The sequence below is a fragment of the Mustela erminea genome, chromosome 2, assembly GCF_009829155.1.
Source record: "Mustela erminea isolate mMusErm1 chromosome 2, mMusErm1.Pri, whole genome shotgun sequence".
Classification (NCBI taxonomy): Eukaryota; Metazoa; Chordata; class Mammalia; order Carnivora; family Mustelidae; genus Mustela; species Mustela erminea.
Genome location: NC_045615.1, coordinates 47,244,540 through 47,532,897, shown reverse-complemented (window position 1 = coordinate 47,532,897; position 288,358 = coordinate 47,244,540). Strand labels below are relative to the sequence as shown.

Here is a 288,358-nt window from a genome sequence, read left to right as displayed (position 1 = left end):
TTGGCCAACAACAGTTGTACAATGGACAGATGGTTGGTTGTCAAGGTCATGCATTTATGATCATATTGTTTGTACCACAGAGAATGAATTAAGAAGGAAACCCTTCACTCTGTATTTTTGGAGAGAATGCTGAATGTATGGAGAAGTTACATGGGAAAATATTCATAACCCAATTAAAGGGTATATGATGGTGTGACTGGTATGATCCATTAAGTCATTCAATAAGTATTTATTGAGCACCACATCATGCCAGCAGCACCCACTATATACCAATCACAGATCAAGATGTGTTGTTTTGAATCTGGATAACTCTACGGTCTGATCCCAGAGTGACTGATGTCCATGTTCACAACATGTTTGGAAGATTATGAGGACAATTTGAGTAGTCTTTGTAGCTTATCCAACTGGATGAGAAGCTAATGTGTTAGGATCACTAGCTGTGCCTAGGCACTGTGATTCAGCACATAAAGGTGTTGGCTGTGGCATCAGACTACCAGAGTTCAAAATCTAGCTCCACTGACCCTAGGAGATTAGGTAAATTTCTTCATCTCTCTGAACCTCCATGTTCCCAGCTGTAAAATGAGGATAATAATGATGTGGGAAACAAAGGCAGAAGGAAATGTCGATAAAATTAAATGTCATCGGGGCACCTGCATGGCTCAGTGGGTTAAGCCTCTGCCTTTGGCTCAGGTCATGATCGGGGTCCTAGGCTTGAGTGAGCCCCCACATCATCGGGCTCTCTGCTCAGCGGGGAGCCTGCTTCTCCCTTTCTCTCTGCCTGCCTCTCTGCCTACTTGTAATCTCTGTCTGTCAAATAAACAAATAAAATATATTTTTTAAAGATTTTATTTGTTTATTTGACAGACAGAGATCACAAGTAGGCAGAGAGGCAGGCAGAGAGAGGAAGGGAAGCAGGCTCCTGCTGAGCAGAGAGCCCGATGCGGGACTCGATCCCAGGACCCTGAGATCATGACCTAAGCCGAAGGCAGTGGCTTAACCCACTGAGCCACCCAGGCGCCCAACAAATAAAAAAAAATTAAATGTCCTCATAACCTGCAGCCCACTGACAAATAAATACTCGAGGCAGGAAACTCCTAACTGTCTGTGAATGACTTACTAGAGGGAAAAACCACTTTAGCCTGACAATAGCAAAACCTAAAATATTCTGTAAGTCTTCTTTAGCATATGACAATCTTTTTGGAACTCCCTTATCCTCACTTCCCCCATGCCAAAGTGTATAATCAGTTGTCCCTCACAATCCCCGAGAAGCAGCTCCTTCTGCCCAGGGGTCCTATCCCCATGCTTTAATAAAACTGCCATTTTGCACCAAAGACAACTTAAGAATTCTTCTTTGGCCATAGGCTCTGGACTCTACCAACCTCACCAAAACATTCCAAAAACTACTTCAATAATAGGATTTACCTGAGAAAATTTTTTCTCTAATTCAGAATTAGTGGAATAATACATAGTTGACCCTTGAACAGTGCAGATGTGGGAACACTTGAAAGAGGACTTCGGCTGTTCCATTTTGACTTCAAACTTTCTAGTTGGGTTCTTCTTTCCAGCTAGTCTCTTGGCTCAGGTGGAAGACCCTGAGGGCAAAGTATCCCCTGATGGGAACCAAAACTACCCCCTCATGTAATAGGTGATATGGAAAACAAAGGCAGAAGAGAAAGTAATACATTTCTTTACTACCTAGAGCCCATTGACAAGTCCTTAAAACAGGCAGAGTGACCTTCCTCTACAGACTCGACTGCCTCAATGTTCATACTTTTAAATTTTTTTTAAAGATTTTATTTAGTTATTTGACAGAGATCACAAGTAGGCAGAGAGGCAGGCAGAGAGAGAGGGGGAAGCAGGCTCCCCATCAAGCAGAGAGCCCAATGTGGGGCTCGATCCCAGGATTCTGGGATCATGACCTGAGCCCAAGGCAGAGGCTTAACCCACTGAGCCACCCAGGTGCCCCAATGTTGATACTTTTTTAAAGGCAAAAGCAATCTTAGCCCAACCCCCAGGATCTTCTAAGTCTAATTTAATATATAAAAATTCCTTTGGAAACTTCCTTTATCTCTACTCCCCTCCTCCAAGACACATGTTGGCAATCAACCCCCAAGCATATGACACATCAATGTACATCTGAAGGGTCTCATAACTCTCATGACTGAGTTTCTACTACACAGTAATAAATGATCTTTCCTAATAATAGCTAGCCCTCTCAGGATCCTGGAAACCTTGTTTCCAAAATACTTGGGAGGCTTACACGATCCCTAACCCCCCTCCCAACTTGAAAGTATATAGTGGGCCACTCTTCATGAGCCCAGTGCAGCTTTACTGCCCATGGGTCCTGTCCCCATGCTTTAATAAAATCATCTTTTGTACCAAAGACATATCAAAGATCTCTCAAGAATTCTTTCTTGGCCATGAGCTTTGAGCGGTTACATTTTTCCTACATCAATAGGGACTGCAGGGTTGTTGGGTATACAGTTATATATACCCAACAATATAGTTGGGTATATAGTTAAATATAGTTGGGTATATACCCAACTATATAGACATAGTTGGGTAACATTTATTTGTGTATGTTTTATATACTCTAGTCTTATAATAGCATAAGCTAAAGAAAAGAAAATGATATTAAGACAATCATAAGAAGAGGAGATATATTTACAGTACTGTACTGCATTTAAAAAAAAAAATCTACATACAGTGGACCGCAGTTCAAACCTGTGTTGTTCCAGGGTCATTGGTATAGGGAATGACTAGTATGGTGGCTGGTGATAGCAAACAATACCACCCAATAGATGTGAACTATTATTATTATTATTTCACCCTTGTGTAGTTCTATAAAATAGAGAAAGTTAAAATGCAGCAAACCAGAACCAGGCCTGAGAAGAAAATCAAAGGTGCCAGGAAACAACTTGTCTGACATCTCTTGGACAAGAGAGAATTTTATTTTGTTTTATTATTATTTTTTAAAGCTTTATTTATTGGACAGACAGAAATCACAAGTAGGTAGGGAGAGAGAGAGAGAGAGGAGGAAGCAGGCTTCCTGCTAAGCAGAGAGCCCGATGCAGGACTCGATCCCAGGACCCCCGGACCATGACCTGAGCCAAAGGCAGAGGCTTTAACCCACTGAGCCACCCAGGTGCCCCAAGAGAGAATTTTAATAGAGAAACTCTCCTGTGAAGGTTTTTCTCGGGGGGTGTTATTGTTTTTCATGTTTAGGTTTGGCCTTATCAAGGGACATGGTTTTGGAACCACATGCTAGTGGAAAGTAATCCTCTTAGGGATGACTTCATACAGGTAGAGAAGGAGATAACCATCAACATCCTAGAGAAACTTAATAGGGTCTCCATAGTCAAGTAGAGCTTCCTTGAGGAACACCCATTCTAACTCATTCACACAAACGCTGCACTCTGTTTGAGGGGAATGGATTGCCTTGGAGATCCTGTTAGTGTACAATGAAATTCATTTTCATTTATTCAAGTTATGTTTATTGAATACTTACTCAGTGTCAGATGCTAGGAGCCTGAGGATACTGCGTTAAGAGGGAAAACCAATCCAGTCAGCCCCACCCTGACCTCATGGACTTCAGTAGAAAGGGAGACATTAGTCAAGTGATCACCAAAATAAATGCAAAAATATAATAAGTGGTATTAAGGAAAGTTAGATGTTGCTATATCAGGTAATAGAAGGACTTACCTAGTTAATGGGATCATAAACCCTTCCTGGAGGAAATGATGCCAGCTGACAATGGAAAGGACCAGTCCTCTGAAGAGTCTGAACATATTGTGCAAAGGTATTGTGGTAGAAGGAAGTATGACACCTTTGAAGAAAAACCATCAGTGTGATTGAAGGAGCTAAGATATGCTAATAAGAACTAACATTTGTTGAGTACTTATTAAGCTCTAAGCACTTTACATGAATTCTCACAATAACTCTAGGAGGAAGATACTATTGTCATTCCCCTTTTTACAGATGAAGAAACTGAAGGACCCAGAAGTTAGGTAACTTATTCAAGGTTATACAGTTAGTAGGAGGTAGATGGAAAGAAGATTAGTTTGGAGAAGTAGGGCAGGACGAAACCACGCAGAAATTCATAAGCTGTTAAAATTTTTTATTTTCATAAAAAGAAAAAGTTTGCTGAAATATTAATGAGGAAAGAAAGCTCTGTGTGCCGTGAGTGCCTGTGTATAAACGCGAACATATTTGCATTTCAAAAGAGTCACTTGAGCTGAAGCTTGAGAACTAGTTGGAAGAATGGTAAGAGTGGATACTGAGAAACCCTTCAGGCAGTGACTATGGTTCCCTGGACAGGAGCAAGAGCTGGTGGCAGTGGGATGAGGGAGTTGGCCCCGGAGAGGACAGAGAGGGAGCGTTTGGGATGTATTTCGGAGAGAACTGAATGAGGAGTGATGAGAGGATGAGGGGGTATGTCCAGGGTGCTCCTGAGGGCTCTGGCTTGTGTTAACTGAATAGGTGATGGTGTCACTTTATGACACACAATACAGGAAGGGGAGCAAACTCAGGCATGGGAAAGGTCGTGCACCTCCACTTGGCAATGTCAAGAAAGAGAGTTGTCTGTGTGGGACTGGAGCTCGGAAAGGTCTGGGTTAAAGATTAAGATAGATTAAGTTAGGACAATGATGAGGGAGAACGTGAGCTGGGGACAAAGCACAAGCTGACACCCCACAACCAACACCACCACTTCGCTTCCCCGCCCCAGGTAGGATCTGTGTGACAATCCTCTGGCTCTGCCGGCTGCCTTAAAGCTAAGGGGAAGAAAAACAAATGCTCAATATATAGATTACAGTCCGGCAGGACTGGAGTCTCCCTCAGTTTACAAATGCTTTAGTGATTTATAAGAAAAAAGAAAAGCATGCTTATTGATGACCTAACTTCCAGAAGGAAACTCCCACCTGCCTTTATGTTAATGCTTGCGAGGGGGGAAAAACAACCTTAACTTGACAAGGGCAAGGCCTCCAGGATCCTGGTAGGTCCTCTTTAGCATATAAAAGTTCTTTTGAAAATCTCCCTTTTCCTCACCTTCCCCCAACTCCCAAGTACACAATCAGTCACCCCTCCCAACCCTGGGGCAGCAGCTCTTTCTGCCCATGGGTTCATCCCATTGCTTTCATAAAGTCACCCATTTGCTCCAAAGACATCTCAAGAATTCTTTCTTGGCCATTGGCCCCAGACCTCACCACCACTGAAAAATGATTTCAGCAGTGGTAACTGCAGACCTGGAATGGATGAGAGCGGTCAGTAGAGAGGATTGCTCAATATGTCGTGAGAAAGCCCAAGTTTTTCTTGGCCTCAATTCAGACCTCACATCTTTTACTTCCTGATCCACACCCTCTCTTTTGTGAGAGCAAAACTGAAAATCAGAAGGAGAAAAGTGTCAAGAAACTGACAGAATGGCTTGAATTAACCCTTGGTAACCTTCACTTGTTTCTTTGGATCAAGTTTGAAGCAGTCCTTCTACAAGGAAATAATTAACCCAACAATTCTGCCTTAATCCACTTAGTGTCTCCTTAGTGTCAAAAAGCATTTTCTCTAGGAAATGGAAACTTAGAGGAAGCACAGCCAAAAAGTAACTTGCCAAATAATGCTTCCAAAGCTGTGGAAGAATTGTTTCAGTTTCTACATGAGCTTGTCTTACAGGTATGGAAAAATGTGAGAGCTCAGAAAGGTTGACTCTTCATTTTAAAAATGTTTTAATTATCAGAGGTTTTTTTTTTTAATTAATTTTTTATTTTTTATAAACATATATTTTGATCCCCAGGGGTACAGGTCTGTGAATCACCAGGTTGGGTGGTATTGTTTGCTATCACCAGCCACCATACTAGTCATTCCCTATACCAATGACCCTGGAACAACACAGGTTTGAACTGCGGTCCACTGTATGTAGGTTTTTTTTTTTTAAATGCAGTACAGTACTGTAAATATATCTCCTCTTCTTATGATTGTCTTAATATCATTTTCTTTTCTTTAGCTTATGCTATTATAAGACTAGAGTATATAAAACATACACAAATAAATGTTACCCAACTATGTCTATATAGTTGGGTATATACCCAACTATATTTAACTATATACCCAACTATATTGTTGGGTATATATAACTGAGCTTTGAGCGGTTACATTTTTCCTACATCAATAGGGACTGCAGGGTTGTTGGGTATACAGGTCATAATTCAGGGGTAGGTGATCAAGTCCTGGGTGGGACTCCCCATTCAGTGGGGACCCTGCTTCTCTCTCCCTATCTCTCCCCCCACTGCTCCTGCTCTCTCTCTGAATAGATAAATAAAATCTTAAGGGAAAAAAGCTTTTAAAAAATCTGAGCTTTAAAGGAAAGCATAACATAAAGTCTTAGCTCATAAGCCACTGAAGAGGAACTTTATTACCGACGTTCAATAGCAGAAGTTTCCTTCTCCTTCTGCCAGGGATTGTGAAGTATGAGCACCAGAGGTGAGCAGGGGAGCCATGCCACTATTTTCTGGCCCATTTAACCGTCCGTATCAACAAAGCAAACAGTTAATACTCCAGTTTTGCGCCAGTCTGGGTTGTGCTTGTTGAGTGTATACAGAGTGTGTCAGACACCCAGCAGGAAACAGATGGCACATTCAAATGAGAATCGTCCCAATAGTTTGATTAAGTGCACCATTTTCAAAAGTGTAGGAAGGGTAGAGGAAAGCAACCAGGCCAGGGAGTTATCCCCGGGCTGATATCCCTAGACCTGATTAACAGAACCCAGAAAGTGTAATTCAAAAACCTTTCCTGGAGGGCATCACTTTGAGAGGAGCTGTGACCTTGGAGGGAAAGGACGCAACCTGCTTTAAGTGATGAGGCAGGGAGTAAACTTCCCTCTCCTCTCTGTTGGGGCCCATCAGCTAAGCACTGACTTAGTCCTGTTGGGTCCCCCATAATGGATCCATGGTCAAAGGAGAGAGACTGATACAAAGCAAAGGTCAAGCAAAGCTTTATTTCGCGCCAAGCATCAAGAATCAAACTGACCGGCCAGGGACATCTCTTGCAAAGAGGTGACCACCCTCTGCCTTCCAGACTCGCTTTTAAGGGCAAAGGCCATGTGGTTGGGCCTGGCCACACACAGGTGGCCAATGAGATTGTAACACAGAGAAAGCTGCACAGTCCTGCTAGGTCACATATAAGTGACCAATTGAATTACAATTTACCCTATAGTAGATATTTGAACTAGCCTATCACCTTGGTCAGAATTGGCACCCAAAAGGCGGGGGGGGGGGGGGGGTGTCACACTCCTTGGTAGCTAGAAAGACAGTATGTGAGCTTTACTGATCGGATGTCTCCACCTGGCCTGACTCATCCCTGCCTTCGGGCTGTAATCTCTACCCGACCTGACCCACCCTTGTATTTGGGCTTTGTTACCTGGGACTGGTTTCCCAGACTTGCTTTTAAGTAAGTTCCCCTGGCGGGGCAGGGTCCATTTAAGTTTTACTGCATAAACAACAAAATGGCTGTTCAACCGAGGTGGGGCCGCTCTCACTAAATAGGCCCTTATAGTCCTTTACTGCCAGCTTCCTGAGTCAGAAAGTAGAGGGGAGAGGGTGGGAAGAACTGGAGGGAGAAACAGAAGAGAGTGATCACAAAGAGGAAGACTGGCAAAAAACTAAAATCAGCAGGTAGAAGGTGTTGGAGTGGGGATGGGTCAGTGGCAATGGTTTCATATCAGGAAACTGGAGAGGGTGGCTCAAAAAATTTTACATTTTTTTCTTTAAATATTTTATTCATTTATTTGAGAGAGAGAGAGAGTGCCAGCAAGAGCAGGGGAGGAGTAGAGGGAGAATCAGGCTCCCTGCTCAGCAGGGAGCCCAACCTGGGGCTCAATCCCATAATCCCAGGACCCTGAGCTCATGACCTGAGCCACCTAGGTGTCCCTTTGCATTAGTTTATGTCCCCATAAGGAATATGGCAATAGCATTTCTAAAACCAGGGGGCAGGTGATCGTACTAAAGTTGAATTACTGTCTCATGGAAATTTTACAGAAATAAGGCAGAACTGGGGCACCTGGGTGGCTCTCATAAGCCTCTGCCTTCAGCTCAGATCGTGGTCACAGGGTTCTGGGGATGAGCCCTGCATAGGGCTCAATGCTCAGCGGGGAGCCTGCTTCTCTCTCTCTCTCTCCCTACTTGTGATCTCTGTCTGTCAAATAAATAAATAAAATCTTAAAAAAAAGAAATTAAGCAGAACTGAGTTACTTCCAAGGCCCCTTTCAGACTTGTATACTACAATCCTACATTTGTTGAACAGAAAGTCAAGTAAAGTTAATGTCTTAGCCAAGCTGCTGAGTTTAAAAATGTGTGTTTTCTCTTTATTTAGGAAGATGGATCACTGAAAAGCCATTACCAAACTGAAAAATCTGTATACTCAAAAATGTTCATCACAGCAAAGAACAAATGCTGGAACAAACTTTATTTCTAACAGTTGGGAACAGTTCAGGACATTATATAATGTTTGTTCAATGCAATGTTATATGGAAGCAAATAATTATAAATACAAAGAATTATGAAACAACATGGAAAATGCATATGATGTGATGTCAGGTAAAAAAGTGGGATTTGAAATTTTATATTGTAAGGACCTATTTAGAAACTGTCCCTGCTCCCCTTCCTCCAGGGGATTTACTTGGAGACAAGTCCCGGAAACCAGCTTCAGGTAACAAAGGCCAGATATAAGGGTGGGTCAGGCCAGGTGGAGACATCCAATCAGTAGGGGGCTGCATACTGTCTCCCTAGCTACTAAGGAGTAGGAGGCCCCCACCCTTTGGAACCCTTTTGGTGCCAATCCTAATCAAGGTGTAATAGGCTGGGTCAAATGTCTACTAGGGTAAATTGTAACTCAATTGGTCACCTAACATCACTATGGAGTTTCCTGTGTGTGTTACAATCTCATTAGTCACCTGTGCGTGGCCAGGCCCGAGCGCTTGGTTTTTTTTTTTATTTATTTTTTTTTTTAATTTTTATTTTTTTTAAAAGATTTTATTTATTAATTTGACAGAGAGAAATCACAAGTAGACGGAGAGCCAGCCAGAGAGAGAGAGAGAGGGAAGCAGGCTCTCTGCTGAGCAGAGAGCCCGATGTGGGACTCGATCTCAGGACTCTTGAGATCATGACCTGAGCCGAAGGCAGCGGCTCAACCCACTGAGCCACCCAGGCGCCCGCTTGGTTTTTGTCCTTAAAAGCTAGTCTGTGAAACAGAGAAGGGTCACCCTCCTTATAAGAGGTGAGGCCACAAAAGTTTGGTTAGATTCTTGATGTTTGGCGTGAAGCATCTTGATGCTTTGCTTGACCGTTTTGTATCAGTCTCGCTCCTTTAATCAGGGACCCATTATTGGGGCATAACAATATGTACTCTGCTAATAATTTTTTTTAAAAAGATTTTATTTATTTATTTGACAGATCACAAGTAGGCAGGGGGCGGGGAAGCAGTTTCCCCGCTGAGCAGACAGTCCGATGTGGGGCTCTGTCCTAGGACCCCGAGATCACAACCGAGCCAAAGGCAGAGGCTTAATCCACTGAGCCATCCAGGCACCCCTACTCGTAATTTTTTTTTTTTTTAAATTTTATTTATTTATTTGACAGAGATCACAAGTAGGCAAAGAGGCAGGCAGAGAGAGGAGAAGCAGGTTAACTGCCGAGCAGAGAGCCCGATGTAGGGCTCAGCTCGATCCCAGGACCCTGAGATCATGAGATGCTGGGCTTGATGCCAGGACCCTGAGATCACGACCTGAGCCAAAGGCAGAGGCTTAACCCACTGAGCTACCCAGGCGCCCTAATTCTTTAAAAAAGATTTTATTTATTCATTTGACAAAGAGCAGGAGCAGGGGGAGCTGCAGAGAAGGAGGTTCAGACTCCCCGCTGAATGAGAGCCCAATGGAAGCTCTATTCCAGGACCCTGGGGTCATGACCTGAGCCAAAAGTAGATGCTTAAGTGACTGACCCACCCACGTACCCCATAATTTTTATTATTTGAGAGAGGGTGCGCATGTGCCCAAATAAGGGGCGGGTCAGAGGGAGAGGGAGCCCCAACATGGGGCTCCATCCCAGGATCCTGAGATCCTGACACAACGGACTGAGCCGCCCAGGGGCACCCTACTCCCAGTTTTCTGATACCCTTGTATTTTTTTTTTTAAATTTCTTTTTTTTAAAGATTTTTATTTATTTATTTATTTGACAGACAGAGATCACAAGTAGGCAGAGAGGCAGGCAGAGACAGAGGAGAAGCAGGCTCCTGGCTGAGCAGAGAGCCCGATGTGGGACTCGATCCCAGGACCCTGAGATCATGACCTCAGCCGGAGGCAGAAGCTTAACCCACTGAGCCACCCAGGCGCCCCAGATACCCTTGTATTTAACTGTTGTGGCTCGCTGAATTGAAGCAGCTGAATTTGATATAAGGTCAGTGTTGTGAAAAAAGACTCAAATCTGTTAAAACACAAAATTACACTGAGGTAATTTGAAGATTTACTGGATTTACTAAATGATTCATGAATCAGGCAACCTCTATCTCATCTAGCAAGTAGAGGGGAGTGCCTTAGAGCCAAACAAGAGAAGTGTTTTTAAAGGCAGAGAGAAGGCACACACAACAAAAGAAGAAAGGAATTTATTAGCAAGGAATGCATTGTTTAGGAAAGGCTGCCCTCCTAAGGGGAGCAGAAGGGATGTATCAGTCCATTTCCTAGTGTTGATGAGGAAATTCTATGCTCATCGGTTAAATAAAGGTTACATTCCTGTGGGACTGAGACTACAGGGAGGCTAGTTAGTTATTACTCCTTTGCTTACTGATTTGGGGGCTGAACCTAAGTGATGCCATTTGGAGCCTGTGGTTTTCTTTTTAACAAATGAAATAATCAGAAATCAAAGTAGTTTCATTTAGGTGGCAAAACAGTGGATGAGTATTTTCTTCTCTCTCTCTCTCTCTTTTTAAGATTTATTTTTTTTTTAAGATTTTATTTATTTATTTGACAGAGAGATCAAAAGTAGGCAGAGAGGCAGGCAGAGAGAGAGAGAGAGAGAGAGGAGGAAGCAGGCTCCCTGCTGAGCAGAGAGCCCGATGTGGGGCTCGATCCCAGGACCATGAGATCATGACCTGAGCTGAAGGAAGAGGCTTTAACCCACTGAGCCACCCAGGCGCCCCTAAGATTTAATTTTTAAGTAATCTCTACACCCAATGTGGGGCCGGAACTCAGAACCTGGAGATCAAGAGTTGCCTCTTCTTCTCTTCCCACCTACCAAGTAGAAGCGAGCTTTAAGGGGATACAGAAAAGGAAGGATTGTAAAGGTAGAGAGGGAGTGGAAAAAAGGAAATTATTAGCCCCCCCCCCCCAAATCCATTGTTTTACACAAGGTCGCCCTCTAAAGGGAAAGGAGGGCAGTTTGTTTGTAAATTTCCTAGTGCTGACCCAGGACATTCCCCTGTGGAAGGGTTGAAGGTTACCAATCTGTAGGGTTAAAACTGCAGTTAGGATAGGTATTAAGTTTTGGTTTACTGACTTGGGACTTTACCCTAACTCATGCCATTGGGCACTATGGTTTTCTTTTTAATACACGTCAAATATTTAAATATTTCATTTATTTGAATTATAATTTAAATGTACCATTTTAGGGGCACCTGGGTGTCTCAGTGTGTTAGGCCTCTGCCTTTGGCTCAGGTCACGATCTCAGGGTCCTGGGATGGAGCCCCATATCAGGCTCTCTGCTCAGCGGGGAGCCTGTTTCCCCCTCTCTCTCTGCCTGCCTCTCTGCCTACTTGTGATCTCTGTCAAATAAACAAATAAAAAATCTTTAAAAAGGTAAATAAATGTACCATTTTAAAATACAATCAAAGTTGTACCTTAAGGAGGGCTGAAATTTTTCTATCTCTTGATCTGAACAGAGGTTATCTGGGTGTATGTATAACAAAAAATCATTGCATTATGTATTTATAATTAATGTAATATATGCTTATTTATACATGTGTGTGTATAACTTCACTAAAAGAATTTTAAAATTGTAAACCATAACACATTATCTAAAGTACCCTGGAGAAATGAGATTGACTCTAACTTTACATTTACCTCTTAAATTTTATCAGTACAACACAGTGTGATATTCATGATTTTTTTAGAAAGGTTTTATTTATTTATTTGACAGATAGAGATCACAAGTAGGCATAGCGGCAGGCAGAGAGAGAGAGAGAGAGAGGAGAAAGCAGGCTCCCTGCTGAGCAGAGAGCCCGATGTGGGGCTCGATCCCAGAACGCTGAGATCATGACCTGAGCCGAAGGCAGAGGCTTAACCCACTGAGCCACCCAGGTGCCCCCTGATTTTTAATTCCAAAGACAAAAGGTTTTTTTGTTTGTTTGTTTGCTTGTAAAGATTTTATTTATTTATTTGACAGAGAGAGATCACAAGTAGGCAGAGAGGCAAGCAGAGAGAGAGAGGAGGAAGCAGGCTCCCTGCTGAGCAGAGAGCCCAATGCGGGACTCGATCCCAGGGCCCTGAGATCATGACCTGAGCCAAAGGCAGTGGCTTAACCCACTGAGCCACCCAGGTGCCCCAAGACAAAAGGGTTTTTTAGCATTTATCTTTTATCAAAGCTTCTTTACCAGAAAGCCCTCTTCTCTGGATATAGTACCCTGCTATCTTGATGGACAACTTGGAAGGCAGTGACAACAGGACAGTAACAAAGCCTTTGACGCATATGATTCTTAATAATTGCAGTAGATATAAAGAGAGTAAACACAGATGGAGACCAAAAGAAAACTCCTATCTGAAAACGCAAGACACAGGGGCTCTAATCATAGCAGCACTTGTCATTTTCACAGTACTTTCTATTTGCAAATTCTTCACAATCAGAATGTTTGGTACCAAGATGACCGTCATTTGATTCACAAAAAGTAGAAATGCTTGGGGCACCTGGGTGGCTCAGTGGGTTAAAGCCTCTGTCTTCAGCTCAGGTCATGATCCCAGGATCCTGGGATCGAGCCCCACATGGAGCCCTGCAGCGGGCTCTCCGCTCAGCAGGGAGCCTGCTTCCCGCCACCCCCGCTGCCTCTCTCTCTGCCTACTTGCGATCTCTGTCAGTCAAATAAATAAAAATCTTAAAAAAAAAAAAAAAGTAGAGATGCAGTGAGGTAAAATACTTGTCAGAAATTAACAATTGAGGGGCGCCTGGGTGGCTCAGTGGGTTAAAGCCTCTGCCTTCAGCTCAGGTCATGATCTCATGGTCCTGGGATTGAGCCCCACATCGGGCTCTCTGCTCAGCAGGGAGCCTGCCTCCTCCTCTATCTCTGCCTGCTTCTCTGCCTGCTTGTGATCTCTCTCTGTCAAATAAATAAATAAAATCTTAAAAAAAAAAATTAACAATTGAAGCCAAAGCTAGAACACATGAGTTTTTTGAAACATAATCCTGAGATTCAGATGTACTAGCTCTTCTGAGTGTCTTTAAAAGGCTGGGTCTCAAGAATCTCAGAGTTCTTTAAAAAAGCCTTTTTGTTTAAGGTTCCAGGGTTTGGAGGTCCATTATAATTTTTTAATCATTACTAGAGAAAGTATATCTGATATCTCAGTTTATGGGTAGCAATCTCTTCCAAAGGCCACTTATCTGGAGATATTTCCAGGTGAATAGTTATGTTCTAATGCAAACAAAATGTAAATTTCAGGAACTGTTTTCGGGTACAGCATAATTTATTTTCTTTGACCTGGAACAGCGCCCATTTGGAGATGCAATGTGTCGCCATAAAATGAGAAGTAGCAAATCTTTCCCACTGTACCTGTGGCCTGGTTTCCGGTGTAGACGTTAAGACTTCTTTCACTGTGAGCTTTTAAAGCAAGTCATTTACTTCCCCATATTTCTCATTCGTCATGATTATCACACAAATGTTTGAAAATATTAATTAGTAATATTGTTTGATGACTCTAAATATGTCAAGACCAATTTTCCTCTCTGATTACTTTCTGGCTTTATTGAGATATTGATATATAACCCAAGCAAATTTAAGGTACACAATGTGATGATTTTTTTTTTAGAATAACAAAAAACACATATGTATTTTTTTAACATTTTTTAAAAGATTTTATTTATTTATTTGACAGAGAGAGACCACAAGTAGGCAGAGAGGCAGGCAGAGAGAGAGAGGAGGGGAAGCAGGCTCCCTGCTGAGCAGAGAACTGGATGCAGGACTCCATCCCAGGACCCTGATTTCCTGACCTGAGCTGAAGGCAGAGGATTAACCCATTGAGCCATCCAGGTGCCCTGCTTTTAAAGATTCTATCCATTTATCTGACACACAGAGATCACAAAAAAACACAGAGGCACGCAGGGGTGTGGGGGGGAAGCAGGCTCCCTGCCGAGCAGAGAGCCTGATGGGGCACTGGATCCCAGGACCCTCAGATCATGATCTGAGCCGTAGGCAGAGGCTTAACCTGCTGAGCCACCCAGGTGCACCAACAAAAAATATTTTACTAAAACATAAGACTTAAACAGAGGTTGGGGTCCCTCGGTGTCTTAGCTGTTGAGCCTCTGCCTTTGGCTCTGGTCATGATCCCAGGGTCTGGGGATGGAGCCCTGCATCAGATTCCCTGCTTGTTGGGAAGCCTGCTTCTCCCTCCCCACTTCCACTGCTTGTGTTCCCTCTCTTGCTGTGTCTCTCTCTGTCAAATAAATAAATAAAATCTTTTTTTAAAAAGATTTTATTTATTTATTTGACAGAGATCACAAGTAGGCTGAGAGGCAGAGAGAGAGGAGGAAGCAGGCTCCCCGCTGAGCAGAGAGCCTGACTCATGGCTGGATCCCAGGACCTTGGGATCATGACTGGAGCCGGAGGCAGAGGTTTCAACCTACTGAGCCACCCCGGTGCCCCAATAAATAAAATCTTAAAAAAAAAAAAAAAAGACTTACTGAAGTTTCCAGACAAGCCATATGACATCATCACAATCTTTTTCTTGAAGGAAGGATTCTACACTTCACTCTCTCTCTGTGTCAAATAAATTAAACAAAACAAAACAAAAACCTTTAAAAGGTGGGGAGATGGAGCCCATAAAATTAGAATAAAACTATCTCTCCCACTCAAAAAAAATAATAAAGAAAAACACCCACACCCCTGTAGCTAACCCTGACAACTCCCTTCACTTACAGTGCTTTTTTGCTTTTTCTTTCTCTCTTTTTTTCTTTTTTTTTTTTTTTAAGATTTTATTTATTTATTTGACAGACAGAGACCACAAGTAGGCAGAGAGGCAGGCAGAGAGAGGAGGAAGCAGGCTCCCTGCTGAACAGAGAGCCCGTTGTGGGGCTTGATCCCAGGACCCCAGGATCATGACCTGAGCCAAAGGCAGAGGCCTTAACCCACTGAGCCACCCAGGCGCCCCTCACAGTGCTTTATACTTAAACCGGGATGGGGGAAAGGAATATAGGCAGAGCAGGGCCAATGCTTTTAAACGTTTCACGACAATCCGGGTGATACTTCTAGCCTCAGCTCTTGCTTTATGACAGTGAATCAGGACATGACACATATTTGCTAATGTGCATTTAATCACCAAAGGACTGAAGATGTCTGGTCTTTTATCCTGTAATGTTTCTAAAACTGTGTCCATAAGAAAGGAAGAAGTCTTGGCAGAACAGGAGAAGTGAGGCACACTTGATATCAGATGGATTCTGAATATTATTCACTGCATATAGCCTGGTCTATGCTCTGGCTGTTTCTATGGCTTGGGCTTCCTCAGTCTTCCCCTGCTGTGCTCCATCATTTGCTAATGAATCATCTGGATTGGGAGCATTTTTAACAAAGCCTGAATGGACAGCAGAACAGTGCAGATCTGCAGTGCTGGGGACCACTTACCTTTCAAAATATCTAAACCTATTCTTCCCAACTTGTCTACATTAGGGTGATAAATTTCGGTCATGAAATGTACATTAGGAGCTTCTTTGGGTATTCTTCTGGAAGGAATGGCTCAAGTTTAAAAGTCCCTTCCTCAAAAGTGGAATCCCAAGGGCCGCTATGAAAATGACGGGTGTTGCTTTCATCTGGTTCTACTTTAATGCCAGGAACTGGTTCTGCCACCAGATGCTGAGTTTCCTTGATAATTCTGAGGGACAGCCTGGCCATCTTGTCAGATCCTGAGTTCAGCCTCTGGTCTCAACAAAGTGATGAATATATAGATAGATAGACAGATACGTATCTATCTATCTATCTATATCTTATATTTATAAATACAAATTTATGGGGCGCCTGGGTGGCTCAGTGGGTTAAAGCCTCTGCCTTCGGCTCAGGTCATGATCCCAGGGTCCTGGAATCGAGTTCCGCATCGGGCTCCCTGCTCCACGGGGAGTCTGCTTCTCACTCTGACCTTCTCCTCCCCCATGCTCTCTCTCACTGTCTCTCTCTCAAATAAATAAATAAAATCTTTAAATAAAAAAAAATAAAGTCATCACTTAATATGTGCAGAACTATACAATTATATAATTTAAAATATCTTTTCACTGGGGTGCCTGGATGACTCAGCCAGTTAGGTGTCTGCCTTCAGCTCAGGTCACAATCTCATGGGTCCTGAGCTAGAACCTTGAACCTTGAGCCTTAGCCTTGGGCTCCTTCCCCGGGGGCGGGGGTGGTGGTGGTGGTGTCTGCTTCTCCCTCTCCATCTGCCCCTCTCCCTGCTCCTTTTCTCTCTTGCTCACTCCCTCTCTCTCAAATAAATAAGTAAAATCTTTAAAATATCTTTTCACCACATGAATAGTTAAAATATAATTTGATATCTGTAATTCTAATAAGGTAATATAAGGTCATATATTTTTATAGAATTAGCAGTGAAAAAAATTCAGTTGCTCTCTTCCCTAATAGTCTGTCATTTGACATTTTTAAAAAAGATTTTTTTATTTATTTGACAGACAGAGATCACAAGTAGGCAGAGAGACAGGCAGAGAGAGAGGAGGAAGTAGGCTCCCCGCTGAGCAGAAAGCCTGACAGGGGGCTCAATCCCAGGACCCTGAGATCATGACCTGAGCTTTAACCCACTGAGCCACCCAGGCGCCCCTGTCATTTGACATTTGGGAACAGTCTGCCATTTTCCCCAAAAAGATAACTTTTGTTTTCAGGGGATGGAAGTTCCCTCATTGCTATCCTGTTACCTCCAAAGTCATGAGCCTCAAACTTCACTCACAATACTATCTGGGGTTGTTTGTGAAAGGTAACAATACGCCACCCCAAAATACACCTGTAGGAGTTTGGGACATGTCACCCCAAAATATGCCACTTCGGCATCATGATTCTTTTGGGCTGGAGGCACTTGAAGACAGCAAATGCAGAGAAATATAGATAAAAGACTTTCTCTCAACTCTTATCTGCCTAAAGGCAGGCTCCAAATGGGACTCAATTGCTATAAATCTCTTTTTGGGAGTTTCATCACCCAGGGAGGAAGGACTGTGCTCACAGGAGAGGGAGACTAAAAGTTGACCCCATATCCAGACATACTTTGCCACAAAAACCATACCTTCCCCCTTCTTCTCCTCCTCCTCCTTCTTCTTCTTTAGATTTTATTGATTTATTTGACAGAGAGAGACACAGTGAAAGAGGGAACACAAGCGGTGAGGGGGAGGGAGGCTGAGGGAGTGGGAGAGAGAGAAGCAGGCTTCCCACCTGGCTGGATGTGGGGCTCAATCCCAGGACCCTGGGATCATGACTGGAGCCGAAGGCAGATGCTTAATGACTGAGCCACCCAGGCACCCCTGTACCATCCATCCTCTAAAGGCCTGCTCTGCGTTGCTAAATAAATATAATTTTCTCTTTCCTCTAAAGTCTCCATCTCCCTTCCTCTTTCCCTATTAAAATGGTAGGTAAGCCTAAATGCTAAAGCTACCTTTATGACTTACTCATTTTTCTCTGGAATCGCCCAAGTGTACGTTGAGATATACAGGTTAACAACCTTCTGTTTGTCTTTCTCTTGTTAATCCATCTCTTATACAGTGGTCTCAGCTAAGAATCTAGAAGGGTAGGGGGGAAATTCATTTTCCTCCCCTATACTTGTTACAATGCAGATTCCTGGCCCAACTCCCCAAAGGGTCTGATTTAGTAAGTGTGGGTGCGACCCAGGCATATGCATTCTTAAAACATCCTGAGAGATTCTGATGCAGGTTGTCCTTAGACTACCCTTTTCCAAACCCAATCTTTGGTTTTTATTGGAGGGCCTACATCCTTAATCAATTAGTCACCACCTATGGATGATAAGTAAAATTAGCCAAAGATACACATAAACACACTCATATTTGAGCAAAGTTTACACTGATAAAGCCCTAAGATTGGGGCTGAGCAGAATGCAAAACACACGTAGGAGAATCCCATGCTTCTGAGCCCTGTTCTAATCAAATGCAAAGCGATGCTTTTGGGCTACATGATCCTCTTCTCTCAGTGTAGCACTGAAGCAAGAGAAGGCAATACAACTCCTCATTTGCAAATGTTTCATTACACAAGGAACAATGGTTTAGTAGAATAAAAAAAAATTCATAAAAGAGTCAATGATTCTTAGAATTCTTTTTTCTTTCTTTCTTTCTTTCTTTCTTTCTTTTTTTTTTTTTTTTTTAAGATTTTATTTATTTGTTTGAGGGAGAGAGGGGATCAAACACCAGAAAGAAAGAGAGAGCACCAGGGGGAGGAGAGGCAGAGGGAGAAGGAGAAGGAGAAGCAGACTCCCTGCTGAGTAGGTCCCCCCCCCCCATCCCCCAAACATGGGGCTGGAGCCCAGGACGCTGAGATCATGACCCGAGCCAAAGGCAGATGCTTAACCTACTGAGCCACACAGGCGTCCCAGATTCTTAGAATTCTTTAAAAAAGTTTCTAAAAACTTAATGTTGTCTGGGTGGCAGGAAACCAGTAAAGGCCAATATTTGATTTTCTGACCCCCAGTATCTACTGTTCTACTGGTATTTGGGCTTTACAGGGGTGCCTCAGGAATGGGAAGCTCAGAAAGTCCTGAAGCAGCTACATTGTACCTCTCATGGCCCTCTAGAATTCTCTATTGTTGGGCTGGCAGGAAGGGCTACTAAAGATGGCGAAAGTTCCCGCCACAAGACCTGAGCTCGGACAGGAGAACAAAGGCCCAAGCAGGAATCTGAGACCCCCCCGCCCTGGGCTCCCGTGGACCAATGGGATCCCGATGAGCAGGCGGGATATCCAAATAAGGGAAACTTCCAAAAGACCCCTGAGCTTCCTCCGAGACCCCTTAAAAGCCCCCTCCTCCCTGCCTTGGGCGCGACTTCAGAGTGGTGGAACCTCGCCCGAGGGTGCCCACCTCCTCCCGGCACAACTTTCCCGGCTCCCCTTCTCCTGAGCCCTGAAACTTCGCTGGAGAGCGTTTTTAATAAATCTTGCCTTGCACCCACTTTGCCTGGTGTTGTGTTTATCTCGCCGGGAAAAACTTTACATCTATTGCAGAAGAACTTCAGTCTAAATTTATTGGCCTCATTTTTGCCCTGTTCCCACTGCAAGTATTTGAAGACAGTTTTGTTTTCTATTCCAAATCTTCATCTCCCAAGATAATTTCCAGTCTCCTTCAATTGTTCTTCATTTTTTCTATCTTCAACCCTTCACACTTACTGCCCGCTTTTTAATACTTTACCAAGTTCCATCTCTATATGCCTCATAGAATAGAAGATAAGGCAGAAAGATTGATGAGCAGACATCTTAAATGTAGTTATTGATTTGCTGCAGCCGTCTTAGAGAAAGTACCGGGAAAGAAACGAGTTTCTCCTAATTTATGCAAATCTCATCATTCCTTAATTATCCATTCATTCAATAATTGTATGTCAAGTACCTATTCTGTGCAAAGCATTGGGCGGGGTGTTGGAGATTACAAAATAAACAGAAGACAAAAGGAACTCCACTTGGGAAAGCAGGTAAGAAACAATGATAACAAAAAAAAAAAAAAAAAAAAAAAAGAAACGATAACAGAATAAAGAGGGCTGTAAAAAGGGTAAGTTGAAAAACTAAGAGAGAGCCTCTTAACCTGGAATGTTAGGAAGTGTGAGAGTCAGGGAAGTTTTCCAGGAAAGATGACATCGAGAACATCCTTGTCTAAATTGGCTTAGCACTCAAGTCATGCTCAGAAGTATATAAAGGCTGCTCTCATAGATGGGTTTAAATCACACCCATGCAAATGAAATAAAGAAGTCTGAACAGGCCTGAGCACTGTTGTGAAATTATATTTATCATATTTAACATTGGCAGAGAGTTAGGGAAAGTCCAAGACTCAAAGTTGTTCACTCACAATATCAGATGGTGGAGGGCAATATAAAAGATATAACAGGACTCCCGCTGTGGGCAACACAAAACCAGTTCAATTTACTTTAAATTAGGAGGAGGATTAATTGGCTTAATACCTGCAAATTTAAGGAATAAATTTCAGGAAAGGCTTTCTCCAGGCACTCAAATGATGTCCTCAGGATGTACTGTCTCATTAATCTCTAGGCTCCACTTCTTTTTCTCAGTGGCTTTGTGCTCAGGCAGCCCTGTGTTGACTTCAAATATCATTTCAGTTTTACAATCCCAAGAGAAAGAGTTTAGCATAATGCTAGGATTGACCTCCCCGTCTCAGCTGGGATTGTAGGCACACCTCTGAACAAATCATTGTGGTCAGGAGAAATTGTTACGCTTTGAAGGTTGGCCTGGATAACGTTCCCACTTCTGGAACCCAGGATTAGATTTACCCCTATCTGAACTGTATAGTGTAATACTTGGAAGAAGTAGTTTCTTCAGGGAAATAAAGAAAATGAGATGCTTTCAGCAGAACTAGGACTAGACGCTGGCCATTCAAAACCAAACACACAAAAATCCGGTTGTCCAAATCATAGGGATGAAGAGAAAATACATTCACATTTTTGGTTTATAGTCAATCGAGCTGTTCAATTCAGGATTTATTGACTTCTGAGCACAAGGTGCTATAAAATACGCTAAAACAAACCAGACACAGCCCCTACCCTTTGGGAGAAATTGCCTAGAACTTTGCTCTCAAACTTGAGTATGCATAAGATCTCTTGGAGAACTTGTTTAAAATGCAAGATCTGGGCCCCCTTCCAGACTTATTAAATGAATTTCCGGTATTGGGGTCTAAGGATCAACACTGTTTTAAAGCAGGTGATTATAATAGAAGCAATCCCTGCATAACACTTTAAGAAACAGGTGTCTGTGGGGCTCCTGGATGGCTCAGTGGGTTAAGCCTCTGCCTTTGGCTCAGGTCATGATCTCAGGGTCCTGGGATTGAGCCTCACATTGGGCTCTCTGCTCAATGGGGAGCCTGCTTCCCCCTCCCCCTCTGCCTACCTCTCTGCCTACTTGTGATCTCTGTCAAATAAATAACTAAAATCTTAAAAAAAAAAAGATGTCTAGATGGCATTAATAAATATACACACACAAAAATAATTATGCAAGGCAGAAGTAGAAATATTTGAGAGTTTCAACTTGCGTGTTTTAAGAGTTTAGAGTAAACTTTCTTGATCAAAACTCTTCAAAGTGTAGGGTTAGAGGGTACATACCTCCATATCATCAAAGCCATCTAAGAAAAACCCACAGCGAATATCATCCTCAATGGAGAACTGAGACCCTTTCCACTAAGGTCAGGAACATGGCAGGGATGTCATATCACCACTGCTATTTAACATAGTACTGGAAGTCCTAGCCTCAGCAATCAGACAACAAAAAGAAATTAAAGACATCCAAATTAGCAAAGAAGTCAAACTATCACTCTTTGCAGATGATATGATACTTTATGTGGAAAACCCAAAAGACTCTGCTCCAAATCTGCTAGAACTTGTACAGGAATTCAGTTAAATGTCAGGATATAAAATCAATGCACAGAAGTCAGTTGCATTTCTATACACCAACAACAAGACGGAAAAAAGAGAAATTAAGGAGTCAATCCCATTTACAATTGCACCCCAAACCGTAAGATCCCTAGGAATAAACCTACCCAAAGAAGCAAAGAATCTGTACTCTGAAAACTATAAAGTACTCATGAAAGAAATTGAGGAAGACACAAAGAAATGGAAGAATGTTCCATACTCATGGATTGGAAGAACAAATATTGTGAAAATGTCTATGCTACCTAAAGCAATCTACACATTTAATGCAATCCCTATCAAAATACCACCCATTTTTTCCAAAGAAATTGAACAAATAATCTTAAAATTTATATGGAACCAGAAGTGACCTCAAATAGCCAGAGGAATGTTGGAAAAGAAAGCCAAATTTGGTGGCATCACAATTCCAGACTTCAAGCTCTATTAGAAAGCTGTCATTATCAAAACAGTATGGTCTGGCACAAAAACAGACACATAGACCAATGGAACAGAATAGAGAGCCTGTGGGGTTATGGACATTGGGGAGGGTATGTGCTATGGTGAGTGCTGTGAAGTGTGTAAACCTGGCGATTCACAGACCTGTACCCCTGGGGATAAAAATATATTATATGTTTATAAAAAATTTAAAAAATTAAAAACTAAAAAAAAAAAAAAAAAGAATAGAGAGCCCAGAAATAGACGCTCAACTCTATGGCCAACTAATCTTCGACAAATCAGGAAGAAAAGTTCAATGGAAAAAAGACAGTCTCTTCAACAAACGGTGTTGAGAAAATTGGACAGCCACATGCAGAAAAATGAAACTGGACTATTTCCTTACACCACACATAGAAATAGACTCAAAATGGATGAAGGACCTCAATGTGAGAAAGGAATCCATCAGAGCCCAGATATAGACCCTCAACTCTATGGTCAAATAAAACAGGAAAAAATATACAGTGGAAAAAAGACAGTCTCTTCAATAAATTGTGCTGAGAAAACTGGACAGCTATATGTAGAAGAATGAAACTCGACCATTCTCTTACACCGTACACAAAGATAAACTCAAAATGGATAAAAGACCTCAACGTGAGACAGGAATCCATCAGAATCCTAGAGGAGAACATAGGTAGTTACCTCTTCGATATCAGCCACAGCAACTTCTTTCAAGATACGTCTCCAAACGCAAAGGAAACAAAAGCAAAAATGAACTTTTGGGACTTCATCAAGATCAAAAGCTTCTGCACAGCAAAGGAAAAAGTCAACAAAACAAAGAGGCATCCCATGGAATGGGAGAAGATATTTGCAAATGACAGTACAGACAAGAGGTTGATATCTAGGATCTATAAAGAACGCCTCAAACTCAACACACACAAAACAGACAATCATATAAAAAAATGGGCAGAAGATATGAACAGACACTTCTCCAATGAAGACATACAAATGGCCATCAGACACATGAAAAGATATTCATCATCACTAGCCATCAGGGAGATTCAAATTAAAACCACATTGAGATACCACCTTACACCAGTTAAAATGGCCAAAATTAGCAAGACAGGAAACAACATGTGTTGGAGAGGATGTGGAGAAAGGGGAATCCTCTTACACTGTTGGTGGGAATGCACGTTGGTGCAGCCACTTTGGAAAACAGTGTGGAGATTCCTCAAGAAATTAAAAATAGAGCTTCCCTATGACCCTGCAATTGCACTACTGGGTATTTACCCCAAAGATACAGATGTAGTGAAAAGAAGGGCCATCTGTACCCCAGTGTTTATAGCAGCAATGGCCACGGTTGCCAAACTGTGGAAAGAACCAAGATGCCCTTCAACAGATGAATGGATAAGGAAGATGTGGTCCATATACACTATGGAGTATTATGCCTCCATCAGAAAGGATGAATACCCAACTTTTGTAGCAACATGGACAGGACTGGAAGAGATTATGCTGAGTGAAATAAGTCAAGCAGAGAGAGTCAATTATCATCTGGTTTCACTTATTTGTGGAGCATAACAAATAGCATGGAGGACAAGGGGAGATGGAGAGGAGAAGAGAGTTGAAGGAAATTGGAAGGGGAGGTGAACCATGAGAGACTATGGACTCTGAAAAACAATCTGAGGGTTTTGAAGGGGTGGGGTTGGGAGGTTGGGGGAACCAGGTGGTGGGTATTAGAGGGGGCACGAGTTGCATGGAGCAATGGGTGTGGTGCAAAAAACAATGAATACTGTTACGCTGAAAAGAAATAAAAAATTAAAAGAAAGAAAGAAAGAAAGGAATCCATCAAAATCCTTGAGAAGAACACAGGCAGTAACCTCTTCCACCTCAGCTGCAGCAACTTCTTCCTAGAAACATCGCCAAAGGCAAGGGAAGCAAGGGCAAAAATGAACTATTGGGACTTCATCAAGATCAAAAGCTTTTGCACAGCGAAGGAAACAGTCAACAAAGCCAAAAAGACAACTGACAGAATCGGAAAAGATATTTGCAAATGACATATCAGGTAAACGGCTGGTATCCAAAATCTATAAAGAACTTAACAAACTCAAAACCCAAAGAACAAATAATCCAATCAAGAAATGGGCAGAGGACATGAACAGACGTTTCTACAAAGAAGACATCCAGATGGCCAAAAGATGCATGAAAACGTGCTCCACATCACTCAGTATCAGGGAAATACAAATCAAAACCACAATGAGATACCACCTCACACCAGTCAGAATGGCTAAAATTAACAAGTCAGGAAATGACAGATGCTGGTGAGGATGCAGAGAAAGCAGACCCCTCCTACACTATTGGTGGGAATGCAGGCTGGTGAAACTACTCTGGAAAACAGCATGGAGGTTCCTCAAAAAGTTGAAAATAGAGCTACTTTATGACCCAGCAATCGCACTACTGGGTATTTACCTGAATTACCAAATGCAGTGATCTGAAGGGGCACGTGCACCCGAATGTTTATAGCAGCAATGTCCACAATAGCCAAACTATGGAAAGAACCTAGATGTCCATCAACAGAGGAATGGATAAAGAAGATATGATATGTGTGTGTGTGTGTGTGTGTGTGTGTGTATACTATGCAGCCATCAAAAGAAATGAAATCTTGCCTTTTGCAACAACATGGATGGAACTAGAGGATATTATGCTGAGTGAAATAAGTCAATCAGAGAAAGATTATAATCATATGATCTCCCTGATATGAAGAATTTGAGAGGCAACTTGGGGAGTTTGGGGGATAGAGAAGGAAAAAATGAAATAAGATGGGATTGGGAGGGAGACAAACCATAAGAGACTCTTAATCTCACAAAACAAACTGAGGGTTGCTGGGGGCAGGGGGGTAGCGAGAGGGTGGTTGGGTTATGGACATTGGGGAGGGTATGTACTTAATTTCTATAAAAAAATAAAATAAAATAAAAAACCACTGTAAAAGACAAGTGCTATGGGGGCTCCTGGCTGGGGGAAAAAAAAAGGTTTAGAGCAAGCAGGGCTTAGTTTCTGCTACAAGAGATTAATGAAGACTTGGTGGACATGGAGATATATATTCAGGGTTTCAATAGTAGATGAAAGAGCAGAATATTTGAAGTAAAAGAAATAGTGTGAGCCAAAGCACAGACCCTTAAGATGCCCAGGAATAATAAGAATTGCATTCTTGGTCAGGTGCCTGGTTGGTTAAACTGGAAGAGCATGTGACTCTTGATCTCGAGGTCAAAGTTCAAATCCCATGCTGAATATAGAGATTATTAAAAATAAATAAACTTAGAAAAAAAATTGCATTCTTGGTAATAAGGCTTTAAAAGTAACTTAATGCCACTGGATTGTACATTGAAAAATGACTAAATGGGGGCTCCTGGGTTGCTCAATTGGTTATGCATCTGCTTTGGCTTTGGTCATGACCTCAGGGTCCTTGGGTGGAGCCCTGAAGCAGGCTCCTTGCTCAGTGGGGAGTTTGCTTCTCCCTCTGCCTCTGCTGCTCCCCTGCTTATACTCTCTCATGCTCTCGCTCTCTGTGTCAAATAAATAAATAAAATCTTTTTTAAAATGATTAAGTGGTAAATTTTGTTATGTATGTTTTACCAGCTTTTTTTTTTTTTTTTTAAAGTTAAGATGAACTGGTGGAGGAATTCTGCCTGTATTGCAGAAAGCTGGCCTGAGTCTGGAAATCCCTGATAGTCGGAATCCTCTCAACACTTAAAATATGGCAAAGGGGGCACCTGGGTGGCTCAGTGGGTTAAGCCTCTGCCTTCAGCTTGGGTCATGATCTCAGGGTCCTGGTATCAAGCTCCACGCTGGGCAATCTGCTCAGCAGGAAGCCTGCTTTCCCCGCCCACCCCCTCCTGCCTCTCTGCCTGTTTGTGATCTCTGTCCATCAAATAAATAAATAAAATCTTAAAAAAAATATATGGCAAAGGATCTGGGTCATGGTCTTTTTAAAAAAGATTTTACTTATTTATTTGACAGACAGAGATCACAAGCAGGCAGAGAGGCAGGCAGAGAGAGAGGAGGAAGCAGGCTCCCTACCGAGGGGAGAGCCTGACCTGCAGCTCGATCCCAGAACCCTGAGATGATGACCTGAGCTGAAGGCAGAGGCTTTAACCCACTGAGCCACCCAGGCGCCCCAGGGTCATGGTCTTTATCAGCAGGAACCATGCACAAATATTTGCTCACTTTGGCACAGTCATCAGAAATGACATGGAGCCCTGGCCGATTGGGCAGGATTCTCCTGTGGTGCCAGGGACCTGAACACCTTCCCGCAGGGCTCTCAGGGCAGAAGCTGGGCAGCCAGGGAGGTGAAAAGGTACGTGAGGGCTCAGGGGAGCAGAGGCCTTACCCCCTGAATTGGAAGTATTTTTATCCCTTCAGCACTGATATGACTGTATGGGTATAAAATAGCTGAAGACCCGTAACAGTTGTGGGGGTTGTGGGCACTGTGTTAGTAGAGCACTGATTCAGCCGAGGGAAAGGTAAAAAGAAGGCTAGATTTGTTTTTTCCGATCACCTCTCACAGAATTTATCTCCTCCATTAAACGCGCACCTTTCCTCCTCTCCAAACTTCCTGCCTTCCAGCTATCTCATATACACACCTGGAGGATCCAGTTCCAACGAGTATACTCTGATTTCCTTCAACAGCATAAGTGGAATGTGTTCCGAGTTTTTCCCAAGCCGGTCCTCCAGTATTTCCTTTACATACCCACCCAAGCTTGTTCCCTTATATCAGCTTACATGACAACCCGCCGAAGAAATTGACCTGATAAATTAATAAGAAGATGATCCGCACTTTTAGTAAAGACATACGGAGGCACCTGTGGTCCAGAGTGGTGAGCAAATCCCTGTAGCTCTAATTTTCACGAGAAGGTTGCTGGAGGAGGAGCCTTTTTTTGAGAATGGACTCATGTCTGACATCTCTCAGATGATGCCTTGAGGACCTCTACTCACGGATGACATTTGGTACAGCTACCCCTCAAACACTTTTGCCTGAAGGAGGCAGGATGACTAAGTAAAATAACATCCACCAAGAATCTCAAAACCCCCAATAATTAACAGCCTCATTTTGCTAACATGATCTCAAACGTGTCCGGGTGTGCTCTTCTCAAAACCCTTTTCCTTCCCACAAACTTTCCCCGAGAGCCTGAAACAATGGGATTAAAAAGATGAAGTGATTAAATGAAGTGAGGTATTCTGAATTGGATCCTGGAGCAGAAAAAGGATATTAAGGGGTGCCTGGGTGGCTCAGTTGTTAGGCGTCTGCCTTCGCCTTGGTCGTGATCCCGGGATCCTGGGATCGAGCCCGGCATTGGGCTTCCTGCTTCATGGGAAGCCTGCTTCTCCCTTTCCCACTCCCCCTTCTTGTGCTCCCTTTCTGGCTGTGTCTCTGTCAAATAAGTAAATAAAATCTTTTTTTTTTTCTTTTTAAAGAAAAAGGATGGGGCGCTCAGTGGATTGGGCCAGTGCCTTCGGCTTGGGTCATGATCTCAGGGTCCTGGGATTGAGCCCTGCATCGGGCTCTCTGCTCAGCAGGGAGTCTGCTCCACCCCTCCCAACCCCCCGCACCTGACTCTCTGCCTACTTGTGATTTCAGTATCTGTCAAATAAATAAATAAAATCTTAAAAAAAAAAAAGAAAAGGGGCGCCTGGGTGGCTCAGTGGGTTAAAGCCTCTGCCTTCAGCTCGGGTCATGATCCCAGGGTCTTGGGATCAAGCCCCGCATCGGGCTCTCTGCTCAGCAGGGGGCCTGCTTCTCTTCCTCTCTCTCTGCCTGCCTCTCTGCCTGCTTGTGATCTCTCTGTCGAATAAATAAATAAAATATTTAAAAAGCTACCCCTCAAACACTTTTGCCTGAAGGAGGCAGGATGACTCCTTAAAAAAAAAAAAAATAAAATAAAAAAAAAAAAAAGAAAAAAGAAAAAAGATATTGATGGGAAAACTAACAAAATCCAAATGGAGCCTGTAGTTAATAGTGTTGTTCCAGTGTTAATTTCTTAGCTTGGGCAAACATAACACCACGGTTATACAAGATACTAACATTGGGGAAAGCTGGGCCAAGTGTATACAGGAACCATCTGGGCTATCTTTTTATCTTCTGTAGATGTAAAATGACCTCATAATAAAAAATTTATTTTTAAGAAAGGTGAAGAAAGATGAGACTCTAAACCATAATTAGCCTCTATTCAAGGAATGTCTATATTCCTTTTTATGCCACTCTTGGTATAAAATCTTCCTCCAGCTCATTCACACCAAACATTCCAGTGTTTTAGCAACATTGCGTCATATATAATCATTAAAAACAGGGTAGAAAAAGTAATCCAAAAAAAAGACAAGTAATCATTAACAACACTTTAGGGAAAACATGCTTATGTTGATCTAGACTACAGGTATGAGGGAAAAAATTATCCCCAAGAATTGCTTTTGTAAAAACTTGAGGATTTAATCAAACCGTCACTGGAGGTACCTTGGAGAATAAGTCTGGGAAAAGGCAGGGAGACTTATGTTTTTGATTCTATGTATTTTTTGTATTGTATGACTTTTTTTTAAACAGTGAGAATGAATTATTTTTACCATTTAAAAAACAAATATATATAGTTTTAAAGATTTTATTCTTAATTAATCTCTACACCCAACATGGGGCTTAAACCTCCAACCCTGAGATTAAGAGTCACATGCTCTACCCACTGAGCCAGCCAGCCACCCCAACAAATATGTGTGTGTGTGTGTAGACACACACACACATATATATATATATATATATTTTAAGATTTTATTTATTCATTTGACAGACAGAGATCACAAATAGTCAGAGAGGCAGGCAGAGAGAGAGAGAAGAGGAAGCAGGTTCCCCGCTGAGCAGAGAACCGATGTGGGGCTCAATCCCAGGACCCTGGGACCATGACCTGAGCTGAAGGCAGAGGCTTTAACCCACTGAGCCACCCAGGTGCCCCACAAATATATATATTTTAAGAGCAGTTTATATACCATGAGGAAAAATAGCTATGTTTGAAATGGAACACCAGAATCATTATAATTATAAAATAAAAAGAAAGAAAAAGAGGGAAGTAAGATGGGAGGAAATATGTGTAAATGTTCATAATGCTTATATATGATGGTAAGATGAATTTTTTATCTTCTGCATTTTATATTCTCTGTAGTCAACATGCAGTTTTTCTTTATTAGGAAAAATAAAAGTAAAAATTACAACATACATGTTGTTATCAAAATTTTTTGCACAAATATTATGACATATATCCCTATGTGGTTCTTTAAACTTGAAGAAATTATGAATTTTAGAACCTGTATCATAAACTATCTTCAGAAAAAACTACATTAAGAGAAATAGGCTTTGAGAACTTGGCCACTGATACACAGGTTTAGTTTCCTTTTCAAAGTATTTAGAAAAAAAAATCTAGCTGTGTACAAGGGCTGCCTTCTCAAAATACTAGGAGTCATGACCAGGCAGATAGTATTTGAACATTCTTGTTAATTGTCTGAAACCAAACACTTAATAATTATTTTCTTTCTTTCTCTTTCTTTTTTTAGTAAGTGCTTTCCAAAGAAAATCTTCAAACCTCTGACTTCCATTGCTGTGGTTTCTTTTCTCATCTTCACTTAAATATCCCTGAGGCACCACAAACAAAACAAACTTGAAATCAAATCCAACATCTTTTTTTTTTTTTTTAAAGAATTTATTTACTTATTTGACAGAGAGAGACACCACAAGAGAGGGAACACAAGCAGGGAGAGTGGGAGAGGGAAAAGCAGACCTCCCGCTGAGCAGGGAGCCCAATGCGGGGCTTGATCCCAGGACTCTGGGGTCATGACCTGCGCGGAAGGCAGATACTCAAGGACTGAGCCACTCAGGCGCCCCCAAATCCAATGTCTTAATGGTCTTAATACCATTGAGTTCCCAGACTTCTCTCCTCACCTTCCCTGGAATTGAAAGCAGGGTTTGAGTATCTCCAGCAAAAATTAATCAGATCTGGAGGAGATTTCACTTAGCCTATGAGGGTGCTTAGACCGGTAGGGTCACATTCTCTTTCAGAGCTAAGTGGAATATACACACACAGCCAGGCTGGAGAAGGAGGAAGTTCTCAAGAAAAGCAGTGTGACTGCTCCCTTAGAGCAGAGATTAGCGGGCAAAGTGTCGATAATGCAAAGAGAGAGAGATGTTTAAAGGGATTTGTAAGAAAGTTTGCTCCATAATATCCCTCATCCCCTAGCCCACCTCCAGTAGCACTCCATCCTTATTCCCAAAGCTTCTCAAAAAGCTGACTGCCCAGGAGCCCCTGGGTGGCTTGGGCTCCATCTGCCATGGGCTCAAGTCATGATCTCGGTGTCCTGGGATCCAGCCCTGTGTCAGGCTCCCTTTTCAGCGGGGAGTCTGCTTGTCCCTCTCCCTTTGCCGATCCCCTGCTGATGCTCTCTCTCTCTTAAATAAATAAATAAAGTCTTAATTAAAAAAAAAAAAAAAACCAATTGCCTGTGTTTGAAACCTGACTCAGCTTACTGGCTGTTGGCAAGTTAACCTACCTCTCTATTCATTGATTTCCTCATCTGTAAGTGGCATATGGTCACTATGTGGGTTATGAGAATTAACTGAATTAATCCTGTTCCATAACTGAAATAATGTTTAGATGGCTACAATAGTTACCAACTTGTTCTTCCTTTCCTCAGGATCTTCTAGCCTTGATGTCTTTCACAATGGCTCCAGAGGGAAACTTGGGTGGCTCAGTCAGTTAAGTGTCTGCCTTCAACTTGCGTGTCCTGATCTCAGGGTCCTGGGATGAACCCTACGCCCAGGCTCCCTGTTCAGTGGGGAGTCTTCATCTCCCTCTCCCTCTGCTCCTGCTCTCTGTCACTCTCAAATACATAAATAAGATCTTTTTTAAAAAATGGTGGAGAGATTCTTTAAAATATGGCTCCTGGGTGGCTCAGTGGGTTAAAGCCTCTGCCTTCGGCTCAGGTCATGATCTCAGGGTCCTGGGATGGAGCCCCACATTGGGCTCTCTGTTCAGTGGGGAGCCTGCTTCCTCCTCTCTCTCTGCCTGCCTCTCTGCCTACTTGTGATCTCTATCTGTCAAATAAATAATTATTTTTAAAAAATCTTAAATAAAAATACAGAACTGTATGCATTAATCCCCAGCTGAAACCCCTTTGAATATGGTCAAGTTACCCTTTGTTTCCAACGCAACTTTTTTTTTTTTTAGGCTTTAGTATTTTATCCAAATTTTACTTTATGTTAATTATACCATTGGAAAGGAAGGATCTAATTCCACACGAAATGTCAGACTCTAAAATGTACCCATTAAACTACTAAAAAATAAACCAAATGGTAAGAATATAAATAGAAATCCAATTTAGATTCGAATGATGTCACAAAGTGATTACAGTCACAGAGACTGTTCCTGCTTGCAGCTAGAACTCTTTGAAGCTGTTTCATCTGGTGCAAGGGCAAACAAAACAAAACAAAACAAAAAAACCACCACAAACCAAAAAAACAAAAAACACAACATGAAAGGGAATTAGGGAATTAAGTTGAATTACTGGTTTCATCACATCCATCTTCTCAATGACACATAAAAAGACAGCTACTGTGCACTGCAGACTATGTGGTGTCAAAGAGGTGTGGAATGGGGTGGAAACAGGTCATGAAAATCTGTCTAAAGTCTCTTTCAGGGATGCCTGGGTGGCTCAGTGGGTTAAGCATCTGCCTTCAGCTCAGGTCATGATCCTAGGAACATGGGTCCTGGGATCTAGCCCTGCATCGGGCTCCTTGCTCAGCCAGGAGTCTGCTTCTCCCTCTCCCTCTGCTGGTCCCTCCCTTGCCCCCCACTTGTGTGTGCTCTCTCTCTATCTAAGATAAATAAAAAAGATCTTTTTTTTTTTTAAAGGTTTTATTTATTTATTTGACAGACAGAGATCACAAGTAGGCAGAGAGGCAGGCAGAGAGAGAGGAAGGGAAGCAGACTCCCCGCTGAGCAGAGAGCCCGATGTGGGGCTCGATCCCACATGACCTGAGCTGAAGGCAGAGGCTTTAACCCACTGAGCCACCCAGGCACCCAATAAAGGAGATCTTAAAACAATTTTAAGTCTCTTTCAGATGAGTTAGTACACAACATCAAAGAACAAGCCAAACAAGCCTCTTCTCCATTAGGTTAGGAAACCAAGATTCATGTCTCAGGAAGTCATAATTTTATTCATGTACTCTACCTATTTGCAAACTGTCTATAAATTATAATCTTCCATAGGAGCCATTTCTAGATAAAAAAGAAATCTGACATCCCTATAGGTCATCAAAGTTCCCCCCAAGTCTACAGCTGAAATGACCTTCTTTTGGAATTTGTTTTTCCTTTATCTCTGAAAGGGCGACACCTTAAAGCAGAATCATCTTTTTTTTTTTTTTTTAAGATTTTACTTATTTATTTGACAGACAGAGATCACAAGAAGGCAGAGAGAGAGAGGAAGGAAAGCAGACTCCCCGCTCGATCCCAGAACCCTGAGATCATGACCTGAGCCGAAGGCAGAGGCTTAACCCACTGAGCCACCCAGGCGCCCCAAGCAGAATCATCTTTAGTGTGGAGGTTCAAGATGATATTTAGCAATGCAGCATCCCAGACAAAGGTACCTAAATTCTGAAGGTAGCTATGCTGCAAAATAGTTTAAAATTAAACAATTGTACAGTATTCAATTATGCTTGTGGCCACCAGTGTTGACATTCTTGCCATCCAGCAGAGCTCACAGTGTCAGTCTAACACCCCTGGCTTTAGGATCTGAGTGTATCCTAAACCCATCAGAATGGAGTTGTTCACATTAGTCGGGAAAAGGGGCATCAGGTCCAACAAGTGTTACTTGCTGTCTAGACCAGAATGACATTGGTCTCCAACTTCTTGTTCACCTTCTGATAAATGAAGCCACTACACTCTATCCTGTCATTTACGTTAGTGCGAAGTTGCAATTCATCAGTCTTGCAGCCAACCGCAAAGTTGCTCTGGGTACCCCCCAGACTTTGTGGTCTCAGGATTCATCTGGAAGCTAGCCAGCCAGCCAGTCTTCTTGACCTAGCACCTGAACATGCCAGACTGAAGGCCCAGCCATGTAGAAATCCACATCCAGATTGATGTACTCTCGCTTATGCCCTGTCCTGATTTTGTCATCCCATCCCTTCGCTGCCACTCTCTCCCTGGCAACCTGCCCCTGTCCCCCATGAGAGGATGAATCAAAGGTCAGCTTCAGTCCACATGCAAGCTGACCTTCCACAAAGATCTCCACACCTCGTATGTTCACAGTGTTTCATTTCCCCATAGACATCAGACCATGTTTGGTGCATCTACTTGGTTTCCGGGCTAACCCTCACTTTGGTGGTTGGTTTCAGTGTTGGATGAACTTAAGTTTGTACATTCCAGTTTATTCTCAGATTTTGTCTTCCTTCTTTCCTTCTTTCTTTCCTTCCCTCCTTTCTTCTTTTTCTTCTTTTAAGATTTTATTACAGAAAGAGAGAGAGAGCATGAACAGATGGTGAGGGTCAGAGGGAGAGGGAGAAGGAGACTCCCTGTGAGCAAGGAGCCTGACGCCAGGCTCCATCCCAGAATCCTGAGATCATGACCTGAGCTGATAACCCTAGGATTTTGTTCCCAAATCACATTTTATGAAGTCATATCCATAGCTCTTGGGGAAGACATCCCTGGCAGATTTGCCAGGATGAGCATTTAAGGGAGGCACAGCCATCCCTGGCTCAGTGGCAGTGGTGTCAGCTGGGCGGTGGCTACAGCATGAGTGATGGGGCCCCAACTCAACATCTGATCCTTAAGTCCTGCTACTTCCCACCACCCACATATATCATCATCGCCCACACACCTGGCATGGGCATGACTCTGGGCCTCTCATTATGTTCTCTCCTTTCTTTGGATTATACTCTCTATTACTTTTAACTAATGAGTTGCTATTAAGCCTTCAAGACTACTGTTAAAAGATTTTCCCTTCTGTGAAGTCTTTCTCAGCAATCACATGCAAAAGTGAGTCACTTCCACTTCTTTGTTTCCATTTCACTTGGTATGTAGCCCTGCTTTTGTACCTAACAGGTTGTGCTGGAATTACATGTTTATGGATCCTTCTTAGTAAACTGTGATCTACTCAATGAGAGGGAATGTTCTTAATTCTTTGTCTAAAACCACAGCTGTATCCCAGGCACATCAAAGATGTTTAATAACAGTGTGGTGAGTGGATGAGTGAATAAATCAATGGATTAGTAAAACACCTCAGGTGACATCTCCTTGGATAGGACAATAAAGACAGTAAAGTGGTGACAAGTAGGATACAAGCTCCACTGCTGTGGCCATGGGCAAATTTCTGACTTTTTGTGCCTTGGCTTCCTCATCTATAAAATGGTGACAATAATACATTTCTAGTTGTTTGAATTAAATAACAAATGTACAGTGCTGACAGCAAGACCTGGCACATAGTAATGATTCTATATGTATTAATGATTATTGTTGTTATTGATCATGGAGAATCACTGACAACTCCATGAGAAGTAGGGGCTATGTTCTGACTTTTACCATTTAATTCCTGACAGCCACAGTGCTTCATATACAATAGGCACTCAATAAGGATTTTTTGAATAAATATCAAAGTAATAAAAAAAGAAAACAAAAGAGAAAGAGAGAAACAAAACCAAACCCCACACAGGGTAAATAGGGGTGCATTTAGAACAAAGAGGTGTTCTTTGTGTCAAGAACAAAGATATCACCAAATCACCTCAGGTCCTCACCCCTGGCCTAGATGACAAGGTGGCCCTGGAGTTTCTGAATCTTTCATTTACCCTCACAGGAACTTTGCCCACCTCATTTACAGTGCTCTCTCTAAAGACACTGAAAGGGAAAGGGATGCTGTATATACAAGGAGTGACATTAAGAGCCAGGGAAACCTGTTTTTTCTTCGGTAGCCCATGGACCCATGACCTGCTGAAACAACTTAAAAAAAAAAAAAAAAGATTTTATTTACTTAGATAGAGTGAGTGCAAGTGGGGGGAGGAACAGAGGGAGAGGGAGCAAGAGAATCTCAAGCAGACTCCATGCTGAGTGCAGAGCCTGACATGGAGTTTGATCTCATGATCTTGAGAGCATGACCTGAGCTGAAATCAAGAGTCAGATGCTTAACCAACTAAGCCACCCAGGCACCCATGAAGCCACATTTTCTGGTCCTTGGTTAGATCTATAAAAATCAAACCTTAAATATTTGCAAACCTGGGGCACCTGGGTGGCTCAGTGGGTTAAAGCCTCTGCCTTCAGCTTAGGTCATGATCCCAGGGTCCTGGGATCAAGCCCCACATCAGGCTCTCTGCTCAGCGGGGAGCCTGCTTCCCTTCCTCTCTCTTTGCCTGCCTCTCTGCCTATTTGTGATCTCTGTCAAATAAATAAATAAATAAATAAATAAAAATTTGCAAACCTATTTGCAACCAGACTAGATGATGCTGGCTTTAGTAACTGATACTACATTATAGAAATAGAGTCAAGGGACGCCTGGGTGGCTCAGTTGGTTGAGCGGCTGCCTTCGGCTCAGGTCATGATCCCAGCGTCCTGGGATCGAGTCCCACATCGGGCTCCTTGCTCGGCAGGGAGCCTGCTTCTCCCTCTGCCTCTGCCTGCCATTCTGTCTGCCTGTGCTCACTCGCTCTCTCTCTCTCTGATAAATAAATAAAATCTTAAAAAAAAAAAAAAGAAAAAAAAGAAATAGAGTCAAAATGAGATTTGTAAGGGGTATGTCTTAGTTCAGGCTGCTATAACAAATTACCATAGACTGGGTGATGTGTCAATAACAGCAATTTATTTGTTGGGGTGCCTGGGTGGCTCAGTCATTATGTGTCTGCCTTCGGCTCAGGTCATGCTCCCAGAGTCCTGGGGTCAAGCCCCACATCAGGCTTTCTGCTCAGTGGGGAGCCTGCTTCTCTCTCTCCCACCACCCCTGCTTGTGTTCCCTCTCTTGCTGTCTCTTTCTCTGTCAAATAAATAAATAAAGTCTTAAGCAAAAAAAAAAAAGAAATTTATTTCTCACATTTCTGGAGGCTGGCAGAGTTGGGTTCTGGCAAGGGTCATCTAATCTAGATTGCTGACTTTTTGTATCCTTACATGGCAGAGGATGAAAGCCAGCTCTCTGGCCAAAGGTTCCACCCTCATGACTTAATTACCTCCCAAAGGCCCGAATTCCAGATACCAACACATTGTGATTAGTTGCAGCATATGAATTGCCAGAGTGAAGAAAAAAACATTCATCAGGTCACCTGCTTCATTACATAGAGGAGGCAAAACTTTACTCATCTTAGGTTTTAAGCTGGGCTCTTTAACAAAGAGACAGATTAATGAGAGAAAAACAATTTAATACAGTGCAGTTCATCACATGGGAGAAACTTGAAGAGTAATTCAAAGTAGTGGCTTAGAACTCTGGCTTATGTAGCATCTTCATCAAAAAGCAATACATTTATAGAGAAATCACAGGACAAAGGAAAGTAGTTTTAGGCTTCCAAGGGTGGCAAACTGAGGGAAGGTAAATAGATGGGAGGAAGGTAAATAGATGGGATGGAGTAGTTTGTTTGTAAAGATGTGAGCTGAAGAAGGAAGGAGGAAGAAAAAAAACAAAATTCTATGAAGCAGCAGAAATAACCCCAAACATCAGAGACATTGTTTTGGAGGCTATTTGGGTTTATACCAAATCCCTGTACATAAATTTGGGCTTATGCTAAAGAGCTGTACATAAATTTGCCATTTGACTGTTAAGCACTGTTATCAGTCAGAATCTCAACAGAAAACTGGGTTTCACTCAAGTTAGATCATTTGAGCAAGTGATCTTTGTGCCCAATTTTGTGTACAAATTGTGTAGCATCACCAAAAGAGAATGCCTTAACCTGGGGTCAGCAGCAGCAGAGTGGTTAGCACCCCACAGCCTGAAGGGATGAGGGAAGGAAGTGGTTATTGAAAGGAATGAAAGGACTTCCCTGAAAAGAACTGTGACATTTGGGCGAGAGAAATAAGACTGAGGAAGGGAACAAAAAGAGTTAATGCTCCTATTCTCTTCCTTCCTAAACCCTCTAGGGTTCCCCATCGGATGAACTTAACTGAAACCAGAGGGCAAGGGAACCCTTTGGTATGGTCCATACAGGTGAGCTTCTTGGGACAGGAAAGGCTAGAGTAGATTTGGAGGGACAAAAGAAGATATAAAGCAAGAGCACTGATATTAAACTGCAAATAAAGAGTAGAATAAAATCACTTTCATCTGCATTCTTTTAATCTCCATTCCATCACTGACTGTGGTAGCCAGCCTCCCAAGTAGCCCCCAGTGGTTCTCGCATCAAGAGGCAAGAAGTGTTGGAGAAGTGTTAGAGGGTAGCTTCTGAGGCTAGGTCCCATTGAGGCTTCTGCCTTATTTGATCACTTCTTCTGGATGATACTAGCTGTCAGGTCACAAGGATACTCATGTGGGTGCTTGTGGTATGGAGCTGAAACCTCCTATAGCAACCACTTACCAGCCATGAGAGAGAACTACCTTAGAAGAGGAACTCCAGCCCTCCAGCCCCAGCCAAACCATCGTATGACAGCAACTCTGACTGCTACCTTCACTGAAACCTCATGAGAGACCTAAGAAGAGACCCTAAGAAGCTCCCAAATTCCTGACTCTCAGAATTATGTGAACTAATAAATGTTTGTTGTCCTTCAAGCAACAGAGTGTTGGAGTAATTTGTGGTGCAGCAAAAGAGAACGAATTATGATTATTAATTTAGGTGTCGATTTGATTGTTTGCTGCACCAACTGAGCCAGCCAGGAACCCCTCAGACAACACTTCTTTTTTTAGAGACTTTATTTATTTATTTATGAGAGTGAGAGTGAGACCACTGGGGTGGGGGGCAGAGGGGAAGGAGGAAGCAGACTCCCTGCTGAGCGGGGAGCTTGATGTGGGGCTCCATCCCAGCACTCGGATTATGACCTGAGCTGAAGGCAGATGCCTAACCAATTGAGCCAATCAGGCACCCTTTAGGCACCCCTCAGACACTTCTGACATCAAATGGGTGTCCTACAATTTAACTCAAATTTTACAGTAGCCACCTGGAGCTAGCACAGACCTCACAGGTTAAGAGCTCAGTCTCACAAGGCTGCACCTACTTCAGATGGCAGTTACAAGTCCCAGGTAGCCCCCTGAACTTCTGACCAACCAGCCATAAATCAGGGGTTCTCATGACCTCCTCCTCAGGCTCAGTAATTTGGTAGAAAACTCACCGACTTAAGGAAATGCTCTACTTAATCTTCAGTTTATTATAAAGTATGTCTTTGTCTGTTTGGGCTGTAACAAGTACCATAGAATGAGTGGTTTATAGGCAACAGAAGTTTATTTCCCACAGTTCTGGAGGCTGGCTGTCTGAGATCAAGGTCAGGTTCTAGTGAAAGCCCTCTTCTGGATTACAGACTATTTTTTTAAAAAAGATTTTTATTTATTTATTTGACAGACAGAGATCACAAGTAGGCAGAGAGACAGGAAGAGAGACAGAAGAGGAAGCAGGCTCCCTGCTAAGCAGAGAACCCAATATAGGGCTCCATCCCAGGACCCTGGGATCATGAGGTGAGCCGAAGGCAGAGAATTTAACCCACTGAAACACCCAGGTGCTCCTGGATTATAGACTATTAACTTCTTGTTGTATCTTCACATCGTGGAGACAGGATGAGAAAGCACTCTGTGATCCCTTTTTATAAGGGCACAAGGTCTCATCATGAGGGCTCCACCTTCATGACCTAATTACCTCCCAAAAGACCCCTCTCCTAATACTGTCACATTAAGAATAGAATTTTTAGTGATCCGAAGGGGCACGTGCACCCAAATGTTTATAGCAGCAGTGTCCACAATAGCCAAACTATGGAAAGAACCTAGATGTCCATCAACAGATGAATGGATCAAAAGATGTGGCATATATACACAATGGAATACTATGCAGCCATCAAAAGAAATGAAATCTTGCCATTTGTGACACGTGGATGGAACTAGAGCGTATCATGCTTAGTGAAATAAGTCAAGCGGAGAAAGACAACTGTCATATGATCTCCCTGATATGAGGAAGTGGTGATGCAACATGGGGGCTTAAGGGGGTAGGAGAAGAATAAATGAAACAAGATGGGATTGGGAGGGAGACAAACCATAAGTGACTCTTAATCTCACAAAACAAACTGAGGGTTGCTGGGGGGAGGGGGGTTGAGAGAAGGGGGGTAGGGTTATGGACATTGGGGAGGGTATGTGCTTTGGTGAGTGCTGTGAAGTGTGTAAACCTGGCGATTCACAGACCTGTACCCCTGGGGATAAAAATATATGTTTATATAAAAAATTAAAAATTAAAAAAAAAAAGAATTAGAGTTTTTACTTCAGAATTTGGCAACAGTAGGGAAGAGTATACAAACATTCAGTCCACTGCTGGATACAACTATAGAACAGCTGGGAGGGGGGAAGATGCATAGGGCAAGTTATGGAGGGAAGGGCACAGAGTTTCCATGTCTTCTCCAGAGCACCTGTCAGCACCTCAATATGCTTACTGACTCAGAGGTTCCTTTACTAGGCAAGAGTGAGCAAATCACTGGTCAATGCTGATTAATCAGCAGATCAATCTCTAGCCCCTCTCTAGCTCCTCTCCCCTCCTTGGAGGTCAAGGAGTTGGGGTAAAACTTCCAATCCTCTAATCATGCCTTGGTCTTTCTGGTGACTAGTACTTATCCTGAAGCTAACTAGAGGCCTACCAAAAGTAGCCTCTTCAGAACAAAAAATGCTTCCAGGACATTCCAAGGGATTTAGGAGCTGTGTTCTAGGAACCAAGAACAAAGATCAAATATATATTTGTCACATTTAGCTTCAGCAAATGAGAATTTGTGGCCAGTCTTGTTTCATCTATGCCCTTTCCCACTTTACCTCCACCCCCTCACCAGACCATTTTGAAGAAATTCAAGTTATAAAATTTCATTCATGGGGCGCCTGGGTGGCTCAGTGGGTTAAGCCTCTGCCTTTGGCTCAGGTCATGATCTCAGGGTCCTGGGATCGAGCCCCGCATCAGGCTCTCTGCTCAGCGAGGAGCCTACTTCCCCCTCTCTCTCTGCCTGCCTCTCTGCCTGCTTGTCATCTCTCTCTGTCAAATAAATAAATAAAATGTTTAAAAAAAATTTCATTCATGATATTTCAATATTTTATCTCTAAAAGATAAGGACTATCTAATATAAGAATAATATTATCACCACAGATTTAAAAAGTTAAAAATAATCCAAAAGACTGTACATTTTGATTGTTGTAACATGTCACTATATTGCCCTCCTATAAGGGTGTAATAATTTACTCTCCTACCCCCAGTTTATAGCCCTAATGTTACCAATCTTATTCATCTTCACCAATCTATGTCCCTTGAAAATGATGTCTTGTTCCAATCCCTGTTTCTTTGATCACTGAGACTGAGCAACTTCTTATTTTATATTGGCCATTTATATGTCTTCTATAAACTGCTTATTCATTTCTCTGCTGATTTTTCTATGCATCAATCTTATTTTCATATTGATTGATAAGTTAAAGTAGCGAGGGCTTTAATAAACACTGCATCATCTGTATTATATATAATGGAAAAAATCAAAATGAACTTTATTTTCAAACAATTATTTCAAGTATGCATGACAAATCCACAACACAGTACTCCATGCAGTCATTATATTTGTATTTATCACTGCCTAAAGCAATCTACAGATTCAGTACAAACCCTATCAAAATACCAACACCATTTTTCACAGAACTAGAACAAATAATACTAAAATATGTATGGGACTACAAAAGACCCAAAATAGACAATGCAATCTTAAGAAAGAAAAAAATGCTTCGGGTATCATGATTTGAGATTTCAAGATATACTCCAAAGCTGTGGTAATCAAAGCACTATGGTTCTGGCCCAAAATTAGACACATAGATCAATGGAACAGAATAGAGAGTCCCGAAATAACCCATGTTTATATGGTCAATTAACCTATGTTAAAGGAGACAAGAACATACAATGGGGGAAAAGACAATCTTTTCAATAAATGGTGCTGGGAAAAGTGGATAGCTACATATAAAAGAATAAAACTTGGATCATTTTTTAACACCATAAGTAAAAATAAAATCAAAGTGGATTAAAGACCTAAATGTGAGACCTGAAACCATAAAAATCCTAGAAGAAAACACAGGCAGTAATGTCTACAACATCGGTTATAACATTTTCCTAGACAAGTCTCCTAAGCAAGGCAAGGGAAACAAAAGCAAAAGTAAGCTATCAGGACTACATCAAAATAAAAAACTTTTGCACCACAAAGGAAACCATCAAACAAACAAACAAACTCCCCCCCCAAAACCCTATTGAATGGAGAAGATACTTGCAAATGGTATATCTGATAGGGTGTTCATACCCAAAATATATAAGAACTTCTACAACTCAACAACGAAAAACAATCCAATTAAAAATGAGCAGAGGACCTTCTTTTCCAAAGAAGACTTACAGATGGCCAACAGACACTTGAAAGGATGCTCAACATCACCAATCATTACGGAAGTGCAAATCAAAACCATGAGATTATCACCTTTCGAATAGGCAGAATCAAAACAGGTAGAATCAGAAAGATAAGAAATAACAAGTGTTGGCAACGATGTAGAGAAAAAGGAACCCCCATACACTGTTGGTGAGAATGTATATTGATACAGCCACTATGAAAAAGAATATGGAGGTTCCTCAAAAAATTAAAAATAGAAATACCAGATGTTCTAGTAATTCTACTACTGGGTATTTACCAAAAGAAAATAAAAACAACTCAAAAAGATATATGCACCCCTATGTTTATTGTAGCATTATTTATAATATCCAAAATATGGAAACAACCTAAGTGTCTACTGATAGACAAATGGATAAGGATGATGCTGTATATATGTATGCAATGGAACATACATAGCTATAAAAAAGAATGAGATTGTGCCATTTGAGACAACATGGATGGACCTAGAAGGTATTATGCTAACAAATATGTCACATGAAAAAGAAAAATTCCATATGATTTCACTCATGTGTGGAATTTTTAAAAAAATGAATAAATGAAAACAGAATGTAGAATCAGACCTATAAATGCAGACAACAAACTGATAGTTGCCAGAGGAGAAGGGGGTGGGGGAGATGGGCAAAATGGGTGTAAGGGAGGGGAGATATAGGCTTCCAGTTATGAAATGGGTAAATCATGGGAATAAAAGGCACAGCATAAGGAATATAGTCAATGATACTTTAATAGTGTTGTGAGCACAACATAATGTTTAAACTTGACAAATCACTATGTTGTACACCTGAAATGAATGTAACATTGTGTGTTAACTATACTAAAATAAAAGTATATATTTGTCAAAACGTAGAGTGTATCGCATGAAGAGTCAACCCTAATGTAAAACCATGGACTTTGAGTTACAATCATGTGTCAATACAGGTTTACTGACTATAACAAATGTGCTACTTCAGTGAGACATGTTGGTAGTGGGGGAGATTGTGCATGTATGAGGGGGCCATGGTATATATGAGAACTCCTTGTACTTTTTGCTCAATTTTGCTGTGAACCTAAAACTACCCTAAAAAACAATGTCTACTTTTTAAAGCATATATTGACACAGACAGGTATTATCTAAAATTATTTATTAAATGTTCATATTAAGATAATTTCTATCAAGGGGCCTAGGTGGCTCAGTTGGTTAAGCATCAAACTCTTGATTTGGTTCAGGTCATGATCTCAGAGTCATGAGACTGAGTCTTATGCTGGGCTCCATGCTTAGCATGGAGTCTGCTTGAGACTCTCTCTCTCCCTCCCTACCGCTTGGTTTTTCTCTCTCTCTAAAATAAAGAAATAAATCTTTAAAAAAGTGATCATTTCTCTCACTGAGTACACTATTTAAATACAAAAATAACATACTGCTAATATAATCTAATTGTACAATCCTAGATTTCATAATGATCATACTGTGAAATTCTTTAACATGTATTTTATTTTATTTTTTAAAGATTTTATTTATTTATTTGACAGACAGAGATCACAAGTAGGCAGAGAGGCAGGTAGAGAGAGAGAGGAGGAAGCCGGCTCCCTGCTGGGCAGAGAGGCTGATGTGGGGGTCAATCCCACAACCCTGGAATCATGACCTGAGTGGAAGGCAGAGGCTTTATTTAACCCAATGAGCCACCCATGTGCCCCTTAACATGTATTTTAAATAATTCAAGTATATTGCTGAATTAACTTTAATATTTTTAAAAAGGTAAATTATTTTTTATTTTTATTTTACTTCTTTCAAAGATTCATTTATTTATTTGAGAGATGGAGAGAGCAGGGGAAGGGGCAAAGGGAGAGAAGATCTAAGCAGACGCCCGCTGAGTGTAGAGCCCAATGGGGGGCTCAATCTCATGACCCATGAGATCATGACCGAGCCAAAACCAAGAGTCAGATACTCAACCAACTGAGCCACCCAGGTGCCCCAAAGATAGATTATTCTTAGAGCAGATTTCTGTGTACCACAAAATTGAGTAAAAGGAGAGATTTCCTGTGTACCCTCTGCCCCACTATATGCATGACAGCTATTATCTATATATACTGTCATGGAAAGCTATCCATAATAGATATTGGGTAAAAAGAAAATCAGCAGAAGAACATACATAATAAATAGGACATAAGTTGAACTGTAATATGTGTGTTTGATAGGTGCAAGGAAAATACTACAACACCTTTTATTATTATCCCTGATTATGTGGGAAAAACAGAAGCTGACAAGGTAAATAACCAAGAACAATCAGTTACAAATAGCGAAGCCTAGAGTGAAACCAAGTTTGTCTGGCATGGAACCGGGCTTAGTCCTCTTTAATATGAAGTAGAAAGGTCTGTGAGGGAATGCGGGAAGCCGTTGGCACAATGATGCAAAAACTGGGGTGGTGGAGTGAACGGGGTACATTTGTTTTAAGGAAACCAGGCTATGTTTCATTGCTGCGTTGGTGGGAGAGTGGGGGGCGGGGTGGGGAGAGGGGGCACACCAAGAACCACTGGGGAATCAGTGGTTCAACCTCAGTTTAAAACAAAACCAACCATCTTGAATTCCAGAGAACCAAGGTTCAAATCCCTTCTCAGAGAAATCATCTCCAGCTATTGAGCCTTAAAATCGTAAAGAAACAAACGCCTCTCAGGTTGTGTTCTTAATGTTGCAACCTCTGTTATCTCACGGAGAGAGTTGTCTTGGCTTATGTAACTTTAGGTCATCTGATAAACGATCTTCTAGGCAAGGCAGGAATCTCCCCTACAATCATACTAATGGGTATTTTTTTCATCCTTTCTAGCTCAATAAATTCTGACCTTTTATAAGGCATAGAACTAACTGCTGCTTTTATTGGAGTGGGCTTTTTATTTGAATGTATTCCTGCAAAATATTTGATGTGTGCAAATTTTTATTTATGGGAGCAGAATTGTGTCATGTATCTCCTTCAGGTGTTTATATTTTCCCACTCAGCTCTATGTACTTAAGAATTACCCACGTAGCTTGGCCTCCATCTAACCTGATACTAGTCACAGAGGCTGCAGACTCAGGCGTGTGCCTCACATCTTACCTGTCTCCTCTCTCACAGGGATGAGAACCCAGTGTAAACTCAACTACTGTCCACCATTGGCTACGACACAGGAAACAACTTTGTCCCTGTTCCCGTATAACCCGTGTCAAAATTTCTTCGGAAAATTTTCTAGACGCAGAATTTCTGGGTCACAGATATATATATGCTTCATTCGACAAATCATGCCAGATTGGTCCCCAGAATGGCTGCGTCAGGTAGATGCCCATCAGCAGGGAAGAATAGTATGTTCCTTTTCCCCCCATCACTTCCAACCTTGGCAAGATCCAAATTTCTCAGTTTTTGTTAGCCTGAAAGGTATAAAGTGATATCCTTGGGAATGTTTTTGTTTGCATATCTCTGAGTACTATCCACTCGTGTTTATATAACTGACTAGCCCACAGTGAAGCTGATACGCTGAGAAGGGTAAGATTGATCTTGCCGTTTCAGGTTTCTCTTGCATACCTTATTCCGTTCCCTGGGTTAGGCCAATATCATTTTTTAAACAGCTTTATTGAGATATAACTCATCCATGTAAACTGCACAGGTCAATGGTTTTTAGCATATTCATAGAGTCGTGCAACCAACACCAAAATCAATTTTAGAACATCAAAAAAAAAAAATGTTTATAGCAGGGTGCCTGGGTTGCTCTGTCTGTTAAGCTTTGGACTCTTGATTTCAGCTCAGGTTATGATCTCGGGGTTGTGAGATTGAGCCCCGAGCTGGGCTCTGCATTGGGTGTGGAGCCTACTTGGGATTCTCTCTCTGCCTCTCCCTCTGCCCCTTGCCTCCTCTGAAAAAATTAAATAAAAAATAAAATAAACAGGCATCTCTGTGAATATGGCGATGTGAGCAGTGTGGAGCGTGCTGGTTGGGGCAGGCAGCCCGCTTGTCACTCCACCACCACCACCCGCCTTGGCCCTGGGGGCTGAGGGTGGGCGCCCATTGCCCCCCCCCCACACACACCAGCTCTGGGCTGCTCTCCAAGCATAAGTTCACAGACAAACACGAATGGGTAACAACCGAAAATGGTATTGGAACAGTGGAAATTGGCAATTTTGCACAAGAACTTTTGGGAGATGTTGTTTACTGCAGTCTGACTGAAATTGGGACAAAACTGAACAAAGAGACGAGGCTGGTGCTTTGGAAAGTGTGGAAGTGCTCGTGAACCTTATTGTCCTCTACCAGGAGAAGTCACCCAAATTAATGACACTCTTGCAGAAAAGCTAGGACTTGCCAGCAATCTTGTTATGAAGATGATTGGCTGATCAAGATAGCTCTCCGTAATCCATCAGAATTGGATGAATTAATGAATGAAGAAGCATATGAAAAATACATGAAATCTACTGAGGTGTGAAAACAGAACCCCTAAATAAACAACTTAGTCTAACACAGTGGTCTTAAATTAGTGGTACACAGAGGATTTAAAATAGCAACTATTAGCAATACCAGTGGGAAAAAACTACTTGCAACAATGCTAATGGAAGAAAATACCGCTTAACTTTATAATGATTGCAGAAAAACACAATATGCATCTGTTTTGCAATGCCCTCTAATTGGTATGTTCCAGTTCTGATGTTCAGAATCCTGAAATGATCAGCTGTTAAAAACTACCCATAAGGGTGCCCGGGTGGCTCAGTTGTTAAGCATCTGCCTTTGGCTCAGATCCTGATCTCAGGGTCCTGGTATCAAGGCCCACATCGGGCTCCCTGCTGGGCAGGAAGCCTGCTTCTCCTTCTGCCCCTCCCCCTGCTTGTGTTCCCTCTTTGTGTCTCTCTCTGTCAAATAAATAAAATCTTAAAAAAAAAAAAAAACTAGCCATAAAAATTGTGTAATTCAAGGATAACATTGTTACCCTAAGCCTTAGGGAGTATTATAACTTGCTTACATCAATCCCTGGATAGGGCTTGAAATATTAATCTTTCCACTGGAAACAATGGGCAGTAGAGAAAGGTTTGTTAGCTGTATAGCATCAGAAAAAGAACAATACTACCTTAATTTTGCAATATACTGTACTTGCTGGTGCTTTTTTCACACAACAAGCAACAACCTTGCATGAAGATAGTTTAATAACAAAACATTCAATTTCTTTGTTAAAAAATAATAATAAACCATAAAAATAAAAAATAAAATAAATAAAAATATGTATAGCAAATGTTTATTAAGAAATGTATCAGGGGCGCCTGGGTGGCTCAGTTGTTAAGCATCTGTCTTTGGCTCAGGTCATGATCCCAGGGTTGTGGAATCGAGTCTCACATCAGGCTCTCTGCTCAGCAGGGAGCCTGCTTCCGCCCCCTCTCTCTGCCTGCCGCTCTGCCTACTTGTGTTCTCTCTCTGTCAAATAAATAAATAAAATCTTAAACAAACAAAAAAAACTTTAGGAAAAAAAAAGAATTGTATCAGCAGTTACTTATAACTCTTTTTCTTTTTTTTTTTTTTTAGGGAGAGAGAGTGAAAGAGAGAGGCATGGGAAGAGGGGCAGAAGGAGAGAGAGAGAGAATCTTAAGCAGATTTCCTGCTGAGCGTGGAGTCTGAGGCAGGGCTTGAGCTTGTGACCCTGAAATCATGACCTGAGCCGAAATCAAAAGTTGGACACATAACTGACTGAGCCACCCAGGTGTCCACTGTTTTAGAATATTTCTACCACCTCAGAGAGAAACCCTATGCTCATTAGCATTTATTCTCCATTGTCCCCCAAACTCTCATACACCACAGCCATGAATCTACAAATGTCTGTAGATTTGCCTTTTCTGGATATTCCTATAAACGGAACCACACAATACGTGGTCTTTTGAGATGCTTCTTTCACGTAGCATTATGTTTTCAAGGTTCATCCATGAGGGAGCACATATGTGTACTTCATTCCTTTCTATTGCTGAATAATACTCCATTGTATGGACGTACCACATTTTCTGTATCCATTCATCAGTTGATGGATTTGGGGTTGTTTTCACCTTTTGATAGTTATAAAGAATGTTACTATGTACATTCATGTACATGCTTTTGTATGGGTATGTTTTAATTTCTCTTGGGTATATACCTAAGAACTGCTAAGAAGGGTAACTCCACATTTAATAATTTGAGTGACTGCCAAACTGTTTCCCACGGTGACTGTACAATTTTACATTCTCAGCAATGTACTAAAGTTTCAATTTCTCCACAACCTTGTCTCACTTGTTATTGTCCATTTTGTTTATTACAGCCATCCTAGTAGGTGTGAAGTGGTATCTTCTGGTGGTTTTGATTTGAACTCCTCCCCTTTTAAAAATTTATTTATTTATTTGAGAGAGAGCGGGGTTGGGGAGGGGTAGAGAGAGAGGGAGAGAGAGTCTTAACAGACTCCATACTGGGTGTTGAGCCCAATACACGGCTCAATCTCACAACACTGAAATCATGACTTGAGCTGAAACCAAGAGTCAGATGCTTAACGCACTGTGCCACCCAGATGCCCTGATTTGAATTTTCCTAATGACTAATGCTGTTGAGCATTTTTTCATGATGTAATTTTCATGGGTTACCTGTATATCTTCTTTGGAGGAATGTCTATTCAGACCTTTTGCCCATTTATAATTGGTTTTTTATTTATTTTTTATTTTTTAAAAGATTTTATTTATTTATTTGACAGAAATCACAAGTAGGCAGAGAGGCAGGCAGAGAGAGAGAGGAAGGGAAGCAGGCTCCCCACTGAGCAGAGAGCCCGATGTGGGGCTCGATCCCAGGACCCTGGGATCATGACCTGAGCCAAAGGCTGAGGCTTTAACCCACTGAACCACCCAGGCGCCCCTACAATTGGTTTTTAAAATTATTTTTGAGTTGCAAGAGTTCTTTATATATTTTGAATACAAGTTTCTTATTAAATTTCTGATTCATAGTATTTTCTTGGGCTAATTGCCTTCTAGCTTAGCTTTGATGTAAAAAATGTAACAGCTGCCAACACTACCCACATTTTTGTGATTTTTTTCTCACAATACTTCTGTCACCAAATACGTGGGCTCCCTCCATACCAGTGAATTCTCCAACTCTCTGGACACAAGTAGGTATCCTACAATTCATTTCAGTTCCGACATGAACCACCCAAAGTTAGCACACACCCCACAGGTTAAGGACTCAGTCACACAAGTCTGCCCTCACTTTAGCTTTTCACCTGTACTTCTGACCAATCAGCTAGAGATGGCAGGTTCTCTTTTTTTAAGATTTTATTTATTTATTTGAGAGAGAGAGAGAGAGTAGTGTAGGGACAAAGGGAGCGGGAAAGAGAGAATCTCAAGCAGACTCTGCGCTCAGTATGGAGCCCCACATAGGGCTCGATCTCACAACCCTGAACTCATAACCTGAGCTGAAATTAAGAGTTGGACACTTAACTGACAAAGCCACCCAGGAGCCCCTAGGTGGGAGGTTCTAATGACCCCTTCCTCAGGCTCAGTTCATTTACTAAAGCATCTCACAGAACTCAGGGAAACATTTAACTTACTAGGTTACTGGTTTAGTATAAGTGGATATAACTATAGAAGAGTCAGCTGGAAGAGATGCATAGGGCAAGGTGTGGTAGAAAGGGCATGGAACTTCCAGTCCACTTTGGAGCATACCACTCCTTCTGATCTCCATGTGTTCAACAGCCTGAAAATTCTCCAAACTCCAACTTTCTGGGTTTTATGGAGGCTTAATTATCTAGGCATGACTGATGAGATCATTGGCCATAGATGATTACCTCAGCCCCCAGGCTCTCTCCCCTCCTTGGACGTTGGAAGTGTGACTGAAAGTTCCAACCCTCAAATCAAATCTTGGCCTGAAGCTATGGAGGGGCCCACCAAAAGTCATTTCATCAGACAAGAGGTGACTCCTATTACTCAGGGAATTCTAATGGATTTAGGAGCTCTGTTTCAGGAACTGGGGACAAAGACCAAATATGTATCTCTTAGATTATCACAGACATAGATTGCATTGAAGAGGAAGGAAGAAAGAAAACAGATTCCAGGTTGATTATCAATTCAATTTAATTCATTTCCCACATTAACAACAACCATTTATGTGCAAGCTATTCTCAGAGTGGAAAAAATTCAAGAAGCTTATGGTTATGACATAAATGAGTGGAATGGTGGCTGCTAAAACTGTGAAATACTAGAAGCATAAGGGTCTCCAAGGTCTAGCAAGTGTCTGGCACAGGTCGCCCCACAAACATTTGCTTGATACAACTGAACTGAGGAGGTAAGAACAGAAGTCAAAGATGTGGCAGAATATAGAAAGTGACACAAAAGTACAGACATCTCCTGCTACAGCTGTCTACATCAGTCCTTGAGTTTTAATTGGGGCAGAAGATGGAAAAAGTGAAGGCAAATGTGAAAGAAATGAAGAGAGTTGAGAAGAAAGACTTTAAGAACAGATCAAGGAGACCAGTGGTCAGGAAGAAAACCTGGAGGGGAAAGTCTGTAGGAACCTGCCCTAAAAATGTAGAATTTTTTAAAGCATTCCCCTAGAGCTAATCAGGCTGAGCTCTTTCCACATCAACCATTAAGTCTTCAGATCTGGGATTTTTACATCAGCCACGCTGTTCTGTGCCACACAATGTGTGAAACAGAGTCAAGAAGAGTGAACGCTGAGAGGTATAAAGGACCGAGACAGATGAAGGGGAAAGCAGCAGAAACCATGCCACAAAGTGAGAACAGATGTATTTAGGTAATTTTTAGTTCTATTTCCTTTTCTGCTTGCATGACTGGCAGTGGACCCACTTAGGTTCCCTGGGATTTTCTTATGGTGGCCAACTTTGCACGCATGGTATTTGCTTGATATAATTTCCCCTAGGGCAGTGCTCAATGCAGCAAAGGCTTTGCCAGGAAATGGAGGATTCTTCATTCATTCATTCATCCATTCATTCATTTATTCATTCATTTGACAGATTTATACTGCTCTGCTTTAAGTGTGGGGGATATTACAATTTGTTTATTTGTTTATTTATTTATTTATTAAAATATTTTATTTGACAAAGAAAGTGAGAGAGCACAAGTAGAGGGAGAAACAGAAGCAGGCTCTCCACTGAACAGGGAGCCCAATGCAGGGTTCGAACCCAGGACATTGGGACCAGGACCTGAGCAGAAGGCAAACACTTAACCTACTGTGCCATTCAGGTGCCTGGGGGGATATTACAACTTCAACAAATATTCACCTTCCATGGAGGTGTGGGGAATGGCAGATATAACTAAATGAATGAATGGGTAAACTTCCAATATGTGGATCCATGCTCTGAAGATGCAAATGGGTAGAGGAGAGGGAGAGCTATTCTAGGTAGGTAGTCAGGGGAGACTCCCCTAATGTACTGCGGAGTAACTAGAGACCTGCAGGACAGGAGAGAGTGGTCCCCTGAGCTGTCTCCAGTAGAGGCCAGAGTAGCAGAGCAGAGATAACCTGGGGAGAGTGGACGGTGTTCAGGGGAGGAGCCAGGCATATGCATATAACATCGCCTCCATTAGCCCAACACATTTTCTATTCCTAGCTTCCTTTCTGTTTTATTTTATACTTTCTGCGATAGGTTTTACTGATGAGTTTTTCAACAATGTACTAGTGTGTTTGTAATTGCTCCAACATGCTGTATTTTGAAGAGATGACTTGTATTTTCCACGAAGTCTGGCCCTATAAATTTTGTGTCATGGATTCAGACTTTAAAAAAAAAAATTCTTTCAGGAAAAGTGATTCAAAGATGTGTAGCTGCTACCATACGGCCAGCGTTTTGACTTGTAGGTACATACTCAAAATAATGAAAACATGAATCCACACAAAAAATTGCACATGAATGTTCATAGCAGCATTCTTTTTAATAGGCCCAAATGTCCTAACCTAGATGTCCATCAGCTGACGGAAGAATAAACAAAACCTTGTACCTACTATCTTTAAAAAATGGAAAATTCAGAATGGAACTTTATAAAACATATGCAAGTGATTAGCTATTTACAATAAGAAATGTCGAAAACTTGTTTTCTCCCCGTAGATGTACCTTACATGATGGTAGGCTTACAGGAGGCAGGACATGCAAACTGCCCATTCTCTAAAAGGCTAGGAACCGAGGCAATGTTGCTTCCCTGTATTTTAGTGGTCAACAGAAGTCACAGGCTCAGCCCAGATTCAAGGGTGTGCAGAAATAGACTCTACCCTTGATAGGGCACCCTTGATAGGGCAACCGCCTATGAATATATAGGAAGGGAAGAACTGGAGATAAGCTATCACAAAGATAGAACTGCTTGGGAACTAGAAAACAGATTTAAAATGTCAGAAGCCACTAATAACTAAAGAGCAACCTACATTTTAAGGAATTGAAATTTGGGTACTATACACATGTCTGATGCCAAGTGTATTTCTCTAGTTTCTTGACTTTGGTCTTAGACATATGTATTATTTACCTATTGTTGCATACCAAAGGCCTCAGCTCACCTATCTGTAGCTCCATTTGAAACAGCTGCTGACACCTTTCTTCTTGAAATCCATACTGCCCTTCTCTCACTTTCTGTTGTTTTTCCTCCAACCTCAATGCTACTCCTTTTTTGTCTCTTTGCTCAGTCATCTTCTTTTTCCCAACTTCTACATCCTGCAAAGTCTCAGTACCTTGGCCTCCCGCCTCCTCTCTTCTCCTTACTTCTTAGGTGGTCTGGTCCTCGTGGGTTTAAGTTCCATGCACACACTGATGACTCCAACAATCGTGTCTCCCTAGAAGAAGAGAAGAATGTATTTAAGTGCCTATGCAAAATCTTCATTATATGTCGACTAGGCATCACAAATTTAACTCCCCCAAAGTAAAACCCTTGATTCTTCTTCAACTCCACCTGGAGAACTTTCTAGCTTGTCCCTTTGTTGCTCCTCTTGGGCCCCGCAGTTTAACAACAAGAGTGATCCCTTTCAATTATAAATCCATTCCTGACACTCATCTGTTCTCTTTCCCCAGGTCTTCTCAACTATGAGAGTAACATCCAAATTTCTAATCTTAGTGTATAATGACTTATAGATTATAGTATTTCTTCAGCCGCCTTTCTGCTTAATTTTACTCACTAGCCATGCTCCTGTCGTGTTGGCTTCCTTGCCACTTGGCTACAGAGCTTTTGTACTTTTCCTGTCCTTTCCTTTGCCTGGAGTACTTTTTCTTCAAAGATATGTGTGCTTGGTTCCCTCCCTTCTATTACAGTCTCTCCCCCTGAGTGCCCCTGACTCTAAAAAGTGTTCCCTGGCTTTCTCACCTCAAATAGCACATTTTCCCTGCTCTATCCCATTATTCACTGTTCTTTTTCTACAGACCATTCATTGTTACAGAAAGCAAAGAATATATTTATCTCTGTTGTTCTATCTTCTTTTCTCTAGTATGTTCCCCAAGGACAGAAATTTTGTCTGTTGAGTTCACTGCTGTAATCTTCAGTTCTCAGAACAGTTTCTGGTACATCAGGAGATGTGCTAAATATGTATTATTTGAATGAGTGAACAGCCATTTATTGAACAACTAAGGAGAGAGCTGCAATAGAAAAGAGGAGGAAGAACAGAGAAATTTTGTGAGCTGGGACCAACAAGCCTAGAGCAAGGTAGGGTGTTACAGGCAATGGCAGCGATTAGTCAAAATTTCTTGCATTTACTAGGCTGTCTAAAGCCAGGAATGACTCCACGTACTTCCCACATGTTAGTTTATGGAATCCTCCCTAAAACTATGATTTGAGAAATACTACCATCTCCTTCTTCATGCAAGGAAACTGAGCGTAGGGAGGTTAAGAAACAAGCCCAAGGTCACAGCTCATAAATGGAGAGCCAGAACTGAAACAAGCTGGCTATCTTCAGGGTCTTGTTCTCCACTATTGTAATACATAGCCTCTCAGACAAGCCGAGTATGAGGCCACTGAATTCATACTTTAATTACTTCACAATATTGTTTAGAGCCAATCCTGCCTACAGTCTTGGTGTCTTTCCTACAGGTATTATAAAGAAACATGTTAGTTTTGGGGCACCTGGGTGGCTCAGTGGGTTAAAGCCTCTGCCTTCAGCTCAGGTCATGATCTCAGCGTCCTGGGATCGAGCCCCACATCGGGCTCTCTGCTCAACAGGGAGCCTGCTTCCCTTCCTCTCTCTGCCCGCCTCTCTGTCCACTTGTGATCTCTGTCTGTCAAATAAATAAATAAAATCTTTTAAAAAAAAGAAACACGTTAGTTTTGCACAACCTTTCTACCATTTGGCATATCCTTAATAGATCTCTGGCTTTGTTGCCTGTTCTTAGGAGTTATGATTGCACATGGTGTGAAGAGATGCACTTAGCACTTGACTGGAATGCTAGAAGTTTGGCCTATAGTTACTCCCAGTCTGTAGTTGTCAGCTCTGTGGTTTTGGGCAAAATCTATTGCCTCTCAGAGTTTGCACTGAATTCTCCGAAAAACGAAGGGGAGAGGAAGAGGAGGAAATAAATCCAAAGGTACCTCCCAGCTCCGAAATTCTTTGACACATTGACTGGTGGTCGGGCAAAAAGACTTCTGGTCCTTCTCTCTCCCAAGCTCCCTGTTTAGTCAATGAGTTAAGAAGGAAGAGGTGAAAGGTCCTGGCTGGCAGCACTCTTCTACTGTGATCCTTCTCTATAGTAAACCTGTAGGCTGCTCCGCCTGCTCTTGGGCCCAGTTAGGAAATCAAGCCTTCTTCTGGAATAAAACTTTTTACATCAGTCACTGAAAAACAGATGGAAAGTAAATTCAGCTAAAAACCCAGCAGAGCGAGCCAACATTGCAAAACGGATGGTTTCTGTTTTATGCTTTCCTTCCCCATGAGAGCTCTTGCCAGCTGGCTAGTCTTAAGTAAATTCGCCCCTCAGGTTCAATTTATATTCTACTTTAACTGCTCATTTTCTCCCCTTTCAGTGCCACAGAGTGCTGTGTTCTCCGCTTGTACTTTTTCTAAACATGGAAGGCCCCAGCAGATGATACTGTATAATCTCTACCTGGTGAAACAGAAAATGTTCTTCACCCTCCCCTGCCTTTTCTTTCCATTTACTTTATCTGTAATCTCTGTTCTTTCCTGGTGCATGAAGTTTAGTCAGAAATTTATTAGTCAGAAATTTATGCTCATAGGTACGGTGTATTTCACTTGTGGAACACATTAAAACAGAAGACTAATTTTTGTTAAGCAATCAGTAAAGCCAATTTTTGTTAAACTAATTTAAGTTTTTGGGCAACTGGGTGGCTCAGTGGGTTAAGCCTCTGCCTTCGGCTCAGGTCATGATCTCAGGGTCCTGGGATCGAGCCCCGCATCGGGCTCTCTGCTCAGCGGGAAGCCTGCTTCCCCCTCTCTCTCTGCCTGCCTCTCTGCCTACTTGTGATCTCTGTCTGTCAAATTAAATAATAACAATAATAATAATAATTTAAGTTTTCAAAACAGAGGTGAGTAGGAACATGTTTAACACATCAATGAACTATGTACAGACAGCGTGGGAAGGGGATATGCTTTGAAGACAGAGGGTCCTGGGTCTAAATCCCTGCTATTCCTCTCAATATTGTGTGGCTGAGGGCAAGTCATTAACCCTTCTGTGCCTCAAAATTTACTCCATCTGTAAAATAGGGATAATGTTACCTACATCAAAGAGCTGCTTTGTGAACATACTTGAGTTTTCTGTAAACACTGGCACCTAACAGATGTTATGGGAGGGAAACAAAGATGTTTATGGGGCCAGTGGGAAGAACATATAAGGCCTCAATGAGTTGTGCGTTCACTTTCTTTTTCCTAAGAGATAAATCACATAGCTGTTAATGAACTTTGGAGCCATGTTGCAAGGATTCAAGTTCCAACACTGTCATTTGTAAGCTATGTGATCTCAGGTAAGTTACTTAACCTTTCTGTGTCTCATCTGTAAAATGGGGATGATGATAGTAACCCTACCTCATAGGCTTATTAAGATTAAGTGAATTACTACATGTAAAGCATTTAAAACAGTTCCTGGACAGAATAAACATTTGCATCAGTGAGGGCAATGGTTCATTTTATGTGTCAGTGGGACTAGGCCAAGGTACCCAGATATTTGGTCCAACATCATGTCTCCATGTCTCTGTTGAAGGTATTTTTAGATGGGATTAATGCTTAAATCAGTAGACTTTGAGTAAAACAGATTCCTCTCCATAATGTGGGGGGCCTCATCCAGTCAGTGAAAGGTCTTAAGGAAGAAACACTGACATCCCCTAAGGAAGAAGGAATTCTGCCTCCATCCAGACTGCCTTGGGTCTTGTGCTGCAACCTGACTTCCCACCTGGGTCTCCAGCCTGCCACTGCACCGCAGGACGTTGGTGCTTTACTCTTTCTTCTGCCCTGACTACTCCTCCTTCACGTGTATCCATGGTCTGCTCCCTCCCTTTGGATTTGCACTTGCCAGCCCTCACATTGCGAGATGAGATTTCTTAAATCTCAGTCTCTTTCCCTCCATCTACACACACACACACACACACCCCTGTTATGGGTTCCGTTTCTCTGGAGAACCCTGCTACGGCAAGCAATGATGATTTGGGTATGTAGCCTGAAGTGATTGTCTATATTGGTTCTTCGGTGAGAGTAATCACATGGCAAACTTTTGCTTTAATCCTCCCACTTCTGAAGATTTAAGAAAACTAAGAGGAGAAAATAAAGATTTGCCTTTTAAAAAGGCAAGGAAGCAAGGAGTTAAGAACGCTCATGGCAGGTACAGAAAATGATGTGTTTGGATGGAATAAGGGTCCACTTAGGGAAGTGGTGGGTCATAAGGCTGGAGAAGGGCAGGGGCAGCCCATGGAAAGGTCTGAATACAAGCCTTGGAAGCTCAGGATTTCTTTCCCCCTGTTGGAAGTGGAAAGCTACCCAAACTTTGGGAAAACAGCGCGGTAAGATGAAAACACTCGACAGTGGTGTGGGATTCATCAGGAGGAGGGAGAATCCAGGGAAAGAGAGAACAGGTAGAAAATATTATGTGACCTTGCATTATGCTGTTATCTGTAGTTCATCACCAAAGAGCATTAAGCACCTGTTTCCTTACTGTTTTCATTAGGTCACATTTTAGGCTATCTGGTGCTTCCTCAGGTGAGCAGGCTTATGTCCCTCTCTCAGTTCCCTTCCCCTTTTTCCTTTTGCTAGAACTCTGCTCTCCTCGCAGCTCCCAGCTTCCTGCAAGTTCCCTGGTCTATGTGAAGGTAGGGTGGCGGGTGGCCGTAGAGAACGCCTCCCCCCCCCCCCTTTTGTCCTTTCTGACCTTTGGAAATTTTTCCTGGTTTCAACCTGGAGGAGTGTGAGTTCCTATTTTCTTTATATTAAAGCATCTTCAAAAAAACAGATGTTTTTTGCTTTTTTTCTATAGCAGAACCATTACATGCTATTAGTTTATTTGAGTTTGAAAAACTTTTCCCGGAGAATTTTTGTTTGTAAAATCTAGATCACCCAAAGCCAAAGTAACTTTTAAGTGGTAAATGCTAAGCCTGGTTTTAGTCTATATTTAACACTGCCAGGGAGAGAAATGCCACTGGGTACTTTCCCAGCGTATGCTAATTAGCTGAAAAAGAATACTTTCTTTGCTGCCATTGGTGAAGAAACTGACCAATAGAGGAGCAGTTCAGCGCCTACACCCACTCTGAACAAAATAGGGAGGTGTGTTTGTACATGCCAATAACTCATACTCTTGGTTGCCTCACAACCAGTGACAAGTGTGCCTTTCATCATCTCTTACAATGTTACCTTAAGATTCTGAACTTTAATCTAAATGAGACTTAGAAAAGAGGAATGAGTTTAAGAAATTAGATTTCTAGTAGCTAATAAGCATACACACTTCTGACATTACAGATTTTGAAGATGATGGCAGTTTTTTGTAATACTGCGTGGATTTTATCCATTTGCATAAATCTACTAATTTGTGTGTTCATTTCATTCCACTGACAATAAATGTATTGAATGCTCTTTATGAAGATTAGGAGGGAAGTTTTGGCCTCTTTCAGCCATATCCTAATAACAGGACATTAGCGGCTACTACTCAGCAATAAACACTGAGTTTTAGATTCTTTTTTTTTTTTTTTTAAGATTTTATTTATTTATTTGACAGAGAGAGATCACAAGTAGGCATAGAGGCAGGCAGAGAGAGAGAGAGAGTGGAGGAAGCAGGCTCCCTGCTGAGCAGAGAGCCGGATGCGGGACTCGATCCCAGGACCCTGAGATCATGACCTGAGCCGAAGGCAGCGGCTTAACCCACTGAGCCACCCAGGCGCCCCATGACTCTTCTTTTTTTTTTAAAATATTCTTTAACTTGCTTTCTTCCATATATCTTTTTTTTTTAAAGATTTTATTTATTTATTTGACAGAGAGAGATCACAAGTAGGCAGAGAGGCAGGCAGAGAGAGAGAGAGGGAAGCAGGCTCCCCGCTGAGCAGAGAGCCCGATGCGGGACTCGATCCCAGGACCCTGAGATCATGACCTGAGCCGAAGGCAGCAGCCTAACCCACTGAGCCACCCAGGCGCCCCTCTTCTTTTTTTTTTTTAAAGATTTTATTTATTTATTTGACAGAGAGAGATCACAAGTAGATGGAGAGGCAGGCAGAGAGAGAGAGAGGGAAGCAGGCTCTCCGCTGAGCCCGATGCCGGACTCGATCCCAGGACTCTGAGATCATGACCTGAGCCGAAGGCAGCGGCTTAACCCACTGAGCCACCCAGGCGCCCGAGTTTTAGATTCTTGAAGGTATAATTTTTTTTAAAAGATTTTATTTATTTATTTGACAGACAGAGATCACAAGGAGACAGAGAGAGAGAGGAAGGGAAGCAGGCTCCCTGCTGAGCAGACAGCCCGATGGGGGCTCGATCTGAGGACCCTGAGACCATGACCTGAGCCGAATGCAGAGGCTTAACCCACTGAGCCACCCAGGTACCCCTTGAAGGTATAATTTTCATTGCATTAATCTGTACCATTTCCCATAGCTAGAAGGGTGCCATATTAATTTGTTTATAGGTTGCTTTATAGGTGGACAAAATGTTTTCATTATTATTATTTTTTTTTTAGACTGGCTGTTTATAGCCTCCTTCAATGTGTTGTAAAATCTTCAGAGTAATAACACTGTTTATTATTTTGGGGACACTTACATTCACTACCTAATTTAATTATTGCAGCAGTTACCTAAGTTGGCCAGGACAGGTTATATTTAGTGCTATTTTATATCTGATGAAATGGGCACAGTGAAGTTAGCTACTTATCTGAGGCCATACACTGGTCAAAAGTGATGTTGGAGTCTAGGCTCAGGACCCATGCAAGGAACATTTTATTTGATTACAAGATACTTCTCAAGAGTTAGAAATTTGTTTTTTCCTTCTTATTCTTTCTAGGTAGACTAGATATTCACAACTGAATATCCCTAAGTTAAAAGGGAGGCAGAGACAGAAAGAAGATAAGCCATAAGATTCCTAGGATAATACTCAGAGAACGCCATACTTTTTTTTTTTTTAAAGTAGGCCCCATGCCCAGCCTAATATGGGGCTTGAACTCACAACCCTGAGATGAACACCTGAGTTGAAATCAAGAGTTGGACACTTAACCGACTGAGCCAACCAGATGCCCCATACTTTTCTCATTTTAGCATTCATTATACTTAGATACATGTGTACTATTTACTCTCCCACCTCCTAATTTTCATAAGAGCAGAGATCATCTTCATATTGTTCATTCATTGCTACAAACCCAGAGCCTAATATACATAGTACTTGATGTACAGCTGGAACTTCAGAAAAAGTTACTGAAAAAAACGAACACAAATTTCTCTTTCACTGAAATTGCCCCAAGAAAACCTCAACCAAATGATTTTATCTTATTTTTTAAAAAGCTTTATGTAAGTAATCTTCACACCTGACATGGGCTTGAACTCATGACCACAAGATCAAGAGCTGCATACTCTTTCAACTGAGCCAGTAGGGTGCCCTAGTCAAATGATTTTAAGTTGGAGCTACTCTCTGCATCCATCAGGATAGACTAGGTTAAATTAGCTCAAGATGCCATAACAAACAAAATCAGTGGCTAAAAATGGTGGTTTATTTCTTGCTCATGCTATATAATGGAGCAGAATTCTGCTCTTCATAGCCACTCAGTGATCCAGACTGAGGAAGAGGACATGATCTAGAACGGTGTGGGTTGCAATGGCAGACAGAAGTGGGTCCTGGAGGGTCTTGCCAAGGAACATTAATGCTCTAACTCAGAAACCCTGCTACAAATTCATTGACCTGAACTAGTCACAGGTACCTCCCCTTCCCATAGCACCACCCACAAAGGTGCTAGAAGCTCCTGCGTGGTGGAGAGGGAGAAATATTTGACAAGTGGTGTTAATGACTACCAAATTTATTTCCTTGATTCTGAGCTTTTGTGATTTAAGTAATAAAGTCCAATTTTGCTGTAACCTTTCCTGCAATATATTTATAAAATATAATTGTCCTCATAATGGCCCTGTATAAGAATGATGCATGGTGGGGCACCCCAGTAGTTAAACTTCTGCCTTAGGCTCAGGTCATGATCTCAGGGTCTTGGAATCAAGCCCCACTTCTGGCTCCCTGCTCAGAAGCTTGCTTCTCCCTCTCTCACTCCCCGTTTGTGTTCCCTCTCTCGCCGTCTATCTCTGTCAAATAAGTAAATAAAATCTTAAAAAAATAATAATGATGCATGGTGAAATTAAATACTTAAATAAGGTCAAATAGAAAAGTCAGAGGTGGAAATGGAAAGGTAATTCAAATCTCTATACTACTAGTTCTAGACGAAGCTCATTTATTCTGTATTTGTGGAGGAAAATTATACATGGGGGAGAAAAAAGCAGCATTATATTGTAAAGTAAAATCATTGCTGCAAGTTTCACTGGGTCCAAGGATAAAACTTACAAATTTTTTGTGTCAGGGAGCCTGGGTGGCTCAGTGAGTGAGATCCAGCCTGGGGTGAGGGGAGCCCCGTGCTAAGCATGGAGTCTGCTTAGGATTTTCTCTCTTCTTCTCCCTCTGTACCCGCCCCCTTTAATAATAAATAAATATTTATTTTTTTTTAATTTTTAAAAAAGAGTTTATTTATTTGACAGAGCACAAATAGGCCAAACGGGAGGCAGAAGAAGAGGGAGGAGAAGCAGGCCTTCCCACTGAGCAGGGAGCCCAATGCAGAGCTCAATCCCAGGACCTCAGGACCATGACATGAGCCCAACCAATGGAGCCACACAGGTGCCCCAATAAATAATGATTTAAAAAATTCTTTGGGTCAGTTTTGGAAGCTATTCTGGTAACACAGAGAAAGGACATCTGGGCTAGAAATTCTGGAGAGTGTAAGGACCTTATATTTAGCCAGAGCGCTTCCATCCATCCGTTAAAACAATAACCTTGTTGTTTAACCCTTAAAATGTCCCTGCCCCCCATCCTCCAGGGAAAAACAATTCCCGGAAACCAGCCTCAGGTAACAAAGCCCAAATATAAGGGTGGTCATGCCAGGTGGAGACATCCGATCAGTGGGGTGTTGCATACTGTCTCCCTAGTTACCAAAGAGTATGGGCCCCGCCCTTTGGGCACCTTTTGGGTGCCAATTCTAACCAAGGTGATAGGCTAGGTCAGATGTCTACTATAGAGTAAATTGTAATATAATTGGTCACTTAAGGGTGACCTAGCATGACTGTGGAGTTTCCTATGTGTGTTACAATCTCATTGGCCACCTGTGTATGGCGAGGCCCAACCACATGGCCTTTGCCCTTAAAAGCTAGTCTCTTGTAAGAGGTGCGGCCCCAAACGTTTGGTTTGATTCTTGATGCTTGGCGCAAAATAAAGCTTTGCTTGACCTTTGCTTTGTATCAGTCTCGCTCCTTTAATCACGGACCCATTATTGGGGGACCTAACAGAGACAGTAGGCTGAACTGTGGAAAAATACATCCTAGTATTATTCCAGGCTCCTGCTTAGGCATGAGGCCAGAAGTAGCATAGAGACAGTCACCTGGAAAATTGCTGATTCTAAAGTAGGAGAAGAAAGAATGTTTTCCCTCTACTCTCCGGCTGTTCTCTGGCTGGGGACCTAAAAATTAAACTGACAAAAGACAAATTAACAAGAAAAAAAAAGTTGTTTGTTTTTTGTTTTTATTTTTGAGTGAGACGGCATTAATGCCTTAGTAACACTAGCAAATCAAAACCTAAATCTGTATTGCCTGAAGGTTAAGAAATAAAAACCTAAGGAAAGCCAATGACAAACAGCAAATCAGACTTTGCCAAATAAAGTAGGTGCTTAAGTTAGAGCCAGATAGTTTCCTTGCGTTGCTCTCCTCTTTTCTCTATAAAGTCTTGCCTCTAGCTCCTATCTGTGGAGCACTCCTAACGATTTCTGGTTTGGGGCTGCCCAATTCCAATTGATTTTTGCTCAGATAAACTCTTAAAATGTTTACTATGCCTCTGTTTACCTTTTAACAGTTCCATGTTGGTGGTTCATCAGCCCAAATCTCGAATGGCTTTCTCAAGACTCACATGTCCTTACTTTATATTTTATAAGTCCCCATGCCACCCACTTGCCCTAAGTCTCATGACCTGTCTTGGGAATAATCTCCCGATAGTCACTACTATCAAACCACTGAATTCTTTAAAATATAAAGTAAAATACAAAGGAGCTCACCTTAATGAAGGCATGGAGTGTTGTGTTCACTTGATTCTTTGGGACATTATAGAATGGTCCCTCATGCTGAGTTCATGTACATTTGTACTGCCTTTAACTTCAGAGATTCAAACAGCCTTAGCATAAAATTAAAAAGAAGTAAACTACTGGTGTTGTTTGTTATCAACTGTGGTTAAGACACAGAGTGGTATGGTTTTCTTTTTTCCATTTACTTGAGAGAGCATGAGAGAGCATCAACAGGTGAGGGGCAGAACGAGAGGGAGAAACAGGCTTCCCTTGAACCAGGAGTCCTACGGGGAGCTCAGTCCCATGAGCCTGGGATCATGACCTGAGCCAAAGGCAGATGCTTAATGGACTAAGCCACCCAGATGTCCCAGTGGTAAGGTTTTCAAATGTAATTCCAAGGACTGCAATAACATCAAACATACACATATTCTTCAGGGCCACCTAATTGATCTTGTTTATCATATGACTGTAGGTTATAGTCTATTAGAATAAAAGGATATGGCATCGTCATGATGTTCTCAAATGGTAGGCATGCAGTTTGTAAGAACTTAAAAAGAAGGTCAAAATGCCATGCATAATTCAAAATGTTTTAGGTTTCCAAACTTAAAATTTCCCACATCAACAGTTCTTGTTGTTGCCAAAAGTTTTCACATTCGTGAGAGCAAAGTCCTTCATTACCTGGTCTGAATGTCTGAGATATTACAATACATGGTACTACATTATTGATGAACAGTCAAAAGTAATGTAATTGTTGGGGCACGTGGGTGGCTCAGTTGGTTAAGTGTCTGCCTGAGGCTCAGGGGCCTGAGATCGAGCCCCACATTGGACTCCCTGCTCTGTGGGGAGCCTCTGCCTCTGCCTCTGCCTGCTGCTCCCCCCCTCTTGTATTCTCTGTCAAATAAATGAATAAAATCTTAAAAAAAAAAAGTAACTTAACTGTATTTAAACTTAGGCCACCAAAATGCTCCATCAATATAAAAGGCCTAGACATGTACTAAAATGTACATTTTATCACTATGGGTCATAGCTCCAAACTGGAAACTACTCTAGTGTCTTTCAAAAGAATGAATTAATAAATTACAGTATAGTCACAGAATGGAATAAAATGAATCATCTACAACTACATGCAACAGTATGGAAGAATCTCGTAAGTATAAAGTTGAGTAAGGAAGCCAAACACAAAAGAACGCATACTTAATGATTTTATATATGTCAAGTACAAAGACCGGCAGAACGAAGTCTGTGTTGTTGACAGGACAGGCAGCGACTGGAAGGCATGATGGGGTTCCTGGGTGTTAATAATGTTCTGTCTCTTGATCTGTGTTGGATACAACAAAGGTGTGTTTGGAATGTGAAAATTCATTGAGGTGCACACATTGCTTGGAATGTGTGTACTTTTCTGCATATATATTATGATTCAATAAAAAGTTAATGAAAGAAAGAAAATTCTAGGAAGCCCATGAAAATGGAATCTCAACCCAGCATAATAATCCCTCAGGTCATTACCAGAATTTGTGGGTTACCAATGTACGAATCAGTCTCTAAATAGAGTAGTTAACAAACTGGATTCAGAACAGTTGTCCCAGGAGCAGGATACCTGATATGTCAAAACAGGCTAATAGTTTCCCTTTACTATCTCGAATCTGTCTGCTTTCCCCTCCCTTAAGTGGTATCACCGTAGTTTAAGCCGGGTCATCTCCCACCCTGAATTTCATCCAAGATGGTCTCCTCACCAGTTTCCTAACAGCCTGTTCTACCCGTTCTCTACACATTAACCTGCGATATAAAGTCTAAACTAGATCTCTTTATTTCCTTGCTTAAAATCCCTCAGTAGAATGCCATTACACTTAAAACGTAATGCAAACTCGAAGACTTGGGTATGTGGTTTGACCTCAGTCCACCTCATGTCATGCTGTTCTGCCCGGCCTTATGCGCTACAGCCAGACTGCTCTTCTTTCTGTTCTCCAAAATGTCAAACTCTTGCCCCTCAGGACCTTTGTCCTCTCTGCCCAGAATAATTATCGCTTTCCAGGTTCCTCCGCTGACCATGGATTTCCTTCTTACTCTTCAAGTCTCCGACTGAATGGGATCTTATAAAGTTCTCTTACAACAACCCTCCCTCTCTAATGTCAACCTCCTCTTATTCTCTGTATCCACACTTTGTCTATTTCGGTCCTTGACGTGATTCTTGTTTCATATGCTTGTTTACCTGTTTGTTTGCTCCCTTTGCCTTATTAGACTGTAAGTTCCGTGAAGGCAAAAATCCCGTGTATTTGTGTCCGGATTGCAGCGCCAACGCCTGGCGCAGTGTCCGGCATACAAAAGGTCCTCCATAAACATGGAAGTATCTGTCAAACGAATGAATCGACGTTCCCAAGGAATCACAAGACGCCCGTGCAGTCACGGAGAACACTGCACTGTGAGTTTTCCAAAGAACTGCAGTGAAACCAGATGCCTTTCAAGCCTTTCTGCCGAAGTGCTGGCATTCGTTCTCGGTTTCCTAGTTGTCACAACCTCTGCCCCCTTGCCACAAGGGACACACACCCCTCCTCTCCCCGCCGGCGATTTACGCAGTCTCCCGATCCCACCCACCTCCCAGGCGCCCCTTCATTGGCCCTACCGTCAAGGCCTTCGGGGAGGGCGGAATGTCACCTCGAGCCGCTACTGGCCCAGGTCGACGTCCCTCTACCGCGATCTGCGAAAAGTCAGCCAAACCAAATTGCAGTCGCGGGGAGGCTCGTTCCGTTGGAATCTATGATTGGCTGCGACCGAGGGCGGGCGGCCGGCGCACCGCTTCTCCGAGCGCGGATTGGCCAGAGTTGCCGTCAGTCAGCGGGAACAGACTCCCCCCGCCCTCCATCTGGCTCACTGCGGGCGAAAAACTGGGGAGATTTTCCAGCGGGAGAGCCAGTGGCTGTGCTAGCTGCTTGCTCCAGAAATCGGAAACATCGGGGAAGGCAATCTTACTTGCCCAGCGGGAAGTCCCTTCCCCGCCCTCCGTTAATTAATTAGAAAATTTCCAGGGACGTGCCCGTCGCGAGGTAAGAGCCTAGAGCTAGGGCACTTCATTTATTGCTAACAGTTTATGATATTATTTATAGGTGGGGTCGCATCCCTGCGCTCGGAGTCTGCGGAGTGGAGGGGAAACGGAGGGTTCGTCAGGGAGGGGAGGGGAAATGTAAGTCCGAATCCCCAGCCCCACAGTCAGCGTCTGGGTTCTCTGTGCGCCGCTTCCTTCTCTTCGGAGGTCCTGAGTAGCACGTTCTGTCGCGGCCCACCCCGACTGAGCTGCAGGCAGTGGGCGTTTCCCGCCGGGACCCCCCACGCTCGACCTTAAACTTGACTTGCTGGAGGCGCCACCATTGCGAGTGGACTGGGCCGGGGTTGGAAGGCAGGAGGGACCACGAACTGGATGGTGGAAAGGACCGGGGCTGCTCGTTCGCGTTACCCCGTAGCGGAGATCCGGGTCGCCCACTCCGGACTCGAGGATGCTGCAGGGGTCAGCGTCGCGTTGTCGCCGCCGATGGAACCGGGGTGAAGGAGACGTGGCGACGCCCGAGATCTGTGCGGCGAGAGGGTGGTTGGGAGGCGGAGACCGGGCGGCGGAAGGTGCTGGAGGGAGCCTAGCCATCTGCAGCGCTGCGCGGGCGGGAGGGTGTGCTTCCTGCCGTGTTATCACACTGGCTACTGATGTGTCACAGCCGGCGAGCGAGCCCAGGATCCTGAACTGTCCGAGGGTGAGCGTTTCAGGGGACCGGAATAAGCAGGATGCAGAGCCCTGGTTGGTGTCGATCTGAGGATGTGGGTTTTGCCTTGCTAGGAGAAGCCTTGTGGCTGGTGATGTTTTGTGTTTTTTTTTTTAGTAACCGCATCATGTAGGTGAGAGATTTCACAGGAGGCGACAAAGACGAGACTTCGGGTGGAAATAGCCAGGGAATTTGGAGTCCCTAAAGCTCCACTGGCCTTTCTGAGCTTCAGACTGAAAACGTGCAGCAAGGCCGCTTAAGCCCTTTGCACTCATCCTCCACCAGTGCGGAGGAAGGAATGAGATTGTCGCCGGTGTCAGAATGAGTGACAAGTGACGGATTATAATGGTCTTGAAGAAGAGTAGTGATGTCATGGTATTAGAGGAAGAGAACAGATGCATCACTGGGTAATAAAATAGTTACAATTTTTGAGCAGTGAGTTCTTGTTAATGTTTTTTTCTTGCAACCATAGGCACTTTCTGTTGACAAAGGCACCTCCCTTGACTAGAATCTTAGAGAAGAGGAAAGAAGAGGGGAGATGTGCTGTTGATGTAGTATAGAATGTCAAGGAAAATCCTTAAATGAAGTATAAAGGTACAGGTTTGGAACGTGGTGTATGAATTGTATCCACATTAACAAAGATGTTTTAAAATATATCTATGGAATTAGAATAATAAACACTATTCAGGACTTTACTTCCTCTAAACATCTAAACATGTTCACATCAAACCCAAGGGGAATCATTTGGGGTTTTTATTGTTGTTCTTTCCCTCATGAACATTATTATACTTTGTTTCCCTTCCTCCCAGCCGAGTACTGATAAAATATTGGAGCCCACATTTCCTGAAATACTTGAATTTACTGGGATGCGTTGCTTGTCTTTAAAAAAGTTGATAAATATTTGCTTTGAGAATATTAAAATTCCATGTGTATCCTTTGTGCAAGTTACTGATGTAAAGGTACCTGAATTTTGCTTTATAATGGGCAAATATGAATATTTTCTTACATTTTTTTTGCTGGAGGGATAGATCGAAACAGCGTTCTGCAGTACTGAACCATAGAATGACTGAATAATTTTGGCATGCACTTGAAATTTCAACAATAAATTGCCCTTTTTTTTTTTTTTTTTTTTTAAAGATTTTATTTATTTATTTGACTGGCAGAAATCACAAGTAGGCAGAGAGGCAGGCAGAGAGAGGAGGAAGCAGGCTCCCTGCTGAGCAGAGAGCCCGATGCAGGGCTTGATCCCAGGACGCTGGGATCATGACCTGAGCCGAAGGCAGAGGCTTTAACCCACTGAGCCACCCAGGTGCCCTTAAATTGCCCTTTTGACCTGCTTTCAGCAGTCAACAGTTTAACTGAAATCCCAAGTGTATCCTCTTTCCAGAAACAGTGAGTGACTCTCTTATCCAAAAATAAATTTGCATAGCTTTGAGATATTTAAGCAATTGAGGGGTTATAAAATGGGAATGATATGAAGATGCAAAACTAGCATAGCAATCTTGTAGCTATATATTGTGGCTTTTCTTCACCGTCTTTTATTTTTAAATCAAGTATGTATTTCAAAAGTGCACTACAAACCAAATGCATCTTTTTCTCCTTTCTGATGCATTTCACCTGAGATTTCCTACTCGCAGGATGTGGGCTTTCAGCAGTGCCCTCATGCAGAATTTATGTGCCTACTCAAATTGTGTCAACGCTTACTTCCAATGTAACCCCTTTGCTGAGAATCCCTCCTGCTAGTCAGAATTGTTAAACCAGGTGCCAACATTTTTCACTGGTCACGAGTTCTGTGTCAGGACTTTCAAGAATCCTATTAAACTGTTAAAACATTAAGGAGGAAGATGGAGAACCCCCTGGTCACACAAATCAGTGTGAAAATGATGAAAAAGGAAAATGAGGGGTTTGAAGGGGCGGGGGGTGGGAGGTCGGGGTACCAGGTGGTGGGTATTATAGAGGGCACGGATTGCATGGAGCGCTGGGTGTGGTGCAAAAATAATGATACTGTTATGCTGAAAATAAATTTTTAAAAACGCTGAAAAAAAAAGGAAAATGTTTTCAGGCATTTATTTATTGACAGTATGTAGAATATATAGGGTTTCTTTGTGTGTGTATATATGTGTGCATACTCACATTGTTAAATATTCATGTGATTAACAGTAAATTTGTGGGTCATAAATTTTTGTTTTGATTGGGAAATAAAAAGGAATTTGGAACAGTTTGGTCTAGAAGGAAAATTGTCCTTTTTTCCCCCCTTTTGGTCTATGACTATCAATATAGTTTAGGTTGGGGGCACCCGGGTGGCTCACTGGGTTAAAGCCTCTGCTTTCCCCGCATCAGGCTCTCTGCTCACCAGGGAGCTTGCTTCCTCCTCTCTCTCTGCCTGCCTCTCTGCCTACTTGTGATCTGTCAAATAAATAAAATTCTTTAAAAAATACATATATTTATATATATGAAATACAGGTTTTTATATATATAATATTTATATATATAAATTTTATATATTTATAAATTATTTATATATATATATAAAATATATAGTTTAGGTTGTTGATATAAATAACCTGTCTGTCACTAGGATTCCAGCCAAGTTATTTACCTTTATTTTCTTAAGATTGTTTTTGCATTTTATATTTGCTAGTTGAATATAATGTGTGGCTAATATATTCTTGTGCTCTTGGTTGATTTAACTCTTGCTCTGACATTTTTGTGTCTTCAACTAGCTTTCACGTGGAATTCTGCCCTTTGACTCTTTTGGATGACTTTTACTTTCAAAGATTGAATATAAATGTTAAAATTGTTTAAAAAATAACCTAATCCTGATTTCTGAGAGATTGACATAAAAGATTCCTGAATAACTTTTTTTGGGGGAAGGGCAGAATGATAAATACATGCCAATTTATAATTGCTAAGCTGACAATTAAAGTATCTCTTAGGTGTTTGTCAGGTTGTTCTCCACTCTTTTTGTTATGAAGGACATTGATTGGGTTTTGTTTTTGTTTTTTTTGTTTTGTTTTGTTTTGTTTTGTTTTGCCCCCGTAGACTTTGGGTTTCTTCCCCACATCATAAATTAGACTTTCTTGTCTGCTAGTCAGTGTGTAGCCATTTCTGTGGACGTTTGGAGAACTGGGGGCAGCTGATGGCTAATTCTTAGCTTGAATCCCTGGAGGAAACTTTTTTTGATGTGCAGGTTTAATTCAAAGTAGTTATTTAGCTTGGGAACACAGGTCGTCTTTGAATGTTTCCCCAGGGAATAAGGAGATTAATATGATTTAATTATATTGCTTTGGAAATACACAGTCACCTGCTTGAATACGCTGATCTAGTTGTATATCTGGCTCACGTTTCATCTATGCCGAAAGTATCCCCCAAAGTAAATGTTTTCCTGACTCTTCTGCTTACTTTATGAGATGATTGTGCAGATAATAAGTGAGGAAGGCCAAGTTGATGATTGATTTTAGTCTAGCGAGGCTTTTATTATTATTATTATTATTATTATTATTATTATTTCTTAAGATTTTATTTATTAGCCGAGAGAGATCGCAAGTAGGCAGAGGCAGGCAGGGAGGGGGAAGCAGGTTCCCCGCTGAGCAGAGAGATCAGGAGCTGAGCTGAAGGTAGAGGCTTAACCCACTGAGCCACCCAAGTGCCCCCTTTTTTACAGAAACTGCCCAACTTCCATTTTATTTCATTCTTCTTTTTTTTTTTTTTTTAAGATTTATTTATTTATTTCAGGGGGGCGAGAGAGCGTGCGCAGGAGCGCGCGAGAACGAGCAAGAAAGCGAGCGCCGGAGTGTGGGGAGGAAGGAGCAGGGGGAGAGAATCCAGAATCCCCCTAGACTTCACGCTGAGCACAGAGCCCAACAGTGGGGCTGGAGCCCATAACCCGTAAGATCAGCACATGAGCTGAAACCAAGAGTCCAATGCTCACCCGACTGAGCTACCCAGGCGCCCTTTATTTCATTCTTAAATAATGTTTCCAATGGATATTTGTTGCCTGCTAAAAATGCAGCTCTGGTTTTGTTTTTGGAGGAGAGAGAGAGAAGACAAGAGTGCCCTAGAAGAGCTGCAAAAGAATTTACTCAATATTTATTTGCTTCTCATTCTAGAACTCTTGTTTAAATTAGGTGAACAACAGCAAAAAGGCCCAGGGCTGAATAAAGCTCACATGATTTCAGACTGAAGCCAAAAGAATAGTACTTTGCTTATACAAAAACAAACTCATTATATTGTGCCCTTGAAACTAGTGCAGTATTGTATTGTCAATTACAGCTCAGTGTAAAAGAAAAAAGAATTGTGCTTCACTAATTTCTTGCACTCTTCAATATGAATGGTTTGTAAGAAGCGTATCTTAAAAGTTTTCTTTATTTTCTGTATGGTATAAAGCTGCTTTGTGAAGTATCTCCATCAATAATCAGTTCCCTAGCATAGATTGTATTATAGTTTGAAATTTCTTCCCAAGTCCTTACCTTTATTTAACATAGTTATTATTGCTGAATAAAAAGATCACCTTCAGTCAGAAGCAAAGAGATAAACACCTTTTTTGGGTAGTTTAATGAGTTGCTTCTGTTTGATACTTGATAACCAGAATACTACATCTCCTCCACCCCTAATACTGTCACAGAAGGGAGTTTCAATCTTCTACACCTGCTATTAGCTAAAAGGGGACGAAGGAATGGCCTCCTAAGTCTTTCACAGTACATTAATTCTTTGGGAGGCCTTCTTTATACTAAATTCTATGAAGGCAGGGCACACATGTTTTTTGTTGTAGAGATATCTAAGGGAGCTCTTTTTATTTATTTTATTTGACAGAGATCACAAGTAGGCAGAGAGGCAGGCAGAGAGAGAATAGGAAGTAGGTTCCCCACTGAGCAGAGAGCCCGATGCAGGGCTCAATCCCAGGACCCTGGTCCCAGGACCCCGGGATCATGACCTGAGCTGAAGGCAGAGGCTTTAACCCACTGAGCCACCCAGGTCCCCCATAAGGGAGCTCTTTAGAACATCATCTTTTCTTTCTACTGTTTTATTTACTGTTCTTATACAACTAGACTGATTTCCAAAAATTTATTTGAAAAAGATTATTTGAAATCTGCAGCGCATGTACTTACGGGTTCACTCAAGTTGGGCTTTGTGTGTGTGGTGTGGATATGTGCCCTTTGTTGAGGTATTTTTTCAACTTTTTATTGTGAAATAATTCAAACATACAATTGAGAGTAATACCTGTATACCCTCCACCAGCATTATCAAATCTTGACATTATGCTGTCTTTTCCAGTTGTTTTTTTTTTTTTTTAATACATTAAGTAACAAAACAAAGTAGTGTGAAGTTGAATTTTTGCTTGGAACCTTATCTGTATGGAAAACTGCCAGGAACACAGCCCTTCTTGCAAGGGTGTAGGAATTCCCCCTGACAACACCCAGGGGAGGATTCAGCTTTGGGGCAGAGTCCAGAAATGGGGGTGCAGAGGAATAGGTTAAAAGAAATGTGGTCTCGGGCAGTAGCTCCCAGTCTGCAGGGCAGACAAGGGCTGGGCTGCTGGATGGGTAGATAGGAGACCAGCAGCTGTTAATGTAAATGCATAAATCAGTTGCTCATAACTCACAAGGGTGGGGTCCCCCAGTCCCAGTGATCACACACATCAGAACTGTCTCTTCCTTGTGCCTGTGGGAGTGTTTGCAGGAACCATTCTTCATTAACAATAAAGTATGTGAAGTTTAGTTGGCAGTTTTTAAAAAAATTTGATTTATTTATTTGCCAGAAAGAGGGAAAGAGCGAGTGAGCACAAGCAGGGAGAGCAGCAGGCAGATGGAGAAGCAGGCTCCCCGCTGAGCTGGGAGTCCAATGTGGGACTCAATTCCAGGACCCTATGGTCCTGACCTGAGCCGAAGGCAGCTGCTTAATTGACTGAGCCACCAAGGTGTCCCTAAGTTGACAATTCTTTTTTTTTTTTTTTAAGATTTTTTATTTATTTATTTGACAGAGAGAGAGAGAGATCACAAGTAGGCAGAGAGGCAGGCAGAGAGAGAGAGAGGAGGAAGCAGGCTCCCCGCTGAGCAGAGAGCCCAATGCGGGACTCGATCCCAGGACCCTGAGATCATGACCTGAGCCGAAGGCAGCGGCTTAACCCACTGAGCCACCCAGGCGCCCTCTAAGTTGACAATTCTTAAAACAGAATTTAGATCCTAGGTTGTGTCTTTGTTAAAACTTGGGCACTCTGAGTACAGAACTGTCCAATTTTTTTTTTTAAAAGATTTTATTTATTTATCTAAGACAGAGATCACAGTAGGCAGAAAGGCAGGCAGAGAGAGGGGGAAGCAGGCTCCCTGCCTGGCAGAGAGCCCGATGCGGGGCTCGATCCCAGGACCCTGGGATCGTGACCCGAGCCTAAGGCAGAGGCTTAACCCATCAGACGCCCCAGAACTGCCCTATTTTTTAAAAAAGATTTCATTTATTTATTTATTTGACAGAGAGATAGCAAGAGAGGGAACACAAGCAGGGGGAGTGGGAGAGGGAAAAGCCGGCTCCCCGCTGAGCAGGAAGCCTGATGTGGAGCTCCATCCAAGCCTCTGGGATCATGACCTGAGCCGAAGGCAGACACTGGACAACTCAGTCACCCAGGCGCCCCTGTCCTAACTATTCTATAACCAATTACTTTTACTTCCTTCCTCCTTAAGAGACTTTGGAACTGTCAACATTTGCCCCTACCTTTTCTTCAGAGCAGTGGCCTTAACAAAGGGAAGAATATTTATTTACACCTGTGTTTTACCTTCTTGCTATACAAAGTATGGGCCTGAGGGATCAGCTGCTGTCACCAGGGAGCTGGCTCGAAATGCAGAATCTTGGGTTCCACCCCAGGCAGACTGAAGCAGAATCTGTGTTTTAACAAGTTCTCGGGGTGACTGTAGGTTAAAGTTTGAGAAACATTTGTTCTACATGATACATACACATTGTCAAATGTTTATAGAATTTAAACACTGTGAAAGGGGTATGTAAATCAATGTTGGTTTTGATCCACTATTCTTAGAAGTGGGCTGTTAGGTGCCACATTCTTTATGGCCCTACATTTTGGTAATATCTAATGATACCTCAGTTACATGTGAAATTACTGATGGAATCTCTCTCTCTCTCTCTCTCTCTCTCCCCCCCTCCTCAGTTACATCATTTTTCTTGAAGACATTCCATTATTGTTCTGTTGGTCTTTCCCTCATTCCCGAGTCCTTTGGAGTTGAGGTATGTCCACAGCAGCCCTAATTACTTTGGTGAGAAGCGGTGGGAGCCACGTGAGAAGGAGAGTGCTGCTAAGCTCCCGCCTACTGCAGGACGACAAGCGGCTGACACCCACCTGCCACAGCTCCACGTCGGAGCCCAGGTGTTCTCGGTTTGATCCGGATGGTAGTGGGCGTCCGGCCACCTGGGATAATTTTGGGATCTGGGATAACCGCATCGATGAGCCCATTCTGCTGCCGCCCAGCATTAAGTATGGCAAGCCAATTCCCAAAATCAGCCTGGAGAACGTGGGCTGCGCCTCGCATATTGGGAAACGGAAAGAGAATGAAGACCGGTTTGACAGCGCTCAGCTGACAGATGAGGTCCTGTACTTCGCGGTGTATGACGGCCACGGCGGACCTGCAGCCGCGGATTTCTGTCACACCCACATGGAGAAATGCATCATGTATGTACAGTGGCTTTCACTCTTGACTTTGCAGTTTACCTTATACTTCAGGTTTGAAACGTCAGCCTTTTGGCTGAGATGTTCAGGGTTACCCTAGTTAATTGAGTGGTTTCATACCGTTGGTTGACGAACAAGCAGTAGCTTAAGCCTGCTCCGTGTTACTACTGATGGTTATTACCATTCCGCCTGGTGGGGACGCTGACCAGGATCAACAGCACTTAGATTTGTGATCGTGTCAAGCTGAGTCGTACAAGCTGCACGGTCTCATGTATTATGAAAAGCATTTACTCCTACAGTGCATGACCTGCGGTTTTTCAATAAATGGTAATTCTTCTTCCAAGTGGTACCTGTAGCTTTAGATGATTGACAGTAGTGTGGGGAAAATGCATTTAATGAGGGTATTTTGGAGCTCTTAAAAAAGTTTATTTACTGCAGTTATTAATGTCTTTTGGGGATCATATGGCTTGAATTAAAAGAGGGAGAACATGACAATTTCTTGTTTTCTTGTGTATAGTTATTCTGTTCATCAGTTGATTTATTCATGTTTTGAACTCAGTAACGTAAATTTATTTGAAGGAAATTTTGACTTCTCAGGGTTGTTGATTCATCTTTAAGGAGGGAGACTTGGACTTTTATTGTTCTTAAAGGCTTATTTCCTAGTCTAGTTATTTCCTAATTTGATTTGCTAATCTATGGATTTTAAGCATCTGAAAGACAAACCATGGAGTTCCATTGCATGGACTAACAGCTAGCTAGAGGGACCTGGATGAAGAAGAGAAACTATTATAAAACAGTTGTTTGGGACTCTTTTTCCCTCTCCATAAAGGGACTTGCTTCCTAAGGAGAAGAACTTGGAAACTGTGTTGACCTTGGCTTTTCTAGAAATAGATAAAGCGTTTTCAAGGCACGCCCACCTGTCTGCGGATGGTAAGTAAAACAGTCACATTCCTTAGAGTCTTAGGGGGCTTGTCTAATTAAAGGAAACAATTTAAGCCCTTTGGGGTGGGAATGTAAGTTTATTTATGAGGATGCTTATGTTGAAAGTGGCTTTATAGTAGGAATAACTTCAAATGCTGTTTGGAATACAAATTAATGTTAGAACCTCATTTTTAAAGGAAATATCTTGAAGAATTTTTCAAAAATTGAAGCCCTAAAATGGTTCTGAATTTAAATTTTAAAAAGATTAAAAATTTTTTAAATTTGCTCTTTATATGGACAGGAGGTCCATACTGTGGGAGGGTTTACAGTTTTGGGTTTTTTAGATGAATCTGATGAGCAAGTACTGAAAGACACTGGAGGGTGATCTCATTTAGCCATGTAGTAACTGTCCAGACAAGAAGAAACTGCTAACTGGTCCTAAATAAGAAAAGACAATGGCTAGTATGCACTGTTTTGTTTAATTAGAAGGAAAAGTTTGGTTTTGCAGTTTTGTGGTAACCAGGGATGTTTTTGTTTTTATTTGTTAAACACAAGGACATGTCAGCTGAATTTTTAAAATTTATCTACTGCATGTCCTGAAGTTTTGAAAGTGGAATGTTTCTGATTTTGACCAAATTTATCAAAAGTGTTCAGAAAAACGGAATTTGTGTTTTCTAATTAGCTGACCCCCAAATCTTTTGCTCCTGGAAAACTTCCGCAATGACCATTTAAATGTATGCATACATACCTCATAACTGATTTGAAAGTGAATGGCACACTATTAATCTGTGTTTGGTTCACCTTTTCATTTAAAGGAAGTCAAAGCACCAGAGAAATAACATTTCACAATTTTCAGTTGGAGAGCACAGGGATGGAAATGCTCCTCATTTCCCTGACAAGGGCTAGTTGCAGAGTGAGCACTGGGATTTCCCTGGCACCCACAGTAGCCTCTCTCATGGGCATGCTTAATGATGAAGATCATAGAAGATGAGTAAGATGGCTCTATTCACCATCTTACAAGATTTTTCCTGCCCCCCCCCCTTTTGTTTTTTTGAGAACCTTATTGTCATCATACTTTTTGGAAAAGCATCAGAGTCCACTCTCTTTGTTCAGGGATTTGTTTTCTTGTTTGTAGATCATTCGGCCCATTTTCTCTTCTCCTTCATTCCTTTGGACTTTTTTCCTTCCAGCTGGCTCCTCACCTTTGAAAATAGAGGTTGAGAGAAGGCAAATTGTAGGTATATGATTGAACTCTTGTTCCTAATGGGTCAAATATAGGAGGTAAAAGAGAAGAGTCAAAAACACTTTCTTGTAGTTTTATTTTTATGACTGAAGATTGGTATGCTCTGGTTTCATCCATAACCAGGTTGGCTGTATCTCACACCCTGGTGTTCATTGGCTCTAATGTGGGGGGGTGTGTCCCAGTTGTTACTGGGCTCTACCTGTCAGAAGAAAACCCTCAAGCTTATAATGGGGAATGTGTGGGCCAACAATCAAACATGTGCAGTCAGCCCTTTGGTAAAAGATCTAATTGACAAAGATGCTGCAAACTGAGATTCGGCGTATAAGAGGACCCCTTTCATTTTATAAAATAATAAATTCTAATTAAAGGGAATTTTGAACTTAAGGAAAAAAATTGTTTAATTGGCCTACCTTAAAAGAAACTTTCTAAAAGTGTTTTACTCAGAGACAGTTGTACAAAGTAAGTAATCATAAAAAATATAATTTTTCTAATAATAAATTTAAACTGAATTTATTTAACTTAGTTCATCTGTCATATGCCTTGAGCTAATGATCTCAGAAATTTCATAAGGTAGTCTAAAATTTACTTTTCATTTAATGGCCATTTGTTTACAAGTACAATGGAGCACAACAATGTTACCCAGTGTGCTGCTAAAAGAAAGGGGTCTACCATGACATTGTTGTTCTTAAATCTTGTTTTGTATGTATTCTTAGAGATCATTTGGTCTGTGTGTGTGTTTTTAAATAAGTATTTTGGGAACAGCTTTAAAATTTATTCTCAGTAAGTTGCCAATCTTTTCAGTGTTGCTAAAAACTGCCTTTTGATATTGGGACCTATTTTATCAAATATATTAAAGCCACCAAAGGTAGATGGTGTATGTTATTTACAATTTGTGGATTAAAAAAACATGTTTCAGATTTCAAAGTTATTATTTAAATTAAAAACTTTTTTTTTGGTTTTTAGTAAGAACTGAAGCTGTGTCAGCATTATAAGAATGGATAATGTTCTTTTGGCAGAGCTATGGGTAGGAGCCAGGCTAGTTAAATAAAATTGCGAAGTAAGTGCAGTTTGCCCTTTCCAGGTTTTTTGTAGGTTTTTTTTTTTAGCCTTTTCTATCAGCGTCAGTCCTATTTTCTCTCCTTGATCCCTTCCAGTGAAGGATTTAAAGGTAGGGACTGTGCTTATTCATTCTGAATCTCCATCGCTGAGCACCCTGTATAGAATCTGGAAGGCACTCAATTATTTGGACTGGCCTGATGGCCATGTCTGTTCTTTCTCACCAAAGTTATTACAGTTTATTCTTTGATTATTCTAGAGCCAGTTGAATGAAATTATAAATACAGTGTATGTGTTTTAATGAGTCATCCTGTGTGGATTTGAATTTTAAGTAGGGGAAGCCTGAAAAGAGATTGGTTAAACCAAGGGAATGAATCAGTAATGGTAGAATTTGGGGTATAAATGGGAGGAGTACCCCTAAATTATACCATATTAGCTTTCTTGAGAGAAAGTAAACAAAATAAAGTGAACATAAAACATTTTCCTTTTCAAGAATTTAGTCCAAAGCCGTCACATTTGCATAAAGTGCTTCAGATTATTCTGTTATCATTTAAAATAGTTACTATTTCAGTTTAAAATGTGATGGTTTGGGCGCCCCTGGGTGGATCAGTGGATTAAGCCACCGCCTTTGGTTCGGGTCATGATCTCAGGATCCTGGATGGGGTCGCTCTCTGCTCAGCCCCGAGCCTGCTTCCAGCCTCTCTCTCTCTCTCTGCCTGCCTGTCTGTCTACTTGGGATCTCTCTCTGTCAAATAAATAAATAAAATCTTAAAAAAAAGAAATGCAATGGTTTGAGGAGAAGAAAATCAGAATGCCACTTACCAAAAACAGCAAGAATCTTGCCCTTAGAAGTTGCTGGCTATTTTTATTGATTCTTTTTTTTTAAGACTTTATTTATTTGACAGACAGAGATCACAAGTAGCCAGAGAGGCAGGCAGAGGCAGGTGGGGAAGAGATTCCCCGCTGAGCAGAGAGGCCAGTGGGCTCACTTGATCCCAGGACCCGGAGATCACGACTGGAGCCAAAGGTAGAGACTTAACCCACTGAGTCACCCAGGCGCCCCTGTGGATTTGTTGTTGACACATTTTGAAATAACCCTTATTTATGAAGCTAATTTCATTATCTTCAAATATTTTTGTATTCAATTCATGCCAGTCATACGTTTTTTGACAACTAATGAAACCAGCCAGCAAATTCAAATGATTTCCCATTACGCTCCTGTCTATGAGCAAATCTCACTTAAAACAAACGGGGTGGTAGAAAACCGAGATTACATCCTTTACATTCTATAAAGGCTTCCAAGTGTTTCTGGATTGCTTAAGGCTTGAAAGCAGCAAAGTTCCCCAAAAGACAGATGGATCAGAAAGAGAAGACTTGCTCTGACTTTCAGAGTGTGAGATGTTGGTGGCAGCATCGTGAGTCCCATTGGAAACGTCCATGTGCTTCACATTACTTGATCCCTACAAAATAACCAGTGTTAGAAAGCCGGTGTTTTTGAGGACCCGTCTTACACTGGGCGCAGCCAAAAGAAAAGAGCAATAGGGACGACACTGAAGAGATACTTATTGTGCTGTTACTGCTTCAGTTCATTACTTGCATTTCAGTGTTCATGAGTCCTGAGTGTCTGGACACCCGTGTTTAATAAATATTGGAAACCATATTGGTTTATACATAGTATTGTTTACACCATAAACAATTGTTACGTAGTAAACAATTATTACTGGGAGGGGTGGTTTATACTGTGAAAAGTAGAGCTTTTACTTTTATGTTGCCATTCAAAAACTTGATCATTTTTCGTTGATATGTCGACCTGCAACACCGGGGAAAGAAGAGAGCTGCAGAAATACGCATTTTGTGACTTCCATAAACTTACAAATATGCACCAGAGCTCAAGAGCCTTACTAGCTGATATTTAAACAATTAATTTAAATTAATCAGTCTACTGAAAAGAAAAATTAAGTGTCATTAACAAATGTGTACTTCTTGTGTCTGGTACAGGAGGTGCTTTAATTCCTTCTTAATATATATTTGACTCCCAGTAATTTGGTGGTATACTGTAGTGAACATCCTCTCTGATTATGTACTGCTTGTTAGATACAAAATATTCAACGCAGAACCCATGAATTTTCCCGTTAGTTATTGGGACAGTTCTGATGCTAATACCAATCAAATTGACAATGTCTTTTTTCCAGCTCCGTAGAGCTACTGTCTTACTTCTCAGGACTAACTATTAAAGTATGTGTGAGTGGTATGCATGTGTGAGAGTATGAATGTATAGATGTGTTTCTGTGTTAACACTGCATATATGTTTGGTATGGCTGAGTTTGCATATAGTTTTCCCAACCATGGGAAGCTGTGAAGCTAAGAGATTTTACTCTGCGATGAAAAAACGGATTCAGCTACAAAATACCATCAACTTGGGCAAACTGAGTCTTGAATTCGTTGATCTGGCACCTCCTGAAATACTATGTAATTTGCTAGTGAAAATTTCACCCAAATAAAAATGCTTCCCCTTATTTTGCAGCTCTTTCTCTGCCCTCCCCTGTGTTGCAGGTTTGTAATGTTTGAGCACAATTCCTGGGTGAATTTCCTATTTGCCTCTGTGCGTGTTATTTGTGGCAGAGAACTGTGCCTGGTCAGCAGCTCTAGACCTGGAGCCCGTGGACACTATATGCTGGGCTTCAGTGGAAAGAGAGATCTGCTTAATTTTGTCCCAGGTGAAGGAGTCCAGCGGTTCCTAGCCTGGACTACTGGAAGGTTCCCACATCCTCTTTGTCCCATTAGTTGAGATGACTTGCAGTAGGAAATGTACAGTGAGTGTTAAGACCTTATTGAAAGATGTCTTAGTTTTATAGTTTTTGTTGTTAGGGCAAAAAATGAGAATATTTACTTCCATGTTAAATGTTAAATGAAATAAATGCTTATTTAATCTTTACTTCTTAGATCCTTAGCAAACCAGAATCAACAGTTAGTTTTGAAAAATTTCCCATAAATCCTGGGATTTTGGAACTGTGAAGTTGGGTTGGTTAAAACTCAAGACCTTTGAAATTCCTGGGTGGCCGAGGTGGACATGAATAACAATAGAATCCTAAACAGTGAAACTTAGAAGTGTTCATTTATGGAATTTTAACTCTTTTGATATAGCTAATTAAAAGCACTTGTTTAAAAAGCTGCTGCTGATCACTTAAGCAAAGGAGAGGAATACTAAGTTTCTTGGATGGGTAGCATGTGAGTGACTGCCTGTGCTCTCTTGCCTGGTGCTTCCCATCATTGGAAAAGATCACAGTGGTTAAACTCTGACTGTTCCATGATACAACGTTTTGGGAAACTGAAAATTTAACTAAATGTGAACATCACTGATTCTTATGCTAAAACAGTCACGTTACACAATGACAAATATGTAATATGTTTTAGCATTGCTGAGATACTATCTTGTGCAACAGTTCCAAAATCGAAAGATCAATGGGAAGATAGTGCAGCTATAAATGCTATTTCTCAATAAATTAGATTCAGCATGGACAAAAAGGATTAGGATTTATTAATTTTTTTCCATTTTACATTTCTGATTAAAGCAGGCATTTTAATACACCAATTGGAATATGAAAATATATATGTGTTTGTGTATATATATATATAGATATAGATATCTATATCTATATCTATATATATATATATCTTCATCCAAAATGTATTACTGATGAAATTTTTTAAACACATTTTAAAGCATCTTTTTGGAAAGAAAAAATTGGAAATATTGAGCCTCAATCAGTCAAATCAGTAGCACTTTCCTAAATCTACCTTTGAAGAAGAAATCATCTTTGGATGATCACCTGAATATTTTATTTAGATGCTTTAAAGAGTTAATCGTGTTACTGAAGACAATACCTGCTTTAAATAAATTATCTTTTTCAGTTTCTTCCAATTTGCTTTACTTTTTAGCCCTTAATTTCACAGTAGTTTCACTTTCAGCAAGGCTCAATGCATCTTCAAAATTTTTAATGCGTAGTAAAGAACTTAGGGCAGATGCAGTTTGAATAAAGCAAAGAAAGACGCAAAAATGCAGTTTGGGTTGGTTGAAGGAAGCAGTGGCAACCTTGAGTCAAGTGACATTTAATTTTGTTAGTGGTCAGAGAAAATTAAGTGTGAACTAACACTAAGTGTTTGGGAAACCAGCATGAACTTGGTTCTTCACACCCCATTTCCTAATAAAATGATGGCTGTAACTTTGTTTCATGTCTGGGGAGGAGGACAAAGATAAATAGAAAAGAATGTGGACCTTTAACCATTTTAGGATTTTTTTGGTGAACATTTGTAAAGTTAAAACAATTGTAGAAGGAAAGAATATAAAATACAGCACTTGAAGAGCAAATGATACGCTCTTGGCATTCTTACTTAGCTTATTAACTGATAATGCAGTCACAAAATAGAAGTTAAGAAATGGAAGAAAAAGCCTTCTAAGTGCATAAAAATTTTAGAAAAGTCAGCTTGCCTAAGTGAGCTCAGTAGACCTAAAAATCATCCTGCCATTTTAGCTAATGTAATTAAAATACAATACTTTTAATATGGACACCTGATGTATACAGAAGGGTGTCATAATTATCAGTTCAAGTCAGCTCTAGTTTATATAAATAGAGGCCATGTGGAGACAGTATTGTATTTTTTACCAAATTAGGTTAGCAACCTTTTCTGTTTGCATGGAGCCTTGTTACTGAATTAAATACTTCTTCCTCTGCATGCTCTTCCTTACATAGTTCCTTTGCATTTTATTTGCGTTACTTCTAGTTAGATCAGAATGACACTTTTCAGCATTAGTTTAACATGCCTGTGTTTTGTAATACAAATTCCATAACCTATCGTTTGACTGTCACTGACTTACACTCTTTTTCATAATGTTTACAGCATCCCTTCTGACCTCTGGGACTACTGCAACGATAGCCCTGGTGAGAGATGGTATTGAACTGGTTGTAGCCAGTGTTGGGGATAGCCGGGCTATTTTGTGTAGAAAAGGAAAACCTATGAAGCTGACCATTGACCATACTCCAGAAAGAAAAGATGAAAAAGAAAGGTACCAGCTCCACTGATCATTCTATGAGGATGCTGTTTCTATAGTTCAAGATAGAAATGAAACCTTGCATTTTATTTTTATTTTTATTTTTTTGAAAGATTTTATTATTTGAGAGAGAGAGAGAGCATGAGTGGCGGGGAGGGGGAGATGGAGAGTGAGAAGCAGACTCTTTACTAAGCAGGAAGCCCGACTCAGGACTCGATCCCAGGACCCCGAGATCATGACCTGAGCCGAAGGCAGAAGCTTAACTGACTGAGCCACCCAGGCACCCTGAAACCTTGCATTTTAAACTGATTTCTCTTAAATATAACCATGCCTCCATTTCCGGGGTATCATGTCAGTCTTTTTTTCTTGGACCAGGATCAAGAAATGTGGTGGTTTTGTGGCTTGGAATAGTTTGGGACAGCCTCACGTGAATGGCAGACTTGCAATGACAAGGAGTCTTGGAGACTTGGATCTTAAAACCAGTGGTGTGATAGCAGAACCAGAAACAAAGAGGATTAAGGTAACAATCTGCAACATCTGATAGATGTGCAAGGAATGAAAGCAGGATTACTTCCAGCTAGAAGCCTTCATTAAAGCCAACATGACTTTCAGAAGAAGTAGTTTGTGGAAGGATAGATAAACTTTTCAGATAAAATAAGATACTGGCCTCTGCTGTAGGATGAAGTGCTTGGTTTTTGCTTTACCCTGTACTGCGATGGCCTGGTGGAATGGCTCTGCTGTCCTTCCTCACCGACGCGTGATATCTGGCATCACCATCACTCGGAATCTGACCTTGGCCTCCCTTGTGCCCCAAAGTAAATAATCGCCCACCTCCCTTTCTCTGACATCTTTTGCATGCTGTCGATCAGTGGCCCAGTTAACACTGCACCTCCCTCAACACACACCCAGTTGTGAGCTGACACTTCCTTCTCTGCAAGTGCCAGCGCCTAGGCCTGTATAATAGAGGCTCCCAACCATGGTGGCAGAGAGCTACCCCACTTACATTTATTGTGTCTAACAGATACTTAAGTAGGGTTTACTGTGGGCCAGGCTCTGTCCAGAATAGCTACTAGCACCCCATTTTACAGAGAAGACAAATCAAGAGTGTAGGTGAACTTACCTGTGTTTGCCTAGCCAAAAAGTAGAGGGACACTGTGAGCCCAGGAAGCCTGACTCCAGAGACCGCAGTGCCCACCACCATTGGACCATGCTTGCCTCTCATCATTTGGCTGTCGAGATTCTCCCTTTGTGGTGTTACTAAGTACACACCAGGTTTGTCCTTGGTGGTCGATGCTACAAATGTTAATTTTGCCCAAAATATTAGCCTTCCATTTTCACTGTTAAGCTCTTAAACAAACCACTTGGCAAACCGATAAAATCTTTGAATTTTGAACACTCTTCAAATGTTGAGTCTATTTGGTTCTGATTGCAGCTACAGCATGCTGATGACAGCTTCCTGGTCCTCACTACAGATGGAATTAATTTCATGGTGAATAGTCAAGAGATCTGTGACTTTGTCAACCAGTGCCATGATCCCAACGAAGCAGCCCATGCAGTGATTGAACAGGTGACAGCAGCAAGAGCTTCTGCTAGAAAAGTCCCAATTTAGGCTGGTGCGGGGGAAGGAGGGGGTTGTGGAGCATGCACGGGTTCGGGGGAAGTGGGGGCAGGGAGAACACCCAGGTGCAGGTCTCGGTACAGCCCCTCAGGGCTACTATGGGCTTAAGAGTCCTTTGAAATTTTGTGGTTTTGCTTCAATATTACAAGGAATTTTACACTTGACTCCGTAATAGTTCCAGTTTTAAAAATGTTCACAGTTCTCCCAAGTAGTTCAGAAACTTGTGTGCAAGGAATGTGCTATGTTAATTTTTGGATTTGTACACAGCTTGATATGACAGTAATAGCAATAGTAAATTATAATAGTCAATAGTAATGCCACTTACTATGTGTCAGACACTTCACATATATTTAATTCATGTAATCATCACTGTAACCTTCTGAGGTTAGAGCTAGTACTATCCCTTTCCACAGATGAGGAAAGCCAAGGCACTGAGGCTGAAAAGTTAAGTAACCTATTCAAGATCACAAAACTATTAAATTGCAGAACTGGGCTTCAAACCCAGACAGCCAAGCTCCCAAATTCAACCACTAGACCATTAAACTAGACTGCTGCAAGTAAATATCCAGTCTAGGAATACTATAGCATAGTCCTTGTCTGGTTTTTAAGAATGGGTGTGTGAGAGGCATCTGGATGGCTCAGTGAGTTCAGCCTTTGCCTTCGGCTCAGGTCATGATCTCAGGGTCCTGGGATGGAGCCCTGAATCAGGCTCTGCTCAGCAGGGAGCCTGCTTTCCCCCACCCCCCACTCCTGCCTGCCTGTCTGCCTACTTGTGATCTCTGTCTGTCAAATAAATAAAATCTTAAAAGAAAAAAAAAAAAAAAAAAGGAATGGGTGTGTGGATAAAAAATTCAGAAAGATGTATGGATAGGTCATGTATAAGTATGTCAATCAGAGCTAAAATTGGGAATGCCCAGTAATACCCAGTAAATAAAATGTAGAATTTCCATGTGCTCTCTTTTTTTTAATAGTTAAATTGTTGCTTTTTTTTTTTTTAAGATTTTATTTATTTATTTATTTGACAGGCAAAGGTCACAAGGAGGCAGAGAGGCAGGCAGAGAGAGAGAGAGGGAAGCAGGCTCCCTGCCGAGTAGAGAACCCGATGCAGGACTCGATCCCAGGACCCCGAGATCATGACCCGAGCCAAAGGCAGCGGCTTAACCCACTGAGCCACCCAGGCGCCCTCCAAATGCTCTTTAAATACTCTGGATAGATAGCTCTTTGACATTGTAGCCATCACTGATCATTAGAGTCATGCTTTAATTTAACAGCTTATTTCCCAGTTTTTACATTTGCAACTGGGAAAGCATATTTAGCCCAAACCTTTAAATGCTAATATTTGTAATTAAGATTTAAGACCTCACTTAAAGATTATTTATTTATTTATTTATTTGACAGAGAGAGAGAACAAGTAGGCAGAGCAGTTGGAAGAGAGAGTGGGGGGAAGCAGGCTCCCTGCTGAGCAGAGGGCCTGATGCGGGGCTCGATCCCAGGACCCTGAGATCATGACCTGAGTTGAAGGCAGAGGTTTAACCCACTAAGCCACCCAGGCGCCCCAAGACCTCACTTAAAAAGCAGTATTTGTTTGAAAGTAGATGGGCAAGCATGAAGTATTGTCTTGTTTGCTCTGTGTGTTCATGAGATTACAGAAATGGGCCCAGTCCTTTGAAGGATCACTTCTTTTCTAATTTCACCTACCTCTCTCAGATATGCATGTTCTCATTCACACAGCCAATGATGTTTTAATGATTGCATTGTATTCTGCTATATTTTTGTGCTGTAAATCTTTTACTAGTTCCCCTAATCAGCAAATTTAGTTTCTTTCACTTTCCCATAATATATAGGGAAGGAGAGCGCTGTATAAACATTCTTGTATCTACTTGTGCACATCTTTTTCCTTCATACATTATATTCTCAGGTAAAGTTCTTAGAAAATTGCTAGGTAAAAGGATACACTGTATTCTAAAACCTTTTTTAAAAAATATTTTGTTTATGTATTTGAGAGAGAGATCATGAGCAGGTGGGCAGGGTTAGGGGGAGAAGCAGACTCTGCGCTGAGCCAGGAGCTCGATGCAGGACTCAACCCCAGGACCCTGGGATCATGACCTGAGCTGAAGGCAGATGCTTAACTGACTGAGCCGCTCAGGCTCCCTATTCAAAAACTTTTAATAAGCTTGCCAAATTGCCCTCCAGAAGTGCTATTCCAATTTACACTGTTTTCTAGTATGTTTATAGATTTCTGTTTCTCCAAATGCTGATCATTGTTTTTTGCCAATTTGATAGGTAGAGAAATCGAATTTTAGTGTTTTAAATTTGCTTTTTTTTTTTCTTGGTGGAACTAAACATTTGCAGGGGTTCATTAGACCCTTGTATTTCTTGTCTGTGTATATAGTGTTTTTCCATTTTCTTATGGGCATGTTTGTCTTTTTCATGGTTATTGTAACAACTTTCTATATGTTAAGTATATTAGTACTTTTATGTTCTGACCTTTTTTGGGGGGGTGTCTTACAATTTACTTGTAAAACTTTTTTATATTTGGATGCTTTTTAAAAAAAATTTTTTTTAAGATTTTATTTATTTATTTGTCAGAGAGAACATAAGCAGGGGGAGCAGCAGACAGAAGCAGGCTCCCGCTGAGCAAGGAGCCAGATGGTGTACTTGATCCCAGGACTCTGGGATCATGACCTGAGCAGAAGGCAGACACTTAACCAACTGAGCCACCCAGGCATCCCAAAATTTTGATGCTTTTTACAGCAGATATTTTTATTTACCATTTCCCTCACAGTTTCAGCCTCAGGCTATTTATTCTTTTGAAATACATTTGCTGTTCAGTATAATCCCAAGTACTTCTTAAAGTGTTATATCATTTGCTATTTGACTTTGTTCTTAAAACTGATTTACAGTTCTCCCACTGTAGGAAATTTAGTTTATGCAACTTTTCATTTCATAGGGAGCATAATAAACCTTATTGTTGCTACACCTTACACACTTTCATTTCCTTAGGTTATCACTTTTTACCTTGTATTAGTCCCTATGCTAAATGCTTTCTTTTCTTCTTCAAGAGCTACATACCTTGATCTTAGTCCACTGGTATTTCTGTTGCCAAAATTGCTCCGGTGGAATATAATTAATAATGGTTTTTGAGAGGGGGGCATCTTTTATTCTGTGTATGATCTAATAAACATGTATCAAGGTCATACATATTAATACATAATGAATGATTGCAAAGTTACTGGTAACTATTTTAAATGAGATTATAGCCTTCTAGATTATCGGTTATTTTTCTTTGTACAGACTCTGATTTCCCGTGTTTTCTTCTTCCTTCCTGCTAAACCTTACAGGCAATACAATATGGTAGTGAAGATAATAGTACTGTGGTCGTAGTGCCTTTTGGTGCGTGGGGAAAGTACAAGAACTCTGAAATCAACTTCTCATTCAGCAGAAGCTTTGCCTCCAGCGGACGATGGGCCTGATTGCTTGCTGGGACATTGAATTGTTGTGAAACACTTATTCACTGAGCATGTCAAGAAACTTACTAGGTCAAACAAGTGTCGGGGTGACTCTGTGACTCACTAGATCAGTACACAAGTCAGTGTAAGTGTATTAACCATTTACATTGTAGCTTTTCATAAATATCTGTCATATTTATGTTCAGCTGTACTTACTCGGTTTCAGTATACATGTAATTCAGCTATTGGGAGTCTCAAGTTGAATGAGCAAATGAAAAGTGGCTTTGACACACTTGCTGAGTGTTATATGTCTAATTTTTAAAACTCTTGGGCAGCTATGAGTTTCTTTTGATGGTTCTTATTCTTCATTCAATCTGTTGGAACAGAGTCTTGCCTTCAAGTTCTTCAGCACTGATAGGTATTTTGACAGCTCTGCAGTGTGTTAGCTGCAAGTGTTTGTTTTTAATAGTTCTACCAAGGAGTAAGTGTGAAAACTGAGTTCTCTGTGACTATATTTTGTATTCTGGACCACTTACTGGTAAACTTCCCAATGCAAAAGACATTAATTCAGATAATATGAAAGTGTGTTTCTATGTTAAAGTGTGTGGCTATTTACAACAGTGCACTTTCATATTCCAGCTGTGTCCCTTGGTCTCCATTCTTCTCTTTCTGTAGCTAAGAATGCTATATAGCATTCTTACTACTCCTTTATATCAGAAAAGTTATGTACAGACTGAGTCTTTTGGTCAAACCTACACAAACTTAAATACTGACTGTAGCAAGTATTTTGTATAAAGTTTCCATTTGTTAGCTCTAACTCTGTGTTTTGTATATAGTATGTTTATGTACTGTTGTATAGAGTAAGCAAGTTGGATAACGTGTCAGTAAAAATAATACCATATTGGCTGACAATGCTACATAGTAAGAGGTTTATGTCTCCTTTTCGCTTATTTCTGTGATTCATAGTGTAGAATAAATCTAAAACATGAAAGCATTCTATATTTCAGCTTGCTAATGTAATTTAAGAATGTAAAACTATACTTCTTTATATCTGCATGTAAGTTTGCTGTTAAAATGTGAATCTCTACATGCGTGTTTGGAATTTTATCTGCAGTTTACTTTTGCAGACAATGTAAATTGGTTATATGTGTGGGTGTATGTACCTATGTAAATTTTGGAGTCATAGAGAATTAAAGGGAACAAGCCTGCATAACTCCTTCACCAGTTAGCTTTAAGTTATTGATAAGTTTATCCCCAAGGACTCTTGACAAACAGAAGGCAGTTTTATAGTGGAGAACCAATGGTTATTGGCAGGTGAGGAAGTGAAATTAAAATGGCTCTGGGTGGGACGCCTGGGTGGCTCAGTTGGTTAGGCAGCTGCCTTCGGCTCAGGTCATGATCCCAGCGTCCTGGGATCGAGTCCCACATCGGGCTCCTTGCTCGGCGGGGAGCCTGCTTCTCCCTCTGCCTCTGCCTGCCATTCTGTCTGCCTGTGCTCTCTCTCTCCCCTCTCTCTCTCTGATAAATAAATAAAATCTTAAAAAAAAAAAATAAAAAAAAAATAAAAAAAAATAAAATAAAATGGCTGTGGGTGATATTTTGTGGTGGGTAATTGATGTGAAAAACACAGAAGCAGACCAGCATGTTGAAGCTACATTGCTGTATGGTAATTTGCAAATAAAATAGTAGGACATGAGGAAAATACTGAGTGTTAAGAATGATGTGGAGTTTTATAGCAGAGACAAACGAAAAAAGAAACCAAGAAGGTAAAGTTGGTGGAGTGTATATCTTCCAATCTCAGTTTTCATGGTCGACTGGTTTTCTGTCTTTACGTTTTATTTAAAGGTTTGTTGTTAGAAGGAACATGGTCCAATATAAATATTCACATCTTCTCACCTTTTTGAGAATAGAAGAAAATAAATCTTGAGTTTTCCTGCATATATTAATCAGGAATTTTCCTTTGGTAAAAAAGGTGACAAATATTTCAATTTTTTTTTCTCCAAGGAAGCTTAGTGAAAGTAAAAAACATTAAGGAAAGCAAATAGTCTCCCGTTCATTGTCTGGGAAGTGAGGAACCAGAGGTAGCCTAAGAAAGCTGGAAAACTTCCTTGGCTCTTTCTGAGTTGGGTCCCAGAACCTAAATATAGAAGCTTCGCTTGGGAGTATGGAGAATTTCCAGACTAAAAAGCAAACGAAAACTCTAAAGCACAAAATGACATTCTGAATGTATAGATTTCATTTTTCTTTCAAAATGATATCCTGAATATGTAGATTTCTTTCTTTCTTTTTTTTTTTTTTAAGATTTTATTTATTTATTTGACAGAGACCACAAGTGGGCAGAGAGGCAGGCAGAGAGCAGAAGGAAGCAGGCTCCGTGCTAAGCAGAGAGCCCCATGCGGGGCTTGATCCCAGGACCCTGGGATCCTGACCTGAGCTGGAGGCAGAGGCTTTAACCCACTGAGCCACCCAGGTGCCCCTGTGGATTTCATTTTTGATCTGAATTCTTCACATGACTGTTCCTGTCTTTTACTTTAGAAGCTAAGGATGGGAGTGATGTTGTCAAGCTCAGAAGTCACTGATGCACTGAGGCGGATTGGCAGGGGTAACAAAGAGGAGTTTTGTAGGCTTGTCTGGGCCTTGGTTTGAGGTGGACTCTGCTGTGTTTCACCTGAAAAGCTTTTAAAACTCAAAATCAGTCAGTTTTGATTAAAGCATAAAAACATACTGGTGTTTGTTTTTTAAGCCACAATGTTGAAGTAAAATTTGTAGGTTATTATAATCCACAAAAGATAATAAGCCTACAAGGGATTATGCAAGTAGTAGTGGAAAGAGGACTGTTCTAAATTTAGTTTTTTAGTTATAACTGTGAATTTGCCATGTGGCTATTACCATGTGGGTGTAGGTATAAGGTAGATTATATATTGTAATTAAACCTAAATCCATTGTAATTTACACTTGTCCTTCATTTATATGTAGTATATAAATCACCTTTATCAAATGTGTTGTCAAACTATTTGCCAACATTGGTTTGGCAAAATATTCTTTAAATAATTGTGAATTTTCACAAGTATAAGTTCTTAAGTACCTAATATATTCAAAAGTAAATGCTGTCCTGCCTCCATCAACTGTTCATTTGTTGTAGATTTTTGTGTTGAAATGAAGGGAACAGTTTTGAATCTCTGTACTCTGTGATGCAAACTTTTCTCAGGTTCCAAAATTAGAAATTACTTGCTTTGAACAATTATTAGCACATAATCTGAATAGAAATTATCTTTTCAAAGTGGAACTTGATTTTTTTTTTTTTAAAGAATCTTGGCAGAGAATGATTTAGGTCTGTGCTAACTCCTCAATAACAGACAGGTCATTTCGTTTCCTTTCTAAGAATGGACAAGGATTTAATTTCATGGTAAGATGATAGTAAGAAAATGCTTCAAGGCAGGGGAAGGCTTGGTTGAAGTTTAGCATCAAGCAGTTGAATACAAGCATGGATTTGTATTTAGCCCTTCAGTTGTTCACATACTCTTATCTGTGGAAAGTGACAAAAAATTTTGGTTGGATTATATTTTATTGTACTTAATAGATTCACTTATCTGGACAACTTAAGCAGAAATAAAATGTGTCTTTGCAAGCCTAATTCTGATGATCTGCCTGTTGCTTTTGGTATCTGGAAAGAGACCCATGGACTCTGGCAGCTCCCTCTCTGGTTGTTGGATGGTTGAAATGGTCCATTGATGGTCAATTGAGTGTTCTGGGCTGTGAAACCATGGAGTTCCTCCCCTTCCAAAAATGACTCATCTGCCATTGGATTCTAGTATAAAATTTAGCAGCTTAATGTGTCTCAATTTAATTTCTGCTGAAAATTAATTAAATTAAATGCTCCTGTGTGCATTATTTTGCAATTTTACCAAAGTGCTACTTGGGTGTATTCTGTACTTTTTCCTGGTGAGTTGATGTCATTGCTGCTTTGACGATTGTTTTAAATGTATGTAATAGAATAATTGTGAACAGACTAAAATGATATATCTCAGTGTTCAAAACACCGCTTTAATAAAGTACATCCATTAAACACTTTAAAATTCAAGTGTGTTTATTTGGAATCCAGACTCACAATATTTATTATGTGATCCTGTGAACACTGATATTTGAGAGCCAATGAATGGTTGGGAAATTAGTAGCGAAAATCAGGATGTTTATGGAATTAGTTTGAAGAATCTTTGGAAAAAGTGTATACACTTACCTATTCAAATTTTTAAAATTTGATCTGACGCAAAATTTGTCTTTTATTTCCCTCTTCCAAAATATTTGTTGGTGCATCAGAGGAAAATGATCATGATGATTTTCTAATTTTTTGCATATGGTGTATTTTTTTTTCTTTTAAATTTTTTATTTCTTTTCAGCATAACAGTATTCATTGTTTTTTGCACAACACCCAGTGCTCCATGCAATCCGTGCCCTCTCTAATACCCACCACCTTGTTCCCCCCAACCTTCCACCCCTTCAAACCCCTCAGGTTGTTTTTTAGAGTCCATAGTCTCTCATGGTTCACCTCCCCTTCCAATTTCCCTCAACTCCCTTCTCCTCTCTAACTCCCCTTGTCCTCCATGCTAGTTGTTATGCTCCACAAATAAGTGAAACCATATGATAATTGACTCTCTCTGCTTGACTTATTTCACTCAGCATAATCTTTTCCAGTCCCGTCCATGATGCTACAAAAGTTGGGTATTCATCCTTTCTGATGGAGGCACATGGTGTATATGGACCACATGTGGTGGATTTCACGATCATTTCTACATATTTAAAAAAAATAGAAGTAGGGGTTTGGCAGCGATCCTGCAGACCTCAGCATTACACATTTAACAAGCAGGGTTTTTTTTTAAGATTTTATTTATTTGACAGAGATCACAAGTAGACAGAGAGGCAGGCTCCCCGCTGAGCAGAGAGCCCGATGTGGGACTCGATCCCAGGGCCCTGAGATCATGACCTGAGCTGAAGGCAGTGGCTTAACCCACTGAGCCATCCAGGTGCCCCTTAACAAGCAATTTTTACTGTCCTATCCTTAATTGAATAGTTGTGGACCATTGGCACAAGGATATCTCCTGTATTGTTTTCCCAAAGGTAACTTGGTAAACTCCATGGGAGTAGAGATCTGTCCTGCTTTGTTCAAACTCCATATTTAGAACTCTTCAGAGGTTTAGCAATGAGGAGATGTTGAATCATTGCTGATTAATGTTTGTTGAATAAGTTAATGTATTCAATTATACTTCCATTGATTTTTAATGGGGAAATGGACATTACATACCTTAAATAATAAGCCAAACATAGTATTTAATGGTGAAGGAATGATATGTCACCTCTTTCAGAGTTTCTTAGACATGATCAGTTATGCCTTCATATGTAGATGGCTCAGAATCTTGTTCTGAACAAAAACCTTAAAGAGCAGTGCCTCATGAATGACTCTGACCTTGCGTTTTTAGAAGACTGGGAAGGGGAAATGGATTATTAAGAGTCTCTTTTGCATATACCATCTCACTTATTCACAATGATCACACAGGAAGCCTTTCTAATTATATAGAAATTATAGATCATCTTATAGATGAGGAAATGGAGCCTTCGTGTAGCTCATAATGGCAAGATCCAATTCAGGCCCCTTTGACTTCAAAGTCCTTCTCATCTACCATAACCTCCTTTTGTACATTGGCAAGGGCAAAACCCAGTTACTACTGTCAAACATCCGTGAACATCTATTTACAGAAGGCCCTCTGGTGCACATGAAATAGAATTACAAGAAATGATCCAGAAACTCTTCAGTGGATGGATCGGCATATTAGAGTAACGGAGCCTCTGTCACAAAAAATAAATTACGTCCAAGCCAAGTAAGTATAATGGGAGTGACTGTGAATGAATGAGCAGAATTACTGCTTTAAACAGTACAGGATTTAGATGAATTCTTAGGGAAGTCTAATAAGTCAGTCTACCAATGATAAGCGTTTACTGAGAACCTGCTTCCGGGGAAGGTAGTGGTTGATTACCTCCCTTGAAGAACTTTGTCAGAAGGCAGGCAAGTGAGGAAAGTGAGTTATACCAGATCGTGTTCACCCGCACAGGTAAAGCAAAGATGCTTAGAGCCTAAAGAGATCTAACCAGTGAAGTCCTATGCCTTTGGCCACATGTCAAGGGTAAGTTCTTTCAAGGACCAGGAGACCTATATCATGTCTTAGGAGGCAAGTGACCAACGGCAGAACCAGTTACATATTTTGTGCAAAATGAAAACACCAGGCTCTTGTTCAAAACTGATGAAGAATTTCAAAGACAGCAACTGCAGAACACTAAACCAAGTTTGGGGCCCTTTTAGGAATTTGGTCTGACGCAGCTATGCAGGTTGTGCACCTGTGAAGCTGGCCTTGACCTGAGTGAAAATACTTAACAGGAGCAAATCTTGCAAGTTAATGCAGAACATAGAAGAAAAGAGCACAATGTTAGCAAGGCAAGAATATTTCCCCTACAACACAAAATGTATATAAGCTAAGAGGGCACAAAGCCTTGATAGAAGTGATAAAAAAACTTTTCATAAGAGCCAAAAGGACTAACCTTCAATAAAGGTGTCCCTAGAGTTGTCTAGGCATCTTTATTTACAATGTCTAATTTATTGCTCTCTCAAATATTGCAGGGCATAGGTAAGCTATCGCTACAGATTAGGTTCCATGGGAAGCAGGCTCTGAGACAGATTTATTAGGTAATGCTCTTGGCAACAGCACATGCAACAGGGGTGGGAAATGGGCAGGAATGGGAAGAGGGAGAAGTTGAATTGTGATGCAAAGACCCATGTCCCTCCACAGGGAACTCTGAAATTGGGATGTCCCTTCAGAGTTGTTTGATTTTTGTCTTAAATAAAATGAGGCCTTTATTATTTCACAAACCAAAGCAAGGTGAGGAAGCCAGATCATGAGTCACGGGTTGGTGACATGGAGGTTGGAAAAATCCATCGTGAGTATCACTGAAGAACAATATTCATGAAGGTGAATCTCCTCTGCAGGTGGCCTGCAGAACTGAGATACGGTCCTTTAGGGTGCAACTGGGTCAGGGATGTGCCCTAATTAGAGAAAAAGGAACAGGTTCCCATAAAGTCTCATGCTGCTCATTATTTTCTCTAGAGAGAGCACAGATGTCTACTCTCCTGAACAGGTTGGGAGTGACTAATGCACACCATGGAGACCTGGCAGGTGGTAGAGCTGAGATGACTTATGCCATAGTAACTGACCGTGACAATTTTGGGAAGCGCTCCAAGCAAGTTAGGAAGTATAAAACAACTGTTGGATGCTTCTTTCCACATATCTATGTGGAACTTGTGAGGGAAATTTCCCCACTGTGTGTATTCCGATATACGAGTTTCAACTTCAGGAACGTATCTCCCTCATAAAGGTTCTCCTTCAGTGTTATTATATTGAATAAGGAGAGAACATGTTCCCTGCATGTCTATGGCTTTACTTCATGTGAACTTTCCTGTGCCCCTGTGCCCAGGAAATGAATCAGCTGAAGGCTTTCTCAAATTTACTGCACTCTTAAAGCTTATCTGCTTTGTGAAGTTTGTTTGTTTTTAAGATTTATTTATTTGAGAGACTGTGTGCTGCCTGAGTGGGGGGAGTGGCAGAGGGAGAGAGAAAATGCTCAAGCAGACTCCTTTGCTGAGTGCAGAGCCCGTCCTTGGTCCGAGGACCCCAAGATTGTGATTCTTGCTGAAACCAGGAGCCGGAAGCACAACCAACTGAGCCACCCCCTGCAAGATGTCTGCCCCTGCTTTGTGAAGTTTTTAGTGCTGAACCAGAGCAGACCATTGGCTGAAGACTTCCCTGTGTTTGCCCAGCACAAGATGCCTTCCTGTGTGGTGGTAAATTCGGGTGCTGAATGAGGTTAAACCTTTAGCTGAAAGCTTCCTCATATTTGTTGCACTGGTGAGATCTTTCTCTGGTATGAATTTTTTGGTACTGAGCTAATTGGGCTCTAAAGAATTTCCCACATTCTCTGCACTCACGAGGCCTTTCTCCCATGTGGCCTCTTCTGTGTTGAATGAAGTCACAATCACTAGTGCAGGGTTTCCCATGTACTCTGCACTCACAATGCCTTTCTCCAGTGTGAACTCTTCTGTACAATAAAGTTGGAGCTTTGGCCAAAGAATTCCCCACATTTGCTACACTTAACAAGGCTTTGCCTCAATGTGAATCCAGTGTTGAAGGAAAATGGAGACAAGAGTGAAGACTTTTCCACACTAGTTGCATTTATAAGGATTTTTCCCAGTGTGGGCTTTATTTTACTTTTTATTTACTTATTTTTCAAAAAAAATTTTTTTTTTTAGATTTTTACATATTTGACAGAGACAGACACAGCAAGAGAGGGAACACAAGCAGGGGAAATGGGAGAGGGAGAAGCAGCCTTCCCGCCCATCAGGCAGCTTGACTCAGGGCTCAATCCCAGGACCCTGGGATCATGACCTCAGCCGAAGGCAGAGGCTTTAACCCACTGAGCCACCCAGGCACCCCAGGTTTATATAGCATTTTCAAGGCACTTTTTCATAGCTACATACATATCTTGCGCCCCACTTTGACAGTTTAAACTTTAACTTTTTGCCACCCTGGCGTCACCCTGGTGGTTAAGTGAGATTTAGGTTTAGAAGAAATTTAACTTTACTTAGTTTCCTTCTGCCTCAGCCTCCTTCAGTTTTAGGGTGGGGAGGGCGACCTTAGGCCTTGAGGAACTGAGCCATTTGTCTCTGGAAATTGGGCCATTGAAAAGATGGCCTTTTTGTTGTAAATCACCAGGACTTTGGTAAACCAAGGGAGACTCCTGTCTTGCAGGATTGTGATCTCTGCAAGTTATCTATTTGTGTTTCTTTAACATTTGGTCCCCATGGCGCCACTGTCTAACCGCCCTGGTGGTATATGATTAAGGTGGTTTTTTTTCTTTTTTTTTTTTTCAGATTTTAGCTAGTTCCTCTTATCTCAAATCATGTATGCCGGCCTTCAGGATGGCCATTCTTATGCTAACCCACTCTTACAGTGCAGGGTGCCAGCTTTTGCTTTGTCAAGATGGTTGTACTTATGTCAGAGCTAGACTCGAGGTGGGTACAGCCTTGTTTTTCTTGGCCTCCACACCTGGAGCTGGTTTCTGGGACTTGTTTTTAAGTCCCCTGGAGGAAGGGGAGCAGGGACAGTTTAAGGGTTAAACAACAAAGTTATTGTTTAACCTCAATGGAAGCCTCTGGCTAAAATAAAAATATAAACTAGGTCCTTACAGGAGAAAGCTAGGGGTTGGGGCAGAAGGAAGGGCGAAGGAAGAGAGGGAGAGATGCACACTTCCCGCTGAGCAGGGAGCCTGAGGTGGGCTCAATTCCAGATCATAGCAGATTGCCTGAGCCACGGCAGACACACGCGCCCCCACAGTGTGGACTTTCTGACTCTGAAAGAAGTTAAACCTTTAAGGGAAGTCTTTCCCACATTCACTGCACTCCTCCAAGACCTTTCGAAACCGCCATAGAAACGCAAAAATGGATGGAAATGAAGATATACACACTAATGCTGCAGTAAGACTTGACTTTGAACACCTTTTTTTTCCTCATTCTTGAGTCTCCCCCTCCCCTTCTCCAGTTTTCCTGTAGAATCCTTTGTTCCACAAACTTGCTGTCGGTGTTGCCGTCTGGCGGGCTTGAAGTATATATACTTAGAAATGAGGTTGAGGTGTCCTTCCCAGCGCGGGTCGTTGAGACTGTTAGGTTTCCCCCCAAAATGGGTATCCCAATAATGGGCCCGTGATTAAAGGAGCGAGACAGATACAAAGCGAAGGTCAAGCAAAGCTTTATTTCGCGCCAAGCGTCAAGAATCAGACCAAGAGTCAAACAGACCAGTGAGGGTCGCCCCTTAGAGAGGACGACCCCTCCCTGCTTTCCAGACTAACTCTGATAGAGCAAAGGCCATGTGGTTGGGCCCGGCCACACACAGGTGGCTAACTGAATTACAATTCACCCCACAGTAGCCACGGAAACTAGCCCATCACCTTGGTAGCTAGGAGACAGTATGCATCCCCAGACTGAACACCCCCACCTGGCCTACCCACCCTTGTACTTGGGCTTTGTTACCTGGAGCTGGTTTCCGGAACTTGTTTTTAAGTCCCCTGGGGAAGGGGAGCAGGGACAGTTTAAGGGTTAAACAACAAAGTTCTTGTTTAACCTCAATGGAAGCCTCTGGCTAAAATAAAAATATAAAAGAGGTCCTTACGAGACCTGATGAGCAAGGCTGGCAGCTCGCACCAGATTCCTACAGAAAGGGCCCAGATCCTGTATTTTCCTGTAAACCCCCTCAGCCTTTTAAAATCCCCAGCGGGGTCAGTGTTCTAACCCGACCCAGGCGTCCAGAGGTCGGTTTTCCACAACGCTTTGTCCGGCGCCTGGCTCTGAGGGGCTGCCCAGGCGGGACTGCGGCGGCGGCTCGCGGTTTCTGCCCCCCACCCCCACCCCGGATGCCAGGGGGTGAGGGGCAGGCTGCGGGACCCAGCGCCCAGGACCGCGAGGACGGCGGGCGGGGGCGCGCTCTCAGAGCGCCGGAATGCGCCCCTCCCTTCCCCCGGGACTCGTTTCCTTCACTCCCCTGGCATGTGCCAGACACCTAGTTGCCTCTGTCCTCCCTTCTCCTTTATTTCCTTCCCCAGTTCTTCCTTCCTTCCTCTCCCCGGCCGCGACCGCGCCCAACTGAAACAGAACCCGGCGTGGGAGCCCACTCTGAACCGGAAGGACCTCCGGCGCGCGGCGCCCCGCGGCCCCGCCCACTCCCGCTTGACTTCCGCTCTTGCATCAGGCGATGCACACTTTCTCCCGACAGAGGGCGCCGCTGTTGGCGCGGTGGCTCTCCCTTTCCCCCCGGAAGAGGGTGGCCGACCAGGGCTTTGGTCCGGCCGCGCTCCCCCTAGTGGGGAAATAGTTTCTTTAGTCCTGAAGGTAGGTTGTGGTCTCAGAGCGCAGCATCCACGACGTAGTAACCACACTTTGCAGATAAGGCTGCCAAGAACGAGGGATTTGTCCAGGATCCCAGGGGGGTGTCTGTCCAGTTCAAACCCTCATTCCCGGGAACCGTGCCTGATTCATAACTTGTTAAAACTGTTGGCCTGGGTGGCTGTGTTTGCACCAACAGGCTTTCCGCGGTTTGGACATCTTGGGAGAACCGATCCTGAGCTAGTCAACAACCAATCAGATTCTCTCTACACAACCTGCGCAGTTGTGTAGACGGGTTCCCTAACTGTAATGAGAGGAGCTGGAATCCCGAGATCATGCCGAGCTGACGAGGACGTTTCCTAGGTCACGGGAGTGTGCTGGCGTGGTATTCAAATCCAGCCCTATCTCATCCCAAAGTCAATTATTTTCCAGAAATAATAAGTATGTATATATTAGTAATTAGATGGAGGAAAAAAACTCCTAAGGAACCTGAGAATGCTACAGCTGCTTGCGGAAAACTAGGAAGACTTGAATAATGGGAAACGTGTCAGGAGAAGAAAGGACATAAAAGCACCCTGAGACCGGGACAAAAGTTAACCAAGCTCCTACACTGCATTCTTGACTACATTTGAGGCTCCTACTACCCAGTATTATAACACGTTGTTTCCTTCCTTTCTTCACCTTTAGACTGTGAATTCCTCCAGGGCAGGAACTTGGTCTTTCTCTATAATCCTAACAATAGTATGGCATATCGTAGACATTCAAAAAAGTTTGGAATGGATGAATGACATCACTCAAATAAGGAAGTTATTTCATTTCTGAGCCTTATTTTAAAACTTGAGAGCACACCCTTCCCAAAAGATGAAACATGAAAAGAAGAAAGATCACATTGTTGCTAAGAGGAACTAAGTCCTCAAGTTTCTTCAGTAATAACCAAATTGTCTAGGTGGGCCCAGCACTGTTGTTTTAAGATCTTGTTCAATCCATGTTAGGAAGTGTAGGCAGCCATGGACCCAGCTAGAGGCCAGGGATCAAACCAGGCCCTGACTCATGCCTCCTGAGTATCAGTTGAGTTGCGCTTGAGAAAGAGCCTGAGCTATGGACCCTAAGACTCGCTGATGTGACTGCCTGCATGTATTAAGAGGCTAGACTGGGTTGTACATTTAACTGTTACAAGATTACCCAGTACTTGCACGGATTACAAATTGCACCATTGTAAACTCACGAATTGCTAGTTACAGATTAGCTAAGTAGACAAAATTACTGGCGTCAGAAGATCCGCTACCAGCGCTTGGGAAATGGGTTTCGTCAAAGCTTAAGGGGTTTCATGTGAATGCTACGTGTGTATGAACAATCAACCGAAAATAGATACTTCCTTATAAGTTATATGTTTCTGTTAACTGTATAATGCTTCACAGCCTTGAATAAAATTGGCACTGCTTGGACATCATCCACTGTGTCCCTCCTGTCCTCATTTCTTTACAAGTCTTATTCTCTCTCCCTTCTCTTACCCTCTCGACCCTGCTCGTGTGGTCGCACCGGCTGCGACAAGTGGCGCCCGAACAGGGACCTGAGCACATACAAGAGGAGCTCAAGTTTTTAGGTAAGTGGTTGCTGGTATTCAGGTAAGAGGAGCCCGGACTCTAAGGGTCACAACAGGAGTACAATAATATGGGGCAGTCGCAGTCTATGGAAATGGTCTTTTTTTTTTCTTTTTTTAAAATATTTTATTTATTTATTTGACAGAGAGATCACAAGTAGGCAGAGAGGCAGGCAGAGAGAGAGAGGGAAGCAGGCTCCCCGCCAAGCAGAGAGCCCAATGTGGGGCTCGATCCGAGGAGCCTGGGATCATGACCTGAGCCGAAGGCAGAGGCTTTAACCCACTGAGCCACCCAGGCGCCCCGGAAATGGTCTTCTTTATGACCGCTTTGCAGGCCCTTATGAAGCAGAAAAGGTCCAAGGTCTCTAAAAAGGCCTTGCAGCAATTTTCCTACAGAGTTTCAGAATTGTGCCCATGGTTCCCAAAGGAAGGAACTGTAAGTTTGGATGCATAGCAAAAGGGACTCTGACTTTATCTCTCTCTGTTCCTCCTAATAGACATGGGGGGCTTCTCCCTCACTCATTTCCTGTGTTAATGGCTATAACTGAAGCCAGCTGAGGCTAGTCTAACTCGAGACAGAGACTGTAAGGAATATTCCCAAGCAGCTGCCGAAACTCTCTTTGTTTCGGGGAAGTTTCCCTGTCTTCTCTGGCCCGACTTGGACTGCTTAACCCCTCCCTCGTTCCAAGTGGAGTGGGCCCAGGTGGAATGTAAATCAGTATTGGAACTAAGTTAAGTTTGTTGGTTAAATTAAGATAGACATGTCTTTGAAATTACAGCAGTAAATGTGAAGCTTTTATTCTATCAGAGTTTACTGAAGATCAAATAAGCTCGAGTTATTTGTTAAAATCTATTAGCAAAGAAAAGACTAAACTGATGGTTAATTGTCTGTCTCAAAGTTTTAATGGGTAATTGCTGAAAATAGCTTTCAAGTCTTTAGTAACCTAAAAGTTTAAAGTTTTGGTTGGATGACAAATGGATTTAAATTATGGACATCTAGCTCTTAACCAAACAGGATAAAATGCTAAATCATTAATTACTAAACATAGGCTTGTACTTTTGATTTCTTACAGAAAAAAAAATTTAAATCTGTTGGTAAACATGTTTTACACTTAACTGATTCATAAATTTGCCATCTAAAAAATTCTATTGTAATAGTTCACAATTGGTTAATACTTAGTCTTCACTAGAGATTAAGGTGTTTCTTAAGTGATTAAGAATACAAGGGATGCCTGGGTGGCTCAGTGGTTTAAGGCCTCTGCCTTCAGCTCAGGTCATGATCCCGGAGCCGTGGGATCGAGCCCCGCATCGGGCTCTCTGCTCGGCAGGGAGCCTGCTTCCTCTCTCTCTCTCTAAACAATATGTAAAAAATATTTTAAAAATGGAAATATATTTTATTAAAGATAAAAGATAATTTTGTCCTAAATAAGGTGGTTGTTTAAAAAAAGAAAATGGCTTGGGACAAAACCTGAATGCAAAAAAAAGAAAAAAAGAAAAAAAGGTTGTAGGTTTATGAAGGAAAGCCTTCAGAAAAGGACAAAAAGACCAGATGCCTGATCCTGTTTAAATAAAAAAGAAAGAAAAACAGCCCCCAAGGTGATTTAACACTCTCCTAACATACCTCCACATAGATTATACTTCCAAGTGAAAGGACCACTTGGCCTTGAGAGATTAGGAAAGCAGCCCGACCTTGAGGGACTGAGAAAACACCCCATTACCATCCCCCATTGCCTGTAACCATAGAGACTCACTCTTATTCGTAAAGAATGAAAGGGGAGACTGATCACCTCCCATTAGCCAGGAATACCCAGAGTGGGGGTGTCCAGCCTGTCTGAATCTAAAAAGTGCCTGACTATGTAAATCTGTCTGTATGGCTCCACTGCCTCAGCTATGGAGTCTGAGTGGGCTGCACCCTGAGTCTCGTGGGGTATCATATGACATAACGATCATCTACTCCATGGAGTAGCCTGGTCTGGGGCTTATATGGACAGACATTAGCTAAGACACTCCTAAGTTCCCACGAGGGATGCTCACAGGACAGCATCTAAAAGATCCCCCTCCCTTTGTCTGCGACATCATTCACAATGGGAGGGAAACCCAGTAAACCCACTATCTTAAGACTGTATGTGTTTAAAAGGACAAAGTTTTCTAAGGTTAATTGATCTGTTATGGTTTTCTCTTTGCCTGTCCAGAAAATCCAGTTTCTATGTTTTGTTTTATCAGGTGTTTAACATCCCTAATTATATTTAGGCATGTGTTTTAAAACTTTCTAAGGTTTTAGTAATTGTTGACAAGATTTAAATTATAAATGAGATCTTTTTTTTTTTAAGATTTTATTTATTTATTTGAGAGAGAGAGACAGTGAGAGAGAGCATGAGCGAGGAGAAGGTCAGAGGGAGAAGTAGACTCCCCATGCAGCTGGGAGCCCGATGCGGGACTCGATCCCGGAACTCCGGGATCATGACCTGAGCCGAAGGCAGTCGTCCAACCAACTGAGCCACCCAGGCGTCCCTAAATGAGATCTCTTTGACTCATAAGGCTTTTCATTGGTATACTAAATTAGTCAGTAAATACTGCTAAACCAATAATAAACCTTGGGTTGCATTTGGGTAAGTGCTGTAACTACTCTAAGAGTTCTATACATTTCCTAAAGTTTTAATGTTTTGATAAGGTCATCACCTGGTAACTTAACCATATCTATTCTGAGTTTTTGTCATTTGTAATTGTTTTAATTCTATAATAAATTCTGTCTTAGAGGAAATTCATATGGGAGACTTTCAGGACAAATAAATATATTTGATATACTTGAAAATCCTAAAACTGAAATGGGTAAGAATTTCCAGAACTAACTAAAACTGCATTCACCAGATTTAGTAATATGGAACTAAATAAACTAAAAGATTATAGTGTTACATCTCTTAATGTTTTGTCTTATTTTAAACATTGCTGGTTCTCTAATGTTTACTCTTCCAGACTACGGATATATATATATTTTTTCTTAAGATATCTGTGACTTACAAAAATGTAAAAATATTTATTTGCAAACAAATCAGAGCATTCAACTTTTCTCTCTATCTGAACCCTCTGAAACCAAAAGATCTCAATAAGTATCTTTCTTCCATGGCAATCAGTCATTTGCCTAAGTTCAATAAAAATTTGCCCTCCTTGTAACAGGACACCATTAGAAACATGGGCTATTTTACCAAGGCTTTGACTGAAATGTCATATTTGAGAAAGACTCAGATATGACCAGACAACCTAAAAAAAAACAAAAACAAAAACAAACAAACAAAAAAAACTAAGGTGACTTTATAAAACCTGGAGCCATAAAGCCCTTTGAAACTGTTGGCCTGATACCTTGCTTACAGAGTTCCCAGCAACCTCACCAGGTGAGTAAAAAATATCACTTCCTGACAGGATACTTTGAGAACCTCAAAAAGAAAAATTCGCCCAAATCCACAGATATTACAAACATGCCTGATGGCAAATATAAGCCTTAACTTCTGGCCTGGAGAGGCTACTAAAAGCTCAACCTACAAATTCCTTATAGAAGGTTCCAGCAAAGCAGATTCTAAAGATCTATATGATCACACTCACTGTTCTTATTGAACTTGTGTAAATAATTGGGCCAAGTTTGATAAAACTGGACATAAAGGAATTTATAAAAAATCTCCATACACAGAGACTTTTTACCAAGGATACTCCCCTACTAAATCAGTATGAAGAACTAAGTTAAAAACTGTTCAATTAGCCCTGCAGATGTATACTGAACCGTGCAATCTATACACAGACAGCCATTATGTGGCGCCAGCCGTCCCCTCTCTGCCACAGGCTTATATGCTTACCAATGATGAGGAATTATATCACTTGTTTTCTAACATTCAGCAACTTCTGAGATCCAGACAAACTCCGATCTTCATTTCCCATATACGGGCCCATACTAAATTACCAGGTCCTTTATCTAAAGGCAATGATATCGCGGATACGATTACTCATGCATATGTAATTGATGTCACTAATAAACAAATGACTATACAAAGTCACACTAAATTTCATCAGAATGCATCAGCCCTACGCCGATAGTTTCAAATAACCAGAGAAAAGACTCATCAAATAGTCAAAAGCTGTCCTGCCTGTCCAATCCATTATCCATTACCCACATATTCGGTAAAACCTAGAGGATTGATGCCTAATCACTTAAGGTAAATGGATGTAACGCTTTTTCTTGCTTTTGGCCGTTTAAAATATATACATGTCTCTATAGACACCTTTTCAGGATTTGTGCACACTACTGCACACTCAGGAGAAGCTTTTGTAAATGTGTAAAATCACCTCTTTTCCGCCTTCTCCCAAATGGAAACTCCTAAAGCCATTAAAATGGATAATACTCTGCATACGCTTCTAAGGCCTTTCAAAAATTCTGCCAAGTTTTTCAAATTACACATTCAATGGGGATCCCTTATAATTCCCAAGGACAAGCTATTGTTAAAAGAGTTAATGGAATCCTCAAATTTTACCTCAAAAAATTAAAAGAGGGGGAGATACTATAGGGAACAGTGAAATAGTCTCCTCATATGCATTTAACTTTAACTTTTTATGTTTTAAATTTTTTGAATGTTGACTAAGGTCGCACAGCAGCTGAATACTTTTGGCATCCAGATTTCTCTCCTCTCCCTTATACTAGGTGGAAAGACCCCTGACAGGCACTTGGAAGGGTCCTGATCCTGTCCTCCGCAGAGGATGTGGTTTGTCTGTGTTTTTCCTCAGGATGAAGATACCCCGTGCTGGCTTCCAGAAAGGTGGTGCCGAATCCTCGCCTCTCCACCAGAGCATGACTCGCCTCACACTGAACGGCCAAGGCAGATGAGGAAGGAGAAGACGTCTCCCCCACTACAACCAGGGCCTAATAGGGGTTCTCCTGGACCAGGCCCTGGAAATAGCAAATCAAACCCAACCCAGTGAAGCATTGATCACTACAGTATTAACATTATTAGCTATGGTTGGCCTCCCTTATAGCGAGGCCACAGTTCATTAGGCATATTTGCCTAATCCACCCACTATAAGGCCTGTCACTTGGGATGATCCCACTTCTCAGGTGCGTACTAATGGCACTAGTTATCTTGGGGGAAGTAGTGCTGATGGTATAGAATCTGCAGAGCATTTTATTAATTGGACAGGCTTAGGGCTCAAGTACCCATATGCTTCCAGCTGCCCTTTTCTGGCTATGACCTCATCAAGGGACGTGTGATAGTGCAGTCTAGGTCCCATATAGTTACTTATCTTGTAAGAGATATAGTAAGTGGGGTTAATGGGTCTAATTCTGCGATAGGGGTGGAAAAATGGATTGTTTATGGAGTCGTGGGAAATAAGACTCCTAACATCCCTCCTAACCGCCCTCCTGGTTACCCCTATTGCCCTCAGCGGTTGAATTATTCCTACCCAGGCCCTATTTGGACTTGTCTCTCCAAAAAAGGCCTATGATCATTTCTCCTCAAGGCGTTCCTGATTTCTCCATTACGGATTGGTCAAGAAAGACTAGAGAAGAACTTCTGCGAGATACCGCCTTTCCACCTAATCTGCCAATGCATAATGTAACTATCCCAGGTGGAATCTTCTCTACGGCCGGAGGAATGTTCCATTCAGAACTGTGGAAGTTAGTTGCTACTATGGGACCTCTTGGGGTGCAAGTAACTAGGAATGGCTACATCCCCACTCTGAACATCAATTTAACCTTACGGGCGTGCGTCCCAAGGCCTTTCTTGTTAGTAGTAGGTTCAGGAACCATAAATTCAACCTCCTTTTCAGGGAAACACTTCTTGTATAACATCCGATGTAACAATTGTGTATTGACTAACTGTTGACTTGTAAGATTGCCCTTACCGAGTACTAGTCCTACAATAGTGTTTGTAACTATGCAGCCCCCATATATGCTACTGCCTGTAGAAGTAGAAGGACCATGGTATGCTAATTATGGTTATCAATTCGCTCTTGAAATGCAGCTACAACTTAAACGGATCAAGCTCTTTTTAGGCTTATTGATAGCTGGAATAGCTGCCTTAGTAGCCCTTATAGCTACGGCTACAGTAGCCTCAGTAGCTCTGTCCCAATGTTCATACTGCCGAACATGTAAACGATTTTGCAAAAAATGTCTCATATGCCTTAGCTACACAAGAACATATTGATAAGAAAATTCTTAGCCGCTTAGATGGGTTAGAAGAAGCAATAGAATATTTAGGAAGCCAATTGTCTATCCTCAAAACTCAAATGTTCTTGGTCTGTCATGGAGGATTTCAACATATCTGTGTAACTCCGTTAAAGGCAAATAATATTACATGGGACCGAGTAAAAAGACATCTTCAGGAAATATGTTAGCCTTGATATAGCAGACCTGCAAAAGGATATTTCAAGCATCAGCCAGTCTCATTTGGACTTAGTTAGTCCTGCTGAAGTAGTATCACATATTTTAAGTAGCCTACATGGGTTTAATCCCAGGAATTTAGTGAAATATTCATTCTGGCTGTTTATTGGACTTTTTATTGTTTTGTTTACTTTCATTTTGATTTGGTGCATTGTACAAATCCGTGCAAGACAGCATAGGTTTCGTATGAAGGCTCAAATGTATTTCCTAGATCTAAAAACAAAGAATGGGGGAGATGTAGGCAGCCACGGACCCAGCTAGAGGCGAGGGATCAAACCAGGCCCTGACTCGTGCCTCCTGAATATCAGTTGAGTTGCGCTTGAGAAAGAGCCTGAGCTATGGACCCTAAGATTCACTGATGTGACTGCCTGCATGTATTAAGAGGCCAGACTGGGTTGTACATTTAACTGTTACAAGGTTACCCGGTACTTGCACGGATTATAAATTGCACCATTGTAAGCTCACGAATTGCTAGTTAAAGATTAGCTAAGTAGACAAAATTCGTGGCATCAGAAGATTCGCTAGCGCTTGGGAAATGGGTTTCGTCAAAGCTTAAGGGGTTTCATGTGAATGCTACGTGTGTATGAACAATTAACCGAAAATAAATACTTCCTTATAATTGTTTCTGTTAACTGTATAATGCCTCACAACCTTGAGTAAAATTGGCATTGCTTGGACATCATCCACTGTGTCCCTCCTGTCCTCATTTCTTTACAAGTCTTATTCTCTCTCCCTTCTCTTACCCTCTCGACCCTGCTCGTGTCATCGCACTGGCCGAGACAAGGAAGTTGTGCTGGCACAGCTGAGAAAGTGTGACCATGGTGCTTAAAATCAGACACAATGATAATGTAAGAAGATAAAAATTTAGGAGGTTTCTTAGGTGTTGTCTGGAACATCTTTCCACTCTGATACTTCTCTGATGCTAAATCTGCTTTTAGGGATCAAAGAAATGTGAGAGGAATTCCTAATGCCAAAGCTTAAAGCCAAAGTCATGAGAGAATTCCTGACTTAAAGTTCCTATTTAGAAACCGAGAGAAAACAAGAATTGGAGTTTTTAATCTTAATCTCGTGTTCAAGATTGCATGGTTTGTTAGATGTCAAACCAGGGGACTGGCTTCCAGGCTGTACCCCAGAGGTCACTGTGCAGTTCTCTGAGGACAGAGGCTACTTAATTTTACTCAGCTTCATTCATGTGCTGAATGAAGGAGGGAATGAATGAATGTGCTCTACCCTAGGCGTGTAGATGAAAGGGAAGAGCACTGTCATTTCTCTAAAGATGGAAAGCTTTAGAATTTGGGGGAGGGGAAAATAAATATTTATTTCAAAAATAAACTTTATCAAAACAAAGGCAGAAAAAATGTCTTGGATGTCAGAAAGATCTATGTTAGGGGCACCTGGGTGCCCCAATTGTTTAAGCATTCAACTATTTTTTTCTTTTTTAAAAAATATTTTATTTATTTGAGAGGAAGAGAAAGAGAGAGAGCACAAGCAGAGGGAGGGGCAGAGGCAGAGGAGGAAAAAGCAGATTCCCCGCTGAGCAGGGAGCAGGACCTAAGCCAAAGGCACAGGCTTAACCCACTGAGTCACTCAGGTGCCCCAAGCATTAAACTCTTGATCTCAGCTCCATTCTTGATCTCAGGGTCATGAGTTCAAGACCCATGCTGGGTGATGCACTGGGTGTGGAGACTGGGTGGCTCAGTTGGTTAAGCAGCTGCCTTCGGCTCAGGTCATGATCCCAGCGTCCTGGGATCGAGTCCCATATCGGGCTCCTTGCTCAGCGGGGAGCCTGCTTCTCCCTCTGCCTCTGCCTGCCGTTCTGTCTGCCTGTGCTCGCTCTCTCCCTCTCTCTGATAAATAAATAAAATCTTAAAAAAAAAAAAAACTATGCTATGTTGCTAAATCATTTGTCACTAATTTCAAGGGATAATTGAAAATTATTTTCTGGGGGCACCTGGGTGGCTCAGTGGGTTAAGCCGCTGCCTTCGGCTCAGGTCATGATCCCAGGGTCCTGGGATCGAGTCCCGCATCGGGCTTTCTGCTCAGCAGGGAGCCTGCTTCCCTCTCTCTCTCTTCCTGCCTCTCTGTCTACTTGTGATCTCTGTCTGTCAAATAAATAAAATCTTTAAAAAATAAATAAATAAATTTCTAAAAAAAAAAAAAAGAAAGAAAATTATCTTCTGAAATGTTGACATGTCTGCATCAGAAACATCAGGGCAAAACGCTTGAGTATGAAGTCTGAGTTGCCTGAGTCCTTTCCTACTCATCTGAATGACTGAGGAAGTTATTCAATCCATGATGTGAGTCCATTTTGTATTTGCAAAATGGAGCTAATAACAGCATACAAGGTTGTTGTGAGACATAACTAGTTAATATACAACCGACACTGGTCCTTTCTTTTCCTCTCACTACCTTCTCTACTTTTTCTCTTTTTTTTCATTATTTCTCTCTCTGCCTGACTGGATTTCTTCTTAATATTCAAATACTGCTCCCTCACTTAAAAAAAAAAAAATGACTGATAGCGGGGTGCCTGAGTGACTCGGTGGGTTAAAGCCTCTGCCTTCGGCTCAGGTCATGATCTCAAGGTCCTGGGATGGAGCCCCACATCGGGCTCTCTGCTCGGCAGGGAGCCTGCTTCCTCCTCTCTCTCTGCCTGTCTCTCTGCTTACTTGTGATCTCTGTCAAAATAAATAAATAAAATCTTAAAAAAAAATGACTGATGGCTATGAACTTTAGTAAAACTTCAGAACAAAAAACTTAATACCTGTTAAAATTCTGTTTTCTTTATTCCAAACTATTTTCTGATCTCTGCCATGATCATCCATCCTTTTTTTTTTTTTTTCTTTTACATTTTAAAGTCAGTGAGTACTTTCATGTTATTTTAGTTCTGGTTTTTTTCATCTGATATAACTTCATACTGAAGGGGATCAGCATATGCCACTTTGACGTAAGGATTATTTTGAGTTGAAGGAAACTGAGAATCAACAGATGCAGAAAGAAGCCTTTTTGGTGCCTCTGTTATCTCATTAAAAGCAGAAATTTCTGAAAAATGAGGCTGTTGTAAATCCCTCTTCAGGATGGGTTTACTCCCAGAAGAGAGAACAAGAGTAATCCTACCATAAATCAAATTGTTCATGGCCATGAAGAAGACGGAAAAGATCACTCACACATTCATAAACAGACGTTATCACAAACTTTTTTTTAAATCTCCAGTTTGTTCTTCTAAAAACCCATTTGGCTTTCCTAAAGAAACTTATTTTTTCTTCCCACAGAAGCCTTTCCTCCACTCTCCTCATTCCCCTACTAAGTTAGGTAGATAAATCTCTAACATACATATGGATAAAGCTTTTTTCTCCTGTCAATCTGTCGTTTCTCAGTTTAATTTGCAGGTCCTCAGGAAGTATATCTAAAGTTTTACTCCCTAGACAGTTCATATGTCATGTATCCATATAGACCATATCCTTGCTAATTTTTGTGACTGTGATATCATATACCATAATTTATGTTGCATTCACTTGTTGTGGGGCACGTTGTTTCTAACTTTGTACTTTTTTGAACTCTTTCCTTCCCTTGTACCACTTCCCTATACTACTTTGCCTTCTCTGCCATGGAAGATATACCCAAACATAAAAATACATGATTATGTAAAAATATATAAAATTTGCTGTATTCATTGTCCAGATCCTTACACTTGTGGAAAGAAAAAGAAAAAGAAAAATCAGGCCATGTTGCCCTCTGAATTTATTGTACGTACATTTGTCATTTTATAAACATTTACTAACAGCTGCACAAATGTCCCAGGCAAGGGGTGCTTGGGTGGCTCAGTGGGTTAAAGCCTCTGCCTTCGGCTCAGGTCATGATCCCAGAGCCCTGGGATCGAGCCCCGCATCGGGCAGTCTGCTCTCTCTCTGCCTGCCTCTCTGCCTACTTGTGATCTCTATCAAATAAATAAATAAAATCTTTTTAAAAAAAGTTAAAAAAATGTCCCAGGCAATAAAGAGAGGTGAGTTTTGTCTGCCTAATAAAGACTTACTTTGATTTGAGCTTTCCTCTCCTAGAGCTTTTTGTGTCTCCAGTTCAGTAAATAACAAGTATGAAGAGTTAACAAGGACAGGTCATCATAGTTACTAATTTTTTGTTGTGCTGTATGGCTTTTAAAACTTGGAAGCAGGGACGCCGGGGTGGCTCGGTTGGACGACTGCCTTCGGCTCAGGTCATGATCCTGGATTCCTGGGATCGAGTCCCGTATCGGGCTCCCTGCTCCACGGAGAGTCTGTTCTCCCTCTGACCTTCTCCTTGCTCATGCTCTCTCTCACTTTCTCTCTCTCAAATAAATAAATAAATAAATAAATAACAAAACAAAACTTGGAAGCAGCCACTGAAGCACATTTGGCATTTCAAAGTTCTGCTACAAGTGTGACTTTATTTTAGGTCATGTTTATAGCTCTGTTTATATTATCATTTGGTTTATAATGCTGATTATAAAGCCTTGATTTTAATAACTACTGTTTGAACAACCTCATATTGTCAGACTACAAAAACCTAGAATGAGGCCTCAACTCTCAGAAGTTTATAACTGGCAAAATGAGAAACCAAATTTGTAAGTGCTGAGGAACTTGTAAATAATCCTTGTGAGCCTTGATGATAAAGATATGGAACACAGAATTTTCATTTTTTTTTTAAAGATTTTATTTATTTATTTGACAGACAGAGATCACAAGTAGGCAGAGGCAGGCAGAGAGAGACAGAGAAGCAGGCTCCCAGCCGAGCAGAGAGCCCGATGCGGGACTCGATTCTAGGACCCTGGGATCATGACCTGAGCCGAAGGCAGAGGCTTTAACCCACTGAGCCACCCAGGCACCCCAGAATTTTCATTCTTATTAAACAGTTGCTAAGTCTTGGTTTGCTTCTAAGCCTTAAAGGAAATTAGGAGGAACTTTTCCATATCCTGGAAAATAGAAATAGATAAAGCCTCTGCCTTTGGCTCAGATCATGATCCCAGGGTCCTGGGATTGAGCCCTGCATTGGGCTCTCTGCTCAGCGGGGAGCCTGCTTCCTCCTTTCTCTCTGCCTGCCTCTCTGCCTAGTTGTGATCTCTGTCTGTCAAATAAATAAATAGATTAAAAAAAATAGATTATGGCAAATTTCTTTGGATTCCTTCTAGAGAATTCTGAAGATGCCATTATAAACCAATACAGTATGGAAAACAAAAGTTTGGGATACCAGAAAAGGCCCTTTCATAATTTTTTTTTTAAATAAAGATTTTTTTTTTTTTTAAGATTTTATTTATTTATTTGACAGAGAGAAATCACAAGTAGGCAGAGAGGCAGGCAGAGAGAGAGAGGAGGAAGCAGGCTCCCTGCTGAGCAGAGAGCCCGATGTGGGACTCGATCCCAGGACCCTGAGATCATGACCTGAGCCGAAGGCAGCGGCTTAACCCACTGAGCCACCCAGGCGCCCCTAAATAAAGATTTTTAAAAAGTTATTTATTAGAGAGAGAGCAGGAGCAGGGGGAGTGGCAGAAGCAGGCTGCCCGCTGAGCAGAGAGCCACACCTGGGATCATGACCTGAGCCAGAAGCAGATGCTTAACTAACTGAGTCACACAGGTGCCCCAACCCTTTGATAATTTCAGTGGCTAAGCAAGGAAGTGTTCTTTGTTACAGCCTCTCAGAGCCCTGAGGAATGGTTAAAGACGGGGAAATTGGACTGGCAAAATAATTTATCTGTGAACCACATTCCCTACTACTCTTACTTGTTAATTTGGAATGCATTCCTCTCCACTGCCCAACTACTGATTCTGTTAAAAAAGAATCACTGATAGCTAAAAGACTTCAACTTTGAAGTAGGGGATAATGCTGGCTGTTTCAAACCTTTCTCACTCTCCAATTCCAAGGACTTCAATACATGCTTCAACAAGATTGGGGATTAAATTCCATCTACATTCTTAGGGATATACATTTTTGGAAAGAAATAATGAAGGTCTTCAAGAATGAATATCCATTACTTTTGCTACAACTTCTCACCTTTGGCACAGTGCTGTATTAGAAATAAGGGACCTTAACTGGCCTTTTCCCTCTATAAAGAAATAGCTGGGGATTTCACAAAGGTTCTAGGAGTGGTTGGTTTGCTCCTTGTTTGCAAAATATTATGCATTGTTAGATAGTGTGCTAAGTCAATAGAAGGATTTCCGTTCAATAAGCTTTTGTCCCATGCGTTCTACCTTAGTTAGCTTTCAGCGGAAAATTTCAAATCTTGTTGCTTAAAAGTCAGGAGGTCCTCAGGCATTTTATTCCAACTTTTTAGAAACATTTTTGTTTCTTTGAGATTGGTGATTATCTTTGATTATTCAATACATACAAAAATACATGATTATATTCTTGGGAAAAATTTATGACTTTACTAGTACATTTTATTAAGCATCTAAAGGTTTACTAGGCACAATTCCAGGGACTAAGGATTTATTCACGAACAAAGCAAGCAAAAAGCCATGCCCTCATAGAGTTTACATGGTAGTGGAAGGAGAAAAGCAAACATAAGAAATAGGGAAATTATACGTGTCAAAAGGTGGTAAGAGCTCTCAAAAAAATAAGCAGATCAAGAATGCTAGTAGAAGGACTGCAATTTTAATTTGGGAGGTCTTCTCCTCACTGAGAAGTTACTATCTGAAGAAAAACTGAAAGGCAGTGAAGGAATGAGCCATATATATAAATAGGGGAAGATCATTCTGGGTAAAGGGAAGAGCTAGTGCAAAGATCCTGAGGCAGGTCAGTATATGTACGTTTGAGGTGCAGCAAGGAGATCGGTCTGACCACATTACAGTTAGCGAAGGGGAAAGTGATAGCAGCGAAGTCGGTGTGGAAGAGATAAAGGGCTTTGGCTTTTACTCTAAGAAATAGGAAAATATATAAATACACATTGGGAAATCTTTAAACAACAGAGGCGTATGTTGTCAACAAGCCATCCCTACCTCCTGATCTCATACTAACCAGAGATTGCTGCCATTTTGAGTCATGTTTTTCAAAAGTTTTTCCTTTTTTTTTTTCCAGAATTTTTTTCTATGTGATTATATACATTGATGGGTACATATGAAAACATGCAGTTTTATTTTGTAATGTGTTAGCAACTTGTTTTTTACAATTAATGTATCTTGGAGATCTTTCTTTGTCAAGACAGTACATATATTTCTACCTCATTCTTTTAAACTGTTGTATAATATTCCATTGTATGCTTATGCTACATTTTATTTAACCGTATCCTTACTGGTAAACATTTAGATTCTAATTTCTTTGCTACTTTGTTACTTTCCTTCCCTCAGTCCCTTGCTACCTTCCTTCTTTTCTTTTCTTTTTTTTTTTTTTTTACTGCATTACTTTTGTCTTAATATTATATTTAATAATATAAAATTATATTGCATGAAATACAGGAGAAAATATGAAAATTAGTTTGTGTTACTTTCTGTCAGAAAAGCAGTATTTGTTTCCTTAAATTGGAATCACTTAGTTTTGCCACAGTGGAAGAGAGGCTTTAGTTATTTCTTAAGCAAGCATTTATCTAATGTTTATCATTTTGGAATAAAGGGGAATCCTGAGAGCTTACCCCCATTACTCTGAACCTTGCTAGGAGCTCACTGGGTCATCTTAGCCAAGTCAGCAAAGGTCTACATCAGTGGAACTGAGGATCTAGGATCCCTAATCTATGCTCGGTCTCCTTTCTCCCCCTACCTGCTTCCTGAAACAATCTGACTTTCAGCCAGCTCTCCTGTTAGGGCACGTGTGTTAGTCTTGTTTGCCTAACCCATGGAGGACAGATACTGTGTCATGTATTCCATTTTTCCTGCAACAATGTCTAGGTGATTCTTAGAATCATGGTTATTTTTTTTTTTTAAGATTTTATTTATTTATTTGACAGAGAGAAATCACAAGTAGACAGAGAGGCAGGCAGAGAGAGAGAGAGGGAAGCAGGCTCTCTGCTAAGCAGAGAGCCCGATGCGGGACTCGATCCCAGGACCCTGAGATCATGACCTGAGCCGAAGGCAGCGGCCTAACCCACGGAGCCACCCAGGCGCCCACGGTTATTTATTTTAATATGTCTTAATTATCCTTAAAATTGTATATGCAAAGTTAGCTCTATTTGGTTTAAAATAAACATTGGAAATGGCAAGATGGAACTAGAGGGTATTATGTTAAGCGAAATAAGTCAATCAGAGAAAGATAATTATAGGGGCGCCTGGGTGGCTCAGTGGGTTAAAGCCTCTGCCTTCAGCTTGGGTCATGATCCCAGGGTCCTGGGATTGAACCCTGCATCGGGCTCTCTGCTCAGGGGGGAGCCTGCTTCCTCATTTCTCTCTGCCTGCCTCTCTGTCTACTTGTGATCTCTGTCTGTCAAATAAATAAATAAAATCTTAAAAAAAAAGAAATATAATTATCATATGATCTCACTCATATGTCAAATTTAAGAAACAAGGCAGAGGATTATAGGGGAAGAGAGGAAAAAATTAAATAATATAAAACCAGAGAGGGAGACAAACCATAAGAGACTCTTAATCATAGGAAACAAACTGAGGGTTGCTGGGGGGGAGGGAGGAGGGGGAGTAAGATAACTGGGTGATAGAATACACCTTGGAATAAAACTTCTTCCATCTGTACAGATTTATCAACATGTCTTTTAAATGTACCATTGAGGGATATCGGGGTGGCTCAGTTGGTTAAGCATCTGCCTTCGGCTCAGGTCATGATCCCAGAGTCCTGGGATCAAGCTCCACATCTGGCTCTCTGTTCATCTAGAAGCCTGCTTCTCCTTCTCCCTCTGCTGGCTGCTCCCCCTGCTTGTGCTCTCTCTTCCTGTCAAATAAATAAATAAATAAAATATTTAAAAGTAAGGAAATAAATAAATATACCATTGATTAGGAGGTTTGTAACTTTGCCCTGGTTGCTTTTTACCTTTAGGCCTTGCTTAATACAAACATTTGTGCTACTAATAGAATGTACACGTGCCTTGCTTAATTACATTCCAGGCAAGATACAGCATCTCTGCTTTGCCTATGTGCTTACATCACAGCAGAATGGTCAACTGTGCAATAACTAGGAAAATTATCACACAGGATTACAGTAATACCACATAAACGATTTCTCAGCCTTATTCATGTTTATGACAAAGAATGAAATGACGTTTGTATCCTCAGTGGTACTCAGTGGGTATCAATAAATGCTGGTTTCTCTTCTCTCTTCAAAAGGAAATAATCAGCTTTATAAATTTAAAAAGGAGGGGCGCCTGGGTGGCTTAGTTGGTTGAGTGTCCAACTCTTGATTTGAGCTCAGGTGATGATCTCAGGCTCATGGGATTGAGCCCCACATTGGACTGCATGTTGAATGTGGAGTCTGCTTAAGAGTCTTTCTCTCTCCCTCTCCCTCTGTGCCTCCCCCTGTTTGGTCTCACTCTCTCTCTAAAAAAATAAAAATTATAAAAAGAAAATGTAGAACACATTAATTAGCAGTCCAGATATATCCACAAAGATGGCAGAAATTTTACTGCAAGAAGAATAATCTCGGGACACCTGGGTGGCTCAGTGGGTGAAAGCCTCTGCCTTCCGCTCAGGTCATGATCTCAGGGTCCTGGGATCGAGCCCCACGTTGGGCTCTCTGCTCAGCGGGGAGCCTGCTTCCTCCTCTCTCTCTGCCTGCCTCTCTGCCTACTTGTGATCTCTGTCAAGTAAATAAATAAAATCTTTAAAAAAAAAAAAAGAAGAAGAATCTCATATATTTCAAATACTCAAAGATGTGTTATGTGATTAAAATGTAAATTTATTTAAAAGAGTTATCTATGTTATTCTTGGCCTTATATATTTTCTCTTCAGGGGTTCCTAAAGTGCAACTACAACTGTGAGGGAGGAGGGATCCTCCCCAGATTAAAAACTGATCCCCACATTAAAAAACAACAGCAACAACAAAAAGAACCAACCGTGAAGGAGCTATTTCTTTATGATTACAGAGTTTCTGTTTGGGGAGATGAGAAAGTTTTAGAAATAGATAGTAGTGGCAGTTACACAAACTTCTGAATGCAATTCATGCCACTGAACCAAACATGTAAAAAAGGCTAAAATGCATATTTTATTTTACCACCATTTAAAAAATAATAAAAATAAATAGGTAGAATTTCTTAACACATCAAGATTTTTTTTTTTTAACTTTCATTTCAATCATTATTTATTGAATGCCGGAAGAAGGTGGAGGAAAACAAATATATTTATTGAGTGCCTGATTTGTGCTTAGGTATGAGCAAAAGCAGACTCAGAATGGTGACTTAAATATAAAGAGAACTTAAATCATGGCGAGCTCAGTCGCTGACATTTTGCACATCTCATATCATTGTGCCAGTCTCTGTAGGGACGGCATCATTGTGCTCACCCTTTTGTAACTGGGGAAGCATGGGTGAAAAGACTTGTCAAGACTAGTGAAGAGAGAGGGACCAGAAGTTCTTAGTTAATGTCCTATTATTTCACTTAATACCATCACGTTTTAAGAAGATGAAATACTTATTTAATACGGTCTTACCTTCCTATTCTATTTCTGGGTTAGAAAAGGTGAACATTAGAAGACTAGCATGTTTGAAATATAGCTGCTCTCTCTTCCAATTGCTGGTCTTTGCCTTGAAACCTACTCTTGTCTTTGCTTTGGTTTCTTTCACTTCCTTTTAAATGTGTTATCTTCTTGTTTGCACTTTTTTTGCTAGAAGGCAGGGCCTATGAGAGGAGACACCCCCCACCTCCATTTCGTCAGAGCTAGCGAAAGACAGGAAGTTTACACAGAGCACAACTATTTGCTAGGATTGGTTTTGATTCTTCCTCAAGTTGTCGCTAGTGTCGGAGATGCTGTTCCCAGGTTCTGCTGCACAAAGAGAAAGATAAAAATATCTCTCTGACACGTGCCTTTTCTCTCTTCCCCATCCTCTTGCCAGGAACGCTGGAAAAGGATCCCAGACAGATTGGAGGCATTAGGTCGTCGGTTTGAATCTGAGTAGTCAAGAAAAAAATGTGGGTAATGCCGGGCTCCTGGGGGAGAAGGAAGGAAATCAAGGAGAGATGAGAACTGTTCATTTCCCCCCCTGGCCATTTCCTCAAGGCTAGTTTCTTTGGAAAGTCTTGGTCTTTTTGGTTCTTGCAGGACCTTGCTGAGGGGCTGCTACGTTTTCTCCCTGGTTCTTTCCCTTGTGCCCCAGGGCTGGCAAGAGTAAGCTCCTGGAACTTTAAGGGACATGGATCTGGGGCTGAAGTCTCTATAGGAACCTACCAGGGTAGAAGTCTCCGCATCACCGCTGCCTTCCTACGAAGGTTGGGCTGCTTTCCATCCAGCATCGCACATCCTAATTGAAGTGAGTTGTCTGTTTTTATTTTTTCAAGTGTTCGGAGTAGAGAATCTTGGTTCTTTTTGGAATGCTCTTTAACAAACGTGTCACCTAAATCAGTACTTCTCATCCTTTAGTGTGAATATGAATCCCTTGGACATTGAGTTAAAAGGCAGCAGAATTCCGTGGGTCTGGTTTGGGCCTGAGACTCTGCATTTCTGACAGACTTGCAGGCAGCCTCAGATCTGTGGGTCTGTGAACCACGCCTTGAGTAATAAGGGCTTCAGCCCTCTAGGTTTTTTTGCTTTGGGGGGAAAAGGATTGGGAGGATGCTGGTGGAATGAAGGTATTTAACTAGGTATGTGATTTACGAAGAGCACCTGAAAAGAAAATCAGTCCCCATGCATTACCCCGGTTGTATCTGCTCAATGGACTATCTCTAAAATTGGGGGTCTCTGTTCAACAGTTCCTAGATGTGGTAAGCCAAGTCACCCCAAGTGAGAGAGAATGTTGGACTGCTCCCTGGACTGCGTGGGTCACTTTAGGAAGAGCCAGAAATCTTTTTTTAATTTTTACAATTTAGGGGATTAAGTGTCCTATCACACCTCAACAGGTACAGCTAGCAGTTACTTTGATCATTTCAGTTTCAGTTAAAAATTATGCATGCTCGAAAAATAACTGATGTCTTCCACCTACCATTTCGAGGTATAAAGATTGTAAGGCCTATGAATCTACTACAGGGTTGAATGTCAATTCAAGTAAGGAACACAAGTAATATGTTTTATTTTCTTATGAGAGGCCTTTTATCTCTCCTGGTAGTAGCTCCCTCTCTTAAATGATTCACATTTATCTGAAAGTCGAGTTTAATCCAAAAGAGACAAACTAAGAGGGAAAAAATGAATAGATAGGAAGTCTACCTATTCTGTCTGTAGTTGAGGGGAGAAAATAGCAATGGGAAAAAAGGGGGAAAGTAAAGAGTGTGGTGGCCTGGGATGTCAAAGCTTTGGGAAATGAATAGAAGAAGCCCCAGCTTAGAAACAGAATTCTGACCCACAGACACATGGGAGTTCTTCCGGAATAGTAGCTCATGGCTTCCTCAGCCGGAGAAATATGCTTGAAACAGAATAAATTATAAATTGTGTTGTGATGAATGAACATGCCGAAACTATGTCATGAAGTCTGGGAGTAGGCACTGGGGTCAAGGGTCCGAGGAATGCGCCGGCCTCGTGAAGCACAGTGGGAACCCATGAAACCATCCCTGAGGGAGAATTGCTTCTGTTTGAAATAAGCTTCGAATAACATCCCTTTCTAACATTGTGGTATCACCAGAGGTGTTACTTAAAAATTTAACAACTGTGTGGCACAAACCTTGACCAGTCAGAACAGAGGTTTTTGTAAACAGCCCGCACAATAGCAACTGCTAGGCGGTGAGAATGTTGGGACTGAACATTGGCCAAAGCTGTTACAGGTTTTGATTAAACTTTTCAGGGGGGGGATAGATTGTAAAGCCACAGATGAGTTCAGATATATTAATGGTATTCCACCACCATCCACCAAAGCTCTGGCGCCATTTTCTCAGCTGAGGCCACTTCCCTCTGTTCTCTCTAGTCAAGCCCAGAGCAACCTCTCATTCCAGCTGTGTATCTCTTCCAACCTACGCTGAAGAGAAATCTTGAGTCACTACAAGACTCAAAATCCTACCCACTTCCTGAGTAGAAGGGAAGATGCATATATGCTGCGGTAAGGAGTTCCAGCAGGAAAACAAACTTTATCACCATGTTATCCTTCCATACAAAGCATCATCACATATCTTATCCCACATGATTTTCACAACCATCATAGGGAGCAGGTCAAAGGGCTTATTATTCTAACTTGTTAGTGAAGAAATTGAGACGCTGGTTAAGCCATTTCTTACAAGGCACACAGTTGGTTAGTGGGAGTGCTAGATTTGAGCGCCAGCCTGATGGCTCCAAGGTCAGGTTTATCTTGTACTTTCTTCAACCTCTCAGGACCTTTGACATCCTGTAGGTCTGCTTTCTTTTTACGTCGGACTTAGAAAATTTTGTACGCTAAAAAGAGTTCTGTTTCTACTTCTTTGTCATTGGTGCTCATGCTTGTCTTAAGCTTTGCCTCCATTAAGGTCTTCACTCTGCAGGAATAAATATTTTAGAGCAACCTGTCTCAAACTCAAACTTTATCATGCTTAAAAATCACCCGGGGAAGGTGCATGGGTGGCTCAGTCAGTGAAGCGTCTGCCTTCGGTTCAGGTGTTGCTTCTCCCTCTGTTCTTCACCCCCATCTCATGCTCTCTTTCTCACTCTCTCTCTCTCCCTCAAATAAATAAATAAAATCTTAAAAAAAAAATCACCTGGATTGCTTGCTAAAACTCAGCTTCCTGGGCCCTACCTCCAGAGATTCTGAGTCAGTGGGTCAGGTCCCAGGTATAGAATTTGCATTTCTTTAAAGATTTTATTTATTTATTTATTTGTTTGTTTGTTTATTTGACACAGAGAGAGAGATCCCATAGAATTTGCATTTTTTAAAAATTTTTTATTTTTTATAAACATATATTTTGATCCCCAGAGGTACAGGTCCGTGAATCGCCAGGTCCACACACCCCACAGCACTCACCAAAGCACACCCTCCCCACCAATGTCCATAACCCCACCCCCCTTCTTCCAACCCCCCTCCCAGAATTTGCATTTCTAATAAAATTCTAGATGAATCTGATGCTGCCAGCCAATGGTCACCCTCTTAGACTATAGGAGCAGCTTGTCAGTATTTTAAAAGAATATATTTAGGGGCGCCTGGGTGGCTCAGTGGGTTGGGCCGCTGCCTTCGGCTCAGGTCATGATCTCAGGGTTCTGGGATCAAGCCCCGCGTCGGGCTCTCTGCTCAGCAGGGAGCCTGCTTCCTTCTCTCTCTCTGCCTGCCTCTCTGCCTACTTGTGATCTCTGTCAAATAAATAAATAAAATCTTAAAAAAAAAAAGAATATATTTATGGTTTAGTGAGGGAGCACAATGTGCTTGATAACACAGATTATAGAGCCAGAATTTCTGGGTCTGAATATTGATGACCTCACTTAGGCAAACTGTGCAATCCTGGGGAAGTTAACCTTTTGTGTCTGTTTCCTAATCTATAAAATGGAGACAATGGTATGACTTACCTTGGAAGTGAGTTGTGAGGCTTAACTGACTCAGCAGTGCAGGGCTTTTGCTCTATGTGTTTGTTGTTTTATTACAGGTCTTGCTCAATTCATAATTGTACTTTATAACAGAGACACAGACAATAAGAATTCACATAGATATCAAATACCCTTCTTTAATGTAGGTGGTATGCAGGGCTTAATCGTGAGTCAAACATGCTCTTGTGAGGGTTTTTGTGAGTTAATACCCCAGGTCGTCAGCTAGTACTTCCCACCAAAGGGAGAGAGAGCGTATGATGCTGAGAAGTTGGCAAGGGTCTGCTCATTCAGGGCCTTATGTATCATCCCAAGGGTTTGGACTTAACAGTGATAGAGTGGTAGTTTGAAGCTGGGGAGTGCAATCATAGTTACATTTTAGGAGTTGTCTTGCTGCAATGTGGGGGCTAGTTTCGAAGGAGGTGAGGCTATAGACAGAGGTGTTTGAACAGACTGTGGCAATCATCCTGGAGACAGTGAATAAAGGCTTGAACTAAAGCAGTAGGGTAGGGCGCCTGGGTGGCTCAGTGGGTTAAGCCGCTGCCTTCGGCTCAGGTCATGATCTCAGAGTTCTGGGATCGAGCCCTGCATTGGGCTCTCTGCTCAGCAGGGAGCCTGCTTCCCCCTCTCTCTCTGCCTGCCTCTCTGCCTACTTGTGATCTCTGTCTGTCAAATAAATAAAAAAAAAAAATTAAGCAGTAGGGTAAAGCTCTGAGCATCTCTCATGATTCATTCAAGTGAGGGAGTGGAACATAGGTCATGACTCAGGAAATATGGTCTGTATTAAAACTCCTTAGCTCTCACTTCCCTATATCAGAAGTCCACGGAGGCTGAGGATGGAGTCTATGTAATCCCAGCCCCTAGCTCCCAGAAGGTCCCTGATGGATGTTTTGGTGAGTGAATGAGAGAGAGTAAGTCAAATTCTCCTTGTGTTCTACAGGTTTCTGTGATCTGGCTCTGACTTACCTCTCCAGCCTCAGCTCCTTCCTCCTCTCTAACCTTTATTCTGGTCACACAGGCCTTCCTTTAAGCCTTTGAAAATGCCCAAATGTGACTTCTAGTTCAAAGAGTGTCGAAATACTGCCTCTGTAGCAAATCTGTCCTGCCACCAATTAAGATAAAGTGTTTTTGGAACACAGCCGCAACCATCTGATTCTCCCCATTACTCCATAGTGGCAGGTGGAGTAATTGTGACAGAGACCACATGGCCTTTGAAGCCCCAGGTATTTTCTATTTGGCCCTTTATAGAAAAAGTTCACTGATTCCCTACTCTAGTTCTTTCTAATTGCTGTGACCTCTGATCTAAAACTCTAACCTCAACAAAATTGTAGTAATCAAAAAACAGTGGGGGGGGGTGCCTGGGTGGCTCAGTGGGTTAAGCTGCTACCTTCGGCTCAGGTCATGATCTCAGGGTCCTGGGATCGAGTCCCGCATCGGGCTCTCTGCTCAGCAGGGGGCCTGCTTCCCTCTCACTCTCTCTGTCTGCCTCTCTGCCTACTTGTGATCTCTCTCTGTCAAATAAATAAATAAAATCTTAAAAGAAAAACCCAGTGGTAATGGCATAAACAAAAAATACAGACCAGTGAAATGAAATAGAGAGAATGTCCAATGGGGAAAAGACAGTCTTTTTGACCAATGGTGCTGGGAAAACTGGATATCAACATACAAGAGAACTGTCAGACCCTTACCTTATACTGTATACAGAAATTAAGTCAAAATGAACCAAAGACCTAACCATAACAGCTAAAAGTATAAAACTCTTAGATGAAAACAAGGGGGGAAAGCCTCGTGACAGTGATTTCTCGGATATGACACCAAAAGCACAGGCAACAAAAGAAAAACCGATCTTTGAGCTTCTTCACAATTAAAAACTCGCAAGTCTCAAAGGACATTATTAAGAAAGTGGAAAGCCAACCCACAGAATGGCAGAAAATATTTATAAATCATATATCTGATAAGGGGTTAATATCTAGAATATATAAAGGATTCCTACAGCTCAACAACAAAAGCCAAACACCCGAATTATAAAAGACAGAAGGACTTGAGTAGACCTTTCTCCAAAGATGATCTAAAAATGGGCAGTAAGCATATGAAAAGATACTTAACATCACTAATCATGAGGGAAATGTAAATCAAAACCATAATGAGATACCACTTCATACCCAATAGGATGGCCATAATGAGAAAAAAAAAGAGGAAAATAACAAGAGTTAGCATGGCTATAAACTGGACCTTTCGTGCTTTGCTGATGTGTGAAGTGGCGTAGCTGCTATGGAAAGTTTGGCAATTCCTCAAAAGATTAAACATGGTATTACCATACGATCCAGCAATTCTACTTCTGGGTTTATACTGAAAGAATAGAAAGCAGGCACTCAAATAGAGATTTGTACACTTGTGAGTAATACAATAGCCAAAAGATGGAAATCAGGTGTCTTATCAGTAGAAGAACACCACAAAATGTGGTCTATGTTTCTGACACATGGATGCACCTTGGTGACATTATGCTGAGTGGAATATGCTAGTCATCAAAGGACAAATACTGTATGACAAATAAACCTTTGTATGAGGGACCTACAGGAGTCAAATTCATAGAAACAGAAAGTAAGATAGTGGTTACTACCGGGGTGGGGGGTAGGGAGGAGTGATTGTTTAGCGGCTACTGAGTTTCAGTTTGGGGAAATGAAAAAGTTCTGGAGACGGGACGGGTGGTGGTGTTCGGTGTCACAAAACTCTACTCAAAAGTGGGAGATTTTATGTTATAGATATTGTACCACAGTGAAAGAACAAACGAACAAACAGGTCTTTGCATGGCTGGTTCTTACTCTTCAGTTTTCAGCTCAAGTGGTATTTCCTCAAGGAAGGCTCCCATGACTCTATGTAACTTCCTTGTTTGATGTACCACTTTCTGAAATGATCATATCTATCTATATCTATCTATCTATCATCTGTCTTCATTAGAATGTAAGCTTCCTGAGGAGAGAGTCTTTGTCTAATTCAAAGCTATATCCTAACACTTATATCTTGGCACATAGTAGATGCTCAGTAAATATTTGTGCACTAAACTACAGTTGACCCTTGAACAACATGGGTTTGAACTGTGTGGGTCCACTAATACATGGGTTTTTCCAATAAATATATTGGAAAATTTTTTTGATATTTGCAACAATTTGAAAAAACTCACAGATGAACTGCATAGCCTAGATCTATCAAGAAAACTGAAAAGTTAGGTATGTTATGAGTACATAAAATATATGTAGATATTATTTTGTCACTTACTACCATAAAATATATAAAAATCTATTTAAAAAATTTAAAATTTATCAAAAGGTATGTGCACGGGGATGCCTGAGTGACTTATCTGGTAAAGCATCTGACTCTTGGTTTTGATCCAGGTGGTAGTCTCAGGGTCATGAGATTGAGCCCTGCATCCAGCCCCGTACTCAGCATGGAATCTGTTTCAGGCTCCCTCTCCTCCTCTTATACCCCGCCCCCACCCCAACTCTCGCTCTCAAATAAATAAATCTTTTTTAAAAAAGTACCTACACAAATACAGACCATACGTGGTGCCATTTGTGGTCAAGACAGATGTAAACAAATGCAAAGATGCAGTATTAAATCATACCTACATGAAATTAATTGTAATACATACTATATACTGCAAGAATTTTGTAGCCACCTCTCCTAGCTATGGCAGTGAGCTCAAGTGTTGTCAGTATCCACTTAAAATGCCGTGTTACAGTAATAATCTCCGTATGACCCATTTGTCTCTCCAGTATATCGTGTCACAGTAAAATGTGTTCTCTCACAGTTCTCACACATTTTTCATGATGCTTAGTGAAACACTGTAAACTTTGAATAGCACCATGGGACCCGTAGTAAGTGCCACTAGTGATGCTCAAAGCGCTTGCGAGAAACAGAGAAAAGTCATGACATTACAAGACAAAGTTGAGTTGCTTGATATGTACTGTAGATTGAGGTCTGCAGTGTGGTTGCCTGCCATTTCAAGATAAATGAATCCAGCATAAGGAGCATAAAAAAAAAAAAAAAAAGAAAGAAAAAGGAAATTTGTGAAACTGTCACTGTAGCTACACCAATGGAGGTGAAAACTTTGCACTTCTTTGCAAAATACATTTTTATCTCATATTGAAAATGCAGCTCTTTTTTTAAAAAAAAGATTTTATTTATTTATTTGAGGTAGAGAGAGAGTGAGCATCAGCTGGGAGGGGCTGGGGTTTAGAGAGAGAAGGAGAAGCAGACTCCCCGCTGAGCACATAGTCTGAGGGACTCCATCCCAAGACTCTGGGATCATGATCTGAGCCAAAGGCAGACGCTCAACTGACTGAGCCACCCAGGTGCCCCTAAAATGCAGCTCTTATTTGGGTACAGGATTAGAGTAAGAAAGGCATATCAGTAGACTCTAATATGATTCTAGAAAAAGTGGGGTATCATTATATGACAGTTTAAAGCAAAAGGAAAATGAAAGATCTAAAGCTGGAGAACTTAATAATAGCAAAGGATGGTTTGATAATTTTAGCAAGAACTTTAGATTAAAAAATATCAACAGGAGAAGCAGCTTCCACCAACCAAGAGGCAGCTAGAGAAGTTCTCAGACCCATTAAGAAAATCATTGAGGAGAAAGGGTATCAGCCTTAACAGGTTTTTAATGCAGACCAAAGTGACCTATTCTGAAAAAAAAAAGTGTCACAAAGGACATTTATTAGTAAGGAAGAGAAGCAAGCCGCAGGATTTAAGTCCGGAAGGGAGAGGCTAACTCTGTGATTTGGGTCAATGCAGTTGGTTTATGATCAGGACTGCCTTATGTATAAAGCTGCTAACCCCTGAGCTGTGAACGGGAAAGATAAACACCAGCTGCCACTGTTTTGTTTGTCTAGCAAGAGAGCCTGGACAGGGAGAACCCTTTTTCTGGATGGGTTCCATCAAAGCTTTGTTCCTGAAGTCAGAGGAGTACTATGCCAGGAAGGGACTGCCTTTTAACATTCTTTTGATTTTGGACAATGCCCCTGTTCACCCCGGACCCCATGAGTTCAACACCAAAGGTGCTGAAGTGGTCTGCTTGCCCTCAAATGTGTCTAATTCAACCTCTAGCTCATGGGGTCATAAGGACCTTTAAAGCTCCATACACACAGTGCTCTGAGGAAATGATTGTCAACATTGTGAAAGAGAACTGGAATAGAGAGGACATCATGAAAATCTGGAAGGATCACACCATTGGAGGTGCTACTGCTATTTTTTTTTTAAAAGATTTTTATTTATTTATTTATTTGACAGAGAGAGAGAGAGAGATCGCAAGTAGGCAGAGAGGCAGGCAGAGAGAGAGGAAGGGAAGCAGGCTCCCTGCTGAGCAGAGAGCCCGACGCGGGACTCGATCCCAGGACCCTGAGATCATGACCCGAGCTGAAGGCAGCGGCCCAACCCACTGAGCCACCCAGGCGCCCCGGTGCTACTGCTATTATAGAAAAAGCCCTACAAGGGGTGCCTGGGTGGCTCAGTGGGTTAAAGCCTCTGTCTTCGGCTCAGGTTATGATCTCAGGGTCCTGGGATTGAGCCCCACATCAGGCTCTCTGCTCTGCTCATCTTCCTCTCTTTCTGCCTGCCTCTCTGCCTACTTGTGATCTCTGTCTGTCACATAAATAAATAAAATCTTTAAAAAAAATCTTTAAAAATATTTAAAAGAAAAAAAAAAGCCGTAAAAGCCATTGAACAATGGCTTTGTAAAGGCTTTTTTTTTTTTTGAGGCTTTGTAAAAGCCTCAAACAATGAATTCGTGCTGGAAAAACTGTTCCCAGATGTTGTGCATGACTTCAAATGATTTACAACAGAGCTAATCAAGGAAATTATGAACAAGATTGTGAATATGAAAAAAAAAAAAAGTAGAGGGTGGTTGTGATGAAGGGTTTCAAGATATGGACCTTGGAGAAATTTAAGAGCTGATGCCAGAGGAATTAACAGAAGATGACCTGATGGAGATGAGGGTTTCCAAATCAGTGCCAGCCAGTGAAAAGATGAAGAAGCCTTTCCAGAAAACATACTGACATTAGACAATTTGGCAGAAGGGTTCTGATTATTCAAGACATCTTTTGTTGTGTTTTCTTTTTTAAAGATTTTAATTATTTGTCAGAGAGAGAGAGAGGGAGGGAGGGAGGGAGAGCACAAGCAGGGGGAGGAGCAGGCAGAGGGAGAAACAGGCTCCCCGCTGAGCCACCCCCCCACCCCACCCCCCGCCCCGTCCCCAGCATTTGAGCTGAAGGCAGACACTTAACTGACTGAGCCACCGAGGCATCCCTCAAGACTGCTTTTCAGTTCTTTTACAACATAGACACTGAAAGAAAAGCAAATGGTGGAAGGATTGGTACTGGTTAGAAACATATTTAGAGAAAGGAAAAAGTAAAAAAGTCAGACAGAAATTACCAGTATTTCTGTAAAGTTACACCAAGTGTGCCTGCCTCTCCTGCCTTCCCTTCCACCTCCTCCACCTGTACTGCCTCTGTCACCTCTGAAACAGGAAGACCAAACCCTCCCCTTCTTCCTCCTCTGTCTACTCAACATGAAGATGACAAGGAAGATCTTTGTGATGGTTCACTTCTACTTAAGGAATAGTAGGGCGCCTGGGTGTTCTCAGTTGGTTAAGTGACTGCCTTTGGCTCAGGGCGTGATCCTAGAGTCCCAGGATTGAGTTCCTCATCAGGCTCCCTGCTCAGTGGGAAGCCTGCTTCTCCCTCTCCTACTCTCCCTGCCTGCTTGTGTTCCCTCTCTCCCTGTCTCTCTCTCTGTCAAGTAATTAAGTAAAATCTTAAAAAAAAGAATAGTAAATAGTCATCATGCTGTACAGTTAATAAGCAACTGTTGTCTACGGGTGTGTGTCTTTGTGTGAAAATCTAATAACTGTACAAGAGCTGTATTGAGACACTTTGTGTCATTATCACCCTCATTGCCTGAGTGTTCATCACATAGAACACTGTGTGCAAGAATTGTATGGAAGTGGATAACCTTTCAAAGACATAAGGTGAATGATATTTAATGTAAATTTAATATTGTGGTAGTTTTCTTTTTTTTAAGATTTTATTTATTTATTTGAGAAAGAAAGTGAACAAGAGAGAGAGAATACAAGCAGGGGGAGTGGCAGGCAGAGGGAGAAGCAGACTTCCTGCTGAGCAGAGAGCCCAATGTGGGGCTCTATCCCAGGACCCTGGGATCGTGACCTGAGCCAAAGGCAGATGTTCAATTGACTGAGCCATCCAGGTGCCCCTATCTTTTCATTTTTCAAGTCTAATTTTAGTGATACATGTAATATCTATAGTGTTTTGTTTCAGGTAAGACAATATTGAAGTGCAGCCACTCTGGAGAACAGTATGGAGGTTCCTCAAAAAGTTAAAAATAGAGCTACCCTATGGCGCAGCAATTGCATTACTAGGTATTTACCTAAAGGATACAAAAATACTGATTTGAAGGGATACATGCACCCTGATGTATATAGCAGAATAGCCAAATTACAGAAGGAACCCAAATATCCATCAACTGATGAATGGATAAAGAAGATGTGAGATATCTTTCTATCTATCATCTATCTATGTATTACTCAGGCATAAAAAGAATGAAATCTTGCCATTTACACCAATGTGAATAGAGCTAGAGAGTATAATGCTCAGTGAAATGTCAGAGAAAGAGAAAATATGACTTCACTCGCATGTGGAATTTAAGAAACAAAACAACTGAGCAATCAGGAAAAAAGAGAGAGAGAGAGACAAACCACGAAACAGATTCTTAACTATAGAGAACAAAATGATGGTCAGCAGAGGGGAAGAGGGCCTGGGTTAAATAAGTGATGGGGATTAAGGAGAGCTTTTGTTGTGATGAGCACTGGGTGCGGTATGGAAGTGGTGAATCACTATACTGCTCACCTGAAACTAATATTACGCTGTATGCTACCTAACTGGAATTTAAATAAAAACTTGAAGTCAATATTGATGTAGGCAGTGAGAGAGGATCTTGTAATCAGAGGATGTAAACTTATAGTATCAATAACAGTAAAGTGCTATAAATGTATTATCTCTTCCTTCTGATTTTAAAAACATTTTCTTTAGTTCACTTTATTGTAAGAATACAGTATGTAATACATATAAACATATAAAATATGTGTTACTCAGTTGTTTCTTGTAAGCTTCTGGTCAACAGTACGGTATCAGCAGTTAAGTTTTTAGAGAGTCAAAAGTTGGATTTTCAACTGCACTGATAGTTGGTACCCCCAACTCTGGAGTTGTTCAAGGGTCAACTATAATAAAAACAGTTTAATGAGAAAAGAGAAAGGACTCCACCTGGAGGTTGTATTAGTAAGTGTATTCTGTGGGAGTTTTAAACGTACAATATTAAAGTCAAAGCCAAAGGGAAAATGTAACTTCAGTAGTATTAGTTGTGATGGTGGAGCAAGAAGACATGAAAAGAAGTGAATCAGACATATTTGTATAAAATATTTCCATATGAAGTCCCTCCTTTCCATGTAAACTCCTTTCTCAGCCTCCTAATTCCCAAGACTTGAGCAATTCCTCTGCTTCCTCTCCATGTATCACCCGTTCATTTACTTACTGTCTATGGCTGCTTTCATGCTCCAGTGCCAGAATGGAGTGGTTGCTATAGCAACTGCGTGGCCCACAATCCTAAAGTGTTTACTCCCAAGCCTTTTACAGGAAATGCTTGCCAACCAATACCTAATGTAAAGACAATAGGCTGGAGATACTTGCTAACTATTCTCCAAGAATTTTCATGACATTCATTCAGGTCAATTTAGAAATAATTGCTGGGCACCTACTATGTTTCAGGCACTGTCCTAGGCATCAAGGATAGAACAGTGAATGAAATAGAACCTGCTCTTGTAAAGTCACCTTCCAGTGAGAGAAGACAGATAATAAACAATAACCAAATAATGTAGTATGTTAGGTGAGAAGGGCTAGAGAGAAAAGCATAGTAAGGGAAGGGGTAATTAGGAAGGCAAAGGGAGGTTTCACAATTTTAATTTTTTACTTATTGATTGATTGACTGCACGTGTGTGCCCACCTAAGCACTGAGGGAGGGACAAAGGGAGAGATCATCTTTTTTTTTTTTTTTAAATTTATTTATTTGAGAGGAGAGTGAGAGAGAGAGCATGAGGTGGGGGAGTGGTGGGCAGAGGGAGGAGGAGAAGCAGACTCTCCACTGAGCAAGGGGCCCAATACTGGGCTTGATCCCAAGATGCTCAGATCCTGACCTAAGCTGAAGACAGACTCATAACTGACAAGCCACCGGGCACCTCTGAATTTTCATTTTTAATGAATTTCTAAGTGAAGTGAATGGTCACTGGTCCAGGGAAACACCTTAAATAGTATTGCCTCAAAGAGATTTGCTTGGTGACTATACACTAGCTGAAAGGAAATACCCAGTGATTCTGGGAATTATTAAATACTGCTTCTGAAATGACACTGACTCCCAGGAACACAAAACACCACCAAGTTCAAAAATTCAGCATAGCGGAGCACCTGGGTGGCTCAGTGGGTTAAGCCTCTGCCTTCAGCTCAGGTCATGATCTTAGGGTCCTGGGTTCAAGCCCCGCAGAGGGCTCTCTGCTCAGACGGGAGCCTGCTTCCCCTCTCTCTCTGCCTGCCTCTCTGCCTACTTGTGATTCTCTCTCTGTCCGTGTCAAATAGATAAATCACACCTTTAAAAAAAATTCAGAGTAGCAGCTTATGGAGATGAGCAGATAGAAGAAGTCTTGGCCTAACTTAGTCTAACTTTGGGGCCCTGCATGGAGTAACAGCTATGATGGCAGGAAGCATCACATGGAATCCCCTGGAACTGCCCTCCCACTCCTGCTTCCTATGTACCAAGACATGAACCAAAAAGTAACAACACATCCTCTGAGAGGATTGTGGGGATTAATGACAGCAACAGAGATGTATGATACTGGGGTGGGGATTCCTCTAGCTTTTCTGTGTAACTCACCTGTTCAGCTGGTACAAAAGTCAGACGGATCATACAGGATGCATTAGATTATTATGATTTTTTTTAAAAGATTTTATTTATTTATTTGACAGAGACAGTGAGAGAGGAAACACAAACACGGGGAGTGGGAGAGGGAGAAGCAGGCTTCCCACCGAGCAGGGAGCCAGATGAGGGCCTCCAACCCAGGACCCTGGGATCATGACCTGAGCTGAAGGCAGCCAACTGAGCCACTCAGATGCCCTAATATGATATTTTTTCAAAAAGCTTTTATTTATTTATTTTAGAGAGAGATAGGAAGCATGAGCGGGGGAAGGGAAAAGGGAGAGGGGGAGAGAGAATCATAAACAGACTCCGTACCAAATGTGGAGCCCGACATGGGGCTCGATCCCAGTACCCTGAGATCATGACCTGAGCCTAAATCAAGAGTCAGTCACTTAACCGACTGAGCTACCCAGGTGCCCCAGATTATTATGATTCTAACTAGGTGGTGATTCCAATCTCAGCAGCCACTCAAGATGTTGTATCTTTAGTGGAGATGGTCAGCACAACACCTGGTACCTAGTATGCAACTCTTGACTTATCAAATGTTTTCTTTTCCTTTCTAATCAATAAGGAAAATCAGACACAATTTGTATTTATTTATATAGCAGTCACAACAGTATACATTTATGTTCATGTCCCAGGGCTTTGTCCTCTCTCTCTTTCCTCCCATCCTAATCTAGTTGAGAGGAACCTTGATTGTCTTGATATCCCAGAGGACATCGTGCAGATCCTGTATATTAATGTCATTATGCCAGCTGGATCTGGTAAGCAGAAAGAAACAAGTATCAAAAATACCTCATTTACATACCTGATTTCAGCTCAGGTCATGATCCCAGGGCCGTGAAACTGAGCCCTGCTTTGGGCTCTGTGCTGAGCGTGGAGCCTGCTGAAGATTCTCTCCTTCCAAGGTGCCTGGGTGGCTCAGTTGGTTAAGCATCTGCCTTTGGCTCAGGTCATGATCTTGGGCTCCTGGAATTGAGCCCCAAGCAGGGCTTCCTGCTCAGCGGGGAGTCTACTTCTCCCTCTTCCTCTGTCCCTCCCCATGCTCATTCTCTCTCATGCTCTCTCTCTCAAACAAATAAACTCTTAAAAAGAAGAAAATTCAGAGACATTACCCCATGGGGTACCCAGTCTACTAAGTCAGAATCTCTGGGAGCAGATCTCAAGAATCCGTGTTGTAATAAGTTCTCAGCACATTTAAAAAGGTACCGGCTTAGATCAGTAGTTCTCAACAAAGAGTGATTTTGATCCTCAGGTTAGGGTTGACAAATAAAATATAGGGTATCCCAGTTAAATTTGAATTTCAGTAAGGAACAAATAATTTTTTTAGTATAAATATACCCCAATCAATAGTTTGAATCTGAAGTTCAAATTTCATCTGTGTTTTTATTTCCTAAATCTGGTAACCCTACTCTCCAGAGGATATTTGGTAATGTTTAAGCAAACATTTTGATTGTCCCAACTGGAGAAAAGGTGATGTGTGTGTGCTACTGGCATCTTATGGGTAGAAACTAGGTTATGCTCTCGGACATTCGACAGTATACAGGACAGTACCCTCCCCGCTGCCACACCAAAGAAATACCCAGGCCAAAATGTCAGTAGTACGGAGGTTGAGAAATGCTGGCTTGGAGGAGGATTTATGATATACCATGCCTATGGCTGTGTTGCAGGATCTTTTCTCAATCTCCCAGATTTTCCCTCTTGTTGGGGCTCTTAGTCTCTGAACTGACTTAGGTCTGGGTATTGGGTACAAGGCATCCTTTGGCAACTTCAGTTAGGTTCTGCAGACTTAGATTTTTTTTTTCTTTTTTACTTTGTCCTTTTTAAAATATATATATATATACATAAGATTTTATGTATCTATTTGAGAGAGAAAGAGAGCACAAGTAGGGGAGAGGGGCAGAGGGGGAAGGAGAAGCAGGCTCCCTGACCCAGGATCATGACTCCTGCCAAAGGCAGAGGCTTAACCAACTGAGCCTCCCACGCCCCCCTAGATCATTTTTTTTATATATACATATGCCAAGCAGCATATTATTATGCTGTTGGTTTATGATTTCTTGGAACCCCCAAATCTGTGCCCCAGTGGCACAAACCAGAGATGGTAAAAAAATGCCCCATCTGTGGTTTGTTGTAGTCACTGCCCCCTATTATCTCAAGCAGCCCAGTGCTATGCGGAGCCTTTCCCATGCGGAATCCCTATATTTCCACTGAAATAAGGGCACACATTTTCACCAGAGCCTCATCTGCCATTATCTCTGAGCTGCAGAGCTCTTCAAGGATGCTGAGGCCTGCCTCACTCATGCATATCCTAGTATCTTGGTGAAAGGGGTGTCCTTTAGACCTTCCCAGAGGGTTCTAGTCAGGAGGTGGCTGGGACAGTTGCACGTAATGGATCCATTCCTATTTTCCCAAAACGTGCATTCCTTTGCCTACAGGATGCTGAGAATATCTGGCATTTCAGTTTCATTGACTCAGTGTTATTGTGGAGTCCCAGCTTTCATTAGCCAACCTTTTCAAAACTGTTAGCACTCTCCCCATTACTCCAGCCAGCATGTTATATTCAAACCCTGGAGGAGGGTGCCCATGTCAGTGACCTTGGCCTAACTGAGTATATTTTATCTCCATTGGCTTAACACTTTTAGAATCTATACCTTTAGCTGCTCCCTAGACTTCTGCTGATACATGTTGGCAAAATCATACAACTCTGTGGGGGAATAGGCTGCCTCCTCCTGGGGCAGGCTGGTGTGCTCTCTCAGAGGTATGGCTCCAGTTTCTACTGGTGCTTAACAAAACTCTAAAACCGAGAGGCCTAAAACAACAACAATTAAATGGATTTGAGAGGGAATGGGAGAGGGATCGCTGATGCAAGTATAGAGGACTCCTTTGAAGAGTTTTGTTGTATAAGAAGATAGAGCTATATAGCAGTGGTCATAAGGTGTGAGATGAAGAGAGATGTTGAAATGAAAGAAATAAAAAATAACATGGCTGCATGCCATTGGAAATGATCCAGTAGTAAGAGATAAATATGGTAGAGACATATCGATATATCAGGATATGGTAGATAGATACACAGATACAGATAGATCCTATGTATAGATACTACCTATCTATCTATATCTATATACTATATCCATATGTGTTGATGTATAAGAGAATTTAAGGGATTTACTGCAAAATGGAGACACTGTCTTAAGCCTTAGACAGAAGCATAGACATTCATCTAGGCCAAAGTAAAAGGAGCAAAGGCAGAGTATGTTGGTAGGTGGGCAGCCATGGTAGAGAGAATCTAGAAGTCTCTGTTGCTTGCTTCAGTTTTTTCAGTAAAGTAAGAAATAAGGTTATCAGCTGAGGATGACTATGAGAGAAGGTACTGAGCAGGAAGAAGACACTGTGACATATCAAAATAGGGAAAAAGAAGAATGAATGGTCTAGGGAAGTATAGTATGAATTGCTGGGCACTACTGAGCACGAAGATTCTTTTTCTTCTTCTTCTTCATCTTCATCTTCTTTTTTTAAAGAAAGCTCCATTAAAAAAAAAAAAAAAAGAAAGAAAAGAAAGAAAGAAAGCTCCGTGCCCAGCGTGGAGCCCAGTGTTGGGCTTGAACCCATCACCCTGAGATCAAGACCTGAGCTAAAAGAATCAGCTGCTTAACCAACTGAGACACCCTAGCATCCCCCAGCGTTAAGATTCTTGATCATGAATTTAAAATCAGAAGAACCACTATTCTTCTCTGTTTTCTTCTATCCACATTTAGTGTTAGGTACAGAGTGGGGGAGATGTGGATTTAAGGGAGTTTGTAGTTTAGTCAAGCAAATGACAATGCAAAAGAAGAGCAAGGGAGTTTGAGGGTGTTTGCTAGGCTGTTACTATAATGAATAATTGGGTTTTCATCTGGTATGGAAACTAAAGTGAACAATGGGGGATGAGGCACAGTGAAATACTAGCAAAATTAATGGATTATATATTCTTATAGGGGTCAAAGATTTGTTGGGATCGGGTTCCTAGAAGCAGCTGGGCGGAAATACGGGATTTGGTGGTCAGAGAGCAAAATGGTACTAGTATGACAGTGTCTCTGGTGACCTGGGAGTGCACAACTGGAACAGGGTGGAGAATAAGGGCATTGGAGGAGAGAAGGTCAAGGTAGTAAGAAGCCAGGGTGTCAGGAAAATCACTTGTATGTGTATTGATTTCACCATGAAGCAAGACAGAAATAGTGTTCTAGAGAGTGATGGTGTACCAGGAACTAAAGTTACTCATAAATGGAGCAGGAGGGTCCTAGAGTTTAGAGTTAGCAGCAACTGTAAGAGGCAGGCAGTAATAAAGTCTGATGACATGAAATTCAAAGCTGCGATCTTAGTGGGGAAATTAGTAGGAGATGATCCACTTTGAGATGTTCACATTTTGCGGTGGTTTCTCTTCCCAGAATAAGCAATATCAGAATGTAAAATTCCCCAATGTCACCTTAAGTAAAATGCATTTCCATAAAGACTTTTCATGCTTTAGGGAGACCTGGGTGGTGCAATCAGTTAAGAGTCTGCCTTGGGGTCAGATCATGATCCCGGGGTCCTGGGATCGAGTCCTGCATCGGGCTCTCTGCTCAGTGTGGAGTCCGCTTCTCCTTCTACTTGTTGCTCCCCTTGTTTGTACTTTCTCTCTCTCTGTCTCTCTGTCAAGAGCCTGTTATCTCTCTGACAACCTCCACCCCGCCCCCAAAAAAGATTCTTTTGTGCTTTAAACACAAGAGGGCGTCAGAGTCTACCAAGGGATTATTTTTGCTTCTCTAAAGCTAGGACAACCATAGTTACTTTTGAGAGTGAAAGGGGACCAAAAAACTCTGTATATCGCAAATATCATATTCTTTTGAATCTAAAATTCATCACTTTAGGGGCGCCTGGGTGGCTCAGTCAGTTAAGCGGCTGCCTTCGGCTCAGGTCATGATCCGGGGGTCCTGGTATCGAGCCCCGCATGGGTCTCTGTGCTCAGTGGAGAGCCTGCTACTCCCTCTCCCTCTGTATGCTGCTCTGCTTACTTGTGCTCTCTCTCCATCTCTCTAATAAATAAATAAAATCTTAAAAAATAAAATAAAATAAAATTCATCACTTTATTATTATTTTATATACCAACATTATAATCCCTGTTAATTAAACTGAATATAAGGTTTCCCATTTACATAAAATTTTTATTTTCTACTTATTAAACTTTGATTAGAGGTTTTCATTGAGGGTTTATGTTTTAATCATATGTTGCTTTGTACATACCAAAAAAGAAAAAAATAATAAAATTAAATGGTTTAGTTATTCCTAAAACTTCTTCACCTAAAGAGATTAACTCTTCTGAATCACATTTGACTCAGTCATGGATGTCTTTGGTTCTTCACACAACAGTGACCTCTGTGCCTTCAAGAGTGTTGGGAATACAGCTACTTCAAAGAATCCATAAACTGAAAGCCATTGTTGCTGGGCTGGGCAGCTTTTGGCAATTATACAGAGCTGGCTTAGACTAAACCCCCAGGGATATGGCTAAATATATCACATCACCTCCTTCTGAGGTTTATATGATTGCTAGAGGGAAAGAGTGGTCCTCTACTGTTTCAGCAATTTTCATTCAAGTTACTGATGACCTTTCTATAAGTTTTGACCTACAAGTTTTTGACACTTTTAACATTCGGGCCCATACAGACCCATGACAGCAACTATGCCACGATTGCCACCTGGCAAACAGGAATGAAAGATACCATTGATTAAAAATCTCACCGTGATTTTAGTGATGTTAAGATGGAAGAACAATGAACATCTTAGAATCAACAAGTGTGGTAGATGATTTTTATTAAAGATCAATTTAAGGGACGCCTGGGTGGCTCAGTTGGTTGAGCAGCTGCCTTCGGCTCAGGTCATGATCCCGGCGTCCCGGGATCGAGTCCCACATCGGGCTCCTTGCTCCGCAGGGAGCCTGCTTCTCCCTCTGACTCTGCCTTCCACTCTGTCTGCCTGTGCTCGCTCTCGCTCGCTCTCTCTCTGACAAATAAATAAATAAAATCTTTAAAAAAAAAAAAAAAAAGATCAATTTAAGCCTCCTCTTTCTATCTTCCCCAGGGAGCAAGAGAGTTTCCAAACTATTAAAAGTAAAAATAAATATTGTAATGAGCAAATGAAAACCAAGGTAGAAAAGGGAAGAATAAAAGAATACTAAACAAAAAAATGATGATGAGCTCTAAGCGTAAATGTTACCGCTCCCTGTGAAGCTTCCACCCCTCACCTCTGCTTACTAGGAGGGAGAGGAGAAGGAGCATGGGCTCTAAGTGCTGGGACTTCCTAGCTGTTAGTGCCAGAGAAATTTACCAAATGCCTTTGATCCTGTTTCCTTCCCTGTAGGCTAGGAGTAACAGTGTTCACCTTTCCTAGTGTTGGTGAGGGTTAACTGTGATTATGTCTCAACAAAGTTTCTTTTTCTCTTCCTTTGAGCTACTAAGCTTGTGTGTCACCAATGAGGCATATATTTCACCTACCTGCTTTGCTTGTGTATTTTTATCTCTTTGGCTTGTACTTCAAGTTTGCCCTGTTCATTGTACTGGTTCTCATACCTACTATTTGCCTATCATCCTTCAGTGTCTCAACCATGTTGAGACTGACTACCCAGCACCTCCCCTTCCCCCAACGACCTCCACCTCTGAGTTCCACCTAGTTTGTTGGGATTGCCTGTCAGTATAGTTTCTGGTGGTAACTCTCAGTCTAGCAGTCTCTACAGTTTGATCAGCCTCCTGTCTGATGCTGTCTGCATCTTGTGTAAGTCCTGATGACTTGCTGGACAAAGCCAGGTGTTCTTGGGGATCTAGAAAGCAGAAGAAGAACCAGGAAACTAGAAATGGACAAGTGTCTCTGTACAGTAACTGAGTCAAAACTGGAATTCAGATTTAGTTTATACATTTGAAGGGTGGGTATGGCAAGAGAGGTTGACATAGTATCTGGATATCAGCAGGACCTTCTAGGTTAAGTCTGAACCTTGAGGAAAGAAGACCTGTGAGTAAAAGCTGATGGTCTGTGTTCAAGAGTGACATGTAAAACTTGGGTGTAATACATTAAGAAATAGATATTATGTCTTTGTCCCTCATTCCTGACACAGCTTCTAGAACTTGCAATTTTCTGACTGATAAGGGTGATAGAAATATTTGTCTGTGTTTCATAACAAGCCCTTTTCATTCATGTCTGAGTTTATGCTAATAAGATGACTTGTGGCGGGCCCCAAGAGGATTCAAGATGGAGGCTGGCTTCCTGAGAAACTAACCAGGTGATTAGAGGGTTGGAACCTCTAGTCTCACCCCCTAACCTCCAGGGAGGGGAGAGGGACTAGAAATTGAGCTCAGACACCAACAACCAATGGTTTAATCAATCATGCCTACATAACAGAACTGCTATAAAAACTGCTAAATGATGGGGTTTGGAAAGTTTCAGGTTGGTGAACACATCACGGTATTGAGAGGGCAGCATGCCCAGAGAGGGCGTGGAAGCTCTGTGCCACTTCTTCCATACCTTGCCCTATGCATCTCTTCTATCTGGCTGTTCTTCCTGAGTTGGATCCTTCACAGCAAACTGTTAAATAAACTGTTGTCCTGAGTTCTGTGAGCTGTTCTAACAAATTATCAAACCTGAGGAGAGGACTGTGGGAACCCCTGGTTTACAGCTGGTTGGAAAGAAGTGCAAGGATGTGAAACCGGCCTCAGTAATGAGGGCAGTTTTGTGGGACTGACCCTTACTTAACCTGTGTCGTCTATGGTAGTTCTTGGTAGTTGGTGTCGGAATTGAATTTAATCATAGGACACTCAGTTCACATCTGAAGAGTCAGAGAATTGGTTGGTGTGAGGAGAACAAGACCCTACATACTTGGTGTCAAGTGGGTTCTTTTTGTTTGTTTGTTTTTTGTTTGTTTTTGTTTTTATGTGTCAAATGTTTTGAATAACAAGCAAAGTATGCTGTCTCTCTCCAGTTCTGTGGGTTCATGCAGTGTTCTGGCACAGTAGGGGCTGAAGAAAATGAAGCCTTCTTCCGACACTTTCATTCAGATTTTGGAGCCCTGGAAGATAAGCACTGCTGTAGGGCATGTCCCTGTTTTTATGTAAGTCAGCTGCAGTAGTGAAGCTCTACTGTCAACTGCTTTGTGGATACTAGACATTGAGGGGGCCCCAGTAGAAAGGTGTTAGGAGATTTATATCAAAATGTGATCCCAGGGGCACCTGGGTGGCTCAGTCGGTTAAGCGTCTGCTTTCGGCTCAGGTTATGATCCTAGGGTCCTGGGATCTAGTCCCATGTCATCAGGGAGACTGCTTCTTCCTCTGCCTGCCACTCTCCCTGCTTGTTCTCTCTCTCTCTCTCTGACAAATAAATAAATAAAACCCTAAAAAAAAAAAAAAAAGAATGTGATCCCAGAAAGTACTTGGAAGCTGGAGGTCCTGCATCGTGGAGGAAAGGGCATAAATCAGCAATAGTCAAGTACTCCCCATTCATGTGTTCATTTTTACCCCAAAGCTGGTGCTTCTTGGAGAAATTTCAAGTTATGCCAATAACCAAGAGTACATGGTCCAAACAACAAAGCTGATAAGCTTGGCCTGTCAGAATTCTGAAATGGTTATTGAAGAGACAGTACATCGGTACATGGGCACATAGAAAGAAGGAGAACCAGGATAAAGATCACAAGAACCACTTGTACCAAACTAGTTATACTTCTTTTCAGAATAGTGGTTTTACCTTATTAAAGGAGTTTAATCTGGAGTATAGATTAAACTATAAACTATAGTTTATAAACTATAAACTATAAACTATATACTATATACTATAAACTATAAACTATAAACTATAAACTCCATAGACTATCAAAGAGACAACCGCAAAACAGTGAGTGACGTTAGAAATAAAATATAAAATTACAGGGGCATTTTCTCTTTCTTAATATAGTTGAAATTTATGTAAAATTCCTGAAAAAACAGGGTAGTCAGTCATCAAATGCAGTCATTCATTAATGGTTTCTTCCCTAGAGGGTGCCTTTGGAAAGGCTTGACTTTGAGAATTGTTAGTGAAAATAGATGCATTTCATTTCATCCTGGCAAATGCTTCAGGAAATTGCACCTGTTTGTTTGTTTGTTTGTTTGTTTACCAAGCCATGGGCACATTAAGCTTAAATAAATATGACTTATTTACAAAAAGATGACAGTCGGCATTCCTCTACAGATTGACACAAAGACCTAATACTTTACTTCTGTTTCCCACCTCTACCCTTTCCTGACCAACACAGAGATTTTTTTTTCCTCTTCCCTCATTACAATTAAGAGTGAATTTAAGTTCTCCTCTCTGTGTAGCTCACAGTTACTCACCATTTAGTGTTGAGACCTTTTCATGGATGTCAAGGAAACCAGGCCATAGAAGGCCCAGTCAATTATTTTCTCAGGCAATTTTGGGCCCACTGTAGCACACTAAAGAGGAGGGAAATATTGATCAAATCTACCCTGTCTTACCCTTACACATTGCTTTAAAAGGTGTGGTCCACAGATTACCTGTATCAGAATAAGAATCACCTGGTGGTGTTTGTTTAAATCTAAATCTCTCTCTCTCTCTCTCTTTTTAAGTAATCTCTACATACAATGTGGGGCTCAAACTTACAACTCTGAGATCAAGAGTCACATGCTCTTCCGACTGAATCAGCCAGGCCTCCACCCACCCCACCCCTGTCGAAATCTAGATTTCTGACTTATTGTGTACTGAATCAGAATCTCATCTGAGGATGTATTTGTTTAGGATTCTTAATTTTTGGAAGTACCCCAAGTGATTCTGATGTGCCCTGAGCCAACTGTTATGGTTTTATAATTAGGTGTATCAGTTTAAGTTTAGTTAGTATGCTTATAGTTATATTTAAGAATTTGCCAAAAGAGGCAAAGAGCACAGTCTAGGGATTTTGACCCAGAACTTTTTTTTTCTTCCAAGCTGTCTATATTAATTGCTAGGATCATAGAAATAGGTCTATAACGCTCTGTTTTAACATACAATTTTTTTTTAAAAAAGATTTATTTATTTATTTATTTGACAGACAGAGATCACAGTAGGCAGAGAGGGAGGCAGAGAGAGAGGACGAAACAGGCTCCCTGCTGAGCAGAGGCGCCCAATGCGGGGCTTGATCCTAGGACCTTGGGACCCTGACCTGAGCCGAAGGCAGAGGCTTTAACCCACTGAACGACCCAGGAGCCCCAACATACAAATTTTTTTGTTTGTTTAAACTTGTAATTAAAATATTGCAGCTTGCTAGTGAAATTACAAGTTTGAAGGAAGAACAAAATGAATAAACAGTGAATACATTGTTAATTTAATTTATGTATTTAATGCATTTAATTTATGTATTTAATAATGTAATTAATTAATTAAATTGCTGATTAAAATGTCCACATATTAACTAGAATTAGTCCCTAGATCTAGATTATCCAGTTACTGGACATAAATCAATTAATTTTTGAGTATGCCTAAGATAACAACTTTTAGAATATATGATATTGAGAATTCTTCCTGATAAGAAGTAGATAACCAGACTCTGTATTGAGACCACCAAAAGCAATAAAATTATCTTCCCTTTAAAAGAACAAAACAAAACAAAACAAAACAAAACGGGTGCCTGGTTGGCTCAGTAGATTAAACATTTACCTTCGGCTCAGTTCATGATCTTGGGGTCCTGGGATGGAGCTGTGCATTAGGTTCTCTGCTCAGCAGGGAGCCTGCTTCTCCCTCTCCCTCTGCCTGCTGGTCTGCCTACTTGTGCTCTCTCTCTCTCTCTGTCAAATAAGTATAAGCTTAAAAAAAAAAAAAAAGACCTAGTCAACAGTTTGAAAAGACTAGATGTTAAAGAAGCTGAATCAGTAATTACTAACCTTCTAAAACACTGAGTACATGGCCCAGGTGGGTTTACTGGGGAATTCCACCAAACATTTTAAAAAAGATTATACCACCTATCTACCATATCTTGTAGATAGAAGCCAAGGGAATACTTCCTAGTTCATTCTATAAGGCCAGCATTATCCTAATACCAAGACCAGACAAAGACATTAGAAGAAAAGAAAACTATAGACCAATATCTTTCATGATATAAATGTAAAAATTATCAACAAAATATTAGTAAATTAAATCCAACAATGTGTGAAAAGAATTACACATCACTTGGAGTTATGCACTAGGAATTATACCCAATTGGGATTTATCCCAGATATGCAGGGTTGGTTCAACATTTGAAATGTAATCCATCACATCAACAGGGCTAAAGAAGAAAAAAAAAATCACATAGTCATATCAGCAGAGGCACAAAAAAAAATTGACAAAATCCAACACTCATTCATCATCACAAACTCTCAGTAAACTAGGAATAGAGGAGAATTCTCTGAGTTTGATAAAAACATCTACAAAGAGCCTACAGCTTACATCATACTTAATTGTGAGAAACTAGAAGCTTACCCAATAAGATCAGGAACTAGGAAGAATGTCCCTTCTCACCACTCTTTTTCAACATTGTACTGGAAATCTTAGTGATGGATGCAGTAAGACAAGAAAAAGAACAGGGGCACCTGGGTGGCTCAGTCAGTTAAATGTCCGCCTTTGGCTCAGGTCATGAACCCAGGGTCCTGGGATCAAGTGCCACATCGGGCTCCCTGTTTGGCGAGAAGCCTGCTTTTCCCTCTCCCACTCCCTCTTCTTGTGTTTCCCCTCTCACTGTATCTATCTGTGTCAAATAAATCAATAAAATCTTTTTAAAAAAGAACAAAAGTTAGGCCAATTGGTCTTTGTTTGCAAATGACATGATCGTCTATGTAAAAAATCAAAAGAATCAACAACAAAAACCCCTAGGGGTAGTAAGTGATATAGCAAGTTTGCAGTTAATCTACAAAAGTCAACTACTTTCCTATGTACCAGCAACAACCAAGTGGAATTTGGAATTAAAAACAAAATGCAATTTACATTAGCATCTCCAAAATAAAATACTTAGGTATAAGTCTTACAAAATATGAACAAAATCTGCAATGAGGGAAGCTGTAATAGTCTAATGAATGAACTGTAAGAATAACTAAATAAAAGGAGAAATACTTCATGTTCATTGATGGAAAGACCAGTCATTATCAAGTTGCCAGTTCTTCCCAACTTGAACTGTAGATTCAATGCAATTGCAATAAAAATCTAAGCAAGTTATTTTATGGTTACCTACAAACTGATTCTCAAGTTTGTACAGAAGTGAAAAACCCAGAATAGCCAACATGGCATTGAAGAAAAATAAAAAGTAAAAGGATTGATACTACCTGACTTCAAGATTTACTATAAAGCTACAATAATCAGGACAGTGTGGTATTATCAGTGAAAGAATAGAAAAATAGATTATGGAACAGAATAGAGGGCCCAGAAGGAGAACCATGTAAACATAGTCAGTTTATCTTTGATAAAAAAAAAAAACCACACACACACACACACAAACAAAAAACAAGGGCAATACAATGGAACAAATGCAATGGAGCAAACAGTCTACAGACTATTGAAGATAGTCTTCAATAAATGGTGCTAACAAATGGACCTTCCCATAAAAAAATTAATCTAGATAAAGACCTTACACCCTTCACAGAAATAAACTCAAAATGGATCATAGACCTAAATGAAAAACAAAAAACTCCTGAAAGATAACATAGGAGAAAAGATAGGGGACACTGGATGTGGCAATAACTTCTTAGATATAACACCAAAGGCATGATTCATGAATAAAAGCCATTGATAAGATGGACTTGATCAAAATTAAAAATATGTGGCCTGCAAAAAACAATACTGGGCAGAGTAGAGGGTGCTTGGGTGGTTCAGTTGGTTAAGTGTCTGACTCATGATCTCAGCTCAGGTCTTGATCTCAGGGTCGTTAATGCAAGCTCCACGTTGGCCTCCATGCTGGGGGTGGAGCCTACTAAAAAAATCTCCAAAACCAAAAATCAGTTCCAAGAGAATGAGGAGACAGACCACAGACTGGGAGGAAATATTTGCAGAAGATACCTAATAAAGGGCTGTTAATCTAAAATACACAAAAACCATTTAAAACTCAACACTAAGGGGCGCCTGGGTGGCTCAGTGGGTTAAAGCCTCTGCCTTCGGCTCAGGTTGTGATCTCAGGGTCTTGGGATCGAGCCCCGCATTGGGTTCTCTGCACAGCAAGGAGCCTGCTTCCCTTTCTCTGCCTGCTGCTCTGCCTACTTGTGATCTCTCTCTCTGCGTCAAATAAATAAATAAAATCTAAAAACAAAACAAAACAAAAAAACAAAAAACAAAACCTCAACACTAAGAAAACAAAAGATCTGATTTAAAAACATACAAAAGACCTGAACAGACACCTCACTAAAAAAGCTATACTGATGGCAAATAAATGTATGAAAAGGTGCTTCACACCATATCTCATTATGGAATTACAAATTAAAACAGCAAAAAGGGGTGCCTGGGTGGCACAGTCAGTTAAGTGTCTGCTTTTGGCTCAGGTCACAATCTCAGGGTTCTGGGATTGAGCCCCACATCGGGCTCCCTACTCAATGGGGAGCCTGCTTCCCCCTCTCCCTCTGCCTGCCACACCCCCGATTTGTACTCTCTCTCTATATATATCAAATAAATAAATAAAATCTTTAATAGATAACAATAACCACAAAAAGACTTTACTACACACCTATTAAAAAGACCAAAATCCAAAACACTGACACCACCAAGTGCTGACCAGGATATGAGAAACAGGAACTCTCATTCATTTATGGGAATGCAATTGGAACAGCCATTTTGGAAAACAGTTGAGCATAACTAAACATACTCTTACCATAGAATCTACCAATTGTGTTCTCTAATATTTACCTCAAAGGAGTTGGAAACCTGTTCTCACAAAAACTGAATGTGGAAGTTTATAAGAGCTTATTCATGATTATTAAAATGTGAAAGCAACCGGGATGTCCTTCAGTAGGTGAATGGATAAACTGTGGTACATCTAGACAATGGCATATTATTCAGTGCTAAAAAGAAATAATCTATCAAGGTATGAAAAGACACTGAGGAAACTTAATGTTTTAATTACTAAGTAAAGAAGGTAATCTGGAAAGGCTACATACCGTGTGATTCCAGTAGGAAAAGGCAAAACTATGCAGGTAGTATAAAGATCAGTCATGGCAGAGGGATTTTTAGGGCAGAAAATCTATTCTGTATGACATTACAGTGGTGGATACATGTTATTATATACCTTTGTCAAAATCTATAGAATGAAAAATAATTTTTAAAAAATAGAATAGACCAAGGACCAAAAAAAAAGTAGTATGTATAGCACCAAGAGTGAACCTAATTTAAATGATCAACTTTGGGGTGATTATGATGTGTCAATGTAGGTTCATCAATTGATCAACAAATGCACCACTCTGGTGGGTTATGTTAATAGTGGAGGAGAGTGTATTTGTGAAGGGAGTAGAGAATATATGGGTAATCTCTGTACAGGCATACCTTGGAGATATTGAGAGTCCCTGACCACCACAATAAGGTAAATATCACAATAAAGCAATTTAAATGAATTTTTTTGCTTTCCAGTGCATATAAAAGTTATGTTCATATTACACTGTAGTCTATTAAGTGTGCAGTACGATTATGTCTTAAAAAAGCACAACAAAGGGCTGCCTGGGTGGCTCAGTTGTTAAACATCTGCCTTTGGCTCAGGTCATGATCCCAGGGTCCTGGGATCAAGCCCCACATCAGGCTCTCTGCTCAGCAGGAAGCCTACTTCTCCCTCTCCCACTCCACCTGCTTGTGTTCCCTCTCTCACTGTGTCTTTCTCTGTCAAATAAATAAATAAATAATCTTCAAAAAAAAAAACAACCCAAACACAACAAAGTACGTACCTTACTTATCATTTCCTTTTTGTTGTTGTTTTTGCAAAAAAGTAGTTTTATTAAAGCCCAGGGACTGAATCCGTAGGCTGAAGGATCTACCCAGTACATACCTTAATTTTAAAAAATACGTTATTGCTGACACACCTGGATGGTGCAGTTGGTTGAGCATCTGACTTGGTTTCAGCTCAGGTCATGACCTCAGGGTCATGAGATTGAGTCTCGCATCAGGCCTCATATTCAGCACATAATCTGCTTGGAACTCTTTCTCCTCTCCCCCTGCCTCTCCCCCCCACCCATGTTCTCTCTCTCTCTCTCTAAAATAAATAAATCTTTGGAAAAAAATACTTTATTGCTAAAAAAATGCTAATCATCATTTGCGCTTTCAGCAAGTCCTTTTTGCTGGTGGAGGGTCTTGCCTCAGTGTTGATGGCTGTTGACTCATCAAGGTGATAGTTGCTGAAGGTTGGGGTAGTCATGGCAAATTCTTAAAATAAGACAACAGTCAAGTTTGCTGCATCAGTTGGACTCTTCCCTTCATATGACATTTCTCTGTGGCACACAATGCTGTTTGGTAACATTTTACCCCTAAAAGAACTTCTCTCAAAATTGAAGTTAATGTTCTCAAACCCTGCTGTTGTTTTAGCAAACAAATTTATGTAATATTCTAAATCCTTTGTTGTCATTTCTTTTTTTTTTTTTTTAAAGATTTTATTCATTTGACAGAGAGAGCACAAGTAGGCAGAGAGGCAGGCAGAGAGAGAGATGGGGAAGCAGGCTCCCTGCCGAGCAGATAACTGGATGCAGGGCTCTATCCCAGGACCCTGAGATCACGACCTGAGCTGAAGGCAGAGGCTTAACGTACTGAGCCACCCAGGTGCCCCCTTTGTTGTCATTTCAACAATCTTCACAGCATCTTCACCAGGAGTAGATTCCATCTCAAGAAAACATCTTTGTGGTGCCTGGGTGGCTCAGTGGGTTAAAGCCTCTGCCTTCGGCTCAGGTCATGATCTCAGGATCCTGGGATGGAGCCCCGCATCGGGCTCTCTGCTCAGCAGGGAGCCTGCTTCCCCCCGCCCCCTCCTGCCTCTCTGCCTACTTGTGATCTCTGTCAAATAAATAAATAAAATCTAAAAAAAAAACACCAAACCATATATTTTTTGCTATCCATAAGAAGCAACTCTTCCATCTATTCAAATTTTATCATGAGATTGTAGCAATTCAGACACATCTTCAGGCTCCATTTCTGATTCTAGTTCTCTTGCATTTTCCATCACATCTGCAGTTAACTCCCCTCCCTCAAGTCTTGAACTTTTCAAAGTCATCCATGAGGATTAGAATCAACTTCTTTTAAACTCCTGTTAATGTTGGAATTTTGACCTCGTCCCATGAATCACAAATGTTTTTTGTTTGTTTGGTTGGTTTGTGGTTTTTTTTAAAGATTTTATTTATTTATTTGACAGACAGAGATCGAAAGTAGGAAAGCAGAGAGAGGGGGGGGGGAGGGAAGCAGGCTCCCCGCCGAGCAGAGAGCCCAATGTGGGGCTCGATCCCAGGACCCTGGGATCATGACCTGAGCCAAAGACAGAGGCTTTAACCCACTGAGCCACCCAGGTGCCCCGAATCACAAATGTTTTTAATGGCATCTAGAATGGTGAAACCTTTCTAGAAGGTTTGTAATTGACTTTGCCCAGATCCACAGTGGAATGACTATCTATATGGCAGCTATAGCCTTATGAAAAGTATTTCTTAAATAATAAGACTTGAAAGTTGAAATTACTCTTTGTCCAGGGGCTGCTGAAGGGATGTTATGTTTGTAGGCATAAAAACAACATCAATCTTATTGTCTATCTCCATCAGAGCTCTCAGCTGACTGGGTACTTTATCAGTCATGGTTTGGAAGGAATCTTTTTTATCTGAGTAGTAGTTCTCCAGTGGGCTTAAAATAGTCAGTAAACCATATCATGAACAGATATGCTGTCATCCAGTTTTTGCTGTTTGATTTTAGAACATACGCAGGTAGATTTAGCATAATTCTTAAAAACCTTAGTAAATTTTTTGTGAGCATTGGTTTCTATTTAAAGTTATCAGTTAATAAGAGAGTCAGCCTGCCTTTGAAGCTTTGAAGCCAGGCATTGACTTCTCGTTAGCTATGAAGATCCTAGATGGCATCTTCTTCCAGTAGAAAACAGTTTCGTCTACTTGGAAAATTTGCGGTTTAGTGTAGCCACCTTTATTAATGATCTTAGCTACGTCTTCTGTAGTTTCTATTCATCTTGTCCTTTTATGTTATAGAGATGACTTCTTTCCTTGAATCCCATGACTCAATCTCTGATACTTCAACTCTTCTTCTGTAGCTTCCTCAACACTTTTAGCCTTCACAGAATTGAAAAGAGTTAGGGTCTTGCTCAGGATTAGACTTTGGCTTAAGTGGATACTGTGGCTGGTTTGACCTGTCCAGACTACTCATACATTCCCCATATCAGCAATAAGGATCTTTCACTTTCTTATCATTTATGTGTTCACTGGAGTAACACTTTTTATTTCCTTCAAGAGGTTTTCCTTTGCATTTACAATTTGGCTAATTGTTTGGCACAAGATGCCTAGTCTCAGCCTATCTTGGCTTTTGACATCCTTCCTCACTGAGCTTCATCATATTTAGCTTGATTTAAAATGAGAGATGCATGACTCTTTCTTTCCCTTGAACGCATGGAGGCCATTGTAGAGTTATCAGTTGGCCCAGTTTCAGTATTGTTGTGTCTTCGAACAGAGAGGCCCAAAGAGAGGGAGGGAGACAGAGGAACAGCGTCGGTGGAGCAGTCAGAATACCACATTGGTTAAGTTTATGGTTTCATATGGGCATGATTGGTGGTGCCCCAAAACAATTGCAATAGATTTATCAAAAATCATTGATCACAGATCAATAGAACAAATATAATGATGATGAAAAAGTTTGAAATATTATAAGAATTACCTAAATGTGACTCAGAAGCACAAAGTAAGCAAATGCTTTTGGGAAAATATTGCTGATAGACTTGCTTGACCTAGGGTTGCCACAAACCTCCCCAATTTGTAAAAAGGTAGTTACCTGCAAAGCACAATAAAATGAACCTGTAACTTCCACTCAATTTTCTTGTAAACCTGGAACTGCTCTAAAAAATAAAAAACTCTACTTTGAAAAATACAAAATAAGGAAAAAATTACTTTGAAAATTGTGGCCACATAGATAAAACTATAAACATATATCCATATTCAATCTGATATCCTTTTTGTATCAGAAAAAGTGTGGTCCTAAAAGCAAGAATATGAAAGAATAAAGAATTTATTAAATTTTAAAAGCTTTAAAAATAGAACCAAAATGACAATTACATTAAGGTTACCTCCCACAATTAAAAAACAAAGCAAAACAAACAAACAAAAACGGCAGCATTCTATCAAGGCTAGAAAAAATTGCAGACTTTTGTTCGGCAAGCGTAAGAATTAGCTAATACATGAGGTAAATGCATGGATATCACAGTAACTCTCTTGAAGGTACCTAATCAATTACAGATTAGGGCCAGGGCAAGAAATCAATCTGCAGAAATCTCTGGTTTCCAAATTAGGTTAGATCAACTAGTTGCTAGGGTATCTGCCAACAGTGCTCAGGGTAACATACAGTTTTCTTGGTGTTAAAGCTTGAATGTGAATTCTTCCACTTGAAAAGAATTTGGGATTAAAGAATGTTCACCTCTTTTGTTATTTTATTATTTAATATAATTTGGCCTATTAAAGTATGAGACCAATTTTGTCAATCTAATTTTAAATGTGTAATTAAATAAGTGATTTAAGCCTTTGATTTAAAGTTGAAATCTTACTCAGTTTTTAGAAAGTAATAGAACACTGAAAAAACTAAGGTTAACTGTATTATGACCTTTTTTTTAAATTTTTTTTTTATTTTTTTAAAGATTTTTATTTATTTATTTGACAGAGAGAAATCACAAGTAGATGGAGAGGCAGGCAGAGAGAGAGAGAGGGAAGCAGGCTCTCTGCTGAGCAGAGAGCCCGATGCGGGACTCGATCCCACGACTCTGAGATCATGACCTGAGCCGAAGGCAGCGGCTTAACCCACTGAGCCACCCAGGCGCCCTGTATTATGACCTTTATGCACACAGTCTATTATGCTCTGTGGTTTCAGGTGTGCAATAACTTGCCCAAGGGTTTAATCCCAAGAATGACTTTGAGAACAAATGTGGTTTTTTTTATATAGTTCCTTACCTAATAAATATGTAATATAAATTTAAGCAAACTTCTATTTCATATATTTATAAACTCCAAAGTAAAAAAATGAATATTTTGTGGAGTTTGTATTTTGCATATTCAAGGTGAGAATGAAGTTTCAAATAAAACTGTAATATTAAAAAAGAAAAAAGATTTTAGTTAAAAAGTAGGAGCCTAGGATCCAGCCCTGATTATACCACTTGGTAGTACACCATATGACATCATCTTATAGAATCTGTTACCAATGGTGATATTAAAATGTGATTTCTATAAAAGTATCAGTAGGTAGGAAGTCCAGTTGAATTTACACAGCAGCTAGTAACTCTATACTGTTAAAGACCCAGGAAAAACTAATATTTATCAGCCCGTTAGTATTATTTAATGTACTTGGCAGATTTCTCCATTGGATGCAGAGCGTGATAGGGGTCTTTAAAAGAAGAGTCATACCTTAAAGCTACTTGTTATGCATTTAAAAACAACACTACACTATAAAGAGAAAAGAATGAGTTTCTCCCCATACCTAGCATAGTATCTGGCATTTAGTAGACCTAGTATGTATTTGTTGAATGAATGGAAGAACTATTGATTTAGCTGAGGGATTAAGATGTAAACATCTCAAAGTTAGATGATACTATGAGACGGTGGTTCTGGAAGCGTGTAAGAAGCAATAAGTGATAAATTGCCAATGAATGAAAGTGAGAATAAGTGTTAAGAGCTCAAAGTACAGAGAGACCACTGGGGGCTGGAGTGGTCAAGGAAGGTTTCATAGGGTAGGTTAGTCTTAGAACATCTGATTTGAAAGTGTAAGAGTCGGGAATGGCATGGGATGCAAGAGGACAAGCAAAGGAACGGAAGTGAGAAAATAAGATGCACGTGGACTCTCTAGCATGGCAGCCTGGCTGTCTTAGAAAAGAAGAGGCAGGAAAGGCCTCTTAACACCAGGGTGTGGTGGTCATGCTTCTCAGGCTCAGGAGTTTGGACACGATGCTTTCCGTAAAGAGGAGAACAAATGGCTTTTCAACAGGCAATGGTAATACAGAAAGACTTTGGTGGTTCTGGAATAAAGGTAATCCTGGGGTCAAGGTGTAGGGTGGTTTGGGTGGGATTAGAGGAGCGAGTGCTGTTGGCAGAGAATACTTAGAACACAGATATAAGGTAATAAAGGGCTAAGCCACAGTTAAGATCAGAGGTTATGGAAAGAGATTCCTTTGACATTGTAAAGGAAGAAGTAAAGGGACTGATGACTACACAAAAAGGAAGGACAAGAGTATATGAAAGTGGAAGACAAGGGTAAATTTTCGAAAGAAGCATACATCTGTAGTTGTTTATATTTTTAATTTTGTTGTTGTTTATTCCAAATGACTTGGAATCAGCCTCTATGGCAGAAGGTAGTGTGGAGAAAGGTTGACTTTTTCAACAGAGAAAAGAACTTTTTGCAAATCAACATGTAACTGGAATGCATTACTCCTAGGGGTTTAACTCTTAGGTATTTTAATATTAGAATCTTGGCTTTCCAAATAAATGCAGTAAGAGTTAAGCAACGCGTACCTAGCGGGATAATGTATATTCTGATAAGCTGGAATGTTGCAGTCTGCTGGAGTCTTTGGGAGACTTTTCAACCATTTTGTAAGGAAGAGCCTGAGACACAAACAGGTTGTGCTTCAGCAAAGAGGATAGGAAGTCGAGTTCTCTGCCAGTGCAACTGAAGGGAACAACTACAGGAATTTTTTTTTTTTGGCATGTTTTTTAATGTGTCACTGCTGGTAAATATGCTTTAGGAAAGGATGAGTAACTCCTGGCCAAAGAGGAAGCAGCTTTAAAGAAAGCAAAGACAAAACAAAGAATTGGCAGGACTCTTCAGAGGCTGGCTAGTATTGTTCAGGCCAGACTGGCCTTCCTGTTTTGTGGGATTCTCAAACAGCTTTTGTTTTTAGCTGACAAATATTGTAGCAGCTTAGGACCTGGATTCCCTGTCTATTTCTTTCTTTCTTTCTTTCTTAAGACTTTATTTATTTATTTGACAGACAGAGATCACAAGTAGGCAGGGAGGCAGGCAGAGAAAGAAGGGGAAGCAGGCTTCCCACTGAGCAGAGAGCCCGATGCAGGGCTCAATCCCAGGACTCTGGGATCATGACCTGAGCCGAAGGCAGAGGCTTAACCCACTGAGCCACCCAGGCGCCCCCTTCCCACCTATATCTTAACTACAGGGGAAACAATGAACTTAATGAACTCATTGTTTTTTAAGTCTTAGTTTTAGTCCACGATTGGCGGGGTCCAACGGCAGCAGCATCCACCTCTGGGGGGCATTCTCAAAAGTCCTCTGCTCATTTGGCGTGACCCGCATCAATCCAGGCCCTGATGCCTTCTACTTTTATTGCCATGGGCGTGGTCAGGATGACAGTAAATGGTCCCTTCCAGCGAGGCTCCGGGTTTCCCACTTGGTGGCGGTGTATCCAAACCAAGTCCCTGGGTTGGTAAGGATGTGGCTCCACCTCCGTCTCCGTCTCTGCATGGGCAGTCCGGATCCCTGAATGGGCTCTTTTTAAGACAGACCGTAATGCCTGCAGTGACTGGAGTACAGACTGAGCAGTCATTTCTGCTATAGCAACCTCTTGTAATCAAGGGCAGAGGGGTGGGGTGTCTCCTGAACATTATTTCAAGTGGGGTCACCTTATTTAAGTAGGGAAGGGTGTACATCATGCCCTGAGGAGGGCAAAGGGAAGGAGATCCACCCATTCACCACCAGTCTTCAGAATTAACTTTGTCAAGGTCACTTTAAGAGTCCAATTCATTCTTTTTACTTGGCCAGAACTCTGGGGCCGGTAAGCACAATGTAGCCCCCAACTAGTGTCCACAGCTTTGGCCAATGCCTGCGAGACTGAACTCACAAATGCAGGGCTGTTTTCTGACCCCAGCGCAAGAGGTAACCCAAACCTCTAGTAGCTTTTTGGCTATCACTCCTGCCATCCTACTGACTATGCCATGACGGAAAAGTCTTTACCCAGTCTGAAAAGTTATCTACAAAAACTAAAATATACTTGTGCCCATATTTTCCTGATTTCATCTCTGTAAAATCGATTTCCCAATAAATTCCTGGTTCCTTACCTCTTTCTCTTTTCCCTCTTCCCATTCCAGTTCTTTCCTCATTTACCACCTGACATTGAGTACATCTATCAACCACATCTTGAGCCAACTCCCTAATTTAGAAACCTGGAGCTGCTTGTCCATAAGCTCTTTAAGCTTTGCGTGTCCCCAAATGAGTGCCCTGATGTATTTGGCTTACTAATTTCTTCTAGTTTTTGAGGAAGAATTAACTTTCCTGTTCTAGTCTTAGCCCAATCCCCTTTTTAGTCTAATTTAGTCCATTTCTGTAAATATACTTGCATCCTTGACCAGGGGGGCCATGACAGCAATTATGAGGTTACAAGGGGGAACCCAGATGCTACTGGATCTAGCTTCTTGCCAAGATAGGCTACTGGCCTTTGCCAAGGCCCCAGAGTTTGAGTCAAAACTCCTTTAGTCACCCCTGCCTTTTTATTCACATACAAGTGGAAGGGCTTGGTAACGTCTGGGATGGCCAATACTGGGGCACTCAGTAAGGCTGTTTGTAATTCCCAAAATGCTTCTTCTGCCTCAGCTGTCCACTCTACCATAGTGAGTCTTTCCTTAGCCAGTTCGTAGAGAGGTTGTGCCGTCTCTGCGAACCACAGTATCCATAAGCTTTGGTCGTGTGGCTCTGACAAAGCTGTGCTTTTATTGCTGACACCTGCTACCCTTTTTCCTGCAGGGTCTGTAAGAGAGTTCTCGTCCCCCACAAGCATGACCCATAGTCCTCAGCGGCTATTTCCATTATTCCCACTAACTCAGTCAGATTTTCCCTTTCAAATCGTTCAATTTTCTGAAGTTTTCTCCTTATATGTGGGGCTGACTGACTGGCAAAGGCAAGATCGTCTACATGAGTTATCATGCAACTTCTCTTAAGTTTACCTCAAGTTATCTAGTTTAGGTAAACAAATATTTAAAGACAATCAAATCTAGAATTTAACATCCATAAGGGTGTGTTATTAAAACCTAGTTTTTCTCTCTAAAATAACCTTCATTCCCAGAGATATCCAAATCAGGACTAATTCATTTGAAAAACAAGTCCAGTTTTACCAAACTTGGCCTAATTATTTACATAAGCTCAGCAAGAACAGTAAGTAATCATATGGGTCTTTTAGAATCTGCTTTGCTGGAACTTCTTATAAGGAATCTCTAGGTTGAACTTTTAGTAGTCTCTCCGGGCCAGAAGCCAAGCCACGTACTTGCCGTCGGACATGCCTGCAATACCTGTCAGATTTGGGCGAATTACTCTTCCTGAGGTGCCCAGAGTATACTGAGCCTCCAGCTCCTACCAGGAAATGACATTCTTTACTCACCTGGTGAGGCTGCTGGGAACTCTGTAAGCAAGGTATCAGGCCAACAGTTCCAAAAGGCTTTATGGCTCTAGGTTTTATAAAGTCAACCTTAGTTCCTTCAAGTTGTCTGGTCGTATCTGAGTCTTTTCAAATATGGTATTCCAGTCAAAGCCTTGGTAAAATAACCAGAGTTTCCAATGGTGTCCTGTTACAAGGAGAACAGATTCTTATTGAACTTATGCAAATGACTGATTGCCAAGGAAGAAAGAATACTTACTGAGACCTTTTGGTTTCAGAGGGTTCAGATTGAGAGAAAAGTTGAATGCCTTGATTTGTTTACAAATGAGTACTTTTACATCTCTGTAAATTACAGATAACTTAAGAAAAAGTTTCCCTAGTCTGGAGGAGCAAACAGTACAGAACCAGTCAGTCATGTTGACAAAACATTAAGAAACACAACATTACAACTTTCAATTCATCTAGTCCCATGTTACTAATTCTGGTTTAGTCCGAATGCAGCCCTTACTTCTGTAAATTCTTACTCATTTCAGTTCCCAGGATTTTAACGTATCAAAGACCTGTATTTGTCCTGAAAGTCTTCCCATATGAATTTCCTTTAAGGCGGAATTCATCTTACAAGAGAATTAAAACAATTACAAATGACAAAAACTCAGAATAGATATGGTTAAATATCAAGTGATGACTCTTATCAAAACATTAAACTCTAGGAAATGTATAGAACCTCTAGAGTAGTTATGGCATTTACCCAAATGTAACCCAAGGTTTATCACTGGTTTAGCAGTACTCCCTTGAGCAACTTAGCATATCAAGAAGAAGCCTTATGAGCTAAAGAGATCTCATTAAAAACTCTGGGCAGGCAAGGAGAAAACCATTTACATTTTTTAGCAGATCTATTAACCTAAGAAAACTTTGCCCTTTTAAACAGAGAGAAAACTAGCTTTTTGTTTTTGTTTTTGTTTTTTTTTTAAATATTTATTTATTTGACAGAGATCACAAGCAGGCAGAGAGAGAGAGAGAAAGAGGAGGAAGCAGGCTCCCCGCTGAGCAGAGCGCCCGACGTGGGGCTCGATCCCAGAACCCTGGGATCATGACCTGAGCAGAAGGCAGAGCCTTTAACCCACTGAGCCACCCAGAAAACCAGTTTTTTATACCACTGTCTTTCCTTTTTATTTTTAAGCATGCAGTCTTAAGATAGTGAGTTTTCTGGGTTTCCCTCCCATCGTGAATGACCTCGCAGACAAAGGGAGGGGGATCCTTCAGATGCTGTCCTGCTCGCGTCCCTTGTGGGAACTTAGGAGCGTCTTAGCTAAGGTCTGTCCGTATAAGCCCCGGACCAGGCTACTCCGTGGAGTAGATGACCGTTATGCCATATGATGCCCTGCGAGACTCAGGGTGCAGCCCACGCAGACTCTGTGGCTGAAGCGGTGGAGCCATACAGATAGATTCACACAGTCAGGCATTCTTCAGATTCAAACAGGTTGGACAACCCCCTCCTGGGTATCCCTGGCTAATGGGAGGCGATCAGTCTCCCCTTCCATTTTTTACAAATGGATTTAGCTCAGACAGTGGCCCTGGGGCTGTTTTCCTTTCTTTCTTATTCAAACAGGATCAGGCATCTGGTATTTTCCTCTCCTTTTACTTATCTCCTACTTTTCTACATACAGAGTTGCTTCCCTTATTTCCATCAATCTTAGTTACTTAGCAGAATTTTGTACTCTTAGAAATACCTTAACTTCTACTGAAGATTTAATATAAACCAGTTGTGAACTGTTACAACAGAATTCTTTAGATGGCAAATTTATCAATCAGTTAAGCACAAAACATGTTTATCAACAGATTTCAAAAGCACAAACCTAGTTCCAGCAACCAGCACTCTAGCATTTTACCCCATTTGGTTTAAAGTTTCAGGTTACCGAAGACTTTGAAAGCTACTTTAACAATTACCCATTAAAACTTCGAGACAGACAATTAACCATCAGTTTAGTCATCTCTTTGCTAACAGATTTCAACAGATTTTAACAAATAACACAAGCTTATTTGACCTGAAGTAAAAATTCTAAAGTTTCACATTTACTACTGTTAACTCAAAAGACATGTTTATCCTAATTAACCCAACAAACTTAACTTAGTTCAAATACTGATTTACGTTCCACCTGGGCCCACTCCACTTCAAATGTTTACCCGAGACCTGGGTGGGAAGACCCAGAGTGGGGGGGACGTGTGTTAGGTTCAGGGGGTGCTCTTCTTGTTTCCCGACAGTGAAGAACAGAACAAAGTGCCACCAGAATGCAGAGAAAGGGTTCCTAGTTCTAGGGCTCATCAGCTCCAAGAGACAGCTCCAAGAGAGGAGCAGACGCCATGCTTTCCCGAAAGCAAGCGGGGGAGGGGCTAGGCAGTCCCCGTCGGGCCAGAGAGGGCAAGGAATGTCCCGGAAACAAAGTTTGTTTTGGCAGCTGCTTGGGAATATTCCTTAAAGTCTCTGTCTCGAGTTAAACTAACCCCAGTTGGCTCCAGTTATAGCCCTTAACACACAAAATGAGTGCGGGAGAAGCCCCACATCTATTAGGAGGAACAAAGAGATGAAAGTCAGAGTCCCCTTACTCTCTGCTTGCCCCATTCCTTCAAACACAACAAACAGCACAGCAGACAGCAAAAAGACAAGACAAAGACAACCGCAGGCCCAGTGGTTCTTACCCAGAACCTGCTACTGGTGGGAATTTTCTCCATCCCCTGCAAACAGAATGAACAACAGGACAGACAACAAAAAGACAAAACAAAACCACAGGCCCAGCGGTTTAGAACCAGAGGTGACCACCTAGGGAGACTTGAGCCCCCTTACTGTGACCACCTAGGGGGACTCTAAATCCCCAACTGTCTAGGGGGACTCGAACCCCCTGGTGATCTACCAGTGGAGGGAAGGGGCATCCCCCATCCTCTCCAGCTCTAGGGAGCATGGCTGTGTCCAGCTTCCCCCTGGTGGGCTATACCTGGAGCTCTGCAACCAAACAGACAGACCGGATCCCACAGAGTAAAATCTGGAGATCAACCAGACCGACAGACCTCTGGAGGCTTTTTCCAGAAATTCAGATGCTGGCTCAGTTCTCGTTTAATCCTGGCAGAGCCCCCATATGATACGGCCCCCAATAATGGGTCCATGATTAAAGGAATGAGACTGATACAAAGCAAAGGTCAAGCAAAGCTTTATTTCATGCCAAGCATCAAGAATCAAACCAAAAGTTTGGGGCTGAACCTCTTACAAGAGAGGGCCACCTTTCTCTGTTTCACAGACTAGCTTTTAAGGGCAAAGGCCATGTGGTTGGGCCTGGCCAGGCACAGGTGGCCAATGAGATTGTAACACACAGAGGAAACTCCACAGTCATGTTAGGTCACACATAAGTGACCAATTGAATTACAATTTACCCTATAGTAGACATTTGACTTAGCCTATCACCTTGTTAGAATTGGTGCCCAAAAGGCTCCCAAAGAGCGGAGCCCATACTCCTTGGTAGCTAGGGAGACAGTATGCAACCCCCCATTGATTGGATGTCTCCACCTGGCCTGACCCACCCTTGTATCTGAGCTTTGTTACCTGGGGCTGGTCTCCAGGACTTGTTTTTAAGTAAGTCCCCTGGGGGAAGGGGGGGGGCAGGGACAGTTTAAGGGTTAAACAACAAGGTTATTGTTTAACCTTGATGGAAGCCTCTGGATAAATAAGTTTCTTAGGTGTAGCTCTCAAGTTATTTTGGAGCTCCAGTTTTGAAAGACTACAATTAAACCACTTTGAAGCAATAGTCCTACCATCTGTTAACTACAGCCTTCTTTAGGAACCAGCCGCCCTTCTCCTTTTGCCCCTCTGTCCCTCCCCCTGCTCATGCTTGTTCTCTCAAATAAATAAAGCCTTAAAAAAAAATCTCTTTTGAAATTTGGCTGAGTTTTAAGTAGCCTATGGAACTTTAAAAAACCCCAAAGTCCAGGCCAAACTTATGTAGGTTAAACCAGAATTTCCAAGATATTCCAAAGTGCAGAGGGGTTGAGAACAAGTTCTCAATCCTTGATTTGCACATAAGTCACTGTAGGATTTTTAAAAAATATTTTGTTTATTTATTTGAAAGGGAGAGAATGAGAGAGCACAAGAATGGGGAGAGTCCAAGGGAGAAGCAGACTCCTGGCTGAGCACAGAGCCTGATGCAGGATTGACCCTGCGACTCCAAAATCATGACTTGAGCCAAAGGCCGTCCCTTAACCAACTGAGCCTGAAGAGCTTGATGAAAATGCTGATTCTAACTCTGCAGATCTAGGGTCGAGCCCAAGAATCTGCATTTGTAACCCACTTCCCAGGTGACGCCCGCGCTCTTTCTTCTCTGGCCTCTCAGTAGCAAGGGATATTAGACAGATGGTCCAGATCAAACCTGGGTCCAGATCACACTCACCTGAGAGTCTGTTAAAACAGCAAAGGCCTAGGGGCGCCTGGGTGGCTCAGTGGGTTAAGCCACTGCCTTTGGCTTGGGTCATGATCTCAGGGTCCTGGGATCGAGCGCTGCATGGGGCTCTCTGCTCAGCGGGGATCCTGCTTCCTCCTCTCTCTCTGCCTGCCTCTCTGCCTGCTTGTCGTCTCTCTGTCAGATAAATAAATAAAATCTTAAAAAAAAACAAAAAACAGCAAAGGCCTAGACCTCTTCCTGCTTCCAAGAAGCAGGGCCTCCGTGTTTTTTGTTAGCTTCCAGGTGATTCTGATGCAGGTCAAGACCCAAGAACTGTGGGTCTGAATTGTTGTCTGATCACGGCCCTGCCTGTCTGAACTTCCTTGTTGCCTCTCTTGTTTCCTTTTCTGTACCTTCTGAAACCCTAGAATACAAGTACCAGAAGAAACAAAAAAAACCTAAAATAATGGGTTTTAATGTAGTCTAACATTGGGTATACAAAATACATTACTCAGTTTGAAAAAAAAGAATAGGTCTTGTGGCAGATAAGTCCTGACAAACAACTGTCTAAGGAGATTTAACATTTTATTTGCAAAACCTCATTTGGACTCATGGTATGCAAGAATCTTTATCTCCCTCAATTTTCAGTCTTTGATCTCCTCAATTTAAGCTCAATATTCTATATTTGGTGTTTTTGCATATTTTAAGGACAATTCTACTTAAAACTATAACAGTATCACCAAATAGCCTTATTTAAATAAGTATATCAAAATAAATTTTCTGGGGTGCCTGGGTGGCTCAGTGGGTTAAAGCCTCCACCTTCAGCTCAGATCATGATCCAGGGTCCTGGGATCAAGCCCCACATTGGGTTCTCTGCTCAGTGGGAAGCCTGCTTCCCCGCCCCACTGTCTGCCTGCCTCTCTGTCTACTTGTGATCTCTGTCTGTCAAATAAATAAAGTCTTAGAAAAAAAAAGAAATTTTCTGGTCTCTAGATCATATTTTGTCATAATATGCTCTTTTCTACCATATCTTAGGGCCCACACTTGTGATGTATTAAGAAAATCTGTAGTTTTCCCCCTAACCAACAGATATAACATCTCCAGGCATGATGGACTTTATAAAATATTGTGTTGATTTTTTTGTTCTTTTAATATTAATAATAGTAGCTCACATTTATTGTGTACTAACTACCTGCCAGATGCTTTTCTAAACACTTTATATGGTTTAACTTATGTTGGGCTCCCAGCAACCTAAGAGATGGGTGTCCCTTTTTTGACAGATGAGGAAACCAAGAAGTTGACCAAGGTGACAAACTGTGACAGAGTAGGACTGAGAGCTGAAACCTACCAGTCTTGCTGATAATTTCTGTGTCATATTCATTTTAGTGATTTTGTTTACCTGCATGTGTCTTTTCATTAGAAGCCTGTATGTCTAACTTTCCCTCTGAATAGGCTTCATTTTTGGGGAACAGTTTTAGATGCACAGCAAAATGGGACAGAGGTCAGAGTGTTCCCACATATAACCCCTGCCTCCACATGGGCACTGCCTCCTGTCCTAGTGATATGCCCATCCAGAGTGGCACATTTCTTTAAGTGATGGATGGGCCTTGGTAGCATTATCACTTATCATGCAAAGTCCTGAGGGTATTTTAGGGTTCACTCTTGGTGTTGAAAGTGACATGTATCCACCATTATAGTATCATGCAGAAGGGTTTCACTGCCCTAAAAATTCTCTGCACCTTAACTATTTCCCTCCCTATCCCCTCCCTCTGCCAATCACTCATCTTTTAACTGTCTGCACAGTTTTGCCTTCTCCTGAATGTCATATAGTTGGAATCATACAGTACGTAGCCTTTCCAGATTGGCTTTTTCTTTACTTGGTAAGAGGCATTTAAGTCTCCTCCACATCTTTTCCTGGCTTGATAGCTCATTTCTTTTTAGTCCTAAAAAATATGTCATTGTCTGGATGTACCACAGTTTATTCATCCATTCAACCTACTGAAGGACATCTTGGTGGAGGCTTCTAAGTTTACACATTGCAAATAGAGCTGCTACAAATTTCTGTGTTCACATTTTTGTGAGCTTATATGTTTTTGGCTCATTAAGGTGAATGTCAAGGAACATGATTTACTGGACCTGTGGTAAGAGTATGTTTAGTTTTGTAAGAAACTGCCACTGTTTTTCAAAGGTGGCTATGCCAATTTGCAGTCCTAGTAACAATGAATGAGAACATTGGCGTCATCTGCATTTTAGATTCTGACCTTTCTAATAGGTGTGTAATGGTGTCTTATTCTTGTTTTAATTTACAATACCATAAAGACATATAATGTGGAGTATCTTTTCATATGCTTATTTGCCATCTTCATGTCTTCTTTGTGTGGTATCAAGGTCTTTGGCCCATTTTCTAATTGGGTTGTTTGTTTTCTTATTGTTGGGTTTTAAGATGAAAAGCAGTGGTAAAAGGGGACATCCTTGCTTAGTTCCTGATCCTAGTGAGAAGGCTTCTAGTTTTTCAAGATTAAGTGTAAGATTAGCTATAGACTTTTGTGGATTTTTTTTTTTAACCAAATTGAGGGAGTTCTGTATTCCTAGGTTGCCGAGAGTTTGTAATCATGAATGGGTGTTGGATTTTCTTGAAAGCTTTTTGTGTCTCTATTGATGTGATTGTGACTTTTCCTCTTTAGTTTGTTGATAGCTAGATGATATTATCCAAATATATATATTCTTTATATACATGTTTATACATTGTTGGTTTCATTTTGTTATACTTTGTTGAAGGTTTTTGCATCTATACTCATGAGAGATATTGCTCTTTTTTTTTTTTTCTTGTTTTGTCTTTTCTTTCAATGTTTTCTTGTAATGTCTTTTTCTGGTTTTGGTCATAGGGTAATGTTGGCCTCATGGACTGAGTTAGGAAGTATATTTGACTCTTGAACAACACAGGCCAAGGGATGCCTACTTTCTGCACAGTTGAAAATCTGCATATAACTTTTGACTCTTAAAAACTTAACTACTAATAGCCTATTGTTGACTGGAAGCCTTACTGATAACATTTTATACTGTATTCTTACAGTAAAGTAAGCTAGAGAAGAAAATATTATTAAGAAAATCGTAAGGAGGGGCGCCTGGGTGGCTCAGTGGGTTAAAGCCTCTGCCTTCGGCTCAGGTCATGATCTCAGAGTCCTGGGATTGAGCCCCACATTGAACTTTCTGCACAGTGCAGAGCCTGTTTCCTCCTCTCTCTCTGCCTGCCTCTCTGCCTACTTGTGATCTCTGTCTGTCAAATAAATAAATAAAATTAAAAAAAAAAAAGAAAGAAAAAAGAAAATCGTAAGGGGTGCACCTGTGTGGTTTAGTCATTAAGCATCTGCCTTCAGCTCAGTTCATGATCCCAGCGTCCTGAGATAGAGCCCTGCATTGGGTTTCCTGCTCAGTGGGAAGCCTGCTTCTCTCTCTCCCATTCCCCCTGTTTGTATTCCCTCTCTTGCTATCTCCCTCTGTCAAATAAATACATAAAATCTTTTTAAAGAAGGAAAGAAAAATCATAAGGAAGAAAAGATACAATTATTGTGCTGTATTTATTAAAAATAATCCATGTACAAGTAGACCCCTGCAGTTCAAACCCATGTTGTTCAAGGGTCAACTCTATTCTCTTGGCTTCTATCTTTTGAAAGAGATTGTGGGGAATGGATATAATTTCTTCCTTAAATGTTTTGTGGAATTACCCAGTGAACCCATCTGGGCCTAGTGCTTTCTACTTTGGTAAGTTATTAGTTATTGATTTAAAGTCTCTAAAGATATAAGCCTATTTTAGATTTTCTGTTTCTTCCTGTGTGAGATTTGGAAGATTGTGTCATTCAAGGAATTGTTATATTTCATCTAGATTATCAAATTGTTGGCACAAGTTGTTTATGCTATCTTTTCTTATTTCCTTAATGTCCATAGGATATGTTGTAATGTTCATACATTCCTTTTGATATATTAATATCAGTATTAACATTGTATAATTTCTCTTTATTTTTATTTCTTAGCTTATCTAGAAGCTTATCAACTCTGTTATTCTTTTAAAAGAAGCAACTTTTGGGGCACCTGGGTGGCTCAGTGGGTTAAGCCGCTGCCTTCAGCTCAGGTCATGATCTCAGGGTCCTGGGATCAAGTCCCGCATCGGGCTCTCTGCTCAGCAGGGAGCCTGCTTCCTCCTCTCTCTCTCTCTGCCTGCCTCTCTGCCTACTTGTGATCTCTCTCTGTCAAATATATAAATAAAATCTTAAAATAAATAAATAAATAAATAAATAAATAAATGAAAGAAGCAACTTTCTGTCCTTCAATAATTTTCTCTGTCAATTTCCTGTTCTCAGTTTCATTATTTGTGCTATAATTTCATTATTTCTCTTTTTTTGCTAACTTTGCATTAGTTTTCTCTCTTTTTTTTGAGTTTCCTGAAGTTGAAACCCAGATGACTGATTTTAGTTCTTTTTTTTTTTTTTTTTTAAAGATTTTATTTATTTATTTGACAGAGAGATCACAAGTCGGTGGAGAGTCAGGCAGAGAGAGAGAGAGAGAAGCAGGCTCCCGCTGAGCAAAGAGCCCGATGCGGGGCTCGATCCCAGGACACTGAGATCATGACCTGAGCCGAAGGCAGCGGCTCAATCCACTGAGCCACCCAGGCGCCCCTTTCTTTTTTAATATATGCATTTAGTGCTGGAAATTTTCATCTCAGTATTGCTTTTGCTACATTCGACATGTTTTTATAAAATGTATTTTCATTTTCCTTTAGCTCAAAATGTTATAAAATTTCTCTTGAGATTTCTTCTTTGGCTCATGTGTAATTTGAAAGTATATTTAATCTTCAAATATTTTGGGATTTTCCATTTATCTTTATTAATTTCTAGTTTAAATCCATTATGATTTGAGAGCATGCATTGCATTTTATGACCTTTTTCTTTGAAAATTTTTAAAGATGTGGTCTAACTTGGTGTTTGTTCTATGTGAGTCTTAGAAGAATGTGTAATCTGCTGTTTTTGGAAGAAGTAGTTTATAGATGTATAAACTACCCTGTTGATTGATGACGTTGTTGAGTTCAACTATGTTCTTATTTTCTATGTGGTGAATGTGTCTATTTCTGATAGAAGGGTATTACGGTCTCTAACTAGAATTGTAGATTCCTCTGCTTCTCCTTGCAGTTCTATCAGTTTTTCCTCATATATTTAATGCTCTGTTGTTAGGTACCTACTCATTAAAGATTATTATGTCTTCTTGGAGAATTGACCCCTTTATCATTATTTAATGCCCCTTCTTTATTCTTATAATGTTCCTTGTTTTGAATGCTGCTCTGTCTGAAATCAATATAAGTAATCTGTCTTTTGATTAGTGTTAGCATGATATATCTTTCTTTGTCCATTTATTTTCAATCTATATGTGTGTTTATATTTAAAGTGGGGTTTTGGGGATACCTGGGTGGCTTAGTCGGTTGGGCCTCTGCCTTTGGCTCAGGTCATGATCCCAGGGTCCTGAGGTTGAGTCCCACATCAGGCTTCTTACTCAGCAGAGAGCCTGCTACTCCCTCTGTGCTCCACTCCCCCTGCTCCTGCTCTCTCTTTCTGACAAATAAATAAATAACATCTTTAAAAAATAAAAATAAATAAAAATAATGTGGGTTTTTTAAAAAGACACTGTGTAGTTCTTTTGACCCAGTTTGACTATTTTTATCTTTTAATTATTATATTTGGGCCATTGATGATTAAAATGATTATTTTATTGTTGTATTTGGATTAATGTATAACTTGTTATTGTCTTATCTTTATTGCCTCTTTCCTTTTTTAAAAAATATTTTATATATTTATTTGAAAGAGAGAATGAGAAAGAAAACATGAGCAGGGGGAGGGGCAGAGGAAGAAGGAAGTAGGCTCCCTGCTGAGCAGGGAGCCCTAGAGGGGCTTAATCCCAGGAACCTGGGATCATGACCTGAGCTGAATGCAACACTTTTTTTTTAATATAATTTTAAAATTTTTTTTTAAAGATTTTATTTATTTATTTGACAGAGAGAGATCACAAGTAGATGGAGAGGCAGGCAGAGAGAGACGGCGGGGGGCAGGGAGAAGCAGGCTCCCTGCTGAGCAGAGAGCCCGATGTGGGACTCGATCCCAGGACCCTGAGACCATGATCTGAGCCGAAGGCAGCGGCTTTAACCCACTGAGCCACCCAGGCGCCCTTAAATTTTTCTTGTAAACATATAATGTATTATTAGCCCCAGGGGTATAGGTCTGTGAATCGCCAGGTTTATACACTTAACAGCTCTCACCATAGCACATACCCTCCCCAATGTCCATAACCACACCACCCTCTCCCTACCCTCCTCCCCTGGCAACCCTCAGTTTGTTTTGTGAGATTAAGAGTCTCTTATGGTTTGTCTCCCTCCTGATTTCATATTGTTTCATTTATTCTTTTCCTACCACCCAAACCCCCCACATTGCATCTCCACTTCCTCATATCAGGGAGATCATATGATAATTGTCTTTCTCCGATTGACTTATTTTGCTAAGCATAATACCCTCTAGTTCCATCCACATCATCGCAAATGGCAAGATTTCATTTCTTTTAATGGCTACATAGTATTCCATTGTATATATATACCACATCTTTTTTATCCATTCATCTGTTGATGGACATCTAGGTTCTTTCCATAGTTTGGCTATTGTGGACATTGCTACTATAAACATTCAAGTGCATGTGTCCCTTTGGATCCCTATGTTTGTATCTTTAGGGTAAATACCCAGTATTGCAACTGCTGGGTCATAGGGTAGCTCTATTTTCAACTTTTTGAGGAACCTCCCTGCTGTTTTCCAGAGTAGCTGCACCATCTTGCATTCCCACCAACAGTGTAGGAGGGTTCGCCTTTCTCTGCATCCTCGCCAGCATCTGTTATTTGCTGACTTGTTAATTTTAGCCATTCTGCCTGGTGTGAGGTGGTATCTCATTGTGGTTTTTAGTTGTACTTCCCTGATGCTGAGTGATGTGGAGCACTTTTTCATGCGTCTGTTGGCCATCTGGATGTCTTCTTTACAGAAATGTCTGTTCATGTCCTCTGCCCATTTTTTTGATTGGATTATTTGTTCTTTGGGTGTTGAGTTTGATAAGCTTTTTATAGATTTTCGATACTAGCCCTTTATCTGATATGTCATTTGCAAATATCTTTTCCCGTTCTGTCAGTTGTCTTTTGGTTTTGTTAACTGTTTCCTTTGCCGTGCAAAAGCTTTTGATCTTGATGAAGTCCCAATAGTTCATTTTTGCCCTTGCTTCCCTTGCCTTTGGCGATGTTTCTAGGAAGATGTTGCTGCGGCTGAGGTTGAAGAGGTTGCTGCCTGTGTTTTCTTCAAGTATTTTGATGGACTCCTTTCTCACATCGAGGTCCTTCATCCATTTTGAGTCTATTTTCATGTGTGGTATAAGGAAATGGTCCAGTTTCATTTTTCTGCCAGTGGCTGTCCAATTTTCCCAACACCATTTTGTTGAACAGACTGTCTTTTTTCCATTGGACATTCTTTCCTACTTTGTCGAAGATTAGTTGACCATAGAGTTGAGGGTCTATTTCTGGGCTCTCTATTCTGTTCCATTGATCTATGTGTCTGTTTTTGTGCCAGCACCATACTATGAATACAACACTTAACCAACTCAGCCACCTACGTGCCCCTATTGCTTTGTTCTTTGTTCCTGTTTTTGTCTTCCACCTTTCTCCCCCTTACCAGTTATGACATTTATGGTTTCAATTAGGCATTTTATATGATTCTATTTTCTCTCCTTTGTTAATATATAAATTATGTCTTTTTTTTTTCTTTTTACTTTTTTTAGAGGTTGCCTTCAAATTTCTGACCTATATCAATTTCCTTTTCTCTAAAGAACTTCTCTTAACATTTCTTGCAAGGAAGGTAAACAGGCAACAAATTCCCTCAATGTTTGTTTGAGAAAATATTTCTTGTTCACTTTTGAAGGATGATTTAATAGGATATAGAATTCTAGGTTAATGTTTTGGGTTTTCTCTCTCGATAATTTTTTTTTTTTAAGATTGTATTTATTTGAGAGAGAGTGAAGGAGAGAGAGAAGGAGCAGGGGGAGGAGCAGAGAGAGAGAGAAAGAAGCAGACTCCTTGCTGAGCAGGGAGCCTGATGTGGGGCTCCATCCTGGGATTCTGGGATCATGACCTGACCTGAAGGCAGACACTTAACTAACTGAACCACCCAGGTTCCTTTCTCTCAATACTTTAAATATTTCCCTCCACTCCCTTCTTGTTTGCATCGTTTTAGAGAAGATAGATGTAGTTTTTATCTTTGGTCCTCTATCTATAGCTTTTTCCTTCTGTCTTTTTCTTTTGTCTTTTATTTTTATAAGACTTTTTCTCACAAGACTTTTATTTTCTGCAGCTTGAATATGATATGCTTAGTGTAATTTATTTGGCATTTATCTTGCCTGGTGTTCTCTGAGTTTCTTGTGGTTTTGTGGTGTTATATGCTGAATGTTTGCATTCCCCTCATTATTAAGAGGTGGGGGGTCTTTGGGAGGTGATTAGGTCACAAGAGTAGAACCTTTATGAATGGGAATTAGTGCTTTTATGAAAAGGTACATGAGAGCTTGCTCTGACTTTGTGAGGATGCAGTAAGGAGACAGCCGTCTACAAACCAGGATGCTGGCTCTCACTGGAACCAAATCTGCCTGCACCTTGATCTTGTATTTCTCTGCCTCCAAAACTCTAGAAATAAACCAGTCTGTAGTAATTTGTTGTAGCAGACAAAAAATTAATTTGGGGGACATTCTCAGTCATTATTGCTTCAAGTATTGCTTTTGTATCTTTGTCTCTTTCTTCTCCTATGGTATTCTTATCATGTGTATGCTGTGTGTTTTATATATGTACCACAGTTCTTGGATATTCTGTTCCCTTTTTTTCCTTCAGTCTTTTTTCTCTTTACTTCCAGTTCCCATTGACATATTCTTATTTATTATTTTTTTTAAGATCTTATTTATTTATTTGACAGACAGAGATCACAAGTAGGCAGAGAGGCAGGCAGGGGGTGGGGGGAAGTAGGCTCCCCGCTGAGCAGAGAGCCTGATGTGGGGCTTGATCCCAGGACCCTGGGATCATGACCTGAACCGAAGGCAGAGGCTTTAACCCACTGAGCCACCCAGGCACCCCTCCACTGACATATTCTTAAGATCAAGATATTCTTTCCTCAGTTCTGTTCAGTCTACCAATGAGCCCATGAAAGGCATTCTTCATTTCTCTTACAGTGTTTTTATGTCCTAACATTTTTTTTTTTGATTCCTAGAATTTTCATCTGTTTACATTATCTATCTATTCTTTCAGGTTTACTTTACTTTTATTTTATTTTTTTTAAAGATTTTATTTATTTATTTGAGAGAGAGAAAGAAAGCATGAGAGGAGAGAGATCAGAGGGAGAAGCAGACTCTCTGCCGAGCAGGGAGCCCCATGTGGGACTCGATCCCAGGACTCCAGGATCATGACCTGAGCCGAAGGCAGTGGCTTAACCAACTGAACCACCCAGGCATCCCTTAGTTTTATTTTTAAAAATATTTTATTTATTTGTTTGAGAGAGACAGAGAGGCAGAGAGAGAGAGAAAGAGCATAAGCAGGGGGAGCAACAGAGGGGAGGGAGAAGCAGACTCTTCGCTGAGCAGGGAAGACCAATGCAGGGCTTGATCCCAGGACCCTGGTATCATGACCTGAGCCAAAGGCAGATGCTTAACCAACTGAGTCACCCAGGTGCCCGATCAGGTTTACTTTCTTCATGAGAACACTTACCAATTACCAAACACTTCATGGGATCAAACCCCACATTGGGCCTTGTGTTCAGCACACAGTCTGCTTCAGGTTCTCTTCCTCTCCCTCTATCCCTCTCCCTGCTCACATACACTCTCTAAAATAAATTAAATCTTAAAAAAAAAAAAAAAACGCTTACTGTATTAATCATAAGTTGTTTTAAATTAATGATCTGGGCACACCTGAGTGGCTTAGTCAGTTAAGCCTCTGCCTTTGGCTCAGGTCATGAGCCCAGGGTCCTGGGATTGAGCCCTGCATCAAGCTCCTTGCTCAATGAGGAGCTTACTTCTCCCTCTTCCTGCTGCCTTCCCTGCTTGTGTTTTCTCTCTCTATCTCTGTCTCTATGACAAATAAATAAATAAAATCTTTTTTCTTTTCAAAAGATTTTATTTATTCACAAGTAGACAGAGAGGCAGGCAGAGAGAGAGAGGAGAAAGCAGGCTCCGTGCAGAGAAGAGAGCCTGATGTGGGGCTCGATCTCAGGACCCTGGGATCACGACCTGAGCTGAAGGCAGAGGCTTTAACCCACTGAGCCACCCAAGTGCCCCAAATAAAATCTGTTATGGTTGCAGAAAGCCTCTGAAATAAACCTATTTCTGCACTTGTTTTGGTTGTACGTATTGAGAAAAATAAGATTTGCAGACAAGTAGTGAGAAATGATTTCAGGTTTTTGTATTGTTTGGGCCATCTTAATAATTTTATGATTTTTCTTTGATTAAACAGATGACAAGAGAGGATGTATTCTGAAATATACATAAGCACCCATAAGTTAGCACAAGGGCTTCCAACTTGTCAAACTTTGGTAGAGAGCGGATGAAAGAGCACTGCATATTTTTGTACACTTTCTTAAATGTTTTAAATAAATAAGGAAATACTTATCTTTATATTTAGGATAAACGCATTTATTGGCTTTTTAAAAAATTGCTTTGTTGAAATTTAGATACCATAAATTCTAACTGTAAAATCCAATGAATTTAGTAAATTTATAGACTTGTGTAACCATTACTAATCCAGTTTTGGAATCTTCCTATCACCTCAGAAACCTAGCTGCAGTTCTATGCTTCCTGGTGCCAGTTAAACCTCCTGTACTCCCTCCCTTCCCTTATTTCCCAACCTTCCAGTGAAAAGGGTAGTTGGTCTCCTGGAAGCTGATGTGCTAGTGTCTGGGTAAAAGTATCCATGGTCTGTGTTCCTATAAAAGTGACCACTATAGGGATGCCTGGGTGGCTCAGTCATTAAATGTCTGCCTTCAGCTCAGGTCATGATGCTGGGGTCCTGGGATCGAGTTCTGCATTGGGATCCTTGCTCAGTGGGGAGTCCACTTCTCCCTCTCCCTCTGCCATTTCCGCCTGCTGTGCACACTCTCTCTCTGACAAATAAATAAAATCATAAAAAAGTGTCCAATATAGCTATAGAACTTGTAGTGAGAGGTAAAAGCTAGAAGTGATTTTGTCACTGGGAGGCCTGTGAGCAAATTCATTTATGCACTGTGTAATAATGTATAATTGGTGCTGAAGCGTGTTACATGGTGAAATGGAATGTTCCTGTGGTATCAGAGGACCATTCTTCTGATGTCCAGCATTTTCAACATCTAACGAAATCTTATTGATTGGCAAGTTGCAGGTGACATTGTCTATGGCCTTTGATGCCTACCAGAAGGGAGACTTACAATCCCAAAGGAGGACATACTTGCCAGTTTTGATACTGAAACTTCTGCTAGTGGTTTCACACACAGAATCCCATGTGTAGTCAAAGAATAATTGTTGTCTTTCACAAACTCTCATAGTGTTTGTTTCTGAGAGAACCCTTGTTGCTCCTTTGAAACTGCTGGAAAAGTTGGTCTATTTGTCCCTCAGCAAAAGAGGCAACACTATCCAGGACTTTTGGCAGACTGACTTCCTGGGATTTAAAATTCTCCTTTTGTGGAGCTGTTAAGGTGACAAGGCTCTTTCAGAAAAATGCAGGTGACATCTGTCTGGTATGTTCACTAAGCCAAGTATGGAAAAGCACTATAAGAGTAGTAGACCTTATTCATAAAGTGTTTGGTGACAATGGGGAGCTGGTTATATTGAAATGTACCATGGCCTACTAGTAAAGAAGTCATATGGATAGGTTTAAGTAGAAGCTTCTTGCTCAATTAGCAAATGAGGGAGACCTGCCAATTGTCTGGGAGGGCCAGGAGTGGAGATCACACAGTTCTCCATAGCTGACTCCATGTTACAAGACCATATTGCTGAATAGGGGGACCAAGAGGAAAGACCCTCTTGCTGAGATCTGTGCAGTGTGGACTGCTGTCACACGTTCGATACCACCTCCTACCTAATCCTTTATCCTTTCGGAACAAACAGGCCTAGATTCTTAATGTGCCCCTGACTTAATGCTGGCCCAGCCACAAGCTCTATTCCTTGTGTTGTCCCCCAAACATTCATGCCCTCAGCTCTGCCCCCCAGGGGCCTTAGCCAACATGGAGGGCCTGAGGGCAGGGGGCCAGCCTGGGCCCAGGAGCCTGAGGTTGTGTGCTTAACCCAGGTTCAGATCTCTGAGACTCGCAGGCTGGCACACTCTGACGCAGCTCTGGTGAGGCCAGACAGCCCTGGTCAAGTCCATGACATCTGCTTTGCTGAAGGGGCCACAGGGCAAACCCTCTATCCCCAGGTCTTTAGGCCCCTTGCACACCGTCAAGCTTTGTCTCCTCCCCACCTCCCGTTGGCCTTCACACTAAGTACCTTTTCCATGCTGCCATTTAGATGGAGGAAGACCTGGAAACTTTGAAACCTTGTGAGCCACCCCCACCGCTGCATCTGCAAACACCAGGACTGCCCCCCCGCCCCTCAGGGGTGGGCAATGCTGATGGGTGATGCTGATGGCATCATCACCGCAGGAGCAATTAAGACAGGGACCACACAGGTTACTTAGGGAAGGTTGGTATGTGGCATTACCACTTAACGAGGACCCAGAGCTTCTGCCCAACTATTGACCTTGATAAACAGTGGATATTGATTATTGACGTAAGCAGATAAATGCAGCTGAAAACAAGACAGGAGCAACTACTTTCAGTGATGTGGTGCAGTCAGGCTACTGCAAAGTTCTGGAGAAAGGAAAGCTCCCAAGGGAGTCTGTTATCAGGAGGGTCAAATTCTTCACAGGAGAGCTAAGAAGATGAAGGTTATCTATCGGGGAGACTAGATGGGAGTGGGTGCTGTGTCTGGTAGCTTGAAGCCACATGGAGGCGGGGGGGTTCTTAATGCTAACAAAGGCTAAAAAGAAAAAAAAAAAAAAGAATGAACGGACCTAGGTCAGGGATTCAACCCCCCTTCTCTAGCTGACACTGATCAAAGTTTGTTGGGAACTTGATGGAACTTAAAGTTGTCAGTACCATCAGTCCTTAGTGACAATGGGGCACAGGTTAGCGTGGTTCCTAGAGTATCCCACTGGCATAGTCCAAATCTAGTTTGGAGGTGGAGACAAATATCGGATTGGACCATGGACTGATGCGAGCATATGGCTGAGCTCTTTTGAGCCAATACACAGAAGATGTAACTGAAAATGCTGAAGGCATTATAGGAAGTATATTTTTTAAAAATTCCTCAAGCCGATTTGCAGTCATTCCCCTTTCCCACCCCAAGCCCCAGACAACCACTAACCTGCTTTCTGACTTTATACCTTTGCCTTCTCTAGGCATTTTGCTAAATGGAATCTTTTTTTTGCCTGGCGTCTTTCACTGAGCATGTTTTTGAGGTCCATCTGTCTTATAGCATGAATCATTCATTTTTATTCCTGAACAGTATTCTATTGGATGGATGTACCAAATTTTGTCTGTCTTCTTGCCAGTTGACAGACATTCGGGTTGTTTCCAATTTGGGGGTATTGTGAATAATCCCCCTGTTTACAGGTTTTGTGTGAATATATGTTATTATTTCCTTTGCATAGATTCCTAAGAGAGAAGTTGCTGAGTTATGGTAAATTTATCTTTCACTTTTTGAGAAACTTCCAAACTATTTATCCAAAGTAATTGTACCATTTTACATTCCCACCAGCAGTGTTTGAGGATTTCAGTTTTTCTACTTTCTCTCACTAACACTTGTTAATTGTGTCTTTTTGATTATAGACATTTCTGCTGTATGCAGTGGGATCTCATTGTGACTTTAATTCGTATTTCCGTGATGACTAATGATGTTGAACATCTTTTCATGTGCTTATTGGTCATTCAGATATTTTTACTGCAATGTCTACATAAATCTTTAGCCCTTTAAAAAAAAAAAAAGATTTTATTTATTTATTTGACAGAGAAAGATCACAAGTAGGCAGAGAGGCAGGCAGAGAGAGAGGAAGCAGGCTCCCTGCCAAGCAGAAAGCCCAATGCAGGGCTCGATCCCAGGACCCTGAGATCATGACCTGAGCCGAAGGCAGAGGCTTAATCTATTGAGCCACCTAGGCGCCCTTTAGCCCATTTTAAAAAAAGATTTTATTTATTTATTTGGGAGAGAGAAAGCGAGAGACAGAGCATGAGCAGACTCCCTGCTGAGCAGGGAATCCAATTTGTCTGCTAAAGGCAGACGTGCAACCGACTGAGCCATCCAGGCACCCTCTTTTGCCCGTTTTTAAAACCAGGGTTTTTGTTTGTTTGTTTTTTGTTTTTTATATTGAGTTGTAAGTATTCCTTATAAATTCTGGATATTAAATTATTCTTCTATACTACACTTTAAAAAAGAAGCAACTCACTTCTACCCTCCATATCCCAATCTCCTCCGTGTTATTCCTTGTGCTCCAGAAGTAAGTGAAGCCATATGATAATTGACTCTCTCTGCTTGACTTATTTCACTCAGCATAATCTCTTCCAGTCCCGTCCATGTTAATACAAAAGTTGAGTATTCATCTTTTTTGATGGAGGCATAATACTCCATAGTGTATGTGGACCACATCTTCCTTACCCATTCGTCCATTGAAGGGCATCTTGGTTCTTTCCACAGTTTGGAGACTATGGCCATTGCTGCTATGACAATTGGGGTACAGATGGCCCTTCTTTTCACTACATCAGTATCTTTGGGGTAAATACCCAGTAGTGCAATTGCAGGGTCATAGGGAAGCTCTATTTTTAATTTCTTGAGGATTCTCCACACTGTTCCCCAAAGTGGCTGCACCAACTTGCCTTCCCACCAAGAGTGGGAAGGCAAGTTGGTGCATTTCTCCCCACTTTCTCCACATCCTCTCCAACACATGTTGTTTACTGTCTTGTTAATTTTGACCATTTTGGCCATTCTAACTGGTGTAGGGTGGTATCTCAATGGGATTTTGATTTGAATCTTCCTGATTGCTAGTGATGATGAACATTTTTCATGTGTCTCTTAGCCATTTGTATGTCTTCTTTGGAGAAGTGTCTGTTCATGTCTTCTGCCCATTTTTTGATGTGATTATCTGTTTTGTGTGTGTTGAGTTTGAGGGTTTTTTTTTTTAAAGGTTTTCTTAAAGATTTTATTTATTATTGGACAGAGAGAGAGATCACAAGGAGGCAGAGAGGCAGGCAGAGAGAGAGGAGGTAGCAGGCTCCCCGCTGAGCAGAGAGCCCGACGCGGGGCTCGATCCCAACACCCTGGGATCATGACCTGAGCCGAAGGCAGAGGCTTAACCCACTGAGCCACCCAGGCGCCCCTAGGGGGGGTTCTTTATAGATCTTGGATATCAGCCCTTTGTCTGTACTGTCATTTGTGACAGTACAGACATTTTGCACAATACTTTATTTTTTGCAATTTTTAGTAAAAATTTCCAAAGTGAACAAAAAGATACTGTATAAAACACAGTGGACATAAACTGACAGTAGTATTAGATCTCATTTGTCTTGATCCTTTTGTTTTACCACATCTTGATTTGCAGTGGAAAGGGTTCAGTGCATGTATCTCTTGTCAGAAAACATTTAACTTAGACTCAAAATAAAATAGGGCAGTGGGTACCTGCCAAAACCCTACCACAGGATAACATTACAAGCAAAAAATGTACATGTTCCAAAGTCTACCACACTCAAGAAGTTACTAAGAACTCTTGCAGCCCTTTGTACTGTCATTTTCTCCCATTCCATGGGTTGCCTCTTTGTTTTGTTGACTGTTTCCTTTGCTGTGCAGAAGCTTTTGATCTTGATGAAGTCCCAAAAGTTCATCTTTGCTTTTGTTTCCTTTGCGTTTGGAGACATATCTTGAAAGAAGTTGCTGTGGCCGATGTTGAAGAGGTTACTGTGTATGTGCTCCTCCAGGGTTTTGATAGATTCCTGCCTCACGTTGAGGTCTTTTATCCATTTCGAGTTTATCTTTGTGTATGGTGTAAGCTTAAGAGACCTTCAGACACCATCAAGTTGACTAACATATGCACTGTAGGAATATAAGAAAAAGAAGAGAGGAAAATGAACAGAAAGAATATTTCAAGAAAATGGCTGAAAAAATACCAAAATTTGATACAATATATAAATGTACAAATTCAAGGAGTTCAAGTCCGAGTAAAATAAATCCAGAGACCAGCATCAAGATCTAATTGTCAAAAGAAAGGCAAAGAGAGAATCTTGAAAGCAATTAGAAAGAAACAAATCATCACATGTAAGTGATCCTTTGTAAGAGTCTCAGCGGATTTCTCAATAGAAACCTTGGAGGCCAGAAGTAGTGTACTGATATATTTAAAAATATAAAAGAAAAAACTGTCAACAAAGAACCTTATATCTGGAAAACTGACTTTCAAAAATGAGAGAGAAATGAGAATATTCCCAGATAACCAAAAGCTAGAGATTTGTTACTGTTAGAACTGCCCTGCAGGGGGCGCTTGGGTGGCTTGGTGAGTTGGGTGTCTGCCTTTGGCTCAGGTGATGATCTCAGGGTCCTAGGATCAAGTGCCCCAGCGGGCTCTCTGCTCAGCGAGAGACTGTTTCCCCCCTCTCTCTGCCTCTCTGCCTACTTGTGATGTCTCTCTCTCTGTGCCAAATAAATAAATAAAATCTTAGAAAAGAAAAGAAAAGAAAAAAAAAAGAACTGCCCTGCAAGAAATGCTAATTAGGAAATCCTCCCAGTAAAAGTAAAAATGTTCCAGGGGCACTTGGATGGCTTAAAAAAAAAAGCATATGCAGTGTTTACATTTTTAATTTCACTGCAGAATGGATCTATAAATGTATGAATGTTATTTATTGATTTTGGGGAAAAAAATCCCTGCTATGGATACAAGTTGTTTGTCAGATAGATTTGTAAATATTTTCTCTAAATGGCTAAAAGTATCTTAAAAACAACATTTACATGAAAGGTTGTGGAGTCCCTGAAGCCTTTCCTTGGTACCCTAGGATTATCAGACCACAATTTGAAACACTCTGCTAGTGAGCAAGCTGAGTAACTGATCTCCAGCTGAGTCAAAGGGACTTTACAACTAACCAGACACCTTTTAATTCTGTAAATGAACTCAATGACTCAGTTGCATTGCCTGTATGCAAGGTGTTTGGAGCACTGGAGGCCGAGCTTAAATTGAAGAAAAACAAAACCATCGGGAATCATCAAGTTCAGGTAAGGCAACAGAACAAAGAGAGAAAGTCATTATTTCCTGATAAGATTGAGGTTTTATTTGCTGGCTCGTGATAAAGCAATTTAAACATCAAAGAGAAGTGAGGAAGAACTGAACTCTGCAGAAACCCAGGCTTTAATAATAGAAGTCTACCTCAGGGATTTTTGTTTTAAATAACAGCAGCAACAACAAAAAACTCTTGCTGTTAAGGGAATTAGATTGTTTTCAGTGTATAAGGGCGAACTTTGCACATTTCCCTCAAACCACCCCCTGCTTCCTTTGCATTTATGATTTACATACATTTCTTTTTTGTATACCTCATTAAACTAACCTCATTTGTTCATTTAACAGTGAATTTACTAAGTACCCATTAAAAAGCTAGAAACTGGCTTTAAAATGTAATTCACAATCTTTTAAGGAAAATATTTAAGGAAGCATTTATAAAATCATGGACATATTTTATAAGTACGTATATTTATAAGTTTAAAATAATACCGTGAAATAAAAATTGTTTCTTTGAACAGATCAACAAAACTGACAGACCTTTAGCTACACTAACTAAGAACAAAGAGAGAAGATTCAAATTACTAACAACAGTTGGGACATTACTACTGATTTTACAGAAATAAACATGTTATAAAAGAAAACGCCCATCAACAAATTAGGTAACCTAATTAAGAGGGACAAATTCCCAGAAACATACAATCTGCCAAATGAACTCATGAAGAAATTGAAAAGCTGAGGCACTTGGCTGGCTCAGTTGATGGTATATGCTACTCTTGATCTCGGAGTTGTAAGTTCGAGCCCCATGTTGGGTGTAGAGACTACTTAAAAATAAAATCTTTTTTTTTTTTTTTTTTTTAAAGATTTTATTTATTTATTTGACAGAGATCACAAGTAGGCATAGAGGCAGGCAGAGAGAGAGATAGGAGGAAGCAGGCTCCCTGCTGAGCAGAGAGCCTGATGCGGGACTCGATCCCAGGACCCTGAGATCATGACCTGAGCCAAAGGCAGTGGCTTAACCCACTGAGCCACCCAGGCACCCTTAAAAATAAAATCTTAAGGCAACCCTCTTGGGTCCCCTTCTTCTTCAGGAGTTTTGTACTATTGTTCAACAAACTTTGCTTTGCTGACCACCAAAAAAAATTTAAAAACAGAATAATAAGTAAACAAACAAATAAAATCTTAAAAAGAAAAAGAAATAGAGAACCTGAATAGACCTACAACTGGCAAGGAGATTGAAACAGTAATAAAAACCTCCCAACAAAGAAAAGCAATGGACCAAGCTACCAAATATTTAAAGAACCAACACCAATCCTTCTCAAACTCTCCAAAAAATTAAAGAGAAAGGAACACCTCCTAACTCATTCTGTGAAGTCAGCATTCCCTGATACCAAAACTACATAAAGACACTACAAGAAAAAAGGAATGGTAGGCTACTATCCTTTGTGAATAAAGATGCAAAAATTCTTAACATAATACTAGCAAATCAAATTTAGCAACTTATTAAAAGGATCATAAACCATGACCAGATGGGATTTAACCCTGAAGTGTTAGGATGGTTCAACTTATGAAAAACAATCAATGCACTATACCACATTATTAGAATGAAGGGAAAAAAAATTATAGGATAATCTCATGGTGCAAAGATATACTCAAAGTATCTTTGTAAAGATACTTTAAAAAATTAACACCCTTTTATGATAAAAAAAAAAACAACCCTCAATAAGCTAGGAATAGAAGGAAACTTCCTTAACATGATAGAGGCCATATATGAAAGATTCACAGCTAACATCATACTTAGTGGTGAAAGACTGAAAATTTTACCCTTAAAATCAGATACAAGACAGGGGCGCTTGGGTGGCTCAGTGGGTTAAGGCCTCTGCCTTTGGCTCGGGTCATGGTCCCAGGATCCTCGGATCGAGCCCCGCATCGGGCTCTCTTCTCAGCGGAGCCTGCTTCTCTCTCTCTCTGCCTACTTGTGATCTCTCTCTGTGTCAAAAAATAAATAAAATAAAAAAAAAAATCAGGTACAAGACAAAGATGCCTCCTTTTCCCACTCCGATTCAACACAGTATTGGAAATTCTAGCCAGAACAATTAGGCAAGAGAAAGAAATGCATCCAAACTGGCAAGTAAATAAATTATCTCTATTCATATAGTATGATCTTTTCTTTCTTTCTTTCTTTTTTTTTTTCCCCCAGAAGAGAGAGAGAATGTGCACACATGGGGGTGTGGGAGAGTGGAGGGTAGAGGGAGAGGGACAGAGAGAATCCCAAGCAGGCTCTACTTTCAGCATAGAGGCTGTTACGGGGCTCAGCCTTACAACCTTGAGATCATGACCTGAGCTGAAATCAGAGCTGGATGCTTAACCGACCGACCACATAGGCACCTGATGGTATGATCTTATACATAGAAAACCCAAAAGATTCCACACACAAAAAATGTTTTAGAGTTAATGAATGAATTCAACAGAGTTGCAGGTACAAAATCAACCTGCAGAAATCACTTGCTTTTCTATACCACATCAATGAAAATCTGAAAAGAAAATTAAGAAAATAATTTTGTTTACAATAGTATAAAAAACAATAAAATACTTAGCGGTAAACCAAGAAGGTGAAAGACCTGCACACTGAAAACAACAAAATATTGCTGAAGGAAATTAAAGAAAACATAAATAAGTGGAAAGACATCCTGTGTCCATGGATGGACACAGTGCATGTTAAGATGACAGTGCTACCCAAAATGACTTACAGATTGCGTGTAATTATCAAAATCCCAATGGCATTTTTTGCAGAAACAGAAAAACCCATCCCAAAAATGCATCTGAATCTCAAGGGACTACCCAAAATACTCTTGAAAATGAAGATCAAGTTAGAAGTCTCACACTTTCTGATTCCAAAACTTACTTCCAAGCTAGTATAATCACAACAGTGTGGTGCTGGCATAAGGACAGGCATATAGACCAATGGAATAGAATTAAAAGCTCCAAAATAACTCCAAAATAACTACTCGTGCATGTATGCTCAATTTTCAACAAGCGTACAAAGGTCATTTAATGGCAAAAAGATAGGAGGCGACACCCTGGCTCAGAGGGTTTGGTCTCTGCCTTCACCTCAGGTCATAGTCCCCCGGTCGTGGGATTGAGCCCCGCATCAGGCTCTCTGCTCAGCGGGGAGCCTGCTTCCCCTTCTCTCTCTGCCTACCTGTGCTCTCTCAATCTCTTTGTCAAATAAATGAATTAATAATTTTTTTTTAAAATGGGAAAAAGATACTATTTTCAAGAAATGGTGTTGGGAAAACTGTATATTCAACATGCAAAAGAATAAAGTTGGATCTTTTCCTTACACCATGGACAGAAAACACTCAAAATGGATCACAGACCTAAAGGTAAGAGCCAAAATTGCAAAACCCTTAGAAGAAAACATAGGTGAAAGTCATTATGATATTGGATTTGACAGTGATTTCTTGGATGTGACACTGTTGCTTATTTCATGGGACGCTTTTCATCCTTGGCTCATGACCGTTACATGACAATAACAACCCTCAAACATGACCACAAAAAGGCTACTGGACATTTCTAAACATCCTCTATGTGTGTGGGGAGAACATTATGAAAATATTTATGAAATACATATGATAATATCTATGAATGAAAGTAGTTGCTTTCTGAAATTTGTTTCAAAATAATTTGTGGGAGGGTAGCTGGGTGGCTTAGTCAGTTGAGCATCTGCCTTCAGCTCAGGTCATGATCTCAGGGTCCTCGGATTGGAGCCCCGCATTAGGCTCCCTGCTCAGTGGGGAGTCTGCTTCTCCCTCTCCCTCTGTCCCCCCACTTGTGCTCTCTCTCTCTTTCTCAATAAATAAATAAATAAACAAAACTTGAAAGCATTCTTCAAAAAAATAATTTGTGGGAAAGGAAAAGAAAAGGGGAATATGAATAAAAATTAAGATTGGCCGCTAGTGGCTGATCAGTGCCTTGGGCCTCATCATATTTTTTCCTACCTGTGAAATGTTTATAATTTTCCATAATAACATGAAAAAGTAAAAAAGATGACAGATATATTTGAGGACTTTTGTTTTCAGCATGTTTGCCCCGTTAGATGCTCTGAAACTGTGCAGCTATATGATATCTAAAAATACTTCATTAAATATTAAAACCCACTTTAAATGATTAAGTCCACTAGCATCAGTAATAGAGCAAAGACCAAGCAGGTAAGCTAATTCTTGAGGCCCCTGGGTATCTGAGGTATACAGTGGTCTTTGTGATCTGAACTGCATTGCACAGAGGGCACAGGGCCAAAGCCTTGAGTTTGCATAAAATGGAAGCATAATGCCTAGACCTAGGAGAAGTATACCTTCAGAGAGGTCAAACTAGAAAAGAAACCCACCCTGCAAAGGCAGGCCACAAGAAAACATTGCTATCTTGGCCCACACTATGAATGGACATTTTAAAAAGAAGGGAAAAAAAAGTCCCCTGAGAATTTGTAGCAATGGGCCAAATCTTAAGCTACTTGAGAGCTGAATCTATATTCTTTACTTGACCCAAAAACATGCACCTATAATGTAATTATGAGGATGGGTAATATCCCCAGATGTCTGAGAGAAGGAAATCCAGACTTTTGCAGATGACTGTACCCTCAACTAGGCCTCAAAAAATTCCTACAGGTAGATTGCCCAAAAAACTTAAAAAATTAGAAAACGAACATCAGTGAGCAAGCCATCGGTAACAGAGCCAGAACCACAAAGACTTCAGATATTATAATTATCAGAATTAAAATGAAAAATAATTCTGCTTGAAGTGCTGTAAAATGTAAAAAAAAAAAAAAAAAAGATACTGAAAACATGAATAAGAATAGGAGACTATCAAATAATTAGGCCAGTTTGAAGAAGAACAAAATATTGATTTTAGAAATGAAAAGAATCCCTAATCATTGGAGTTAAGAATTTGGATAGAAGATAAATACAGGGGCACCTGGTGGCTCAGTGGGTTAAAGCCTCTGCCTTCAGCTCAGGTCATGGTCTCAGGGTCTTGGGATCGAGCCCCACATTGGGCTCTCTGCTCAGCAGGGAGCCTGCTTCCTCCTCCTCTCTCTGCCTGCCTCTCTGCCTACTTGTGATCTCTGTCTGTCAAATAGATAAATAAAGACTTAAAAAAAAAAAAAAAAGAAGATAAATACAACTGCACAGAGAACAGAGAAGATGTATCTGTGAAGAAATTATCTAAGATACAACACAGGGAGATGAAGATGTGGAAAACATGTGAGAGCTAAGAGACGTGGAGGAGTAGAAAGAAAGCCCAGCTGCGTGTACATGTGTCTCCCTGTTTTCCTATAAATGGAGCAGCCTTAGCCATAGCTTAGTAGTGACTTTTTTTTGTAGGATTAACATGATTTAATTGAATATCAGATTTTTTTTTAAGATTTTATTGATTTGACAGAGAGAGAGAGAGAGAGAGAGCGCGCGTGCGCCCAGTCAGGGGGAGGGGCAGAGAGAGGGAGAAGCAGACTCCCCGCTGAGCCGGGAGCCTGATGTGGGGCTTGATCCCAAGACCTTGCGATCATGACCTGAACTGAAGGCAGAACTTAACTGATAAGACTGAGCTACCCAGGCACCCCCCAAATCACTCATAAATTGCTGAGTTTGGGAAGGCCAGGATAGTAGCTTGAATCTCACACACTTCTGTTGAGGACATATGTAATTTAGGGAAGCCCTGTTACTGAGCAGGGAGCGGGGGAGGCACAGAGCTTATCCAGTAGTGTTGAAGACCTTCCCAGAGGCAGCCCATGAGACCAAGCACTTCCCAGTCAAAGGGCCACATCAGTGACTGTCAGTGCCTACTGCCCCTTGACTGTGGGGAGACACAGAGACCTCTAACAGGCACTAGGGAGGCAATGAGGGCTGGAGGAGCTTCCCCACCAACATGCTGTGTCTCTGCCTAAGTATCCCCCTCACACAACACAGCCACGCATCCCTAGGCAGAGCTGAACAGCCCTGTCTCTCACCACCTCCACCTTTTTTTAAGTGGCCACCCTCATCCCTGACTCTGGCCCTCTGCTTTGTGTGGTTTGAATTCCATTGACCAAACTCCTTACCACCATTCCCTGCTTCTAGACCTAACTCCCTCAACCTGCAAGCTTTAGTACAATTCTTACCATTTGGGGTTTCTTTCATGGGGATCTCTATCTTGGATTTGCAACTGCCTAGACTTTCTTGTTTTTCTTCTTTTATGTTGATAAGTGTGGTTCAGGGGGACTTTGAAGGGTGAGCAAATTCATTCTACTTTTTTTGTCCAAACTTTTTTTCTTAGTAGTTTCTTTTCTTTTCTTTTTTTTTTTTTTAAGATTTTTATTTATTTGTTCGACAGAGATCACAAGCAGGCTGAGAGGCAGGCAGAGAGAGGGGGAAGCAGGCCCTCCACTGTGCAGAGAGCCCAATGTGGGGCTGGATCCCAGGACCCCGAGATCACCACCTCAGCCGAAGGCAGAGGCTCAACCCACAGGTGTCCCTTCTTGGCAGTTTCTATAGGAAATAATGGTGTAATTGTTTCTTATATCAGCTGAATGCAGAGCCAAAATGTGAGCCTAAGTTGTTTACTAGCTTTATCACCTGGGGTAAATTGGTTAATCTCATTATGCTTCAGTTTTGTCTGCAACATAGAGATTTTATTTATTTTTTTTAAAGATTTTATTTATTTATTTGACAGAGATCACAAGTAGGCAGAGAGGCAGGCAGAGAGAGAGGAAGGGAAGCAGGCTCCCTGCTGAGCAGAGAGCCCCAACGCAGGGCTCGATCCCAGGCTCCTGGGATCTTGACCTGGGCCGAAGGCAGAGGCTTAACCCACTGAGCCACCCAGGTGCCCCGCAACATAGAGATTTTAATAGAATCCACCTAAGGGTATTATTATGAAGATACAGCAAGGTTTAAAAACAAAACAAAACAAAAAAAACCCTCACAAAACTTAAAGGCATTGAGAACAATCCCCAGCAAGTAGCAAGTACTTAATAAATATTAGCTGTTATGATTGGCATTGGGTAAAAAATTTTCCAAATATGCATGATTTTATTTTTAACTTTATTTAACCCTGTAACATAGGTATTATCACCCCTAATATGAAGAAAGACATTGAGACACAAAAGGGTCAAATAGCAAAAACTCTCAAGGTGAAATAAAACTTGAGTCCATCTAGATCGGCGATGGCTTTGTTACTCAGAGAATAATGGGTGTATGTTTTCTGCTCTAATAAGGGTTATGGGCGAAGTGTTTGGCTTTGCTGACGTCATCTATGATAATATTAAGCATGACACCCAGATGTGAAAAAATTCTAAGTGTAATGAATCATGTGTCATTTAATGCTCGTTACACTTTGACTTCATTCACAACCAAGAACAAATTCTTCCCTCTGCAGACAGTGAAGTGTTTATAGTACTCAGTAATGTATCATGTGAAAGGGGTCAGCCACTGATGAAACCCTCATCCAGTTTTATAGCCTGGCAGATTTAGGTTAAGGGTGGAGAGGCCCCTGAATTGCATATGATAAACTTGCTTTTATTATTGAGTCAATAAATTTTTATCAGTTACCTATTGTGTTCAAGACTCTGAGAGAGGCAATGTGTAGGACATACACAAAGGGTTAGGGCATTTCTTTCTCACAATTTCCATTACTGACACCATAAGTTCTTTAGCTTCTCAGGTTCAGGGTCTGCAGTCAGCTCTAACTCCTATGTCTTTCACCTTCAGTTTTCTCTCAGTTACCAGGTACTGTCAAGTTCTCCTTCACAATGTTTCCCTCATGCCCCTTCCCTCAAAATTTTTTCCTCCTTTGTTCGAGCTCAGTGGTTTTTTGGTTCACTTCCAAACTGATTTCTGCCATAACCCCCATCCATTCTATATGTGGACAGATCAATCTTTTTAACACTATTTTGACAATATCATCCCTTTACACTAAACTTTCATTAGTTTCTCACGCTCAAGATGCCCTTTCGACCTGTCCTTTCCTGGCTTCACTTTCCTATGACGAATCATTTCGCACACTGAAGTCCTTACTTCATTATTCTGTGCCTTGTCCAAACCGTGTTTTCAAATTTATTCGATCTTCTAACCTCTCTCTCTTTATGAATGGGAATTCTTTGTGAATGGGAAAGCAGTGCCCACTCGTGGCTTTGATCCTGCTACATTTGCAGAATGCAGTCTTCGGGGTCCCTGGTGTTGCTGTGCGCTCCTTCCAGGTCCCTTACTGCTATTGGGAGGACAAATTTTCCCTCCACCAATTCAGATCCCGTGGGGTGGGGGAGGAGCTTGAAAGTTATCTGACAACAGATTAAAGTAGAAAAGATAAGGTTTGTGAGGTTTATATACCAACTAATGGGGGCAAAGAGGGACAGGAAAGAGGACTTCCACTGGATAACAAAGGGCTTTTCGAGAAACAAATGAAAGTATGACTGTTTGTGATAGTCCTTGTTTATGCAATTTCTTATCCAAGTGTGAATGGTTGGTCTTTTTCCTAGCAGTGAAGCTCCCCTGAGACGGGATTTATGGTGTTTCACTCTCTGAAGGCCTTGCCTTTAGTCAGATAAGGGAAACTCCAAGAAGGCTGCTTTCAGCATCAGTTGTCTCTCAAATGTCTTCAGTTTAAAATAATATTCATAAGAACTCTGTGGGGCTGGGTGGTGATGTGGGGAACAAAGACAAAAAGAAATGTAGGTAAAATTAAATTTTCTTAGAACCTGTAGCCCACTAACAAATACTTGGGGCAGGCCGAGGACAACAGTCCTCCAGGAACTCCCATGTGAATGCCTTGCTAGAAGGAAAAACCACCTTAGCTTGACAATAGCTAGGCCGCCAGGATTCTGTGAGTCTGCATGAAAATCCTTTTGGAAACTACCCCTAGCTTTACCTCCCCCAATTCCATAGTATATAATCAGTTGCTCCTCACAATCCCTTGGCAGTCCTCTCTGCCCGTAGCTCCTGTCCCCGTGCCTTAATAAAAATACCTGTTTGCACCCAAGACATCTCAAGAATTCTTTCTTGGCCTTTGGCTCGGAACCCCAACATTTCCACATTAGGTATTAGCATCCTCTTTGTTTTCTTAGGGCCTTGTATTAGGCAGAATAATGGCCTCCCAAAGATGTCATGTCCTTTTTTAAATTTTTTTTTAAGATTTTATTTATTTATTTATTTGTCAGAGAGAGAGAGAAAGAGAGAGAAACCAAGAGAGAGCACAAGCAGGGGGAGAGGCAGGCAGAGGAAGAAGCAGGCTCTCTGGAGCCTGAGCAGGGAGCCCAATGCAGGACTCGATCCCAGGAGCCCAGGCTCATGACCTGAGCTTAAGGCAGACACTTAACTGAGCCACCCAGGCAACCCAGATGTCATGTTCTAATAGTCAGAAGGTAAATGTGTTAGTTTGCCCGCTAAAGGAGAATTAAGTTTGACAATGAAATTAAGGTTGCTAATGAAATGACTTTAAGGTAGAAAGATTATCAGGGCTTATCCAGTGTGTCTAAAAGTAATCACAAGAGTGCTTTCAAAGTAGAAGAGGGAAGCAGAATGAAGATACGGTAACAGAAGCAAGGTCAGAGTGATGCTCTGCTGTTGGCTTGGAAGCAAGAGGAAGGGGACCATGAGCAAGGGATGCGTCTGCCCTTTAAAATCTGGAAAAAGTTCCAGAAGGGAATACTAACCATGCTGGCATCTTTGATTTTAGCCCAGTCAGGCCCAGTTTGGACTTCTGACCTATGGAAATGTAGAATAACACATTTTGTTGTCTTAAGCCATTAAGTTTGTGGGAATTTGTTATGGCACCATAGGAAACAAATAGAAGTCTATTTCAGGGTTAAGTCCCTTGTCTTTGCTTTCACATGATACCTTCAGCAGATCCTCCAGCTTCAGAGAGAAAGTGTACTTCTTTCCATTTTCTTTCTTTCCCTTACTAAAACACTCATCTGCATGAGGACTCATCCTCACTTCCTTTCTTTCTGCTATAATTAAAAAAAATTCCTTTTCTAATGCTAATTCCTCTTTCCCTTTGTAAGGGACCTGATCACACCAGTTAACTACCATTTCTTCTCTGTGACTTCCTCTTGGTGTGCACACATATTCCAGCCTGCCTAACTTAACCAAATAAGAAATATATTCTTTGAACCCCAAGATGGTTTTTTTTAAAAAAAGATTTAAAAATTTTATTTATTTATTTGACAGACAGAGATCACAGGTAGGCAGAGAGGCAGGCAGAGAGAGAGGAGGAAGCCGGCTCCCTGCTGAGCAGAGAGCCCGATGTGGGCCTCTATTCCAGGACCCTGGGATCATGACCTGAGCTGAAGGCAGAGGCTTAACCCTGAGCCACCCAGGTGCCCCCTACGATAGTTTTAAGAGACACTCCTTTCTCTTACCTTCTTGTTATAGTGAAACCTTTGGTAAGAGTTATCTACACCCTGTTTCTACTCCTTCACTTACGCATCAGTGTTCAAGCCCTTTATAGGCTGATCTTTCTCTTCTGGAGTTCATCAAATGTCTCTAGTGGCTCTAAAAAGAGCCATGGGGGAACTCAGTGCCTACAGCCACCTGTACTGTTTTTTATTTGCTTTTTTAAAAATGGTTTTTATTTGGGAGTAGTGAAAATAAATATACTGGACCCATTACAGGTGTTATATACAAATACCCCCAGGTCCATAATAGGTCCTGTCTGAAACCTGGACTTGTAAGGGGAAAATTGACCCTGAGAAGTTCACCACTTGGAGTAAGTGCTGAGGAAGGTACTGAGTCCTTACCAGCTCCTCGCCCTTGGTGGTCAGGCTGGAGAATAGACCGAGAGCTCGGGGCAGCTGGGAAAATCTAGGATGGTATGAAAACTCCTATGAGAAAGAGGAAGAGAGCTTCTCGTTTGGTCTGTAGGGGAGCTTTGATAGTAGAGTGACTGTTTCATGGCGTTACAAGTCCAGGAGGTTTGCTCCTTTAATGAGAATACTGTTTTTGATTTGGCTTTGGTTGCCATTCTTACAAGAAGCCATACCGTTTATCAGCATTAAGCGAATCTGTAGCCTTTGCCTGTGTCTGTTGCTGACTTTCCACCAAACATGAATACCTGGCGAAAACCACACAGGATGTGTATTATCACCTCCTCCTCCCCCACAAAAAGAAAAACTTCCCATTATTTTTGGAGTTTTCAAGAAGTGAGGCTTCATTGATTCCATGAAAGAGTCTGTCTGCTCCCTTCCCCTGAGGGCATCTTCCCTATTTGTCTGTCCTTACCTGTCACAAAAGCACTTGGCGACACCTTGCTCCTGCCAGGGGCGCATTTGAGATCTTCAATGTGTGTTTCACAGGTATGGACTCCAGATGGCCCCAGAGCTTTCCATTAGGATTGTAAAGAAATCGTTACTTTTGATAATTCTGTGGTTTGATTGGAAGGCTTGTAAAATATGACAGTGACTTCAACTAACTTGGAGACAGCCCAGCAGATCAACGTTCTTCAGAGAACCAGTCTCCTCCTTCCTTGTTCTGCAACCTAAGAACTTTATAGAGAGAAATGGGAAAAGGCCTTACATAGGAAATTTATAAATAAACCACAAATGATCATTAAACATTAAAAAAGTTTACTCTCACTAAATCTAAGAGATGTAAATCGAAACACTGCCATTTGTTATCAGATTTAAAGAGATTAAAATTATTACTCTATCCAGTTTTCGTGAAAGCTCAGGTGAACAAGTGACCTTTTTTTTTTTTAAGACTTTATTTATTCATTTGAGAGAGAGAGAGATCACAAGTAGGCAAGAGGCAGGCAGAGAAAGGGGGAAGCAGGATTCCTGTGAGTAGAGAGCCTGATGCAGGGCTCAATCCCAGCACCCTGGGATCGTGACCTGAGCCGAAGGGAGAGGCTTTAACCCACTGAGCCACCCGGGTGCCCCAGGAAGGTCATCTTTATGTTCCTTCTTCCCTATACTCTGTGACATAAAACACTCAAATACTAAAAGAGAAGACAGGGATTTTGAAGATGATTAGCACAAAATAAAATGCTAACTTATAAGCTAAAATGACGCATTTCTTAATAATGCAATGCATTCATGAAAGGCTGACTCTAATCTGAATTTATCAAACAGAATTTGATGGCAGTGATCAGCTGTAGCGAGTATTAGAGTGAGAATAGGAATTAATGTAATTTTAGCAAGCATATACACTGATTTATCAATATGAAAAAATCAAACTCCTTTAAAAATTTTACTAAAAATAAGGTAGAAAATTTTTTGTTTTAGTGATTTTTTAGCCCTATTTTAGGTGAGGTTCTGTCTTTAAGTATTGTCATATATTTTTTACTGACTAAAACACTGGCATTTTATTGATTTACTTTAAAAAAAACTTTTTTTTTTTTAAGATTTTATTTATTTGCCAGAGAGAGAGAGAGAGAGCGTACACACAAGCAGGCAGAGAGGCAGGCAGGGGCAGCGAGAGAAGCAGGCTCCCTGCCGAGCAAGGAGCCCCATGTGGGACTCGATCCCAGGACCCTGGGGTTATGACCCTGGGATCATGACCTGAGCTGAACCAACCAGCTTAACCAACTGAGCCACCCAGGCGTCCCTGATTTACTTTTTTTTTTTTTTTTTTTTTAAGATTTTTATTTATTTATTTGACAGAGATCACAAGGCAGAGAGAGAGGAAGGGAAGCAGGCTCCCGAGGAGCGGAGAGCCTGACGTGGGGCTCAATCCCAGGACCCTGAGATCATGACCTGAGCCTAAGGCAGAGGCTTTAACCCACTAAGCCACCCAGGTGCCCCCTGATTTACTTTTTTTAAAAAGGTTTTATTTGGGTGGGGGGAGAGAAATAACACAAAGGGGGGTGGTAGGCAGAGGGAGAAGCAGGCTCCCTGCTGAGCTAGGAGCCCCTCTCCGAGACTCGATTACAGCCCCAGGACCATGACTTGAGCCTAAGGCAGATGCTTAACTGGCTAGCCACCCAGGCATCCCTTACTGATTTACTTTTAAACAAAATTCTTTTTTCCAAAATAAAAGTTGTATATCTGCACTAAAAAATTTTAGAAAATTACACTAAAATAGAAGAAAAAAAAGAACCATAATGTCACAACCCAGAAAAAAATTTTTTTTTTCTTGTATTGCCAGCTATTTTCTATGCATAAGGTTTTGGTTTGTTTTTGTTTTATATATTACACAGTGCTATATTCAACCTATTGTCCTGTTTCTTTTCTAAATGTGCTTTTCATCAATTTTATGTATATTTTCCCCCCATTTTTACAAGTCCCCTCTTGGAATTGCCTTTAGAATTTGCTAGCAATTTAAAAAATCTTTACTGACATCAGTAAAATTTTGTTCTTTAGTGGGTGTTTTTAAATTTTGCAAGCGGTTATTAAAAGCCGTCTCTGAAAAATTTTTCTCAGTCCTGGCCTAAAATGACAAATATATTTGTATACAGGTCTTTAAATGTCTTTTAAAATTTATTAATTTATATTTTTAAAGATTTTATTTATTCTTTTGACAGAGAGATCACAAGTAGACAAAGCAGCAGGCAGGGAGAGAGGGGGAAGCAGGCTCCCTGCCAAGCAGAGAGCCTGATGCAGGGCTCCATGCCGAGCTCCATCCCAGGACCCTGAGATCATGACCTGAGCCCAAGGCAGAGGCTTAACCCACTGAGCCACCCCTGAAACTTACCCTTTTTAAAGTAGTCTCCGCACCCAATATAGGGCTTGAACTCACAACCCTGAAATCAAGGGTCACACACTTCACCAACTAAGCCAGCCAGATGCCCTGTGATTAAAGATTTCCTGTAAGGGGTTAAGAATTAACAGTTAAGGGACCGCCTGGGTGGCTCATTGGTTAAGCAGCTGCCTTTGGCTCAGGTCATGATCCCAGTGTCTTGGGATCAAGTCCCACATCTGGCTCCCTGCTAAGCAAGGAGCCTGCTTCTCCCTCTGCCTCTGCCTGCCACTCTGTCTGCCTGTGCTCACTCTTGCTCCTCTCTCTCTGACAAATAAATAAAATCTTAAAAAAAAAAAAAAGAATTAACAGTTAAAAAAGAGTTAACAGTAATTCCTGGTTTTGCTTTAAATAATTTGATTTTTGTTTGTAAACGTAAATCAGAAAGTAGATGTAAGTATTAATTTTCAAGGGTATCTGCAACAGGCAAATTTTGGGAAAGTCATAAACACTCATAAAGCCTGATAACCAAACCCTTTCTTGAATATGCACACTTTCCAGCTTTCTCACACGAACAGTATTACAGAGAAGTATTTATTACAAGAGCGTGCAGGTACACATGGGTGGCTCAGGCGGTTAAACCGCTGCCTTCAGATTAGGTCATGATCCCAGGGTCCTGGGACCAAGTCCCATATCAGGCTCTGTGCTCAGCGGGGAGCCTGCTTCTCCCTGCCACTCTGCCTACTTGTGTACTCTCTCTCTCTGATAAATAAATAAATAAATAAATAAATAAATAAAATCTTTTAAAAATGTGTGCAGAATACACTTAAATCGTTCGAGTAATATTTTCATTCAACTTGTTCCTCGCCCTCCTCCCCCACCCCGTATTAGATTCAATTCCTTAAGTTATTGTCTTGGGGAGTAATCACCTAATTTCTCAGAAGCTCATTCTATAGAGACCTACTTGCTCTCGGGGTGGGCAACGTGTTTGATAGGAAAAAAAAAAAAAAACAACCCTCGGTGTCAGCGTCCCTCGGAGCTTAGGGCGCGGGACACAGACAGTGAACAAATCCGTCCAGGTTCGAGCTCGTATCCATCAGCCCCGGTAGCGTCCTGTGATTACTAGGGCTAATCACCACTGTCCCTTTCGTACAGACCCAGCAAGGCGGGATTTTGGGGTTTGTCCATGCGCGCTCTGGGAGAGTCAGCTCCGTGACCTGGGTCCCGCAAGAGGATGGCCCTCGAGCCAGTGTCCTGTTTCGTTTCCTGGCCGCCCACCCGCGCGCTGCTCCGCTGCGGCCGTAGGGCGCTTTATCGCGGCCAGGCAGGCGGCGCTACTCCTCCGGTCGGACCCCGAGGGAGCCGCCGCCCTGCGCTCTCCCGGCCTGCGGCGGGGGGATAACGAAGGCGAAGCCGGCGTCGGCGCTGCCGGCGCTCGCCTCTTCGCAGCCCTGGCCGCCCTGGCCCGCCGCTCCCGACAGTTACTGTGCCCCGGCCGGGCGTCTTCCCGGGCCGCTAGCTGCGCGTGTGAGTGCCGGCCAGGCGGGAGCGCGCGGACACCGTGGGTGGGCCGCCCGCCGAGCCGAGCGCGTGGGTCAGGGCGGGTCGCCCGGCGCGGTGGGGGATGGGGTGCGCTGTGCGCGCCCGCGGTGTCCTGAGTCCCGCGCGGTTCGACCTGGAGTCCGGAGCGCGCGGGAGGCAAGAGGGAGTCCCAGACAGTCCTGCAGAGACTGGCAGTCGCAGGAAGAAAGCAGCCTGGGAAAGAGCCAGGGAGATGTTAGAAAAGCTCTTCCCGATTTAGAAAGCACCATACAGATACTTGATGCTATTTTTAAGAGCTGCTTCCTTAGGGTACGTTTGGAAGGTTTGGCTGACTCAGCTCAGCGTCTATATAAACAACTGTTAGGGCTCTGCCTCTGGACACACGGACTCTGAGATCGAAGACCTCGGTGGAACTGAACCTCTACTAAGCTGAGTGAGTACATGGTGAAAGCCATTTGGGATGTGTGGCTTGAAAGATCTGGTGGGTATTGCACGGACATTTGGTAGAAAATAGAAAACTTCAGTTGAGACGACTAGGTTTTAGTTAGTCCTTCCCAATTTCACTTGGAAATGAATGTGAAATCCAAATCGAGATTTCAGACCGTTTTTTTCAGAAATCAGTGCCTTGGTGCCAGCTGATTTTGTGTCCGGTGGTGTGTCTTAAGAACTAGACGGTAAACTGGCTTTCTCCAAATGTATGGAACAAGAGTTGATAGATAGTAAATGGGTAAAAACTTAACTAAGCACAGAAGTTACTACAAGGTAGGAGAGAAATTTGTTAGTGTTAGTACTTTTAAAGGGATTAACCAATCATTTTGTCTTTTTTTTCTTAGGCCCAGGGTAGGTATGTGTATATATATGTACCTATATATGTATATATACTTTGAAAGATTTTATTTATTTATTTGACAGAGACACAGCGAGAGAGGGAACACAAGCAGGGGGAGTGGGGGAGGAAGAAGCAGGGTTGTGGCCTAGTGGGGAGACCATGTGGGGCTGGATCCTAGTACCCTTGGATCATGACCTGAGGGGAAGGCAGATGTTTAACCCACTGAGAGACCCAGGCGTCCCAGGACATAAAGTTTTGTCCACAACTTTTGAATGGCTTGCTAAAAAGTTATTGAGCTCCCTTTTGTAATTGTGTGTGTGTGTGTGTGTATTTGTGTATAGTTGGTTTTTAATGATTGACTTCAAAAAGTTAACCAGCATATTACAGTTATTATTAAACATTGTACTAGAGCAGGGCACCTGGATGGTTCAGTTAGTTAAGCGTCTGCCTTTGATTCCAGTGTCGTGCTCAGCTTAGAGCCAGCTTCTCTGTCTCCCCCTGACCCCCACACATGCTCTCTGTATCTCAAGTAAATAAATAAGATCTTTGGAAAAAATAATTCTGAAGAAGTTAGAACAATAAAGAAAAATACAAGATCAAAAAAATTAGATTGTAAATTTACAGTTACAAAAGTAACTAATGTTGCCTAGTTTTATTTTCTTGCCTAGCAGTGGAAATATAAAAGCTCATTCCACTTTTAGAAAGAAACAGATTTATAGTATAAATGTGTGTTGGTTACCTTTTTTCCAGCCCCAGTGCATTCAGCAACAACTCCCTTAGGAAACACGTTCTTTTGTATTAAGATGCTGTTAAAATACACTTAGAGCCAAGATCTATTTCTGCATTTATTTTTATTAAGCATCCATGAAACATTTGAGGTGAGCATTAAGTATTCCAAGTGGAAAATAAAATAGTGTAAAGGAAAGCACGTTAAAATGGACTTGGACAGATGCTGTGCAAATTAATGTTGCCTCTGGAAGCCATAATAAAAAGGGATGATGAGTCACACAAATCAATGAGCATAAAGGGGGAAACATATCAGCTCCATAGAAAAGCTTTTCCTAACATTTACAAAAGATGCAAAGGAGACTGTAAATGGCATGGGAGAGCATCCTGTGTGCCCATCCATGTAGTACATGCAGTAGTGCAATTTCTAGGACCGTTCGCTGTAGTTGCAATTTTCCTTACCCTGAGGGTAATAAGAAACCCTTGTGGTGTCTGAGACCTTTGGTCACACATGCTGTTGTTTGATGGTTTGGGGTTTATTAAGGGATAAATCTTTTATATTTTATAGATGGATGATTTTATAGATGGATGGATGGATCTAATGTTCTTTAAATACACCGTATTTAGGGTGCCTAGGTGGCTTAGTCATTAAATGTCTGCCTTCGGCGCAGGTCACGATCCTAGGGTTTTGGGGTTCAGCCCCACATCAGGCTTCCAGGAAGCCTGATTCTCCTCCCACTCCCCCTGCTTGTGCTCCCTCTCTCACTGTGTCTCTCTCTGACAAATGAATAAATAAAATCTTTAAAAACAAAACCAAAATACCCTATATTTTTCTCTGTCGGGATTTTTTGATAGAAGTTTGGCAGCAGTTAAAGGTTATATCAATAGGGAAGGCTTAATCTGTGTTGCTTACTGGGGTGATAGGTTAGGGTTGAGATTTTTTTAGTGAAAATTAAAAGAACCTGAATGACCATCGTCTCTATAGGATATAGGATACATGGGTCTACCCACAGGAAGCTAAAATTTGTCTTTTAAAATATCAGTTCCCAGTTCACTCTAGGTTGTGACTCAGTGATAATAAAGTGTCTGGATGGTTCGGACTTTATTTTTTCCCCCGCATCACAGAGCTCACATATCCCACAGTTCATCTACTTAAAGTATGGTGCGTAGAACCATCACATTTCTTCATCCTCTCCCCTCGAAACCTACTGGCAGGTACTCCCCCTTCTCGTGCCAGGCTCGCCCCCATCGCTTTTTGAAGCAGGTATTCTACGTCGCTGAGAGACCATTAGAAAGTGGGTATCTAATTTTTGAGCCACACTATTAGCTTATTCATAGAGATGAATACTCATTCAGAGAGTCCTAATGTGGGACGTTAGTAGTGTCCTGGTTGTTTAAAAACCCAGGTAGGGGGGTTGTGAGTAAAGCCAAACTGCAGTTCTCATCACGATTCCGACGACCTTCTGTTTTTGATAGAAGGGCGGAGCAAAATCTTGGCCACGTCCGAAACTCCACTGAAGGAGGTTTCTTGCACTTTACTGATCACCAGCCCAATCTTTTTGGGTTTGCAACTGAAAAAAATCTTACTACTCTTCAGACAGGAGCTGGCTGGAGATTAGTACTTGGGGTCAGGTTAGCATTAGGTCGTTGTCATTTCACTGGTATTAAATTCTTCGAGGTAACTGGAAGGGTAAAATTGGAGGAATGTTCCCTGGAGCTACAAACCACCCATTGTATTCAGACACAGAGATAGATACGCATCTCCCCACCCCTCAGGGAGATGTGTTCCATCTTACCTCATAGAGTGCTGTCCCAACCCAGAGGCAAATTAAAGTGTTTTGAATTTTTCAACAAAAAGCAAATTGCTGTTTTTCTCCCTTCCCTATTTCCACCCATATAAGTGATGTGGTTTTGAAACATAGGTGAGGTTTGCTAGGATGAGGTCTGGAGCCAATGACCAGGAAAGAATTCTTGAGACATCTTTGGGCCAAAATGGCAGTTTTATGAAAGCAAGGGACCCCCGGGGGCAGAAAGAGCTGTGCAGGGGGTTGTGAGGAACAATTGATTATGTACTATGGGGTTGGGGGAGATAAGGAAAAGTAAATGAGGTTTTCAAAAGAACTTACATCTTCTAAAGAGGACTTACAAGATCCCGGAGGCCTTGCCATCATCAAGTTAAGGTTTTTCCCTCTAGCAAGACATAAACATTAAGAGAGTTAGGGCTTTCAAAAAGAATGTCACACAAGTCCCTCCATGAGTGGGGGGCGGGGGAGGGTTGTGGTTTGCAGGATGTCAGCTTGTGTTTTGTCCTCAGCTAGTCTTCTGCTTCCTCAAGGAAGAGGACAAATCACTTCTGGAGAACAATTTTACAAAAGGGAAGCTTCTTGCTCTTCCTTCTCAGTGTAAAGTGATATAGCCGTTAAAGCTTGGCTCTTAGGAGTCTCTCACAACCTTCATGTCATTTGAATTTCAGCTAATCATAAATATGCCAGAGTAACAAGAAAGAGATGTTATTGTTGTGTCTATAAAACACAATAAATGTGTCATAAAACACATATAACAAATGTATTATACAACAGTGCTTTCCAGAATGCCTACAGCGGTGGTTGGGTTTGTATAGATAGCTTTTGCTGAAGTTTTCAAGAACACAGATGACATTTTTAATTTAATTTAAGTTTTTAAAAGATTTTATTTATTTGACACAGAGAGAGAGACAGTGAGAGAGGGAACACAAGCAGGGGGACTGGGAGAGGGAGAAGCAGGCTTTTGGCGGAGCAGGGAGCCCCATGCAGGGCTTGATTCCAGGACCCTGGGATCATGACCTGAGCTGAAGGGCAGACACTTAACAACTGAGCCACCCAGGCGCCCCCAGAGATGGCATTTTTTTTAAAAAGTTTTTTTGTTTTGTTTTGTTTTTTTCTGAAAGAGAGAACAAGAGAGCACAAGTAGGAGGGGCAGAGGGGAAGGGAGAGAGAATCTCAAGCCGACCCTGTGCTAAGTGCAGAGCCAGACGTTGGACTGGATCTCACAACCCTGAGATCACGACCTGAGCTGAAACCAAGAGTCGGATGCTCCACAGACTGTGCGGCCCAGACAGCCCCAAAGATGGCATTTTAAGTCTGACATTATGCTTCTGTTATAAATACTGAAAAAAGATTGGGGTTCTTTGATTACTGATTTTTATGTGCTGTTTTGAAGTAATTTTTTAGGCTTCCTGAAAAGTTGCAGAAAAATATGGTACAGAGAGTTCCTGTAACATCTTGTGAAACTGTAGTTAAATTGTCAAAACGGATAGATTCACATTAGTGCGAGATTATTTTACTGTTATCGAAACTATAGACTTCTTTGGAGTTCAGTGGCTTTTCACTATCCTTTTTCTGTTCAACATCCAGTCTAAGAACTTGTGAAGAGTACTGGTCAGTTATTTTGTAGGCTATTCCTCAATTAGTACTTGAGGTTTTCACATGATCACATTGAAGTTACGCATTTGGGGAAAAAATACCGGAAGGAATCTCAGTGCGTCATGTCCGGGGCCTGTGATGTCTTTTTGCTGATATAAACCTTGATTAAGGTGCTGTTTGCCTGGTCCCCAGTGGAAAGTTATTTTTCTCTTTGTAAGTAGTAGATATCTTGGAAGGGAAGCTCGGGCTGTGTGAGTATTCTGTTTCTCCTTAAACTTTTATTCACTAATTTTGCATCCATTGGTAGAATTGGATGTACATTGGACTATATTGTTCTTATTTATTTAAAAGATTTTATGTATTTATTTGAGAGAGTGTGAGCTTGAGCATGAGTGGGGAGGGGTAGAGGACGAGGAGAGAGATAATCTCTGAGCTTAGCATGAAGCCCCTGACATGGGGCTTGATCCCACACCTGTGAGATCACCACACGAGTCGAAACCAAGGGTCAGCTGCTTAACCCACTGAGCCACCCAGGAGCCCCTGTAGTTTATTGTTCTAATGGTGGTCAAACATTTTTTTTTTCTCATTCTTCTGTGTTTACTGATTAGAATTTTTTTTCCCATTTATTTGTTCAACTATTTGTATCAGTACGGATGCATGGATAGTTGTTATTTTATGGGTTGTTATTTAACTTGCTGCTCAAACTCTTCCAGCTTTGGCCACTAGAACTTTCTTTCAGGTTGGCCTCTGTGCCCTTCTAACATTCCACTTGCCCCCTTATCCCAACTCTAAAAAGCTTTAATCTTACTTGCTGGTACCACAGAATGCTCTAGGCTCGTTTTGTATTTTCTGTGTCCTAACCCTGGAATCAACCATTTCTCTAAGACACTCTGGTTCTTTATTTGAGAAACCAAGATCTGGGCACTAAGAATGTTACTGGAGTTACTTTGGGCTTTTTAAGTTTAATAAATTTGTGACCTAGCAAGTGCATGGGTACAAATGGGATAATGCTTTTTATTTTTTTTTTAAGACTTTATTTATTTATTTGACAGAGAGAGAGACACAGCGAAAGAGGGAACACAAGCAGCGGGAGTGGGAGAGGGATAAGCAGGCTCTCCACTGAGTAGAGAGCCTGATGCAGGGCTCGATCCCAGGACCCTGGGATCATGACCTGAACTGACTGAGCCACCTGGGTGCCCCCGGATAATGCTTTAAATATCAAACATTATAGAAGACCTCAGTGTAGTTGACAGTTTAGGGTTAGTCTCTTATGGGAAATAAATAAAATTGTCAGGGTTTCGAGTTTTTAAAAGTTCCCAGTTTTTCTCAAATAGTGACTTATAAGTGCTTACAAAACAAACAGAATGAACACAAAACTTTAATTTATTAGGCTCTAAAAGGAAAGCAGGAATTTAATTGTTGTTGTTAAGTAGCTTAGTTAAATTACATTTTTGACTAATGGCTGAATATATGTAAAGGGGACATCTGCATAGGTCCTATCTTTGTAATGTGCAAAATGTCTTTAAATCACAAGGAGAGTCGAAGGTTTACTTTGGGTGCGAACAGAGGGAGTCCTGGGGTGTTGTCTTGAGATAAATAGAAGCAGTAGGCTGGAAGGATAGGAGATGGATAAAACGTGAAAAAGACAGGTGGGTGAGAAGACAGTTCCAAGGTTGTGTGTCTGCAGGACTTAGATAGTAGGGAGCACGAGATCAAGGAGCTGAGGAGACCAAGGACAAAGATCCTCTATTTGGATATTTGAAATTTACTGCAGCTGCCAAGATCCTAAACTTTACAATTGTGTGTGACAGTGTAAATCCATCAGTGCCTCTTGGAAAGAGTTTACACTTGGGTGCTCCATCAAATGTGGGTCTGTAGTGTTTTTTAAAAAATCAAAAAGCAATACGTTATCATATTAGGAAGACCCCAGGAGGGTGGGGTTGTTTGCAATCCACAAGAGTCTTGTTTATGGTTCTGCGTTTTCTAACTGAAGATCTCTCTCTTTCTCTCAGATGTCTTACAGGCTTCTAAAACTTACCACATTGGAAGTGAGTCCTTGAGTTTTTTTTTTTTTTTTTTTTTAAGATTTTATTTATTTATTTGACAGAGAGAGAGATCACAAGTAGGTGGAGAGTCAGGTAGAGAGAGAGAGAAGCAGGCTCCCGCTGAGCAAAGAGCCAGATGCAGGGCTCGATCCCAGGACACTGAGATCATGACCTGAGCCGAAGGCAGCGGCTTAATCCACTGAGCCACCCAGGCGCCCCGAGTCCTTGAGTTTTTGATGTCCTCTCTGTCATTACCGAGGCTTATCCTCTTGTCCAAGCAGGTCTCACCTTCTTTCTTCTAACTGGCCCCTGTGCTCTGCTTGCCATATACCTGCCAGAACAGCAGTTTAAAAACTTAGTTCAGGGGGTGTCTGGGTGTCTCAGTGTGTTAAAGCCTCTGCCTTCAGCTCGGGTCATGATCCCGGGGTCCTGGGATCGAACACCACATCAGGCTCTCTGCTTGGTGGGGAGCCTGCTTCCTCCTCTCTCTCTGCCTGCTGCTCAGCCTACTTGTGACTTCTGTCTGTCAAATAAATAAATAAAATCTTAAAAAAACCAAACAAACAACTTAGTTCAGATCAGACATGTTGCTTAAAAGGCCTGGGTGGCTTCTCACTGATCATACATGCCTTCCATGATGAGTTCTCTGTTGCTCTGTCTGGCTGACCCTGTGCTTCACACCATGTTTCCCAGATCACTCTGCCGCAATGCTGTGGGGGCCTAGACTGCCATTCTGGGCTTGTTTCCTTGTCCCGAAGACTTGAGCAGTCTGATTCCAACTCTGTTGCTGAGCAGACTTTAGACCTGAATATGGTGTCAACGTTGGATGCCTCAGGGTGGATCTGTCAAATCACAGATCATGTGAATACCCACTGATTGATAGATGACTTTTGAAATGCAGGGGGTGATTTATGGAAGTTAAAAGTCAGATTTTAAGTTCCCTTTCGAACAATGCTCTATACTCTTCCTGCTTCTGTTTTCTGTTCATAAGTTTTATAGTAATCACCAGACAGTGACTTGAGACCCCCTAACTCCTTGTCAGGATTGTAGTCTCTTGGCATCGTAGTAAATAGTTGAAGGAGGTTTGCCTACACAGCCTGTCCTTGTGACTGCGAGGTAGTGTTGAAACTCTCCATTTACTCGTGTTAGCATGAAGGAAAGAATGTAAGAGGAAGGCCCTGAATTCTTGACCTGAGGCTCTCCTGGCTTCTCCTAGTGTGAGCATTAGTCATAATTGTGGGCAGGTGCCTGGCTGAGGACTTTAGAATTAACCTGTGAACTTTTCTTATCTCTCTGCAACTTTTATTGTATTATGCATTCTGTTTACAGTAGACTTTCAGATTGTAGGTATGGTGAAGAGTGACACAGAGGAGAAGGTCATTTTAAAATGCAGGTTATCATCCTTATAGTCAATATGGCAACATCTATGGCAGAAGACTGTTCGAACTTTTCAAAAAAGCAAAAATGTGGCTTCACTAGTAGAAAACAAGAAGAGAGAAAAGGTGGCATCGGTCTGATCACCAGAATAGGGACAGCTGGAAAGGGGAAAAGAATCTCATTATTTAAAGCCCTTCGATCATGCTTGAAAGGATTTTTCCAGCCGGCTAAGTGATATTATCAGGCCAGACAGCAGAATAGGCTGGGTTCGAGTGACTTGTGAAGCCCTTTGTATGCTTCTCTTTACTTTATTATGTTATTGTACCCATTATCAACAGTGTATTCATAATTCAATTCATATTTTGTGTGTCTGATTATAAATTTTATAGCATCTGATTTGACATTTAATATAAATCCATTTGATTTGAATATGGTGGGGTGTGTGTGCGTGTGTGTGTGTGCGCGCGCGCACTGTGTGTACAGTTTAGTTCCATTGGTCTTGGGAAACTAGCTCTACAGATATATGTAGACATAAATGTATAAGGGCTGTTTTTTTTTGCAAAGTGTCACATACTTGCCTCTTATTAAATTGCTGACTTCAGTGTTATGTAAAGATATTTATAGACTAATTTCAGAACAGAGTTAAAATATTGTGGAAATTGCAGCTTAGTAAATGTTTTGGGAGACATCTGGCTGGTGTAGTCAGTTGAGCATCTGACTCCCGGTTTCAGCTCAGGTCATGATATCAGGGTCGTGAGATTGAGCCGAGCCCCGTATCAGGCTCCGCACTCTGCATGGAGTCTGCTTGGATCTCACTCTTCCTCTCTCCTTGCCCCTTCCCCCTCACACTGTCTCTCTTTCTCTCTCTCTGTCTCTCTCTCAAGATAAATAAATAAATAAACCTTTAAAAATAAATATTCTTGCAGTAGGTCTAGGATACAGAAAGGGATAAGAACGCGATGAGGACCAGCAGATGTTCTGGGAGGAGGGAAGGAACAACAAGGTGGGAAGGCGATTTTTGCGATAGGGAATTAAGTTGTTTTTGTTTTTAATACAGTTTTTAGTAATTATTTGATAGAGAGAAAGAGATCACAAGTAGGCAGAGAGGCAGGCAAAGAGTGGGGGGAAGCAGGCTCCCTGCTGAGCAGAGAGCCTGATTCGGGGCTCAGTCCCAGGACCCTGAGCCGAAGGCAGGGAGCATGACCTGAGCTGAAGGCAGACACTTAACCCACTCAGCCACCCAGGGGCCCCAATTTTGGTTGTTTTTTATGTACAAAAGAAGATAATGCTAATCCAATGTTAGCAACACGTATGTCCAGAAAGCTTCTGACCATAGGGAAAGATTAATGTTTACTTGGAGGCAGTTACTTTTGGTGATTCCTCTAAACGCAGTATACGGTCTTAACTGGAGATCAAGCCCTTTGAGGTTAATATGGTGCTATGGTTGTTGCATTTTCTTCTTTTGTAATTATTGCTGTATGTTTTTTGTTTCGTCTTGGAGTAATGCATTGTTCCATATTGGTGTTAGAAATAAAAAGTTAGTTGTCTTTTTTGTGTGTATGTGTATAATGTGCCTTAGCTGGATGGTGTGCCTTGGTTATAGCTATCTAATCTCTAGATGTGTGCCTCATGAATTTTTGAAGCCCTGCCATCTCCCTGAGGAAGATGGTTGGAATCCTTTTGAGCAGCTCCTACAAGTGTGAATCGCAAACTTAATCCCATCACAATGAAGGCACTCTTTGTATGCACACACTTCTGAAATGTGATCACATGGGTAAATTTTAGCCATCTTCCTTGCATGGGCATGGGTGGTCTTTGGGGTACTTTAGCTCCAGTTGGTGCCTTTTACTAGCAGAAAATCTCACAAAAAAATCTTATTAGAGGATTTCATCTTGAGCCAATGTCCTATTTAAATTTGGTTATGTTATTTGATTTTCTGTATGAGTCTTAAGGATTAAGGCTTCCTCAGTGCTAAACCTCCCGTGGAGATGGTAATAGAAGTGATTGCTGGTGTTAGAACTGGCGTATTTTGGCTTCTGAAGACATGGAGACATAGCTTAAGAAATTTATAAAATCAAGATGTAAGTGTTATAAATGACTTGAACCCTGTATTTTTGTTTCCACTGTTTTCACCTATTTAAGAGAATAGGATTTTGGCTAATTATTACCATTCATTGTGTTCACAGATTAGAACTAACCTGTTTAGGGGCACCTTGGTGGCTCAGTCTTCCGCTCAGGTCACGATCCCAGATTCCTGGGGTCAAGCCCCTCATCAGACTCCCTGCTCAGCCCTCTTCTCCTCACCCCGCTCTCATCCTCTCTTGCTTTCTCTCTCTCTCAAATAAATAAATAAAATCTTAAAAAAACCCACACACAACTAAGCTATTTACCTTTAATTTCCTGGGTGCCAATCTTTGGGTGGTTCCTACTTTTCCAGTTTCTAAAATTGAATCAAATGTTATACTGTGACAGCAATAGAGCAGATTTTGGGTGCAAAAACATAACTTAGTTAATACTTTGGTTTCTAGCAATTTTACTATGAAATGCCCAGGTGTGATTTTCATTTATTTATCCTGCTTTGATGTTCCTAGAGCTTCTTCAGTTTGTGGCTTAATAACTTCATCAGTTTTAAAAAATGCATGCCAGGATTCTTAAAATTTGATTCTGCTTTAGTTTTTCCACTCCCAGGTTTCTAGTCTCATGTATGCCAGAATGTTTTCATCATATCCCGTTTGTTTCTTAGGCTCCTTTATTTTTAAGAGATTTATTTATTTATTTTAGAGTGAGAGAAAGAGAGAGCATGAGCTCCTAGGAGGGGCAGAGGAGAGATAATCTCAAGCAGACTCCATGCTGGGCATGGAGCCCAACGTGGGGCTCAATCTCATGACCCTAGGATCATGACCTGATCTGAAACCAGTAGTTGGATGCTTAACTGATGGCACCACCCTGGCACCCCTCTTGGGGTCTTTTGTGGCATTTTCATCCTTTTCAGTCTGGAGGACACCCCTCACTACCATGATGTTGATAATTTTCATCTATGCTTCATTCTGGATGCTCTCTGCATACAAGTCTCCCAGTTCCGCTGATTCTCTTTTCTAAAATGTGCCTAAATTGCTGTTAAACTCATCTATTGATTTTTTTTTTTAATATAAATTCTAGTTTTTGGTCATTATCTTTTCATTCATTTTCTTAAAGATAAAGATATTACATATCTATAAAGATATGTCAGTGTCTGATTAGTCTGCATTACCTGTGGGTATATTTCTATTTTCCTGTTTTCGGAACATTAGGTCCTATTTTCTAGCATGTCTGGTTATTTTTTATTGAAAATTTGGATAATGATAACTTTTAAAGTGGATTTAACTTTTTTCTTGCATGCAAATCAAGTATGAATGGGTCACTTTGATTGTGTAGAAGTTGATCTGTTTCTGGGTTGCCGATATTCTCAGGGCATAGCCCTTCCGGGACTGCAGCTTAAGGTTTCCAGTTGATAACTTGCAACTCCAAATTTCACATTTTTAGCCCTAGGAGATGTTGAGGGAAAATGAACAAACTTTTAAAAAATTTGAAAGAGAGTCTTGTCTGGTTTTGGAAACAGGGTAATGCTAGCCTTGTAGAAGGAGTTTGAAAGTTTCCTTCCACTTATAGTTCTTGAAATATTTTGAGAAGAATAGGTATTAACTCACTTAAATGTTTAGTAGAATTCCTCTGTAAGGCCACATGAAACCATGCTCAATTCATTGGCATATAATTTTTCATGACATTCTCTTATAATTGTTTGTATTTTTGTGATGTTGGTTGTTACTTCTCCTCTCTCATTTGTGATTTTATTTATTTGGGTCCTTCTCTTCTTTTTGATAAGTTTGACTACAGATTAATCAATTTTATTAATTTTTTTTTCAAAGAACCCAAGTCCTGGTTTCATTGATCTGTTCTCCTGTTTCGTTTTTCTCTTTGCTTCTATATCATTTATTTCTGCTTTGATCTTTATTATTTCCCTTCTTCTGCAGGCTTTAGGCTTCATTTGTTCTTTTCCAATCTCTTTTATATGTAAAGTTAGGTTGCATATTTGATATTTTTCTTGCTTCTTAAGGTAGGCCTGTATTGCTATATGCTTCCCTCTGATGACGACTTTTGCTGCATCCCAAAGGTTTTGGATTGTCATATTATCATTTTCATTTGTTTCCATGTATTTTTTCTTTCTTCTTTAATTTTCTTATTTTTCCATTCTTTAGTTTGAGGTTCTTTAGCCTCCATGTATTTGTGGTCTTTCCAAATTTTTTCTTGTGGTTGACTTCAAGTTTCATAGCATTGTGGTGTGAAAATATGCATGGTATGATCTCAGTCTTTTTTGTACTTGTTGAAGCTTGATTTGTGACCTAGTATTTGATCTTTTCTGGAGAATGTCCCATGAGCATTTAATTTTAGTAAAATTTTTATTTATTTATTTATTTATTTATTTATAAGATTTTATTTATTTATTTGACAGACAGAGATTACTAGTCGGCAGAGAGCCAGGCAGAGAGAGAGGGGAAAGCGGGCTCCTGCCAAGCAGAGAACTGGATGTGGGGCTCAATCTCGGGACCCCGGGATTATGACCTGAGCCGAAGGTAGAGGCCTTCACCCAGTGAGCAACCCAGGCACCCCCCCATGAGCACTTTAAAAGAATGTGTATTCTGTTGCTTTATAATAAAATGTTCTTAATATATCTGTTAAGCCCATCTTGTCCAGTGTGTCATTCAAAGTCATTGTTTCCTTGCTGATTTTCTGCTTAAATGATCTGTTCATTGATGTAAATGGGGTGTTAAAGTCCTCTGTTATTATTATTATGTTTTTATCAATGAGTTTCTTTATGTTGGTTAATTGTTTTATATATTTGGGTACTCCCAAGTTGGGAGCATAAATATTTACAATTGTTAGATCTTCTTGTGAGATAGACCCCTTTATTATATAATGCCCTTCTCTATCTCTTGTTACTATCTTTGGTTTAAAATCTAGTTTGTCCACTTAAAAGAGAACTACAAGCTAATATCTCTGATGAACATAGATGCAAAAATTCTCGACAAAATGGCAGCAGATTGTATCCAACAGTACAGTAAAAGAATCATTCACCACCATCAAGTGGGATTTATTCCCAGGTTGTAAGGGTGGTTCAATATTATAAATCAATCAGCATGATAGACCACATTAATAATAGAAAGAATAAGAACCACATGATTCTCCCAATAGACGCAGAAAAGCATTTGACAAAGTACAGCATCCATTCTTTTCTTCTTTTTTTTTTTTAATTGAATTTCTTTTCAGTGTAACAGAATTAATTGTTTATGCACCACACCCAGTGCTTCATGCAATATGTGCACTCCATAATACCCACCACCAGGCTCCCCCACCCTCCCACCCCCTGCCACTTCAAAACCCTCAGATTATTTTTCAGAGTCCATAGTCTCTCCTGGTTCATCTCCCCCTCCAATTTCCCTCAACTCCCTTCTTCTCTCCATCTCCCTATGTCCTCCGTGTTATTTGTTATGCCCCACAAATAAGCAAAACCATATGATAATTGACTCTCTCTGCTTGACTTATTTCACTCAGCATAATCTCTTCCAGTCCCGTCCATGATGATACAAAAGTTGGCTATTCATCCTTTCCGAGGGAGGCATAATACTCCGTAGTGTATATGGACCACATCTTCCTTATCCATTCATCTGTTGAAGGGCATCTTGGTTCTTTCCACAGTTTGGCGACTGTGGCCATTGCTGCTATGGAAATTGGGGTACAGATGGCCCTTCTTTTCACTACATTGGTATCTTTGGGGTAAATACCCAGTAGTGCAATGGCAGGGTCATAGGGAAGCTCTATTTTTAATTTATTAAGGAATCTCCACACTGTTCTCCAAATTGGCTGCACCAACTTGCATTCCCACCAACAGTGTAAGAGGGTTCCCCTTTCTCCACATCCTCTCCAACACATGTTGTTTCCTGTCTGCTAATTTTGGCCATTCTAACTGGTGTAAAGTGGTATCTCAATGTGGTTTTGATTTGAATCTCCCTGATGGCTAGTGATGATGAACATTTTTTCATGTGTCTGATGGCCATTTGTATGTCTTCATTGGAGAAGTGTCTGTTCATGTCTTCTGCCCATTTTTTGATGTGATTATCTGTTTTGTGTGTGTTGAGTTTGAGGAGTTCTTTATAGATCCTGGATATCAGCCTTTGTCTGTACTGTCATTTGCAAATATCTTCTCCCATTCCGTGGGTTGCCTCTTTGTTTTGTTGATTGTTACCTTTGCTGTGCAGAAGCTTTTGATCTTGATGAAGTCCCAAAAGTTCATTTTTGCTTTTGTTTCCTTTGCGTTTGGAGACATATCTTGAAAGAAGTTGCTGTGGCTGATATCGAAGAGGTTACTGCCTATGTTCTCTTCTAGGATTTTGATGGATTCCTGTATCACATTAAGGTCTTTTATCCATTTTGAGTTTATCTTTGTGTATGGTGTAAGAGAATGGTCGAGTTTCATTCTTCTACATATAGCTGTCCAATTTTCCCATCAGCATTTATTGAAGAGACTGTCTTTTTTCCACTGTATATTTTTTCCTGCCTTGTCGAAGATTAATTGACCATAGAGTTGAGGGTCCATATCTGGGCTCTCCACTCTGTTCCACTGGTTTATGTGTCTGTTTTTGTGCTAATACCATGCTGTCTTGGTGATCACAGCTTTGTAAAGCTTGAAATCAGGTAACGTGAAGCCGCCAGTTTTGTTTTTCTTTTTCAACATTTCCTTAGCAATTCGCGGTCTCTTCTGATTCCGTACAAATTTTAGGATTATTTGCTCCAGCTCTTTGAAAAATACCAGTGGGATTTTGATCAGAATGGCATTAAAAGTATAGATTGCTCTAGGCAGTATAGACATTTTAATAACATTTATTCTTCTTATCCAAGAGCATGGAACAGTCTTCCATCTTTTTGTGTCTTCTTCAATTTCTTTCATGAGTGTTCTGTAGTTCCTCAAGTATAGATCCTTTACCTCTTGGGTTAGGTTTATTCCCAGGTATCTTATGGTTCTTGGTGCTATAGTAAATGGAATCGATTCTCTCATTTCCCTTTCTGTGTTTTCATTGTTAGTGTATAAGAAAGAAACTGATATCTGTACATTGACTTTGTATCCTGCCACATTACTGAATTACTGTATGAGTTCTAGTAGTTTGGGGGTGGAGTCTTTTGGGTTTTCCATATAAAGTATCGTGTCATCTGCGAAGAGAGTTTGACATCTTCTTTGCCAACTTGGATACCTTTTATTTCTCTTTGTTGTCTGATTGCTGTTGCTAGTACTTCTAATACTGTGTTCAACAGTAGTGGTGAGAGTGGGCATCCTTGTTGTGTTCCTGATCTCAAAGGGAAGGCTGTCAGCTTTTTCTCATTGAGGATGATATTTGCTGTGGGTTTTTCATAGATAGATTTTATGAAGTTCAGGAATGTTCCCTCTATCCCTGTACTTTGAAGTGTTTTAATCAGGAACAGATGCTGGATTTTATCAAATGCTTTTTCTGCATCAATTGAGAGGACCATGTGGTTCTTCTCTCTTCTCTTATTGATTTGTTCTATCACATTGATTAATTTGTGAATGTTAAACCATCCTTGTAATCCAGGGACGAATCCCACCTGGTCATGGTGGATAATCTTTTTAATGTGCTGTTGGATCCTATTTGCTAGGATCTTGTTGAGAATCTTAGCATCCATATTCTTCAGGGATATCGGTCTGAAATTCTCCTCTTTGGTGGGGTCTTTGCCTGGTTTGGGGATCAGGGTAATGCTGGCTTCATAAAAAGAGTCTGGAAGTTTTCCTTCTGAAAAGTTTCCTTTTGAAGTTTTCCTTTTTGAAACAGCTTCAGGAGAACAGGTGTTATTTCTTCTTTGAAAGTTTGGTAGAATTCCCCAGGGAATCCATCAGGTCCTGGGCTCTTGTTTTTTGGGAGGTTTTTGATCACTGCTTCAATCTTGTTACTAGATGTTGGTCTACTCAGGATGTCAGTTTCCTCCTGGTTCAATTTTGGAAGTTTATAGTTTTCCAGGAATGCATCCATTTCATCTAGGTTGCTTAACTTATTGGCATGTAACTGTTGATAATAACTTCTGATGATTGTTTCTATTTCCTTGGTGTTAGTTGTGATCTTGCCCTTTTCATTCATAATTTTATTAATTTGGGCCTTCTCTCTTTCCTTTGGGTTAGTGTGGCCAATGGTTTATCGATCTTATTGATTCTTTCAAAAAACCACCTTCGAGTTTCATTGATGCGTTCTACTGTATCTCTAGTTTCTATCTCATTGATCTCTTCTCTAATCGTGATTATTTCCCTTCTTGTGTGTGGAGTTGGCTTAATTTGTTGTTGATTCTCCAGTTCTTTAAGGTGTAGAGACAGCTGGTGTCTTCTGGATTTTTCAGTTTTTTTGAGGGAGGCTTGAATGGCTATGTATTTCCCCCTTAGGACTGCCTTTGCTCTATCCCATAGGTTTTGGGCCGAAGTGTCTTCATTGTCATTGGTTTCCATGAATGGCTCAAGTTCTTCTTTGATCTCCTGGTTGATCCAAGCATTCTTAAGCAAGGTGGTCTTTAGCTTCCAGGTGTTTGAGTTCCATCCAAACTTTTCCTTGTGATGAGCTCCAGTTCAAAGCATTGTGATCTGAGAATATGCAGGGAATAATCTCAATCTTTTGCTATTGGTTGAGCCCTGATTTGTGACCCAGGATGTGGTCTATTCTGGAGAAGGTTCCATGTGCACTTAAGAAGAATGAGATTCTGTTGTTTTAGGGTAGAATGTTCTGTGTATATCTATGAGGTCCATCTGGTCCAATGTGTCATTGAATACTCTTGTTTCTTTATTGATTTTCTGCTTGGATGATCTGTCTATTACTGAGAGTGGCATGTTAAGATCTCCTACTATTTATGTATTCATATCAATATGACTTTTTATCTTGATTAACAGTTTTCTTATGTAATTGGCTGCTCCCATATTGGGGGCATAAATATTTACAATTGTTAGATCTTCTTGGTGGATAGTCCCTTTAGGAATTATGTAGTGTCCTTCTGTATCTCTGACTACAGTCTTTAGTTTAAAATCTAATTTATCTGATATGAGAATTGCTACCCTGGCCTTCTTTTGAGGCCCTTTGGCATGAAAGATGCTTCTCCATCCCTTCACTTTCAGTCTGGATGTATCCTTAGGTTCTATATGGGTCTCTTGTAGACAACATATGGATGGGTCCTGTCGTTTTATCCAGTCTGCAGTCCTGTGCCATTTTATGGGCACATTTAGGCCATTTACATTAAGAGTAATTATTGAGAGATATGTTTTTATTGACATCATGTTACCTTTGAAGTCTTTTGTTCTGTAGATTGTTTCCATATATTTCTGTTCAATGATATTATTAGGATTTTCCCTCTTTTATAGAACCCCCTTAATATTTCCTGCAGTGTCACCTTGGTCATTGCATACTCTTTTAAACCTTGTGGGTCTTGGAAACTCTTTATCTCTCCATCCATTTTGAATGTCAGTCTTGCTGGATAAAGTATTCTTGGCTGCATGTTCTTCTCATTTAGTGTCCTGAATACATCTTGCCAGCCCTTTCTGGCTTACCAGGTTTCTGTGGACAGGTCTGATGTTATTCTGATGGGTTTTCCTCTGTACGTAAGGAACTTCTTTGTCCTAGCTGCTTTCAAGAGGTCCTGTCTACAATTATGATTCCTCATTCTTACTATCAGGTGTCTTGAGGTCTTTCGAGATTCTGTAATCTTGGGGGGAGACCATTCTGTCTCTGGTACATGAACGCTGGTTCCATTTGTGAGATTGGGAAAATTTTCATGGAGAATTTGTTCAACTATATCTTCTAGTCTTCTTTCTTTCTCCTCTCCCTCAGGGATTCTAATAATTTTGACCTTGGAACGTTTCATGGTGTCATTTATTTCCCTAATTCTGTTTTCGAGGCTTCTGAGCTGTTTGTTCCAAGCTTCCTCCTGATCCTTTCTCTCTGTTTGTCCTCCAGATCACTAATTCTATCTTCTGTCTCAGTTACCCTAGCTTTTAGAGAATTTAGATTAGATTGGAACTCATTGAGAACATTGTGAACATCATCCCTGGTGGCTTTCACTTCTGCCGTAATCAATTCCATTTAGTTATCCATGGTTTTCTTCAACCTAGCTATTGCCCAGATAATTGTTAGCCTGAATTCCCTTTCTGACATATTGTCTATGTCCATAACCATTAGCTCTGTTGCAGAAGGCCCAACCTCTGAATTTTTCTTCTGTTGGGCATTCCTCCTCCTAGTCATTTTGGTGAGAGATGGCTGAACGGATGTAGCTGAATGTATTGATCGTGGTGCAGGCAAGGTGCACCCTGGAATGCTTCTGAGCAATCAGGAGTCCCCACCCAAAATAAAGAAAAAAGAAAGAAAGAAAAAAAGAGAGAGACAGGAAAGAAGAAGAAATATAAAATAAAAGAGAAGGCCCAGCCCAAATGGGCTCCAGGGTAAGATTTATGAAGTATACAAACAAAAAGACAGATAAAGTAGATGACAAGAGAAAAAAAATAAATACGTAAAAACAAAACAAAAAAAAGAACCTCGTCAAAAAGAACCCCAAGTATAAGATTTATATACTACCAGGACAAAAACAAATACACAGAAACACTGGCGGAAGAAAAAGATGGGAGAGTGGTTATAAATTCTCAGTGTGGGTGAGGAAGGTTATTTTGATTCTTCCTGGATGTATCTTGATTTATTTGTTAAAGGACCCAGCTTTCCTGAGATAAAGGGGGATTAAAAACTGGTTTACCTATAGGGGTAGCATTGACTGGGGAAAGGGGATTACCTTGAAGTTTAACACTACATGAATATTTTAAAATAAAAACAAAAAAATAAACAAAGCTAAAATTAAATTAAATTGAAAAAACTTAAAAATAGAAAAGCAAAAGAAAAACACAGGTATATGTATCAAAAAGTTCAGGTTAAAAGATTATTATGAATTTGATGTACTGGACATCTCACTGTGATGGTAAATAGATTAAAAAATTATCTATAAGAAAAATGAACCAGAATAGTGGGAACAAATTAAAAATAAAAGTTGTATCTATGAAGTAGTGGTGGTTGTTCTCTTGTTGTTGTTGTTGCTGTTTTTTGGCTGGCTTTCTGGAGGAGAGTCCCGCCATGTGGTTTTTCAGGCAATGATGTTCCCTGTGTTAAGTCCTGCCCCCATCAAGGTGGTGAGCTCTGAGGAAACCTGTTATTCAGGCTTTGATCTCTGGAGGGTTTTTTTGTTTGTTTGTTCGTTTGTTTTCTCTTGCCTTGGCATCTTTTGATAGTTTTTGGAGGTTTAGAGGAAAGCAAACTGCCCCCAGACCTCCCTTTCAGAAAGAAGCCTCGGTCTGGTCCCCTCTGGGTGCTCCAGAGCACGTAAATTCCCCCTCGGCTTCTGGCAGAGCACGTTCCCAGTCACGGTCTCTGGGGTCACAGGAACTCCCGCTTGTATCCAAACCATGATAGCTGCCGCTGTCTGGGAAGCTCCAGACCGCCAGAGGGGTTCCAAGCAGCGAAAGCACGCTGAGGTTTTCCCGCTGGCCCCGGGCTGGGAGTGCTCAGACTCTCCGGTCCGAGAGTGCTGGCTGGCGCCTGCATGCACCTCTCTTGGGTGTGTGTGTGGGGGTGGATGTGTGGGGCACGACTCAGCCTCTGGTAGCATGGTGCTCACACGGAGAGTGCAAAAGGCTGTGGTTCTGCTGGCTGGTGAGGCTCCCTGCCCCCCACGGGAGCCGCCACCCAGACGCTCTCAGGCACGCTGGTGGCTCAGGGACCAAGACCTGGCTTCTTCGCCCACACTCTCTCTGGCTCAGTGCCAGGGGTGGCTGTCCTGGGTCCGGGGACTCAAGCCCCTGTCCCTAACTGCCCCGATTCCCACAATTTCCCCCACGATCCTTTGCTCTTTTTGAGTGCTTTCAACCAGTCTCCAAGTTAATGCTGGTCCCCAATGGCAGGGCACTCTCATATTGAGGTATTACTTTCCAATGGGTTTTTTCTGGTGGCTCCCTCCCCCTTTTGTCTATCTTCCAATATCAGTCCAATGTTCCCATTCTGCTTTACCTGCCTACTGGCATCTTCTGCCCCCGTAGAGATCCAGAAGTGTATAACTCTAATCTCAAGCTGATTTCATGGTTGATCAGAGTTCTTTGGTAGGTAATCAGTTCACTTTAGGGTACAGGTTGAAATGGCTCCTCCTCCTGCTTCCCCACCATCTTGTCTCCCACAGCATTCATTCTTGATAAAAACCCTCAGCAAAGTAGGGATAGAGGAAACAAACCGCAACATTAAATAAAGGCCATATATGAAAAACCCACAGCTAATGTAATCCTTAATGAGGAGAAACTGATAGCTTTTCTTCTTTGGTCAGGAACAAGATGAGGATGTGCACTACCACCACTGGTGGTTTTTTTTTTTTTTTTTTTTAAGATTTTATTTATTTATTTGACAGAGATCACAAGTAGGCAGAGATACAGGCAGAGAGAGAGAGAGGTAGAAGCAAGTTCCCTGCTGAGCAGAGAGCCTGATGCAGGGCTTGATCCAGGACTCTGGGATCATGACCTGAGCTGAAAGTAGAGGCTTTAACCCACTGAGCCTCCAAGGCTCTCCTCCACCACTGTTCTTTAATAGTCCTGGAAATCCTAGCCTCAGCCATCAGACCACAAAAGGAAATAAAAGGCATCCAATTCAGCAAGGAAGAAGTCAAATTTTCACTCTTTGCAGACAGCATACTCTATATAGGAAACCAAAGACTCCACCAAAAACTTGCTGGAACTGATAGACAAATGCATTGAAGTTGCAGGATACAAAATCAATATAGAGAAATCTACTGCATTTCTATATACCAGTAGTGAAGTGGCAGAAAGAAAAATCAAGGAATCGATCCCATTTACAACTGCACCAAGAACTGTAAGATACCTAGGAATAATTGTAATCAAAGACCTAAAATATTTGTACTCCGAATACTATAGAACATTTATGAAAGAAATTGAAGATGACACAAAGAAATGGAAAAACATTCCATGCTCATGGATTGGAAGAAAAAATATTGCTAAAATGTCTATATTATTCCAAGAAATTTACACATTTACTGCAATCCTCTTCAAAATACCAACAACATTGGGCGCCTGGGTGGCTTAGTGGGTTAAGCCGCTGCCTTCGGCTCAGGTCATGATCTCAGGGTCCTGGGATCGAGTCCCGCATCAGGCTTTCTGTTCAGCAGGGAGCCTGCTTCCTCCTCTCTCTCCCTGCCTGCGTCTCTGCCTACTTGTGATCTCTGTCAAATAAATAAATAAAATCTTTAAAAAAAATACCAACAACATTTGTCACAGAGCTAGAACAAACAATCCTAAAATTTGTATGGAACTACAAACACCCCAAGTAGCCAAAGAAATTCTGAAAAGGAAAAGCAAAGTTGGAGGCATTTTGATTCTGGACATCCAAGTTATATTACAAGGGGATAGTGATCAAAACAGTATGGTACTGGCACAAAAACAGACACAGAGATCCATGGAATAGAGTGGAAAACCCAAAAATGGACCCATAACTATATGGTCAGCTAATCTCTGACAAAGCAGGAAAGAATGTACAATGACAAAAAGACAGTCTTTTCAACAAATGCTGGTCAGTAAACTGGACAGCAACATGCAGAAGAGTGCAACAGGACCACTTACTTACACCAGACACAAAAATAAATTCAAAATGGATGAAAGACCTAAATGTGAAATAGGCAACCATCAAAATTCTGGAGGAGAACATAGGTGGTCACTGCTTTGCATTGGCTATAGGAAATTTTCCCTAGATGTGTCTCCTGAGGCAAGGGAAACACAAGCAAAAATAAACTATTGGGACTACATCAAAATAGAAAGTTTCCGCATAGGGAAGGAAGGAGACAACAAAACTAAGAGCAGCTTTCGGAATGGAAGCATGTATTTGCAAATGACATATCTGATAAAGGGTTAGTAGCCAAAATAAATAACTTACCAAACTCAACACCCCCAAAAACCGCACAAACAATCCAGGTAAAATATGGGCAGAAGATATGCATAGACATTTTCCCGAAGAAGACATCCAGATGGCTAACAGATGCATGCAAAGAAAATTTCAAAGAGAAAGGAAAAGAGTTTTATTTAAGCCCAAGTTAGGACAGCTGCCTGGTATATGTAATCTTCACAAAGAAGATAGTGCCTTGGGGAAGAAACGTTTGGTGCAGAGTTATATATGGGTTTTACATAAAGGGAAACAAATCATGGTGATGAAGGATATTCCTTAAATGTTACAGATTCTATGTTTTTAGCATGTGCATGGCCATATGACTTTATAATCTTATGGGAGTCAGGGAGGTTTGTTTTGTTTTTCTTATTTTTATGTTTGGAATACTCCTTGGTAATTTTTTGAATGATGCAGATACACAGTGTGCGCCTCAGGCAGAAAGGGAGCCTATGCTTTGTGATTTTGCTGAGTCATTTTGACCTTGGTGGCAAATGTTAAAGTGTAGCTTCCTGGAAGCCTAAGAACAGGGCCAGCAAACAATAAAAGGTGAAAATTTCCTTTATCATTTCTGCCTTTAAAAAGATTTTTTTTTTAAAGTGAGCTCTACACTCAATGTGGGGCTTGAACTCATGACCTCAAGATCTAGAATCATATGGTCTACTGGCTAAGCCAGCCATGCACCTTACATTTCCCCCTTTGATCAATAATTTTTCCTCAGGAATCACTGATGGTCAGCTTTATATTTTTATGTCTCTTGGTGCCAGGGTTCCTAGCTTGTCTGTCCTGGGTCCCTTAAGTCCTTTGTTGCTAGCTATGAAAAAATAATTATATATAAAGTAATAATAATAATAAATAAAAATAATATATATATTACCCCCCCAGGGGTCCTTCTTGCAGGGAACTTATTGTAAAGAATGGTGGGAAGGCTTGAAATTTATATATGTTCTCTATTAAGTCCAGTTAACAAGCAGATATAGTAAGTGTGCTTGGCTTAGGTTGCTGGTTTTGCACTTGGTATAGCATTTATAACAAAGATACATGGAGAGTAAAAGAATTCACTGAGTACAATTTGAAGGAACCAATGGGACACATTGTCAGAGAAAGCTAGTGTGCACAAGCAGGTAGAGTGGCAGGCAGAGGCAGAGAGAGAAGCAGGAACATGTGCACTGAGGAAACACATGTGTAAAATAGATTCCCATGTTTACTTTGGGGGTGGGCAGTTAACTTCAGAACGGGGAGAAAATTCTGTCCCTCACCAGGAGGTTATCTTAGGGCTCTGGGTATGCTCTGAGAGCTGGGGTAACCTGGGTGGACCCATTGTCTCAGGAATGGAAGGTAGGGCCTTGTTCTACATAGGCGGGAGCCACACCAGTTGCCCTTGAGTCGGGGCTTCTGCAGAGACGGCTAGTGAGTTTGTTAGTGGGGTCTGAAAAGACACGACAGCTGATTGGGGTAACAGTTCTCTGAAAAACAAGCTTTAAACTTAATGCTAGTTTTAACTGCATCAACCCTATGGGGAACAGTTTCAATTCTATCTTGAACTGTGGTCATTTCTCAACCTTGGATTGGGACGATGAATTGTTTGGGTAGTTGATCTCCTCAGGTGAAGTAAATTTCTGATAGAGAGCAGTTTTGTAAATCTCAGCTGTATTATGCTTGTGTGCAGGGTTAAGCAGAAGTTTTTTGTTGTTGTTGTTTTGTTTTAACATATGGGTCACAGCAGCATGAGAAATAGAAGCAACATGGATTCAGACACGCTAAATTTTTCTCTGTTGTAATTCCCCATTGTCCATGTTTTATTTCATTTTTATGGAGCATGGGCAGAGGTCTGTAACTGCTTCAGGCTGACAGAGGGCACAGTAGGGCTTTGGAATAAAAGGATTTGACATGGTGTAGGATGTAACTTGGTTCCTTGTTTTAATGGAGGGGATATTGGAGGTAGTTGGTCATCTGAGAACTTCGATGTTTTCCTGCATTTGTTTGGCACTATATATAACATCATTGACTTTATCCTGAACTATATTCCAAGCTATAGTAACAGTAGAGTTAAACCCAATGTTTTCATTCCTTCTAAAATTGATCTGATACCTATGGTTATCCAAGATAATGTCACTAAACCAGTCCCAGCCACCTTGAAACAAAAGTTGGTGGGAGGGGGTGGGGAGTGGTGGTCAAGAGCCTGTTGTGGCCAAGTGGTTCCCTGTTTGATTCTATTTATATGGATTCTTATTTCTGAGGAGGAGCTAGTAGAGGTGTGACCATTGGTATTGGCTGCCAGGTAGACTTTGCCTTGTTTAGCAAGCAATCAGGTAAATTACCAAGAGGCATTTCTATGGAAACCAGAGAAAAACCCAGGTTAAGGGTTGGAACAACTTCGAATCCCAGTGTCTGAGTCCTGAACACTGCCAGTGAGATTTCTAGATATCAGGCTCAAATGGAATGGGAACAAGCAGCAGCAATCTGACAGATTTTTCTGCTTTGTTGTTAGCATGTGTCTGGTGATCCTTCTGTGTGGCCCATAAAGCAACAGGCACTAAGATGGTCTATATATGTTATAGTGTATATATTATACTGTACAAATACAGCAACTTCTTTAAAGTTTATCTCAAGTTGTCCAGCTTCAGTCTGCCAAGCTTCAGGAAAAAGGGAAATTTTCATTCCTAATGATTTTAAGGCTAGAAAATGGGAGGAGATTAGGAACCTTGGTTTGGAGAATCATAACCAGATATTGGAGGAAACCAGAATCCAGCCCAGTTTCATAGGCAAACAACAAACTCAAGATATTTAATCAGAACCAAATCTAACATTCCAAGGTGTGTTGTTAAAATACAGTCTCAAAAGTGATCTTCATTCCTGTCAAAGATAGCCAAATTAAGACCAATTTGTTTGTAAAGTAAGTCCAGTTTTAATAAACTTGGCCGAATTATTTACAGAAGTACAGCAAGAATAGTAATCGAACATATAGGTTCTTTTAAATACATCAGCTTTTTTGGAACTTTTTTTTTTTTTTTTTTTAAAGATTTTATTTATTTATTTGACAGACAGAGATCACAAGTAGGCAGAGAGGCAGGCAGAGAGAGAGAGGAGGAAGGAGGCTCCCTGCTGAGCAGAGAGCCCGATATGGGGCTCGATCCCAGGACCCTGGGATCATGACCTGAGCCGAAGGCAGAGGCTTTAACCCACTGAGCCACCCAGGTGCCCCAGCTTTTTTGGAACTTTTATAAGGAATTTCAGATTGCACCTTTAATACTTTTCAAGGCCAAGAGCTCAGCCAAGTGTTTGCCATCAGATTCTACTGCAGTGTTCATAGGTATCAGTGAGTTCCTCTCCTCTTGAGGTTTTCTGAATATCCTGCGGTTTCTTGCACCTGCCAGGAGTGGCATTCTTTACTACTTGGTAAGGCTGCTAGGAGGTCTGTAAGCAAGGTGTCAGGCCAACATCTCCAAGAGGCTCTGCTGGTACCATTTCAGTCAACTGTACTTCCTTAAAGTTGTCTGGTCATATCTGAGTCTTTGCATGTGTCTCTCAAATAGGACATTCCAGTCAAAGCCTTGGTAATATAACCAGTGTTTCCAGTGGTGTCCTGTAACATGGAGAACAGATTCTTACTGAACTTATATAAATAACTGCCATGAAAGCAAGACTTATCACTGAGAGTTTCTAAATTCTGGAGTTTTCAGGTAGGGAGAAAAGAGAAATGTTTTAATATGTTCACGAAGGAATATTTTACCCTATTTTTTTTTGTAAGTCATAGGTATCTTAGGAGAAGTTTCCTTAAATCTGGAAGAACAGAGAACCAGCAGTTTTAAACCAGAGTTATAAAAACCATGGACTGAGCCTTTTCCCTTTGCTCATTTGTTTTGTTTCTTAATTCATTTAGTCCCTTGTAATTAATTTCAGTTTTGTCTGAGAGCAGTTTCTTTGTTAGTGCTGGAAATTTAGTTGTGTTCTGTGATCTTAAGGATATCAGAAACTTACATTTGTCAAAAGCCCTTTTTGTGAATCTTCTTGGAGTTGAAACACATTCTGCAAGAGTATCAGAATAATAACTGTCAATGACTAAAGACTCAAAAATGGATAGGGTTAAAGATCTGAGGAGAGCTCATTATAATGCAGTCAATAAGTAAATCTGGTTATTTTTGAGATACCTAAAATTTTAATATTTCAGTAATTGGAATTTAAAATGATGACATTATTCTGTGTCATATTAAAGCTTTAGGAATTTCACATAATTTCTGGAACAGTTATGTAGCATTTACCCACATAATATAATCTAAGAAGGTTATGACAGTGTTTCCCATGTAACCTAACATAGCAAACAAACAAGCCTAATTAGTCAAAAAACCTTTATTTAGAATTTTAAAGTTTTGGAGAGTTTGTTGAGAATATAAAAAAGTTTTAAAGCACATGCCTAAATACAATTGGAGATCATTGCAAAACTTAAACTTTGTGATCTGTTTAACTAAAGTGGCAATAAAAGCTTCTATACAAGGTTTATCTACCTCTTAGCAATCATCAGCTCCTTTAATACTGGCACATTTTAGTTTTCTCAAGTAATTAAAGACCTGATAAAAACAAAAAAACTTGGTTTTACAGGGCCGATTAAGAAAAAAAAAACTTTGTAATTTCTTATCAAGAGCAGACCAACAATCCAAGAAAACCTTGTCTTTTTAACAGAGAAAAAAACCAGATTTTCACTTTATACCAGTGTATTTTTTTTTCATTTTACATTTTTATTTCAATTCCAGTTAGTTAACCTTCAGTGTTATATTAGGTCTCAGGTGTACAATATAGTGATTCAGAGCTTCTATACATCACTGGGTGTTCATCACTAGAACTGAAGCCCTTAATCCCCATCACCTATTTAACCCAGGCCCACAGCCTTTTTCTTCTGGTGACCATCAGTTTGTTCTCTATAATTAAGAGTCTGTTGCTTGCTTGCTTGGTTTTTTTATATTTTAGTTTTAAGTGCTCTCTATACCAATGTAGGGCTTAAACTCTCAATCCTCAGATCAAGAGTCGCACACTGCACTGACCAAGCCAGCCAGGATGCCCAAGAGTCTCTTTCTTTCTTTTCTTTCTTTCTTTCTTTTTTTTTTTTAAAGGAATTATTTATTTATAAGGGAGAAAGAGAGGGAGAGGGAGAGAGAGAGAGAGAGAGAGCACGAGCAGGAACATGAGCAGGAGCCAGGGAAAGGGTAGAGGGAGATAATATCCAAGCAGACTCCCGCCGAACGCAGAGGCCGATACTGAGGTAGGGGGGTGCTCAGTCCCATTCGTCATGAGATCAGGACCTGAGCTGAAATCAAGTGTTGGACACTTAATGGACTGAGCCACCCAGGCACCCAAGAGTCTATTTCTTGGTTTCTCTCACTCTCTTATTTTTTTCCCTTTGCTCATTTGTTTTGTTTCTTAAATTCCACATATGAGTGAAATCATATGGTATTTGTCTTTCTCTGACTGATTTATTTTGCTTAACAATACTCTCTTGCTCAGTGTCATTGCAAATGGCAAGGTTTCATTTTTTATTGCTGAGTAATATTCCATTGTGTACATTTATCCATTCTTCAATTGATGGATACTAGGATTGCTTCCATATCTTGGCTGTTATAAATAATGTTGCTGTAAACAGAGAGGTGCATGTATCCCTTTGAATTAGTGTTTTTGTATTTGAGTAAATACCGGTAGTGTGATTTATTGGGTCATAGGGTAATTGTATTTTTAACTTTTTGAGGAACCACCATACTGTCTTCCAGAGTGGCTGCACCAGCTTGCATTTCTTTCAACAGTGCACAAGGGTTCCTTTTTCTCCACATGCTCGCCAACACCTGTTGTTTCTTCTGTTGTTGATTTTTAACCATTCTGACAGGTGTGAGGTGATAAAGTATTGTAGTTTTGATTTGCATTTCCCTGATGGTAAATGAACATCTTCATATGTCTGTTGGCCATCTGTATGTCTTCTTGGAGAAATGTCTATTCATTTCTTCTGCCTATTTTTTAATTGCATTGTTTGGTTTTTTTGGGTGTTGACTTGTATCAGTTCCTTGTATATTTTGGATACCAACTCTTTATTAGATATGTTAGTTGCAGATATCTTCTCCCATTCTGTAGAATTGCCTCTAGTTTTGTTGATATTTCCTTTGCTGTGCAGAAGCTTTTATTTTAATAGAGTCCCAATAGTTAATTTTTCCTTGCCTCAGGAGACATATCTAGAAAAAGGTGGTTATGACTGATGTCAAAGAGGTTACTGTCTGTGTTCTCTGCTAGGATTTATATGGTTTCAGTTCTCGCATTTAGGTCTTTCATCCATTTTGAATTTATTTTTGTGTCTTGTGTAAGAAAGTGGTCCAGTTTCATTCTTTTGCATGTTGCTGTTCAGTTTACCCAACAGCATTTGTGAGGAGACTATTTTTTTGCCATTGGATATTCTTTCCTGTTTTGTTGAAGATTAGTTGGCTTATATTTGTGGGTTCATTTTTGGGTTTTCTATACTATGTGTCTTAATTTTGTGCCAGTATCATACTGTTTTGATTACCACAGCTTTGTAAATATAACTTGAAGTCTGAATTGTGATGCCTCCAACTTTGCTTTTCTTTTTCAAGATTGCTTAGACTATTCAGGGTCTTTTGTGGTTCTATACAAATTTTAGGATTGTTTGTTCTAGTTCTGTGAAAAATGCTATTGGTATTATGATAGGGATTGTGTTAAATGTCTAGATTGATTTGGGTATAGACATTTGAACAATATTTGTTCTTTTTTTTTTTTTTTTAAAGATTTTTATTTATTTGACAGAGAGGGGAGGGACACAGTGAGAGAGGGAATATAAGCAGGGAGAGTGGGAGAGGGAGAAGCAGACTTCCTGCTGAGCAGGGAGCCCAATGTTAGGCTTGTTCCCAGGACCCTGAGATTGTGACCTGAGCTCAAGACAGATGCTTAACTGATTGAGCCACCCAGACGTCCAGTATTTGTTCTTCTAATCCATAAGCATGAAGCATTTAATTTCTTTCCATTTCTTTGTGTTGTCTTCAGTTTTTTTTTTTTTTTTTTTGGTCAGTGTTTATAGTTTTACAGTATAGGTCTTTTATTTCTTTCATTAGGTTTATTCCTAGATATCTTATTATTTTTGGTGCAGTTTTAAATGGGATTGTTTTCTTAATTTCTCTTTCTGCTGCTTCATTATTGGTGTATAGAAATGCAGCAGATTTCTGTACATCGATTTTTTTTTTTAAAGATTTTATTATTTATTTATTTATTTGACAGAGAGAGAGATCACAAGTAGGCAGAGAGGCAGGCAGAGAGAGAGAAGGAAGCAGGCTCCCCGGTGAGCAGAGAGCCCGATGCGGGACTCGATCCCAGGACCCTGAGATCATGACCTGAGCCGAAGGCAGCGGCTTAACCCACTGAGCCACCCAGGCGCCCCTGTACATTGATTTTTGTATCCTGTGACTTTACTGAATTTGTGTATCAGTTCTAGGAATTTTTTGGTGGAGTCTTTTGGGTTTTCTACCTAGAGTATGCTGTCGGCAAATAGTGAAAGTTTAACTTCTTCCTTACCAATTTGGATTACTTTACTTCTTTTTGCCATCTGATTGCTGTGACTAGGATTTCCAGTACTATGTTGAATGAAAGTGGTGAGAGTGGATGTCCTTGTCTTGTTCCTGACTTAAGGGGAAAAGCAAACTGGTATAGAAAAAGAACAACAAACAAAAGCTAAAACCAGCATAAGGAAGAAGATAATAAAGATGAGCACAGCAATACACGTTATAGTAAGAAAAAAAGAACAGATCAATGAAACCAGGAGCTGTTTCTTTGAAAAAATTAACAAAATTGATAAACCCATAGCCAGACTTGCCGAAAAAGAAAAAAGAAAGGATCCAGATAAGTAAAATCACAACTGAGAGAGGAGAAATAACAACCAACACCATAGAAATAGAAACAACTATAAGAGAATATTATGAAAAACTGTAAGTCAACGAATTGGACTACCTAGAAGAAATGGATAAATTCTGATGTTAGTCAGTGCTGACCACGCATGAAATTCTTTTCCAAAGATTCCCCTTCACAAACCTTCTACAACTTTCCTTTTCTTTCAGACTTTGTTGTAAGCCTTTCCTTTTTTTTTTCTTTGTTTTGTTTTGTTTTTGTTTTTGAGAGAGAAAGCAAGAGAGGGAGAGAGAAAGTGTAAAAGTGCTGCAGGGGAGAAGTAGAGGGAAAGAGAGAGAATCTCAGGCAGGTTCCATGCGTGCAAAGCCCTTTGTGGGGCTCAATTTCAGGACCTCGTGATCATGACCTGAGCTGAAATCAAGAATGGGTTGCTTAACTGACTGAACCACCCAGGTGTCCCCCCACTCTCCTGTAAGCCTTCCCGTGTAAAATAATCAGTCTTTTTGGGACAAAATTATTTTCTTTTCTCTCAATAAAAATATATTTTCATTCTGTATACATTTCTCTCATGTCTCCTGGTTTCCTACATACAGAGCTGTTTTATCATTTCCAGCAGTCTCAATTACATTTAGCAGTTTTTTGTTTTTTAAAAAAATATTTTATTTTTAAATAATCTCTATACCCAACGTGGGACTCAAACTCAGAACCTTGAGATGAGATCAAGAGTTGCATGCTTTACTGACTGAGCTAGCCAGGCACTCTACATTTTGAAATTTAATTTTTTTCTTTTTTTCCTTAGAGAGTGGGGCTGGGGCTGGGAGAGAAGGAGAGGAAACGAGATAATCTTAAGCAGGCTCCACACCCAGTGTGGAGCCCCACTCAGAGCTCCATCTCATGACCCTGAGATCATGACCTGAGCAGAACTGAAGAGATGGACACTTAATTGAGCCATCCAGGTGCCCTCAGAATTTTAACTCTTAGAAACCTTATTCTCCAGTGAAAGCTAAGTAGTAAATAGGTGTGAACTGTCTATTACAGTAGAATTCTTTAGACTGGAAAATTTATGAATACATTTCATAATTTTTAGAAATTTTTTCATAGTATAATTTTTAATAAAGTGTAAAACATGTTTACCGACAGACCCAAATGTCTTAGTTTCTCTGTAATATATAAGACAAAAGCAAACAGATCTTATGTTTAGTATTAAATGTTTCTGTATTTTATCTTATTTGGAAAAACTTAAATATCCAATGAAGTCAACCCAATTTATCATATAGATGAGCAAAACTTCAAAGTTTTAATTTACCAGAGATTTTGAAGGCTATAAGCTTTGTTTAGCCTATTTGCTCTTGACAAGTGCCCATGAAAACTTCATGAGACAAGTTTAGCTATCATTTTAAGTTAAACATGAATTTAATAAATTCAGGTAGAATAAAGGCTGATTTTCTGCTTTATATTTGATGTCGATAACTACAAAAATGTCCATTTTAGTTAAGCCAACAACTTTGAATTAGCTTTAATACTGAATATGTTGCACCTGTGTCCACTCAACAGTTTGTTCCCTGCTGTCAGTCTTCCCTGGGGTTCCTGCGGAGGAAATATGAAGTGAGCTAGCGGTTTAAGTTCAGGAGTTCCCTCAGGCCTCCTCATGCTGATGTGGGATTGCTCCAGTTTGAACTTCATAAGGAGGAGGCCCAATAGCCTGGGGGGCTTCGGGCTCCTGGAGAGTGAGCGTGGGAGGAGCAGGAGTTGATGGTGGGGGAGGCGCCGGGGATGGTCTAGGAGCCGCAGCTTCAGCGGCCCAGGTGGTGGTACTGGAGCAGGAAGAGAGGTGGAGGCAGAGGTGTTAAGGCTGCTGCCTGCGAGGCCGGAGACAGATTCCAAGTCTGGACTCACTTGCTCTTATCTTCATTTCCTGTCTCTCACTCCTGCAGAAAGGGCTTTTTCTCTGCTTGCTTCTCAGGTCCCTGGAGGAGGTGGAGGAGCTGGCAGTGGCTTGGGCATTGGTCCTTGTGTCTGTGTCTGGCCAGGTGGTTGTAGGATTTCCAGGGTCTGCCTCTCTTCCTCCCCCATTCCTCATTATTTTGACTCTTGGGAAGGGGGTCAGGTGTCGGAAATTTTTGTCTACTCTCATCTCTTCAGACCATCAGTTGGGTTCCTTCCCGTGAGGTAGCTTTATTATGGAGTAACATAAAAGCCTGAATGTATGGAATTTTATCCCAGATCGATGTGAACCTGAAAAGCATTAGAGTTGTTTTTACCTTTGAGTTTTAGAATGCCCATTTCTACAAGCTCTTGCCTTTAAACTTCATGAAATAGAGCTCCTTCACAAATTAATTCTAGCAATACCATCTGGAAGTAGAGAAAATAATCTCATTGGTTACAGATATGGATATACATACACAAAGGAGCTGCAAACAAAATTGAACTTCTGTTTCAGTAATATGTGTGGAGAGGACATGAAATTCCCACTTTCCAAGTACCCTCCTTTTATTAAAGCAAGTCTGATGGCTAAATAGCACTATTTATGATCCATTAAGTAGTTATTTTCCACTGCCAGTTAGAACATGGTCAGTTTTGGCCACAGATAGCAACAGAGAAACCAAATGAAGCTCAGAGGGAAGAACAAAACAGAACAATACAAAGCAAATGAAGCCCAGAGTACCTTCTCCAGCATTGGTTCCTCCTCAAAAACCAGGAGCTTTGCTGATTCAACCAGATGGCTTGTTAGTTTCTGCCTGCTTAGTCTTAGAGCTGGCTTTCTTTAATTTTGTGCACAAGAAAACTAATCCTGACATATCCAAAGAACTGCACTTGGGATCTGAGACTCAGGTTATCCTTAAATTTTCCCACTAGTACGCACTTGCAAGTACACGATCTACATGTATTGTACCTCTAGCCTGCCGGAGTTTCCTGTGGGGATGATTGTTTTTCCAGGGGCTGGGCAGCTTGTGAAGCATGGTTCCCCATTCCTTTTGGTTTCAGTTTTATTTCTAGAATGAGGCTTGAGTAAGAGCTAAGACTATTAAGTGTGGTGCATCGAGAGGGGACTGCTTGTGAGAGATACTTTCAAGACTTGTGATACACCCTCTGGTGTGTCTTAGATTTTCTCAATGAGGTCTAGGACCATTAAGGGGGCTGGGATCACTGAATGATCAGTCTTTATGTGTGTGTTCTTGGATTAGCCAATGATTAATTACCTTATGAGACAGGACATTTCCTATGGGACCCCTACAGTTCTCTCTCTGAAACTTCTACTAGGCTTTCTGTCACCTGAAAACCTCATTTGGCCACAAGGGGCAAATGTCCCTATTCTTCAAGAGCTGAGTGAATCAGTCTCTCATATTTCTAAATATTTCTCATATTTCAAAATTTACTCAAGCCTTATGTTTATAGTAAATTGATAATATAATGCCAAATTAAAACAGCCCACCCATCAACTCCAACTCCTCTAGATTATGCCCACCTAGAGAACATTCCCTGTAACCCTCAACAATTTGAATTAAAGTCAGGACTATCAACTCAAATTAAGGAGGTCCAGATATCAGGAGAGCTCATCTGACACATCTGTGAGGTGCTGAGAAGTCAGAGGGCCATAAACCCAGCTGGTACCCAGGGCCAAGTTACAGAGGACTCCCAGGTGATTTCACGAGAGTTGCTCTCATATCCAGTTGAGTACACCAGGAAATGTCAATGCAAAATGAATAAACCTTTTAAAAATTTTTAAAGAGAAAGGAAAAGAGTTTTATTTGAGCCCAAGTTAGGACAGCTGCCTGGGATATATTATCTTGACAAAGAAAAGAGTACTTAGGGGAGGAAACGTTTGGTGCGGGTTATGTATGTTTTCTACATAAATAGTTACAAATCATGATGTTGAAGGACATTACAGAAAGTTCCAGACTTTATCTTGTGATTTTAGCATTTTAAAGCTGTATGACTTTAATCTTATGGAAAGCAGGGAGGTTTGTTTTGTTTTTCTTATCTTTTTGTTTGGAATACTCCTTTTTGGTTATTTTTTGAACACGCAGACATATGTGCTCCAGGCAGAAAGAGAGCCTTTGCTTTGAGGTTTTGCTAGTCATTTTGACCTTAGTGCGAGATGTTTAAGCACAGATAGCTTCCCTGAGGGTCCACAAACATTAGAAGTTGGGAATTTCCTATATCGCTGGCTGCTTAAATATTTGCTCAGCTTTTTAGCCTCTAGCAACTTCTTTCTGTCTGTTTTTTCTGAATTTTACCCCACAAATTGTGCGGAATTTGCCTTGATAGGAAAGGGCACAGAATGCTGGGTTTGCCTTTGTGTTCCCTGCTTTCCAGGAACGTGGCCCTGCAAGTTCTGCTTTGCTTACTCTCATCAGAGAGAACTTTTCAAATAGTTGCCCCTTGTATTTTATTTATTTTTATGGTTGTTCTTAGGAGAATGCTTGGTTTGGAACAGCTACTCCATCATAGCCAGATAAAAAGTTCTTTGTGGATAACTCTGATTTTTTAAAAAAAATTAAAGCTGGGATTATCAATTATACTTCAATTAAAAAACAAAACAAAACAAAAACAACTGAAAACAAAAATGAAGTTTATGGACATTTCACATTTCAAACCTGCTTCACAAACTATTAAGTATCTCAATCTAAATCTTTTATAACTTGTCCAATGAAGCATTTTTAAACTCCTTTTATAAATTTAATACTGTTTTTGTTTTAAATTCTTTACCTGCTTCACTATTAGTTTGATTTTCTAAATCATTTTTATACCTAATTCTAAATCTTCGTAGAGTTTAAATATATTCACCCATTATGGAAATGATTATGTCATCCTGAGCAATTTTGTTGGAGATTATTTTCTTGGCTAATTGAGGGAGTATAACAACCAGGGGTATAAAGTCTGGAGCTATAAATTCAGAGAAATTTCTCTTGTCCTTGACTGTCAGAATTAACCCCCTTTTTTGTAATAACTATGTCTAAAACTCCTAAATAAAACAAAAACAAAAACAGGATGATGGTGATCATGTGGTCTTCCCCTAATCTTGAGTTGTCTCGTAATATGCTTTTCAATCCAGGCAAGTTTGTCTCCCATTCATCTTTCTTCTGCTTCATGAATTTTTATTAATTTTCATATTCTATATTTACTTACTAAATGTTTAATTTACATTGAAGAGTTTATACATTTAATTGACATTAGGGGAGTTTATGCATTCAGAGTTGTGTCTGCTTCCCTAATATAGCTCCCATGCTTGTTCTTATCATAACAAGATGGACTGTTCATTGCAAATGGAAACATATATTGCATTGCAGTTTAAAACAGACTTATTTTTTAAAAATGCTTAATAACATTTTATTGAATCCACTGTATCAAAAAAAAATTTTTTTTAAGATTTTATTTGTTTATTTATTTGAGAGTGTGTGAGCACATGCATGCATGCTGGTGGGAGGAGCAGAGGACAAGGGAATCTCAAGGCGACTCTTTGCTGAGCACAGAACCCATTAGGCTCCTTCCCAGGACCACAAGATGATGACCTGAGCCAAAACCGAGTCAGATGCTTAACTGTCTGAGCCACCCAGGTGCCCCCAAAAAACATTTTCAAAATTTTTATTTATTTGTTTTTTATTTTTAACATATGATGTATTGTTTCATGGGTACAGGTCTGTGATTTATCAGTCCTACATAATACACAGTGCTAACCACAACACATGCCCTCCCCAGTGTCTATTACCCAGTCACCCCATCCCTTCCACCCCTCTCCATTCTAGCAACCCTCAGTTTGTGTCCTGAGATTAAGAGTCTCTTATGGTTTGTTTCCCTCTCTGGTTTCTTGTTTTATTTTTTCCTCTCTTCCCCTATGATCCTCTGCCTTGTTCCTTAAATTCCATATATCAGTGAGATCATATAATTGTCTTTCTCTGATTGACTTATTTTGCTTAGCATAATACCTTCTAGTCCCATTCACATCATTGCAAATGGCAAGATTTCATTTTTGGTGACTGCAATATATATATATATAACACATCTTCTTTATCTATTCATATATCCATGGACATCTGGGCTCTTTCCATAGTTTGACTATTATGGACATTGCTGCTATAAACATTGGGGTGCAGATGCCCCTTTGGATCACTGCATTTCTATCTTTGGGGGAAATACCCAGTAGTACAATTGCTAGGTCATAGGTACCTCTGTTTGCAACTTTTTGAGGAGCCTCCACACTGTTTTCCAGAGTGGCTGCACCAGCTTGCATTCTTACTAACAGTGTAGGGAGGTTCCCTTTTCTTCCCATCCTCACCAACATCTGTTGTTTCCTGACTTATTAATTTTAGCCTTTCTGACTAGTGTGAAGTGGTATCTCATTGTGGTTTTGATTTGTATTTTCCTGATGCTGAGTGATGTGGAGCACTTCTCCAAATGGTCTTTTGGCCATTTGGATGTCTTCTGCCCATTTCTTGAATGGATTATTTGTTCTTTGGGTGTTAAGTTTGTTCAGTTCTTTATAGATTTTGGATACTAGCCCTTTATCTGATATGTCGTTTGCAAATATCTTTTCCCATTCTGTCAGTTATATTTTGGTTTTGTTGACTGTTTCCTTTGCTGTGAAAAGGTTTTTGTCTTGATGAAAAAAAAGCTTTTTGTCTTGATGAAATCCCAGTAGTTCATTTTTTGCCTTTGCTTCCATTGCCTTTGGTGATGGTCTTGGAAGAAGTTGCTGTGGCTGAGGTTAAAGAGGTTGTTGCCTGTGTTCTTCTCTAGGATTTTGATGGATTCCTGTCTCACACTGAGGTCTTTCATCTGTTTGAGTCTGTTTTTGTGTATGGTGTAGGGAATTGGTCCAGTTTCATTCTTCTGCACGTGGCTGTCCAATTTCCCAACACTATTTGTTGAAGAGGCTGTCTTTTTTCCATTGGACATTCTTTTCTGCTTTGTCAAAGATTGGTTGACCATAGAGTTGAGGGTCCATTTCTGGGCTCTCTGTTCTGTTCTGTTGATCTATGTGTCTGTTTTTGTGCCAGTACCATACTGTCTTGATGATGACAGCTTTGTAATAGAGCTTGAAGTCTGGAATGGGGATGCTACCAGCTTTTCTTTTCTTTTTCAACATTCCTCTGGCTGTTCAGGGTCTTTTCTTGTTCCATACAAATTTTAGGATTATTTGTTCCATTTCTGTGAAAAAATTGATGATATTTTGATAGGGATTGCATACACATTTATGTGTAGATTGCTCTAGGTAGCATAGATATCTTCACAGTATTTTTTCTTTCAATCCATGAGCATGGAATGATTTTCCATTTCTTTGTGTCTCCTCAGTTTCTTTCATGAGAATTTCATAGTTTCTGAGTACAGAGTCTTAGCCTCTTTGGTTAGATTTATTCCTAGGAATCTTATGATTTTGGGTGCAATTGTAAATGGTATTGACTCCTTAATTTCTCTTTCTTCTGTCTTGCTGCTGGTGTATAGAAATGCAGCTGATTTCTGTGCATTGATTTTATATCCTGCCACTTTACTGAATTCCTGTTTGAGTTCTAGCAGTTTTGGGGTGAAGTCTTTTGGGTTTTCCACATATAGTATTATATCATCTACAAAGAGTAGGAGTTTGACTACTTCTTTGCTGATTGAGATGTCTTTTGTTTCTTTTTGTTGTCTGATTGATGAGGCTAGAACTTCTAGTCTAGACACATTGCCAAACTGCAGTGGTGATTGTGGACATCCCTGCTGTGTTCCTGACCTTAGGGGAAAGCTCTCAGTTTTTCCCCATTGAGAATGATATTCGCTGTGGGTTTTTCATAGATGGCTTTGATGATATTGAGGTATGTGCCCTCTATCCCTAGACAGTGAAGAGTTTTAATCAAGAAAGGATATGGTACTTTGTCTCATGCTTTTTCTGTATCTATTGAGAGGATCATATAGTTCTTGTCCTTTATTTATTAATATAATCTATCATATTAATTGATTGTGGATGTTGAACCAATCTTGCAGCCCAGGAATAAATCCCACTTGGTCATGGTGAGTGATCTGTTGGATCCTACTGGCTAGTATTTTGGTGAGAATTTTCGCATTTGTGTTCATCAGGGATATTGGTCTGTAATTCTCCTTTTTGGTGGGGTCTTTGTCTGGTTTTGGAATCAAGGTCTCATAAAATGAGTTTGGAAGTTTTCCTTCCCTTTCTGTTTTTTGGAATAGTCTCAGAATAGGTATTAATTCTTTAAATGTTTGGGAGAATTTCCCTGGGAAACCATCTGGCACTGGGTTCTTATTTGTTGGGAGATTTTGATGACTGCTTCAATCTTGCTGGTATGGCTCTATGCAGGTTTTCTATTTCTTCCTGGTTCAGTTTTGGTAGTTTATACGTCTCTAGGAATGTATCCATTTCTTCTAGACTGTCTAATTTGTTGGTATTCTGTGCTCATAATATGTTTTAATTTTATTTTTAAAGAGATTTTATCCTTTATTTTTTATTTTTTTAAAGTTTTAAAAAAATTTATTTATTTGACAGGGAGAGGCACAGCAAGAGAAGGGATAAAAGCAGGGGGAGTGGGTGAAGGAGAAGCAAGCTTCCCGCTGAGCAGGGAACACAATGCAGGGCTCAGTCCCAGAGCCCTGGGATCATGACCTGAGCCCAAAAGCTACTTAATGACTGAGCCACTCAGGTGCCCCCATAATATTTTTTTTATAATTGTTAGTATTTCTCCAGTGTTGGTAGTGATTGCTCCTCTTTCATTCATGATTTTATTAATTTGAGTTCTTTCTCTTTTCTTTTTGTTTAAGTCTGGCCAGGGGTTTATCAGTCTTATTAATTCTTTCAAAGAACCAGCTCCTAGTTTCATTGATCTGTTCTACTGTTCTTTTGGTTTCTGTTTCATTGATTTCTGCTCTAAACCTTATTATTTCTCTTCTGCTGGGTTTAATCTTTATTTGCTGTCCTTTTTCTCCAGCTACTTTAGGTGTAGGGTTAGGTTGTATATTTGAGATCTTTCTTGTTTCCTGAGAAAGGCTTGTATTGCTATACACTTCCCTGTTAGGACTGTTTTTGCTGCATCCCAAAGATTTTGAACAGTTGTGTTTTCATTTTCATTTGTTTCCATGAATTTTTAAAAATTCTTCTTTAGTTTTCTGTTTGACCCATTCATTCTTTAGTAGGATGCTCTTTAGCCTTCATGTATTTGAGTTCTTTCCAACTTTCCTCTTGTGACTGAGTTTGAGTTTTAAAACACTGTGGTCCAAAAATATGCAGGGAATGATTCCAGTCTTTTGGTGGTTGAGACCTGATTTGTGACCCAGGATGGGATCTATTCTGGAGAATGTTCCATGTGCACTCGAGAAGAATGTGTATTCTGTTGCTTTGGGATGGAATGTTCTGAATGTATCTGTGATGTCCATCTGGTCCAGTGTGTTATTTAAAGCCCTTATTTCCTTATTGATCTTTTGCTTAAATGATATGTCCATTTCAGTGAAAGGGCTATTAAAGTCCCCTACTATTATTGTATTATTGTTGATGTGTTTCTTTGATTTTGTTATTCATTGGCTTATATAATTGGCTGCTCCCATGTTAGGGGCATAAATATTTACCCTTCTTGTTAGATCTTCTTGTTGGATAGACCCTTTATTTTTAAGTATGATGTAAGTGTCCTTCCTCATATCTTATTACGGTCTTTGGTTTAAAATCTAATTTGTCTGATATAAGGATTGCCACCTCAGCTTTCTTTTGATGTCCATTTGCATGGTAAGTGGTTTTCCACCCCCTCACTTTAAATATGGAGGTGTCTTTGGGTCTAAAATGAATTTCTTGCAGACAGCATATTGATGGGTCTTGGTTTTTTATCCATTCTGATATGATGTGTCTTTTTATTGGGGCATTTAGCCCATTTACATTCAGGGTAACTATTGAAAGTTATGAATTTCATGCCATTGTATTGCTTGTAAGGTGACTGTTACAGTAAATTTTCTCTGTTCCTTTCTGATCTATGTTACTTTTAAGCTCTCTCTTTGCTTACAGGACCCCTTTCAGTATTTCTTGCAGGTCTGGTTTGGTGATTGCAAATTCTTCTAGTTTCTGTTTGTCCTAGAAGCTTTTTATCTCTCCATCTATTTTCAGGGACAGTCTAGCTGGATAAAATATTCTTGGCTGCATATCTTTCTCATTTAGTACCCTTAATATATCATGCCAGTCCTTTCTTGTCTGCCAGGTCTCTGTGGATAGGTCTGTTTCCAATCTAATGCTTGTACTGTTGTAGGTTACAGACCTCTTGTCCTGAGCTGCTCTAAGGATTTTCTTTTTGTCTCTGAGATTTGTAAGTTTTATTATTAGATGTCGGGGTGTTGACCTATTTTTATTGATTTTGAGGGGGGTTCTGTGTGCCTCCTTGACTTTGATGCTTGTTTCCTTCCCCAAATTAGGAAAGTTGTCTGCTATAATTTGCTCCCATATACGTTCTGCCCCTCTCTTTCTTCTTCTTCTGGGATTCCAGTTATTCTAATATTGTTTAGCTCTATGGTATCACTTATCTCTCGAATTCTCTTCTTGTGATTCAGTAGTTGTTTGTCTCTCTTTTTCTCAACTTCTTTAGTCTCCATTATTTGGTCTTCTATATGACTAATTCTCTCTTCTGTCTCATTTAGCCTAGCAGTTAGAGCTTCCATTTTTTTTTAAGATTTTATATATTTATTGGACAGTCAGAGATCACAAGTAGGCAGAGAGGCAGGCAGAGTGAGAGGGGGGAAGCAGGCTCACCACTGAGCAGAGAGCCCGATGTGGGGCTCGATCCCAGGACCCTGGGATCATGACCTGAGCTGAAGGCAGAGGCTTTAATCCACTGAGCCACTCAGGCGCCCCAGAGCTTCCATTTTTAATTACACCTCATTAATAGCCTTTTTGATTTTGACTTGGTTAGATTTTATTTCTCCAGAAAGGGATTCTCTAGTGTCTTATATGCTTTCTTTCAGGCCCAGGTAGTATCTTGATAATCATTATTCTGTACTCTATTTCTGACTTACTAATGTCCATATTGATTAGGTCCCTGGGCAGCTGTTCTTTTTTTTGAGGTGAGTTTTTCTGTTTTGCCATATTGTCCCAAGAAGAACAGATGACTGAGAGAACAAAATTACTAGAAGGGTAACAATGACCCCTGAGAAACATTCACTAAAAAGATCAGAAGAGACATGAAACTGGGGGGAAAAGAAAAAAGAATATGATCAAGTTCATGAATAGAAGAGAGCTACACACTAGATTTTGGGTGTGCTTTGGTCTCTTAGAAGAAACTGCCTCCCAAAATTTTAAGAAAAGAAAAAAATATATATATACACACATAAAAATAAGGTGAAATACTATGAGGGGATGGAATATGAATGTAGAATGAAAATTTAAACAGATTTTGAAAAAGGAATTGATAAGTTGGTTGAAAACAGAAAGGAGAAAAATTTTTAAAAAGGAGAATGTGATCAGGTGGGTGAATAGAACAGAGCTATACACTACACTTAGGATATTTTGGTCTGTTAGCAGAAACGTGAATAGAACCGTACACTAGACTTTGGGTGTATTTTGGTCTGTTAGAAGAAACTACCTCCCCAAATTTTAAAGCAAGAACAAAAGATACATATATATGTGTCTTTTTTCTTTATATATATATATATATACAGATATATCTCTGTATATATATCTGTATATCTATCTGTATATCTATCTATATCTATATCTGTAAATATATATATCTGTGTATATATATATCTATATTTTGAGTGTATATATGTAGATATACAGATATACTGTATATCTGTATGTATACATCTGTGTATCTATATATCTATACATATTGTATAGATATATACACTCAAATACAGATATAGATCTAGATATATATACACTCAAAAAATAAGGTTAAATACAATGAAGAGAAGGTATGACATAAAAATGGAAATTTAAAAGATTTTCTAAAAGGAATTGAAAAGATAAGTTGGTTGAAAAAGGAAGGAAGAAAATTTCAGAAAAAATAAATTAAAAAAGTTAAAGTTGAAAAACTAAAGAATTATGGGGAAAAAGCCATGATTCTATGTGCTATATTCCCCTAGTGCTGGCATTTTGCAGTTCTCATTGAGTGGTAAACTTGGTCTTGGCTGGATGTTCTTGCTGATCTTCTGGGGAGGCACCTGTTGCACTGATTCTCAAATGCCTTTGCCAAAGGCAGAATTGCACCACCCTTGCCAGGGGCTAGGCTTGGGGCCCCACTCCTCAGTGTGCCCTCTGAGAAAAGCAGTCAATCCCTCCTGTCTCCTGGGTCTGAACACTCCGTGCTCACCTGGCCTGTGACCCAGCAATTCTTTCCCTGGTACATAGCCCTGTTTGGAGTCTCCAAACCCAGCAGATTGCTGCAGTGCACTCCCAGGGGGTAGTTGGGGAGTCTCCCCAGATCTGCCGCTTGTTGAGCCCCTGTTTGAGGAGAACTGGCCCAACTGTGCCATGATCACGCTTTATAGCCACCCCGAGCTGAGAGCCCACTCCTCAGCTCAGTCTTTGCAGTTGGCTTCTCTGCTCTGATTCCTGGGAGCTCTGTCTCACTCAGGCAACCCCAGTCTTTCTGTGACCCCAAGTGTCCTGAGACCACACTGTCCCACTGTCCCACCAAGGGTTCCAGCTCCCCACTCCTGCTTATCTACCAAAGAAATGTCCTTCACTGGAGCAAACTTCTAAAAGTTCTGATTTTGTTCTCCTCTGCTTTCACTTGCTGGGAGCCAGCTGATGGAGGCTCCCTTCCCCCATGGTCTATCTTCCCATATATCACCTCAGATTCACTTCTCTGCACATCCTCCCTTGAGGAAAGTGGTCACTTTTCTGTTCATAGAGTCGCTGCTATTCTTTTCTTTGATATCCTGTTGAGTTCATAGGTGTACAGAATTGTTTGATAACTATCTAGCTGAATTGCTGGGACCAGACCAAATTAGGTCTCCTACACTTCTGCCATCTTGGACCACCTGTGCCCCCAAAATATTTTTCTTTAAGCATGTAATCAGTGTAAAAGTGACTAATGAGGTATTTTACATTCTTTTAAAGTTTAGATCTTCATTTTTTAAAAATTGTGATATAGTTGACATATACCATTATATTGTTTCGGGTGTGCAAGATATTGATTTAATATTTGTATATATTGTGAAATGATCACCACTAAGTCTAGTTAATATCTATCACACACAAAGTCACATTCTTTTTTCTTGTGATGAGAACTTTCAAGATCTGCTGTTTTAACAGCTTTCAAATATACAATGCAAATTATTATCGATAGCCACCATCCCAGGACTTATTTATTTTATAGTTGGAAATGTGTACCAAAAGGGACTTGTTTTAAGTGTCCTGTTACTGGTGTTTACAGTCTCATTATCTAGACTATCAACTTACTATTGCTTTTCCCTTTGCAGAAAGGTGGAAACTCTCCAGATGTCTTCCGAAAATGACCAAGTTTTTATCCCAATGCCACGAAGAAACACCGGTGACCTCTCCAAGATGACCTCCAACAACCAGAAGACCTTTACTGAAGTAGCAGTGTTAAGTTTTCATAACATTTACTATCGAGTGAAAGTGAAGAGTGGCTGTCTTTTTGGTCGAAAAACAGTTGAGAAGGAAATACTAACAAATATCAAGTATGTGCATGAACTTGTATTAAAATAGCCTTATTGACATACAGTGAGCTTTATAGGTTTTGCTTATTGCAAATAAAGGTCTTACGAACATTTGTGTACAAGTCCATACAGACGTACAGACAAATGCTTTTATTATTGTGTGGCTAACCTCAGAGTGAAATGGCTGGGTCACATCTTAGGTATATGGTTAACTTTAAAGGAACTGTCAAACTGTTTTTAAAGTGGTTGTTCCATATCCATCGACTTTTGTTTGAGAAACCAAACAATGTGTTGTTTGTTTTTTTCTGGGTATGAGCTCGGGTTCTCTAGAAAGCGACTGGCTGTATGATTTACTAGTTCTTGGTCGTCGGGATATAATTGTCCTCTCCAAGCTTCCGTTTTCTGATCTGTGAGGTAAAGAGAAATATGGCTGTACCTTACAAGCCAAATATTTTTAGGTCCTTATGCACTTTATGTCCTTTATGTTCCAGATGCTAGAGTGAGGTAGTTGAAATGACAGTTGAGGTAGTTGAAATGACAGTATGTTGTAAAAGTACCTTGGTTTTCAAATACACTTATTTCAAATGAGTGGTCTGTTTATATAGTAGTTTATGCCATGTACTTAATGCTTCTCTCCATTACACAGGCAGAGATTATTTAAATATAAAGACAACTATAACTTTGCTTAAGCTGTGTAGCTGAAGTCCAAAGTGATAAGAGAAATCAGGAATTGAATCAGGTCTTGATTAGAACCAACTGACCTTTCTGAAAAGCTGACAAGTTCCTTGTGAAACATATTAATCAAGAAAATATTGGTCACTTTGGATTTTGTGCTAATGAATGGAAGATAAAGGATTTGAATACGCACAGGTGGAATAGATTTAATCATACTATGCGAGTGTACATTTCTCCTGCTTATGTTTTAAAGCTACTAGATTAGTAACTTGGTACAACACAAGTGTTATCTGATCAATGCTTCATAAAGTTTTATGGCCCCATGGTATGCATTTTAGCAACAGATGAGTTCATTCTAGGTTGAATGTGCATAGCTAGGTTCATAAAAACTCAGTCAAATCTTGCAGTTCTGTCTGATTCTATAGTTAAAAGGACAGGAGGGATTGGTTTCCTTGCTAACTCACATTTCTGGTTTAGGCATCTCTGAGAGAGGTCATCCCTATTTTTGCTGCAGTGTTTCTAATCTTTCCCCTATCTGCTGACTTTACCTAAGTAGAGTTTCTGAGATGGGGGAAGATTGCTCTCATATGTGTGATTTTTTGTGTTTGATAGTGCCACCGCCATTCACAATAATTACTGTATTTCAAAAAACCTGGTGAGAAGCTTGGTTTTTGTTTTTTTCTGTGGACATTTTGTAATCTCATTTATAGAACTGAGTAACTAGAACCTGATTTCCTCTTGTGGGGGGAGGCATGAAGAAGATAAAACAAAATCTTTTTTTTTTTTTTTAAAGATTTTATTTATTTATTTGAGAGAGAGAGAGAGCATGAGAGTAGAGAGGCCAGCAGGAGAAGCAGACTCCCTGCAGAGCAAGGAGCCTGATGTGGGACTCAATCTGGGGACTCCAGGATCATGACCTGAGCCGAAGGCAGTTGCTTAACCAACTGAGCCACCCAGGTGCCCAGATAAAACAAAATCTGACTATGAGAATTCAAAAATATGAGACCTTAATTCCTCATGAAAATCTTTCTGTTATACTTAGTTTGTCTCCATGCCCAGCATTTGAGCTTTCCCTCATCAATATGAGGATATATGGAAAATATGGTCCATTCCAGTAGATGTGTGGAGTCATCATGGAAATTCAATATACCATTTGGGAATTTGTTAAACTGATAATTTATTTTGACATAATTTTAAACTTAGACCTCATACTTTTCACCCCTATGCCTCACCTGTTAACATTTCACTGCATTTGCTCATCACATTTAGTTTTTATATACCCATTATCATTGGTATTTTTCTAAAGGCAAGCTCCCATATGATGTTTTATTATCCCTAACTCCTTTGGTGTATGTTTTCCAGAAATAAGAGTCCTCTTTTCTGTAATCACTCAGTAATCATTTTGGAGCAGCCGAGGGGGAGTGCAGCCTCATAGTGAATACAGTGGTGGGTGCTAAGAGACCCTCGGTCACCTGTGCTCTTAACACAGTTGATTGACAACCACATCATGTCTCCTTTGTCTCATCCAACCTAGTATTTCTGTCTCGTGCCTTAACCTTGATTACTTGGTCATGTTGGTGTCTACCAACTTTTTCCACCATAATGTTACCATTTTCCACGTTGTAATTGATAAATGCTATGAAGGGAGAGGTAAGACATTATCCCAAAACAGTATTCCTCGTTAATCTTCACCCCACCAGCTTCAGCTCCCATTGACTCTTCCCGCCCGAAGTGACAGTATTGATCACTATGATAGTTATCAAAGGGTGATTTTCTCTTTTCATTCATCTCTTCTGCATGGATCAATTTGAAGTCTACTGAAAGAAGAAAGCTTTATTCATCATCTCATTCAGTATAGACTCATGGATTTCATATTCAGTGGTAATGCACTATTATCATTATTCTTCTGGATACTCCCATTGTTCCTGATTCGGTTAGTGGGAGACTTTCCTTTATTTTTTTTAGCTCATTCTTTTGAGATGTCCTCTTATTTGAGTAGTTTTTGGCACAGAAAGAAGTTTCAGACTCCCTGAATACTTATCTTGCTTCAGACCTGCAATCAGCTGTGGTTCCTTTTTGTGGAAGATGGTATTTACAAACCATGAACTGGGTGCTTGGAATATTGGTTGCTGTTGGGATGCCATATGTTCTTAGCCCTCTCAGTGGGTAGACCTAGCGAGCATATGTCTATATAGGTATACACACATATGCCTATACTTTTGCCTCTATATCTGTATATATAGATTAAAACCTAGGACTTCTCATTAATACCGCCAATTGTAATCTAATAGCCCATGGTTCTTTCCACATTTCTATGTTTGTAAAACATCTCCAAAAGTGAAAACCCTGGCTCTTGTTATCCTTGATACACTTACTGATTTGCTCATTTTTCTTATTCTTTAATACAAGGAATTAGCCTACCCTTCAGCTGTCACCTCTATTCCTCCCATCTCCCTTCACAGCCTGTGTTCTGTTATAGCGGTTGAGTTTTTCCCACTTCTTCACATTTTTTTTTTTTGCAAGCTTGCCTTTTTGTTTTCCTGTAATTCTCATTTATAAAAATGCAGAGACTCATTTATTCAACAAATTTAAGATGCCTGCTAGGTGCTTGACATTGTGCAAGATGCTATGACATAGATATATCCTCTGCTCTCAGAAACCTTCTAGTCTAATGGTGGATTCAGACAAGGAGAGCGTGGCACTGTGTTATTCTACCATGATGGAAGCCCCTAAACTTAAATTGGAGGGCCAGGGGCATGAGAGAGAGTGTCTGTGAGTGCCTTTGTGTGTGTGTGTGTGTGTGTGTGTCGGGTAGGGAGGAAAGGTGCACCAAGCAGTGGGAATGACATGGACTTCTCCATAAAATGAGACCAGAGGATTAACCATTATGCACTAAAATGTAATAGTTGGGACCTCAGTCCGTTAACTGGGTTTCACCTGATGTGTTCAGCATTTAATAATCTATTTAATGATCTACCTTGTAGACTGCTGTGCTGCATGCTATGGTGGGGTGGGGGGAACCCGAGATGGCACCATTCTTGTTGACAAGACTTTATAGTACAAGAGTGAAACTTCCCCGGACGCAAATGCTATAAAGCCATAAATAAGGGTGGAAAATGAGTTTTGAGGGATGATAGTAGAGTGGAGGGCGGGGTGAGGGAGCAGGGGGATTGTAGACCATAAACCAGGACAGAGGTCAACAGCCTTTCTGTAAAGGGACTGCTAGTAAATATTTTCCACTTTATGGGCCACACATCTGTGCGGCACCTCCTTGGTCCTCTCACTGCAGTGTGAAGGCAGTCATGGATGTAGACGAATGAATGCGGCTCTGCTCTAGTAACACTTTATGAACAGAACAGGTGACTAGCCATTGGCCGGTCCCTGGCCTAGAGTGCAAACTCCACAAGTCCTAGGCTTTGTTTTATCCTCAGCTCCATCCCATGTCCTAGAAGAGTGTCTTACCACTTGTAGTAGTTACTGGATAATTGTGCTAAGTGAATGGAGGGAGAATTAGCCCCTTCTCCCAACTGGAACTCTTTCTTGCATTTGTGATTGGACAGTACTGTTGTTTTCTGTAATGCTAGGGTCTAGTGCCAAAGAAAACCCAACTCAGGGAACTGAAAGATTGTCCTAGCCTGTTCACATTCAGTTTTGGGTTAATCATTTAGGATTGTTGGTCTTTATTTGAGTAGATATTTTAAAAACCTGGAAAAGTTTCCTGACAATGACATCTTAGTGAATATCAAGCTGATTTTTGCTCATTTTAGAAGAAGTTACTTGGTAGCTATTAATATAGTTCCTGGGTAGCTTTTTTTTTTTTTTTTTAAAGATTTTATTTATTTATTTGAGAGAAGGGGGGAGAGCATGACCGGAGAGAAGGTCAGATGGAGAAACAGACGCCCCGTGGAGCTGGGACTCCAGGACTCCGGGATCATGACCTGAGCTGAAGGCAGTTACTTCACCAAACAAGCCACCCAGGCACCTACTGGGTAGCTATTAATAAAGAAGATCCATCAAAAGCTACAGATAAATGCATCTTGAAAGTTCCCTTAACCAGTGTGTCTTTTTATACTGTGGGGGGTGGGTGGGGAAGATAGCACTGAAAGCACAAGAGATCTTTCTGTTCTACAGCTTGCTCCCAGTTTATCAAATTCATTTTTTTGTCAGGTCTTTCAGTGAGAGGCACCTCAGTTCATGAGCAGAGTGAGGGCTACCTTCCCTCTTAGCCTCCACCAGCCATTCTATACTTGTAACAGTTTAAGCACAAGAGTCAGTAAATGCTGAGCTCTTCTGTGGTTGAGGAACTGGGGTACAACTGCTTTGTGATGTTCAACACTCCTGGTTATATAACCTTAGGATTGGCCTCTGAGAATCATTGCCTGGGAATGAAATAGATTTCAGCTTTGGAATAGATACTATTTTTATTTTGGGATAAATTTTGATTTATCTGTTCCAACAGAAATTGGGCATAGACACCAAGGTTTTGAAAAGGCTTTTCCAGCTTTTCCAGGTCTCTATTTTATCATGCCTGTTGAGCTGGAGAGACCCTACTTTTTTTTTTAATTTAATATATTTTTAAAATATTTTATTTATCTATTTTAGAGGGGAGATGGGGCAGAGCCAGGGGGAAAGAGTATTAAGTAGATTCCACACTGAGCATGAAGCTCAATGTGGGGCTCAATCCCATGACCCTGAGATCAGGCCCTGAACCAAAACCAAGAGTCAAATACTTAACTGACTCTACCCTGTGGGTGCCCCTGGAGAGGGCATAGTCTCCATTTTCCCTTTTCTAGTCCATTTTTCCTTGCCAGTTTACTGGTTACCTTCAGGATGAAATTCAAACTACTTACCTTCTTTTTGAGTCTCAGCATAGTAAACCCTGCCTTAATTTTTTCTACCTTCTTGCTCTCTATCTGGATATTCACTGCCCTTAAACATCATGGTTTGTCTGGGACATGCTGTGTGTACTCCCATGCCTCTATATCCTTAAAGGTTGTTCCCTACAGAAAGCCGCATCTACCAGTTCTATGCTGAGAATTTTCCAGTCCACCTACCTGATACTTTATAAGGGAGAGAATAGTATATCCTGAGGGTACATATTTTACTTTTCTAATTCAGTAACAATTTTGTGACAGTTAAGAATTGGTATTTTGTATTTTACCCATGAGGTGCTTTATTCTTAGCCATTGAAATTCTACTTTACATATATTGTTTCTTATCTGAAGAGTTTTAAGTGGTGAGAATGCTACTGGTGATTCTAGAAATCCCGTTGACTTATTAATTGTGTAGAACTTAGAGTAGGTAGCCACAGAGGTGACTTGAAGTAAATCAGTTAATGTCATCAAACATTAGTTAAGACTTGTTACATTCTTTACACTGTGTTAAGAGGGGTAAGTGTACAGATATGTTTAATCAGAATCTGTGACTTTAAGGAAACTTGAAATTTCTTGTGTTCTTTTTCAAAGACTATAAATGGTTTAGAAAAGAAGTGAAAGGAGCTTAGAGGGACCCAAGCCATTTTTCTTATAGGTCTTGACTAGTGATTAAGATCCTTCGTGTGGGGGGCTCCTGGGTGGCTCAGAGGGTTGGGCCTCTGCCTTCGGCTAGGTCCTGGTCTCAGGGTCTTGGGATCGAGCCCCGCGTCGGGCTCTCTGCTCGGTGGGAAGCCTGTTTCTCCCTCTCTCTGCCTGCTTGTGATCTCTCTCTAATGAATAAGTAAAATCTTAAAAAAAAAAAATCCTTCGTGTGCTGGACTTATGTTAATTGACATACGTTAATGGACATTACGTTAATTGTCTTTTTCCTTTCAGCATTGGTTTGTGCTTGCTTTCCGTCTATAGTTTAATCACTTTCATTGAGCGTATTAGATGCAGACTCTAAATTTATAGAACCGGTTTTGAAGTGGGCTGATAAACTGATGTGTTCTGTGCTTACAGTGGCATCATGAGACCTGGCCTCAATGCCATTCTGGGACCCACAGGTGGAGGCAAATCTTCGTGAGTATAATAGTAGAAGTCAGCTTTTCCTTTGGGGTTTTAATGTGCTTTTCAAGATGCCTTTCATGTGAGCAGGTATGTGTCGAGCGTTTGCTGCCTTTCTAGTGTGGTTCTAGGTGCTGTGGATAACATGCATGATGCCAGCTTGGGGCTGGTTGTCCCAAGGACTGGGAAATCTTGGTCAGCTTACTAACAGCACACGATAACAAGACATGACTGGCATACAGCTGTCGGCTATGATTTGAGCTAATGGGGAGGGAAAGGAGAGAGAAAAAAATTGAAAGTGGGTAGATAGAGCCAAAGGCCCAAGTGAAGACTTACTTCTTAGACAAAGGAGCGCATTGTCTGACTTGAGAGAACCCCCCAAGGTCACATGACCTGGAAGGCTGCTGGGGAAGTCTGTGCGGGAGCAGCCAGCGGTGACTTGGTTCCATGTTTTTGAGTTATACTGTAATATAAACTAAAAAAGGAAGGTGAGAATTGAAAAATATAAGTAATTTTATGATGAATCATGAAATTCTACACCTGAAACCAATTTCATCATATATGTTGGCTAACTAGAATTTAAATAAAAATCGAATTCAAGGAAGTACCTGAAAAAAACAGAAAACCATATGCATAATTTTAGGTAATCCATGGAATTTCTTGATCAGTCAATATTCTAACTTGAGCAGAATTTGGATTTAGAGTAGCTGAGAGATACAGCCTGAATTGGAGAAAAACAACAACGTAATATGTCCTCTCATAGGTTGTTAGATATCTTAGCTGCAAGGAAAGATCCAAAAGGATTATCTGGAGATGTTCTGATAAATGGAGCACCTCGACCTGCCAATTTCAAATGTAATTCAGGTTATGTGGTACAAGTAAGTATTTGTGGATTTGTATTTTAGCCTTCTTCTATTTCTGTATGGGCAAATGCCTTGGTTGATAGATCAGTGTACTTCCAGCTGACCAAATGACATGTTCATGGAACTAGTTTCCTTCACACCAGCTTTTCATAATCCCTTGTTTAGATTCTGAGTGGTGTTAAATGAAGAGGCAGGAAGAATCTGGAATCTAACCTCTGTAAGGGCAATGATATCCATTCTAGTTATGATTTCCACAAGACACTACTATTCTCCTTTTTTGCCCTACCTTCACCTCTCTCCTTCCCCTAACTTAGAAAGATGTTTTGCTAAATTTGTATAAAGCAGTCTGGACATGTCTGGTAGTAGTAATTGTAATTACAACCTGTGTCGACTTGGATGTACAGATGGGGAATGAAAATTATGCCATCTGCTTTTCCAGCTGTCTGTATTTGGAGTTGCTGTCATTTGTCTACCTGCAAGATCATCATTAGCTAGAACTTTATGTTGGATATGGTATTCTTGGGGATGAAGTTACATGTGCTTAAGTGTGGTGGTATTAGAGAAAACCTAATATGTCTTGTTAAAATGCCATTTTGCTTCAAGGATGATGTTGTGATGGGAACTCTGACAGTGAGAGAAAATTTACAGTTCTCAGCAGCTCTCCGGCTTCCGACAACCATGACGAGTCATGAAAAAAATGAGCGAATTAACAAGGTCATTCAGCAGTTAGGTCTGGATAAAGTGGCAGATTCCAAGGTAACGTGGAAAAACCAGATGGGGTCATAGCCAGCATTAAGATCTCACCTGTGTGGATAGCGTAACTCTTACTCAGAAGTTTTCTACAATGTGCGTGCTCAGAAGTGGCTGCTTTCCGTAATATAGAGAAATGCGACTTGTTACATAATGTGAAGATGGAAATGAAAGAACAATCTAAAAATGTTTGGATCCTGGAAATGAAGTGTGGCAGGGTGGTCCAGTGCGTAGCAGTGCCTTTGCAAGGAACACAGGGCCCTTTCCCCATGATTATAGATAGCTCTTGATGCTCTCACACTGTTTGTCAGGTCTCAGCTGTAGCTTTCCACTAACTTTCCTTCTTCCTGCTTTCTTTCCCCTTTTAGCTCTCCTTCCTCTTCCTCCAGGAGACTTTGTGCCGTTGCTTTTGAGGTATATTTCTGGAATTCTTTTTTTTTTTTTAAGATTTTATTTATTTATTTGTCAGAGACAGAGGGAGAGAGAGCAAGTGAGCACAGGCAGACAGAATGGCAGGCAGAGGCAGAGGGAGAAGCAGGCTCCCTGCCGAGCAAGGAGCCCGATGTGGGACTCGATCCCAGGACCCTGGGATCATGACCTGAGCCGAAGGCAGCTGCTTAACCAACTGAGCCACCCAGGCGTCCCTCCGGAATTCTTAAATGGCAAAAATCCAAGGGTTCTGGCTCTATGTTTCACTTTGCTGTAATTTGGCTTTCAAAGTTATATTTCGTCAAAGTGGAGTTTCTTTTTTTTCTTTCTTTCTTTCTTCTTCTTCTTCTTCTTCTTCTTCTTCTTTTTTTTTTTTTTAAGATTCTTTATTTATTTATTTGAGAGCTAGAGCAAGAGAGCACGAATGAGAGAGGGGCAGAGGGAGAGGGAGAAGCAGATTCCCTGCTGAGTGAGAAGCCTGATGCGGGGCTCTATGTGGAGCTTGATCCCAGGACCCTGGGATCATGACCTGAGCCGAAGGCAAACACTTAAGTGACTGAACTACCCAGGTACCCCAGTAGCGTTCATTTCTAACTTGTGTAGCATCTGAGTTGTTTCTCTCTAGACTTTTCTTTGGCACTTTTGTCTCTCATTCCTCTCTTCCTATCTTCCTCCTTCTGCCAGTACTTACTTACAGGCTGTGTGTTATGTGCTGGGTTCTTGGGTTTTAGAGATACCAGTTGTGGGCAAGAGAGACAAAAATAACTCCCTTTTGTGGTTATGTAGAGTCAGGAGGAAGAAGCGAGATGAACAAGAGAGTTTTATAGTTGATGACTAAGGATGAAAGATTTGCCTGGAAGACTTTTGAAGCTTTGGGTGAAGATGAGCTTTTTAAGATTATGGTGACTATTGTTTAGCATTCTTTTTTTAAGATTTTTTTTTTTAAAGTAATCTTTACACCTGAGTTGGGGTTCGAATTTGCAACCCTGAGATTAAGAGTTGCATGCTCTGCTGACTGAGCGTTTGGTGGTGATAGTTTAGTTCCCCTGACTATATATCCCTTACTTGGAAATAATGAAGAATGGGGGTTTCTGCTCATTATTGCTTCATGTCATATTGTCTGACATTTTAGAAAAACATAAAATGTATTTTGCTAGTATTTCATTCGAAAACATAGTGCTGAGATGCCACCATTTACCATTTATTTTTGTTTTAGAAGTTTATGAGTTTAAGTTTCCTTTGTCTTGGCTCTGTTATTTGATTTTGTCTTTTTCTTAAGGTGCATTCCAATCTTTGCCTTTAGGTTAAAGTTCTTTACCAATAGGCAGTCAATTGCCCTAACTTCCTTGCATATAATTCCAGGAAAAATGAGCTGAAGGTAGTTGACTTCTTGGAATTTATTTAATTGACTGAAAATAAGTTTAAAATTTTGTACTTTTTATGAAAATTTAAATATAGCAGAAATATAGTGAGTAGTCTAATTACTATCATAATTACATGTTTATAGTATAATTAGTATAATGGTATGATTACAAATAATATTCATGTAGATTTCCCAGTTGTTAACATCTTATCCCATACTAGCTTTGGCTTTTTTTATGAAATATTTTAAAGAAAGTTGTAAATACAATATTTTACTGACTACTCATTTTGCATCTTTTTTTAAAAAAGATTTTATTTATTTATTTAAGAGAGAGAGAGATCACAAGCAAGCAGAGAGGCAGGCAGAGGGAGAGAGGAGGAAACAGGCTCCCCGCTGAGCAGAGAGCCCAATGTGGGGCTCAATTCCAGGACCCTGAGACCATGACCCAAGCTGAAGGCAGAGGCTCAACCCACTGAGCCACCCAGGTGCCCCAACTCATTTTGCATCTTAAGAAAAAAGACATTTGCCTAGGTTACCATAGTACTGTTACTAACCAACAAAATTAACAGTATCTTAATATCAGCTATGTTAAGCTATATTCATTCACATTTTCCCAGTTGTCTCCAAAATATCTGCTATAGCTCATTTGTTATAGGATCCAGTCAAAGGCATGAGGAACACTTCCTTGTTATCTCTTTGAAGACTCTTTTTTTTTTTTTTTAAAGATTTTATTTATTTATTTGACAGAGATCAGAAGTAGGCAGAGAGGCAGGCAGAGAGAGAGGAGGAAGCAGGCTCCCCACTAAGCAGAGAGCCCGATGTGGGGCTCAATCCCAGGACCCTGGGATCATGACCTGAGCCGAAGGCAGAGGCTTTAGCCCACTGAGCCACCCAGGCGCCCCTGAAGACTCTTAATATAGGAATTCCTTTCTACTTCCTGCCTCTCCCCAAACCTTCTTGTTTTCCCTGCCCCCCTGCCCTCCACACACAATGAGATTGACTAGTTGAGAAGACTGGGCCAGTTGCCCTGTAGAATATTCCAGCTTCCGGATTTGTCTGAAAGAATGGGTCAGGAATTCTGTAGTGAGTTGGGATACAGGCAGGGTCAATTTGGGAAGCCTTGTGATCATTTAAGAGGTGCTAGTGTGATGTGATAGAAAGTGAACTTTCCCATTTGCATTCCGCCCCCAGGACTTTTAGAAGGTTGGCGAGGGAGGGTGTAAGAATACTAATAAATTCTAGATGCTTTCCCCTTTTCCTCTTCTACATTTGTCTCCCTTCTGCTTTGTGATTTCATTATGCCAGGGCCATATGTTTTATTGTTCCAACTTAACTATCTTAAAACTAACTAATTGACTTGATAGGGAATGAGAAGTACTATTAAGCATGGTGTTCATATCAGGCTTGGCCACTTCCCGACCTGAGCCTCAGTTTGCTCATGTTATTAGAGAGAAACCTACCTCTTCTCCCATAATTTCATTTATTTGTTATTTGGAATAAGTGAGGACAGTGAGATAAAGTGCCTCTTATAGGGCTGGCATGTTGTAGGACCTCAACAAATGGTAGTAGCTGTGGTTGTAATTGTTAATGATGTTATTTGTGCTTTAGGTTGGAACTCAATTTATACGTGGTGTATCTGGAGGAGAAAGAAAAAGGACTAGTATTGGAATGGAGCTTATTACCGATCCAGCCATCTTGTTCCTGGATGAGCCCACCACTGGCTTAGATTCAAGCACAGCAAATGCTGTCCTTTTGCTCCTGAAGAGGTAAATGCGATGGGAACATTTTTCTTCCACTCATCCAATATCAGATCCCCTGCGATGCACCAGGTAGTATTCTCAGTGCAGGAAGTTCAAGAGTGAACACAACAGACAAAATTGTCTTCCTTCTTTGTTGGAGGGGAGTAGTCAACTGACAAATAGAAGTGTTTCAAGAAAAATGAAGCAGGGTAAGAGTGTAGCAAAAGATGGCTGTGGTGGGAGTGGGGGTGCTCTATTATATAGCAGGGTGGTCAGGGAAGACCTCACTGATGTGACATGTGAGCTGGGAGCAAGGGAATGGGGCCTGGATGTCTGGGGAAGAGAGTCCTTGCTGGAGGGAAGAGCCGTGGGTCCTGAGCATGCGTGATGTGTTTGGAAACATCAAAAGAGTCGGAAGGAACTGAACCCCAGTGAACTAAGGGTAATGGAGACTGCTTACTGATTCGTTTGCTGGGGCTGCCATAATGTAGGACCACAGGTACACAGGTGACTTAAACAACAGAAGTTTAGTTTTTCACATGTTTGGGAGGCTAGGAGTCTAAGTAAGAGAAGAGGTCAGCAGGATTATTTCTTCTGAGGTCTCTCTCCTTGGCACAGGTAGCTGTCTTCAATGTGTGTCTTCATTTCATTTTCCCTCAGTGCATCTGGGGCCTCCTCTCCTGTTCTTATAAGGACAGTGATCCTTATTAGATTAAGGGCCACTCATATGACCTTGTTGAACCATAATTACCTCTTTAAAGACCCTATCTCCAACTACAGGTATATTCTGAGGTACTAGGGGTTAGGACTTCAACATGAATTGGAGGGGAGGACAAAATTTAGTCCATAACAATTAGAATAGGACATGAGATGGAATTGAGAGGGTGGCAGATTATGCAGGCTTTGTAGGCCACAGTAAGAACTAGGGCTTTTATTGTCTCTAGGTAACATAGAAGCTTTTAGAGAGTTCTAGAACAGAGAGGTGGCAGCTGTGTAGAGAAAAGAACTGCATAACTGGGCAAGGTGAATGCAAGGAAACTAGTCAGAAGGCTGTTTGTATTAGCTTGGTTGAGATATGATACTGGCTTTGGGTAGGGTGGTAGTGGCGAGGTGGTGAGAAGTCATGGATTCTGCATCTATTCTGAAGATAGAACCAACAGGATTAGTTCATGAATTGGACGTGAGGTGTGGTTTTATCAAGAAAACAAATTTCTAAATTTTAGGGCCTGAAAAATGGAAGAATGGAGAAAATAGTTGCATTTACTTTTATTCTTCCAGTGGGAGGAATATGTCGATAGGAGAAATTTCAGAGGCTAAATTTTGGACATCTAAAAAATTTTTTTAAATTTTTAAAATTTTTTTAACCTTACAGAAGAGTTATAAGACTAGTACAAAGAAATCTCATGTCTTCTTACTGAGATTTCCTAACTGTTACCATTTATCTGCATTTGCTCTCTCTCTAACCCTCCACCCCACATAGTCTTTTCCTGACATCATATACCTTCACCCCTAAATACTCTGGAGTGTAACTCCAGGAGACAAGGACGCCCCTCCTACACTACCACGGTCCACACCTCCCAGCCGCAATGTCTCCATTGCTGCCATCACCACCATCCAACCCACAGACTTCAGTTGGACTTCCAGTTGTCCTAGAAGTATTTCTTTCTCCTTTCTGACTCACAATGTTCTCTAGAACCTCTTGTTTAAGTATTTTCTAATCCGGAATAGTTTTTCAGTCTTTGCTGGCTCTCGAGTCCTTGTCTGTCTTCAAGAGTCCATTTCGTAGAGTGGCCCTCAACTTGGATGCCCCCAGGGTTCTCTCATGACCAGACTCAGGCCATGAGTTCTTGGCAGGGCTACCACAGAAACGATACCGTGTTCTGCGTAAATCAGGGGCTAACTGATTTTGACTTCTCCCACCGTGGGTGATATTCATGACCACCACCTGGTCGTGTTGGTGTCTGCTGGGTTTACCTGCTATGAAGCAACTCTTTTTCCCTTCATAACTGGTTGGTATTTGAGATGATCAGATAATATGTCCGTACCCTATTCCTCAACAAATCTTCACCCACCAGGTTTAACATATACTAGCAATTTCTGCCTCTATCAATTACTTGTATGATAGTTGCCAAGTGATTTTCTATTTACATCTTTCCTTCTACATATATTAGTTGGCATTCTACTGTAAAGAACTTTTCCTCCTTCCCCATTTATGTTTTCTCATATTCTTATTTTTGTTAATGGATCAGTGGATTATATAACTTACATATTTTATGATTAGATTAGCCCTTATTTAGCCATTAGAAGCCCTTCCAGTCTGACTTTTGTGTCCTTTTGACATGTTCCCTAATCATTCTTCAAGCAATTCTTTACTTTATGGTCAACAAGGTGTTCCAGGCTCATCTTGTACTTTTCCTGTGTCAGATATTTCTCTGGGGAGTCCTGGTACCTTCTGTTGTAGTCAGAATTTAGAAACCAAGATCTAATTACTTAGTGTGCTCACTGCTACTGTCACTTCATTGCTTCCAGACCAACTTAGTGGACATACCTAGGAAATACTTGTGTACATGTGTGTGCTTTATGTCTGTGCATATATAATACAGAAATATGTATCTGTATTTTTTTATTAAAGATTTTAAGCAATCTCTACACCCAGCATAGGGCTCAAACTCACAACCCCAAGATCAAGAGTCGCATGCTCCATGGACTGAGCCAGCCAGGCACTCCTAGTTCTATATTTTATATGGGAAATATTTAGAATATTATTTTATTATGTATTCATGTGTATATAGTTTGAATAGAATGATACGTGCAAACATACATCTGTAATTATCGCTCTGTTAGCCTGTGTGTGTCAAAAAACCCATGAGTGCATAATATTTCCAATCCAGTCTAACACTTGACTGTTCTTTTTAGTCTTTGCCATTTCCATATTTGTAAATGATATTTTTAAAAGATATTATTTATTTATTCCACAGAGAGAGGGAACACAAGCAGGGGGAGTGGGAGAGGGAGAAACAGGCTTCCTTCCGAGCAGGGAGCCTGACGTGGGCCTCGATCCCAAGACCCTGGGATCATGACCTGAGCCGAAGGCAGACGCCTAACGAATGAACCACCCAGGCGCCCTGTAAATGACTTTTTAAACAGGCAAAAACTTAGCTGCCGTTATCTCAATACATTTACTTACTTTCTAAGCCAAGTAACTTAATTGTTAAGTATAACTGATGATCTAGTCACACTGGCCATGCTCTCTGTCCACCACCTCTGGGACTGCTCCCTACCACCCCAATTTTTTAAAAGCTACCACACACATTCTCTTCCTGTGGCATCCCCTCCTTGTCGTTGCTGTGCTTCCTCAGACGCTCATGCCCTCCTAATCAGGTCTCTGTGCCAGGGTAAGAAGAAATGGGAAGATTTTAGACAACTTAAGTTTGAGATGGCAGTTACACAAAAAAGTGAAGACACCAAGTAATGGGTCAGGTTCTGTTAGGGAATGAATGTTATCTTTCAGTGTGTTAACAGTGTTCATTAGAGGATGGTGGAATGCTCTGGGCTCTGTCATGTTTTATCCTGTTCTGCACTAGTTAGCACATAGGCATCTTTCCCTGGGCTGGAGGGCTTTAACCTAGAATTTCTGACACCACTGTGCACACTGATCACTTGGATCTTGTTAACATCAGATTGCTTCCATTGCTCTGAGATGGAGTTTGAGTCTTCCTGTCTCCCAGGAGATACTGATATTGATGCCATTGGTCCTTAGACCACAAAGCTCTCATGGAAGCACTTCTTTGCTTTCAGTCCTTCACTGGCTCTTTCTTGCCCTCTGACGAAAGCTGCAGCTTCTGAGTGAAGGGGCTCCTCATGGACTGGTTTTTGGGGGCAGTCTCTTTTTCATAGCTTCTTCCCCTCTCCCTGGCCTCGATCCCCATGCACACATCCGGGCTTTGCAATGACACGGAAGTACTTGTAATCTCCTTAATAGACCTTGTTATTGCATAGTCTGTTTGCCGTCTTCCTTCCGCTTGACTACATTTTCTCTTCTTGGCTTACTTTGGTTGGCCCCATTGATGCACTACTTATGTTATCTTCAGAGTGGGTTACAGTCTTGCATTTAGCTTATAAGGAACCCTCAGCTTCTTTTATTCCACACTGTACTGAAATGGTTGAATCTACTGGCCTGATCCTCTTTGAGGCAGAGTAACCTCGTACCTACTGCTAACATGCAGTAGGTGCTTAGAAAGTGCTTACATTGATATGATACCGCTTATAAAATATTTTCAATAGGGGCGCCTGGGTGGCTCAGTGGGTTAAGCCGCTGCCTTCGGCTCGGGTCATGATCTCAGGGTCCTGGGATCGAGTCCCGCATCGGGCTCTCTGCTCGGCAGAGAGCCTGCTTCCTTCCCTTCCTCTCTCTCTGCCTGCCTCTCTGCCTACTTGTGATCTCTCGCTGTCAAATGGATAAATGAAATCTTTAAAAAAAAAAAAAAATATTTTCAATAATGACAGGTTTTCAACAGTGATTTTGGCCTTTTGTTTCTTCTATCCGTGAGTAGTACCTCCCATGTAAATGTAGTTTAGCAATGTTTTGGCCTTGGAATCAGACCAGGGATCAAATCCCAGCCCCGCCCCTTACTGTGACCTTAGGGCCAGTCATTCAACCCTCTACATCTCATCCCTAACATAAAGGTAATAATATTATTGGTACTGCCTAGTAACAGTGTTGTGAGAATTAAGATAAGTATGAAAGTATATAATAGCAAAGACATAGTAAGTACTCAGTAATGTTAATTGTATCATTAGGGCAAAAGAATGAAAACCAATTCCTACAAAGCGAGGAGATTTAAATGATCAGTGAAAATGGGCATACATCCATCATTTTAACATTCAATCCATGATATGTTTCCAAACTTGAGTGTTCTTACAGATTACTTGGGTGCCTGTTAGAAATATGGATTCATTAGGCCCAGTATGTCTGAGAAGACTGTCCAGGGATCTGCATTTTTCATGAATATTCTGGTTGATGTCAACTGCCCGTGGAACTCACTTTAGAAACCCTAGTGTTTCATAAAAGCACTGCCTTTAGGTCCCCTAACCATCAGATAATATGAAATGAGGAATTAGTAAGAGAAAATCAAGTCAAACTAAGAATAGATGATTAAAGTTGCCATGATGTTCAAGTTTCAGATGTTTAATGACTTTTATTTTTTCGCTTTTAACTTAGGATGTCTGAACAGGGACGAACGATCATCTTCTCCATTCATCAGCCTCGTTATTCTATCTTCAAACTGTTTGATAGCCTCACCTTGTTGGCCTCAGGAAAACTAATGTTCCACGGGCCTGCCCAGGAGGCCTTGGGGTACTTTGCGTCAGTAGGTATGCTTGACTTTTTCATACAATAAGATCCTTTACTAAAAGAAACCTGAAAGAGAGCAATGGAGGTCTCCAGAAGTGCTGTTTGGTCTTTGAGTAGACATACTATGGCTTCCACCACTCCAAAACATCTTTGGTGAGTTTGGTGCTAGAATTTTTCTTCACTTTACAGTGCTACCTTGTTCTTTAGTTTTCTTTCCTGTCCTATTCGAATATGCCTGCATACATATGTATGAATATTTCTACTGGGTCTATATCTGACCCTCTTCCCAGTTCTGGTGACCTTTCACTAACAGTTCAGTGAATGTGTTGGCCTTATAACCAGTTATCTGTCAGTCAACCGATTTGAAAAGGTCTCATAATATCCCCCAATATTTTGTCTTCTTGTTCAGATTATGGATCAGGCTTTCTTATGTCATTCCTTTTTACGGGATGTTGATCTGCTGTGGTTGGGATTCATGAAGATGCTACTTAAAATTTTCTAGTAACATTAAATTACAGATTTAGGCTTTGAGGGGGTATAAGAGACTTACCAGTCAATAGAATGACTCATTGTAAGTCTTACTTTGAGGGGTCAACACTTCTGACAGTTTTGGACTGCCTGGTTCTATTTAGAATGGAAATATATAATTTTTTTTATGACTCATGCAGTCTGTTTCATTTTAGAGGTATTTGGATAGGATTACAGATGGTGCTCCATGACTCCAAATACAGTTTTAAATATTCAATAGCCATCTTCTGAGATTTTTGTTTAATCTCTCTCATTTAAAGTTAATAAGCACACAAGGTGTAGGGAGTTTAGGGTAGTTGAACCTAATAGACTACAGGTCAATTTGAGTCAGAGGATCATGCCACAAGGAGTTGAGATAAGCATTCACCTGTGCCAGTCACATTCTCTTGGGAGTGCTGCTCTGGGGATTTGTTCTCTATATTGGAATTATGACAGCACAACGCATGATCATTTGGCAGGTGAACTGGGAGAACTGAACACACCCCTGGCCTCTCCCAGGTGCTGTCTTGCTGTGCCCGGGCATTTTTGCTTTAAGGAGCATTTGTCCTAGCTACAGCCTTTTTTTTTTTTTTTTTTTTTTAACTTAATTTTTTCCCCTTGGACCAAATTAGATTTTTGAAGCAGTTCTGATAAGCATCAGTGCACACTGATAGCTGTTTCAGGTCTCATTTGAGACCTGATGAATTCTGATGAATAAGGACCAGCTATTAACTTCAGACTTTTGGGGAGTCTAAGGTTGGCTTTGAGTATGTTGTTTTTCTGGAAGACGGAGCATTGTTGAAATTTCGTGTGATTGAATGTATAAAAAAGAAAGGGTAAATCAGTGAAAGGAGAAGAGGGGAGAAAAGAGAGAGAGTTGAGGGAGAAGTTGTTCTCTTCCCCTGCCTCACCTCTCTCACCCCTGAAAGTGAGTTTTTACTTTCCAAGACCAAGTTTATATACCTGAGTTGCCTTCTTTTTGTAGGTTACCAGTGTGAGCCTTATAATAACCCTGCAGATTTCTTCCTGGATGTCATTAATGGAGATTCCTCTGCTGTGAAACTGAACAGAGAGGACCAAGAGGGTGAAGGTATGTGAATCTGTTGAGAGTCACAGATTATTGTGAATGGAATTGGCCGAAGTTTAACCATGTGGCAGTTCAGGAAAACATGGCTTTGTGAATTTACATTAATGCTGTCCTCTGGTAATAGTTGTCTTAGTCCGTTTGGGCTGCCTACCAAAGATACCATACACTAGGTGGCTTAGACAATAATCATTTATTTCTCACAGTTCTGGAGCCAGAAGTCCGAGGTGAAGGTACTAAAGACTCAGTATCTGTGGAGAACCTGCTTCCTGGTTCAAATATGGGTGACCATCTTCTCGATGCCTCCTCACATGATGGAAGCAAGGAGGGGCCTCTTTTATAAGGGTTCTAATCTCATTCATGAGGGCTACACTCTCATACGACTTAATCACCCTTCAGATACGATCACATTGGGGATTGGGTTTTAGCATATAAATCTTGAGGGAACATAAACATTCACTCTATAGCACTGGTCAACATAGATTTTGTTTTCCGTGATTGGTGTATTTTTGACTGAATGTATACATGAGTATTCATGTGATAGTGTCACTTTTAAGGGGAAATTTCATTAAAAATACCCATTTATATAATGTTTTGAAATAAGAAACTTGGCAATTTATATATTTGCATATAGAAGAAAACAAGGACCAGGTTTGTATATCAGGAATTATAACTGCTTCTGGTAAGTAGTCTATTTTAAAAGAATTAGGGTTCAAGTGTTAGAGTTAGGAGAAGGCAGTAGGTTTGCTATATTCATAGGTTTATGGAAGCAGTTGGGCAATTAACTATTTTTCTAATATTGTAAAGTAATGACAGATCTAATGATTTTTTATACTCAAGCATTAGAATTATGATGTTAGGGAGGAACCAAAGAAAGGGGTAACAGGAAAATGGACTAAATCAGTTGTTATTTTATGAGTAATGTTTCCCTTCTTTATCCACCTTTATTCCAAAGTCAAGGAGACTGAAGAGCCTTCCAAGAGAGGTACTCCACTCATAGAAAAAATAGCTGAGTTTTATGCCAACTCTGACTTCCACAGAAAAACGAAAGATGAGTTAGATGAAGTCCTAAAGGGTCAGAAAAGGAAGAGCTCAGCCTTAAAGGAGATCACCTATGCCACCTCCTTCTGTCATCAACTCAGATGGATTTCCAGGCGTTCATTCAAAAACTTACTGGGTAATCCCCAGGCCTCTATAGCTCAGGTAACCTGGCAGATTCTTTGGATTATGCTGGGACATAACCATGTGGGAGCATTAGGTTCTGATATAATCTATATTAAGGTTATGCTTATCTTCTACTCAAGCTTCCATTTATTTATCTCCACTCCATTTGGGATATAAAAATAGCCAATAGCATAAGTGAAACACCATGAAATTTTTACTTATGGAAAACTTTTTTGGTTGTTTGTTTTTTTTTTTTTTACTACCTAATTAAGACTTCTTGTTGATTTAGACTAGCTGTAATGGGTAATCTTTGTTGAAAAATCTTTTCTTCAAAGATGGTGAAATGAAGTGTTTAGCCACATTTAGGGTTTTCTGGTGGCTGCACACATTCGTTTCCTAACTCATTGACTACATGTGCCATTTTGGGAGCTTGTATACAGGGGTGAACAAAATTGGTGAAAATAAAACTCCTGTTCTCATAGAGCTTGTTTTCCTATGAGGAGTGACAGGGGACAAATTCATACAGTAATGAACTAGATAGCAAGTCATATGGTAAAAGGAGCTATGGAGAAAGTTGAAGCACAGTGGGGGAGAAAGGAAGAGAAGAGAGAAAGAAAGGAGAGAGGGAGAGAGTGGAAGGGGGTTGATTGCATTTGAAGTCAGGAGGTCAGGGAAGCTGGCATCTAGATTCACTGAATGCAGCTGAAGGTCACGGGGGTCATCTGCTCTCTCAGGGAGGAGCCTGCGCAAGTGGTCTTCCTCATCATTGATCTTCTTCATTTAGGAGTTCTCATCTTAGGAAAGCACTAGGTACCTAAACAGTCGGCAATTAACACAACATAGTAAGCAGGCTTGAATTCTACTAAATAAGGCTATTTGCTCTCCCATTAACTTTCTTTTGATGAAAAGGAAATCATGTTCTTTTCCCCTTTGGCTGGCTCTGTTGGTAGTTGTTGATTAGTACCCCTTTATTGTTGTTATTCTCAGGTGCTCTGTTCTACAAACCCCTAGTATTACCAGTTCGTTGGTCCATCTTTTCTTTTTTAAAAATTTTTATTAATATGTAATGTATTATATACCCCAGGGGTACAGGTACAGGGCACATACCCTCCCCAATGTCCATCACCCGCCACTCTATCCCTACCCCCTTACCCCCCAACAACCCTCAGTTTGTTACCTGAGATTAAGAGTCTCTTATGGTTTGTCTCCCTCCCGATCCCATCTTGTTTCATTTTTTCCTTCCTACCTCCCACAACCCCCACCCTGCCTCTCAAATTCCTTGTATCAGAGAGATTATATGATAATTGTCTTTCTCTGAATTTTGCTTAGCATAATACCCTCTAGTTACATCCACATCATTGCAGATGGCAAGATTTCATTTCTTTTGATGGCTGCATAATATTCCATTGTGTATATATACTACATCTGTTGAAGTGGTCCATTCTTTTTAAGGAAATCAGTTTAGCCAGTTATTTGGGGGTTGTTGGTTTTATTTATTATCAGTCATTGGATTTCTGTTGAGTACCAAAAGATGGCATGTTGTTGGCACTACACTAATAGAATATTACTTGTTTCCTGGGGCACTTGGGTGGCATAGTCAGTTGAGTGGCCGACTCTTGGTTTCAGCTCATGTTGTAATCTCAGAGTTGTGGGACTGAGCCCTGAGTTGGGCTCCTTGTTCAGTGTAGAGTCTGCTTAAGACTCTCTCCCTCTGCCCCTTCCACCCCACCCCATGGGTGCATGAGATCTTTCTCTCTCTCCAATAAATAAATGAATCTTAAAAAAGATATGACTGACTTCTTAACCACATGAGCTGTAATTTTCGTACTTCGGTGCTGTTCCCTTTTAAGTATTAGTACTCAGAATCTCTGTCCCTCTTTAAGATATACTGCTAATTGCTCCAAACATTTTTGCTACTATAATTTTGTATTTCTCTCAGAATATGAACACTTCTGTGTACTATCAATCAAAGTTAAATTTTTCTTTTTTAAAGAGTAGATTTGATATCATTTGGAAACAGATATCATTGATATCTGATAAGTAAGGTTAGCCTTGTTTACCCATTTTTTTCAACAGTGAGATAATGTACTGGAGTTGATTCTTTAGTGTGATTTATACATTATATTTTTTTACTTGGAAAACAATGTAAATTTCTCTTTTTTCCAAAAGTGATTTTTAAGTATCTTGTCCAAGTCACACATACAGTAGTGCTGGGCAGGATGTGATTAGAATGTGGAGTTCTTTCTTTCTAAGTTTTTATTTAAATTCTAGTTAGCTAATATACAGTGTATTGTTAGTTTCAGATGTACAATACAGTGATTCAACACTTTGATACAAACCCTGGTGCTCATCACAAGTGCTCATCTTCAGCCCCATCACCTCTTTCATCCATCCACCCACCCATCTTCCCTCTGGGAACCATCTCTTTGTTCTCTATAGTTAAGAGTCTATTTCTTGGTTTGCCTCTCTCTTTTTTCCCCTATGATTGTTTTTGTTTCTTCAATTCCACATAGGAGTAAAATCATATGGTATTTGTCTTTCTCTGACTTATTTTGCCTAGCATAATGCTCTCTAGCTCCATCTATGTTGTGCAAATGGTGAGATTTCCTTCTTTTTTAGGATGAGTAATGTTTCATTGTATATACGCCACATCTTCTTTATCCGTTCATCCGTCGATGGACACTTGGGCTTTGTCTATAATTTGGCTATAGTAGATGATGCCGCAACATAGGGATGCATACGTCCCTTTGAATTAGGTAAATGATTTGTAAATAATTACCTTTCGGTAAATAATAGTAGTGCAGTTGCTGGGTCATAAGGTAGCTCTATTTTCAACTTTTTGAGGAACCACCGTACTGTTTTCCAGAGTGACTGCACCAGTTGGCATTCCCAGCAGCAGTGTAACAGGCGTCCCCTTTCTAGAATGTGGAGCTCTTTCTAATACAGCATAATTCTGCATCTTCTGTTGCTGGGCTTCCTTCAGCTGCAGACCCAGCCTAGTGCTGCCGGGCTGCGTGTTCACCCTGCTTGCCTCCTCAGTGAACTGTTTGACAGAAGGAGTCCTAACAGTGCTCAAATTCACGGAGCTCTTGTAAAACAAAGATAGAACACTGCATCTCTCTGAGCATCTGCTGTTCTGATTTGTACATACTGGCATGTTAGGATAGGAGCAGGCAAATCTTTTTTGTAAAGGGGTAGATAGTATATACTTCTGGCTTTGTAGGCCGTGTGGTCTTTGTCTCAGGTAGTCAACTCTGCCATTTTTGCAAGAAAGGAGCGATAGATAATACATAAACAAATGATCATAGCTATGATCCAATAAAACTTTACTGATGGACACAAATTAGAATTTCATCTAAATTTCATGTGGCAAGAAATAGTCTTCTTCTCTCACTCTTCGAGAAGAGTGGTAAAACCTGTTCTTAGCTAGAGGGCTGAACAGAAGTAGACCCTAGCTTACTGACCTTTGGTTTAGTGTTTTTAATCTGGTATGTATGTTTACTTCTTTAAGTGTTTGAATGTGAGGCTATTAAACTGCTTTATGGCTTCCTGCTGATAAATCTCATATTTGTAATATTACAGCCATGCTTAGATTTCAAGTAGTCATTTATGTGGTTCAGACTTTGCTTCTGATAATGCCATTTAACTAAAGGTTGTATTTGGATGACCTGGGAGTAAATGGATCATCTGTATAAAAGGATTTAATGTTTGTTTAATGTGCCATGGGTTTTTCTCATCAAACCAATTTGGAAAACACTATCATAACTCTTAGAGATTCATCTTTACATTGCGATATTTAATGTGTGACTATAGATTAGTGTTTTTTTTTTTTTTTTTTTTTTTTTTTAGATTTTATTTATTTTTTTGACAAAGAGAGACCCAGCAAGAGAGGGAAAATAAGCAGGGGGAATAGGAGAGGGAGAAGCAGACAACCTGCTGAGCAGGCAGCTTGCTGTGGGGGTTGATCCCAGGACCCTGAGATCATGACCTGAGCTGAAGGCAGACATGATTGAGCCACCTAGGTGCCCCCATTTTGTCAGTCTTAAAAACAAAAGTGATGTTTATGTAGTGTTCTTAGGAGTCCCCAAAGTGAGTAAGTGAATGTAGGTAAGAATGGCTAAGAAGCTTAGTTCTACACTGTTGGCTGTAGGTCCTTGGACAAAGGTTGCTAGAGGAGCTGTGACATGAGAAAGGCAGTGGCAGCATTTGAGTGCCCTCAGAGAGAGCTGGCTGAATGCTTTGGTGGCTATGACTTTGCACTTTTCCAGTGCAGGCAAGCCCTGTCCTCTAGGTCGGGTGGGTGGTCAGCTAACCCCTGTTTCCTTATCATGCAGAATAACATTGTTAGAATTTTTTTTATGTGTGCTCAAAAAATTGTATTTATTTATAATAGTAAGAGTAAAGATATCCTGTTTTTACTTGTACTTCTTGAAATATAAAACTGCATGTTCACTGGAACAAAAGGTTGAGAGTTCAGGTCAGAACTCTTATCCATTTGGACTTTACTCTTCCAATGACTTAGCCAGATGCTTCCATTGTTCTGCTGGCCTTCCCAGGCCTTGTAGCCTGAACTGGACCTTGAATTGGCCTGGTGAATCACTGGGAGGATCCTTGGCATTCAGGGGGTATTGTGTTCTGTCAGCCTCTCCAACATGGATCAGTTATTTTTTAATTTAGAAAGCAGTCTCATAACATACACTGTTTTATATTCACCCAAGGACTTTGAACCACTGGAAGCATGTATCTCAATGGAGAAATTTAATTACATATCTTGTAATAATAAATGGTGTATTAAGTTTTTGTCTGGCATTAAAACTTGTTTTTCTTTTTCTTTTTGAAAAGATAATTGTAACAATCATCCTGGGATTGGTTATAGGTGCCATTTTCTATGATCTAAAAAATGATCCTACAGGAATCCAGAATAGGTAAGTAAATTTGGATCTTGATTGTGAGAAAGTGCTGTTACATCTTTCAAGTAATGAAAATTCATTAAGAATTTGGATTTGAGACAAGTACAGAGTCAACTGAGGATCAGGATAAGTCAGTGAATTGCAAGCTGAATGTGTGTGGGGGTGTGTGTCTTTATACATATATAAATATGTAATTTGTACAGATTATACAGGTTGTTAATTTTTACTGTCTTGACCAGTTTTAAGCATATAGTTCAGTGACATTAAATACATTCACATTACTTTGTAAAATAATTTATTTATTTATTTAGAGCATGTGAGCATGGGGAATGGTAGAGAAAGAGAGAGAATTTCAAGCAGAGTCTGCACTGAGTGCAGACCCTGATGTGGAGCTTGATTTCATGACCCTGAGATCATGACCTGAGCCAAGATCAAGAGTCAGATATTTAACCGACGGAGCCATCCAGGCTCCCCAGTACATTCACATTATTGTACAACTATTAGAACCATCCAACTCCAACTCTTCATCTTCCGAAACTGCATCTCTGTACATATTGAACAACTACTCCTCATTCTCCCTTTCTTTAGTGCCTGGAAATGGCCATTATACTTACTGTCTCTGAGTTTGACTACTCAAGGTACTCATATAAGTGGAATCATACAGTATTTGTCCTTCGGTGACTGGCTCATTTTCCTTAGCATAGTTATCTTCAAGGTTCACCCATATTGTAGCATATGTCAGGATTTCTTTTCTTTTTTTTTTTTTTTTTAAGATTTTCTTTATTTATCAGAGAGAGAGAGGGAGAGAGAGCAAGCGAGCACAGGCAGACAGAGTGGCAGGCAGAGGCAGAGGGAGAAGCAGGCTCCTTGCCGATCAAGAAGCCCGATGTGGGACTCGATCCCAGGACGCTGGGATCATGACCTGAGCCGAAGGCAGCCGCTTAACTAACTGAGCCACCCAGGTGTCCCAGGATTTCTTTTCTTTTAAAGGCTGAATAATATTCCATTGTATGGAATACCATATTTGTTTATGCATTTCTCTGTCCTTGGACACTTGGGTTATTTCAGCCTTTTCGCTGTTGTGAATGTTGGAGAGGAAGAATTTCCTCTGCCATTCAGAGTCCTTCTAGTAGGACTAAGCATCACATTAACATGAAACAGATTAACAGGAGAAAATCAAATTTAATAGCATGTGTACAGGTAATCCACACAGACATGCAAATTCCAAAAGCAGTGAGATAACACGATGCTTATATGAATTAAGGAGAAGGGTGGTTAGGGTAAGGGAAGAAAGACCTTAGCAAAAAGTTGGGAGATGTTTGGAAAACAAAGGTTGCCCTCTTTATGCAAATAAGTTTCTTAGGCAAAGAGGCATCTTTCTTAATGGCTCTCTCCCTGGTACAGGTTCTCCTTTCCAACGTAAATTTAGGCAGTTGAGGGGAATATAAGAAGTTTTTTTTTTTAAGAAGATTTTATTTATATATTTGAGAGAGAGAGAGAGAAAGATGAGAGATAGAGAGTATGAGAGGGGAGGGTTCTGAGGGAGAAGCAGACTTCCTGCTCAACAGGGAGCTCAATGCAGAACTCGATCCCGGGACTCCAGGATCATGACCTGAGGCAGTTGCTTAACCAACTGAGCCACTTAGGCACCCCGTAAGAAGTTTTTTTTTCTTTTATTTATTTATTTGACAGAGAAAGCACACAATTTCATGCACAAGCAAGGGGGGAGAGGCAGACAGAAGTAAAGGGAGAAGCAGGCTCCCTGGTAGGAGCCATACTCAGGGCTTGATCCCAGGGCCCCAGAATCATGACCTTAGCTGAAAGCAGATGCTTAAATGACTGAGCCACCCAGGTGCCCTGAGATGAAAAGTTTTCCTGAGTCTGCAGGCCTTGAATGCTTTTTTTTTTTTTTTTATTGCTTTTAACTCAAAATAATTTTCATGTTGCTGTGACCCCCATCTTGGAGTGGCCTGCCCTTTGCCCCTCCTTGAGCAATGCTGCTATGCACGTGGTTGTACAAATAAGTATGTCTCAATCTCTGCTTTAAATTCTTTTGGATTTATATTCAGAAGTAGAGCTATTGGATTATTTGAAATATTTTATCTTCCACAGCAGTTGTATCATTTTGACATTCCTACCAGCAGTGCACAAGTGTTTTAATTCCTCTACAACATTACCAAACAGTATTTTCTGTTCTTTTTCCTTTTCTTTTCTTTTTAAAATAATAATAGCCATCCCAGTTGGTGTCAGGGGATGTGGTTTTTTGATTTGCATTCCCCTCATGATTAGTGATATTGAGAACTTTTTCTTTTTTCTTTCTTTTTTTTTTGTTTTTAAGATTTTATTTATTTATTTGAGAGAGAATAAGTGAGAGCATGAGAGAGGAGAAGGTCAGCGGGAGAAGAAGACCCCCCAAGGAGCTGGGAGCCCGATGAGGGACTCGATCCTGGAATTCAGGGATCATGACCTGAGCCAAAGGCAGTTGTCCAACCAACTGAGCCACCCAGGCACCCTATTAAGAACCATTTCTTGTGCTTATTGGCCATTTGTGTATCTTCTTTGGGGAAATCTTCTGTGGAGAAATCCTTTGCCCATTTTTTAATTGGAGATTCAAATTATTGAACTATAAGTGTTCTTTATATATTCTGGATATTAATCCCTTATCAGGTCTAAATTTGCAAATATTTTCTGACATTCTGTGGATCATCTTTTCACTGTTGAGTGTCCTTTGAAACACAGAAGTTTTAAATTTTGATGTAGTCCAGTTTATCTGTTTTTTCTTTTGTTTGTAAATAATTTTTTTCTATTTTTTTGATTTGTTTGCTCGGGGGAGGTGGATGACACTCAGGTTTTTCTGTTATATGGTTAGCGCTTACGTTCATTTACCTTACCGAGTTTTAGTCATCATGTGCCCTTAAAAATATTTTTTCATGATGAGATTTGGTAATGGGCTCTAGCATGTTCTGAATGTCTATGCTCAGCAGTGTCAAAGACTGCAGACTTCTCCTTATACTTCATGTACAAAGCTGTTCTATGCCAGGCACTATGCTCTGTGTTTTAAATCATGGATACGGATTTCTGCCCCAAGAGATGGGGGTGTTATCCCCATTTTGCCAGAAGGATATGATGAAAGTTGCAGTAGCTTACGTTGAATCTGTTTTGATGTCGGATTGTTTACAAAAGAAAGAATAAGCATAAAATTCAATTCCTCACTCAAGTAAAATAAATTATCTCCTGTATGGGATCAGATAGTGTTACTCCATGTTGAAATTATTATGGAAGCTTATTTCCAGAGTTATATCACTGCTATTCCTTTTACTTTCTCTGAAGGGTATGGGGTTCTCTCACTTGCTTCCAAGCTTTCTAGTCATTGATGATCTGTACCCATTGCAAATGCTGTATTTTTACCAAGCACAGAATATAGGTCACAGGATCTATTGCCCATGGACCTTTTGTGTTGTGCAGTGGGAAGTATTTGGAAAAGTATTGAAAAACCTGTCCTCAACTGGAATTTTAAAGAGGAATTGGGTATCTAACCATTAGAATTCTTGGTAGAAGAATCCAGAGAAATAAAGAAGAGGTTTAGCAGTTTCTTCAAATGTTTTCTGGAGAAATAGTTCTTTGGATTTATTTTAATTTGTATTTTTGACATAAACTTGCTGCCACTTTTTTGTCATTTGAAATTGCTTAGGAGGCCAGTGGTTTGGTTCTCTTTGGGATTGAATTATCCCAAAGACATGCTCTTGGCTCCTTTTCTTTCTTTCTTTTTTTTTTTTTTAAAGATTTTATTTATTTATTTGACAGAAATCACAAGTAGGCAGAGAGGGAGGAAGGGAAGCAGACTCCCCACTGAGCAGGGAACCCGATGTGGGGCTTGATCCCAGGACCCTGGAACCATGACCTGAGCCAAAGTCAGAGGCCTTAACCCACTGAGCCACCCAGGCGCCCCTCTCTAACTAACAAGCTGGGTTTAATAGTATATGAGCTTCTGTGGCCTAATATTTACCTTACAGGCTTGTGGTGGTTACTAAGCAAATTAATATAAACAGAAAAGATATTTTAAAAAATATTTGGATCAATAAGTAGATATTACAGTCATGGATTACCAGTGTGAAAAGAATTTGAATACCTTGCATTATTTAGCAATAAAAACTATTTACTATAAAACGAACCATATGATTTAGAAGTAATAGCAGTATCTCCTAGTTCAAAATCATGATGAACATAACAGTGTTATGGATATAAGGCTTAACAAATTGAGCTAAATTGTTGCGTGTCCCATCTTTCTTTCTTTCTTTCTGCATGTTCCTTGTTTCTGAAATTAGCTTTTACTTTGCTAGTAGACTTACTTGTGTGGAAAAAGTTACATAGCCTCCTGTGTACCAGTTCTGGCTATTTTCTGTTCATTAATTATTGTATAAACATTTACTTATAAAACAGTCTGTTCTCAAAGATAAATAAATAAATAAAAATAAAACATTCTGTTCTCTCAGTTCTTTCTTTCTTTTTTGGTGTTAAAAATGATTACTAAGTGTCTATGAGCTTTTTTTTTTTGAGAGGCTGTACACTTGGGTTTATATATTTTTATTTTTATTTATTTATTCTTTTTTTAAGATTTTATTTATTTATTTGACAGACAGAGATCACAGTAGACAGAGAGGCAGGCAGAGAGAGAGAGGGAAGCAGGCTCCCTGCCGAGCAGAAAGCCCGATGCAGGACTCGATCCCAGGACCCTGAGATCATGACCCGAGCCGAAGGGAGTGGCTTAACCCACTGAGCCACCCAGGCGCCCCGGGTTTATATATTTTTAAAAGTGTTCTCTTGTATTCTTGTGTCATTTAAATGATGGGTCACTTTAGCTCTTTTAGTGTCAACTCATGTCCTCAATGTCAATGAAATGGTTTGGTTATAAAGGGAAGCCCAACACCAGTTTTTGGAATGTTGGCATGCTTTCATAACATGCGTTTGTGTAGCAAAGTGTAGATTAACTGTGACTTTCCTTTTAAAGCCTTAATTATTTTACTGAGAAAGAAGCACTAGTAGTCTTCCTTTTCCTACAGGTACACAGATTTTTCCTTTATAAACATCATTTTGTTTTCTTTCTTTTTTTTTCTTTTTAAAGCTTTTATTTATTTATTTGACAGTCAGAGATCACAAGTAGGCAGAGAGGCAGGCAGAGAGAGAGAGGGAAGCAGCCTCCCTGCTGAGCAGAGCCTGATGCGGGGCTCAATCCCAGGGCCCTGAGACCATGACCTGAGCTGAAGGCAGAGGCTTAATCCACTGAGCAACCCAGGGGCCTGATACTTGTTGATTTGTTAGTTAAAATTCAAGATGATAATATTTTTATGACCTACATATTCATCAGCACAGACTGCCATCACAAAGAACCATAGGCTGTGTGGCTCAAACAATTGTCTAAACAACAATTTCTTATACTTCTAGAGATCAGGATCTAGAGATCCATGGTCAGATTCCAATGAGAGCTATCTTCCTGGCTCACAGGTGGCTACCTTTTTGCTGTGTCCTCACACGGCAGAGAGAGTGCACTCTGATGTCTCTCCCTTGTCTTTTAAGGGCGCTAATCCCATTGTGAGGCCCTACCCTCATGACCTCATCTAAATCTAATTACCTCCCAAATACACTGTCTCTAAATATCATCACGTTGAAGGTCCGGGCTTTAACGTAGGAATGTGGGGGAGAAACAAGTTTAATCCATGGCAGCCCAGGACAAAGACTTCCAGACTGTGCTTTGTGGGCTCTGAGGGGTACCACTGTAGATACCCAGAGATGGGGGGGAGAAGGCTGATGGCGCGCATACTTCCCTGTTTTAACCAGAACAGTTTCTATTTAATGTTATGAGGTATCCTTTGAGGAGAGCATTTTGCAATTAGAAAATTGACCTAAGAATGTTTCACTGACTGCACTGCTTCCCCCCGCCCCCCACTTTTCTTTCATTGCAGGTCAGGGGTGCTCTTCTTCCTGACGACCAACCAATGTTTCAGCAGTGTGTCAGCTGTGGAGCTCTTTGTGGTTGAGAAGAAACTCTTTATGTGAGTAGGTCTCTGTTCCAGGAAGGGGACTCTCCGGTATCAGGGGCTGTTGGTCAAACTGGTCATATCCAGTGTTGGGCCACAGCTTGGTTCCTGGGGATTGCCCACGTTAATTGAGAAAAAGCAGCCAGAGGTTGTGAGGACAATCATTGAGCATGTAGGGCTTGATACTAAGGGGAAAAGGAGTTCAAGATTAAGGCAGAGCCAGCAAATCCAAATGCTGCAGAAAAAGCAAGCGATAAAGGGGTAAAAAAGGATTTTTTGTTTTTAAACAGATGAGAAGTCATGATGGCTCACACAGGCAAAGTCAGAGGGGCTTGGTAGAGAGAAAGTAGTAGGCTGAGCAGTAAATATAAGATGTGGAGGTCAAGCTGACAAAGAATGTGGACCTAACTTAGCCCTCAATGGAAGGGAAATGGAAGGAGCCAAAGGGCAGAGCCTTAAAATAAAGGGCTCTTTTGTTTCTTGTGTTTTTCAAAGTTGGACAAGATTTGCCCATATTCCCATACTGAAGAAAGGAATCATTCTAGAGGGAAAGAATGATATTGGTGGAGGAGTTTGGAATTACCGGAGGAAGATGCCAGGAAGAGGAAGGGATCTAAAACTGGAGAGGGAAGGAAGCAGGATTTGACAGGGATGTGTGGTTGAAAGGTGTGATTGTTGAAGGAAGAAGTGCCATTTTCTTTTTGTCATGAGAGTTGAGTAAGTGATCCAGGGCTGCTTTAGGAAGCTTGGAGGATAGCAGAGCCGCCACCTTCATAATCAGAAGTGGAAAGAAAGTAAAGCCTGTACCATAACTGAGCTCAGCTACTGGAGTGCTATTCTTCAAGGAGAGCCAGTGTTGGAAGAGAGGAAGGAGATGCAGATCTGCTCACTGGGAGTGGGCGCTCAGGGAGCGGAATGGATGGCATCCAGAGGGAGTTCTATAATGAGAAGAGGGGTATTGCACAGACTCGTGTGGGGGTGACCACACAGGTGAGGCTCACACCCAAGATGGTGCCTGATGCTGACAGGATGGAGGTTCACCTCAGGGATGTGAGAAGCTGTAGTCATTTGACCCGTGGTGGTGGCGGAAGTCTGCAGATAAGCGAGCAGCCCAATCTGGTTTCTGCCTTCCTTAACTAATGTAGGATGAATTTTTCTTTTTTAGACATGAGTATATCAGTGGATACTACAGAGTGTCGTCTTATTTCTTTGGAAAGCTGTTATCTGATTTACTACCCATGAGGATGTTACCAAGTATTATATTTACTTGTATAATATACTTCTTGTTAGGTAAGCAGTATGACAAAAGGTTTGTGTCTTTACTCTTCAATATGAGGGCAAGCCAATTTCTTTTTACCAGCTTCATTTTGGTTCTCAAACTCTAAACCAAGCCAGTGAGATAAGGAGACATCTATCCACATGCATACTCTGAAATAACTGTTCCCTGAGGACATTTTTTATCAAGACTTGACCTAAACTAACTTTTAAAACTACTTATAAAACTCAATTTTACTGAAAGATGCTGTGTGTCATTTATCAACATGGAAAGAATTCACAAAACTATTTGAGACTATGATAGAGGAGCTGGGATACTTACTGTGTATTTGTATTTTTATTATTATATGTGTCTGTGTGTTTACAAGTAAAGATAGTGAAAGACAGTGACTTTCAGGGCTTCCTGGTTTAATACAAATACTTGTTCGATAGGTGTAGTTAGATTCATTTGTGTATTAGGCTCATTGTATCATAATGTCCTTATATTTTCACTGAGGCAAAAACACACATCAGAAATAATCTTTTATTTAAAAAATATATATAAGTAAAGCACTACAGAAAAAAACCAACTGATTGAGTTTAAACTTCCATTTTATAAATAAGAGGTGTGTCATGAAGAATTAGGCATAGAACCTAGATCCTCAGAATTTTGACAGCTGTTCCAAAACCTTCAGATTGTATGATCCATGGTATTAGTCCGTTATCATTTATAAAGTAGTTTTAGGAAATTTATTTAACCCCACCCTCAATCCCAGAATTAATATGGTGCTTTGTCTTGGGGAACTTGGAATGTGGAGACATTCCCCCAGATATTGAAACCACTGGGAGGTCACCTAATCTTCCCAGTTTCTTTACTCAATGCAGTGATAGCAAACAGACATGTGGTGATGTTTGAGTAAAAAAAAAATATGCTCTTGACAAGTTTTGTTCTTAGGAAAAAAAGGCAATAGAATTGGGGCCTGTTGTGTTGCCTGGAGCTCTCCATCTCAAATACTCAGAAATTGTTAATAATTATAAATAAAGGAGGAGCAGAGATGTTACACGGAAATGTGCTTATGCAACAAGTATAAAAAAGAAACTATGATAACTTTATACAGTAATATGGAGGGGGGGACTGGTAATGAAATTGGTGACCCAAGGTTGTTGAATAGAGGATGAATATTCTTCATTTTGGTATTAGTTTCTCCAAATATTATAGTGCTTTGCATAGGAAGCAATCCCAAATACATAGTTACTTTGGCAGGTGGATTCAACACCTTCTTTCCTTTCCAACCAAGGCTTGAAACCAGTTGTGGAGGCCTTCTTCGTCATGATGTTCACCCTTATGATGGTGGCTTATTCGGCCAGTTCTATGGCACTGGCCATAGCAGCAGGCCAGAGTGTGGTATCCATAGCGACACTTCTCATGACCATCTCCTTTGTGTTTATGATGGTGAGTAGGAACTGTGCTTCTCTGAGAATTAGTTATTTCCCCTTGTTCCTTCCCACAGATTTGCCTGTTACCTAAACCTGCTTTGAGGATTCTGTAAATGGGATCCTGTGCTTTAAGGAGACCATGTATTGAGGGATAGCTTATATTAGAGAAGATACAGATTTTTCTTGGCATTACCGAGCCTTTTTGGCTACTGTTCTAATATAATTGCTATAACTTTAGTTAACATTTTGTTACACATGAGTTCTTAAAAGATGCTTCTTGGGTGACATATAGTGAAACCTTGATAAACTGAAACTTCAAAAACCAAACTGGACTTTAAAACCAAAGACTGTAACAGGAGATGAAAGAGGACACTGTATCATGATAAAGGGGACAGTTCAACAAGAAAATCTAACAATTGTAAATCTTTATGCCCCCAATATGGGAGCATTCAAATATATAAAACAATAACAGACATAAAGGAACTTATTGATAATAATATAATAATAGTAGGGGACTTTAACACCCTACTTATAGCAGTGGACAGATCCATCTAAGCAGATAATCAACAAGGAAACAATGGCTTTGAATGACATACTGACCAGATGGACTTAACAGATATAATCAGAACATTTCATCCTAAAGCAACAGAATGCACATTCTTTTCAAGTGCACATGGGACATTCTCCAGAATAGATCACATACTAGGTTATAAATCAGTCCTCAATAAGTACAAAAAGGTTGAGATCATACCATATGAGATCATACCCTACATATTTCTGACCACAACACTATGAAACTTGAAGCCAACCACCAGAAAAAATTTGGAAAGACTACAAATACATGGAGGTTAAACAACATTCTACTAAATAATCAATGGGTCAATCAGGAAATCAAAAAATTAAAAAAATACATAGAAACAAATGAAAATGAAAACACAATGGTCCAAAACCTTTGGGATGCAGCAAAAGCAGTCCCAAGACATATATATAGTGAAGTATATAGCAATATAGGCCTACGTCAAGAAGGAAGAAAAAATCTCAAATAAACAATCTAACCTTATACCTAAAGGAGGTATAAAAAGTACAACAAATGAAGCCTAAAGCAAGCAGAAAGAAGGAATATTAAAGATTGGAGCAGAAATAAATGATACAGAAACTAAAAAAAAGCCCAATAGAACAGATCAGTGAAATCAGGAGCTGGTTCTTTGAAAAAAATTAGTAAAATCGATATATGTATAGCTAGACTCATCAAAAAGAAAAGAGAAAGGATCCAAATAAATAAAATCACAAATGATAGAGGAGAAATAACACCACTACAGAAATACAAAGAATTCTACGGGAATATTACGAAAAACTATACGCTAACAAATTGAACAACCTGGAAGAAATGGACAAATTCCTAGAAACCTATAACCTACCAAAACTGAAAGAGGAAGAAATAGAAAACCTGAACAGACTGATAACCAGCAATGAAATTGATTCAGTCATCAAAAATCTCCCAACAAACTAGAGTCCAGGGCCAGAGGATTTTCCAGGGGAATTCTACCAAACATTTAAAGAATAGTTAATACCTATTCTTCTCAAACTATCCCAAAATATGGAAATGGAAGGAAAAGTTCCAAACTCATTCTATGAGGCCAGCATCACCCTTATTCCCCCCCCCCCCAAAAAAAAAGACTCCACTGAAAAAGAGAACTACAGGCCAATATTTCTGATGAACAAGGATGGAAAATGTTTAGTATAAGACTCGCAAATTGAATCTAACAGTACATTAAAAGAATCATTCATCACAGTCCCATGGGATTTACTCCTGGGCTGCAAGTGTAGTTCAGTATTTGCCAATCAGTCTGCATGATTCACCACATTAATAAAGGCGAGGATAAGAACTATATGCTTCTCTCGGTTGATGCAGAAAAAGTATTTGACAAAGCACAGTATCCCTTTTTAATAAAAAGCATCAACAAAGTAGGGATAGAGGGAACATATCTCAACATAAGAAAGGCCATATACAATAAACCCACAGCCAGTATTGTTCTCAGTGGGGAAAAACAGAGCTTTTTCTCCATGGTCAGGAACAAGACATGGATGTCCTCACTCAACAGTGTTATTTAACATAGTACTACAAGTCCTATCCTCAGCAATCAGACACCAAAAAGAAATGAAAGGTACCTAATCAGTAAAGAAGTAAAACTTTTACTGTTTGTAGACATGATACTCTATAGTAAACTCAAAAGACCACCAAAAATTGCTAGAACTAGAACATGAATTCACAGGATACAAAGTCAATGTACAGAAACCTATTGCATTTCTATACACCAATAATGAAGCGGCAGAAAGAAAAATCAGGGTATTGATCCCACTTACATCTGCACCAAGATCCATAACCATCCAGTAACTGCACTATTAGGTATTTACCCAGAGGGGGGAGAAATACTGGTTTGAAGGGATACATGCACCCCTATATTTGTAAACACATTATCAACAATAGCCCAATTATGGAAAGCGCTCAAATGTCAACTGACTATTGAATGGATAAAAAGATGTGAAGATGGATAGACAGAATAGAATATTACTCAGCCATCAAAAGAATGAAATCTTGCTATTTGCAATGATGTAGATGGAGCTAGAGAGCATTTTGCGAAGTGAAACAAGTCAGAGATACCACAAGATTTCACTCATATGTGGAACTAAAGAAACAAAACAAACGATCTTAGGGGGAAAAATGAGGCGAACCAAGAAACAGACTTAACTATAGAGAGCAGACTGAAGTGGTTAGGGGGTTGGGTTACAGAGGTGATGGGAATAAAGGAGGGCACTTGTGACGAGCACCAGGTATTGTATGGAGGTGTTGGATCATTAAATTGGGCACATGAAACTGATAGTACACTGTATGTTAACTAATTGGAATTTAAACAGAAACTTCTAAAAAAAAAAAACCCACAAAACCCAGAAAAATTTTGATTGTAAGATTCCCTCATAAAAGCATCAGGTTGATTGCCCAACTTCTCTGCTCGTGTTAGAGAACCATTGACTTATTTAAGCAGTGGTTTAATGGTTTGGCTGGATATACTCCCCTCCAAGGGAGTAGCTAAGCTCCATGAGAAGTGGAACAGTTTGCAGTGTGGGTAGCCTATCTTGGGACCCTCCTGTATTTTGAAAAGGGGTGTTTTAAAAACACTGAGAAGGGGCGCCTGGGTGGCTCAGTGGGTTAAGCCTCTGCCTTCGGCTCAGGTCATGATCTCAGGGTCCTGGGATCGAGCCCCATATCGGGCTCTCTGCTCAGCAGGGAGCCTGCCTCACCTTCTCTCTCTGCCTGCCTCTCTGCCTACTTGTGATCTCTCTCTTCCTATCAAATAAATAAAATCTTAAAAAAAAAAAATAAAAACACTGAAAAGTTCCAAAGTCCACAGAGTACTGTGTCTCCTCCCTTCTGGGTTCCTGACATTCTCTTATACCAATATATTTCTGCCTACCTTTTTTTAAATGGTTACTGAAGCCTAACCTTACGTGTCCCTTAATTTTCCCTGTACATAGACGAATCAGTAAGCGAATCAGCTAGTTACCACCTTGCCCCTTAACATCAAGTGAACAGGAACGTTAGCCTGTTTACTTAATACATGTGTTTTTTTCTGCTAGAGGAGGAGAGATGTCCTTAAAAGGAGCATAATTAGCACAAATTTTTGCCAAAGTTTAAGTCTTCCATTTCTGAGTTTGACATCTACCAATCTAATCGTTATTGAGAAAGTGATAAACTTTCCCATATGTTTTCTATCATGTTATCCAATAAATAATGTGTCATCAATTTATAAAAATGTTCTAGATAATGTATTAGATGCTTCATCTTATTGTTATTTAGAAGTTTGTATATAGATCCTTTAAAACCAGTCATAACACCACATTTTCCTCAGAGATGCAGTGTCTCCTCTATTAAGCACCTGGTTAAGTCAAGTTCAGGAATACGTAGTCACTCCAACATTGTCATTGTTAGGTCTATCCCAGCATATCTACTGCCAGTTAAAAGTTAAATATAAACCTTCTCTCATGTAGCCATCTGTTGCTGGCCTCGGTCCTTCACCGTAAGACGGCTTTTTGGTAGCTTTAAATGAAGGTATTCACCATATGTTAGGCTGTCCTTCTCCGTGTTATTCTGTGTATCAGTTCCAGGCTTTGGGTTATTTTAAGCATGCATCCCGAACGCCAGATTATTTTTATAGTCACGTGGAGATAGAATGCAAGCCCTTGTAAATAATAGATCTTACTGTGTTAGGGAAGTAGAGAGGGGCAGGAGATGTTCAGGATCTGCTCTGGTAAGTTTCTTGGTGTGAGCATAGAGTGATGGTATCGCTGGGACAGTCAGTACTTTATTGATCTTTCATCGTGGGCAGTCACCAACAGTAAAAGCCTTGACGATGAAGGGTCTTCCAATTAGATGACGTAGGGATTAGAGATATGTTGTCATTCCTTTAGAACCACAAATAGCCTCAGCTCTAGCGGGGCATACGTAAGCAAAGGGAAGTCTTAGAAGAAATGTTTGTGAAGGTTGTAGGGGACTCAGAAATTATTCTCTGTAATTCGCCATGAAATCCTTTCACCAGGTCTGATTCTTGGCATGTGCTTTCCGTAGATATTTTCGGGGCTGTTGGTAAATCTCAGAACCGTTGCGCCTTGGCTCTCCTGGCTTCAGTACTTCAGTATTCCTCGATATGGCTATGCGGTAAGTTTTCCTCATCTGTCCTTGTGACTGCTTCATTGTTCCCAAGCTAGGAACAACCAGAATAAAGCCTGCCAACGTCATTACCCCAGCCATGAACTGTGAAAGTCTCCCAGGGGTTTCATTTTCCGAGCGATGAAGAAGAGTTTCACCTCCATCATCCCCTGAGGTTTCCCCAGTCACGCTGCTGTGCGAGGGTGCTGAGGGGTGGAAGAGAACTCCACAGAAAGGAGAAAGATTGACTAATGGATATGAAAAACTGTCGTTGCATTTCAGTTCCACACGAAAATAGAGAAGGGGGGGGGCTAGAATATATATTTTATATTGAAATTAGAAGAAAAAGAGCATATAATACAGCTACTCTATTGGCTTTAGAAAAAGCTCATCAAGTCCACAGAAAACTGTGTCTTAGTATAGTACGATTGGGTTTCTGACTCCAAAGAATTAGCACTGGTTTTGATGAAAATAAACAGGGACAATATAAAACGTTCTTAAATAGATGCTGTAAATTAACAACAGTCATGGACTACCGTTTTATGATTTTAATCCCACTGTTTTTGGGATTATAAAATTAGGAGGAGGAAGGAGCTATGGGTAGGATAGCCACAGGTCTCCCCTCTTTGCCAAATACTTTTTAAAGCCTTTGTTTTAGAAGCCAAAAGCCCGACATAGGCCACCCAGTTAGTTGCCAGGGAAAAGAATTTTGACTGTTCTGATGTGACCAAGACCATGAATGTGAAGCTTGGTTTGTTTTTAGGAATAGCAGTAAAGATTAAACTAGGAGGACATGATCATTCTCTGAGACTTTTTGAAATTTAAAACCATTTACCTTGTCTCATCCCCCCTGTGTTATAGGCTTTGCAGCATAATGAATTTTTGGGACAAAACTTCTGCCCAGGAGTCAACGTAACAGGGAATGATACCTGTAGCTATGCAATGTAAGTTTGTACTCAGTGTCAGAATGGATTTGCTTACTCTTGGGGTGTCATGTAGAAAGGCCACTGGACCATGTGGCTGCTGAGGGTCCTTCTACCGCAGACCTGTGCACAGTGCACGTCTCCTTGATGTTCTACTACAGTCCAAGTTATAGTTAAGTTGGGGAAATGTTTCTGATGAGTTGTTCATTTGGGGCCTTTTTAAAATGCTGTTTTGAATTGTGGGTTTTAGCTTTTATTTTCAGAACACCTGAGTTTGAAATGAGCTGCTTTGATATTTTTGCAAAGCCTTAGGATATTGGAATTTATGCATTATGGCAAGTGTACAGATTCATGAACTTACACCTTCTTGGAAGCCCAACCCGAGGCCAGGAGCAGAACATTTCCCTGGCACACTCGAGGCACCTGCCCCTTCTTCCTGCACCTAAATAGGAGGCATGAAGAAATTGAAGTCTGCACAGCTATCTTTTTTTCTTTTAAACTGACTTGGAATACTCTTATTAAAGCATGTGCCTCTAAAGAAGGAAACACATTTCAGTCATGAGAAAGAATTTGCATTTATTGCATAGTGTCAATAAAACAGAAATGCAGATTTCCATAAAATCAAGAGGATGTTTTAAAAACTGAGTAACACTTTTCTTATCCATGATTGTTGTTAACGGTTTGACTTTGATACATTAACTAATGAAAGAAAAGAGGATGCTGGTATCCAGAATCTTATGGACCTTCATGAAATAATTCTTAGTAACAGGACACATTGCTAGTTTGAAGTATTTCTAGAAAACCTCTGCAAAGAGCAGCTTTTTTATCCTGCCCACTCTCTGTCTTTTGTCTGGGCATACCAATTTTTTTTTTGAACTGCCAGATTTCAAGAGTTGCACAAAAATGGGGTAACAAGGAATAATTAAGGCTGTACCAGGTGTTTTAGAAAAGCCAGGTGCTTTTCTAAATGGTGCCAGGGCTACCCCACCCTGTTCTGCTCCAGCTGCCACCGAGGCTTACCCCTCATTAAGGGGCCTGCTGGTGACAGCTTGCAGCCAGGCATCTGCTGGGCTCATTCCAGTCCTGCTGCAAGAGTGGATGGAACTGCAACGGTGCCAGGAAGCCCTTGCTCACCTCTCTACCCAGTTGCAAAATTCTTAGCTTGTGTTCGTTTGCATGGCTGATTTGTGGGTGATGAGTTCTAGAAAGACCTTTGACTGTCTTGGTAATAATGTCATCTGTTATCTGTTGATGCCTTCTGTTAAAACTGAGGTTTACCCCATCAGGAGTGAGGGTAAATTACTTGATTAATGTTTCTGCCCTTCAAAGAGAGCAGCATCGTAGATCTGGAAACAAATGAATTTGCAGAGATTAGCAACTTGGTTCACAGTGTGAGTCTGTGGCCTTGGACCTAAGTTCCTTAAACCTTAGCCACTTCATCTTTTACAGGTATATCTGAACCCCCACTGGGTTGTTTTAGGGATTAACTAAACTGTTACATGTGGGTTGCTCAACATAGTATCTAGCAGATTTGTAAGCACTCATTGTCTGTTACCTACTATATATAAAGGCATAGTTATTTGACCCTTGGAAACCTATGGGAGGAGTGAAATAATTAATTAATAATTAATTTTGGTTAAAGATTTTATTTATTTATTTGACAGAGAGAGAGAGATATCACAAGTAGGCAGAGAGGCAGGAAGAGAGAGAGGGAAGCAGGCTCCCTGCTGAGCAGAGAGCCCAATGTGGGGCTCTATCCCAGGACCCTGAGATCATGACCTGATCCAAAGGCAGAGACTTAACCCACTGAGCCACATAGGCATCTCGGGAGGAGTGAATTTAATTGAGTAGAATTTGGCAAATGCTAAGAATGAAGTCATATTCTTTTTCTTTTGAATTTCAGATGTACAGGCGAAGAATTTTTGCTCAACCAGGGCATCGATATCTCCCCATGGGGCCTGTGGAAGAATCATGTAGCCTTGGCATGTATGATTGTTATCTTCCTTACAATTGCCTACCTAAAATTGTTATTTCTTAAAAAATATTCCTAAATTCTCCTTTAATTTACATGATTGATCCACACATTAAAAAGGGAGCATCTTGACATTTTAAGTTTTCAAACGTGTTTCTGCTTTTTCCTTTGGCATTGTACCGTTCAGCAAGAATTATTTTCAGCACAGACAACCACAGACACCACTATGAACTGAGTTATACACAAAAGAACCCAGGTCATAAACTAGCGCTGTGAGGAACTGCATATCAGTTCATCTAATCACACAGTAACCACGGGGGAAGCATCTAGGTTAATTTGACGACCTAATAAAGAATTGAATTCTAGGAACTAGTGACAGCTTCTGAACATCTGTGACACCAATTTCCTCATCTTTAAAACAAGTAGAGGTTCGTTGCCCTCCAGCTCCGCCACTGTTCAAATCTAGGATCTGCCGTTACTTAGTAAACAGTAACAACAAACACAGAGATGCAGCGGTGGAAGTATGAAGTCTACACAGTGTTGGAAAAACCCGGTGTGATTGATGGGGTAAAAACAGCTGTTATGAGAGAAGCAGCTTTGCTGAGCCTTTGAAGGTTATGAGAACGAGAACTTACTGCGATGGCTCTGTTGTGGAATCAGAACACAACAGGGGGCTCGGCTAGCCTCTGGACCAGGTGTGGAGGGCCTGCGGTTCGCAGCCGTGCTGGGGCAGGTCAGGGGTCTGTGACCTGCGTGCGTGTCACAGTGGCACCCTGTGCGCCTGGCTGCGTCAGCGCTTCTGGGGCTGCTCCAGATAGAATGGTCTGCGCCAGGACCTGGGGGCCACCAAGATCCTTCCCGGCTCCGAAAACTTGAATTTAGAATACCCTGTCATAACCGCCCCCATGCAGATGTCTGCATTCCCACATAGACATCTCCTAGTCCCAGATTCTCCCTTCATTCTAACCTTTATCGGTACCGGGGAAGAATTTCTTCACTTTTTTAATGGCAGGGTAATGTAAGGAAAGGTCGAGTCCAGTGAATTATCGTAAAAGGAACACGCAGGTGCAACTACAGAACCTAGGGGCAGAAACAGAACACGATGGGCCCACGAAAGCCCCCCTCGCACCCTGTCCCCATCACCACTTCCTTCTCTCTGGGCTGTTTCTGAAATGACGCTGGCATACTCCTCTCTGTTGCTGTTATCACACATCGTGACAGCTGAGTTTCGTGGCCCTGTGTGCACAGTTACATCCTTATTTTAAGTCCCCCCTTTAGGGAAATGTTAATTTTGGAATGATCTTAGATTTAGAGAAAAGTTACAAAGATAGTATGGAAGAGTTCCCATGGGCCCTTTGCCCAGCTTTCCTTAATGGTAACATTTATAGACCACGGCACGTATCAGAAGAAAGAAATTAACATTATATGTTGTTACTATTTAAACCACGCTCTTTATTCAGACTTCACCACTTTCACACTAACATGCTTTATTCCAGGATCTGTTTCAGGAGATCACATTGCAACTAACCCCCCTTTTATAAAAAGTCAACACTAGTCAGTATCCCTAGGAATTAAGTGAGCCTGAGGATCACCGGTGCAGACTCGTCATGACTGCTCATCTTCGAGTATCAGTCAGTGTTAGTGGGAGCCCTGCTATATTGGCGCTATGTCAGTCTAGGGACATAGCATATTTCTAAGAAACTTTTTAAAAATGACATTTGATTGATGTGTCATCTTGTAACATATGATAACACACTCTTTTATTATGTGACCGTGAGGGTTAATCAGTTTTTCCTGTTCTTGGTATAGAACCCTGACTTCTCAGACTTCTCTGTAAACACTCTTCCCTCATTTTACAGAGAATAATATATATTTGTATTTTATGAACAAAATACACTTGAAGAAGAAACAAAACAGCCAAATATATTGGTACCTCTTTTTAAAAAGAATTTAAAAATGCATCCTATTATGCTCATCTGTTTCTATTACAATATACTTTTCTACATAATTTTTTTTTAAAGATTTTATTTATTTATTTATTTATTTGACAGAGAGAGATCACAAGTAGGCAGAGAGGCAGGCAGAGAGAGAGAGGGAAGCAGGCTCCCTGCTGAGCAGACAGCCCGATGCGGGACTTGATCCCGGGACCCTGAGATCAAGACCTGAGCCGAAGGCAGAGGCTTAATCCACTGAGCCACCCAGGCACCCTACATAATTGTTTTTAATTACTATGATAAGAAACACATAACATGAAATTTGCCATCTTCACCATTTTTAAGTTAAGGAAGATTTTTTTAAAGTAAAAGTAAATGTAAGTCCTATAAGGCAGGACATATTCATTTAAAGATACTTACTTCAGACTATGTCTATATTTTGAATTTTGTTTTTATTTTCTTGGATGTCAGAAGAACTCATCTATAATGGAGAGGATGAATTAATTTGGTTTAAAATAAAAGAAACCTCAGGAATAAATGAAAAGTGTTAGCTACTACTTAGACTCCTTCCATTGCTCTCATAGTGGCCTAAAGTGAGTTGTTGAAGACGCCGCGTACCTGCTCATCTGTTTCTCCATCTTGGAAGCCATTCTTCATGGTCATGATAATACACAAGAACTTTATGACTGTCCCAGAAATATGTGAGGATCAGTGTCTTGGAGTATGAGTCCTACTGGAGGTCTTTGTAGAAATTCTGTACTTTGTGTCTTATCTTGCATTTCAGGGAAGAATTGTACAGTGTTTTATGATACCTCTTGCTCTGCTGTGTCTAAGGAATTTTCCTTTGGGCGTAGCAGTAGAATTATTAGAAAGCCATTGGCTTGTGAGTACTTCTAAGTCATTGCAACATTCACACTTTTGGCCGGCATCCATGGCAAGAAGTATACTTTGCTGTACAACCCATTGCTTGTGTATACACAGATAATCCAAACAAGCTTCATGCGGTGCATTCCAAAAGTTATTTTTGAAAATAAAGTTTGAGTAAAATAATTTTATAGGCCCACCAATATGATACAATGAATATGCAATCAATAAATATTTTCAAAGTTACACAATTTTATATGTCCTTGTTTTTAGTGTCCTGGTTTGATCAGTTCTGTGTTTATGGTGGTACTATTGCTTTACCTACCTTGGATAGAAATCATAAAGATTAAGTAATTCTTGCTATTTATTTTTCATTTTATGTTTTTTTTTTCATACATCCTTACATTCTCTGAATTCCTCTGGCAGCTGTAAAATGATTATTAGCTTTAGCATTTTAAATTACATGGTTGTTTATATTGAATTGTCCGTTTTCCAACTAGCTTCAAGAAGAGCAGCTATCCAGCTTGCTTTTTTCAACTTCAACTATGTGCTTTGGTATAATACTGTAATTTCTTTCATTTGAATTGTTACCAAAATAATTGGAATCTTATTTATGCAGATCTATACTCAAAGTTGCTAAGATCGAGGAGGGCTGCCTTCTTTCTGTTTGAAACCTTTCTGTTTGAAAGGTTGGCCTTTGACCTGTTCTCCTGGTTAGCTTTGAGTATTTTCTTTTTACATTTCGTTGGGGTAGGACCAAGCAGCATGCTCTCTTCCTATAGACGAGGGGTGACAGGTTTTATCTGTGAAGGGATCCAATATTTTGTAGTCTTTGTCTATTATTTCTTTTAAAATGACCTCTTAAAAATGTGAAAGTCGTTCTTGAAAAATGTAAAAACTATTCTTAGCTTGAGGCTATCCAATATGGGCAGTGTGAGCCAGATCAGGCCACAGGCCATATTTGCGAAGAGCCTTGGTGTGAAGAGTTGTCACTCCTGCGTCATGTGAAACCATACTTAAAAGTGTTGATGAACCAGATTTCTAAGAAATTTTCTGGTAATTTTGCTAAGATATTTTTCAAGGTATTATATTGAGACTCTGTTTCTGCATAATAGGACAAATATATCGCTTCTTAGTACTTGGCTCTCCCTTAAGAGATCTAGCCACCAGTTGAGATCAGGCCTCACAGAGTCTGTGGGAGGGCCTGTTTTGCATGTTTAGGAATTGGGCTTTTTTTTCCCCCAGTGCATGTAAGTAGTAGTGTTATGCTCCGAGGAATTGATTCACACTGGCCATCCTCAGAAGGGGATTGATAAGCCAGAGGACTGATTCATTAATTTAAACAGTAAAATGTTATAACAGCTGTTTACTTGTGACATTCTTCTCTCAGGTGTGAAATTGAGATCAAAAGCTTCCTTGGTAAATACAGAATTAGGATTTCAGATTAATTCAAATAATGTCTACTACATCCGTAGGAATGTGTGTCAAGCTGAGCGGAATAGTTGTGAGAGCTCTTTGTCACCAAGACAATGCAGGAGACCATCAGTACCCTCCTCACTATCACATGTTTGTTTATTCTCAGTGGAATAAAGATCCCAAGGAAAGAAAACCTGGAACCTCACCAAACCTAGTTCTCCTGTCTGGCTGTACCTCCTGGCCTTCTGTCTCTTGGTACATGCATTTAAAAAAAAAATGGTTGACTCACATATTGCACCTACTTTTTGTCCCCACTGAGGACTATGAACACAAGATACATTCTAAGTTGAAGTAACTCTTTTTTTTAAAGATTGATTTATTTGACAGAGAGAGCAAGCATAAGCAGGGAGAGCGGGAGAGGGAGAAGCAGGCTCCTGGCTGAGCAGGGAGCCTGATGTGGAACTTGATCCCAGGACCCTGGGATTGTGACCTGAGCCGAAGGAAGGCAGATGCTTAACCGACTGAGCCACCCAGGTGTCCCTAAGTTGAAGTAACCCTTGTTTCCTAGACACTGAGCTTCCACATTTCCTTGCTGTTAGGATTTTCCAAGCTTGCCTGGTAAGAATCCGTGATCATCTGGAATGCTTATGTGAGGAAGGAAGGCAAGGAAAGGCTATTTTTTCCCCCAGCTGTTGAGAAATCTTTGAAGATTGAGGACTGGGAGTGAGGACTGAGCCTGGGAATTCCAGGTGATTCTTTGCAATATACCAATTTAGGACTAACTGGGTAAAGCCGGGTAAGATCACTTTAATTTCATTGTAATTTGATCTCAATCCAATCACTGTGAGAGCCTCATTCAAAGCCATCTATTTTGTATCCACCTATATATCGGAATCACATTTAGAACCAGGTGAGCTCATTAACATCATCTGATCTTCAAACCCTTTCTAACCCGCGGGATCGTTCTTCCCCTGGCAACCCCACATGACAGCACTGTGGGTCTCTGAAAAGTGACAGCTGAAAGTGCCGTTGCTGATGGAGTGAGGGTTTGGCCTTCTTTCTTTGCCGGGCCAACAGACCCCGAGGCATCATTTCTCAGTAACAGAGGGCTTGGCAGTACAGCATTTGGAAGACTTCAAGCTGTTCCCAAGTTTTTCATTTTGCAGATGAAGAAACTTGAGTTTCAGAGGCCGTGACCTGCCAAAGGCCACATAGATGATTTTGTTGCTGAGATTTGGAACATACTGCACTGGTCCCAGGGTAGCCTGACAAATCACCTGTGGTGGGTCCCTCATGCAGATGTGGAGCAGCCAGGATGGGCACAGTGGGTCTCCGGTAGAAACCGGGGAGTTGTGCTTTACAAAAGTGTTCCAGGACCTGTGACACCAACACGGGGCCTTTTTTTTTTTTTAAGATTTATTTATTGATTTGTCAGAGAGAGAGTGAGCACAGGCAGGAGCATAGGCAGACAGGCAGGCAGAGGCAGAGGGAGAAGCAGGCTCCCTGCCAAGCAAGGAGCCCAATGTGGGACTCGATCCCAGGACACTGGGATCATGACCTGAGCCAAAGGCAGCTGCTTAACCTTTTATCTCTACAGTTATTCAGGTAGATGTCCTTCCTTCCCTCCTTGTCATGTTCCATTCACCAGGTTTGTGACTTGGATTCAGACTGACTTCACGTCATCTGTATGTAACTTACTCAGCCTCTTATCCATAAAATAGGGACCCTGTTAGTTACCTCTGTGGAGGTGTGACGGTGGAATAGGGGAATGCATGTAAAGGGCCTATAAGCACCTGGCTCCTACGATGCCCTCAGTACACAGTAGCTATTCCTGCTACATCCCACAGGACATCAATACAGGTTGTTAGCATCATCTCAGTGCCGGTTCATGGATGACACCCTTGGCGGGGATGAGAACACCATCTTCTGGAGTATGTTCCTTGCATTAAACCCAGGGTTGGCAAACCATGGCCTGCAGGCCAAATCCGGCCCACCACTTGGTTTTGTAAATAAAACTTTATTGGAACACAGTCACACACATTTGTATTTGTATTGTCTATGGCTGCTTTTGCATTATGACGGCCAAGCAGTTGTGACAGAGACCGTTATGACCCATAAAGCCTAAAATACTTACTCTCTGGCCCATTATGCAAAGTTTGCAGGCCCCTGGAGTAAACCAGGAGTTCTTGCTCCCAGCAGTGATGGTATACCGGTCCACACGCCAGTGATCTTGGGTTTTCTCAGCATCATTCCTTGGGACCATTTGCACAATTTATGCTTCCTGTCTACAGCTGTCAGCTCTACTGTAGAGGAGCTCGCAAATCCTCGGGGGGCGCGGGCGCGGACACTTCTACTTGGGAATACAGTGAGGGTTCCACCACACCTGAAACTGTCTGCCACGTACACACTTGGAGATTTGCACACTGGTGAACAGTAGGCAAAGAAAGCGGGTATCACACTGGTCATCTGTGTTGAGAGGCGAGACTTAACCGCTATCTAACAGGGCAGAGAATTCACAGAGATAACCTGGTGTTTCCGTGCTCAGTGGTTTCCCTCAACAGGCAGGCAGAACCACCACAGCTTGATAAAGGATGAGGGCTTTGAACCCCCAACAAGGGTGTGATCACTGCACCAAACCCGCAGTGCAGTACAGGTGAAGTACTGGCCAAGAATGAGGAAACTCTAGGAAGTCTGGGAGAGGAGGTAAATAGTTTTGGACTTGTGAGCAGCAGCAATGGGGACCGGCAAGTTCCACTAACCCTCTTGAGTTATACACTCTAGAGATTAGAGCGTATAATGGCCTCCCTCAAAAAAACCCAGGGTGGACTTAACATTGTCATGAGTGGATCTGAGTGGTGCCAGGAGTGGATGAGAGATGCGTTTGGTGCCCTGTGGCAGGTCTCCTCTGCACCTCCGATTTTGGCCTGTGATAGCTGCGTGTGAGCTCGGATAATGCTGCCAACACCCCGCCTCAAGCCTGCACCACAGATCTCTTCACTTTTTGCTGCTGTCAGGCTTCCAAAGCTAAGAACCTGCTGGCCCGAGTGCAAGCATAGCCAGAGAGTGTGGGGGGTGTCTACCCTTCCACCAACAGGGACCAGAGCCAATGGATTAAACTCCGGCCTTAGGCTCTTCCGACAGAGAACTATGGGAGGCATTCTGTAGTGCCCTAAGAGGTGGAACTGAGCTCCTGTTACCTCCAGAGGCACCTTCCATAACACACCTGTACGTTAACTGGCATTTCCTCCTTTCCTGGCTCACTCTCCGTCTCCTGCTCTAGTTGTGTAGTATCACCTCCCCGATAAACTACCGGAACTCAAGTCCTTTCTTGGCTTTTGTTTTAGGACACTAAAACACATTCCCATTAATACCAGAAACAAAATAAGCATGACTACTCTCACTGCTTCTCTCCAACACAGGACTGTCCTTACTTACAAATGAGCTGCTCTCCTCCCCAGAAAACCCAAAGAACCAATACAGAATCCATTAGAGTTAGTAAAGGAGTTCGACACGTGTGATGTATGTAAGATTAATTTACAGAACATCTGTAGTTTCTCTTCATATCAGCAATAAGCAACTAGAAAATATAATAGATTCTCACAGTACCAATAAAACTTTTAAAAATGCATAAGATCTTTAAAAAATTTTAAAAGACACTTAAAGGACACTAAGGAAGTTCTGAATAAAGAAAGAACAGTTCCTGATAGTGTTAAGATGTCAGTTCTCCCTAAAATAATCAATGAATTCAGTGCAATTCTGGGGTGCCTGGGTGGCTCAGTGGGTTAAGCCTCTGCCTTCAGCTCAGATCATGATCTCAGGGTTCTGGGATCGAGCTCCACACGGGGCTCTCTGCTCAGCAGGGAGCCTACTTCCCCCTCTGTCTGCCTTCCTCTCTGCCTACTTGTGATTTCTTTGTCAAATAAATAAGTAAAATCTTAAAAAAAATAAATTCAGGGGCGCCTGGGTGGCTCAGTGAGTTAAGCCACTGCCTTCAGCTCAGGTCATGATCTCAGAGTTCTGGGATCGAGCCCCGCATCGGGCTCTCTGCTCGGCAAGGAGCCTGCTTCCTCCTCTCTCTGTGCTTGCCTCTCTGCCTGCTTGTCATCTCTCTCTGTCAAATAAATAAATAAAATCTTTAAAAATAAATAAATAAATAAATAAATAAATTCAATGCAATTCCAATAAAATTCCAGTGGGAACTTTTTCTCTCTGTACACCCTCTATCTCCATAGGAACCCACCAAATTTGTCTGGGCACTTGCATGGAAAAATAAAGGTTCACAATAATAGCACAATTTTGAAAAAAAAAGAAAAGGAAAAAGATCTTATCACATACAAACACATACTATAGAGTCCTAATAATAAAAGTTGTGCAAGAACATTCATAGATCAATTTGTAAAAGGCTAAAAAGTTAAAAAAAAACCCCACATATTTATACATGAAACAGAAAAGACATCATGAACTAACAAGGTAAAGTAACTTACTTAATAGAGAATATTGGCAAAACTGGCTCACTGTATGGAGAAAACACCTGTGGGCCTTACACAAGGTTACCTTTATACAAGGTATTAAATGTGAAAGGTAAAACTGTAAGTTTAATAAATAAAAGCTTTTCACCATACAAAGGTCTCAAAATCCCTAACACAATAAGGCAAGATAAATTGATGGATTTTTTAAAATATAAAAACCAAGGAAATAGTGACAAAGTTATCAGTTGGATGAGAGATACTAGTAAGAGTCCAAAACTGGTAAGGGATTAATACTTAAACCATACAACAAGGAACTTGATTTGTTGATTGGCAAATCAACAAAAAGGCCATGACCCAGTAGAAAAATAAGCAATGAACAAAAACATAACGTGTTTCCCAGTAGATCAAAGTGTAAGATTTTAAAGTTTGAACAGGCAACTTACCAAAAGGGAAACCCAAATGTTGAACAATTATGTGAGGGAATGTATAACCTTAGGAATTAGGAATCAGAGAAATGCAAAATAAAATGAAACCTTACTTTAAAACCATGCCATTAACAAAAAGTAGGAAGCTAGATGATAGGGATGCTGGTGAGGGTATGCATAAAACTGGTTATCTCAGCACATTGTGGAATTGTAGACTGGTGCAGTCATTCCGGAGGGGAATCTGACAGTTCTGAATAAAATTAAGTATTTATAGGGGCGCCTGGGTGGCTCAGACAGTTAAATGTTCTACTCTTGATTTCGGCTCAGGTCATGATCTCAGGGTCCTGGGATCAAGCCCTGCACTGGGCTCTGTGCTCAGTGCAGAGTCTGCTTGAGATTCTCTCCTTCCCTCTCCCTCTGCCCCTCCCCCCTGCTCACGCACTCTCTCTCTCTTTGCCAAATAAATATAATTTAAAAAAAATAAATATTTGGGGGCGCCTGGGTGGCTCAGTGGGTTAAGGCCTCTGCCTTCGGCTCAGGTCATTATCCCAAGGTCCTGGGATCAAGCCCCGCATCGGGCTCTCTGCTCAGCGGGGAGCCTGCATCCCGCCCCCCCCGCCTCCCTTTCTGCCTATTTGTGATCTCTGTCAAATAAATAAATAAAATCTTTTAAAAAAATAAGTAAATAAATAAATAAATAAATATTTGTAGACCTGGCATTCAACACTCCAACTTCTGTTCTATACCCATGGAGGAACTCACGAAAAGCCAATGAGGGAATTATGTTCAAAGTTTTCAAATAACAGAAATATTAGAGCCAACTCTTCACTACAGAAAAGCATTAAGTAAAATGTGGTAGCTGCACAGTAGGAAATACTACAAAATTCTTAGAATAACCTCCTAGAAGCACATTCAGCAGAAGAAGTCATGTGTCAATCATAGAGTTCCTGGGATATAAAAAAACGAAGATGCCTTTTTCAAAGTCTAAGCCTTTACTAATAAGTCTCATGTGATACAAATTACCCAGATGCTTCTACTTAGGAAACAGACCACTATCACATCTGTTATACCAAGTCTTTATTGAGAAGTAAAGTGCTCAATATTACACATTAATGAAGTTCTCAACTGTCGAGAGACTTGCGTATGTAACATCTTAATAACACAAATACAGAGGGGAGGTTGATAGGAGAGGGATGAGAAGGGAATGCTCCATGACTAAAGAGAAAAAAATATGTAACTTACAGGTAAAAGGGATTTTGTAAAATCTTACAGGTGAAATGAGGAACAGTATAAGAAGTACATAAGAAGACTTTCTAGTGACCATAACTGACTTATGGCACATGGTCAATGCACATGGATACCACATAATGGCTGCACTTCAAACTGAAGTTTGTTTACATGTGACAACACGGTACACAGACATAAACACGTGCACTCAGTATCCCTGGAATGCAAACTTTAGTACCTAGTAATAAAGAACTTTGTGTAGCATATTCGAAAGAAAGCCAGGAGAAATCCTGTTAAAGAAACCCAATGTATATCACTTCTCTGGAGGCTAGCTTTAAAAGATTTGTTCGCTTATGTTTTCATTGAAGATTTGACTGACATATTCTACCCATTACATGAACAATGTGCGAATTCAAAACAAGGCACTAAAACGTGGGCCTCTCTTCTCCTGTTCTCCGAGTCGGAGTTAACTCACCAATGTTGCATTCTCTCTTGCTTGTCCCATTAGCTCACAGTCACCTCATTCAACACTTTTGAAAAATAAGATCTTTATTTTTTATTGAGAAATAGATTTCTTCTCCATTAATTTGGTGAGAGATCCTCTCTTAATGGGGGAAAAAAAACCTGCTGCAAATTCGAACTTTGGCTGATACGTTTTGTTAATGAAATTTTCAATACCAGAAAATTGATTAAACTGAGCTCCATTTAGATGAAAAATTCTAGTTCTGAGATGCAGGATCAAGAGTATTTGAGTTCTAAGGGTGCCTGGGTGGCTCAGTTGGTTAAATGTCCAACTCTCGATTTTGGCTCAGGTCATGATCTCAGGGTCAAGAGACTGAACCTTGTGTTGGGCTCCCTGCTGAGCTTGGAGCCTGCTTAAGGTTCTCTCTCTCCCTATTGCTCTGTCCCTCCCTCTCTCTCATAAAAAAAAGAGCATTTGAGTTTTATATTCTCAAAACAGCATAAAACTCAAACTTGAGTTTTATAATATTTATGTATGCATTTCAAAACTCCTTTAAATTTTTGTGTAAAATGAACATATCTGCTGAGCTAAAACCTTCGGTACATACTTAAAACATTTAGTAAGTTGGCCATCCCAGATTAGTTACAACATTAAAATCAGTTGCAAATAAGCTGAGCCACCTGGGAAGAGAATATATGGACAAACCTTCATATAAAACTAATTATTAGACTAAGTAAAACTCAGTGATTGGGCTCTTTCCAATTTTCCTACATTATGGTTAGAGATGACATATTAACCCACAATCAATCACTTTTGGCTTCATGCAGTTCAGAGCAAAAATATTGTGAATAAGTCAAACAGTTATTCCCACAGACATCAGATACAGTAACAAAAAAAAATAGCACATTATTCAACATTTATCTTAACCATTCATACAAATTCTAGCATAATGACTACATATCCATTCTCTGGTTTGGAGTTCTTTTCCAGCTCATTTTTTAGAAAAGTTTACCCCAGGAAGGTAGTTGAAATAAAAGGCTCCTTTCTTAAAAGAAAGTGATATATTACGTCCATGAGCTAAGCCTGAGTGGGAAAGAATGCCCCTACTTTCCCTCCACACACTGGCCAAAAATG

The 288,358-nt window shown here is 40.8% G+C and overlaps 2 protein-coding genes, 4 long non-coding RNA genes and 1 pseudogene across 14 annotated transcripts; 3 read left to right on the top strand and 4 right to left on the bottom strand.

Annotated features, from left to right (window-relative positions):
- Nucleotides 1–15,575: 15,575 nt before the first annotated feature.
- LOC116582126 lies at nt 15,576–16,119 on the bottom strand (annotated as a pseudogene).
- A 49,284-nt stretch (nt 16,120–65,403) lies between these two features.
- PPM1K (protein phosphatase, Mg2+/Mn2+ dependent 1K) lies at nt 65,404–88,645 on the top strand. Of its 6 annotated transcripts, none has more exons than XM_032332846.1 (8): nt 65,404–65,601; nt 66,424–66,713; nt 73,460–73,978; nt 74,805–74,905; nt 82,095–82,260; nt 82,621–82,765; nt 83,678–83,812; nt 87,205–88,645. In XM_032332846.1, the coding sequence occupies exons 3-8, from the start codon at nt 73,539–73,541 to the stop codon at nt 87,334–87,336; spliced, it is 1,119 nt and encodes a 372-aa protein (XP_032188737.1). In that variant the 5' UTR covers nt 65,404–65,601; nt 66,424–66,713; nt 73,460–73,538; the 3' UTR covers nt 87,337–88,645. The 6 variants fall into 6 exon arrangements, with proteins under 6 accessions (XP_032188737.1, XP_032188736.1, XP_032188741.1 ...); XM_032332848.1 differs by lacking the exon at nt 65,404–65,601 and adding an exon at nt 66,207–66,297; XM_032332847.1 differs by lacking the exon at nt 65,404–65,601 and adding an exon at nt 66,253–66,341.
- Nucleotides 88,646–97,524: 8,879 nt separating this feature from the next.
- Nucleotides 97,525–105,267, top strand: LOC116584468. The gene is made up of 3 exons (XR_004283206.1): nt 97,525–97,648; nt 98,487–99,890; nt 104,572–105,267. It is a non-coding gene; the product is annotated as an uncharacterized LOC116584468 (long non-coding RNA).
- Nucleotides 105,268–117,106: 11,839 nt separating this feature from the next.
- ABCG2 (ATP binding cassette subfamily G member 2 (Junior blood group)) lies at nt 117,107–276,571 on the top strand. 4 transcript variants are annotated; one of them, XM_032332840.1, is made up of 17 exons: nt 117,107–117,332; nt 117,518–117,670; nt 235,082–235,303; nt 241,894–241,953; nt 242,702–242,816; nt 243,405–243,557; nt 246,952–247,109; nt 252,304–252,455; nt 253,928–254,032; nt 254,982–255,229; nt 260,033–260,115; nt 266,061–266,150; nt 267,301–267,425; nt 268,688–268,842; nt 273,451–273,540; nt 274,393–274,475; nt 276,358–276,571. In XM_032332840.1, exons 3-17 carry the CDS (start codon nt 235,101–235,103, stop codon nt 276,503–276,505), a joined length of 1,968 nt encoding a protein of 655 aa, XP_032188731.1. In that variant the 5' UTR covers nt 117,107–117,332; nt 117,518–117,670; nt 235,082–235,100; the 3' UTR covers nt 276,506–276,571. The 4 variants fall into 4 exon arrangements, with proteins under 4 accessions (XP_032188731.1, XP_032188733.1, XP_032188732.1 ...); XM_032332842.1 differs by having other exon boundaries at nt 117,107–117,336; XM_032332841.1 differs by lacking the exons at nt 117,107–117,332; nt 117,518–117,670 and adding exons at nt 191,042–191,367; nt 191,747–191,815.
- Nucleotides 119,282–121,942, bottom strand: LOC116584465. Its single transcript, XR_004283205.1, has 3 exons — nt 121,792–121,942; nt 120,811–120,910; nt 119,282–119,792 (listed from the first exon to the last, which is right to left on the bottom strand). It is a non-coding gene; the product is annotated as an uncharacterized LOC116584465 (long non-coding RNA).
- On the bottom strand, nt 174,919–190,836 carry LOC116584464. The gene is made up of 3 exons (XR_004283204.1): nt 190,770–190,836; nt 187,447–187,709; nt 174,919–175,035 (listed from the first exon to the last, which is right to left on the bottom strand). It is a non-coding gene; the product is annotated as an uncharacterized LOC116584464 (long non-coding RNA).
- On the bottom strand, nt 222,887–224,630 carry LOC116584463. The gene is made up of 2 exons (XR_004283203.1): nt 224,358–224,630; nt 222,887–223,927 (listed from the first exon to the last, which is right to left on the bottom strand). It is a non-coding gene; the product is annotated as an uncharacterized LOC116584463 (long non-coding RNA).
- Nucleotides 276,572–288,358: the final 11,787 nt, after the last annotated feature.

Bases quoted from the DNA above. Each gene is read 5' to 3' on its own strand.
- PPM1K (XM_032332845.1), top strand. From the start codon at position 73,539: ATGTCCACAGCAGCCCTAATTACTTTGGTGAGAAGCGGTGGGAGCCAC. The intron at 82,261-82,620 runs GTACCAGCTCCA...TTCTTGGACCAG, and splicing joins AGAAAAGATGAAAAAGAAAG to GATCAAGAAATGTGGTGGTT. The intron at 83,813-87,204 runs GTGACAGCAGCA...TAAACCTTACAG, and splicing joins CCCATGCAGTGATTGAACAG to GCAATACAATATGGTAGTGA.
- ABCG2 (XM_032332840.1), top strand. From the start codon at position 235,101: ATGTCTTCCGAAAATGACCAAGTTTTTATCCCAATGCCACGAAGAAAC. The intron at 247,110-252,303 runs GTAAATGCGATG...CTTTTAACTTAG, and splicing joins GTCCTTTTGCTCCTGAAGAG to GATGTCTGAACAGGGACGAA. The intron at 267,426-268,687 runs GTAAGCAGTATG...TTTCCAACCAAG, and splicing joins TATAATATACTTCTTGTTAG to GCTTGAAACCAGTTGTGGAG.